General features: G+C 35.1%; 3 protein-coding genes across 3 annotated transcripts; all 3 read right to left on the bottom strand.

Moving 5' to 3' along the window:
* Nucleotides 1-45632: 45632 nt before the first annotated feature.
* Nucleotides 45633-108746, bottom strand: LOC149772483 (uncharacterized). Its single transcript, XM_089947748.1, has 14 exons — nt 107124-108746; nt 103161-103229; nt 92862-93095; nt 91003-91077; nt 85935-86123; nt 78477-78559; nt 75688-75936; nt 70796-70958; nt 69567-69653; nt 64424-64596; nt 58637-58778; nt 56892-57131; nt 55188-55355; nt 45633-53217 (listed from the first exon to the last, which is right to left on the bottom strand). The coding sequence occupies exons 1-14, from the start codon at nt 108709-108711 to the stop codon at nt 52610-52612; spliced, it is 4068 nt and encodes a 1355-aa protein (XP_089803874.1). The 5' UTR covers nt 108712-108746; the 3' UTR covers nt 45633-52609.
* Nucleotides 108747-132121: 23375 nt separating this feature from the next.
* On the bottom strand, nt 132122-180438 carry LOC149772482 (antiviral innate immune response receptor RIG-I-like). The gene is made up of 5 exons (XM_089947752.1): nt 177485-180438; nt 176302-176443; nt 167922-168170; nt 166000-166167; nt 132122-132532 (listed from the first exon to the last, which is right to left on the bottom strand). Exons 1-5 carry the CDS (start codon nt 177620-177622, stop codon nt 132405-132407), a joined length of 825 nt encoding a protein of 274 aa, XP_089803878.1. The 5' UTR covers nt 177623-180438; the 3' UTR covers nt 132122-132404.
* Nucleotides 177525-267285, bottom strand: LOC149772481 (antiviral innate immune response receptor RIG-I-like). The gene is made up of 14 exons (XM_089947751.1): nt 266924-267285; nt 261590-261691; nt 257490-257607; nt 243057-243185; nt 240983-241342; nt 238757-238849; nt 234776-235129; nt 228994-229068; nt 211792-211986; nt 197561-197649; nt 194541-194792; nt 187031-187161; nt 185168-185260; nt 177525-177657 (listed from the first exon to the last, which is right to left on the bottom strand). The coding sequence occupies exons 3-13, from the start codon at nt 257599-257601 to the stop codon at nt 185221-185223; spliced, it is 1830 nt and encodes a 609-aa protein (XP_089803877.1). The 5' UTR covers nt 257602-257607; nt 261590-261691; nt 266924-267285; the 3' UTR covers nt 177525-177657; nt 185168-185220.
* Between the last annotated feature and the right edge of the window lie 21073 nt (nt 267286-288358).

Below are 288358 nucleotides of genomic sequence, written 5' to 3'. Positions count from 1 at the left end.
GGAAGTTTTCTTGGATACGGAGATTGTTCTGTATACTTTAAAAGATTTGGTCATCCGACGCACGAAATGACGCGAGTATCAATAAACGGACTTTTACCGGATTTTGACCTAACTGGATTCGCTCGTATCGAGTCATTCGAAATGTCTAAAGGACTTCATCCAATTTGTTATGTTTGGTTTGGAAAACATTTTTCAGAAAAAATGTGGACACCAATAGTACTATTACGGTATATGCTTGATTGTGCGATATTAATATCGCTGACGATCAGCGAAGCAATTATATCATATCGAAAACAAACCGAGGTTTGGTTACCACATTCGGATGAAACCGATTCAAAGGATCTTGGTAGAAAAATAATCGGCAAATTTACCCAAGGAGGAGCATATGATCACAGACGACATTATACAAGATTGATCATGGACGATGCTGAGTTAGATTTCATAATCGCTGATACAACGAACAAGAACACGTTTACAAGTCGAGAAACATTTTTCTTGTCAAATGGAAATAAACTAGGTACAACTTTAGCTACATGGACGGTGAGTCACCTCAGTATACTCATTTAAGATCATCGATGCTTGCGTATGTTTCAATAAACCTATTATCGATGATAAATAAGGTTTCTACACTCGCCGTTAGAGTTGCTACTGATTCGTTTTATATAAGTAAAAAACATTCAATACTGTTAGAAGGATTAAGCATAGGCACTTATGCATCGTGGGGTTCGTGGAGAATAAAAAAGGAATATATGCTCGATTATTCCGAATCCGCTGATGTTGCGGTTAAAGATATTTACTGTAAAAAATATCAATCGTCGACAACTTCGTTGTTACCATCGATATACGATCCAATAACTAGACACAAAACGGTTTATCTAAACGGACCTGGCGGTTCTGGTAAAACCACTCGAGCTATCGAACTATTTCAGAATTCAGATATAATTGTGCTAACACCTACACACAGACTAGCGCGAGAGATGAAACAACGAGGAGTACAATCATGTACTTATCACAGCTTTTCCGATGGAAGGGTGATACATGGACATCTTTAAGGATGGGCGAGAAATACATTCCAAGGATTATAATATGGGATGAAATATGCACTGTACCACTAGAAACACTAAAAACATTTCTTGATTGGTTGTTGACAAGAAATACTGCTGTGATAATGTGCGGCGATCACGATCAACCACCACCCGTAGCTGGACCATCTCCACATGGATGGCTGAAACATTTTGTCGATTATTACGAAGAAGTATCTGATGATCATAGAACACTTGATGCAGCGTTGAAGGAATTAAAAAAATTAATCAGACTACAATCGAATAAAATTCAGTGTGAAGTAATGCGCGAGGTAATTTCAGAAACACCCATGAAAGACTTTTTGCGCGCGTGGAGACCAAACGATTTGATAGTTGCAAGTAGAAAGATAGTTCGTGATACACTTCAGCGGGAGTTGTTTCAGTTTTCAACGTTGCCAGTTCCGTTATGTTATCGACCAGCAGATACGCGACGGCAAAATACTGACGTTGATATACCAGGACACACCGAGTCAAGGAAACAGAATCTTGTGTTGAATGATATTATCACAGTTGATGTTGATGTTGTTGAAGATGCTCTACGTGCTGATAAATCCCCGTGGACGCTTGGATACGCAATGACGATTCATTCATCTCAGGGATTGACTATTACTGATACAGTTGTTTGGATCGTTGATGATCGTATCGAATGGTCGAACTTGGTTTATCTTCCAGTGTCTCGAGTTAGAAAAATATCTCAATTAAGACGAATCGTCATGGACTCGTCAGTGATTAGTGATGACCTCGATCGTCGAGGCCTTGACGAATGTCAAAGCGATATAATAAGAAAAAATTATCTGGTTATAAACAGTGTGATAAAAAATAAACGCGATTTTGATCTTTATATCGATTTTATAAATGCGCTGAAACAACAACAGAATAATCATTGTGCAAGTTGTAATTGTATAATGTTATGGCGGTATCTAAAAAATGATCCAAGACAATTTACCGTAGATAGAAAAAATAACAATCTTGGTCATACACGAGAAAATATCATGTTGACCTGTCTTGAATGTAACCGACGTCAGGGTGCTGGCACCAGTGCTATTTAAGTGATTTGGGTGGTAATTGTGTGTTATCGGGAATTATCTGTAATTGTTCACGTACAAATTCACGTTGAGGAGCAGTTGAATCCAGTCTGCAGATTGCGGGTCTACCTGAGGATCTTGTCACGGTGGATATCTTATGTGTGGTAACACTCCAAATAGGATCAGTCGCTCTTTTTTACCGCCTTCAAGTTCACCGGGCTCGTATAAATACCTGACAGTGATATTACCTAATAATGGTTGTGCTGAAAAATCACGTCGTTGTGTAGGTATGTGCGCGCTTGCAATTGCATTAATAGGTTTCATGTTGGTTGTTCGAGTAATCTCATTATTTAATGCAGTTATCACATTTGGTAATCTTGCCACCCATTCACGAGATCTTTTATCCTGAATAAATTCCTTCGCGTATTGATATCCAAATAACCGCTCAGCAAGTGTTCGATTAAATCGTTCAACAATTGCCTGATCACGATGAATTGCAGCATGTCCTCGTCGTAGTTTGGTATTATGTTGCTTCATTAACGATGATACTGGACCAAGAAATTCCTTGCCAGGATCAACCTGTAGCAGCTGTGGCCATCGCAGACCACCTCGTTGATAAATTCGTTTAAACGCAGAAGCAACTTCAGCAGCTGTTTTAGTCTTTAACGGTTCTGCATCTTTGTATCTACTTGCAACGTCAACAACAGTTAGCTCGTATTTGTACGTTTTTTTACGTACAGTATCATGTGGTAAGAACAGAATATCAGCTTGATGAACTTCATTAGGATCACCGACACTGAAATGTGCAAATCGAATTTGCTTAGGACGCGGTAGATAAATTTGCCATATTGCCTTTTTGGATAACCACGCTTTAGCAGTAGAATGTTTAACCGCTGCTGCATCGGCGAGTTTACTAATTGCTGCTTTACCCTTCCAGTATCCAATTGGTGAATAATAAATCGATTTCATTTATATATTACCAGCCCCTAGTGCTAATTTACATTTCATCGCGGATCTTACTAACCAATTAGCTAATTTTTCTTTGATATTTTTATTTTTTATAGAATCTAGCGCATGAATTAATTTCACATCTGCAATATGCCTATGTTGTAGATCATTGCTTTTATGTGCAACATCATGAGCATGACATGCTTTATCAATAGCGTTTATTGGTTCCTAGCCTGGTTTTGGTTGATCCTGATTATCAAGCCTGATATCGAGTCTAGTACCAGGACCGCAATGATTATATCCTGGTAGATGTTTTTCTCCTGCGTATTTAGCCCACGGAGTCCCGTGTAATTTTGTCAATTTTGCTGTAATATCACCTCCGCGTTGCTTTTTTTTTTAACGCTGAATTATCACCGGGAATAAATTTAAACTTCCTTGTACCACACCGCGTACACTTACCCGTAACCGCTGTTCTGTTATTTTTTGTGGTAATAGTTGTTAGTGTATCCGTATGGGTACGCATCCTGCACTTCACACAAAATAAATCCATGGATATTTTATACAGCATGGATATAATTGATTTCTCAGCGACAAGAAAACGAGAACCTGTCAAGCACCATCCTGCGTTACCAAATTCAATTAGAATGATAATAATAGGACCATCTGGAAGTGGAAAGACACAGTTGTTACTCAATCTTATAATGAGATGGTTAAAGTGGGATAAATTGTATTTGGTAGCCCCGTCAGTTGATGATCAACGATGTTATAATGTGCTTAAGGATTTTAATGAAAACGCGGATAAAGATGTTATCGAGTTTATAACCGATATTGATGAAGCACCACCAGTTGATTCCATAGACGGATTTATTAATAATTTGGTTGTATACGATGATGTGATGCTGGACAAACAATCAAATCCAGCTAGGATTTTTTCTCGAGGTAGACTTAAAAACACCGATGTCATTTATGTTACTCAACGATTCACACAAATACCAAAAGTGATCAGAGATAACTGTAATATTTTAGTTGTGTTTAATGGAGTTGATACACACACGTTGCGAAATATTCATCAAACCTGGTGCAGCGGTGACATGGATATAATTAAATTCAGAAACTTCTTTTTCACAAGCGCAAGCTACTCCGCACGGGTTTATAACAATAAATTTGCACGATCCTAGAACAAGATATCGAATCGAACTCGATAAAATATTTGGATAAATTAATAGCAGCAGAGGGGGCCATGACCTCAAGTTGGTTCGTTTTTTTGTAATAGTAATTTTTATTTACGAAAATAAATGGTCTAATTAACCGGAGTCCTCAAGCAAATATTCAGCTCGAAATAAGGCTTATTTCGGTTTTTTTTTACGCTTCCAAAGTCGGTCTGTTCGCCCCCTCTGCTGCTAGCCTGTTTGACATACAAGTGGAAAGTCAAGAGTTCATGAACAAGACTGAGATCAGCATCCTTTGGATATTCTTGTTCTAGTCTCTTGACACCATGGAGAATTTGTTCCCTCGTTGCTTGCAGATCAATTAAAAACGAGAAATTGTCAGCAACACTCCTATACACAATAGCTCTTCTTTCTAAATTTGAGTGAAGAGCATCAATTACAGAGATAAATGAATGTATCCTAAACTTATCTCATGGAGGAATTTCAATTTCATCCAAGGCTTCAGTTGCACTGCCATCATTGTGTTGTCGTGTTCGTACTATTACGCCTTCTTTGGAGAGTTCTGTACTCTACATCAGGTAGAGTAGTTTTCGCTTGCTCCTCAATCTCATCAAAGTATTCCCGTGTGTTGGAAACAAATTGCAGAAGTGAACTGTATAGGTTTGCACACATGGTCAATGAAATATGTGTACTTTGAAGGGCATTACTTACTTTGTGAAACTGCTCAAGCAAACCTGTCCATAGATGAAGCATGAACACATATTCAAATTCTTCCATTTTCTGCAACAGATTTTGAGCTTGTCGTCTAGTATCACCCTTTTCAGTGTCATCATAATGGATGTGACTGAATGCTTCAAGAATGTGAGCATAACTTTCACTGATGGCTGTCGTAGCTCTGGCATGGGCCTCCCATCTTGTGTCAGATAAATATTGCAGAACATTTGACTGTGGTGGAAAGAAGTTTTTCAGCACTGCCCACCGTCTTGTAGAAATCGTTCAACTGGTATTCCATCAAGGGGAGAAACATATCTAACAATTACAGTGAGTTGATCAACATTGGAAACATCAGGTGTTGAATCGACCGATACACTAAAATACCCTGCTTCTTTGATTTCTTTCACTATTTCATCAAGAACATTTTAGCCATTAGCTGGATAACTTCTTTACATAGGGTTTTGGATAGGTATGATGGATGGCCAGATCCGTTATTTCCATACTGGTTTATGTGGGTACATAAGAAGGGATCAAATTTGGCAATCAATTCCAGCAAACCGAGAATGTTTCCGTTGTTGGTGAGCCGAAGGTTTCATCATCTCCTATAAAAGTCAATCCACGTTCTGCAAACAGACAAATCACTGCCATCACTCGTTGAAGTACATGCCTCCAGTATTCCTGTTCTGCTTTGACTTGCTCATCAAGTTTTGCTGTAAGCGTCTGACCACGTTTTCTTGTTAAGTAGGTCAACATAGAGTCCATATGACTTTTTGAATTTCTTGGCTCTTAATAATTTGAGGATGAGACCAGTTATCAAATCCTGAAGAAGCTAGAGCTGTAGTTGAAGAAACATTCTTAGAAAATTTTGAGAAAAGTTTACACACAAAACAGTAGACTTTTCCTTCTGTTGGAGAATATACTAGCCATTCCCGAGGGTAGGTTTCTCCATTTATTTTAGTGGAGGAGAATAAACGTCTTGAGCATGAACGAGTTTGGTTTTTTTGTAGGTTCGCTCCGAAGTTGTGAAAGGTCTATCCCAGTGTTGACATTCCAAAGGGCCTTTCTCAATCCAGTATGAAATTTCTTCATCGCTCAATGTGGTCCATAAACCTATATCAGTCTTGACAATGAAATCAGTAGGAGAGCCAACACTCACTTCTGTACATTTGGTGGGGGAACCTGAAGCTTCTGTGTCTGTGGATCTACTTGTACTTGGAGTTACTGACAAATGTTCCTGGGTACCACTGATACTTGGAGTTACTGAGGAAGGTTCTTGAGTGCCACTGGTACTTGGAGTTACTAAAAATGTTTTTGGGTGCCACTGGTACTTGGAGTTACTAAAAAATGTTCCTGGGTGCCAAGTAACGCATCTGAATCTTCTGTGTCTACTGTTGAACTTGTTTGTCCCGGGTATGCACAGCCAAATGATGTGATTGGCTTTAAATGTTTGATTATATCTTTTTGTTCTTTTGGCTTTTTCTTTTACTTGCACCACTTCCATATCGTCTACTCATTGTTAGGATTAAAGAGCTGGAGCAGTAATATCAGTTGTTTGGATTCGATTCTGGGAACTGAATAATACAAATTTAAAATCAATATGTAATAAATTAACAAAAGAAATTAACAATATAATATCAAAAATTAAAACAGACGGTTGGATAAAAATATGCAACAAACTAGATCTAACTTACAAAAAATACACCAGAAAATTTTGGTACCACTTTAATATCATCACTCAATGAAAAGCAATGACACACACAAACACTCCTATACAACATAACAATCATAGATTCATAAATCATACTGCATATACTTCGCAGCAAAAAGCCAACTTATATGCAGATTTCTATAAACAACTATCTACTCCGGCTATACTTCACACAAGAACAACATAACAACATAACCAAACATATAAATCAACTATACTCAGCACACAACACAGACACAATACTAACAGACCCAATTACTACATCTGATATACAAGAAGCAATACAAAATCACAAAGACACCACGCCAGGTTCAGCCGGAATTAATCAGACCACTCAGAAAACCCGCCACAGGTGGTACTGCACCCAAACACTACAGACCAATTTCACTTTTATAACTTTTAGGAAAAACATTTGGACATTTTGACTTTTGAAAAACATTTGAAAAATTCATCGCAAATTTGCCAGGAAAATTGGGCCCCTTGGCCAACGGGGCCCTGTGCTTAAGCACACCTAAGCACAATGGTAAATCCGGTACTGATCATGCATGTATGTAGTACCCAACAGCTACTTGAAGACCTTGACTTTTACTGCCGCCGCGGTGGAATCAGTGAAAAACGCTAACGTATTAATATGTCAGAAACCGGCGTAACATTGTGAAATTTACAACCGTACAACGGAAGATGAAAGTTCCATATGCCGTATTGAATGTTTGAACGAGCTTCCGAGGACACCTCAAATACGACGCAAGCAGTTGAACAAGGCCAGTGTTGGTTTTGCTACACTGTATTCCGATGTGATGGACTGACTCACAAATATTGTATCCAGGCCAGGGGTCATTGCAGGTGTTTCTTAAATCGCTTGTGGTCACATCAAAATGGAACCAACAAAAGCTATCCTGGCCCGCAGACTTGATTATATCCAGTGATGACACGTGAGTTTTTCCGCGGCCACTCATTGCTGGACATGTGATGGTCCCTTTCAGACTGATGCAAAAGTACGCTATCACTGTCACATCAATGATACGGACAGAGGATCCGCACACAGAACAAACGATTTACAGTTGCGAATTATCCGAACAGAATACAAATCCAAAAAGCTTTACAACCTGCTTTGATATGATTGTTAACTGATTAGACAAGGAGTCGAAACGGCATCGAATGCAACAATAAACTTAATGGAGATATACATGACAGTTAGTATCGGAGCTACAGTTTCATTGCCTAACTCGCTGAAATTTCTGAATTCCAGTCCCAACACGCTAGTCAGTAACCTGGCAGCGAATGGTATTGATAATTTCAATATCACCCGTCCATATGGCACCGCTAACTCTGAAACGCTGAAGTTGATGACAAGAAACGGAGTGTATTCAAACAAGTACATGAGCGAATGTGAACAGTGATGAGATACAGTTTCTTCCATTACTCTGCATCGCGATGGAATTTCAAAAGAGATTATGAACATCCAAGAACTGTGTGAGTTGCATTTGAATATAAAAGCCTTAGGGAATATGATGATTTTTATTTGAGAACAGACGTGCTTCTGCTCGCAGATATCTTCTTCGCGTTCCGAGACACAGTCATGGGCGTGCACAGGCTCGATACCGAGCACGACTTTTCTTCACTGGAAAAGGCTTGGGATGAACTGCTGCCCTAAAGAAAGGTTGCGTTGGAGTTATGGACTTACAAAGATCAGCAGTATTCTGTTGAAAGAGGAATCCGTGGCGGGATTTCTACGGCGAGACACCCCTATACTCACACAAACAATCCTCAAGTGGACGGATACGACCCATCCATTCCGAAAAAAAAATTACGTCATTTATTGAGATGCCAAGAACTTGCAAGGTGGGAAATTGTGCATTCCATGCCTGCTGGTGAGTTTGAATGATTTTATCCCGCGCACATAGGGGTAGAAAATGTATGCGAGAGTATAATAAAACATTGATCTCGAGTACTTTTCTGAAGGTGACCCGGAGTACTCGGATGAATTTTACCGTGGTCATCACGATTATTAGCTATCATAGGAAGCGCTGTGTTACGTGTTTAGCTCGAATAAACAGTAACACAGAAAGAGTGAAAACAACAAGCTTTTTAAAATTTAACAAATAATTTATTTTCCTGGAAAATTCTGAAAAAAATGAAAAAAGGAGAACTTACGGTTTCAAGAAACAAATCCAAAATTAATCTAAGAATAATCCACGAATTAAATTACAAAAGTCCTAGTAATAAATGTTCTAATAATTTCAAATTCGAATCCTGATGTAAAATCCAAGATGGACGAAGATGACGTATGCTGTAGTCAGTACTGTGCTTATCTACAGTTCCTTGTAGAAATACAAATAATGGTACTCCGGTGTTGGAAATCCAAATTAAATTTGTGAGAAAAATGTCTTTCCAAAATTTATGTGTGAGCACTCCTCAAAATATTTCCAGAGAATAAAGAATTAATCCTTTTGAAATCCAACTGACCTGAAAAATTATTATAGCTCAAATCTGGCTACAACAAATTAACTTGACATCAGTATGAAAAGCCCCATAAACTGAGAAATCTCTCTCTCTCTACGCATCACTATTATAACTAACAAATGCGTAGTTATGGAAAAAGCAGAATTGCTAAATCGGGGGGGGGGGGGGAGAGTCAGGTGATCATGTTTACATCACATGCACAGAATATGGCCTTGATTAGACCAGTGATTTCATTCCCAGAATAAAAGTATTAAAAAAGTGTTTACTTCTTAACCCACGTAGTCCCATCATGACCTTGACAACAACCAATCATTTTATAATAAAATAGAACTTTGTTTACTAATTCTGAATCCAGGTCAGAATTTAGATCGACACCTGTTGTTTATAAACTAACAGTCAAGGTCAAACAATTTTCTGAAAAAGTATCATCGTTAGTGAATACATTTACATTACAATAGCATGTGTGTGTGTGTGTGTGTGTGTGTATGTATCTATATATATATATATATATATATATATATATATATATATATATATATATATATATATATATATATATATATATATATATATATATATATATATATATATATATATATATATATTAAATCAGATATACGTAACAGCTGTCTGTGCCTCGCGAGTGGCTGTCCCCGTATCAATATGAACTCATGGATGATTCCGGACGCAACTTTATAGAATGCGTCAAGCCTAAAAAATAACATCAGCTAAGTAGTGCACACCCGTATATTAGCGATTGGGTATGCGTATATGCAATCTCCACCTAATTTTACAGTTTCGACAGAACGCATGGACGGAGTCCTACATACAAACGAATATGAACCTGCGTACCGTAGCAACCGACGTGTTTGATTAAACTCATGAACAGCACAGTGTTTAGGAAACAATGGAGAACTACAAGTTTACACGTGCTGACTTGGTTGGGACAGTGAGCAAGATAAACTCCGCAGGCTTATTACTAACCCAGCCTTTGAGTCCAAGAAAATATACGACAGCAGACTCATTGCTGTTCACAGCAGAAATAAAAAAAAGTCAAACAGAAAGCCAATCTATGATGGTGTGTCAGTGTTTGACCTATTCAAACTGCTCATGTACGGTACGGTAACACACCATCAGGATGTTAGTAGTAATAAGCGGCGATAGGGGTTCATAAGTTCGTATCATAATTATACAGGCGCCCTATGTTTAACATGTGGGGGAATCCTATATTAATATAGTCCATAGGTTTGACATGGGGATGGTATTATAGTGTCGAAAGTGTTTATAGGGTCAAAAGTGTTTATATGGAATGGTAATGTTAAAAAAGTTAAAACACACACACACACTTCAGTACATCACATATACAATCTAGCACCCGCTATTTATAACTATCCAAACATCACCACCACCCCATTCCAAACTCAAACCCTTACCATCCAACGAAAAGGTATTTAGTGTTGATACAAACACAAACATACTATCAGACAAAAGCAAGGAAGGATATAAACAATCTGATTAAAATCAGATCTCCACTGTCTTACGTGAATATCTGACAGCAACCGGGCATAGGGGCTATGTTCTGGTGACCCATGTTATTGCTATAATCGCTAATTGTATCAGCCAATCAGACGTAGTCTTATATCTTTGATTTTGGGATACTAAGCAGTGTGGCTGTAGAGAATCAATGTGTGCCGAACGATTTGATTCACTTTCGGATTCTTGAAAGATGCATTTTCGTTCATTAATTCAAAGGTCAACAGAACATGACTCCTATGCGGTCCCTGTCAGATATTGATGTATGACAGCGGGGATCTGATTTAGGGATGTAAAAGAAGGGGGATGAAATAAACACAAACTTTCACACACAAACATGCTAACATGCTGTCCTATACAATGAAGCGTGGGAAGTGTTTATAGAACACGTTGAAATCTCCCTTCTGTTTGTTCTCCTCTGCCAGTGAAGAGTTGGAATTTGAAGGATATTGATCGATGGTTCTGTTGAAGGCCGTCTTGATGAAGATGCCAATCAGTAAACGGTTGGATAAAAGTCCTTGGAAAACATGATCTTCCATCTTGGATCGGAGTCCAGAAGAAGTGGCGAAGGTTTCACTTCAGCTTGTCGAGACTTCAGTGACGTCATGCTTAAAGTTTGATGCCGTTACTTTAGGTAAAAACTTCCACACGGCCCGTGTAAACCCTGTCGTCTTCTATGATGGTTTTATACTCGCTAGCATTGGCCATCAAATGGAAAATAGAACTACTTCGATTCAGTCTCAGTCGTAAATCCACTTCAGTAGATACTTGTCTTACAACCACATGTCCAAATGCAAACGATCCATCAAATCTAACCTGCGTCTTGTTGCATTGGGATTCTAGCATCGTCATCATTGCGGGTGACATGGAAAACAGATCAAGTTCCGACCTTGAACATTTGCAATAATCTATGCATTCTTGTCCCTCCCCCTATCCAGTCAGTAATTGAAAACGGCAAATTCTCTGGTAGCTCCTGCTCTTCCTTTCTTGTTTCTTTTCTAAACGTGTTTATTATATCTGAAGGGTTTCTACATTCTATCGTCTTTCTGTGGCGCAGAAGTAGTAATGCCTTGGCGAGAAGTATGAAGTGAATTTATAGGGATTTCTCGGTGACCCAAATGGCCTTTTAGAGTTTGAAGCAAAACATTTGTTCCAGCTCTCATGAAGACTTCTTTCGAACTTTGTAAATGAGGATGTTTTGAAGAAATTCTCCTTGCTGTCCAAGCGGCATATTTTAGAGCATACAGTCTTCGTGTCACCATTGTTTTTAAGATGGGTGCTACCGTACGGAAAGCTGTTTTTCATATATGTCCTATACCATGCTTTCTTTTTCTAGCGACTCCATGGTATACAGTATACGTTAATATTTTTTTATAATTCACTGGAGAATCGTTTTCAAAAATGTAGTTTCATCTTGGCTTTTCCTTTCGAGAACAGAATATTTTGTCCAAATACAAATAATGACACTGTCAAAGGACGATTTACTGACGTGAAGATAATGAGGATGTACACATTTGCGGTGAACGTGGTACGTGTTTCCACCTTTCACGTACGCAGCGATAGCAAAATCCGATTTGAATGGAATGACTCTGAATAACATGGACGCTGCGTTTCCTGCTACGTTGCACCTACACACATCCGAGTACAAAAACAATAAAATGAGTCCTTTGTTCAATTCCAGAGGGTAACGAAGATACTAAAAGAATCGATCGTTGTTTAAAATGTCTTTCATGGGAGCCGGAGAAGTGTATCCACCCAAAATTAAACAAAACAAACCGGGACAAAAGGTAATCGACATTATTCTACTGTCAGAAAAATGCCTTTTGAGACGATGAGAAATGTTATGGTACTCGATTAATACACTTTTGAGAGCTTTTTCCAGGGCTTTGCCAAACTGATCGTTAAAGTTTCGACCAGATGTTGAGCATTAAAATAATATCCAACAGGAATTTCCATGGTATAAGTATTCAGCTGAGGATTGCCTCGTGATGCTTTTTTGATTCGTAAATGAGGGGAACATTTTTGTCCAACTTGTTCGGTCTATAGAAATATCGACGATGAAAGTGTTTTGACCTTCGTTGATATTCAGGGCTTGCGTAGGATGAATGATTTCTACCAAAACAACTTGCCGATGATTTTCGTGATCCAATTATGTGGATTATGGGAATTTGGCTGTAAAACGACACAAGTTGTCGCTGGGAAACATCTATAGAACTGCCACTCGGTAAATTTAAATATAATTGGTTATTCGGAGTTCAATGGATATGTCTTAGGAGTACTCATTCGATGTTAAAGGAGAATCATTTTGGTGTGATGCAGCAGCAGAGAGGGTGAACAGCCTCTAATTGACTTAACTGTCAAATCGCAAAATAAGCCTTCCTTGAAAATCATAAAAACTCTAATTGACTCACTCTCGAATCGCAAAAATAAGCCTTCCTGAAAATCGAAAAAATAAGATCGCGGCGGTGACTGGGGTGCCGAGACAACGCCCTCGATGCTGGTACTATCCAAAAATTTATCAAGACCGACTCGGTATCTCGACCGCGGATGATGTAAGTTTATTGTTATAAATCCATGCAGGGATAACTGAGACAGACTAAATAAATTTCCAAACTTAATTATGTCCATATCTCTGCTGCACCAAGTCTGATGAATATTTCGCAGAGTATGTGTATCAACTCCGTTAAATAGAGCTAAAACATTGCAGTTATCTCTGATCACTTTTGGTATTTGTGGATACCGCTGGGTTACATAAATTACGTCTGTGTTATTATGTCTACCGCGTGAAAATATTCTAGCAGGATTTGATTGCTTATCCAGCATTGCATCGTCGTATACGACTAAGTTATTAATAAATCCATCAATATAATCTACAGATGGCGCTTCAGTAATATCAGTAATAAATTCAATAACATCATCACCGTTTTCATCTAACAATTTTGCGTTTTCTTTAAAGTCTTTTAGCACTTCGTTAAATCGCTGGTCATCTACAGACGGAGATACTAAATACAACTTATCCCACTTGAGCCATCTCATTATCAAATTAAGCAGCAGATGCGTTTTACCAGACCCAGATGGCCCAATTATAATCATTCGGATAGAATTTGGTAATGCTGTATGATGCTTGACGGGTTCTCTTATGGATTTATATTGCGTGAAATGCATTACGCATACTCCCACGAGTGAATTAACAACCATTACAACAACAAAAAAACGACAAGCACTTACGGGCAAATGTGAACTATGTGTTACAAAAAAGTAAGTTTATTTGAACAGACGGAGTTCAAAAAAAGGAGGTGATGTCGCCGCTCAGTTAGCACAACTACCAGGAACACCATGCGCTAAATACCCAGGAGAAAAACACCTTCCCGAGTATAACTATTACGGTCCTGGCACTAGACTTGATATCCGACTTGACAGCCAAGATCAACCAAAACCCGGAGAGTATCCAGTAAACGCTATTGATAAAGCATGTCACGCTCATGATGTAGTTTATAAAAGTCAAAACCTACAAGATAGATATATTGCAGATGTAAAATTAATTCATGCGCTAAATTCCATAAACAAATACATCTTTTAAAGAATCATTAGCTAATTGGTTGGTGAGATCTGCGATGAAAAGTAAGCTTGTATTAGGAGCTGGTAATTATTCACCCGATTATTATTATAATGTAGTCAATTTATTATAGCACAAGAGGATATTGGAAGTGTAGAGCAGAGGCTAGTAAACTCACCGAAGCAGCAGGTGTCGAATGTTCTACTGCTGAAAAATGGTTAGCCCGACAGGCAATATGGCAAATTTACCTACCATCGCCTAAAAGAATACAGTACGCACATTTTGATATTAGCATTCATAATGAAGTTCATCAGGCGGATATTTTGTTTTTACCACATGATACTATTAAAGTTAGAAGACATCGTGTAACATACAAATACGCGTTAAATGTCGTTGATATTGCAAGCAGATATAAAGAAGCAGAGCCGTTATCAACAAAGACAGAAACTGAAGTAGCTTCTGCGTTTGAACGAATTTAATCGACGTGGTGGTCTACGATGGCCACAGCTGCTACAGGTTGATGTGTCAAAGAATTTCAAGGCGCAGTATCATCGCTGATGAACCAACATAACGTCAAAATACGAAGAGGACATACTGCAATTCATCTCGATCAGGCAATTGTTGAACGATTTAATTGAACGCTTGCTGAGCGGTTATTTGGATATCAATATGCAAAGGAAATAATTCAAGATACGAGATCTCGCGAATGGGTTGCAAGATTACCAAGTGTGATAGCTGCATTAAATAATGAAATTACTCTTGCAACTTCTATGAAACCTATTAACGCAATTACAAAAATCCATATACCCGTACAACGACGTGATATTTCAAAACATCCAGTATAAGGTAATGTAACTGTAAGATATTTATATGAACCCGGTGAACTTGAAGGTGGTAAAAAAAAGAGCGACTGATCTTATCTGGAGTTTTACGACACATACAATTTCCAGCGTGGTAAGATCCGCGGGCAGACCTGCAATCTACAGGCTAGATTCAACTGCTTCTCAGCGAGGATTTACACGCGAACAATTACAAGTAATTCCTGAAGAGACGCAATTACAATCGCGATCACTTAACTACACCTCTACGTCAAGACAGGTCAGCATCACATTTTCGCGCGTATGACCAAAACTACTATCTTTTCTATCCACGGTAAATTGTCTTGGATCATTATTTGAATATCGCCAAAACATTATACATTTACAACTTGCACAATGTTTATTCTGCTGCTGTTTTAGCGCTATGATAAATTCAACATCGAGATTAAAGTCTCGTTTATTTTGTCACTTTGTTTATAACCAGCTAATTTTTTACTTACTATATCACTATCATCGAGGACATCATCAGTGGTTTCTGTAGCGTCTATGACGATTCTCCGCAGCTGAGATATTCTTCTGACTCGAGACACTGCAAGATAAACTAAGTTTGACAACTCGACACGATCATCGACAATCCAAACTCGAGTATCAAAGATGGTTAACCCCTGAGATAAGTGAATTGTCATCGCGTATCCCAATGTCCATGGAGTCTTATCCGCACTCAGCGTATCCTCAACAACACTGACATCAACCAAAACAACATCATTTAATACAATATTCTGTTTCTCAGTCTGTCCCGGTATATCAACATCGATATTCTGTCTTCGTGTATCAGCTGGTCTATAACACATAGATCGGAACACGTTTCTTTATGCAACTGAAATAACTGCTGTTGAAGTGTATCACAAACTATCTTTCTACTTGCCACTATTAAATCATTTGGTCTCCACACTTCCAGAAAATCGTTCATAGAAGTTTCTGCAATTATTTTACGCATTATTTCACATTGAATTTTATTCGGTTGTAGTCTGATTAATTTCTTAAACTCAGTTAATTCTACATCAAGAGATCTATGATCATCAGTTATTCCTTCATAATAATCTAAAACCTTTTTAGCCACCCGTGCGGAGATAACCCAATAAACGGTGGTGGTTGACCATGACCGCCGCACATGACCACAGCTGTATTTTTCAATAACAGCCAATCGAGAAACATTTTTAATGTATCTAGCGACACTGTACATATCTCATCCCAAAAAATAATTTTTGGAATATATTTCTCCCTCCATTCGATCAGGAGTCCATTGCGTCTCCATTCCATCGAAAAAGCTATGATAAGTACATGATTTTAAATCTCGTTCTCTCATTTCTCTTGCCAGTCTGCGTGTAGGTGTTAAAACAACCATATCATCTGAATTCTGTCGAAATAATTCGATCACTCGAGATGTTTTACCAGAACTCCCGATCCGTTTAGATAAACAGTCTTGTGTCTGGATAATGGATCATACACAGATGCCGCAGACGATAATTCTGATGTCTGATTATTTTTGTAATAAATATCTTTGATTTCACCATCTGCGGATTCAGAATAATTATATAACAATTCTTGTTTTATTCTCCATTTACCCCAAGATGAATGATGAGCAATAAATTGTAACAGTAATTCTGTACATTTTTTTCTCGATATAGAATGAATCCGTTGCAACTCTGACTGCAGTGGTAGGGAATATATTTATCACCGATAATAAATTTATAGAAACATAAGCAAGCATTGAAGATCTTAAATGAGTAAACTGAGGTGACTCACCGTCAATATAAACAACAATTGTACCTAATCGTGTTCCGTTAGACAAGTAAGCGTTTCTCGACTTACAAATATATCTCTCTTTGTTGCATTGACGATTATAAAATCATATTCAAACATTATCCATGATTAATCGTGCATAATGTCATTTATGATCATATGACCAGCCTGGAGTAAATTTACCGATTATTCTTCTACCGAGATCCTTGCTGTTTTATCATCATCAGGTGGTGGTAACCTAACTTCTTTCTGAGGACGGTATGATATAATTGCCTCACTTACAATCAACGATATTAGTATTTTACAATCAAGCATATATCATAACAGCACTATTGGTGCCCAACGGTTTTCTGAAAAATGCCTACCAAACCAAATGTAACAAATAGGATGAAGACGTTTAGCAAACTCGAATGATACAATGCGAGCGAATCCGGTCAGAGTAAAATCAGGTAGGGGTCCGTTTATCGATACTATAGTCATCTCATGTGTGGGGTGTCCAAATCTATTAAAATATCCAGAACACTGCGTAACCTAGAAAACTTCCCGGATAACACACGACCATATCAACCGAGATAACATCGTTGTGGTCATACTTGGTATTCCACAATCCACCGTGTCTATATTCACAGCAACTTAGTTGTACGTTTTCGAGAAATTCAAATCGTGTTGGCTTCCACGAAATTTTCTCTCTTGCAAAGTGAACAGCAACAGATGGAACTGTAAAACAATTATTTAGCAATTGTTCAGTATTCTCTGTTGAAAATTTCTGCGCAAGATTTTTCATTTCTTCATGAAGAGATTCTTTACGACATATTTCGCTTTTAGGTCGTACAAATTGATCATATTCTTTATCGTCTGAACTCTTACATAGCCATATTGATGCAGGATCGTTTTTACCTCTTTCGTGAATAAAATCAAACATGTTTCTCCCAGAGTCTTGAGGATAAAATCTTATGGTTAGATTTCGTTGAAATATTGTTACTCCGCTAGTTCAAGCGTGTGCATTATGATAAATAATTTTAGTTGGAGCTCCCTTCGACTTATTCTTTGATTCGTATAAAATCTCTGCAGTTATCGTTTTTACTATTTTTGGAAATTTTAATTTACTTCCTAACTCGGCGACATCATTTATTGTAGCTCCGGTATCCTTAACTAATTCAGCCCATTTGTTTATTTTTTCACGTTGTATATCCGTTAACCTATTTCCACGCATCACGTTTGTAAAATGTTCGATTACTCGTTCGGCCACACAATTCAGCTTTGAAAATCTCATTGGCGCAAGATCATTAATGTTGGGGTTATCATTTAGCTGATAAATTACATAAATAACCGCGGTCATAGGATACTCTCGAGCGTAAGATCGTCTGCCAATTCCAGTCAGCATTCCTTGCTTGGAATTTTTACTTAGCACAGCTGTTTTTCCATTATGAAAAACAGGGTCATGTTTGTCACGGAAAATGTTTTTGATAGCACATTTCTTTTAAAATTCTGAATAAATATCTTTGATCGCTCAGATAATTAATAATCTTTTTCGCCCGCTCATCGTTCATTGTAGCATCAATGACTTCGTCGATGACAGAGTCGACACCTATGGTGTTGCGTATAATTTTGAATATCGACCATACGTGAGATGCTCCATCGTCGCGAAATTCTTTGTTAGCATTCCGAATATTATTAATCAGATTATTCGTCGGATCAGCCAGAGCTCATCTCCGCAAGTCACGGGTTCTTCTTTAAAGATCGAATCTGATTCAGGAAACGAAGTTTTCCAGGGCTCGATTGTAGATCATCTCTCAAACTCTTCCATATTATATTTTAGACAAGTATTTAAATAAAAAATATTATATATACAATGACTCAAATAAGGAATTAATGCAAGTGGTTGATGATATGGTCTTCACCTCCTTGTAACAAATCTTGCGTAAATGAATTCTGTGGACAGCATTTGCAAAGCGTGCGTCGAGGAAGTCTTGGTCCAAAACCATGCTTACGGTGTGGTGTTGGAGTTAGAAGGAAAACGCAGTTGTGTGTGCAATGTGGTGGTAAAAGATATAGAGAACTAAAACGATATTATGATTAATAAAATAACAACCCTGACTGTGTCACAACCCCGCTGCTGTATTATAAATAATGCTGATCCACTACGGTTTTATAAATAATACTGCAGAAGGTGTGCATTAAAATTTAATGACTCACGAGCCCCCAGTCAGCAGTTCCGACTCTCTAAATACATATAGCAACTCAAGGTTGGATAAATAACAATTTTATTAAATATACGAATGCAAGAATTTCATGGACATAAATCTTCAGCTCAATATATCATAATACAACAATGGCCGGGTTGACCAAATGCCCTTTACTCTTTTCTTCGTCATATATAAATTACTGTACTATTGTGAGAGAGTCTCTTTTCAGTGAGTTTTCCCAAGTACTCATCTAATTTCTCTTCTTTCCTCCTTCCTATCTCTTCCTCCTTCTATACACTGTGCCTCTTGTGCACACACTGGAAGTCTCCACGGCTTCCTTTTTATTCTCTCGGTGTCGTCACTTCGTACATCCTGGAATATCTCAGCACCGACTCTCACGGCACCCTGGGAGCTTCCTTTGAGAAGTTTGTTTACCCAGTTCAATTCCCTTCTTTTACGAGTTAAGTCTCGGAGTGGCTTTTAGCTAAATATTCCCTCCTCAACATAAGCTTCCTTCTTTACTAGACAATACGTCTCTCTTCCCCGAGAATTAGCAGCTCACTAACGTTTACGTGCGCGTTTACGACTAAGAATGAAACATTTTCCCGCCCAAAGTATTAGCCCCTCCCAACGGAAGATCTAGATTCTCTCATACCTACTTAGTCGACACGCATACCTTTTGATATTCTTTCTGCCTGGGTCCAGGTTTCTTCACACCATCTTGGCGCGCTACGGGGTATCTGGCCCGAATATGCCCTTCGGCATAAACCCCGCTTGCAAAAAGATTAAATACCTTTGAAGCCAATTTAGAGATCCAAAAAACTCCTAGTAAGACGTCCGGCCCACATGCTCTGATTCTGCAAAATTCTGCCATCGGTTCGTTACACTCTTTCAAAGTTATAAGAACCCCTGAAGATTATATAGCTAGATTTGAAGACAAATTATAATTTAGACAAATAATATTATACATAATGGAGGAAAAAGAATTTGTCCGACATCATATCATCAAGAATTATGAAGCATCTCGTGATGGTGTAATCAGACACTATCAGTGGTAAAGGCCAGTCGGTGTTGTTAATAATACTGATTATCTATTGTTCACCGCCGAAGGGAAGATGTATTACAATCATAGGTTTGTGTACGCGACTCTTCACGGGGAGATCAAAGACGGTCTTGTGATCGATCATATTGACGGATAAAAACTCAATAACTCCCTGGATAACCTTCAAGCTATCACACAGAGCGAGAATTGTACGTTCGTAAATACTCGGAAGTGTGAAAGAATTTTTAGTAGGAGAGCCGTCAACTCCATAAATATTGAAACCGGTGAAGAAATAATATTTCAGTCGATGAATACGGCTGCCAAGTATTTTGATATATGCATGCCTTCAGTATGACGTGCTGCAAACAAAATACAAAAATCGGCCTTTTCGCAGAAGATTGAACAATGGATTTCATTTTACTATATTCCAATAGTGTTAGATACGGAAAACGTCCTTGATAAACGTCTATGGAGATAACTCCGTCAGGCTAAGTTTTCTCCGCTAGATTAATTAAGCAGTTATCTCGTTTGTTACTAAGTAATTATTTGTTTCTGTCACTGTACCAGTCGCGATCATATAATTTAAATGTGTACGTGATAATTGATAGAAAAATTTTCTGCAGTAATCTAGAGGTTGCGTTTTACACAATTGTATTATATCACATGGTTGATGAATATAATTTAAAGATATATACTATATAATGAACTATGAAAATATAAATGATGTTATTTCTGCAATACAAAAATTAGAAAAAGACGGCATAAAAATATCTGATGAAGTAAATCCTGACAAAAATTATTTCTGATTTTGAAACATTACAAGGACGTAACTACGAAGGTGGATACACACTACCATCAGAATACAAGTTTGTGAAGCGAATTCAGAATTCCATGTTTCAATCGTTGGCTACAGTAAAAGGAAGTGAAGTGAGGAAATTCGTCACCCACCCACCCCTTCTCTCTCTCGCAATAGAAAAAATTTAGATCAGAACTGTCTCGTGAATACGAGGCAAAAAAAGACAATCAATAATCGCATAAGACAATTAAGAAAACTTATATCAGAACCTGTCAATGGTAATATAAGTTAGACTCATTCGTGGAAATGAAATTGAAAGTATGTCAGATTTTATTCCTATTTTACTGATTATAGTCCATTTGTCAGTATTTAAAAAAACATATCCACAGAGTCAAGGATAAATCAAGGACAGAGTCAAGGACGGGATTATTTTTTATACTGTTTTTAATGTTCCTGGTCTCTATCACGCTGCAGTGGCATTTTTCAGGTATGTGATGTTCCCTTGTCCATGAGAAAATCAAGGGGGGACAACACTATACGATTAAAAATCATTAAGGTTGGAAATCCTCGAAAATCATAGATTTTTACGGTTAAAAATCCTCGAAAATCGTAAATTTTTAAGATTTCTCATATAAAATCAGACTCAGCGTTCTATTTCTTAAGTCAAGCAAGTTGCCGGATTGGTCAGTTAGTTTAAAATGTATTCTTGATAATAGCTGATTATGACATCGTACATAGACCGGATTGATCAGTTCTTCACAGTCAAATATCCGGTCGGAACTTGCGGTGTAAAAGTATAAAGAATATATCCTTGCTGCGCTTGATTCGATTTTTCTGTGTTTGTCTGATAACTGCCATCAATTACGTCACATAAATGATTGACCGCGATCGTTGAGGTTATATTTACAATTGCCGGCGAGATATGACGGCCTTCACCGTGTTGTCCACTGTCATATCCGAGAATGTTATCCTGCTGTGGTGTTATTTTTCTCCATTCAGCAAGTATTTTAGGAAAAAAATCATCGATGATACGATTGACTAATTTTCTCGATTCGTCTGGGTTATACCCGTGAAATTTAAATGTCGGTAGATCTCCTTCTGTTATTTTATGTTTATCAAGAAATAGTTGTTTGAGTGAGATAGTTCTATCTATGCTAACAATTCTACTTTTTGACTCGATTATTAGCCTCATAACACTACGATGAACAATTTCTAGGTCAAATACAACCTGGTTCAAAAGTTCGATTTGTTTAATGATTTCATCGCTTGTAGACGTTACGTCAAGAAGATACTCGGTAAATAATTTGCGCAATATTGTTTCGTTGCCGCTTGTGTTCACGATTAATATTATCAATGGTAATCTCAATGTCTTGCTCAATATACGGTCTTTTGGGTATTTCGTATATCCACCACATATCACTGTTTTATAGTAATTCACTTCAGTCTGGGTTATCTTCCACAGCGGATTATTCTCATAATCTGGAGAATAAATCCAATATGAGCTATTCGCTGGGGTCAAATCAAACCGTTTGGGTTCAAGGACTGGTGCAGGCGCTGGTGGAGCAACTTCAGGCCATCCTAGCACCGATCTGATCGATGACTGATAGGTATCAACGGCATAATCCGGAGAATTTATTTCTATCGCGGCGGACAGTGTTGGTTCGTGTACTGTTATTGCTATCTTGTATTCTTTCCCAGTGATATTTTTTATTCTATGCTGAAATTCATCATTGATCTGTTCGATTTGATAACTGCATGTGGGTATTCCAACAACTACCCAGTCATGTGTTCCATCATCTTTATTTTTATTTGCAAATACCAGCGAATTATTTGATTTTAGTCCACCAAATGATCTTGACCGGATATTTGGCCAACTGTAGTATACTCGCAACTGCGTAAGGGGAGATTTCGTTTACTGGAATCTCGGTTGGAAAATTAATACTGAATTCAGGGTTGGTTGAGCCTACTGATATCATTGTGGTTTTAAGCGGACTTTGTATTTGCGACTATCTGCTGTAGTAGTTCTGTCATTATTTAAACTTCCATTTTTCAAATCATGGTTTTCTAAATCAATTACTTCATTGTAGATCCTGAGCATTGCGTCAAATTCAGAATCTGATATCGTCGTATCGTCAAGGGTTGATGATATCAGCGACGACAATATATAATACGCTGTTGTTGCCGTGTGTAATTTTACAGCATAATCGTGCAATTTTGTGCTCGTGTACGTGGATATCTTTCTCGCGATAATATTAAAAACCTCAGCAATTGTTGCTGATGATGAAACACATATCGTTACTACTGCTGCTGTCACTGGTGTTAGCTCTGATAATACCACGCCGGTGGACGCAACGAGTGTAGATACTGAACATCGATGAGAACTGCACGTCTTCGATATTTTTTTACTTTCGTTGTATACTTGTCAATTACGGTTTTTAGCGCTGTTTGCCATTCACGTACTTGATCGTATATAAATTTTTGAACCCTTGATTCTGGTGAGGCCATTATTATATTTTACACAGTAACCAATTGAGGCGTTTCAGCAACAAATTCCAGACACCACCAATAAGATGTTGCGGTTAATTTCTTATCAGCTGCTTCCAGTATAAATGTTTCTTCATCTCCGCTATTTAACACAATAGACACAACTCCGGAAAACTTATCGGTTGAATGACGCCAGGGATATGAAGTGCATATACTAAATTTTGCAGCGCTGAACACAGACAACATGTATACACCAGTAACTTCCGCGGTATGTTTGATAGTATTATTTTGCTGTGACCATGTTGATAATCCCGATGACATTGTTTATACTATATTAGTGATCTTTTTGTGCGGAATTTTAATCAGATTAATTTTGTTAACGATCTCAGTAATCCCACTTATGACGTCTTCGATGTTTTTTTAATCGTTTCAATATTCGTCTTGATATCAGAGTGTTTCACGTCAGCGGTCAACGGGGTGCCAAAGAGTTCCTCTGTGGTTTCATTGAGTTGTCGAAAGTTTCTACGGAGATTCGTAAACGCACTTACATGAACGTCGTACTCGGCTCGTAGCATGGATAATTTACCATCTACACTATCTACGTATTTTTGTGTTTCCGCATCTTCGTCGGATGTTGGATCTCTTAGCACGACTATTTTTTTTTCGTTCATGCTGAGTTCACCTGTCATTGTGTCACCGGTATTCTTCAAACGATTAGCAACGTATATTGCAATTTCATCTCTGATGGTTGTAAACGATATGTTTGAGTCTCTGATTCTACCCCCGTCAGTAAATACTGAAATGTTATCCGTGGTAGCACCGAGAACTCTACGAACTATATCATTCCATTTAATATTACTCGTTTTTAAAACGCCGTATTTATCCTGATAAACAACAACTTCATCTCGGTCAACTCCAGAGAGGTTCACAATATCAGCGAGTTCGTCTTTAGTCGCGTAATTTGACAGATCCATTTCGTCGATTTTTTAAAATACTTTTAATAGTATCGCCGCGGGATCTTCCGTAAATATCTACCATTATTTTCTTCGTTCTTAATCTAAATCAATGATTTCTCAAACTGTTGACTTTTATAATTAGATACGACTTTGTGAGGTGGCAACAATGGCTTTTTTGATACAGCTCAGGTACCGCAATTGCTTCATGGCCGCATATTGGTGGATGTGTCAATATTTGTGTTGGTAGTATTGAGTACCAGATTGGCACTCTGTGCCCGACTTTGTACTCAGAGACATAGTGCATAAATTCCTGCGGTGGAACTAACCCATACGAATCGAAATAAACAATTCCACGGGGATCAATTGCGTATACTAGCCAATGAGTTCCAACCCCAGTGGAATTATCGAGATTAAAAATACCCGGTCTCGATGCTGTTTGGTTGTTGCGGTAACTGATCGCGCATGAAAACACCTCTAAAGTTTTTTTATTTTTAGTTGTTTAGCATTATTAAGTAAATCAAAATTTGGCATCGGTGTAAAACCGCTGGTTTTGAAAGAAGTGTTCCTGGAAGTCTCAAACCTTTTCTTCGATGAATTCCTGGAAGTCTTAAGCCCTATCCCGTTGATTTTTTTAATGCCATTCCAGCAGAGGTTTCAACAGCACCTAACGCGGCCGCTTTGCAACGGCTGGAGCTGCAGAGGCTATCAATGCAGGTATTGCCGCGAGGATTGTAAATATGCCACCTGTCTTAGTAGTATCCTTGATGGCACCGGCGGATAGTTTAAGTCGTATTCCAGTTTTGGATTGTTTGGCTTTATTAAGATGTTTAAGCTGACGTTCTGTCAATGATAACTTGTTTTCACCATCTGTAGTCTGACTGCTTTAGCGTTATTGTGGTTCCGGATTTTTTCACTGATGCGGACTGCAGTTTTTTAATCTGACCAGGAGTCAGACTGACACTAACATGATGATATTATGACATTCATGATTATACTGCATTTTTAAATCACATATTTTCTACTGGTGCATCAATGACTCTCATTCGACCACCAACACCTTCAAGTAGTATTGCCTTGTCGCTGAGCATAACCGCGATTGCTCTGTACTTAACGCCACCTGGATTAGTCAAGTTAGCTCTGAAGTGCATATCAACGACAGATTTTCAGAATAGATCTAAGTGCTCCAGTGAAAAGGAATAGATCGGATACAGTGTTGTAAAATCCAACTGTGATATTTGTAAACCGGTATCTACATTTTGATCACGTCCCATATACGACAACAATTGATGATACACGCGCGCAACACTATTATTTTCAAAATTCAGGATTATATCCTCAGATGGTTCTTGGTGTTCGTTTATTCATAGGGATACTTCACTGACTCCAAGGTTGTCGAATATCATGTGACTGCGAGTTTGTTTAACCAATCAACATTTTGCAACGTAACAAATATGTGTCTTGCTGCAGAAATACCTTGCTGAGTTGCTACTTGCCATATAAAGATCTCAGCAACATTACTCTGAATACTATATGTGGACATTGTGTGCCATGACAGCAATGACTTACCGCCTGTGTTCATAAAAGAAAGTAATCGTTGTTCTTCCGCGATCGATGGAGTCATTACTGGCATCCACAGTGAAAGTTTATGTAGATTTACCTTACCAGCAGCAGCTGCAGCAGCACGACGAATAGCGTCATTGTCGTTACCTTTTTGCACAAGTACAATTTGTGTGTTTCGCTCCAAAAATACCTTTTCTGACGTTTCTGCAAAATCCAAAGATATGTGACAGTGGAATCGCACATGAAACTCTTTTACGGTCACCTCTCAACACATTTTTACGCGTAGCAAATCCAATGTTGTAATTGTCGTTGGTGCTTTGTAGCATCAAAAAAGCAGCACCATGTCTAGCTATCGCTCCAGCTGGGTGTGGGTCAACCGCCGTATCTCGTGGCATTTGTACATGAAGAAATTGCCTATGATCAGGATGATTAGAGTTATCTTAGTAAAACATCATCGACGGACCAACTGATCTTGTATAATCGTCGGAGTATCTTGCTAACCCTACTATTGTTGTGGCAACGTCAACATCCTTCTGAATTGTCTCGATTTTTCCCCATCAATCATGTATGTGGCGCTGTCAAATAACGCCATAATACCGTTATTAACAAAAGCAACTATAATCCCGCCGCCGTATGGTGCATTGTCAGCAGCATCTGTTACAAGCTCGTCTTCTACTTCAATGAAAACCTCGGTGGGTAAAAAATATATACTTGTATCATGGACCTGCAATTCAATTCTTCCTCGTGCGTTAGGTACACGTGCGTCATAAGAATAATACTGATAATCGCGTCCAGATTCATCTTTGTGAATTGGTTCTTCCATGTCAAATGCTGTGTCGGCTGTGCGCTTGATCATCTTTATTATACTTCTTATGTTTAAATCGTGGCCGCCTAAACCCTCTGGAAACTCCACTTCCTGAAATAAAACTCGTGTTTATTTCTTCGCTAGGTACAAGATGATTCATCATTGATGCTAGTTTTTGATCTGCGGCTTGATTTATTTTTTACTGATATCCACGGGCATGTCCTCTGTTGACAGTAGTTTTACTGGTTGTTGTGGTTGTACAGTCTGACGTCTGCGTAATAGTCTTGCTAATCTGTCTTTGCTTGCCGTGAGGGCTTTACCAGCAGCACTAGCAACTGCACCAGGAGCTTTATCACGAATAACGTCGATAGCTTTCATTGATAATTGTTTTGCAATTGGTGCTGCTTTGGGAGCCATCCTTCTAAATAATCCCTGAATAATATTACCAAGTCCATCTCCGTAATATACTCTGTAAACAGGTAATCGCGAGTTTACTGCTCTGACCATCAAGGGTCTGTGGTGACCATTGTTGTGTATGATCATCTTATTTGTTTTTTATTCGTTTAATCGCTGTAGTAGCCGTCCGCGATTTAATCAATAAGTTCCCGATAAATAACGATGTCTAAGATACCACCCTAAAATAATCGTCGATATATATCAGCTGCTTCATTAATTATTTCTGGAGAATTATTACCGGCTCGTTTTCCTCCTGTGAGAACTTCTAGTCGTTGCATGTCATCGAGAATATTATTAGGACAAGCAATAAGACCACTTCCTGTAATAAAACCGCTACCAGTAGTACCGGTGTCAGGTGCATCGTAAAGTATGTCTGGAGATTGTGGTCGAGAAGGTTGTATTTTTTCTGTTGCTGTGGTGGGAGAGGTTGTAGTTGTTTTTTCTGCTGTTGCTGTGGTTGTGGCAAATAAAGTTGTAATTGTGGTTGCTGTATCCGTGATATATATATATATATATATATATATATATATATATATATATATATATATATATATATATATATATATATATATATGTGTGTGTGTGTGTGTGTGTGTGTGTGTGTGTGTGTGTGTGTGTGTGTTGCATTACTAAACGTAATATATTTAGTATCACTGTTTCTAGCCTCATCTGCTCCATATTGTATACGAAATATCCATTTGTACCAGTTCTCACCACTTACAACATCATCGGTATATTTGGAGTTTAAAACTTTTTCTCGACTATCATAACTTTGCACAGCAAACTCAGCTAACACATCTGTGTTTTTAATTTTTTTTATGATGTTAATACTTTCTTCGGTAAATTTATCGTTTATATCAACTTTAGTCCTTGCTTGTTCTGTTTCTGTTTCTGGTATACAATCTTTGATATCACTTATTTCATCAAGAATTTTGTCGATTTCTTCGTTGACGGATGGAGGTTGAGCTGCAGCTATTTCGGTTGGAAATTCGCGTAAAATCTTCTTTGTTTTCTTAGTCCTCACTGCTATTTTTTCAGTTTGCTCAGCAGTTTGTTTTACCGCCGGAAGAAGACCTTCACTAGCTGTTGCAACTCTTTCAGTAACTGTTGTGACAGGTCTGAATAATTGTTCTATACCTTCTGCGAATTCAACTTGGGATTCTTGAAGCGCTTGCAGTTTTTGTTTAACAGAATCTCTTAGTGGAATATATTTCTTAATTGCTTCTAGTCGTTCTCGAGCTAAGCTAGCTGTGTAAAATTCCTGCGCTGGTGGCATTATTTGCACGTTTGCACCGCCACTTAAACCAACAAAAAAGATTTTATAGCCAAGACCGAGGAAACAGCGAGAAGTGGAGAAAGCCGCGACGACCATCACGGCGATTATGGGAACAGAAAACAAACTGGTCATATCAGGCGTCCGACAGTACATTAAGCACAATTTTAAAAAAAATAAGTTAGAGGACATGCAGCAGGGTGTTGAAGAGGCACTTGAGATTTCCATAACAACAAGCACTCGAGTACAAATTGAAGTTAGACACGTCAATTTTAACATTCAGTGAAGAGGCACGGCATGCGATCTTTGGCTTTCCCCTGGAATTTTGTCGCTGAAGTACCTGGTTGAAAACAGTTTTACAAAAAGATTTTATATTGCAGTTTGAATCTATCTGCGAATACGCAACAGAGTCGCCTTAACACGGAATGGGACGGATGGGTATCCAATGAGTGGACTGAATTTAAAAGACTAAACGGTAATACTCATATGTGATCGATTTTCATAAGATCGTTGAGCTCTATAGAAAAGTAGGCGAAGAAACATAAAACCATACGGGGAGAATTTTCTCCGTACATAAAAAAAAAACAATACTTACAAAAACCGTGTCTATGTGGTTGTGTGGGAGCCTTCCACGAAGAAAGAAAAATATATCTCCCCATCTTATGATCTTCCCCAGGAATCCCACACTAGGGAAAGACCTCGGTAGTCGTGGACGCAAATAAAAGATACCCAAAGGTTCCATGACAACTAAATGGTTCAAACCCAGGTTCAGATGCGTGTCTGTGGACTACAACAGTTAAGTGAACTCGTGGATCGTCTGGAAAAGCTAGTGAGAATAGTTCACTCGAGAAACAACGCACCAGAAGTTATCAATGATGCCACATCGATTTGTCAGCTATTGCTCACCAACGACATCATGGACCCGGAGACATTTCATGCGTTGACGCAGGAATTCATATCAGACATTGAATATATGCCAAGGCTCGCAAAAGTTGGACATTATTCAATTCGTTTCATAGATTCACTATTATATCATTACCCATTTGAGATCCTGTATATATTGACAGCGAGTGCGCAGCAAAACATTGGAATTATGGTATAACTTTACTATGTCCTGGTGGAATTATACATAATACAAGGTAATTTCATTATACTGCTATGACTAATACGTAAAATATGCACAAAATAATCATACAAGTTTACAATAGATACCGAATCTTTTTTATCATATGGTGTCAAAACATCCTGAGTCAGCATGTTCCAATACACAATGCAGGTGACAAAATTGACTTGCTAAACGCTGAAAGACGTGTCCTAGATAAGTGCATTATACACATTACCATACATAAAGTACACCTCTCATCTAGGAAATGATGCATAGTAATTACATTGTAAATTCGTAAAAGAGGTAATGTTCATTACAAAATGATTTACTTGCACTTATTTATGTGTTACATGAAACTTCCTTATACTAAACGAAAATGGTTTATGGCAAAACCTTGTTTCCGAACAAGTATTTGAAAAATTTGGAGGTAAACTGCTATCAAAATTATGAAAAATTAATTGAAAGAAATCTCTAAAACAATTACAAAATATCTTTTTGCGTGATATTATTTATGCTTTATCTCAATGGAAAAATGAACCATCGACTGTTCAGGAATACTTGTCTCAAGATATTCTTAATTTAGTAACTATATACAATTTAAAATCATCCACAAGATGGAGAACAAATAGTTTTGTACTTTATAAGCACTTTATAAGCACCTTTTTATGCACTCGGATCTCTATTAAGGTTTGATGAAATAAAAAAAGACAAACTAATACTATTATACAGTACTTTACTCTTATCTCAAAGATATCACAGAAGAGGAAAAGAAAATTAAAAGGTGTTTGTGTTTTAAATTGGAATTCCACCTAAAACTCGACAAAACTTAGGGTAAGAGCAAAGAATAAATTAATTTATAAAGTTCTAATAAAAACCAAGATACAAAAGAAAAAATGGTAGATATGAAACTTGGTCCAGGCAGCTGGGGTGTGCAATTGATGTAAAGCAGTGGTTCCCAAACTTTTCAGGCCACCGCCACCTTGGTTATCCTCAGCACCCCCTACCTTTCCCCGTAGCAAGCATTATTTACCATTAGCGCCTCCCTCAGGTACTTTGGGAACCACTGGTGTAAAGGAATGGTCCAGCTCCTTTGTTTTGGCTAAACTTTGTACAAAAGACACAAAATTGATTGGCTTTAATTTAATATTTCTACATAGAACTATTGCCACACACCAGTTTTTGAAACAGATTAATAATGACAAATACACCTTCTGTAAGGAGGGATCAGAACAAAATAAGCACTTATTATATGACTGTTTAGTTACTGAACATTTTTGGTAATTATCTGTGGAATGGATCCAAGCTTGCGACCCAAATTTTAAAATTACAGGAAAAGATGTCTTTATAGGAAATAAATAATTTGATGATTTTGTCAATTTTCTAATCATCTTTGCAACATATTTTATATACAGATCACGTTGTGCATAAAACATCCCTAATCTCACCTATTATAAAATTGTGTTTTATCATACACAAGGCTGGAAAAAATATGTCGCCAAAGTGAATAAGAGAACTAATGAGTTTAAGAACAAGTGGAACCTTTTGTCAACTTCGGGTTTCGATTTTTAGTTTTTCTTTACTTCGCAAAAAAGAAACAAACAGGCAATATAAAACACCTTAGGGTTTATAAATGAGTGGTTCTTTTGTAGAATATTGGAGATTGCTTGGTGTGTGTTTGTGTGTGTGTGTCTAAGCAAAGGAACATTAGTAAAACTCAGGATGGAAAATAATCTTAAGCTAATGCCCCATACACCTGGTCAGGTGGTGATCATGCAAAATCCTGACAACTTATGTTCAGTTACAAAAAAAATCCTTAACGTAGAGATGTAAGGGCATAGTTTTCGCCTTTTTTCAACTTTCTTTCTTGTGTGTGCTAGTATTAGAATTAGACGTTGCATACATAGGATACAGACGACAAAAAGTGTTTACCTTCTATGCATGTAGATCGAACAACCATCCATATTACAGCGACAACCCGTTCACTCCTTCAGCAAAAATGGACCCTTCCAGCGTTCGCAAAATGAGAGTGAGCAGGCTCCTCGTTAACATTGAAGACCGGTTTGGTTTGGGGGTGCTCACTAGTTATTATGTACTTTTGAAAGAGTGGCGTATGTAAGGTAAAGTTATTTGCATTTAAAACATGCACAATGGAGAGAATGTTGGCATACCTGTATGCTATTTTATGTAACGTGGCTGACATTTCTTTGGATATTGTACTTTTTGAAATTGTACATGATCTAACCACACTACTAACTGAAATGACTGATCCCTTGTGTTAACAAACTCAGCCTGAATTAGTCAAAAGTACACTATCCTTAGCAGCTATTAAAATAGAGAAAAATGAAGTATTTTGCCACACTAGACAATACCAACTTCTGAAATTACAATGAATGAATTACCAAATATATAAAATGTAAAAAAAAAAAGTTATAGGCTCGTTTTTATACATTTTAGCCTCTGAGGTTCAGGAAGTGAAAATGACCAAGTGAAGCTAGCACTTTTTTGAAAGGTGCACATCTGGAGTAATGCCAAGCTGTATACTCTATAACCATAAATCATACACCAAACTAAAGGGATTAAAGTTTCTTTGAACTATACTTAAGATATACAAGGTAGCAGCAGAGAGGGTGAACAGACAACTTGCTGGAAGGTCCATTTTTGAAAAATAAAGCTTTGTACGAAAAATGCAAATAAAAGGTCAATAACGTCAAACTGAAGCCTCTAACTAAAACCGAGAGTTTCTCTAATTGGGTTAGTTTATTTTGTTATTTTATCTGTGTCGTTCGTCTATTTTCTAAATTTGTATCTTTTTGTTTAATCACCGTGACACTTATCTGTGGTCGCACCCTCTCTGCTGTTGTATTGCGTGAGTAATTAAATCATTATTATATCAATCTCTCAAATATTCTGTCAAGACCTATACGATATCGCGATCGAGGATCATGTACATTTATTGTTATAAATCCGTTTGAAGTAGGTTGTGCTTTTGAAAATAAGTTTTTGAACTTAATCATGTCCATATGTCCATATCCCCACTATACCAAGTCTGATGAGTATTTCGCAGAGTATGTGTATCGACTCCGTTAAACACAACTAAAATAGTTCAGTTATCTCTAGTCACTTTAGGTATTTGTGTATATCGGTGAGTAACATAAATCATGTCTGTGTTTTTATGCCTGCCTCGAGAAAATATTCTAGCTGGATTTGATTGTTTGTCCAGCATTACATCATCGTATACTACAAGATTACTAATAAATCCATCAAGGTCATCTACAGATGGGGCTTCATCAATATCGGTGACAAAATCAATAATATCATTACCATCCTCGTCCAACAATTTAGCATATTCATTAAAATCTTTAAGCAACTCTTAAGATATCTGATCATCAACTGACAGAGCTACTAAATACAACGTATCCCATTTCAGCCATCTCATTATCAGATTAAGTAATAATTGCGTCTTACCAGACCCACATGGACCTATGATAGTTGCTCTGATATAATTTGGAAGCACTGGATGATGTTTTACTGGTTCTTGTTTTCGTGTCGCTGAGAAATCAATGACATCCATGTTCTACAAATATAATAAATAATATGGATTTATATTGTGTTCGATGTAGAGAATCCACTCCCTGCATTGGATTAACAACAATAATAACAAAAATAAAAAGCATGCACTTACAGGTTATTGTGTGAAATGTGGTACAAATAAATACAAATTTATTATCGTTTGAAGACATGTGGTGATACCTCATTAGGAAAATTATCATGAACTCCATGGGCTAAACACCCCGGAGAAAAACATCTTCCAGGATATAATTATTGTGGTCTTGGAACCCGGCTTGACAAGCGAGATCATTCAAGACCTGGAGAGTATCCAATAAATGCTATTGATCAAGCATGTCACGTTCATGATGTAGCGTATAAAAATAAGAATTTACAACAACGACATATTGCAGATGTGAAGTTGATTCACTCGTTAAATTCCGTAAAAAATAAATCTTTCAGAGAATCATTAGCTAATTGGTTGGTAAGATCTGCGATGAAAGGTAACCTAGTATTAGGGGCCGGAAATTAATCGACCGATTATTATTTTTTTTTAAAATGGAATCGATTTATTATAGCCCAAGTGGATATTGGAAAGGTAGAGCCGTGATTAGTAAACTTGGTCATGCAGCAAATGTTACACGTTCTGGATCTGCAAATTAGTTAGCACGACAGGCAATATAGCAATTTCCTACCATCACCTAAACAAATTAAGTACGCACCTTTTTATGTCAGCACTCCTAATGAAGTTCATCAAGCAGATATTTTATTTTGACCACACAATACTATTAAAATTGGTAGACGTCAATCACTTACATATAAATACGCGTTAATTGTCATTGACGTTGCAAGTAGATATAAGGAAGCAGAACCACTATCAACTGAAACAGCAGCTGAAGTTGTATCTGGTTTAGAACGACTTTATCAACGAGGACCCTTGCGATAGGCCACAGTTGCTACAGGTTGATCATGGCAAGGAATTTCTTGGTGCAGTATCATCTCTGATGAAAAAACATAACGTCAGAATCAGACGAGGACATGCTGCACTTCATCGTGATCAGGACATAGTTCAACGATTTAATAGAATACTTGCTGAGCGGTTATTTGGATATCAATATGCAAAGGAAATAATTCAGAAAGATATGAGATCTCGCGAATGGGTTGCGTATCTGCTGGTCAATAACACAATGGTACGGGTAGATTTGAAAATATTTCTTTATGTAACAAAAATAGTTGATGTTGAAGTTTATCACGAACTATCTTTCTACTTGCAACTATTAAATCAGCTGGTATCCTTAAATTCCAAAAATTGTTTATAGGAGTTTCTGAAATTATCTCGCGCATTATTTCACATTGAATTTTATTCGGTTGTAGTCTGATTAATTCCTTAAACTCTCTTAATTCTGGATCAAGTGCACTATCATCATCAGTTATTTCTTCATAATAATCCACAAGTTTTTTCAGCCATTTATGTGGAGACAATCCAACAAAAGGTGGTGGTTGACCATGATCGCCACACATTATCACAGCAGTATTTTTGTCAATAACCAATCAAGAAATATTTTTAATGTTTCTAATGAAACGGTGCATATTTCATCCCAAACAATATTCCTTGTAATATATTTCTCGCCCATTCATTCTTGAGTCCATTTATCTCCATTCCATCGAAAGAATTTGTGATAAGTGCATGATTTAATATTTCTTTCTTTCATTGCTCTTGCGAGTCTTCGTGTAGATGTTATTACAACTATATCAATATTCCGAAATAATTCAGTCACATGAGTTGTTTTACCAGAACTCCAGGCCCATTCAGATAAACAGTATTATTTCTGGTCACATGATCATATACCGATGGTGCAGATGGCAATTGTAATATTTGATATTTTGGGTACTACATATCCTTAATTTCAACATCGACGGAATCAGAATAATTAAGTATATTTTCTTGTTTTATTCTCCATTCACCCCATCACGAATAAGTGCCGCATTTCTTGTTCTAGCAATCCTGTATTTTTTATTGATATAAAATGAATTCGTAGCGACTCTAATGGCAAACTCAGAAACTCTATTTATCATAGATAATAGATTTATTGAAACGTACGCAAGCATTGAAGATCTTAAACAAGCAAACTGTGGTGACTCACCATCAATAAAACTCACAATTGTACCTAATTTAGTTCTGTCTGATAAACTAGCATTACTTCGACTTATAAATGTGTTTCTATTCGTTGTATCGGTAATTATAAAATCGAGTTCAGCATTATCTATAATTAATCTTGTGCAATGTCATTTATGATCATATGGTCCTCCTTGGGTGAATTTACCGATTATTTTCTGCCAAGCTCTTTTCCGATTTTATTCTCAAAATCAGTCATGTCAGGATTTTCATCATCAGAATACTTCTTTTGTTGTGGTAACCAAACTTGTTTCTGCGAACTATGATATAATTGCTTCACTTACAATCAACGATATCAGAATTTTTACATCGAGCATATATTATAATAAAATTGTTCGCGCCCACATTTTTCTGAATTTTTTTTGCCACACCAGACATAATAAATCGGATGAAGATTTTCTGCAAGCTTAAATGACTCGATACAAGCGAATCCAGTCAGGTCAAAATCTAGTAATGGTCCATTTATCAATACTCTGGTCATCTCGTGTGTTGGATGTCCAAATCAGTCAAAATATTTAGAACATTCTCCCATTCCAAGAACATTTCCAGGATAACATGCAATCATATCAACCGAGATGGCATCCTTATAATTGTATCTGGTATTCCATAATTCACCGTGTCCGTATTCGACACAACTCGATATTATATCATTAAGAAAATTGAACCTCGTAGGCTTCCACTAATTTTTCTCTCTATTCTCTCAAGCAAAATATGCTGCGACTGGCGGAATCATAAAACAATTACTGAGAAACTTTTCATGTATGACATCATCATGGGTGTATTTTGACACAATATCTTTCATTTCTTCTTGGAGAGATTCTGTGATATATATATATATATATATATATATATATATATATATATATATATATATATATCCTTTCGGCCATACAAATTGACAATAGTTTCCATCGGAACTCTGCAATAACCATGCTGATACAGGATTGTTCTTACTTATTTCGCTAATAAATCAAATATATCTCCTTGGTAAAATTTAACAATTCGATTTCATGGAAATATTGTTACTGCATTAGTTCACACGTGCGCAATTTGATCAACAATTTCAACCGAAGCTCCTTTCAATTTATACTTTGATTCGTACAAAAGCTCTGAAAGTTTTGTTCGTATTACTTTACCATGAAGTGCTGCAGTTGCAGCAGGATTAGCTCCTTCAACATGCCAAAGTGCATCATCATCAGTAGCCTTTCTTACAAGTGCAACTGTATGTTTAGCTCAAAAGAGAACTTTTCTGACATTTCTACAAAATCCAAAGATATGAGACAGTGGAATTGCACATGAAAATATTTTACAATTACCTTTTAACATTGATCTACGTGCGACAAATCCAAAGTTGAAATTTGCGTTCATCGATATTACTGCAGGTGTTTCTGCAGTTCCTGCAGTGTTTCTTACATTACCTGCAGTTACGTTTTAATATTTAGGATGATTAGTGCTATCTTTAACAAACATCATTGACTGTTTGCTGATCTTGTATAATCATCTGAATATATTGCTAAATGTAATATGTTGTAGCAACATCGTCTTTTGAATTGTTTCAATATTTCTTCCATTTTTTCCCTCGAGTATCCCTGATATTCCTCCTCTTTGACATATTCTTTGCGAAAGTTTCAGTAAAAGAACTGCTGTTGCTGACAATTTAGAATGTTTTGAAAACAATGAACTTTTGACTTCATCATGGCTTTCATATTGTGACTTAGGTTTCTATATAAAGGAGAAGTAAACACAAATTCGTTTTACCTAATCTAGTATCTGAATATTGCAGTCGGTATTTTAGTTGTGTTCTGTTTTTATTTGAGAGGAATTATTTATTTAAATATTCACTGGAATTACAAAGTGCTTGATCATACTGCGAACTAAATCTTTATTTTGGGATTATTGTCAATTGATTTAGAGACATTTTGGATCATACAGTTGCAATCCATCAAGACAGTAAGCACATCAACACTCTTCCAGGCTATTTGTATATCGACACTTTCAAGATTTGAATTTATTTGGTACAGCACTGGAATTCATTTGGAATATTCTATAATTTTAAATTACAAATTTTGGTACTACATGTATTTGTAATTTTATTCACAAATAGGTTCTGTTAATATTTTCATTTTGTATTCTTGGGAAATACATTACTTGTTGAATTTTACAACACTTGTTGGTTTTCGACTTTTTCCAATTATACAGTTTGTATAGTAATAACAAATATTTTTCTAACAGAAGCAAAACAAGTGTTTATCATTATATCTATGGTTGCAAGAGCTGGTATAACTTACTTACTGAAATATCTTTTTACCCTTGATGCACCTTTCTTCTTATTCTGTTTGTTGCCAGATAAAAATCTTTATTTACATACAACATAATTAATGTTTAAATAAGGAAAATGACTAAATCAACTAATAAAGAAACAACTCTCCTGCTGAATGTAATAGCTAGCCTATTATTGCTGCAGGTGGTTCGTTAGCTATCTCAGTCAAATAGTTGTCAATAGTTTAAATTCCTTGCTTAACTTCATCAGTGAAAGACTTTATCATTACAAAAAAGCATTTACAACTTATTCACCCCCTGTTAATTTTTTTTCCAAAATTGCTATTTTTAGTACAAAAGTTAATGGCATTACTCTAATGCTTCACATGGATTTTACGCGTTAGAAAAGTTGCAAAGTGGTCACTTTTACCAATCTTTGGAACCATTACTTACAAAACATTTTCTTTTGTATTGGTATAAATATGATGCTTAAGTGTTTTAGAGGTAGATTTTACTCTGATGGGTTCATTTACTAGTTGCTCCATACCTAGCTAAGCCCTATCCATAAATAGATCTTTTCAAAACTTTGATACTGTAAACTTCCTAGAAGATCTGAAACAGATTCCATGGAATAAAGTCCAAATCTTTGAAGATATTGGTGATGTTTTAGATACTTGGACAGATCTGTTCATCAGTATAGTGAACACGCATGCCCCTTTAAAAACACACAGGATAACGAAAGACCACCAGCCAGGCTGGATCTCCCAAGACATTTTAGAAGCAATAAAGCAAAGAGACCAACTAAAATCAGTAGGAAATCAAACTGAATATAGAGTTTGGAGGAATAAAGTTAATAAAATGATACATAAAGCCAAACAAGTGCACTATAAAAAAGTGCTTGATGAAAACCAAAATAATCCCAAAGATATCTGGAAAGTGTTTACAGGGTTTGGTGCAGGCAAATGTAAGAGTAAAGCTGACATTTTATCCCTCAATCATGAGGGCATTTATACTGATAATCCAACTGACATCTCAAATATTTTTAACAACTTTTTTGTTTAAATTGCTGAAAAACTTAAAAGAACCCAGAACTTCATCTGATCATCTGGAACTCAAACATTTTTGTGCTAAAAAACTAGCAAACAATATAAAGTTTGAAATTCCTGAAATGAGTCCCCAATTTGTGTTGAAATATATATAAAAAATGGATGATTGTAAAGCTACAGGACTTGATATGATTGGACCAAGGCTACTAAAGGTAGCTGCACCTGCAATTGTAGAGAGTATAGCTTTCATTTGCAATGAAATTATTAGGTCTAATAAATTTCCACAAACATGGAAAACTGCCAAGGTTATACCATTGCATAAAGCAGGAACAAAAGATGATGTAAATAACTACAGACCCATCTCTATCCTTTCTTGTCTCTCCAAATTACTAGAAAAACATGTACATGATTCTTTTCTCAACTATTTGAATATTTATGATCTTATTCATGATAATCAGTCTGGCTTTCACCAGAATCACTCCTGTGAAACTGCACTTGTATCTTTGATTGATAAATGGCTGAAAGCATTAGAGAAATGGTAGGCACTATTATGGTTGATTTTCGTAAAGCTTTTGATCTTTTAGACCATGAAATTTTGCTTGAAAAACTAAAAATCTATCAATGCAGTGAAAACTCCCTAAACTGGTTTACTTCTTACTTAACCGATAGAGTGCAAAAAGTATCTTTAAATGGTCAACTTTCTGAAAGTAAAAATATTAATTGTGGAGTACCACAGGGCTCTATCCTTGGACCTCTGTTATTCATTCTATTTATCAACAATTTACCTCTTAAGATTGGAATTTCAGTTTCTTCCACTGACCTCTACGCAGATGATACTACACTGTCTGAGATTGGTAAAACCAAAACAGTACTTGAAAATAACTTACAAGATGCTCTCAACAGATTTCAAGTATGGTGCAAGGAAACAGTATGATAAATACACAATAAAATGAAACCCTACTAGTTACAACACAACAAAAATGAGCAAGGTAGATAGCAACAAACTCCAGGTTCAATCTGACAATGTGAGCCTTAATATGACCTCTCATGATAAAATTCTTGGTGTATTTGTAGATAACAATCTTACTTGGTCTATTGACATTAAACATATTTCAAAAAAGGGTAATTCTTATCTTTGGCTACTGAGGAAAATCAAAACATACATTCCTCTTCAGTATAGGGTCATCGTTTATAAAGGTTATATTCAGCCATATCTGGACTACTGTAATGTAATTTGGGGTAATACCTCAAATTCAAACATAACAACACTTTTACGACTACAAAAGAGGACTTGCCATTTAATTCTAGATCAAAGTATAGACAATTTTCAGGATACAATGAATAACTTAAAGGTTTTAACAATACATGAAAGAATATTTCTTAGAAAGGCCGAATTGATGTATAAAGTATCCAGAAAAGACATTCCTGTGTATCTAAGCAATATCTTTCACTAAAGAGATGATGATGGTACTCCAGATTTAAGGTCCATAAGAAGAAAAAATTACATTATACCAAGGCCAAAGAAGGAATTGTTTAAAAACAGTTTTCAACATACTGGTCCACTGGTATGGAACAACATTCCCAGTGACATAAGGCAGGTTCCTAGCATTTCATCTTTTCACAATCAATGTCTTAAATGGATGAAATCTTTAGAACATTGAACAGTTCTAGTATAAAAAATACTGCCTGCTTTTCTGTAATTTTGCATCATTTTCATAGCTGAATTTTTCAATGCAGGAAGATATTTTATGTTTTATATATGTTTATATTTTCACTGATGCCTGTGCATATGTTCCAGGCTTGATACTTTGATTTTTAGAATCACTTAATTATTTAGTGTCAAGCCAGACTCTTCACATCATGTTGTATATACTGTATACATTGTACAAAACAGATAGAAGGCCTCAAGGTAGATTAGTTCTGTAACTAACTGAGTTACCTTCTCTAAATAAAGTCTTTATTATTATTATTATTATTATTATTCTATGGAATGAGCTACCAAATCACTTTAAAGAGCAATAAAATTTTAATTCATTTAGATCTTTAATTCTGTCCTGAAATGGTAAAGTCTGTAAATGTAATATCTGTAAATAATGCACTCATCCCCATGCCGTCCTGACGTGGAAAGTTAATGTTTGTGTTATCTTTTTGGTTATCTGTTCTTGTCATATGTACTATCAAGTTCCCTACTGTAAGCTACGTTCTGTTTAATCAAAGCATAAATTGCATTGCAGCATGTTTTAATTTGGTGCTTGTGCATTTAATTTAAATTTCAGTTTTAACCAATATTTTTTTGTGAAATTATCCTAAATTGTGGTTTTAATTTATCCAGACACTAAATTCACTTTTAATCACTGCCCTTTCAAATGCTTTGTTTCTCATGTTTCAGGTCATGTGCTGTGTTTTGTCCAATTGTATCTATGTATTATGATATGTCTGTATGTCTTGAAAATCAATGCTTGTTTTAATGATTCATTTGTTTTGTGTAATGTCGGTCACAACCTCATTAGAGCTGTTGACTTATCATTTCATAACATTAAGTGGCCTCTTGGAAAATGTTTCGCCCTGTTCCAGGACAGGACAAATCTTAAGGAAATCTTTATTTCAAAACAACTCATTAAGACAGATATATTGCTGGAATTCCCTCTCTTTTCAAAAAAAAATATTATGAACTTTAAACACATTATTAAAACAGTACAGCATGAAGACGGAATAAATTACCCATTTGATGAGAGTAAATATACAAATTTTTTATTCAGTGAAATTGACATTTCACTGCAAAGATCGAGCTGACTAAACGTTATATGGTAAGTCAGCCAAAACAGAGAATTCATGGAAAACAAAGTTCGAAAAAAAGCAAAACATTGTAGTTTAGTATGTGAGACCTGTTTTGGAACCAACAATAGGAATGACAAATTTTGAAATGAATATGAAATCATTCATAAGTTTGAAGGTATTAATAAAATGTTGAAAATAGTGAAAATAAAAAATTCAGGTGTGTATGGATTTCCAGTTTTTCATAAAGCCAAAAGACATCTTGTCAAGCATATCATAATCTCTTTCTGTTTTAATGCTGTTTTAAATGACTGAAAATAATACTATTTAACAAACCTCTTTCACTATCCTGGAAGTACAATTGCTTACACAAATATCAATTAAGTGTAGAGACAATTAAACCTGGCAAAAGAAAATAACATCTGATCAACAAAACGAGTGGATAATTGAACAATCGACCTACACTTTACACAAGAAAGGTGGATAAAGATTTCCGCACATATAAGTATGTGTAAGTCACCTTGATAACCAATGACAGTCAGACATTGCAGACACACTGAAAAATTAACACGAAAATGGAAGAAACATACACAACACTTTCAAAAAATTCCAAAAGGAAAAGGCCTTAAAAGATACATTTTGATGAAGAAAATTAGTTGAACAACAAAAACATTCAGGACTTGTTGGAAAAGGAAAACATTAAGTATTTTTATAATTAAGGAGACAAAAAGGCAAATGCAATAGAAAGGCTTAACACAGCAATGAAGACTAAAATGTGCACGCATTTCCCTCATAATGAAACCAGAAAATGGGTTGATGTTTTGCCAAAGATAATTTATGAAAAGAATATCATGCATTCATAGACATGACTCTGGTTGAAGCGATCACGGAAGAAAACAGATCAATGCATTGGTTTTGCTTTAAGCAACTGATACAATCGGAACTGTTAAAACTTAAGTTTGGCTAAAAAGACTTCAAAATATTAAACAATATTTTAAAAAGGATTCTTTCCATACTTTACCATGGAAATATTTATAATCAGGCAAGCAATAAAATAGAACTCGGTTGTTCCCGAATTGGAAGACCTAAACAAAGAGGATATTGAGATTATAAAACACAAATGTTTTCTATAAACAAACTGACACATGAAAAGTGAAGAGAGATAATGTACTTAATTATAAAGCTGGTCAAAAGTAAATTTTTAAAAAACTGAAAAACATACACATACAATGAAAAGGAGTAAAAGCTGGTATATGAGATTTTGAATAAAGTAAAGGGTAATGAAGATTACATACATCTTAATTCAATCACGATGACATTTAAGCTCCTTTCAAATTTTATTCAAAGACAATATAGCCTTGATCCATGCATATGCTGGATCCATTATGCATTTTTCTAGATGCATTTGTTTTTACCTTGAACAATTTTATCTCTTTTAACTCTGTTTAATACATCAAACTGGTTGTCACCTCAATAAAGTAAATTTGATTAATTTAATGATAAAATAAAGAATTGAGTACTATACAGAAACTCAGTTTTTTAGAGTGCATATAAACCATTAATCACGTTTGATAATTACTATTTAAAATTAGCACTAGTAAAGGAACAGATCAGAGTGTGACATCAAAATATTGGCAGAATCAACTAAACTAGGCAGCAAATTGATTTGGATTTCCTTAATTCATCTGACAGACAAAACTATAGAAGGGTTTGTCAAATCAGACTAAAAATTTCATGTTTCTGTCCACATACAAATAACAATAGCATTGGTACACAGTTTACTTTCACTGGCAACAAGTTTGGAATTTTACCTTATTGTGTACGAAATGAAAAACAAATATCACACGAAGGATTTTTCATTTAAAAATGTTCTCCACCTTCAGAAATTTTTTTCAGCTATTTAAGTAACAAATATATGCATATGGAACATTTAGAAAAGGAATTGTGATTCAACTTCTTTGATGCTTTGTGAATTTGTGAAATATTGAAGAAAAAGATAACATTTCTATAGAAAATGAAGATAGTACAAACAGGAATTTAACAGGGCTGTTTCAATTGAAATATGCAAAGAGATAATTGGTAAAATCTTGGGAAAATTGTGAAGAAAATATCCAGGAAACAAATCAGAAATATGTATGAGATGTTTGTAAATTAAAGAGATGCTTAAAGTTCCAAATTATTGGCAGAAGTAGTAGCTTATAGTGCAATATCAATAATAAGCAAAATCATTCAACTAAGGCAGTTACAAATGTAACCAAACTGTGATTAATGACTTCTAACAGAATTAGAATCTTCACAAGATTTTTTTTTGTCATTCAAACTAGGGTTGTCTTTATCTTTTTTGAGTGCCAGTTTGGTAACTTTCAAGTATATTGATTTTAAAAGGCCAACGAAAATAAGGCCTCTGAACAAGTGAAAAATTACCTAAAAGTTAATTGTGTACCATTCGCTGTGTTGTTGATCTGTTTGTATGTAAATCCACACTTGTTACAAAAGTTACAATTACAGGGATCTTTTTGTATTATGGGACAAGTCTTGCAAGGAACGTAGATATGGTAATACAGCTCAAAATATTTATATTTCTTGTATTAAACTTGTATTCAGCTCTATGCTTAACAATAGCTAAGGCTCTTGCTCAAATATATGTAAGTATTTGTCAATTTTAAACCCATGTGCTGGTAAATGTTCTAGTTTCTGTAGTGAATGACAAATTTCTGTTTTTCAATGCGCACAAGTAGTTTTGGTGCAGCTGGTCATGTACATCACAATCATTGATACATTTCTTCTGTAACTCTGATATATCGTATCTTTTTGCTATAAGCTTGTCTGGGGCAAGGGGAAAGTCATTAAAATTATCAGATACAGTGTAGATGTGTTGAGATCTCCAAATAAACTTTTAACAGCCATCCTATAATTGTCACTAACATCGAGAATGCTTACAAATTTTCTCTGTTTAATTTGTTCATCATCAAATCATCTGAAGTTTGTAAATATCATGTATTAGCCCACTGCCCAGGTAAATAAATGATGGCATCTAAATACATAATATATGACCTTGACCATTCAAAATCACCATGATCTTTCTGTAATCATCAATACAATATTTGTTATTTGCAATGGTGTATGTGTTGGACGATGCCAATACTACCTCAAATTCCACTCTCAATCATCAAACATGTCATAATGTCAACAATCAAGCTCTACACTTGATTAACAATATATACTTGCTGATGAGTCCAACTGCAAACTGCACAGATTCGGATCTGCTATTGCATAATGTGCCACCAGATCTTGGTCTGTGCAGTTTGTTAGGAGTAATCTATAGAACAAGCAAGACAGACCCTGATTTGTAGGTGCATTATATTATGGCAGATCAGAATCTTTGTTATTTGTGGCTTGAATCGACCTATGAGTATATACAGTATTTAATGTGGTATAATAAATTAAACACGGTGCTCTATAATAGTGAGCTGTGTCAAGTTTGTAGTGTTATTATACATACGTTTCGAACGCTTAGCAAATCTACATAACATTAATGTGACCTTCTTGACAATATGGTTTTGAAGTTCACTAAGTGAGCTCTTTTTGAAGTGTAATACCACATTCTGTACGTATTGGTAATCGTTATCTGATATGATTGAGCCACTAAGACAAATAAAATGTTTCTATGAATTGTATAGATGTTTTATTAAAAACTTTACCATGTATTCTTATTGGCAAATACCTTTCCTCACAAATATGACTTGAATGTCTTTAAAATGTTTCACTTTTTGTGTAAATTTGTCAACTGTTAATTTTATTTAAGCAGCTGTTGCCCAGTGAACCAAAAGTATCTACAGTTCTAATCCTTTCTGTAACTGCTATTTCTCTTGTTCTACTATAAAATCCATGCAGAATGAAACATACTTCTTGTCACTGTTGAGTAAAATTTTACTTCAACATCAGGATAAATTTTACAAGTGCCTTGTTAAATAGATGTCTGTATTGACCTCACACATTAATATCAATGAATAGTGGTATGTATATGGAGTATCTGTATTAAACAGTCTCTGTGTGCAAGACCACTTTAATTGCCTATTAAGTGATTTATATTTTACCTTAACAGATTTGACAATTTTTTAAACTGTTTCAAAACTTCATATTTGAATACAGTTTGCATTTTCAGTTTGGTGTTGACTAGTTTCACTTTCAATCCAGCCTGTTATGTGTGTGTGTGTGGGTTTATTGACATTTCAGCACAATAGTGGCAATATTGTGCCCATCAAAAGGTAAGCTCTAAAAATGTAAAGATAATGAACGGAAGGAAAGTGAGAAAAATGGTGAGTTGGTGAAATACAAATACAAGATGTTATTAACTTTAATAGATTTTATTTGTTTTTACTGTATGTTATCACAGACAAAGCATCTTTTAAAAAAATCAGCACAGAAGAATTGCTAAGTAGATGATCAGACTACAATGTTTTTCATCTCGTACACAGAACCATAAGGTTTCTTTAAAAAGATAAAGCCCAAATCACTGCCACAAAAAGGATCTAAAAGTTTGAAGGTTTCATGGACTGTCTTAACATAATAAAACACTTCAATAACATCAAATTTTCACTTTGCAGTAATGAAGAAAATTGTATAACTGTATCTAAAAGTTTGAAGGGTTGAAATTTGTCAGTGGTTGAAATGATTTCATTGGGCATGAATTTAAAAGATTTGCAATTCTTTGAATTATTGTAATTTGTCTATAGCAAAACAATTTACTTGCCAACTAATAAAACTTGTTCTCTGAGCACATTATAGTTTTACTCACATAACAATGGTATCCTTCTATATGCAGTTTGGGTTTAAATACCAATAAAATAACAGGATGAGATAGTGTGCCAAAAAATTAAAAGACATATTTCAAATCCAAAGTTAACATTACAGTGAAATGTAGCTAAAAATGGAAACTAATGAAATATACATATAAAAGCACTAATTAACAATGAATATGTTACCTTTATAAAATATAAATTTCTCAAACATTCCATTCTATATGTTATTTCAGTACAGCAGTCCAGTACTATAGAGCCCCTCACTATACCAATGCATCTCTTATAACATGGGTATGGTCAAGGACTTCAGTAAATTATTTGAATTTTATTTTACTATTGCTGATAAATTTCACTTAGTATTAGTCCTTGGTTAATGAGAACCAATTATATTGCTATTTCACATCACCGACTATCATATTTCTGTGTTTGTATGCACTATTATTACAGAGTCTTGTTAGATCATCCCTCATTATAAGGCTCCTTCACTATTAATTCAGACCACTTGATGACTTCTATAGTAGCATTATAAAGACAGGGTACTGTACAACTTACAACAATAAAAGTATCCAACCTGTGTTATGAGATAAATGAATGACATCACGAACAGGTGCCCTGCTAAGTATGCATGAAATTAAACAGATTTTTATGCATTTAGAATACACAGGCAGATTTAAAGGGACTTGAATGATCTACACTTTCCAGTCAATATGCTACAATTTTCACTGAGAAACTAGGTAAAGTACCATTGTAATCAACACAAACCAGCCCCTTTTCAAACTTCAATCCTTCAGTTTATCAAAAATCCTGTAACTACCCCTGAATACTGTGAACTGGAAATATTTTCCAAAAATTTAGTTTTCCATGCTTTGCAAGTATGGTGCATCCTAACTTTACAGTCCCTGTATATACTGTTCCCCCCCCCCCCCTTATAATGAAGGTATGGTCACTGATCCCATTTAATTATCAAATTTTGTTTTATCATTGCAACTTATTTCACCTAATGTTTTTGTTGATGAAAACTATTAGGTGATTTCAAACCATTAAATAGAAAATGGTGTGTTTTAAAACACCATAGGACATGACCTTGTTATAACACTTTACTATATATATAAGGTTACCTCACTATCATCAAAGTTATACAAATTAAAAGGTTTTTGAATTTAATTGCTACATACTGCACATTATAGTTGCAATATGCCTTTGGTTTAAGGGTGATGGAAAAGGAGTAATTTACAGCAGACATATAAAAACAGATAAGATATAAATCTATTGCAATAATTAATCTGATTTCAGAATATAACTTGAATAAATTTAAAAATGATTTGATATTTGTGAATTCTAAATTAGCTAAAATTATAAAGCATACTTCTAAATAAATATTACTAAATCAAAATCAATGTCATGTAGAATCAATATGCAAAATACAAACACTTCTAAATAAATGTCATTTTTGGTACATGAAGTCATTCTCATGAAAATCTTGAAGGCAAACAGAGAATGAGCTCCTAGAATACCATAAAACAGTTAAGCCTCTCTTTACCAACCTCCAGTGACATTATTGATCAATTTTCTATTAACCAACCAATTATGGTTTGGATCAATTTACTGCTTACCAGAAGCTTACGAGATAGATTAATTTACCTCTTTACATTAGATGAACAAGTTTTATCTTTATCACCCCCTTATAGGATGGATAAATTATGCGTCTAAATATTGTAGCTGATTAAGGGAGACCTTCTAATTATAATTTGGTTTTAACAGGTGCAAATTCAAAGAATACAAGATGCAGCTGGGCCAATGTGACAATAGAAGAAAATTTGTTGCAGTGTTGTAAATTTAAATGAATACAATTTTTTAATATCTATTTCATAATGAAATAGTGAAATATATCATGGGAGTAAAATTATATCACTACAGTGCCAATAACATTTCTTTAATACCAGTGGCAATATCACTTTTGGAACCAAATTCCTTTTCTATGTAAGAAGTATATCTGTCCTTATGTGTGTTCTTTGGAGCAGTTTTTCCATATTGATGTCTATTTTATTTTTTCTTCTTCTTTTCTTTCTCCCACCCTTTCAACATTATCTCCCCATCAGGATGAATAGATCTTAAAATGTGTTAAGACTGTAGACCCTCTAGTGTGCATCTAAGTAATCAATGAATAGGTACTGTTAAGACTGTAAACCCTCTAGTATATGTTTATGTAATCAATGAAAAGGTACTGTCAAGATTGTAGACCCTCTAGTATACATTTATGTAATCAATGAAAAGACACTGTCAAGAATGTAGACCCTCTAGTATACATTTATGTAATCAATGAATAGACACTGTCAAGAATGCAGACACCTCTAGTATTCATTTATATAATCAATGAATAGACACTGTCAAGAATGCAGACACCTCTAGTATACATTTATATAATCAATGAATAGACACTGTCAAGAATGCAGACACCTCTAGTATACATTTATATAATCAATGAATAGACACTGTCAAGAATGTAGACCCTCTAGTATACATTTATGTAATCAATGAATAGACACTGTCAAGAATGTAGACCCTCTAGTATACATTTATGTAATCAATGAATAGACACTGTCAAGAATGCAGACACCTCTAGTATACATTTATATAATCAATGAAAAGGCACTGTCAGGATTGTAGACCCTCTAGTGTACATTTATGCAATCAATGAAAAGGCACTGTCAAGATTGTAGACACCTCTAGTATACATTTATGTAATCAATGAAAAGGCACTGTCAGGATTGTAGACCCTCTAGTATACATTTATGTAATCAATGAAAAGGCACTGTCAGGATTGTAGACCCTCTAGTATACATTTTTATAATCAATGAAAAGGCACTGTCAAGAATGCCTACAAAATGAACCCCAACCAAAAAAAAGCAGGCTTCAAGTATTCAATTTTTTAAAATTAATTTCCCACATGAATCATGGAAATTGTCAGTAATGAATCTTATATGACCTGTTGCTATTAGATATTCTGTGTCACTCATGTAATGTATACCTACTGTACGACAAATGGTACACATTTTTAAGAAAAACTATTGATTACATATAGAAATAAAATTGTTTAAGTAGTAATTTTAATAATCATCAATCATAACCCTGTCTGAAAATTGTGGAGGAATCAAGCATTGATTAGTGTCGAGCGCAAACCAAAATAAGGTGACAATACAAATTTGGGTACAGTGTCTGTTACTGAAATGGACTGCAAGGTTGTCAACAGTCAAAATTTGGGCCTAAATGCAAATATAAACAAAAATAGCAGCCAAAATTCATACAATTAAACTCATCTTTGTCTAATGATGCAAAATCTAAAGCTCTGAGGTATGTCGGAGTGTTCTGTTATATTGCTATAGTACCACGACCCCAGCAATGTTCATTGTAACAATCTGTACAAGAAATGTATTAACAAAAATATAAATCTCTTCATTTTTGCATGAAAACATTCATTAATTTGTCAAAATAAACAATTTTAATCATTAAAATGTACAACCAAACTTGTAAAATGTTGTTCTAAAACGACTGTATATCAAAACTTCTTTTTATTGATGTAATAATGCAACTGTTAATCCCATTAACACAGAATGGAGAAACAAATCCAATGCAAATCAAAGATTTTTGCCTTTAAAAATATATAATGAAAATAAAATCTTTGTTTTTGGAATTGATATAAGGAAATATTTCACTCAAGAAGTGGAAACATTTTATATTGTCACAAGTGGTGAATATATCTACAAGAAAACATTGATATCTTCTATACAATGTTGTAAAGGTAGACATTTGCAAAGCCTGCTGGCAGACTGGTACAGTATGAACCTGCTATAGTGCGCTCCATTATAATGCAAATTCGGATATAACACGGTTGTGGTGTGGCTGCCGAAATTTCATACACATTTATTTTTCTTGTGCATAGAAGAAGATAAAAATTCTTAAAAAGTACGAAAAAAAAGTAAAAAGTTGCTTATCATTTGGGGGAAGAGATCGCGTATGAATAATACATGACAATCGTGGCTTGGCTCCTGAAATTTTATATGCATTTTTCTCGTACACGAAAATGTATTTTCTTCTTCTTAAAAGTAAGAAGAAGAAAAAAATGCATAAAAAGTTTGTTCTGGGATCGCGTAAGTCTTTGCCAATGTCGCAAACTTGGATTGTTTTTCCTTATTGGCTGCAAAACATACCTTGTGACTTTTTATTTATTGCTGACATTGTTGGCTGTTTAAACTTTTATATACAACCATTGGATTGGAGTGCAGAAATTCAGAGGCCCCATGAAAGGAAGCCGCAAACTGGATATAAAATGCACTGAAATTTATCTGCTGTTACATAAACAAATTCTTTGTCCATACTGACAAACCATCTAAAACAGTGCACCGTTATATCATAATCCACTTATCTTAACATCTAATGTATGTTGTGAAATATCAGCTTTTATGTTGTTGACATTTCTGGCAACAGAGATCAACCGAACGAGGCATTGTTTCGTAATCTATCTTTCATCGGATTTTCGACCGCTCGCTAGTAATTAATATATTTACAAAGACTGACATTTGTATGTGGATGGTAAGTAAAATTCCTCTTCTTTTCACTCAGAATTAAATCCTTCAGAACACTCATGTTTTCTGTAATAATCCCTGTCATCAGAACTCTTGCGTCTCTATCGTCCGTTGACCCTTTGTTAATTTTCAGACGCATGCATGGAAGACAGCATCACACTGCTACCACAAATGTAAAAAAAAAAATACATCCTAATTATTGGTTTATTCAGCAGGCATGGAGGGACAGTAACTAGAATAGTCTAAACGACAACCAATTCCTTTTTAAAAATGTACCCAGATAAAATAGTTTGCTGAAATTTCAAAGGAAACAGATTACCTTTGAAGCACCGACTGTTATGGAAACGTGCTCAGCAAATGGAAAAATACCAGTTTCATCAATCATGCAATACATTTGATGTTGCCGCCACAATAAGAAATGGGCATTCATTTGGTTCTCCAAAGCTGTCCTTTAGCGGTGACTTCAATAGCGCATGCACACTTCATCAAAGAAAGCTGACTGCAATCTTTCAATAACAGCAAAGAACTTTTCTTCAAAGGATGTCAGTACCAAACTTAAATAAAAGTGATGGAATCTGACAGATTTTTGCATTTTCCAAGGTGACTGGAACACGTTAACTGTGCTGTGAAAGTTTCCTTTTTGTAGGGAAATAGTTTATGCTTACAAACCCTACCAAAGGCGGCTTAAAATGCAAACTAACTTTTACCAACTTGGAACATACTTTAAAGTAAATGTGTTTCGTTATTCGTTACGTGATTGTGCTGTGTTTTTCCACTGAATTCAGACCAATATGACCCGTTACAAAATTATTGAATATTTTAAAGCTGTGTGTGTGCATATTTTTGATGGAATCTCTTGTATTGTGGATTCAATGTATATGATGAGGTTCGCAGGTGAGTACATGGTGTCGATACTCTATTCATGCTATACATTAGACATTTATATATAAACAGGATTCACGTATATGTACCAATTCATGGTTCTCTAAATAAAGTAAACTATTATATTACGTCTTCTCTGTTTTCACTACAGGTGTATTTCTCATTTAATATGCATCAATTTAAGATGGTAACTGTGCCGACGAAGCACGTATTTTACCGCCCGCATTTATTACCCCCCAAAAAAAAAATTTGGGGAGTACATTTTCTTCAGCTAACTGACTTGGTTGCATATAACACGGCTTGGTATATAATGCGGTTGGGTTTTATGGCTCCCAACTACTGTGTTATAGCTGGATCACACTGTATCTGCTAATGAGAATACTGCAGAGGCAGGAGGGAGGGCAGCATGTAATAAAAGATTGGGAAATTAAGCACAAACTCCATGTGCAAAGTGATGTTTGATCGGAGATGATCATCCATATATCATGTAGACCAACAAGGATAATCTGAGGTTCACATCTGTAAATATTACTGTACCATAACCTTCATTTTAGGTCTATGCATTGGATAGGTCATGACTTGCCAGAGTTTATTCAAAATCAAATAGCTACGTACAACTGAATGCTAATAGTGTACCTGTTACATTCCAACGTTGATTTATTTACATTATGTTATCTGTATGGAGCTATAGTTATTATATTTTCAAGAACTGAGTAACTTCAACTTTTCTTCTGCACAAAATCTGACAATTAATAATGAACTAAAATCAAACCAATTACATTATGGTCTTAAAATAAATTTCACAAGGCTGTATTCTATCCAGTATTCTCACTTTCAATGTTCATTTCAACTGAATGAATACAGCATCAATTTGTATCAATACGATGACTAATTATAAGTTCCCATTATGTCAACCTCAAATGAACACCATTCTCTTATAAAACCCACAATTAATAATTCCCATTTAGATGGCCAACCAACAAACGTATCCTATAAAACAGACAGACTACCAACTCAGTTTAATAACAATGTTAATTTGGAGGTTTTACATTAAGTTTTCATTCCTCAAGTAAATCCAGGAGGTTTGAAAGCTCACAAGCCTCTATCTTAAAAGGCAGTTTATTCCATTTTTCGCAAATGGAAAACTTTTCATCCTTGAGAATTTTGAATGACTCAATCTTGATGGTGGGCAACTTGGTTTTGTCATAAACAAAATAAACACCCCAGTCCATACCACAATTCTTACAATATATCTTATCTGTTTTTCGAAGACCACCTAATTTTGTTTGAGTGGGTCTCTTATGAGGCTTTACATCTATTATATTTTTGAACTCCTTATCTATTACAATATGAAATGTATCTTGCAGAATGCGTAAATTCTCACCATCAGTAACTGCAGTGGCACACTTAAAGCAACACAATTTAAACTGACTCTTTTTCTTCATGCCAATTTGTATTTCTAGATTTCTATTATGTAACTCTTGTTTGTGTACTTCATTTTTCTGTAGGAGGCTGATTTTCTGCTGTAGTGTCCTTGGGTCTATTTTCTTGATGGCTTTCATAGCTCGATACATCATGGCTGCCTTGTATGTGTTGATTTTTTCTCTATCCAATGTCTTCTCATAACCCATCACAATGTTCTTGCCACTCTTTTTTCTTCCACGACCTGCAAAATATGTTTTTAGTAAAAGTTACTTCACTTTGTTTACAACTTATCTGTTAGCATCAGTTAAATTGCAAAGCACACGTAAAATTGTCACATGGGTTCGGCTTACTGCTTGAATTTTATTTAATAAATTCTTTCTTTTATTAATACATTAATTAATTTTCCATTGTTGCCAACAAATGGTGCCAAATAAAAGAATAGTTATTACAATAGGGACTGAAATTCTTATAATGTAATGGTCAGACTCATCTTAATGTAGACATTTACTGCATACACAAAATAATACTCTTGAAGTGGTGAATCACTTTAACCTGCCATGTTACATTAAACACCCATAATTAAAAAAATCAGAACCCTTAACATCAGAGTCCACCTTAGCAAGTAAGGTGGACTCTAGACTTTCGGATTCTGAAGAAAAAAACAAGGGTTTTGCCTACACAAACCAGGTGTTAATTGTGCATTCAAAAATAAATTACACAATATTCAGTACTGAAAAAAATCAATCCATATCCATTTGACATATCAGGTTAAGCTTAGGCCAATAAATAAGCCCCTTGCCCGTGATGATACTGCTAATCTTGGCTGCGCACATCGGTGTACATTTGATACACTTACTGGTATTTTCACTTACTGGTATTTTTCGCAGTTGTGCAGCTACCTGCTGAAGGGTTTTTTTTGGTAGGATGCACATTCAATTTTTGGAGCAAATCCTATGTTTGGTGACTTGCTAATCCATGTCAAATAGCACAATCCACTGTTCCGTGGCCATTTTTAATTTCACTCAAGATATGGCTGCTATTAATTACTGGTATTTATCTAAAGTCTATGCATGATTTTTCAGGAAAGATTTGCATGCAGCAGATTTTAATAAACAGGTGACATTTTCCCACAAAACGTCCATCATTATCAACACAGTTTTGGGGTTGATTTATCAGACTAAGTTAAGCTATACTCATCTGTCACTCAATGGTTTAGTATTCATCTGCTATTTTATGTTACAGTGCCCATAACATACTCCATTTTATAAGATGCACCCATCACTGCATGTTAATGTTACTACATAACATTCAGTATCACAAATACCATTGTTTCATAGTATTGCACAAACCATCATTCCAAGTTACACTACCAAGCTATCAGTCCATTTCACATTTCATACCATTATATCCATGTTATGGTATCCCCTTGTTATCCCATGTTACAGACAGACCATATTGCAGTATTTACCTTTCATTACACTGCTCATCAATTTTTCATGATGTATTATCCATCTGTCATTCCAATAAGTTAATGTACCACCCATCATTCTATGTTACAATATTTACATTTTATACTATCCCATTATCATTATTGAACCATTGTTACAGATTCTGAATCCACCATTTATTCCATTTTAAAAGCCATCCATTACTTCATATTACAGTGTACACCTGTCATTTAATACTGAAGTGAAATTACATATTTTATGGCTCCACTAAACCATCCAAATTACAATGAACATAGTCATCAGTCTATGTTGCAATAATCTCCACCCATCATTACATATCATGGTACCCACTCCATGTCATAGTACTGTGCAACCTATCGATTCATTATACAGTACCCACCTGACATTTGGATCCTTGTTATCTCATTCTCATCATATCACGGAACCCACTTACAATTCCAATTCCACGTTACAGTACTGTGCCACCTATCAGTTTCATTATACAATACTCACCTGTCATTTGAAACTTTGTTATCTCATTCCCTTTATACCACAGTACCCACCTGTCAGTTTAATCTTTGTTTTCTTACTTATTCATATCACAGAATCCATCTGTCATTTGAATCTTTGTTATCTCATTCCCTGCATATTACAGGACCCATTTGTCATTTGAATCTTTGTTTTCTTACTCCCTGCACAGCACAAGACCCACCTGTAAATTTGAATCTTTGTTATCTCATTCCCTTCATATAACAGGACTCACCTGCCATTTGAATCTTTGTTATCTCATTCCCTGCATAGTTATAGCTGATGACAATATTACAGTCGGGGATGTCGATTCCTTCACCTCCCACAGATGTGGACACTAGCACTTTGTATTCTCCAGATGCAAACTTAGTCAGTGTCTCTGTCTGTTCATACGGTGTCATACCTGAAATAAAATGATATACAAATTTATTACTTTAGTGCAATTAACTAAAGACTGCTGAAAGACAAACAAGGAATATATAATATTTCTCAAAATATATTTATACTTGAAATGATAAATAACAGAAACATTTGCAGATCTATCCTGCCAAGTGATTTTATAAGTAATGTACTTAGCATAATTGTTACTGGTGACAAATCACTTTATATTGAAAAGATGTCAATCCACTAAATTCCTACTAAAAATGGACAAGAATAGAAGGTATAATTACAGATGATTAAGTTCAATATTTGTCCAATATTACCTTAAAAACTCCATATTATACTAACCAAGTAACCATCCATTATTTTTTGTGTTGGTAAAAAAGTCTAAGACATAAATGGAAAGTTTCAAATGCATGAAGTGATTCTTACATACTGCTTATTAATTGGCATCTACACAAAGGCTAAAAATTAATGGATATAGTGATTCCTACATACTTCATGACTGCTTCAGTGGCTGAGTGGTTAGAGCATCCACCTCAGATGCAGGAGGTTGTGGGTTCGATCCCCGGCTGAGTCATACCAAAGACTTACAAAAATGGTAATAACAGCTACCTCGATTGGCGCACAGCATTAAGAGGTTAGTGTTAGGACTGGTCGGCCTGGTGTCAGGATAATGTGACTGGGTGGGACATCATTAATGAATATTATAGTGATTCCCAATACTACATGCCACCTGGTATCTACACAAAGGCTATATAAATTAATGGATATAGTGATTCCTACATACTACATGTCACATGGCACCTATGGAAGGGCTATACAAATTAATGGATATTGTAATTCCTACATACTACATGCCACTTGACATCTATGGAAGGGCTATACAAATTAATGAATACAGTGATTCCTACATACTACATGTCACTTGGCATCTACACAAAGGCTATACAAATTAATGGATATAGTGATTCCTATGTACTATATGTCACTTGGCATCTCTGGAAAGGCTATACAAATTAATGAATATTGTGATTCTTACATACTACATGTCACTTGCATATGTACACAAAGGCTATACAAATTAATGGATACAGTGATTCCTACATACTACATGCCACTTGGCATCTATGGAAAGGCCATACAAATTAATGGATATAGTGATTCTTGCATACTACATGTCACTTGGCATCTACACAAAGGCTATACAAATTAATGGATATAGTGATTCCTACATACTACATGTCACTTGCATCTGTATATAGACTATACAGATTAAGGGATATAGTAATTCCCACATACATGTCACTTGCATATGTATAAAGACTATGCAGATTAAGGGATATAGTAATTCATACATACTACATGTCACATAGAATACAAGGGCTATGCAGAGAACTGTCTTGCCTATAAAAGTCTGTATACTATAAAACCTTCAAAAACTTTTTTTTTAAATCTTACTATTTTTTATTCTGCAATGTACAGCAGCCTAATTGAAAAAGCGATATGATTTGTTATCAAAGGTGAGATAAAAGTATATACTAAAATAATAACTCACCATCATCTCCACCTTTTCCTGTCAGTTTGTAAACATGAATATTGTCTCTACCAAGCACACCATCCAGATAATGTGCAAGGGCTGTGCATGTGGCTCTTGCCTGTACAAACACTAGGGCTCTAGATTCTGGATCTGCATTTTCAGCCAGAAGCAGTTCCTGGAGTGTGTTGCTTATTGTCTGTAGATTAGGATTCATTTGGGATTTGATCTTGTCATACCCACCAAGATCTTTCTGTACCTCTGTACAAATTACAAATCAATTAAGATAGGACAAAGAAGCCAAGTGTAAAATAAAGAGTAACTGCAGAAAGGACAGTTTGCTAAATTTACAAATTCAAGTCTGGATAACTTTGACTGAGGGAACTTTTAATTACTTAGTTCAAGGTTAACTGTCTGTCAGATTTTGTAACACATAAGGTCATTGAGCAATCCAGTAATTATTGGTATGAATGATGTTATAACTGTCATTAACATCCTAAATTCCCTGAAAACATGATTAGAGGTCAGATTCTTATGCACAAAATTTAGAAAATTATTAGCTTCACAGTACTGAAAATTCATAATGCTCTACAAAAATTCCAGTCTGAGTCAACATTGACAGTAAGTCTACCAACCACAAAAAGAAACTACCCTATTTTAAAAATTCTTCTTGAAAGTAAGCTGGTTTTCAAAACAGACTGCTTAACATATTGAAATAACAGTACAATCATAAAATAAAGAAGAAACATTTGAAGAGATAATATTTCATGACATGGGAGTAAATAGACAAATTCATGGATATAATATTTTGTGGGCTCATACCATTTACCTCAACACAAAATCAATACTATTATTTTTCATAGGAGTTAATTTTATGTACTGTAGATTCATTATCCACTAAAAAAATTTTTTATCTTCCACAAATAACCTTAATTCACATTAATATCTTGCATGCTGATATGAGTACATGTAAATATGTTATATAGACATTTGTCTTTATACCAAGTGGAGACATATTCAGAAGTTCTAACTACAGTTTAAAAAACTGGCTTCACATAATATGATGCCATCTTAATGACAACTTTTCTGGATATTTTGGTTTGCTCTCATCAGTCTTTTGACAAATGCCAGATATCTATTTAGATTTATGTTGATATGTCATTATAAGTCATGTCTTTCATCAGCAAAGTCTGTGAATCTGTTTGTCAGTGTTTTCCTTGTAACTTGAACTTCATCTACCTTCATGGTGGGAAACTGATCACATTTTCTATGACATTTCCACAATAATGAGTTGACTACACTGATTAATTTCACTTGATATATTGTGAATAGATGACAAAGAATTTTTTTATTTTAATCCTGGATGCAGTGTAAGAATGGGTGGAGGGAGGGACAATAAAAGAATGGCAATATTTATGAAGGCTCCCCTCTCTAGTTAATATTATCATTATTATGATTAGTAGCAATAGGCAATAGTAATAGTACTGTTCATCTTCATTGTCTTCCTCATTATCGTTACATACATCTACCTGTTACTGTGATATTATCATTATTATTATTATTATTATTATCATATTTATTACAATCAACTGATTCTGCAACAGACTACATGTATTTTCTTCAATGTACATTACAAATTATTCTTTCAAAAAGTTAACTTGAACTTTTCAGCAGCTAAATGGAAACAATAAAAGGTTTACTTAATAACTAAGTATAAGAAAGATAATTAATAGGTCCTCTGTTGTTTTTGCAGTCTCTAGACTCACTCAAAATTAACTGAAGAAGTTCTCTTTCCTCTTGTGTGTGTTTACTCTGCTGTTCCTTCTCTGGATTAAATTTTCTTGCCAGAAATTTGCAGACATCAAGAATTCCCAACAAGCTGTTCAGCTCCAGTGCCTCATTTAAAGTCTTTAAAAAAAAAAAAACACAACCTAGAAATTGGTAAATAGAAACTGATGCCCGTACCAATATTATAAAGCTAAAGGGTAAAATTTTCTGTTAAACAGAAAGCACAAAACAAGCAATAGCAAATATCAAATATTTGACACCAAATTGACATGGTGATGGCAAAATGTCCCCTCAAGTAGTTTTATTTTTGTCATTAGTCTTATAGGAAATCCTACATATTACTAAAGTTCAGCAGACCACAACAATTTGCAATAAAACCAATATCAACCCTTCTTTCTATTACAAAAGAGCTTTATTCTGTAAATATTAGACTTCTTGTCGACCAGAGTTATATTCTGAAAGCAAAATTTTGCTTCCCAATTTCTTACTAAGAAACAAAACCACTGAACAGGTAACCAGTCTAATGCTTTCTTCTTTATATTTCAAACACTGAACAGGGGACATGATAGTTAATATGGCAGTTATGATAAATGTCCAAGTGACACCATCTTAATTTAGAACCTACTGGACATCTTAAAAAGTCTTCTGGTGAAAATCCCATTTCTACATAACATTCTGTTCAACAAAAGCATCATTAACAAGACTTTAAGATGGTTGCTGTGGCAGCCATATTTGACATCAAATTGGCACTATTTTGATTTAGGACCAGTTACGATAGATGTCATAACAAGTCTTTTAGTGAAAAGTGTTGATATTTAATTTTACTGTTGATATGACCATACTTTCAAGAGAAGCAAGAGGAATTTTCAAGATGCCAGACATGATGACCATATTGGTTGTATGAGTAGAACCATTTTCATTTAGAACTAACTAGACCTTGGGATGAATGTGTGTAAAGTTTGGCAATCCTCCAAACAGTTTAGGCAGAGTTGCAATAATGAACTAACAGACATAAGGACAGCAGATGACACACAACAGGCCATCTCAATGGCTCATCTGGTCTATGATCAGTGGAATTAAAATTGATATTGGTTATTGAGATCTATAAGTACTTTTAACATTTTGGATTTACAAACCATTTTATTTTATTTGAAGTTGTCTTTATTGAAATCTTAATGTCAATTTCATCAACTGACTACTACACAGACAAAAGACATAAGGAAAAAATAAAGACTTTTGCTTATTAACTCCATCAAATGATTCCTATCTAATGGATATTAATTTGAAAATATGAAGCCATCTCTTTAAAAATGTCCATTTCAAGCACTTTCAGAATATCAATATGACCCACTGTGAAATGGTATGGAAAGAAGTTAACTTCAACAAGGAAATAAAATCAGGTCACCAATGATTCCTTAAAATACCAATGATAATGAAATCATTTTCTCTTTCAGAAATAATCATGTTAAATTTTGTATGTGATTATATATACTACACTGGATCAATTATCATTTTAAATGGACCGGCACAAGCAGTGTGCTTGCACAGGGAGCTGTTTTCAGAAGGAAGCCAAATCAGAGAAGAAAAGAGGTGCAAGAATAAGACAAGGAGCTAAATTGAAAAAAAACTTTTTCTAAGTATGAAAATCTTTTTAAATTTACATCAATTATTTACGAGCTTTCATATCAGCAAATATTTTAGTGATGGAGAGTACCAAATGTTTTATGCACAATGTGCCGTATTGCCTTGTACCCGTCTGTATATTAGTATTCCATTTTAAAATAAACACATTCTTTTCAACATCTCCCATCACACTGTGAGCCATATTGTGCTCAAACCTAATCTATTGTATATGGCTATTTGTTTATAACTATATAAATGTTTGTTTTGGATTCAACAGTTTTAGTTGCTTTCACAACTGAAACTATTCTTGAATTTGCCCAACCTGTATGCATGCCAACTCTATTCCCTCTCTCTTGTCCATTTGTTGCTGGTGGCCTAGAGGTTAGAGGTCACAACTTACAAAAATGGTATTAACAGCTGCCTCGCTCAGCATTAAGAGGTCAGTGTTAGGATTGGACAGCCACACTGCAGATATCATAATAATATGACTGAAAAATTGTTAAAGCTACATTACAAATCCAAAATCCAATCCAAAGCACTGACTCTCTTCCTTCCATGGTTCCCAAGCTTTTCTAAAGATAAATTTCCAGGTCATATTCAGGGTTTTTTCAGGATGAAATTACTTTTCTCAAGGTTCACACATGACCATTACTGAATGGAATTAATGAACATTTTAGAATTATAAAACATGCATTTTCTAAATCTAAACATGTTTCTCTTTCAATGCTCTCCAAAAACATCAAAGTCAGAAAAGATGATCATGTACAAAACCACAAAATGTATCACATGAAACAAGTTTGATTAAATTCCTATGAACTGGCATCTTAAATCATTTCAATGTACAGAGTAAAAATTCTAACTTTATTTTGCTGCATTATGTTGCTAAGTAAGAACAACATTATGAACATAAGTTAAGTTTTGTTTCCTTTCATACCTTTAATTATAAAGAATTCTACAGCAATATATCTCATATGAAGTAACATTTCCTATTACAGTCTTGTCTTATAGTGAAAAGAGTTTAACCCTGAATTTATTTGTACCAATAAAATCCCAAACAAGATTTTTCAAACAACCTAATCTCCTTAAGATGATCTGGTTAAAAATCCATCATTGAAAAACATTTTCAAAAGGGTTGATTTCAATTTTGACAAAAGACCTTCAAAATTATATACTGTTGTATAAACAAGGACTGAATTTTCTGTAACATCAACTTGTCTTCTTGTAATTCATTAAACCAGTCCCAAACCTGTACTGATACAGGGGCTCACATCATTTTTTAAATATATAGGGACGACAATTTCTCATTTCAGCTCTGAGGTTCAACAATTTGGACTACAAATTTGGCTTAAATTGAATAGCAGTCCACTTTCTAATCTGAGTTTCCTCCGAATATTCCCACCCCATTTTCATATTTGGACATTTAGGTTGGGGTGTGGGGTCATTGCAACTGCATAGTGAAAATTTGGAATTTGCCACCACTGTGTGGTAGTGACATATGGTAGTCACTTACCAGTGGGCCTAGAAAATTTAAACATATGTTATAATGACTAATACTTGCATTAAATCTATACGAAAATTAATTATTTTCTCAGAAATGGCAAGTATTATAATCGTTATGTCGCTAATCTGCTGACAGACAAGACGAAAATATGGCGTAGATGAAACCGGACCCAGTACTTGCCATTTGCATTACTAGTCACATGACTTCACAAATCTCAAATGACAACATCAGAAGTCCAGTAGTCACGTGATATCAACAACTAACTCCTTTCTAATGTTGTTGTAGAGAAATTCAATTATATTAAATTAAAGTCAAATACTTGTTGTAAAAACCAGCAATCTGGATATTCTGAGTTATCAAGCAGAGAGCACATGTCAATGTGGTAATCACGTGATACAACAAAACTCCTGAAGTTGTTCTCAGAATATATAAATCTGGAGAATTTTGTGTTCTTTTGTTCTTGTATTTTTATTATAACCAGTATATGACTTTCATTTAATAGTTTTTTCTTCTCTAAAACATTTGAAAATTTGGGTTGTTAGATTTGTGTACTCATGCAACTAGCAATGCAAATTGCAAGTACCAGGTCACATTTCATCAACGACGTGGTTTTATCTTTTCTTTCAGCAGATTAAATACATTATGATTTTAATCCTCCCAATTTCTGAGAAAACATGTAATTTTGATATCGATTTCATGCATCTATCACTCGATCTAACAATTTTTAAAGTTTGCTAGGCCATCCGGTAAGCAGCTACACTTTGCCACCACCATGTTGACCTCTTGTGATGCTAGACTGGTTTTCATACCTTCCATGTAAGGAAAGATACGGATATGGAGCTGACTTTGAAAATAAAAGTCTATTAGATGAATCTAATCGACTGGGCATTTGGAATGCCTCTGCATATATGTTTATTGCAAGCAACCAAATGATCTATTCTGCACTCTCCGAATATTCTGGTTAGAACTCGATAAATTTAACTCACAATCGGTTTAGTTACCACTCAATTACGTGATTGTTTTGGGCGTCAAGTGGTGGCAGAAAATTTTCAGGTTTTCCCAACTTTCATCAATATTTGCAAAATTCAAGGACTTTTCACGGTCGCGAAAAATTTATTTCTCCCGACTTTTTCCCAATTTCCCGGTAGCATGGGAACCCTGTCCTTCTCTCTCTTGTCCATCCTATATGCATGCCTACTTTCTTTCCTCTCTCTTGTCCATCCTGTATGAATGCTGACTCTCTTCCCTCTCTCTTGTCCCCTTTTGTGCTGGCTCTCTTCTGTTTCTCTCTTGTTCATCTTGTATGCATGCCTACTCTCTTCCCTCTCTTTCTCTCCTGTCCATCCTGCATGCATGCCTACTCTCTCCCATATCTCTCGTCCATCCTGCACGCATGCCTACTCTCATCCCTGTCTCTCCCTCTTGCCCATCCTGCATGCATGCCTACTCTCATCCCTATCTCCCTTGTCCATCCTGCACGCATGCCTACTCTCTTCCACTTCTCCCTTGTCCATTCTGCATGCATGCCTACTCTCTTCCATTTCTCTCTTGTCTATCCTGTATGCATGCCTACTCTCATCCCTGTCTCTCTTGCCATCCTGCATGCATGCCTACTCTCATCCCTGTCTCTCTTGCCAGCCTGCATGCATGCCTACTCTCATCCCTACCTCTCTTGCCATCCTGTATGCATGCCTACTCTCATCCCTGTCTCTCTTGCCAGCCTGCATGCATGCCTACTCTCATCCCTACCTCTCTTGCCATCCTGCATGCATGCCTACTCTCATCCCTATCTCTCTTGCCATCCTGCATGCATGCCCACTCTCATCCCTATCTCTCTTGCCATCCTGCATGCATGCCTACCCTCATCCCTGTCTCTCTTGTCCATCCTGTATGCATGCCTACTCTCTTCCATATCTCTCTTGTCCATCCTGCATGCATGCCTACTCTCATATCTGTCTCTCTTGTCCATCCTGCATGCATACCTACTCTCATCCCTCTCTCTCTCTTGTCCATCCTGCATGCATGCCTACTCTCATCCCTATCTCTCTTGCCATCCTGCATGCATGCCTACTCTCATCCCTATCTCTCTTGCCATCCTGCATGCATGCCTACTCTTTTCCATCTCTTTCTTGTCCATCCTGCATGCATGCCTACTCTCTTCCATCTCTCCCTTGTCCATCCTGCATGCATGCCTACTCTCATCCCTATCTCTCTTGCCATCCTGCATGCATGCCTACTCTCTTCCATCTCTCTCTTGTCCATCCTGCATGCATGGTAACCCTCGTTCCCCATATTTTTATTTTCTGCATGATCCTCCTTTGCTCTACTCTATGCTTTATATAATCCACCAAAACACACACTAAGCCATCCTCCCTGATGAAAAGGTCGTTTAGAGGGGACCCCTGTATTATTACAAACAATACCAAACAATAACACCACTAAAACATTTCCTCCTCTAAATGTAGCTTTTGCTCCAACCAATACAACTACAACTACTACAAATGTTAGTTGTACACCACTACTACTCATGGTACCACCACCACCACCACTACCATTGTGTTTTATTTAAACAGGTATAAACAAAGGTAATTCTATTTTCTGATGCCTTTCTGGATATTTGCTTCATTCTAAAAAACAGTACCACTAGATATTTGACACAGGAGATTATCAGTCTAGCTGTTTCCGGATTCAACACTTGGCTTGCAGCGATTGTTTCCACAGTCCTTGCCCACTGAGTGTATTGCTGCAGCTTGAGATCTTCTGGTCTTTTTGATGACACAATTTCAATCATAGATTCCTCAAGTAGGCAAGCCTCTGAAAAAAATTATTACAAAGATTTAATAATTCCAGACCAGAGTTGTTATGAACCCCCATGAATATATGACATCCATTTTTGTATAAAAGTTTATTTTAATCTTACATGACTGTTTCCAATGGACAGTTCATCCATATTTACATATCCTGTCTACTGTCACTCCATGAGTCAGCCATTAAAGTACTTTTTACAGGTACAGATTCTATATATTCCTGACATGAAAGAAAGACTAAATAAAATGGGATATGCTTCAATCACTTTAATATTCTTTTATTGCTATAAATCTACCTCATTTCTGCACATATCTTGAATGTGTATCTTCAAACACTAGAGTAAACAGTTACATCAAAATGTAAACATATAAAAATACACATTAATCAGGCAACTTGTGTTGACAAACTTAAGGTTCTTATTTTTTTGAACAATTATCTTTAAGGAAAATTGGATAATTACTGTCCATTTACTTTAAATTGAGCTCAAACGTAAGTTCTGCCAAAGAAACAAGACCAAAATGCACATGTAATTGGAAGATAACCCACTTTATACTTTTGATGGTTTCATTGTTTACATCTCTGACATGTAACCATAAACTGGAATATATATATATATATATATATATATATATATATATATATGCACACACACTTATGATCATTATGATTATTCTCTCCTTTTCTTGAAAATTTGAAAAGCACTTACAATTATTTTTGGATTAAGAAATCTTGGAAATGTTGGTTAATTTTTTGATTTTGTAACGTAAGTAGTTTATGGGAAAGAAATAACTTTTCTATTTTACATGATAAATAAATACATAAATAAGCACCTTTTAATAATTATTAACTCAAAAAGAGGAAGTACTGTATAGATAAAACAAAAGATTTTGATAGGCAAAATCATTTTTAGCTACCAAATCTGAAGGGCAATGTCAAACTGGACATTCATCAATATAGTGAATAGATTTGAACATATTGCTCTAATAATTAGTGTAGTTATTTAATCACATTAATGTGTCTGTTTATTGATTAGTATACATACTTCAGTTATGTACATATATATTTAATATTCTCACATAAATGTACTGAACACTAACATCCATATCAGTATTGTACTGGCAGAATGTCAAATGATAATGGCAAGGACATGCCCAAGAAAACCATTACACGAATGGAAAGAAAAACATATTATTTAATAGGTTTCATGTGATTGTTGTTGTTGTTGTTGTAGGGCTTAACGCCATTTTTCAGCACAAGATAGGCTATACATGGCGGCCAGTATTAATGGTGGAGGAAGAACCCGGAAAACCCCCGGAAAGAACCACTGACCCACGAGAAGCTACTGGCAAGTTTTCTCACATAACCACATTAGCCGAATCTGAGACTCGAACCGACGCAGACAGAGGTGAGATGGCAGTGATCCGTAACGGTGAGCGCTTTAGACCACTTGGACACTCGGGGCCTCGGGTTTCATGTGATAAGGCTAAAAATATGTGTGTGATTTTTATTTCTGGTCAGCAGACCGTCCCAGTTTTGTTATTGCCTACCTAGGTACTTTTTCTGCAAGATAAAAAAAAAAACTTTTCTGAAACTAATGTTGTGCATCTAACCGAGCTAGATCTGCCCAGTACTTTAAGCTCTTAATACATTATATATACTAATAATTAATATATATATATATATATATATATATATATATATATATATATATATATATATATATATATATATATATATATATATATATAATGATGATGAAAGAAAACCTACCTATCCTAATTTTAAAACCAGTGCAATAGGAAATACACATATTCTTGAGCCTAGTTTCAAAGAGTTTATGCAGAAGATCTGAAGACACTGACATATTACAAAACAGGTCTGTTCACCAAACTTTTATATCCATTTTATCAACAGTACTTTGTGAAATCAATAAGCCATTTTAAGATGTCTCTTTCAAAGTATGCATATCCACACTAATGTGAGTGTGTGTGCGTGTGATTTGGATTTTTAACATAGCTTTAACAATTTTTCAGTCATATTGCTATGATGTCTGCAGTGTGTCAGTTTATAGTGATGTCTAACACTGAGGCATCATGCCACAGACATGTAGCATGATGTCCACACCCAGTCACATTATCCTGACACCAGGCCGACCAGTCCTAACACTAATCTCTTAATGTTGAGTGCCAAGTGAGGCAGCTGTTAATACCATTTTTGGAAGTCTTTGGTATGACTTGGCCAGGGATCGAACCCACGACCTCTCGCATCCGAGGTGGATGTTCTAACCACTAGGCCACCGGAGCAGTCCACACTAAAGCCATTATAAGATATCTCTTGCAGTGTATGCATATCCACAAGAGCATCATTATAAGATGTCTCTTGCACATAATAGCACCAATTTAAGTGCTTTACAAACCATGAATAATCAACTTAAACGTATGAATAATTTGGTATTAGGGTTCTGAACAGTTCTATACTCATTAATATTAGATATGTATATAATAAATAGTGAAATCTAGAAAATTGGGTTGAAGGCAGACTTTAATTTCTTACAGGCAACAAACAAACACATAAGGCAGTGCAGACTGAATAAGCCAAAACACTTAAAAGTATGTCATTTCCTAAGGGGGGGTGGCAACCTGGTATGCTGTTGTAGTGAATAGGTTCTAACCATTTGAAAAATTGCTGCCAAATATGGTCATTCCCAGTCTATCAGTGGCCATAAACTGTCTGGTCCCCCCAGTCAACAACTGGCAGTTTTGTAACACATAAGAACCTAACAATTGCCATAATCTGTCTGGTCCTCCAGTCAACCTTTGTCTGTTACACATTCTAAGAACCATCTCTTCTCCAAGAAAGAACACTGATTAAGTTACACCTATTCATATCTTTTTGATTCAACCAAAAATCATGTAATGTGTGCCAGGGTCCTCACTGGATTTTGTAATTAAGTCCCAAAATTCAAGTAGTTATGTTTACTAGGACCCTCACTAGGGTTTGTTATTAATATGTTCTTTATTTGTTATTTCCTTTTTTTGAAAGAGAGTTGAGCCCTTTTATGGAGGAATTTTAAGATGTTGTTGTGGGGTTTAACGCCATTTTTCAGCACACGATAGGCTATGCATGGCGGCCAGTATAATTGGTGGAGGAAGAACCTAGGAAAACCCCGTGAAGAACCATCAACCCACAAGAAGCTACTGGCAAGCTTTGTCACATACCCACATTTACTGAATCCTAGACTTGAACCCACGCAGACAGAGGTGAGATGGCAGTGATCCATAACGGAGAGCACTTTAGACCACTTGGCCACTAGAGGCCCGAATTTTAAGATATTAATATAGGATTAAATGACCATGGTTTGGTATTTATTTATGTGTAAATTTTACCTAATCACTCACAAAGTAAATGACGTCCAGAGTACTTTATGTTAACTTTGTGAGCAATTAGGTAACAATTTATATGTCAATAAATATTCAACCATGATCATTTAATGCTTATAATTACAATTTATTTTCTTTCTGTCATTATATCAGCAGATTTCATTAACAAAGCATTCACTTTTAGGTAGCTCAAAGTTCTGTTTCATTAGCCTCTTCACTTCGATAGAATACATAGCCCCATCTTGGTTAGCCATGAGTGGTAGACTTTTATGTAGTAATATAGGGCAGAGTGTCAGAGCGGGTCATGCTAATTATCTAATCAGCTTGCTACGATTAGTTTTTATTTATTTAAAAGAAAATGGTTGATGCTGTTTAAACCAGGTTATTCCTGTTTTTAACATTACACTTGTGTATGGCAAGTATCATTATAGCATTTATTGTTCTTGCTTTCTGTGCATTTTGATCATTCAAAAGCAAAATTGTGTCCATTTTAGTGAGATCCCTTGCTTGTCAAATGACCCTGACCTTTAATAACAGCTGCTGGAACATGTTATCGAAGTGAAATGCAATAATTTCTTAAGACTGGCTTGAAAAGCCTGCCATATGCCTTCCTTGGCAAAAGGGTGGGTGGGTGTTTGAGTGCAGGAAGGTCTGTGCAATTATATTGTTTTAACTTATAATGGACGATTTTAATCTTGGATTTTTAAATTTTGAGTGAAAATCACAGGGATGGAGGGGTTGGAGGCATGTTGAGGAATACCTGAGATATGACACGAAACTTCATGTATTTTATATCTTGAAAGCACACAACATCACATTTATATTTTGTTTGGTGAAGCATTAATTTTATAGTTTCAAGGTTTTATTTTAACTGATGTGTACGCCTATACAGTAAAACCTGCCTTGATAGACCACAGCTAATAGATACTAACTGTCTTGAGAGACCATTTGCTTTTGACTAAAGGGGTGGTCTTTTAAGACAGGTTATAATGTATATTAGGTCTCCTTAAGTAACACTTCACTGACATAATATAAATAACAAATATTTATTTTAACTGACAGAAATCTACATATCATGAAAAGACTTCAGTAAAACCCCATGCTGATATGATCACTCAATCAGGAAGAATAGCAATAAAAAGATTTTAAACTAACTGCTATTATGGCCATGATGGATCTTATTTCTCAATCATTTTATACAGAATCACCCACAGACCAGAAGAAGTCGTATAGTGAAAATGCCATGTTGATATGACTGTCTGTAGATGAGTAGTTGTGATAACAAGCTTTTCAAGATGGTCAACAGGGTTAAACATTACATACTTGAGTGGTGCCATTTTCATGCATACAGGTCCAGCTACACCCTATAATGAATGTATGTGTAAAGTTTCATGAAAATCCTTACAGTAAACTTGTGTTAAAATACAGACAGACTATTATCAGATGGATGGTTATCATCAGAAAGAGCTAAAAAACTTGCATTAATTTTGATTGTGCAATGCTGACTATGACAAAGATGTATAAAACAAAATTATCTGAAAAAGCATACCTATATCTCACCTATGCTTTACAGGTGAGATAACGAAAATTAAATACCTTGAAGTTTTTCCTGTACATCATTCATTGCATCTAGGATCCTCTTCTTACATAAATCACCAGGCCTATCTTTCATTGGTATTGTCACTATAGCAGAAAATAAAAGAAATCACAAAACTTCTCACAATAAAAACAAATGTTCTGATTTAAAATGTACTTATGGAATCTACATCTTAAGGCAAATTTTCTCATTAAAAATAATGAAAAAATACTTTGTATTTATTCATGAATTTCTTTAATTATTTTAATTTCAACAATCATAAAATAAAGTCACAATGTCACTGATCACTCAAATATTTATCACTTTAAAACTCCCCATTGTTTTCATACAAGTTTTCTTTTTTGTTTTCTATTCTCATATTGCACAAATTTTGAACTGGTCAAGCATCTTATGGCAAAAGTAGAATTCTACACAGAAATAATTTTAACTGAGTTTGTCACTATATCTAATTAGTACTATTAACCTATTAGGGGCCGTCCATTTAGTAAGTACGGATGGAGGGGGGTAACCCAAATGCATATGCTTGCGTATGGGGGAAGTCTACTGATAATGTATGTATGCATAGGAAACTGGGGGTGGGAGTGAAACCTTGATAATAATTTGTTTAATACATAACCTGTTTGACTGGGTTCAGTCGGCATTTGAATATAAGTGGACACTAGACAAAATTTTTAAGTTATGCAGCTTATTTCTTTGACGCAGCCAGACACTCAACGTTAGTGGACTATCTGTTTTATTAAACATGTTAATATTATTAATCCTTGATCATTTCTGCATGGACTAAATACAGGCCATTCTATAGAATTCGGGGGGGGGGGGGCATCAAGTGTATTTACGCAGGTGGGGTGTGTGTAAAAAAGTATGCCTGTGTACAGTGGGGAGGAGGGGTCAAACTTTGCCAGATTTTTGCGTATGTACTAAATGGATGGCCCCTTATGAAATATGTGGTGAACAGAAACATCTCTTATGTAATTCTCTAATATCTACAAAAACAAAGCAACACATACAGTATATATCATGGATTATGTGGCTTTAGATTAATGCCAATACTGCATTTAATCAGTGATAGGCCCATCCCATGCTTGCTAATAAACCCACCCCAAAATATATATATAAAAAATTGGCAAGCATTCACCTAAAATACATTTGTCTGATAATACCCAGTAAGGCTATCTTCTAATGTATTAGGTTGGTTCCCTATTGTCATCACAGGAGAACCTGTACATGCCTTCTTTGGGCTGGCTGATGTATTTCTCTATCTCTTCTCTGTATTTTTCCACAGTGGACAATTTATAGGTGTCCAATTTTGCCATAACACTGACAATATAATCCACTGCCTCGTCATCTGATGTAGATTTACCCACTCCAATGGAGGCAGTTAGACCCACAATCTGGGAAATCAAAATAAAACCATATAGCTTGGTAAATTATCCAAAGAAAAACAGCTTTTCTTGTTCAAAAGAGGAGTGATGACTTAGGACAAAATATGATAGATGCAATAAGACACAGGAATATGTCAACAACACCAGTTTTACACCCCCACCCCATTCATCCCTAATGTTTGGCTACAGTTGAGGGAATAAATTCACCACTCCAACCTAAAATTTCCACATACTTGTAGAAACATTTCTCATGGATTCTGTATGGAATACTTCAGTAATCCATTAGGAACAGATATGGACTGAAAAACTTATGGAATCAGACAGTTTACTCCATATTTATTCCATAAGTGAAAATTCCATATGGATAAAAATTTCCAGCTTTATCCATTAGTACTATTTTCCATATATAAATAAGGCCGCTGTGTCCTAATATCATTCTTATAATAAACCATCTAATTCAAAGAGAACTGCTGGGAGTCAAGAGTACATGTTTGTGTCCATGTACACACATAGTCAATGAAAACCTGTACATGTTAGTGTTATTTCCACAGATGTTTCAAAGACATGACCAAAAACTGTCATCACAGAATCTTCATACATAAACACAAATCTTATGCACTTAATACATAACCACTAAATTCAGATTATTGTGAAATATAATTTTCCTTCAAATACAATATCATTCAGCTACGGTGTATTCAATGTATCTGTGCAGTGTATTCAATGTATTTGAAACAATGGTATAAAAATTTGAATTTTTAAACAATTTCCAGTAGCAAATGTACAAGAAATATTTTTACACTAACAAAGCCTTACAATAAATGAAAGTGAAGATTATATTTTGATTTGCAGTAATTCCATTTTGTTATACTTTGTATCATTATCAAATTTATGCTCCACTGGCAGTTATTTTCATACTTAATAACAGTGTAATGATGTTTATTATATATTGATTTTTTTTTAGAGATAGGGAGAGAAAGAGAAACCCATCCCATTATGCCAGTATTCTATAAAGAATTATGCTACACCAATTTTGCTTTTAAAAAAAATCAAATAATAAAATCACATATGATGAAATGTGATTTTCTGCGACAGAGACAGTTTGAATACTGGTTCACAGATGAAATATGCACATAACTTAACAGATGTACTACAGCCACATAACTATCAAGGTAGCCTCATTTTCAAAAGGCTCTGTCTGTCACATTATAACTGATAAATTTAGGAAATTTTATTGCAAGTACATGTCCAACATTTGATCAAAGAACCCTGGAGATAACTGCTGCAATAAAATATGTTATTATGTTGGTAAGTAAAATCGAGACTGTATTGCATTTTACCAGTTTACAGTACTTATTGTGGTAGGCTTTATTTTATATTGTTGCTGTGAAGTTTTGCCTCCACAATTTAATATGTCCATTTCTGTGTTTCTTATGGACTTTTTCTTCTTCTTGCATTATCAATGCAGTGAACTTTAACTGAGGCAAGTTCAAAGGTTATGTAATGTATTAATATGTTTCTAATTTTTGTATTTGTTCTCTTTTTTTGGCATTTGATCTATTTCAAAGGTTTTAAAAAATAAAGTGAGTAATTTTATTGCTTTTAAAAAAAAGACATTAAGTACTGAACACTGGATGTCATAGCCCTTCCAAATTAGATCATAAAACTAAAATTTAGGCTCTTTTTGAAGGATGGTCATGAAATATACTTAGATATGTTGTTTTTTTACTTGTGAAATGATTTTGAAATGTTAGATAAAAATTATGCTTTTGCCAAATGGGTAAATAGTTAATTTTTTTTATCCAATTACATTCTACATGTTTCTCTAAATATATTTTCAGTGGATGGTGAATGAATCATACAATAAGCAGGGGAGGATGCAGGATTTGTTTTGAAGAGTTGGTTTTGGATAATTCAAATGGTTGACATTCTTGTATTTCAACTAAAATGGTACAATTTTAACAGATTGGGAGGTGGAACCTAACTATCTGACAAAATCCACACCCCCAGAGGATTTCTATATAGAGGTGAAGTAAGGGGTGTTAAAAGCCATAAGGAAAAAATGTGATGTTCCCACATATTTGAGAAAATGGCTTTGCGAGATTCCTTAGACTGAAGAGCATGCCTTTCTGAGGATCAGCCTGAAATTTCTGGAATATTTCCTTAGCAATTCATTGGATATGATCCAGAACATACATCCACCAAGTCTGCTTTATCTGCTCTGTGTACAACAATTTTGCAAGGAAAGCAGTATGCTTTATTTGAAAAGACAGAATGTAACATCTAATGAAATATATTTTGTGTACGAAGTTGTTGTTGTTGTTGTTGTGGGGTTTAACGCCATTTTGCAGCACATGATAGGCTATACATGGTGGCCAGTATTAATGGTGGAGGAAGAACCAGAGAAAACCCCGGAAAGAACCACCAACCCACGAGAAGCTACTGGCAAGCTTTCTCACATACCCACATTGGCTGAATCTTAGACTCGAACCGCCGCAGACAGAGGTGAGATGGCAGTGATCCGTAACGAAGAGCACTTTAGACCACTCGGCCACTCGGGGCCCCTGTGTCCGAAGTACTGTTAAAGAAAGTAAACAGCATATCAGTACAATCATGGTATTCTATTCACAGGTTTCGTTTTAACAAACTTTTCAATTTCATGACAGAAACTACTGATGTATTGCACAAGTGTGTAAAAGAATATTAAACTTTGATAAATACTGTTTCAAAAAATTATGCATTAGTTATTGTTCTGTCTACATGGTTTCTGAGGTCTCCAACGAAACTAAGCTTGAATATGTGTAATGAGTTCTGTAGAAAGTGTTCATATGTAAAACAAGATACAAGGCTTATAATTACGATTTTTTTTCACTAACCCACAGGATGACCAACATTATATTTTTACTGATCCCACCTAAATTTCACTAACCCTGCTAAAATCCAACAGAAGCCAGTTCATCAAATTCAATAAGACTCAAATATGTTTGGATACAAACAAATGTAAAACAAATTAGTATAAGGCAATTCTATATGGATGCAAACTTGCTAAATATTCTGAATAGGAACAATTATTAAATTATTATTTTGCTTGCCTTACAAACAGAAAGTATAGAACTGTTTTCAGTGACTGCTCCAGTTAGAGAGTCTGCCTCGGATGTGCCACACTGCAGATATCATAACAATATGACTGAAAAATTGTTAGTGATGTCTAGCACTGGGGCATCATGCTGCTGACATGTAGCATGATGTCCAATCCAGTCACATTATCCAGACACCAGGCCAACCAGTCCTAACATTAACCTCTTAATGCTGAGCGCCTGGTGAGGCAGCTGTTAGTTCTGTAAAAAAATTATAAGTTTTTGGTATAACTCAGCTGGGGTTAGAACCTGCAACCTCCTGCATCTGAGGCGGACATTCTAACCACTATGCCACAGGAGCAACCCCATATTCCATGTGATTCTCCATAAAAGTACACAAGGAATCCATAACTTTTCCTTATGGACACCAATGACTTTTGCATATTGTATCCTTATAAACACAGTGAAATCCATAACTTTTGTTGTTGTTGTTGTTGTAGGATTTAATGCCATTTTTCAGCACATGATAGACTATTCATGGCAGCCAGTATTAATGGTGGAGGAAGAACCCGGGAAAATCCCGGAAAAACCAATGACCCATGAGAAGCTACTGGCAAGCTTTCTCACACACCCACATTAGCTGAATCTGAGACTCGAACCCACACATTCAGAGGTCAGGTGGCAGTGATCTGTAAGGAAGAGAGCTTTAGACCACTTGGCCACTCAGGGCCCCCATAACTTTTGCACACAGTGTCTATTACTGACACAATGAAATCTAAAATATTTCCATAATGTGTCCTTATGATCACACTGAAATCCTTATTGTTTCCACTGTGTCTATTTTGTACACACTAAACTCCATTACTTTTCCATACTGTGTCCTTATGGACACAATGAAATCCATAACTTTTGCATACTGTGTCTATTACTGACACACTGAGATCTAAAATATTTCTGTACTGTGTCGTTATCGACACAATGAAATCCTTATTGTTTCCACTGTCCATTATGGACACACTAAAGTCCATAACTTTTCCCATAATGTGTCCTTATGGACACACTGAAATCCTTAACATATCCACTGTGTTCTTATGGACACAATGAAATCCTTAATGTTTCCACTGTGTCCATTAGGGACACTAAAGTCCATAGCTTTTTCCATACTGTGTCCTTATGGACATGCTGAAATCCATAACTGTTACATTTCCACACTGTGTCCATAAGGACACCTTGAAATCCTTAACGCTTCCACTGTGTCCATTATAGATACACTAAAATCCATAGCTTTTCCATACTGTGTCCTTATGGACACACTGAAATCCATAACTTTTCCAATGTCCACTATGGACACACTAAAATCCATAACCTTTCCACACTGTGTCCTTAAGGACACTAAAATCCATAACCTTTCCACACTGTGTCCTTATGGACATACTGAAATCCATAACAGTGGTTAAGCTATAGAATAAAAATGTTCATAAGGAGATGTACGTAAAAGTACATATGGATTCCATATCCATGTCAAATGGAAACTTTTGTACAGGCATAATACTGTAAGTGGATGGATGGATAGACACATTACTGAACTGACTGGACTATATTTCTTTTGGTTGTTCCTGCACGAAAGAATATGAACAAATCATCCTGTAAGAAAAAATTACCTGTGGCATGTTCTGGACTTTATTCTTAATTTTGGCCATCAAATACTTTCTCATTAGTCTGGTGTAAGGTTCATCCTTCTTTGTGTGATGGCATTCATCCAGTATCAACAAGCTAAAATCACTCAGGGTCACAGTCTGCTTTCCCAAGTTGTTAACAAGAATTTGTGGTGTGAAGCAGATGACGTCATAGTCTGGCAAGAACATATGTAGTTTAATGGATTCTTCCAAGTCAGCAGTCACTAGTTTGGTCTGGAAAATCAACATTTTTACATTAATTAATTTATGCTTCAAAATTAATTAATGTATTAAAGACAAATGATTACATTTCTTAAAATTGTATTCAATTTTCATTAATATGCATTCATCCATTTACATATGAACTTTCAAAGAGTTTAAAAGAATCTAAATATATATTTTAATTTAAAATTTTGAAAATGAGTTCACTTTTATCATCCACTTTTGTGTCAAATGAACAAGCTCTACTTGAATTGAGCTATCTAGTGTAACTGTATAGACCAGAGGTAGGCAAACTTTCCAGTGCAAGTGCTGCATACACAAATTTACACCTTGCCACAGGCCGCATAGTTCATAAAGTAAAATAATTAATATTTGAAATAGCAAAAACAAAAGATTTTTCTAAATAACATCATAATTAATTTTCAATTGTTAATATCTTGTTAATACTTGAAAACTTAAACTTAAACTTCAAAAGAAGCACATTTATTTGATAAACAGAGTAACATAATCAGAGTCAGTGCAAATGATGACTTGTTCCTAGGCCGCATGAAAACCCTAGGCAGGCCGTATGTAAGCCCTTGGCGGGCCACATGCGGCCTGCAGGCCGTAGTTTGCCCACTCCTGGTATAGACTGGCAGTCATACAGTAACTTTAATGCAGATAGGTTCTGTCAGGTCTCAACCATTGTTGGAGAACAACAAGAGTCCTTTGAAGGGACTGGTGCTCTACTCTTCATAGAGGACAATCCCAAAAATACTCTATGTCCACAATTTTGTTTTAAATTTTGAGTATGGATTCAAATTTTGTGGTTTAGGCTCTTTTGCATCTACAGACACTGATCTTCTATAACTTTCCTAGCAAACTTTAGGTGACAATTCTTAAGATATCTTAAGATAAAATACTATTTTCATTAGGGGAAAAATTTAACTGTCGTAAGATTTCTTACGACTATAAGCTTGGACTGCCTTGGAATACACTGTTAGTATTAGTTGCAAATAACCTGGAATATCTTGGGACTAGGTATCCTAGGATATTTTAAAATTTCAATTGCATTGAAAAATAGAATTTTCTAGGATTCATAAGTAAAGATATCACAGGAAATAATAAGATATTTGCACGTTATCCTAGGTTGAGCAAGAAATGCTATGATATCTGAAAATATCTCACATTATTATCATAAAAACTTGTAGTGCAGTTAAAATTCAAAAAAGAATTTAAATTTGTTTGTACTAATTTACCAAAATATCAAATTTAAATGACACAGTGTCGAAAAAAAAAAGTTTCTAATTTTGGTATGTTAAGTTTTTCAGTCAGATAGATTGATGACTATGAGGCATTTTTTGAAGGTATATACAATGATCCACAGTAAACAAATTATAGTCACAAATGAAAATCATGGGTAGCATAACTTAGGCATTTGATTTTGTCTTTCAGTAACATCTATTAAACCAACATGAAAACCTGAACAAAGCAGTCTACTAAAATGCTTAAAGCCAGAGAATTTACTGTAATATTTTGTCCCATGACAAGACCAGGCTGACAGCCTTGTAAACTTTTTTCCAAATGGGATGGTCTTATTATGAGAATAAAGCTTTCTTAGATGTAAATTGGGCATAATTTAGTAAACGTTGGGGTTATTTTCAAATACTGATCATCAATGGTGAACAAAGTTCTTGATGGAAATAAATATCACAATGACTGGTAGAGTTATATACACCCAAGTGATGTACTGATGATAAAGGGTAGAACAATGTTCTCAATGGAAATATGTCAAATTAGTAAAACATTATGTGGTAGATATATAAGTATAGATAACATACCTTGTTTCAACTAATGTAACATTGCTAACCAAAACTTTACTTTGAAGATTCTGAGTGTTGTAGTATAAAAGACTTGGCTCGATAATTGTGCATTACCATCCAATGTTATATTTATTTCTATGTCACACTTTTATTTTAATTTACCAATGTGCAAAATCACATAAACACATTTCATACTGCAATGTATAATGTCCAAGGTATCCCAAACTATGTTGTTGCTGTTGTTATGGGGTTTAACATCATTTTTAAAAACGAGATTGGCTATACATGGCAGACAGTATAACTGGTGGATAAAGAACCCAGGGAAACCATTGACTCACGGGAAGCTACTGGATAGCTTTCTCATGTACCCACACTGGATGAGCCTGAGACTCAAGGTGAGATGGCAGTGATCCTAACAGTGAGGACTTTAAACCACTTGGACACTCAGGGCCCCCCCCCCAAACCATGTAATAACAATCATTGTTTCTCATAAGCATTTATCAAAAATGATAAAATGAGGTCATTTTATGGCATTTTATATATGGTAATCAGGTGCATAACAATACAGAAATCATTTCACTTGTAATGAATTTTAATACAGGATTCCTCACACAATTTTTTATAGTCAAAAGAGACTGATCTTTAAATTCAAAGCTGGATGAAAATATTGGTACTCATGTTTATTTTGTTTATAAATTGTTGTAATTAAAAATTCAAATTGTTAAAAAAGTAAGTTGAAGACAAACTAACCCTATGTCTAGGTAAGTATTTCACAAATCTCTCATATTGCTGCTTGATCAGTGCATTGGTTCTGGCCATAAAAACCACCTTCTCTATAGAAAAGAAACAAAAGACGTTATCGGTATCCTCTCAAAACTTCTACATTATAAGCCTCAATGTATGCAAATTATAAACAATACTTTTGTTACACTAATAACACCATGTAAATAACAAATTGGTCAAAATGGTTAAAATACTACATACACCTCTCCCTCGATAACTCACACACAACATAGACCGCACCATAAACGAGGGACGAGTTACCGAGGGACCTCCAAAAATTTTTAAAAAATCGCTTTGGGGGGGGGAGGGGGCGGCATTAGGAAACTGGGCTGTTTAATGACTGAATCCTCATTTTACAATCACGTCGATAATAATTTTTAATAATGTGCTTTTTCCAATAAAGTTGTTCATTATTCAGTTTAAATAACATTTTTGTTCAAAATATCCAACATATGAAAGATCGTTCCAACTGGTTTGAACAACCATCACATGTACGCGAAAAATCTGTGTATTACGTCACTGCTTTTTGTTTCTTGATGAGTCTGGTTCTTGAAGTGGTGTTTCATAGTATCTTGCCAAGTCAATAGTCCATAATTTGGGAACTAGACTAACTGTTGATACACCACCGAACAAGAATCCTTTTTTTCAAAAACACACAACATTTATTTCGTGACACGTCTACGTCGAAACTCAATTTTTTATTGTTCAATTAGTACAATGTTAATGTCGTGATTTCAGTGGAAGTAATAATGAAATTTCTTATCATCCCTGAGGATATCTCTAAATGCCAGTTCAAGAATTCTCTGAACCTCACTTGCCCACAATGGTCTGTAAGCTCGATATTTTATGAAGTATTCATTTCGCTTGGCTGCCTTGTTATCTTTGATCACTGTTATGAAAGAGTTGGTTACTTTAAGGTAGTTTCTGTTACATACACAATAAAGTTTATTACAGTGTTTGATTGATCAAATGAAGTGAGATCACCCGACATACGACCGAGGCCGCTAGATTTTAAGTTAGTCCGATTTTTGTGCCTTTTAAATTTTCTTTTATTCCACCTCTTTTTTTTATTCAAAAGACATAATTAACGTGATAATACAAAAGAGGCCAGCTTTTAATTCAGTGCAACAATACAACAAATACTTCCGCAATTCAGTTATCAAAACATGGTCGGCACTTAATTAGGTTCTCAGAGAAACGCTCGCGGACATAGCTGTTACGGTAGATTGATGCGTTTTACGTTTAATTACAAGAGGACACATTGCATTTATGACGATTACACTTAAAAGGAACTAAAAGATGGAACTAGAACACAAATTTCAATTGATAATTTTTTTTATTTAATTTGTATTTATTTATTAAAGTACTGCCTCCACTCGGCATAAGTGACAGTTTCATAGATCGAAATTTCCTTACATATCATTAATTGCAGTTACTAGGAATGTCGTTTGGAAAGAAAATGTAAAAAACTGTATGAGCTATTTTTAAATTTGATATTTCATAGTGTTGATTAAAATTTCCAGGTCCTATCTACCGTTTTCAATGATAAAACGAGCAATACATCAAAGTTTCCGTTACCAATTTTGATCGCGACTTTCTTCAAGTTCAACAAATAGGGATAAATTTGTGGGGTATTTTCAGGTTTAAAAAGTGGGATCCACGCCTGACACCGCGTTATAAGCGGGTTCGCGAATTATCAGAGCGCGAGTTATCGAAGGAGTGGTGTATCTACAATGAAAGCAACACTAAAACAAATTCTGTTGAACATGACAGACTTGTACACTGATCAGTTAGACTAGAAAAGAAAATATTAAACTAGTATAATAGTTATAGATGCTGCTTCTATAGGTCAATAACCTTATATACTGACTTATAGGTCAATATTTTAGCTAATATTTCGAGTCTGAATTCATTTGGCAAGAAACAGTATATCAGTTAGTCTGCTGAAACCCTCTTAATAATAAACATTAATTTCATTCATGTACAAAATGAGACTTTGTTGAGATTTGTACTATATCCAGCTTATAAACAGAATAGTTTAATATATTTAGCTTATAGTAAATATAGTATATCTAAGTAACATATTTTAGTATAGCTGGCTAATAAATAAAATATTTTTAGCATATCTGACTTGTAAGTAAATATATTTAGTATATCTGGCTTATTATTAACATATGTTTAGTTTATCTGCCACATAAGTAACATATTTTTAGGATATCTCACTTATAAATAAAACATATTTTGCATATCTAACTTGTAAGTAAATATTTTTAGTACGTCTGGCTTATAAGTAAAATATCTGTAGTATGTGTTATGGAATTATATTTCATCTTTTGAAGTTATAATTTTATTGAGACTATGAAGTTGTCTTTTTTTGTATTGTTTAATTCAAAGGTTAGTACTACTGTAAAAGTACTTTTGTACTACATAGTAAAGTTTTATTCACAAGGTCTCTAAAATGAAATAAACTACTGAATGCAGGTCAAGATGACACACAAGTAATGATTGTGTGTCATGTGAATATGCATGGGAAATCAAAGTACAATTGACTGAGCACATGCATTCTGGCATTTGATTGGTTAAATGAGATTTAAAGGTCACAAGAGGACTGTTTTTAATTTATAACTGTTTGAATTATGTTGGAATAGTAAGAGTTAATTGTTCAAGATTGTTCTGAGTCAGAAATGTTTTTTTAAAACAAAAAATGACTATATAAGGAAGATACACTCATTACGTTTAATCTTCTACAGTTACATACAGCGCATGTGAGAGTCTTGAGACAAAACTTGTGATTCATTGATAATTAGAGGATCTCAAATGGGTAACAATTTAATACTGAATTTATGAAATGAGTTGAATAATGTCCAGCTTTTGTGAGCCTTGGTGAGCAAAAGCTGGACATCATTAAATGAGTTTCATAAATTTAATATTAAATCATTACCCATTTGAGATTCTTTTTATCACATAGTTTTACTTCAGTAGAAATTATTTAGATAGAAAGAAGAATGAATATTTTTGTTCATTCTGACAGATGGTGCACCTTTCATTTGTTGTGTGTAAAAAATAATCCCAAACAAAGTTGAAATAGTAAAAGTATATTATACATTTTTTGATAACTATAAATCAAAGAATAAGCATCCATCAAAAAAAACAGAAGATTTTACAAAAGACATAATATTTGTCAACACAAAATGTCCAATGCGTGTGATGTCACATTGTTTGATATGGTGCACAGTACCAGTTTGACTTTGCCTACACAACACAGTGACAGTGTTTACATTGAAATTTTCCACATCACAACTAACATTACACTGTTTCGATATTTTTGTCAAAAGAAGAATACCAGATGCAGAAATACACATATTTACTGTAATGTATTTGTGACCGGATATTTGCAGTATTTGATTTGGAACATTAAACTGTACAGAAGACACAAACAAATCTCTTTTTGAGTCGGACTTGCATTACTTATTTACCATGTAAATACACTGCTGTGGTTGGATCAAGTTGGTGAGACCAGTTTATGTTTACATTCTTCTGTGAAAAAAGGTGAGTTTATTTACTTCAGTAAGTTCACATTTAAACCAAGCTTGTACATTGGGTAGATTCCATGCTACAGATATAAAGCCCATCCATCCCCACCTCCACCATCATTATCATCTAAGCAATACTGGTAGTTTTACTTGTTATTGTTCTTGTCTTGGGGTTTTTGCCATTTTTCATGTTATGATATGTTTGTTATACATGATATATCAAACCCCTGTGGGGATAAATTGGCAATATTGAAACAGATGAGAACATTTTTTTCTAATTCCATTTCACAAGTCGAATTAAAAAAATGGCAGTCAAAAATGTTCAATGGAAACAAAAAATTCCAAAAGTCAGGATTAAAAATGTTTTCCCACAATTGCAGTCAATCAGTAAAAAGAATACTGCACAATAATTTCATGTGCTTATGTAGACCAATCAGAATCACAAAGTGATATGTTCACAGTATCAAAAATATGAAACTGCACACATTGTAGGCAAAGTGTACCAACTATGTGATAATATTGTTTGTTGGATATGGCAGAGTGAATATTGAGTAATTTAAACAGTCAGTGCCTTGGAATTATGTGATTCTTATTCAAGGATTTAAATATCTAATTTCTATCAGATTATGTGAAACTTTCCAGGATTTCAATGATAGTCTACACTCATGAGATTATATTGAAGCTGAAACACTGGATTAATAATTCTGTTAAATTCAGTAGTACTATCACAGAAACACACAAGCACTAGACAAGCTATGTCAGGATTACCTCAGAACAGTTTCCAGATTAGTGAGAACTTGATAGAAATCTTTAAAATTGCAGGATTACATTCAAGGAATTCATACATTTAGTTATTGTTAATTCTTTCACTTTGATTTTTATATTTTATTTAAATAAATTTACATTTTGGAAACCTGAATGCCTTGTTGTATTAAGTTTAAATCCACCAGACATAACAATGGCTTAAAAGTGAAATATTTTAGTGTATCTGACTTATAACTTGTATATTTTCTAAGTATATATTGGTTATAAGTCTCACATTTTTATTTTTCTTGCTTATTTTATGTTTAGCATATCTGACTTATAAGTTAAATATTGTTTAGTTCTACTATTCATAGACCAGAAGAGCTTATGGAATGCCTTCCTGCTGACCACTGTCCTTTAGGGCAAGTTACTCTTTCTAAACTACTTGGAAGATTGTCACAAAACTTAGTACACACTTTTATACCTAGGTCAAGTTAGTCATAAATGAATATAAACATCCAATATGGCCACCACAGAGGCCATCTCAAAAAATTTCTTATCAATGCTCCTTCTGAATGGACTGTCATATCAACTTGTGGGTTTTACTAAAAGATGTCGTATCATATTTTGTTAGTCCTAAATGAAAATAGTATGGATCTAGCATCGAATATGGCTACCATAGCTGCCATCATGAAAATCTCACGACTGCTCTGAGATTGATGACCATATTGACATTGGGTTTTCACCAAAAGACTTCCTGTATTGTCTAGTTGATCCTAAATAAAAATGGCACAACTCTGACATCCAATATGGGCACCATAGTGGTCATCATGAACATCTTGGTACTGCTAATCCTCCTGAATGGATGACTGCACTGACAAAGACTTTTATGAATGGATGACTGCACTGACAAAGACTTTTATGAATGGATGACTGCACTGACAAAGACTTTTATGAATGGATGACTGCACTGACAAAGACTTTTATTATATTTAGTTGGTCCTAGATGAAAATGGTGCCAAGTCTACAATCCATTTATCTGTCATGAAATATGCTACTCATCATGAATGGATAGTCATACAGACATGAAGTTTTCACCAAAAGACTGTAATGATGGCTAGTTGGCACTAAATGAAAATGGTGCCAATCATTGCCACAACTACCAATTTTAAAATTTTCTTATTGCTCAAGAATATCAGATATGATTTCAACATGAACAGTAAAAAAGAAGATTGAAATGGTCTTATCTTGAATTCCTGGAAATTCTTTTCTGCTAGCTGAATATCAGCCCTTTTGCATAACCCTTGGTAGTTTACCTCACTTATTAATCAAATTATTGCAGTATGTCTCATTCAAAAATCAATTACTTTAGAATAAGTTGTTTATAAGTAAAATATTTTTAGCCTGTCTGGTTTACATGTCAAACATATTTAGCATGTTTAACTCAAAACTGAAAAATGTTTAGTTTATCTGGCTTACAGGTAAAGTATACTTTTAGCATGTCCAGCATACAAGTAAAATATTTTAGTATGCCTGACTTACAAGTCAAATAACAGTAATATGCTTTATAGTAAGTAAGTCAACACGGCTAGTTTATAAGTAACATATTTTTATTATGACTGGCTTAAAAGTAAATATTTATATGTCTGGCTTATAAGTAAATATTTAATATGTCTGGCTTATAAGTAAAATATTTAGTATGTCTGGCTTAAAGTAGATATTAAGTATGTCTGGCTTATAAGTAGATATTTACTATGTCTGGCTTATAAGTAAATATTTAGTACATTTGGCTTTAAGTCAATTATTTAGTATGTCTGGCTTATAAATAAATATTTAGTATATCTGGCTTGTAAGTAAAATATTAAGTATATCTGGCTTATAAGTCAAATAGTATGACTGGAATACAGCAGATGTTTAGTATGTCTGGCTTATAAGTAAATATTTAGTATGTCTGGCTTGCAAGTCAAATATTTAGTATGTCTGTCTTGTAAGTCCAATATTTAGCATGTCTGGTTTATAAGTAAATATTTAGTATGTCTGGCTTATAAGTCCAATATTTAGCATGTCTGGCTTATAAGTAAATATTTAGTATGTCTGGCTTATATGTCCAATATTTAGCATGTCTGGCTTATATGTAAATGTTTAGTATGTCTGGCTTTAAGTCAATTATTTAGTATGTCTGGCTTATAAGTCAAATACTTAGTATATCTGGCTTATAAATAAATATTTAGTATGTCTGGCTTATAAGTAATATATATTTTAGTATGTCTGGCTTATAAGTAAATATGTAGTATGTCTGACTTATAAGTAATATATATTTTAGTATGTCTGGCTTATAACTAATATATATTTTAGTATGTCTGTCTTGTAAGTAATACATACAGTATGTCTGGCTTGTAAGTAATACATATATGTCTGGCTTGTAAGTAATACATACAGTATGTCTGGCTTGTAAGTAATACATACAGTATGTCTGGCTTGTAAGTAATACATATAGTATGTCTGGCTTGTAAGTAATACATATAGTATGTCTGGCTTGTAAGTAATACATACAGTATGTCTGGCTTGTAAGTAATACATACAGTATGTCTGGCTTGTAAGTAATACATTTAGTATGTCTGGCCTATAAGTAAAATATTTAGTATGACTGGCTTCTAACCTTACCTCTTTGCATGAAACAAAAGTGAAAAAATAACTTCATTTTACAAGCAATTTATAAGTTTTAATTGAGTGATGATACACCAAAATCACACTGTAAAATTTCATGTTGCACATTTTCCATAATAAATGCAATAACTGTATTAAGAGACATAGGTCCTAGATGAAAATGGTGCCAAGTTTACAATCAATTTATCTGTCATGAGTTATAAGATTTTTAATTCAACACCATACCTTAGCAAAGAAAATATTAAAAATGTTCCCTAATGATACACACAAATGCATTATAAGAAATACAATGGAATGTGTCTTAGCAGACACCACCATATACTGGACACCATGTAATAAGGCATTTATGAACCCAGTTTGTTCATTTCTCTATACAAAGGACAATTTTTGTGGTTCCTTGAGAATCCTTTATAGACATGTTTTCATTTATTGATCTACTCAGAATTAACTTCAATGGTATGGAAATCAAAATCTTTCTCACTTCTTGGGCTGGCTGACTCCAAATGATTCTTGGCAACATAAAGAGCTACCCAGGTTTTCCCAGACCCTGTCTCAGCACAAATAATGGTGTTTTCTCCATGAAGAGCGTCTTCTGCAAGTTCTAACTGATAATCTCTCAGTTGCAGTGAATGATCTATATGTGCTGTCTGCTGCCAATCAGGTGTGTCCTCTAAATAGTGTGAAAAAAATTGTAACAATTTTTAAAATATTGTAACAAGTGGTTATAACTGTGCATGGGAAAATTAATTTGGCATTTTGCTTGCCTACTTAAATGCTCCCTTGCCCTTTCCAGGCATTTATAGTATATGACAAAACATAATTATTTTCCAACATCTCATGCTCACTTAAATTGACTGCATGCTTGATGTAAATTTTAATGTACAATGCCAATAATAGGTAGTCTACTCAAAAGAAGTATCAGGTTTAAAATTTTGCCAATGGGCATTCTATATCTGGATATCTGCCCATCATAAATGTTAACTTGCCCCTAAAATAATGAAATTGGAACTACAAAGGGTGTTTTTAATAAAAATGATGCAAATTCCAATTTCTTTGTAATAACATACTAGTCTCTTTCAGTATGATTGTTCTATCACTTAAACTGTAATTTCTAAAAGTAAAACCATTCATGCAATGACACCCATATAGTAACCAATCATGCAGACTCATAATTTTCTACCACATCACTTCATTCAGAAGGATAGAAAAATAAAATTACAGAATGAAATAAAAATTGAAAACATGAAAGTGATAGGACAGTGAAATTAATCAAGAATGTAACTTTGCATAAACATCACCTGTAAAAAAGAGTGCTAAGTGGGCCTGTGATTTATCACATGCCAGGCAACTACCCAGTAGACAAATGCAAGGGCAGTTGGCCAAGAAATCTGGGTCAAAAGGTTGCTTTCTACAAACATTTCTTCAAATGCTGCTGATCACATATGCTATGAAAACAACTGCTTCAGGATTTCTCTGCTATTTTATCTTTTCTGTATTTGATATGATAACAACATCATTTACCCAATATTAGAAACACAGCTTGACAAATATTTTTTGATCAACTTGTCATTAAAAACAACTGACATTTGATAAATCACTTATTCTGCAGAATTCATAATTTATCCAGTGATTTAAGTAACACAGAAAATAGATAGTTGCTATTGTTAGTTACTTTGTTTTCATGAAATATTTAAATGCTTTAACTTTTAAAGAACTTTAGGAATTTACAGAAATATATTTATATTGATAATGTACAGTATTATCCAAGAAATCAGGTGAATTAAGAATCTAGAATAGCCCATCTTTGCCAAGACCTAGAAAGATTCTACTGCGTGGACATATTTTAAAGTTTAGCTATTCCCAGTAACAGCCAAATCAGATCACCTTAAGTATCTTCTTCAATTCTATTGCTTCTCAATACTCTACTTAGTAGTACATGCATTAAAGTGGTATTAGCACAGCCATCAAGTCCTGTAAATACCTTTATGACAGGGTTCAGCTGTACATGCATTAAAGTGGCATTATAACAGCCATCAAGTCCTGTAAAGACCTTTATGACAGGGTTCAGCTGTACATGCATTAAAGTGGCATTATAACAGCCATCAAGTCCTGTAAAGACCTTTATGACAGGGTTCAGTAGTACATGCATTAAAGTGGTATTAGCACAGCCATCAAGTCCTGTAAATACCTTTATGACAGGGTTCAGCTGTACATGCATTAAAGTGGCATTATAACAGCCATCAAGTCCTGTAAAGACCTTTATGACAGGGTTCAGTAGTACATGCATTAAAGTGGTATTATCACAGCCATCAAGTCCTGTTAAGACCTTTATGACAGGGTTCAGTTGTACATGCATTAAAGTGGTATTAGCACAGCCATCAAGTCCTGTAAAGACCTTTATGACAGGGTTCAGTAGTACATGCATTAAAGTGGTATTAGCACAGCCATCAAGTCCTGTAAATACCTTTATGACAGGGTTCAGTTGTACATGCATTAAAGTGGCATTATAACAGCCATCAAGTCCTGTAAAGACCTTTATGACAGGGTTCAGTAGTACATGCATTAAAGTGGTATTATCACAGCCATCAAGTCCTGTTAAGACCTTTATGACAGGGTTCAGTTGTACATGCATTAAAGTGGTATTAGCACAGCCATCAAGTCCTGTAAAGACCTTTATGACAGGGTTCAGTAGTACATGCATTAAAGTGGTATTAGCACAGCCATCAAGTCCCGTAAAGACCTTTATGACAGGGTTTAGTAGTACATGCATTAAAGTGGTATTATAACAGCCATCAAGTCCTGTAAAGACCTTTATGACAGGGTTCAGTAGTACATGCATTAAAGTGGTATTATCACAGCCATCAAGTCCTGTAAAGACCTTTATGACAGGGTTTAGTTGTACATGCATTAAAGTGGTATTATAACAGCCATCAAGTCCTGTTAAGACCTTTATGACAGGGTTCAGTAGTACATGCATTAAAGTGGTATTAGCACAGCCATCAAGTCCTGTAAAGACCTCTATGACAGGGTTTAGCTGTACATGCATTAAAGTGGTATTATAACAGCCATCAAGTCCTGTAAAGACCTTTATGACAAGGTTTAGTAGTACATGCATTAAAGTGGTATTAGCACAGCCATCAAGTCCTGTAAAGACCTCTATGACAGGGTTCAGTAGTACATGCATTAAAGTGGTATTAGCACAGCCATCAAGTCCTGTAAAGACCTTTATGACAGGGTTTAGTTGTACATGCATTAAAGTGGTATTAGCACAGCCATCAAGTCCTGTAAAGACCTTTATGACAGGGTTTAGTTGTACATGCATTAAAGTAGTATTATAACAGCCATCAAGTCCTGTAAAGACCTTTATGACAGGGTTCAGTAGTACATGCATTAAAGTGGTATTATCACAGCCATGAAGTCCTGTAAAGGCCTTTATGACAGGGTTTAGTAGTACATGCATTAAAGTGGTATTATCACAGCCATGAAGTCCTGTAAAGGCCTTTATGACAGGGTTTAGTAGTACATGCATTAAAGTAGTATTATCACAGCCATGAAGTCCTGTAAAGGCCTTTATGACAGGGTTCAGTAGTACATGCATTAAAGTAGTATTATCACAGCCATGAAGTCCTGTAAAGGCCTTTATGACAGGGTTCAGTAGTACATGCATTAAAGTGGTATTATCACAGTCATGAAGTCATGCAAAGACCTTTATGTCATGATTCTTTTTGTCAGTGCTGGTAGAATTCTGTAAATCAGCCTCTAGTTATACTTATCTGTAAGTATATTTTTCTCATTTTAGTAATGGTGGCCATATTTGATGTTGGATTGGCATTACTTGCAACTTGCAAACATGTTATTGTCCCATTACACAAGGTGTGTTTTATCATGTAGTCAAATCTGTTAGGAGGTTGTTGAAAAACAGTTGTCTATGTTTAGTATCAGTGACATATCTGATGGCAGATTGGCAGGATTGGAATTAATTTTAAAGCTCTTCATTCAAGGATGTTTTTGCCAAAATTGGCCTTTTTGTTCTGTTGAATGATATTTTAGAAATCACTGAAGAAAGTTTATATTTGTAGCAGTGACATATTTGGTGGTGGACTGGTATCATTAAAACAAATCTGAAAGTCCTTCAAGCCAGCTGGATACTGTCTGTCGAATTTGTTTGAATTCTTTTAAGCAGTTCTTGAGAAGTCATTTAAAGCTTTTCTAGCTTTATTAATTACATCTAAAGTCAAGGGTAGAGCTGCATCATTTATGCAAATCAGAAAGCACTTATTGCCAGGATGCTTCTTGTCCAATTTGGTGAGATTCTGTTGAGTGAGTTGGAACAACAAACTGTTTAAGGCCTTATATATTTTTCATAATTAAGGCCATACTGGATGAGGAATCGGCATCATTTGTATAAAAACTGAAAGACCTTTATGCTTGGATGATTTTTACCAAACTTTGTAAAGTTTTGTTGAATGAAGCTTGAGATGAGGTGGGATTTTTGTCAAACTAAACACCATGCCACAAGAACTCATTTGACTTTATTGTCAGGTAAGCTAATTACAAATAAATAATAATGTTATAATATCATGTATAATAAAACTTTAATAAATCTATCATATAGATGTTTCTGTTAGATACTGGAGTAACATACTCTGCTTTGAATATTACTACATTTAATTGTGATATTAAAAGCATCTGCATGTGAATTTACCTAAAGCAATAATTTTAAATTCTGCTAAATTCAACTGTAAAGGTAAGTCACTGCCAATCCCAATGCTTCTCACTGTAAACCAAGTACATCTATCACACTTGTATACTCACCTCATTTGTATTCTCCATCACTAGATAGTTACACAGATGTCAAAATGCAGAATTCATCATAAATCTGATGTGTCATCCTGTTATAATTTTAAAGATTTAAAGATTGGTTGGAAAATATTTCAAAATGTCGTAATTGGAATGTTTGTATCTCTGACCAACTCTCAGGACTCTATTGTGGGAACCAAGTATGATACCTCTTTCAAAATGGTTATCACTGGGACAACATAAACATTAATAGTCATAAAATTCCACCCAGTAACTTATGAGATGTGGCAACAGACAGATGAATAGATAGATGAACAGAAGACAGATGGGAGGTTTTCTTGAGACTTTTAGAAATGCTTGGAGATAATAGATATCTCAACCTGACAATGAAAATCAAGAATTAGAATATCAAAAACAGTTCAGCATATATATATAATATATATATATATGTGTGTGTGTTTGTGTGTATATATATATATATATATATATATATATATATATATATATATATATATATATATATATATATGGAAAACAATGCATCAATTTCACTTCAGCCATATTTAGCTGCATATTCTGTGAATTCAACTAAAATCTGCATAGACCCAGATGTCTTGTTGGCTAATGTGCTGGTAGATCAGTGTTTATGCTATTCATTTTAAAATGATGAACAGAACTGTACAGATCCTAATCTACTGGAGTATTGTCTGTGTTGGTACTTGGTATGCACAGCAAATATGTTATGTTACCATCTGATGACTCGTAGTCTGAAGCAAGCTCATTCTCAGATTCTGATTGGTGAGAGTCCGCATCTTTATCCTCAGCTATTTATAAAAATGAAAGAGGAATTATTGGCTTTACACCTACAAAGTTATAGTTATTATATACTGATATAAAACAATTAAATTGTTACAAGTAAGAAAACAAAGAGTCTACCCTAATTACTTTAAGACAAGGTTTATCAGTTTCAGACATAATTATTAACAAGAGGCCCAGGTGGGTGTGATATCACTCATCTACGTAACTGACACAGGTCACACCACAAATGCAAATTCACACATATTGAAACTGGGGGCATGAAAGAAAAGATTGAAGCACTTAGTTGTGACAGTCTAATGTTACTGTGGATAATCTATTATTTAGAACACAAATATAGGATCATAAATCAGTTGTAAGAATTGGTTGTGACTAAATAGGGTGCAAACGGTTTAAACATATTCAATACAAAATGATTTGATAATGTTTGTCATACTGCAAATACAATTATGTGTGAATGAAACAAACATCCATGATGCATCTCACTGGTCAGGAAAAGATGTACTATGTATATATGTATGTACTGAAGGAAGTGTTCTCTAAACAGTAAATTAGGTAGATTAATGGAATGCAAATTATATTAGGCCAGCCCTGGTCTTATCATTCAAGAAATATGGTACATTTGGTGAATAATATTGTTACTAATTAATAATTAATTTTGGTTCTCTTTTCTCTTCAGTTCTTGGCTGATCATAATCTATTGTAATGGTTTTTTGTGCACATAAGACATATTCTATAATAATAATAACAATAATGATATACTGTATTAAAAATATTGACAATAACATAGTCTTGCTTCCAATGTACTCCAGAATAAGGCAACCTCCCTATCTATAACAGAGTATGTTTTTGGGTTCCCATGAACATCGTTATCAAAAGGATTACCATTATCATAACTTTGTGCTGTTATCTCATAAATGTTCCATTTTTGGAGTGGGGGTGGGAATGGTCACCATGTGTTTCTTCAGATTTTGATGGCTAAGATCTGATAAGTTGTTATTAAAGGACACATAATGATATATTTAGAATATTCTGACATTATTGTAATTTATGTGAACTGATATTTTATATGACATCTATCTAAGAACACCTCAGCACTTAACACTGACCTTTGACTTCTTGAATTACAGATAAATGGCATCTGACATTATACCATTGACTTGCAATCAAATTAGATCATATGTTGTGATCTGCTGCATTCAAAACATACTTTACTTTAAATTAGCAATATTTATAAAATTGAACAATTCCCAAACCAAACAGCTAGCTATCAGTAAACTGTTGCAGCTTGCTGTTTATTCAAAATTTCAGTGGGCTGCGAGTCAGTTTTGTACTAGGTAACTTGACAGCATTCTAATGACACCTGCTATAATATACCTGTATTACCAGGTCAATGCATTCCTCCACCCCTCCTCAGACCTCATATATTCCTTTCCACTTTATAAAATGCACAAATTAAATTTGCACAAATTTCATGAATTTTAAATAAATAATGAAATGTTCAAAAGAGAGGTATATCAGTTTCACAGAAAATGCTATACTAATCAGATTTTGTGGACATCTATTAGACTTTACCCTAGCAATTCATAAATTTCATAACTGCACATACAGTAGACACAAAGCTTTTCGAATTAACTTCAAGAAAATCCTTCACATATACAAGTTCTTCCTGACTGGGACCTTTAAACTTATAATAAATCTATAGGTCATTTCTTACTGGACACATCATGCTAAAAAGGCTTTGTCTGCCAATCTCCTATGAATTCCTTCTCCTGATTATCAATTTTCTTACCATCTAGGGTGTTCATATTTTCCTTTAGCTCCCTTGTGACCCTGACCTCTGTCAGACTGTTGTTAAGGTTAGAAGAAGGTGGCAATATACCTGTATAAGGTCTGCCATCAGAATCAGTATTGTCAACTTCCCCTCTTCTGTAGATCCCATCTGAATCATATGCTGTATCATGTTTGGGGTTGCTAGGAAATGGAGCAGCATGGTAACCAATGGAACTGTCTGGTCCACCACTATCTGTAAAAATGACCTTTATGAAAGTTTAATCTGTATTAAATCTGTGTTTTGGCATGAAGTGGTCAGGTAATTTGAGTCTTGTGTTGATCTGTCTTGAATCTGATTACAGTCTGGGTGACAATGACAGTTTTTAATTTTGGTCAAGTCATGGTATTGTATGGAAATGGAGCACAGAATTAAAAAACCTGGACTGCACATGAAAATCGAGTTTCAGTCCGGGTCTGGGTTGAATACCTTTATTAGTTTGCAATGGATTTGTCATATCCATTTTCAAACTCAGGGTCTTAAATCTGGATATGGCCTGGAGATTTCTGTTACTGCGATAAAAAACCCAGAAAAACATGAAATGAACCCAGAAACCAGGCTTTAGTCTGGGAAAATGTGTGTTTTTATTTCTGTACAGAAAAGAGGCATAGTCCATCTTGAAAAAAGGCATTTAGGGAAAATTAAAATTTATTTTGTTTTTTTACGTCTCCCACTATTTCTACCCTCACAATTTTCTCACCAAGATTATTTTAATCCAGATCTGAGAGCCAGAAATGTTTTCTTTTCCCAAATAAGTCCCCTTAGTGGTCAATTTCAAGTAGGTTCATGTTTATTTAATTTTACTGAATTTCTTTTGTTTCAAATTCTGCTCTCATATTGCTTATTTTATTTATTAATTTATTTTGCTAACATTAATTTTTTTAGCACCCTCATTAAATATCTTAATACTGCATATGGCCTTTGTGCATGCAATTAACTAACAAAATTGTCATATTTCTAAATGTTCATATATACACATTCTGTGAAGTATCATATATTACAATACATTTGATTTATTTAGGAGAAGAAAATATGTATATATGCATGTCATATAAATTACTGTAGCTATTGTTACTAGTGACATTTCAGTGTATCTGATCTCTGCTGTGTTCTTGTAAATATGTACTGTGTACCTGTCTGCTTTTAATATGTCATATGTCACATTGGTAAAATTGCTTGTTTAGAGTTAATGTTTTTAAGTTACCCTGACTACCAACATCAAAGAAAGTTATTTGTATCTGGTATCATGTTTGATTAATGAGGACTTGAACTTTATCTATGTCTTAATTTATTATAAAGCAGATCTTCCTAACTGGATGATTGCCTAGATTGGTTTTTATACATTTCCAAGAGGAATTTGTATTACGTCTAGGTCAAGGTCATTTATGGTCTTCGATTTGATCTGTATGGTATCCATGTTCTGTTTGTGTTCTAAATAAGGCTTAGCCTTTGCATTATCTGGTACTTTATTAAACTAGAAATGGAACTAAAATTTGATTTTTCAAAAATGTTTCTCATTTAAATAAAGAGAAGATAACATAGGACTTGCTCTTGTTGTGGAAATTATTATGTTTTTTAAATAAAAAAAAAGAACTAAAAATAATGTCAAAAAAGGATATAATTGTTGACAGTTATGAGTATGGTAACAGGCACTTTTGTAATTTACAATTAAGAAAAGATTTTTCTAAGGTTCATTTTCCTTTTATTACTTTTGTTAATAAATATAAGCCTTTTTCAGCAATTGCAAACAGCAAGCTAATGAATGCAAGAAATGAATTAGCAAAATGGAATTATTAGCTAATAAAGAAATAACTTTTCCAACTAGTGTAACAAGCCAACTTGTTCTTCCTACATTTTCTGTTAATCCTTGTACAAAACTTGGTAAGTTTATACCAAGAGTTGTTACTATCATACTCATAGCTATATAAATAACAGCAATTTAGTGTCTTTTCTTTAAGCATTTGTTTCTCCTAATGGTAATTTTTCTTTAACTTTTGTATAACTGTTATTTATATGTTTCCAAAAGTTATTTTGAAATCATGTCCTCAGAGGGACTTGTCCAGTGACAGACACTCTAGTGACTGAAAAGATTTTCTAGTTTCTTGATTTGAAGCCATGTCTGATATTTTTCAGTTTTAACAAGATTTTTAAATTAGCTGCTGTGGTGGTCATATTGGATTTCGGAGTGACACATTTGCACAAGAGGTCAGAAGACATCTTCTGGTGGAAACCCTTTCCTGATATGACTTTCCATTTTGCAGCAATAACGATAAAAAAATTCAATATATGGTAGACATACTGGATATAAGATTTGCACCATCTCCATTTAGTAACAACTAGAAATCATAAGAAGTCTTATGGTTAAAACGAAAGTACATGACACTGCAGTGATTTGGCAGCAATACTAGAAGAGGATTGGCACCATTTTCATTTATTACCAACTAAACATCATAAGAAGACTTTCGATAAAAACCCCTTCCTGTTATGACCATTCATTCAGGAAAACTAATGATACCAAGATTTTCAAGATGGCCACTGTGGTGGTTGCATTTGACACCATTGTCATTTAGGACAAACTAGACATTATGAGAAGTCCTCAGGTAAAACTGCAATGCAATATTACTTTTCATTCAGTAGTAGTAGCAATGGCAATATTTTTAAGATGACCATTGTAGTGGCCATATTGCACATGGGATTGGCATAATTTTCATTTGGGACTAATCAAACATCAAAAGAAGTCTTTTAGTGAGAATGCCATATTGATTGATCATCCATTCACTACAGGTGGAGTAGCAATAACTAACATTTTCAAAAGGAACACTGTGGTGGCCATACTGGATGTCCAAGTAACACCATTTTCATATTGGATCAACTAGAAATGGGATGAATGTGTGTGTAAAGTTTTATGGCAATTTTCTAGGTAGTTTAGAAGGAGAAGTGATAACAAACTTGTGTTGATGGACAACATAAGCTTCTCTGTGCTATGACCACTGGCTAAAACTATAAATAAATTTAACACTCAAAGATGTTAGAAGAAAGTACAAAAAAGCCTTTTAGCAATAGAATTCTTTAGGTATGCTTTTAAATACATTGTGTAGTTGTTGATTTTTGAAAAATAACAAAGAAACTTGCTTGTGGCTTTGAGTTCAATGTTGTTATTAATATATCTTTTTTGTCTCATGAGGGTTGATGGTAGGATGTTTGTTTCTGAAAAATGAAAATACAGTGTTCTGTAGCTGAGCCATGACATAAATAGAAATGTTATTACGATGGGCAGATGGCTATATTTTTTATTTTCATCTTGTGGGAGCGGGTGATAAGGTATTCTTTTTCACAAATGAAACTTAGCTGTTTTCTTGGTATGTTACTTAAACCATGTCATACAGCAGCTATAATGTAAAAACTCAATATCTGGAGAAATTTTGCACAATTTAGTGAAACTGAGAACAAGTTTTTCAGTAATTCCCATTGAAGACTGCTTCTGCAAACTTTTGCTGCCACCAAGTTCTTAAGGGTTTATTTTCTACATCACTGCTATTTTAGTGTTTAGATGCTATACTGCCTGCTCTCACTGACATCACGATTACTTCTCTTTCTTCTGGTGTTTTTCAATCACTTTTAAAAATTGGTACTGCAAAGCACCTTTGAAAAGGCCAACACTTGATGCCAACAGCTTGAAAAACTATTGCCCCATTTCTAACCTCTCATTCATGTCAAAAGTCATAGAAAAAGTAGTTCTGTATCAAATAACATGTTACTAAGATATACATAATCTCTTCAGCAATTTCAAGTTGGCTTATCACCTCTGTCATAGCACTGAAACTGCCCTCCTAAACATTGCTAATATGATGGCAAGATTTTGGTTCTCACACTCCTTGACTTATATGCAGCCTTTGATACGAATGACTACGATATCTTGCTGCACCATTTGCAGCATGTTTTTGGCATCCACAGTACCAATTTATCAAGGTTCAACTTATACATAACTAATAGAAACTATTTTTTTAATAGTAAATTCTTTCTTATGAATACTTACCCAATCATAATACCTTAGGAGAACTACTACTACCTTGCAAATTCAGCCCTCCCTGATAACACTTTAACTAAAGAGTATCACCTTCATGGTTGGGCAGAGAGATCTCCCCTTAAAGCCGGGAATGGAACCAAGTCCCAAGAATATCTCAGTTACAAGTGGAGTGTAAGACATGCTCTCGATATGGGTGTAACTGTGGGGAGGTTAGGAGGGTGTATGTGTATCATAGTTATTATGACTGGGTAAGTATTTGCCCAAAAACATATTTTACTAGTAAAAAATGAGTTTCTTCTTTAAATACGTTACAAAATCATAATATCTTAGGAGAATAGGTAAGAGGTGATGGGGGGTACATTCCCTTACCCTGGAAATGCCATCTATGTTTCTCTAAAGTATGTGAGACAGCTTCTAAATAACCCGACTGGAGAAGACTCCATCTATTGCAGAGCAGCTGGTGACCTGTTGCACCATGGCTACAGGTCCTACCAGATTGAGTTGAGCCCTTTGGGACAAAAGATCTTGGAGGAAAAACTGAAGAATGTGGACTCCAATCTCTATCCCATGGCATGTTTAATGTCAGTTAGAGAACAGTTCCAGTCAAAGCCTATGTTTGTGACAACTGCTCTAACCTCATGAGCCAAAATGAGCTGGAGTTATTTCTTGATGTGCAGAGCAAATAATCCACTTGATCCAGAAAGAAAGGGTCTGTGCTGTTATATCATCCAGTCCGTGCTTGAGAGGTAAAAAATAAGCATTATCTCCCTTGATGCAACAGCTGATATTCTAAGATGCCACTTCAAAAGCTCATACTCAGTCTTGTAGGTGGTCTTGAGTTGAAGTGTCCAGAGTAGGCAGTGATATCATTGCAAAAGTCTGGTTACCCATGGATGGTAGCCTGTTCTTGGCAATGAAAGAGGGTACCATCATTGCTGATTTTGCCTACTTACTGCCTAAGTAATGTGGAGGCAGGACTTGTATGATCGGTGACCTAATTAAGCTCGAGACCAGTTCAATTGGTGTCTTGTTCAGCCACGTTAATCCCCATAAAAAGTCCAACTAGGCAATGGTCTGATGCCCTGGTGAAATCCAAATGAATAGAAGATCAGATAGGCCTTTGCTTTGTGCGATATCCTCTCATCTATGACAGCAAAGTGTGCTAGTGATGGCAGAATGGTAAATTTAACTGTGATGGGTGCTAACTGTTTCTCATCGAAGAGTCTAGAAAGTTAGCTATTGTGGTATGGATGTCTCCATTGGAATAAAGTACTCTGGAGTGAACCACTGAGAATATATTCTATTGGCTCCCTATACTGACCTAGTTGGTCCTATATTCCCTATTTTTGTAGAGCAATAAGGATGAAGAAACACTCAGATACTTTTGGTTTCTATATCACATTCAGAATCAAAGGTGTTATGGTACATATTCGCTCTTCAAATGTATTGGAACCAGTAATTAGACCAGCCTTAGGGCCCAGGATTGGTGTGACAAAAGGTTGGGACTGTTGGCATTCCACCTATAATTGTCAATACAGTTCATCATAAGTTGATTCCATCAAGCATGTGTCATATGAAAATGAGGGATGAAAAACCATTCAATTTGTACAAGCTCCTGCTTATAGAAAAATGAATCTGCCAATACATCAGCCAACCTGTGATATGCCGATCTGAAACCTGGATTGTCATTGAAGTCACCACTTTAGCTAATCCCCTATAAAAAAACAAAGGTCCAAGTACTTGTTCCAATTTGCTGTTTGAGATCACTCACCATAGTGAAGTTATCAGGCAGAATGAGAATTTGATTTCCATGTAGTTTCATCATTCATAACCAGCATCCAATTTGATGATGTGGACATATAAACAATGATCCTGAGAGGGCTGTGCTCCTATATCAGTCAGAAAAGGTAGGAGACTGGCTTAACCCCTCCACCTAAAGCCCTCTCTGTTTGCATCCATAGTGATCATACTTGCTGGAGAATGTGTCTGCTGAGATATCACCGATATGAGTCCAAAGTGTCTTTGTGATGTAACCTCAAATGGTTGTTGATTCAGAGTTGGTCCAATTGTCAAGTTTTGGTCTCCACTTGGACCACATAATCATTGTCGTGGGAGCCCAATAAAGTGACCAAGGACTAAAATGTCTGCTGCAGTAATGAGCAAAACTCAGCCAGTGAATGAAAACTCTAGCAGAGGCACAGAACTTATAATATAATGAATTCAAATCTCATTCTTGGTGAACACAGACCTAGTCAAACAAACCTTGAAAGGGTACAAGGTCTAAGGTGCACTTGTTGACAAAAGATTGAGAATAAAAGTAACACATAAAATTATGTCTTGCTCCAAAATATAACTAGTTTGTCATTTGTAATCTGTTATAGGTGAATCACAGATATTCTGAATGCCATTTGAGTGGGGCATGAAACCACATCTCTACCAAGTCTACACTACATGCAGTCTTCACAATAAACAGCATTAGGACCTGTTGTATTTCATCACAAACCCAACAGCATAACAGAGGTGACTGAGTGTGCTTAGGCTGAGGATCAACTGATAAGTGCAGCATTGTAGCTGGAATAGCTGTGGCCAAATGCTTTATATGCACTGAATGTGACACCGAGTACCCAGGAGTTACCATTGAATCCCCATGTTATCATTGTAAATCTTCTTCAATCAGCCACGAAAGACTGGAGTCTTCTTCTGACCAGGATCTGTGATAAGGGTAGAATTTGGGGCCTGTATGTATGTCATCAAGAAAGGGGTAGTCTCTTGGAAACTCTGGACCTCCCTCTGACTTTTCCACTTAGTTCAGGACTTGTAGGACTGTTTCCCAGTGGCATGCACTTTAGAGATGTCTTGTTGGTTGCCTTGCAAATCAATCTACTATTATTGAGATTTAGAGGGAAGGTGGTTTGTAGCAAATTTCATCAACATGATCATTAAAGAGAATAGATGATGGAGGCTGTAAGCATACCTTGGGCCAAGATAGGTCTGTAAGGTGGGGCTAAAGAGCACTGAATCTCTTCCACCTGTTGTAGGTTCATAGCTGCAATTATAGCTATAGTATGTTGTATCTCTTTGTTATAAACTAGACACTCATATGAATATGCACCCACTTATTCCACTGAGATTTGTGGTGGAAGGATATAAGCTGTGGTCCTCATATTGAGCATCATCAAAATACTGGATGCAAGGTTGATCCCATGGTCACAATGTTGCGAATCAACTCATGAGTATTGAAATGGAAAACAGGAGGCCTTTGTCAAATAATACACCCATATATGCTTGGAACTTATAATGTACCCAATCCCAAAATGTCAATAACTGTTCAGATCATGGAAGCAACAGAAACTAGAATCTTCTCACCTGATGTCAGAACTGTAGACCCACCAGGTGATGTAGAAAAATGAGGACAGAACTCATCCAAGTAAGGTCTAATAATGATGATAAACCTGAATGCCCATTTCACCGTCTAAATACTGAAGCAGTGAAGTCAGCATCTCCTGTGCTACCTGTCAATGATGGTGGTCTACTACACTTGCAGCACTTATGAGGCAGATCCCATTACTTCGAATGTGTCACTAAATAGTCTCTTGGGGGGGCAGAGGCTTGTGGGTGAGTGAAGAGACATCCCTCAAAAACAGAGGTCCCAAATTGGACATTGTATGCCTGAAGTGTTTTGAGGCACTATTGTGGGTATGACTGATTCATGAGGGTGTCTACATAACTGTACATCTTCAACAGCAGCACTATCTAGTTAGACTGATCCATGAGAGTGCCTTTATAGACTGGGCATCATCTGCAGCAAGTGCCTTGCAGCTCTATGCAAGTTAGACTAATCCAAGTTTAACTGGTTACATGAAGTGGGTTCGTTTGGTATTATGAGCTTGGCAGTACTATGTGAGTCGTGGAACTGGACAAGTTTGTCTTCTGGTGGTTGATACTGTACTGATTGTCGTCATGGCCCTTTGCAATCAGCTATATAGCCAAGTCTGGTCTTAAGGAACATGACCTTGGCAGACATGACATAGTCCAGTTCTTGAAGTTGGGACGGGTTATGGCGTGTTTGATCCAGTCCATAATTCTGATAGGAGAGACTGTGAACTTATGCATGTTGCTGCTTTCCATCTCACTGCCCTGGTATGATATGGTGCGAACCCTTGGGTACAAGCAATGTTTGTCCCTCAAGCTATGACTGACTTCTGTCCATAATAGGCAAGTCTGATATGAATTTCAGGAATGATAACCAAAGAAAATTACACATGTTGAGTGGTTGTCAAACAGGTCTTATCCAATGGTCTAAATCTGCATGACAAAATAGAGCAGACCCTATATAGTTAGTTGAGTGAGTGTCCTGCTCTGAACTAGTAAGAAACCATGCAGGGTTACCCACTATGACAAATACTGGTAGACAGGTGTATGTCTAGGACATTACTTGCATGAGCGAAGTAGTAACTGTGATATTTCCCAGGGAAATGGTGCTAATTCCCATATCAAGGGGAGATTACTCTGGTCAGATAACTTCTGGCTTTTTCTAGCTAAAAATTGTTATCTGGGAGTGCTGGATTCATGAGGTAGTAATAGTTCTCCAAAGGTATTATGATGGGTAACGTATTTAAAGAAGAAAAAAATTGTTTCAGTAATGGTATATGGTAAACATTTCGGCCCAGATAACTGTTACGGCATCCCATAGGCTTCTGTTCTAGGACCAATATCACTTTATTCTATACACACAATCTCTATCAAGTGTTATAAATTGCCATCCTGTGTGTCCCACCAGTTGTTATGCTGATGACACTCAACTCAACTGTACAAATCTAGCTGTCCAGATGAAGTTGCTTCCACCATCCATTAAAGCACAGATAAGTGTGTCTCGGATGTTAATGTCAAAGATGAGGTGTAATACCTACAAATGAATGATGATAAAAATGAAGTCATGCTTTTTGCCTCATAAAGAATTTCTCAAGCCCAACATTTACCAGAATCAATTAATATCAGTGACATTCCCATTAAATTTAGACAATCACTCTGAAATCTAGTTGTTACTTTTGATAGCTCTCTCTCTCACTGGGCCATCACATCCTGAATGCTTACTAAGCAGCATACCTGGAGCTGAGACACATCAAAACTATTAATAATCTTCTCACATTAACCCTTGTGTTCATTAGTACTCTCTAGACTTGACTATTGTAACATTCTTCTTTCCGGTCTGCCACTGTGTATTCTGCAGAAACTTCAAACAGTCCAAAACACTGCAGCTACAATCATTCTTAAAGCACCAAGAACTGATCATACCACCCCACTTCTTCACAAACTCCACTGGCTACCTGTATGCAGTAGAATCAAATATAAAATCTCTTCTCTCTATTAGATTTCACCCATGTGTACACTCTGCTAGAAGCTTCCTTGCTATTCCCTCAGCTTCATGTTGGACGTCCTTTACGACCATGCATTCATTTGCATATCAGAGCCCAGCTACTTCAAATGAATGCCTCTTAATCTCAGACACAAAGGGACCATGATCACATTCAAGAGTGCTCTCAAGAGACATCTTTTCCACCAGCAAGAATAAATTTGGCATTCAACCATTTGTCATTATTGTTAGATTGATACTGTATTGTAAGCTCACTTTGTGATTTCAGATTATTTTGTGCAAACCCAATTATTTGTTACATGTTGTTCTTTTGTTTAATAATTCATTTATTTGTTTTTATAGTGTTTGTGAGACATTTTCATGTGTTCTATGTTGTCTGGATGCAAAATGATCTTATACCCCTATGTGCTAACTTAAAGTTGTAAAGTGCTTAGAGATTTTTATAAAAGGATGAGGCACTCTATGAAGTCATCATCATCATCATCATCATTATTATTATTTTTGCAAAAGTAATAAGCATGCAAGTTTCTTGTCCTATAGCATGAAACAGCACACATAAGATGTTTTAATTTTGAATACAAAAGGTAACTGGAAAATAAACTTAGGATTGAAAATTCAGCTTCAATGTTACAAACTTAACAACCATCAATTGTTTGAATTTTAGCAGCAGGAAAATAAAGACAAAGTCATTATGACACATGGTATCGTTCAAGTAAGTTTTGTTATAGAAAACTGTCAAGGAATTATGAAGTAGGATATCTTCAATAAAAACAAGATTATGTACTGATGTAAGTAGTCTTGACTTCCTATTGTCTTTGCAACTATGAATCCTGGAACAACTATAAAAGCATTAACTTACTTGACATATTGTGTTCTTCCATTTTTGCTAACCTATCCTCAATTCTTTCCAAACGTTGCATTGTAAACTCTGGAACAATAAGAAATGGTATAAGAAAATTAACATTTACAAACTGTTCACAGACGCAAAATATTTACTGAACTATCAGTTATCTTTATTGGTCAAAACATCAATAAAGACTTCAATTCACAAAGTTTCCTGCAGGCATGTTTCTTGTCCACTAGCATCTGAAATGTTTTATTTATATTTTTATATGTAATGAGTTTTCAAAAATAGATGATTCTACCATATTAATTAAGTCAACAATCTGGCTGCCCCAATTTCAACCCCACACGTTTTATTTTAAAACTATTTGGAAGTTGAACAATCTCACTTGCCACAATTTTCCCCAATTCCTTTCATATCTCTATATTGCTGGATCAGAACTGTAATTTTATGTTTATCTTACCAGAAGTCATCTTGTTCATACAAAAGCTTGCCAATGCTTTTTTAAGTATAAGTATTCAGACTCTACATTGTAAGTGCATAATCAAGCAGACAGTGCCTACATTTTCATAGTGTATTCCTGTCTTAATTAGAACGTTTTATTTCCTTGCTGCTGGATATTTGATAATACATACTGTTAATGTGTGTGTGTGTGTGATTAAGATTTGTAACATAGCTTTAAAAAAATGTCAGTCATATCGCTATGACATCTGCAGTGTTGCAGTTTATAGTGATATCTAGCACTGGGGCATGATGCCACAAACATGTAGCATGATGTCCCACCCAGTCACATTATCCTGACACCATGCTGACCAGTCCTAACACTAACCACTTAATGCTGAGCACCTAGCAAGGCAGCTGCTAGTACCATTTTTATAAGTCTTTGGTATGACTTGGCAGAGGTTTGAACCCACAACCTCCCGCTTCCGAGGCAGATGCTCTAACCACTAGGCCACTGGACCGGTATTACTGTTCATGAGATACACACATATTTTGTGATCATGTGAATTGCTTAAAATGACTATAGGACCCAAGAGTCATCTGCCAAGGTCTGCTTGGAGTCTTGTGGCCTAGAGCGAAATGCTAAATTATTATTTTGAGCACTTTATTTCTAATGACATTGTATTTCACACTGTTTTATTGAAAAGAGAATTGTTTTTAATCCTGTTCTAGGTGTTTTCTTTTGTTCAATTTACGTTGCTTGTTAAATATGCTGCAATAGATTAATATCCTTGAAAACAGAAAAGAACTTTAATAAACAAATCTTTCACAAAAATCTGTATTAACACAATGCACACACACGTTTCTGGGTGTGTTTCCTTACTGAATAAATTATATCTTAGCTATTTACAAATACGCAGTAATTATTATTTGTAATTATTTGTCCCATTAATAGTGATGTTGACAAAACATTCTTTTGTTTGATTTTAATTGTGTGTATCTTAAACTTAATTATTCATTTTATGTATTGGGGTAGTAATTTAATTAATTTTTTCTCATTGTAAATGTCACTTGCATCATGTATGCACATTTACTCATTTTAAATTAAATATAAATTGTTCTTGTAAAATTTTACACTAATTTTCGTTAACCAAAGTCTATTTAATACTGATTATTGAAAGCTCTGCACCTTAACTGTCATCAAGAGCCTTCCAGATGAAAATTATCGATTTCTATGGTGGCCATGTACTAAACTTGGGTCAAATAAAGAGCACGTTGAGTGGAATCATCACAATATATGGTATTATGAATTTGTTTATCACTGTGAGTAGCTTTCATTGTGACATCACTGCACATGACATTCAATCCGGATTGTACTGGATCACACCTTCCAGTTCATTTCATCCAAAAATGTCTACATACTTTAACACTGATTTTGCCATATGCACTCGGGGCATCTAAATAATGACCTTCCCAAAAAATATGGATGTATACAAATCCTAATGAAGTGAATACTTGCCACTATGAAGAATCAAATTCTAAAAATTGGTACCCTTACTGAAATAGTCGTTGCTGAATGCGTACATAACCTGTGTGACTTTTACTAAAGTTTAATCCTTTTAGTGGGTCTAATGGGTATGTATGTTATAGGATAATTGAAAAACCTGGAAATGGAAAAATGAACAGACAGAACATGAATTCATGCTTTTCAAATGATTAGTATGTTTTGAAAACACAGTTAACAAATGGAAGCCATATATCTTCATCACCAATGAAACTAAGAATGTGAGATAAATGTAAATTTCATGCAAAATCTCAAGAATATAAAATTATTTTATGAATCTCACGTGTGGTCTTATTTTATTTTTAGTAAAAATAAATGAGGATGCTGGATCACAGAAAATACACAAATCAGTGATTGGTTTCAGGAAACTTCAAATTTTTCATTACAAAGGACAAAGTTCATGAACTCAGTACTATAACTGAATAAAATAGCAATATGATTTTATTTCTAACAAATACCTTACCTACATCTCTCCCTTCCTTGGTGATGATTACTACATTTTCAACTCTCTCTCCCTCTCTCTCTCTCTCTCTCTCTCTCTCTACTGACTGTAAAAACAATTTAAAATTTCCGATTTCTGGCTGAGGACTTTACCAAAACTCCTAAAATTATAAAATGTGCAAACTCACAATTTCTTTCAAACAATTAAAACCCCTCATTTTAGCAGTAAATAGCCATCCTTCATTTTAAGTGTTAAAAGCAATTTTTCATAATACATGTACTTTTTTAGCTGTTCAAATCATATTTTGTTCTGTTATATAACATCTTTTTGGAATTTAACATTTCAGTTTTGTAAAACTTATGTTTTCATTAAAGCAGTGAACATTTTGACTGTTACAATTCTTAAACCTGTGTAGTGATCATCATTCATCATGCTCTCAGAGCTAAAGTACCATGCCAGTATCAACAGTAACATGTGCAATTAAAACTAAAGTACCATGAATGCATCAAAAGTGACATATGCAATTAAAACAAAAAGTACCATTATGCCTGTATCAACAATGACATATGCAATTAAAACAGTGTACAGTGACCAACATCCACCAAACCTTCAAGGTTAATGTAAAATGCATGTATCAACAGTGACATATGCAATTAAAATTGGGTATAGTGATAACATCATGCTTTCAAGGCTAAAGTACCATGCCTGTATCAACAGTAACATATGCAATTAAAACTGTCAACATCCACCATGCTTTCAAACCCTTTAGGTATTATTACTATTTGACCCAAGCAGAACTATAATTGCATCAGACCCAACCATAGTTCCCAAACAAATTAATATTTTTCAGATTTTTCCTGGAGGTTTGCCAACAAATGAAGAATGTTAATATGATTTAATAAAGAGTAGCATTAAAGCCTAAACAAAACATAACATGTTTATTGAGTTCTGCCACTTGGCTTTTGTATAGGATGACAAAACAAACCTGTGTGATTTGGCCAGTTCCAGTTTGCTTGGAAAATTCCAGTTATTTCATTCAAATACTACTATAATCAGAAAAATGTAACATAACCAAGTTTATTTTCATGTGTACATGGTTTTCATTAAAAATGTAGAAAAATGAATGAATTATGCAGTGTATAAGGAAGTCAATTAATGTAGTGATGGGTTTATGTTATGTAAGGTTTCATGACCAAGTGGAGAAGTCAAAACATTGCATTTTAATAATGGATCTGAATAAGAGAAATATACATAGATATCAATGAAATGTATTACCTTGTCTCATAGATATCAATGAAATGTATTACCTTGTCTCATAGAGATCAATGAAATGTATTACCTTGTCTCATAGATATCAATGAAATGTATTACCTTGTCTCATAGAGATCAATGAAATGTATTACCTTGTCTCATAGAGATCAATGAAATGTATTACCTTGTCTCATAGATATCAATGAAATGTATTACCTTGTCTCATAGATATCAATGAAATGTATTACCTTGTCTCATAGACATCAATGAAATGTATTACCTTGTCTCATATCTTGTATCATGGTCTTCATATCCTGTATCTCTGACTTGAGGTCAGCTTGTTGCTGAGGTAAATCTTGAACTTTTTCATTCAGTGTTTGAAGAGAAGCAAGGCAGCTTTCAAATTTTTCCTCTGTTGCTTGATTAAGATACAGGAAGTTACTTTTATACCAACTGAGAAGCTCCAGTTGAAGTTTTATTTCCATGTGAGCATCAAAGGAGCCTGTTTTAAGTTCAGTTATTTTCTGCTGAACTTCATGACAGAATTTATCTCCTAGTGGAATGGAAAGTCGGCACAAAATAGCTTCTAGTTCTGCCCAGATGTTTTCAAAGTCAGAATTATTTAGGGCTGGATGTGATATGTGGCCAAAATTATTGTTTCTGATGTTTGTCAATCTCTTCAAGTCTGCTGACATAGAAAGGTCTGTGTCCAATATTTTACCACTACTATCTAACTCAGGTTGCAGAGTTGTGCAAATATTCCTGAGTAGAATTGATAACAATGTTATGTCAAACGCTTGTAGGTTTACAACACCTTTAGGTGGAAACAGCAATGACCATTGTGGTGCTGTTAAAGCACATGATTTTAGTTTTTGTAATTCTGCTGACTTTGAAAAAATGAATTCAATGATTTGTAGATCAGATACAGAAGGAAAAACCATGCATTTCTCATGCCACCTCCTTGCAAGATCCTGTAGAGCCACCATTGATTTACCAACCCGCTGTAACTTCTTGTTCCATTTAGTCAACTTCTGTTGTACTTTTTTGTGCCATGTTTCACCAATGTCATCAATCTTGACCTGGCAGTCCTTATGAATTGCTGGGAGGCCTTTCTTCACATCTGTTAAAAGACTCATCAAAATCTTCTGATTAAGGCATTTTGGAATATTTATCAACCATGAATCAATAAGTCCATCTATCTTTGGTTGCCAAGAGGTGAAAAAAGTTTGCAGGCTTCCTTTTAATGTGAGAAAAGAACTTTGTTCATTTTGCTGACAAGTGCTTAAGGCATTTGCTGGATCTCCCACATCTTGTCTGAAAGCTGACCAGAGAGAAATTGTACTTTTATTGAATTCTTCTATTAGATGCAACAGATCCAACTGATTCATATGGCACAGGTCGATAAAATCTTTGGTCCAGTTCCTTATAATTGTCAACATTGATGAATGCTCCAATACAAGTTCTTTTATTTCATTTGACCACTTGCTCAGTGTGACATGCAGTGCTGCATTATTACTTAATGTGCCTTGTAAATCTGTTTCCCATGTTTCCAGAGCAAGCAACTGTTGTCTAACTTTTATTTTTATTGGAACTTTTGGAACATTTTGTTTCCATTTCAAAAGTAATTGCTGCACAATTGGCTGACTTGCTGCATCCAGTGTTGAACAATGCTGACTAAATGAATTGTACAATATATTCAGATCACCTGAGATACAGTTGTCTGCTGTTACTTTTTCCAGCCAAAAGTCATGGTACTTTCTGAAACTGCATGTCTTTATGTGAAAATGTAGGAGCTTTTGGAGTACTTCACTTCCAATATTCACTAAACAGTTTGCAAATCTGAACCAATTTAGTGAGTCATTATCCATTCTCTCCTTGAAAACTTTTCAAGATGATAAAACTTCACTAGGCTGCCATGTAATATTTAGACTTGAAGATTATCTGTAATAATAACAGAAATATTGAACATTAGCAGTAAAGCTATGTGGAAATACCTTCTTCTCAACTGTTCTCTAACAAACCCCTTCCACCAACCTAACACATTTACCAAAAATCTTGAATGATGGAGCACACTGTCTGCACTTTTCAAAATATAATTATTCTTCCATGCTTCTCAGCACCGTACCCCTTCAATCAACCCATGTTTCTCTTTAAATTCCCTTCCATCACCCACACATGGACTGAATTGTTGAGCAATGAAGTACGTTTTCAACAGTTTCCAATTAGCACTAAATTTCGCACACAAAATATTCAACATGAAATTAAGAAAAAGGGATTGTACCAGAGGCAGAGAGGGTCCTCTCGTCACATGAGTAGTCTCTTTTGTCCATATCACTGATTCCCACCTCATGAAAACCAGATAGGGTGTTTAGTTCCATTAGCCATTAATCATCTCCCTGAATTGCAGCAATCTTTTGGATTTACACATCTTCACTATCTGCCAAGTGAGTGTTCTTCTAATCCACTCACTGCCAGTGAAGGTTTGAATGGCTTTATATATATATATATATATATATATATAAAATATATATTGGGCTTCCTAAATCCATGTACTTGCCAGACACAACCACCAGTTCAAAGGTTTTGACCAGCACAATCTGAACAACCTAACCTAACAATGGTCATATAGAATATCCCAAATATCATTATATCAAATTGCCTTTAATATGCTTGTCCTATAAACTGTCAAAAAAATGCCTTAACGAATTGAAATTCAAAGGTCACCATGTCTACCAGTAGTTTATAGTCTATTTCTTTGTTTGACAATCAATAGTGCTGCCAACTAAACTTTGTTCCAGCTCAACTGCCTTAAGGTTATATAACTCACAGTTAGCTGGTTAAATTGGAGTAGAGAAGGGTAACTTAGTGCAGTAAATTTCAAAGATTGGCTTCTCAATAAAGATGTTTCTTTCAGAGTTCCACATTGCATGTAGGCTTGTGGATTTCCCACAACCTTTTGTCCTATCTCCACCAAATTCTGACCCTGTGGTTCCCGTCCAAACACATATTTTTATGCTGAAAATACATCTATAACTATTTTTGAGTGGATGTTCATCCATGCCTCTGTTGGCACAAGCAAAGACTAAAATTACAAAAGGTGATAAAACCTGTAAAATGGCAATGAATATCCACTTCAAAACAATGTATCTGGCAATGAAGGCTTTATGGTTTGTGGTAGCTAGCCAAGTTGCAATGTAAATTGTACAGTGTGGAAGATTCAAATTATTTGGAGATTGAAGTCATGATAAAAGTGACTAAATTTAAATAAATGCACAATTTGTCATTCAATTAATGATTTGTTAGTTTGGAAAGAAAAATCAGGAAACATATAGCAGGTAAATGTATTTATTATAATAAATACTGGTAGATAATGAGTGCACACTAAGTTAAATGACAGCAAGATCCAGAATGGAATATTCCATCATGCATCTATTTAAGGTTAACCAGATATTAAAATATGTTAATGTTTTCATGAATTACTTGAGAACAGAATAAAACTTTTATTGCAATAATGTAAGAGACCAAGGAAAATAAGATAGTACAGTGCAGGCCAGAAACTTAACATGGCAAAGCCTGTTGAAACAAGAGTATTTAATTTTTATAGCACTATTATTATTATATTCTTTTGCCCCTCTAAAATGTTTGTCCCCCAAATTTGCATCATGTGGGATATGTGTCTCCCTGCCTTTGGAGCCTATGTACAATACTCTTCTTTGTTATTCTGATTTTGTATATATAAAAAACTGGTATATTCCTAGATAAAACAATTAAGTATAGTTTAACTGTCTGTAAGAGCACTAATCACCATGTCAAAGCCTAAGTATATAAACAATAATGATGAAAACTGTAACCCTGCTGTTTGCAGACAAGAGATTTGCCATACATAACCATGAAGCAAATGATGGAATTTTGACTGGAAGCTGTGTAGCTCAGTGATACACCCTACTTTAGGCTCTCTGCAATAACTTTATTACAGCCATGTGTAATAGCAGTCACTTCAAAAGGGGCACTCTGTAGGTATTATGTACTTCTGAGAAAGTAACAGGTGTAATGTTAAGTTATTTGCATTTGCAACATGCAAAATGGAGAGAATATTGGCATACCTGTATGTTACTCTCATGCACCCACTGTGCTAAAAAATCAGCCTGAATTAGTCCATGTAAAATATCTTTAGAAGTTATTAAAATACAGAAACAAATTCCCAGACTAGACAATACCAACTTCTGAAAGTGCAGTGAATTAATTACAAAATAAATAAAAAGCTAAAAGAAAGTCACCTGCTCTTTTTCATATAATTTACCTCTGAAGTCCTGATCAAGTGAAAATGACCATGAAGAGCAAGCAAATTTTTTTTTTATAGTGCACATCTGCAGAAAGGCCAAGTTGTATCCTCTATAACCCTAAATACACCTATCAATCATACACCAAAATAAAGGGAAAGTTCTTTTAACAATACATATGATTTACAATGTCTTTTTTAAATGGCATGATAACCAGTGAGGAAAACCTGGGAAATTCTTTGTCTTTAAAAATCTAACCCTATGCAAAAACTGTAGTGTCACCAAATGGAAAGAACTAAAGTGTTCATCACATTACAATGACATCCCATTCAAAGTATCAAGGTATATATGGATAAATCATGCACACAGACATAATAGATTCCTGGACCATGCAAACTTGAATGCATTCACTTTTCCCGCAAATGTTAGTTACAAGCTGCTGTTTGGAAAAGATTACATGAACACTTTGATCGTTCAATACATTCAACAAAGAGAGAGCAATGAAGCAGTCTTCAGTGCCAATAAGCTGTGAATCGGGGATTGTCAAGTAAATTGTGTGCAACAATTACAGAGAACTGTCAGCATCTAAATTACTGACAAAATTAGTTTCAATGAAATGATTGTTCCGAATGTGACTCTTTTTATAGAAATTTCAAATAGAAAAGTTTGTTGAAAATAGTATCATTATCAGTTGTAAAGTGAAACCAAGATGCATACCATAAAAAGCCTCCATTTCACTCTCTTTTTCCAACAAGACAGCTACTCAATATGCAAAAGCAACATGACTCACAGTCGGTGGTGTACTAAGGGTAAATGGCACCTGGGGGTGATGATGATAACGCTGTCAACAATTTTCCTTCAACTGATTTTTTTTTATCAGCTGTTTTGGTGCTTGAAGCAACTGTTCTGCCTGCACCCCACCTCCATCATTAGTAGTATGCTAATGCTTACAGTGGATAACTATGTTAGTAACACTGTTTAGAATAATAATAATAATAATAAAGAGGACTTCGTATAGCACCTAATCTTTAGAAGCTCTAAGCTATTTACAACATTACACCAATAACATAAAAAACATATATAATGACATGACTGCAAAATAAAAACACCATGAAATTAGAAAACATAAAAAACATGCTGAAAATATTTCAGGTAGGAAACATTATTAGGTCTTTAAGTTTGTTCTTGCAGTCAAAATAATTGAGTTTTAAGAGCACTCATGAATGGGATCACTGTGTCTTTGTGTCTAAGTTCAGTGGGCAATTCATTCCACATTGCTGGGCCCTGGTATGCAAAAGAACATTGTCCATATGACCTGGTTTTCATAGTGGGAATGATGAGTATACAATTGTCAGAAGAGGAGCGTAAGTATCTTGCTGGTGTGTATACATGGGTGAGGTCAGATGGGTATGTTGGACTGGAGTCTGTCAGTGATATGTAGCACTGAGAACAATTAATTTTGTGTTTGATTCTGGATCGATGGATAGCCAGTGTAGGGTACAGAACAGTGGGGAGGTGCGCTCTGATCGTGGTACTCTAAGTATAATATGAGCAGCTGTGTTTTGAACTTTTTGAAGTTTCTGGAGTAGATATTGAGATAAACCAGGCATAATTGAGTTACAAATAGTCCAGTCTTGAAAGTACTAATGAATACACAAGTGTTTTAGTGGCATCAATTAAAAGATATTTGCAAATGGAGCTGATGCATCTCAGCTCAAGATATGCAGCCTTGCATATTCATGACATGTTGGTGCAATGTGAGAGTACTGTCCAGAGTAACACCAAGGTTTCATACTGACTGTGTGAATTTAATGTTGGTGTTGCTGATATTTATTGTTTGAGGTAAAGGATGTGAATGAGAAAATCTTTGTGTTGTAATCAGAATGGCTTAAGTTTTATGATCATTCATCTGCAGCTTGTTACATGTCATCCATGATTTCACACCAGAAACGCACCTCTCTACACCTTGGATGGTAGCATCAACTTGAGTTGGGTGGCTAGACAGATATATTTGGATGTCATCAGCGTACAATTGGTGAGACAATGGATGATGATCTATGATATTTGAGAACGGCCGAGTGTATAGAATGAAGAGAACAGGTCCAAGGACAAACCGGAACACCACAACATAGATCAACTGGGCTGGAGTGTATTTCATCTGTTGACCAAATAGGACTTGAACCACACAGTATGGCTGTATCATTAATGTCAAATGCATGCTGGAGATGTTGAAGTAATATATCATGGTCTATTGTGTCAAATGCTGCAAAAAAATCAAGGAGGGTAAGGACTGTAATCTTTCCGCTATCCAAAGCAAAGAGAATGCGATTAACTACGTTTAGAAGTGTGGTTTCAGTACTGTGGCAAGGGCAATATGCAGATTGTACATTGCTAAAAAGACTGTTTGAATTCAGATGAGATACAAGCTGGGATAGAACAACCTTTTTTAAGATTTTTTATATGAATTGGAGATTAGAATCGGGGCGGGTAGTTCTTTAAATTGTTATGGTCGAGTGTTGGTTTCTTCAGTAGAGGCTTTACAATGGCAGTTTTGAAAAATGATGGGAATCCCCCAGATGAGACAGAGGTTTTAACAACATCAGTTAGTGAAGGCAATACTGAATCTAAGTACTCAAGCAGCGGTGATGTTGGAATTGGATCAAGTTCACATGACTTTGTTGCACTCTTCATCACAACTTTATGTACTAAATCCATAGAGACAGGTTCAAATGCTGCTTATGGCTGCCGCTGAAATTCTGTATCCCAACTGTATGGTAATGATGAGTCAATTGATATTGTGTTGTCAAGCTTATCTCTAATGGTTTGTACTTTGTCACGGAAGAAATTTGCAAACAGGTCCGGAAGGTTGACTAGAGAGAAGGTAGTTGGAAGTGGTATACATTTGTTCCTTGACATTAACTTGTTAGTAATCTCAAAGAGCTCTCTGGAGCTGGAACTTTCCATGATCTTAGTAGTGTAGTGGGCTGATTTTGCTGCATGGACTATATTTGTGACATTCTTCTTAGCGGCTTCATAGATCTGCTTATGAATAATGAGTCTGGTGGAAAGCCAAAGCCTCTCAGCTTTACGGCAGTCTCTTTTAGCAGTGTGAAGCTGGTCCCTAACACTGCTATACCATGGAGAACACTTTTGAATTAACCCTTTAAGCCCCGATCCCGTCTGTAGGCGTGATCCGGTTTCTGCATTCAATGGCCGATCCCGCCTGTAGTCGTGATTTTTTTACTGCATTCAATGGCCGATCCCGTCTCCAAGCGTGATGAATGTGTGTTAGATTCAACGTCTCTGATTGGTTAGAAATGGGTTTATTCCAAGAACTAACAACTATTAAACCAATCAGAAATGATTTTACTTTCATTTGCGGAAATTTGAATTGTTCAGAAGCTAAGGGCTCCTGTTTTGAAAGCGGTTTAACTACACGTGTTCTGGTCATGAAAAATCGTAAATGATGGCGGACGTAAGAGTAATTTTTGATGAGAGCAAAAATGAGGAGTTTCTCGGGTTTGATCTTGAAAATACTGAGCAAGCTGAGGAAAGATATGTTCGCCAGTTGGATATTTTGTGAGATTTCGATTCGGACATAGAAGTTTCTGAGATTGAATCGTCCGAAGATGAGGATGCTGACAGCGATGATGATCGAGTTCTTGCGGATAAACGTTGCACATAATTTTGTAAATTCTGTATAAATAAGTCGTGAAAGACTTGGACAAATAGGGAAAAAAAATACATCACTGTGTAGACAAATTTATTTGCAATAAATTGTGAAACTTTCTTGGATTTTAATTGGATATAAGCAGAGAAATTAAGGTAAGAGTGAATGCATGTGCACGATGTTTACAAAATTTTTCAAACAGGTAAAAACTCTGGGACACACGCAGCTAGACACAGCTTAGCGCTGCTGGGGCATAGCAGCAGTGATACTGATAACGGGTCTGGGGCTGAATGAGTTAATACTCTGCACTTGATGGCTGGGGCATGTTTGTCGAGCAGGCAGTTATCGAGTTGTTCTGCTATAGGAGGCAAGCAAGCTGTTAGGTTTGCTTGGATGTCATGCATTAGTTTAGTTCTATTTATCATAAGGAGGTTTCTCTTAGTAGCAAATAAAGGTGGAGGGTTAGGGACTGATAAGTCAAGATGGCATATAATGCAGAGGTGATCTGATGCAAGTTCATGGGATAGCAGGGAGGACCATAGAATGTTATCATCAAGTCTATGAAGAATCCAGTCTAAAATGTGACCATATTTATGGGTGGGTTGGTTAACTGACTGTTTGAGGTTGAAATCATTAATGGAATCTAGGAGTTTTTATGTGTTTGGGTTTCTGAGACAGTCAAAGTGAAAGTTGAAATCTCCAAGAATAATCAGGATGCCACCTATTGAATTTCCATACTCCAGGAGGTTCAAAAACTGCTCCAAAAAGAGAGATTCAGTCAGCTTGTGTTTTCTACTAGGAGGAGGGTGGTATAGGCAGAAAAAAATGGACTGACCTTTGTTCCAGTGTGAGTATGGTTTGGACCAGTTCAAACGATGTGTGGTAGAAATTCAAAGTTGTGGTGTGGTTAAAACATTTGATCATGGAGTTCTTTGTGATGACAGCAATTCCAACTCCGCAAGAGTGGCAGGGGAATGACTTGATGGAATAACTAGTGGGGCATCATGCCGCAGACATGTAGCATGATGTCCCACCCAGTCACATTATCCTGACACCAGGCTAATCAGTCCTAACACTAACCTCTTAATACTGAGCACCAAGCAAGGCAGCTGCTAGTAGGATTTTTATAAGTCTTTGGTATGACTTGGTAGGGGTTCAAACTCGTGACCTCCCACATCAGAGGTGGGCGCTCTAACCACTAGGCCACCAGAGTGGTAATTTGATATGTGTGCTTTGGAAAAATAACTAATGTTTTAAATTAAATTAGAGGTATACCTATCAAAGGAGTATATTGCTGAAGAGGTGAAAGCAAGTGCTTAAGTTTGTAAAAACAAAAGACTCCAGGAGAGGGTGAGAGAGAAAGCAACACATAGAGTGAGAACATTTTCCTTTCCATAATATATTTCATTATTACAAAATAAAACAAGACATTTTAATTAGCAGCCAAACCACGAGTTAAAAGATCTTTTTTTTTTCAACCAAATGATTTAATATATCCAGTATATATTCAAAAAATGAGGTTCTTTTAACACAACTTTGCTCAAGAATCAAAGATTAGAAGATTTAACCTGCCCTTCAGCACATCACTTGCACCCACCCAATTTTCTATAATTTCACTTCACTTTCCACCCTATTCATAGGCTGATAGTATAATTATCGGTGGGTTTAGCATTGCTGTCAATCTGATTAAAATCAGATCTCCAGTGTCCTGGGTGAAGATCTGAGCGACTGCTTAAGGGTCAATGTTGTTCTGGTGACCTGAGTTAGCCAGTGGAAATTCAGCCTTTAGAAATTTGAAAGTAAATCAAACTGATAGGCACACAGTGACATTCTTTAGCTATACTGCTAAGTCTCCCAAACGTGAAGATATAAGTCTTCATCTAATTGGCAGATAAAATTAGAGATAATGGTAATAATATAGGTCACCAGAACATGACTCCTATGTGATTGCTGTCAGATCATCATGCAAGGTAATTCAGTTCCCATTTGTTTGTTCAAGCTCACAAATTACTCATTTTTCTTGCTGTAGGTATAACTGTGATTCCTACCTGATATGTATTTTAAGTGAATACTTAAGTGCTTGCATGTGTTCCCATTTTGGAGCTTTTCAGCTTCAGGTGGCAATCCTCTGTGTAACTTAAGTCATCACACACAATTAAGTGTAATACGACTTCACCCTATATATATAGAAAAGAAAGAGAGACAGAGAGACTGATAATTAAGCTGAACATCAATAAATTCAAACATAATATTCACTTCCTTGCTTTGGAAGTTGATTGGCATTTCTGGCAAAAAATGGAATATGTTCCATATAAATGTGTATTATTTGGAGCAAAGTACTAAGAAAGACCTTTCATAAATTCATAATCTTTAAAGTTGTCACCAAGTGAATGAAGCTAGAAAATATATTTTCGCAATCAGGTATTCATAGACTACAATGCAGTGGAGGGACTAAGACCTTAAGAACTGACAAAAAGTGGTATTAGAATGGAACATATTGTTATATTTGATTTACTTGTATCTAATTTAATATATATTTATTTCAATTTAATTGTTTGTCAGTTTTAAATTTTTTATTTTTCATTACATGATCGTGTAATGTAAATTTATTCACTAGAGATGATACTTTTTCAGAAGATAGTTTGACCTTGACTGTTAGTTTATAAACACCATGTGTTGATTTAAATCCTGACCTTGTTTCATAATTTGTAGCAGCCATCGTAAACAAGTTCTATTTTATTTTAAAATGGTTGGTTGTTTTCAAAGTCATGATGGGACTTTGTCTTTAAGACGAAAACAAATTTTTTAATTTTTTTATTTCTTAAGTAAAATGATTGGTTTTCGTCAGGATCACACTGGGTAAACGTGATCTGCAAGAAGTGCTTGCTTCTATATCCTTCGAGAAGATGATCATGTGACCCCTTGTTTACATTTTAGAAAGACCATATAACCCATGTTTTGGAGAATTAATCTCCTTAGAAGCTGGGGTGTTAAACTGTTAGTTGTACATTGTGCTGTTTCAAGTTATTTCAAATTACTTGGTTTGGAGTTATTTCAAATTATTTGGATTCAAAAGGATTAAATCTGTTATTTTTCTGGAAAATCTGTGTGCTCATGTAATATTGTGGAACAAGGACAGTTTTAATAAAAATTTATTCAGCTATCAGAAACTGGAGTGATAGTTCTTGTTTCTACAAGGAATGCAGATTTCAACACTACAGATTGCAGCATACGTCATCGTCTTCCATCTTGGATTCTTCGTCGGGATTCGAACTTGAAATCAGTAGAACATTTTGTTATTAGGACTACAAAAATTTTATTCTTGGATTATTCTTGGATTATTTTTGGATTTGATTCTATAAAACCTTAAATTCATATTTTTTCATATTCACAGAATTTTTCCAGTTAAATTAATTATTGAATTTATTCAAAGCTTCTTGTTTTCACTTTTTCTTGTGTTACTGTTTATTCGAGCCTAAACAACTGATATAATATGTTACATTTCCCAATGAAGTACTGAATTAGTAGAGTCTGATACCATATTAGAAAAGCTTTGAAAAGTCATACAGTTATTGTAAAATAATAAATTTCCCCTTAAAAATCCTGTTATGGTAAATTGACAATAGTCTTTAGAAAATGAACTGTGCACCCCAATTCTCTCCCTCCACTGTATGATGGTTATTGAATGTATGCAAAATGTAGCACATATATAAAATACTAGAAAATAAAAGTGCAAAGCATCAAGAATTCAGTGGATATTTCTTTTCCCATGTTACCAGTAATAGCAGATGTATTTCAACATGTGGTCCAAAAACAAGATATTTTAGCAAATGGATAAGCCTTGAGTTAAACTGTGGTACATCTTTTCTTGTACTGTACCTAGGAGGAAATATATCCAGCATTTATGCAGGAAACAGTTTGTTTATTATATACCAAACTTGATTACTCTATCTTTAACACGCATTCTACCACTGTCACCTTTTTCATAAATTCACCTCATCTTCAACCCTAATATACAATTTGTCTGGCCCTGCATATAACCCCATATTCATGTTATGATCCAAATATAACAAGATTCTCTATAAGATTCTGAAAGTAGGTCTCTAAGGACTCATTCCTTGAATAAACTGGGGAGTCCTAGAAAAACAACTGAATTTATGATGATTAACAGTTAGTTTTATTCCTTCAACAAACATAAATTAAACTGTATTTTAGGGAAGAATATAATATGCAACTGGCTATTCATATGGCCATTGTGTGGCGAGCGGGGGAGTTGTGGGGGGGCTACTTTTGAACTTCCCTCTTACAACCTTAAAATGGCATTGGGTACAATGCTGCACTTTTATTACTTCACCTCTGAAGTGACACAAACTTAAGAAAATCTATTACCAGTTATATCCACAACCTCATGTAGAAAATTACCCATAATTACTTGCAAAATTGGCATATTTTTACCATCTGATGTATTTCTAACTGAAGCAGTTACTGCACCATTGTTACTAATTAAAAAGTACTTTAGCTTGAGTATTCATCTCAAGTTTGCTCGTTAAAAATTAACACAGTAAATGTTCTCAATATATGTGTACCCTTGGTTTTGACTCTTGAAATTTAAGTCTGATCCATTTCTAATGCACGAAAATTCCAACTTATGTGGTTTTTTATGGGCTAAAGCATCTGTCTTTAAGTTACCATTAACCGTACATCTCTGGCATAGTTTCCTTCCATACATGTGCTGTCCATAGCAAACTGACTATGCACCAGTGATTGACATTTGCTGAACTACTGTTTATACCTTATCAACCAATAATACTGCACCTGTTTAAAAATGATATGAACTGGGCATAGCTTAAAGGTCACTTAGGTGGTCATAGATTGGTAATTAAGGTTAGATTCTTCAATTATCTTTGACATTTACAATAGATAGAGGAAGAGAGTGAATCAGTTATATCTTGACTGGATTAAGTTTTGATCAAATATCAGCATCTATTTGATTTAACATCTCATTATAATCAATGTGAAGGGGAAGAAAAGGAAAATACAGTGGTTCATGAAGCCTGTTGTCAAAGGTAAATGGACAAACTTTAATAGTATTTAATTGGCAATTCATTTGCTTCTGTTGGTGAAATGTTTAAAAAATTCTGGTGTTTTAAACAATGTATCATTTAGTAAGAATTTTACAGACAGTATACTCAGTAATCTATTTCATGCTTCAGGATGACAAAAGACTGAATAACGAGAGGGAATACAATTTTGTTATGTTAGATGCATTTGCAAACTAATAAATCACATGAGCTAAAAGAAATATATTTTCTTTTCTGTCTCAGTCTCAGAAACCAGTGATGATCATCCCAATCTTTAGACTCCAAGGAAACAGAAAGTTCAAATCATTTTGTTCCATGAACTTAATGAACAATCCCAGTTATGAGGTCACAACTATAAAACCAATGACTCTTGAGATATAAATAATTTTGACTCATGAGATTTTGGTATTAAGGGTCAAATTATTAACTCTTCAGCTTTTTTAAATCTACTGAGAACTCTGACAGTAAATATAAGGTATTCAAACAGTTTACTTTTTTGATGATGTCTTGTAATCTAAAAAATCAGCCACCAAATCTGTAACAGTATTGATTAGTATGATTTATTGCCCATTAGATTTTGGTAATTTGCTGAGTGGATAATCTTATCCATTTTCAGGGCTCACAGCAGCCATACAAATAGTTATAATGTAAAATCTGGAAAACTGCACCCAATTATGTTAGATTGTAGTCGATTGTGACAGAATGTGGTAAATGGTATAATGGTACCGAATGAACATCTCCAGAGGGGCGCAGCTTAATGTGTATGGATTGTATTCAGAAATAAACAGCAAAACTAGCTGTGATTAGTGCATTCTGTAAGAGCTGGAGTTTTTGGCAGACTTTTTAAGAAAAAGTAGAGTTTCTTGGCAACATGTGAGATTCTGAATATTAACATTATAAAGAACAAACAATCAATCTGTACCATATCATGGTATTTAAAAATAATAAAATAATCATAAATATTTCATGAGAACTCAGTGCCAGTTCCTTCTCTCACATTCTCTCTGATATCACAATTTAACACTATTTCATGACTATTTTGTACTAATAAATACTATTACAGATTTGGCAGAAATCGAAACATTCATGTGAGACTGCATTGATCTAACTGACAAATGGCTTCAAGCACTTGACCAAGGTAGAATAATAGGATCTGTATTTGTAGATTTCAGAAAAGCTTTTGACATGGTGGATAATGAAATCCTTTTGAAGAAACTGAAAATCTACCAGTGTGATGAAAGAACAATTAGATGGTTTATTTCATACTTAAGTGAGAGAACACAACATGTTTATATAAATAATGTTCTGTCTGAACCTGGAACAGTTAGATATGTAGTACCACAAGGCTCAATTCTAGGTCCATTACTATTTATTTTATTTATTAATGACCTACCACTTTCACTAAGGGACTCAGTATCATCTACAGATCTCTATGCAGATGACACCACATTGTCAGACATCCAAAACACAAAGCATGAACTCAAAATTTCTTTACAGAATGCCCTAAACAAACTGGACAACTAGTGCACATGCAATGGCATGGTGGTAAATACTGGTAAAACTAAAATATTACTTGTCTCAACACAGCAAAAAAGGTCAGATCTTGATAGTGATAAACTATGTCTGACATGGAAGGATAAAAATTTGCAAATGGTCTGTCATGATAGACTACTTGATGTTCTGGTAGATAATAACCTATCATGGACTTAACATATCAAACATATCAGTAATAAAGTCAATTCAAGTTTATGGCTTCTCAGTAGGATAAGACATTTTCTCCCTGAAAGGCACAGAAAACTATTTTATAACAGTTACATCCAACCCTATTTAGACTACTGTAATACAGTATGGGGTAATTCAAATGATAAAAACATAGAAAAGTTGGCACATCTTCAAACAAGAGCATTTGGGCTAATATCAATCCAGAAAGAATGCAAGGAAAATTTAGCTGGTAGGTTAAAAATATTACCTATTAAAGACCGAATCCGTTTGAGAAAAGCCAAATTAATGTACTGGATATCCAGTAATAGACTGCTCCTTAATATACACAATCACAGTTCGAGTATAGACTTCCTGGCAATACTCCCCACTTGTGATGCATGTCTACCAAACAGTATAAAATTCCCAAACCAAATAAGGAATTATTTTTTAAAAAGTTTCCATTAATACTGTGGAACTTTGCTCTGGAATAGTATACCAGTTAAGATTAGAAATGCCCACTCTATTTCCTTCTTCCAAACCCAATATATCCAGTGGCTTCAGAGATGCAGCTAAAATAAATGAATTCCTTTGTATGAGGGTTTCAACGTAGATTAGTTCTTAGCTAACAGTGTTACCCTCTCTAGACAAAGTCGTTATTTTTATTATGAACTGTACAATACTGCTCAAAACTGGCAGGAAATTATCAAACACTTTTGACATCCAAAATTTAATGTTATATAGAAAATTTACACCACAGAGATGCAGATTAACTCTAATAATAAATTAGTGGAAAACCTGTACCACATACAAAATTAATTAGGAATTTGTCAAGAATTTTGTTCATGAGACTGACAACCTTTTGTAGAATTGTGGAAGTATTCAATGTAAGTTATTTTTCTGTTTGTTTATTTTTTGCCATTAATTTGAAAAATGATTATTTACCAACACTATCTTATCATAATTAAATTCTTAGAAGTGGTAACTGTTGTTTACTAAACTGTGATTTCAGATCAGCACATATGTACAAGACCATTTTAGTGATTATGCACAATTAGTTTTAAGAGTAAGATATAATTTCAACTTGTATATGACTCATCATTATGGTATTTCATGCAAAAAAATATATGAGGACGCTTATAAAAAGGCAGGAAAAGGCTTATAAGAAGTACCCAAAACATTGCAATGAAAAAGTGAATGCTTTATTAAAGCTGAATGTTTGCAAAACGATATTAAAATGGTGGATGGTGCATGTGTTTGAATGCATGCTGTGAATTTATTTGAACAGATATCATAAAGATGAGTTCAATTTTGAATTCTGCACAAAGAATGCATTAAACATTAAATTGTCAGAGCAACATATAATTTCAGCATGTGTAAGAGTCAAGAATATAGTATTTCAAACAAACCTGTTGGGAGGGGGGCATTTAATAAAAAGGCACATAAAGTCTTCAGAAGTACCTGGAACATAGGAACAGTCTATTAATTCTTATAGCTGAATGTTCACCCATCATTTCTATATAACCACATATAAGACCACGAGGTAAAGATTTTGCAAAAAGTGACCAAGACCAACATTAAAAATGGTGGACGGTGCATGTTTGAATGTTTCTTGTGACTTTATCTGAAAAGTTATCATGAAGATGGGTTCGTTTTTTTTTTAACTCAACACACTTCAATTATGAAGAAACGTTCCGTAATTATTCTAAAATTCTGAAAAACAATCATCCCCTGTTGCTAATTACATACCAAATGTTGTACTCAAATTTTGTAATGCATTAGTATAATGAACGAAAACACGGTTGTATAATCTGCTTCCTCAGTATAAATGTCCGCTTTGTCATAATTTGTTTGTTTTTTTTAAACCAAATTTATGCCGTATTGTTGCCATTGTTTACATTTTTTACGTATACACATGACGGTTAGAGTTACTGTTCTTGCCAGCAGGGGTGACCTATTAAAACTCATAATATGAGGCTTTTCCGCAAATATTCTCACATAATGTATTATTATTTTTGTAAAATGATCACCAAAGTATATAAAAAGTAATCGTAGGTCAGCATAAATGTGCGTTTATTTAGTTTTGCTGCATTTTGAAAGATGATGTCGTTTATTTCTGCCAAATATGTTGTACAAACGGCTTTATGACATATACGCTAAATATAGACAGTTAACCTTTAAACCATGAATACACTGCATGTAATAATAATGTTGGCTTTCTACATATGAAAGCAGAGAAATTACCTAGGGTAATGAGGTTGCCATTTTGAGAAAATCTAAACAGTGATCGCGAGTGTCATCTCCGGTTGCGATTGGTAGGGTGATGAATGTTGATGCTTAACGACTCAGTGATTACCTCTACTGAAGGACTCGTGATACTAATTCAGTTTCCATAGTAAACCTATGCAAACACCATGATAGTAAAAATTCAATAACTTAAAATTTCTGAGTGCTCATGATCAAACCTATATTTATCAGTACAGATGAAACCTGGGTGTCAGCCTCTGTATAGAGAAAAGGATATCAGCTGCAGCATTTTCTGGACTAGACCAGCAAGCTGTTCTCCACCTTTTTGTTTTTGTTTGACTGGCGCCGCCAGTCAAACAAAGAAAAAAAAAAAAAAAAAAAAGGCGGAGAACAACTTGCTGGTATATTTCTGGACCTACATGTGTTTGAAACATGTACTTTCAATTCCACTCCAAAGAGTCAGGTGTTAATTTCAGTAATGAGTGTCCCAAACTCAAGACTGTTGATGGACTGCACATCCATCATTAAAACAATGTCTCTATGTTTGTCATTTACAACAAAGATAAGCTATCAATAGATTCTTTCTCTAAACAATAACTGACATTATTAACCTATCCTGGCCAGCCAAACCCATAAATACACTATTTTTTTTTTTTTTTACGCCCTAGGCGAACGTTGACTTTGGCACCCACCCCCAAAAATAATCCACTTTTGTCTAAAACTCTCACATCTCTAAAGCGTAAATCGCCAGCCCTGACCACAAGACTGAATTAATGCAAGAGACAGATACTTGCATTTACTATGCACCTATCAATATTTTACTCAAGAAAGTGCCAGATTTTTACCGTAATTCCTTGAGTATCGGTAATAATAATAATAATAATAAAGACTTAATTTTGAGAAGGTACCGTATATACTCGCGTATAAGCCGAATAATTTAGGAAAAATTAAAGGCCTGGAAGTAAGGGGGTCGGTTTATCCGCGGCCCAATGTCTAAACTTGACAGTTTTTAGATATTTTTGGTGACTATTGTAACGCTGTAAATCCATCAAGCCATCATTGACTTTTCTGCGAAAATCGCACGTTTCGGAGCCCGTAACTTCAGTTTGGTACAACGCAGAAAAGTCAATGATGGCTTGATTGATAGAAAAATATCTCAGAAGTAAAACAAGCCATATAGTATGGTCGCGTGCCTTTAAAGACGGAAATAGCAGAAGGAAATCGAGGGTCATGGGTGGAGCGAAGTATTTGGAAGTTCCGTACCTTCTCTCTTATATATTATGATAGAGAGGGTCCTATGTCAGAACGGGTCATCGGGGTAATCTAAGGTATTTTTGTCACTCTGTATGATTTTTTTCCTTTAGATGATTGTTTTTTTTTTTTTCTTAACATCAAGCTCGCGTTGAGCACCTGTGGAGTTATCTGTAGCCAAATGGATTCTATTTCCTGTATTTCTAGGCCTTCCCGTCTTTTCGAAATAGTACCAGTTCTGAATTGCACAAGGAGCCCACCACCGCCTGCTTTCCTTTCCGATTCGATACGGTCTGTCATAGCCATTAATATAACGAAAATTTCACCTATGTAACGACAGGCCGGCTTTCGTTTTCCAATGCATAGTTCCGGTATCGAACGATAAGCTTTGCCCACTTAGTTACTGTTGCTCCGGATAACACGCTATCGTCAAAATGACGGATCATGTAGCATCAGGAATCCGAACACAGCTAATTTTACTATATATTCTCTACATTTGCATCTCAGTACTGGCCTTTCCTTTTTGTCCTAATGATAATAAATCATATCTCATTCTAAAGTACCTTCAAAGATGAACTCACAGTGAAGTTCTTGTCATAGGTTCGCTGGCACTTCTTTGACAGGTTCGCATATACGCCTGGACTAAGCAATGTGCACTGCAACAGAGATTTCACTTCCGAATCATCCAGAAGGCCTTATTACTCACAGTGCACTGTCGCCGAAACACACACAGTGAACCACAACGTAAGCCCATATGCTAAAGAATAAACAATTACCTTTAAATTCATACCAAGAATGCCTAAATCTAATTCTTGTATAACCACCAAAAGCAGACGGTGAAAAGAAATGCTACAAAAATAGACTGGGACTACATTCGTGCGTACTAAACCAGAACTAATAATTGATATCTGATTCATGTCAGACCAGACTATGCTTGGCCAATTTTAGTTAAACTTTTGTATTTACATGCCACACCTATTTCAACTTTATGCATTATGAATTTCCTAGCAAACAAGACATGTGACAGCTATCATAATTTGTGTTGTGCTGGTGCTCCACAAACATGTGACAGAAAGTGTGTTTTGCTGGTGTTCCACATAGTGTAGTTGTAGTTGTTTTAGGGTTTAACGCCATTTTTCAGCACACGATAGGCTATACATGGCGGCCAGTATTAATAGTGTCAGAAGAACCCGGGAAAACCCGCGGAAAGAACCACCGACCCACGAGAAGCTACTGGCAAGCTTTATCACATAGCCACATTGGCCGGTGTAGTGTTAAATTTTGACCCACGTTGAATTCTGACCCTCCGGGTCTGCTTTTAATGTTGAAAGTTGACCCAGGGTCAGTTCTTAACGTTGAATTTTGATTTTCACAGTCGTTGAAAACTGATCGCAGCGTTAAATTTTGATCAGATTTCCGGGTCATTTTTTAACGAATATTGTTTTAAGCTATGCATATATGGGTTTATGAATCGTCAATAAGGAAATGATTAGTATGTATAAAATCAACAAAAGCAATGTAATGCAGTACATGTAGTAATGAAATTATGAATATAGTTATATTCCATATTTGAAATGGATATAATGTAATTTTGTTTGTACTTCGCCTGCTGCGTTTCATCAAACAATCAATGACCCTCTTCGAGCCTTAACCAAACAAAATCAACCATGGGAATGAGTGAAAAACGATAAAGCGTTTGAAAAACTCAAACAGAATTTAATAAAATAACGCAATAATAGCGTAATTTGATCCTAATAAGGAAACGCAATTACTTGAACATGCAATTCCTGTCGGTCTAGGCACATTATTAACTAAAAATGGAAAGAGTATTGCCTACGCCTGTAGAGCACTTTCAGATGTAGACCAACATTTAAAGAAAGACATCAGAATAGTATAGTGGGACGATAATGGGAAATAGCATTACAAACCACCCTGGAACGATATGGCGACAAGATTTATAGCAACAATGGGAATTAGCATATTACAAACCACCCTGGGACGATATGGCGACAATAGTTATAGCGACAATGGGAATTACCATTACAAGGTCCCGTGGGACGATATAGTGACAAGTACTTTTAAGTACAACCTGGGCCTGTATAGCGTCAAGGGGAAATAAACATGGGAATATATCGTGGATTATAAACACTGATACCACATTTTAAAAAAAAAAACTGGGGAGGGTTAGGCATGAAAGTCATTTGGTTCTTCTGCTTTTTCTTTTTCTACTTTCTCCATTTCTTTATCCATCTCCAAAATTTTTCCAATATTCCTTTCTTTTTGTGTTCCGACTCAGGAATCCAGTCTGGATGACCTATCGCTCTACATTTCTCCTGGACATTCATCCAGTTTTTGTTCATTTTCTCAAATGCTTCTTTTTTTCTTTCTGTTCTATTGTTCTTTCCTATCTTTTGCCCATGTGTCTTTAACGTTCTTGACTTCTTCTTCCAAGACATTTTTCATAATTTATTCTGCTTTATGGATTTGGTCCCGTCCCCTTTTGACAAAAGCCCACTCTGTCAAACTGAAGATATCATCGAAAAAATACCTGACTCTGATAACAATTTCAAGAGACTGCTTCAGTGTTCCGACTCTTACATATTCAGGCGAGATGAAACCTCTCAACTTCTTTACCTCTTCTTCTATCATCCCTTCAATGTTCTCCCTGGCTATTTTCAGATTGTTTGCAAAGTCCAAGCTGCCTGGGAACTTCCATTCTCTTTCAAGTCTTTCCACTACATACTCCGGATCTATCATCCAATACCAACTCTCCTTCAACTGGTTAAACAAGTCAGATACTACTAACATATTTTCACTTATTCCGTAGAATGGCGCGAATGACGGGCCCTTTTTACATTTATATCTAAAGCACGGACGTGAAGGAAAACATCCCCTACTTTTGTCTTCTCATATTATCTACTATTCACACAAAGTTAATGAGACAAAAAACTAACCACATTATATACTATCCACACGCCGCAGAGATGCCAAATCAAACCCCAAAATCTACCATCCACACACGCCAAGAAGCAGAAACAAACCCACCATTTACTATCCACACACGCAGAGATGCCAAATCAAACCCCAAAATTTACCATCCACACACGGGAGAAGCTAACAACATAACCACAATCTACTATCCACACACGCTGAGAAGCAGAAACATAACCATAATATACTGTCCACACACGCTGAGAAGCCAAATCAAACCCAAAATGTACCATTCACACACGTCAAGAAGCAGAAACAAACACACCATTTACTATCCACACACACAGAGATGCCAAATTAAACACAAACTCTACTATCCACACACGCCGAGAAGTCAAATCAAACCCAAACTATACTATCCACACACGGGGAGAAGCCAATTAAACCCTAACTATACTATTCACACACACAGGGAAGCAAAAACAAAACCCAATTATGCTATTAACACAAAAGGAAAGTTAAACAACCACACACTCTACTATCCACGCAAACCTACGTGAGTGCTTACAAACCCCAGTAATCTACTATCCACACACTGAGAAGCAGAAACATAACCACTCTACTATCCACGCAAACCTACGTGAGTGCTTACAAACCCCAGTAATCTACTATCCACACACTGAGAAGCAGAAACATAACCATAATATACTATCCACACATGCTGAGAAGCCAAAACATATCCACAATATACTATCCACAGACGAGAAGAAGCCAAATCAAACCCAAAATTTACCATTCACACACGTCAAGAAGCAGAAACAAACCCACCATTTACTACCCACACACGCAGAGATGCCAAATCAAACCCCAAAATCTACCATCCACACACGAGAGAAGCAAAAAACATAACCACAATCTACTATCCACACACGGAAAAGCAGAAACATGACCATACTATACTATCCATACACGTGAAGGTTTAAAAACCATACTCTCTACTATCTACACAAACGTACTTCAGCGCTTACAAAACCCAATAATCTATCATCCACACAAACGTACGTGAGCGCTTACACACACACACACACACACACACACACACCAGGAAAGGAGGGAGTGTTTATATAAACACTACTCCACATTCTCACATTGGCAAATTGAATAGTGTTTCTTTTCTAGAGTTTTTGGTTAGCCCTGAAATGAGCTGTTTTTTTGGAACGCCACATACACCTGTTAGTGATGGTCCAATAGACTATATATTTGGTTTCCGCTCCATATCACCCTTACATGTTGAGGGATTTTGAACAAATAACACATAATACTAGTTTAAATGTAGCAAAAACTTAAGAGATTTTGCTTGCTTGATTGCTCCCAACTATTCAATTGTATTCGTCAGAATTTAAAAGATTAATGGAATGTTCGCTACCCAAGCACAATATAATTTAATTCCAAGTGAAGGAAGCCATTTTTGGAAATCTTTTAATACAGGTAAATCGTGCTAAATTAGCGATATTTTACGGCCGCAGGTTTTACGTTTTTCTTGTAATAAAATTAAGAAATGTATTTTTAAAATTTTAATATATATATATTGTTTATATTTGGTCTAAACGTAAACATTGACAATTGATCTCTGCTTCTCTGTATTGTCGGCCAATAGTTACATGATAACCGTTATAAACATTGGTGTATTTATAGGAAGATAAGTTATACCCATGTATATTGATAACAGTTGAAATGATTTGCATTAAAATGCATGCCATTGTAAGCTTTTTAAAATCTTGTCTCTCAAGAAAGGGTCATTGGTTCTATTCCCAATCGATATGATTTTTAAAAATATATATATAATGCATAATACATGCCGATGCATATCTAAGATTTTTATTTGATGTAATATCATGACAAAACAGTTAGCATTATCGATTTTAAGAGTACCGGTGTGCAATTTTAAAATCGTATCAAAATGTCTTAAATGCACGTATATATAAACCACAAGCGAAGGCGCGGTCACTTCAGAAACATACAAGGCACATTAGGTTTAACAAGAGTTACATCGCCACGCCTTTTTTGTCGTATCGCTTGAATATTATTTTATAAAAAATAAAATAAAATGCATTTCCCAAAAATAATTTAAAAAACAAAATTATAAACCAGAAAACGTTAGAACAAATTGCATATCAATACTTCAAAATTCGATTTTAAATAAATTAATAAAAGAGTGCCCTCACTGGGATTCGAACGCTTATACACATACTAAACAAACACACACACACACACACACACACACACACACATATATATATATATATATATATATATATATATATATATATATATATATATATATATATATATATATGACCTGCATTTTCATTTAATAAAATCCAAATTTTACCCGATTTACCTACATTAACAAATAGACAAAGTCGTTCATTAGTATGCATCTTTAAACCGACTGTATATGGTTTATTCATTATTCACGGGTTCTTATTTACTGTTATAATTATTCTCAGGGACGTATCTAGTATATGATTGATGATTAGGCATGTTGAACGGCGAAGCCTCGAACTGCTAGAGGAGTGGTGTGTGTGTGGGTACGGGACAACATTGTTACAATCTAGAGGCTCTGAGATAGCATTTCATGCATCTTGTTGAGACTTTCTGAACCTTGGTACTGTTTTAATACTGTACAAAAAAAAACATCAACTTCTTATGAACAGACTCAATAAAATCGAGTTTGCTACTATCTTGTTCGTGTTTTTGCTTCTAATGAATCCTCTTTTCCGTATGTATTGTATTATATAAATATAGATTTCATATCGGTTTCGTGAGTGAAACTTAAACCATTGAAAAAAATTGTCAAAATTCTGTGTAGGCAGCTGCCTTGTAGGCAGCTACGCTCCTGATAATCGCTAATATACTGTTCAGTTGTTTACCTGCCCTGTTGAACCTTGCGACTTTACCGAAGTGAAACATAGTCATTCATTTATCAGTTTGTCCAATTTGTCCAAAGCAAAGTTCAGCTATTTTGAAAATGTTCCGCATTTTGGGAAATTTAAAATAAAAGTATAACGGAGAGAATTGTTTCCTTAAAAGAAAAAAGAAAAAAATTAAGAAAGACACAGCTCAGTGAGTAATAAGTTGATTTCATTTTTGAAGTGGTTCAAAAATCAACGTTGAGTTTTGATAACAGAACGTTTTACCCTAAGGTCATAATTTCACCTGAACGGGTCGTTATTTAACAGGACATTAAAAAAAGGGTCAGTTTTTAACGTGAAATTTTGATCACGTTGAAAAATTACCGACCGGGTCAGAATTCAACGAGGGTCAAAATGTGATGCTACATCTGGGTCGTTATTTAACAGGACATTTAAAAAAGGGTCAGATTTTAACGTGAAATTTTTATCACGGTTGTTGAAAAATGACCCGGCGGGTCAGAATTCAACGAGGGTCAAAATTTAACACTACACTGGCGCCCTAGGCAAGGTTAGATTCTAAATTTATAAACAATATATTTTTTTTTTTAAATGCGCCCCCCCCCCCCCTGAAATCAGCGCCCTAGGCGGCTGCCTAGTTTGCCTATATGGTAGCGCCTGCCCTGCACATTGGCTGAATCCGAGACTCAACCCACGCACAGAGGTGAGATGGCAGTGATCTTTAACGGACAGCGCTTTAGACCACACTCGGCCACTCGGCCCCCCCATAGTGCAAGTTTCTGCCCAAGTACTCTCGAGAAACCAAAACTAAATTTGCTACATCTTCCTTAATTATAGGAATTTTTCAATGCAGTAAAAACTTAATTGTAATACAAGATGGGGCCTGCCTGAAAAAAATGTTTGAAATATAAAAAACATTGATAAATTAAATTGTAATGGAAATTTAAACATTTAAATTTTAGAACACTAAATCTTTTAAAAAAATTAAATTTTCATAGAAGTTTTAAAATTCAAACTGACAAACTTTAGACAGCAACTTGACTAATGAATGATATTTAAAACAAAAGGCAGTCTGGGTCTGTACATTACTGATTCCATTTTTCCCAGGGTAGTGAAGCAAAATAGCTCACAGTGATGTTTGTAGCGAATTGCAATATGCCTGATAAAATGCATATAGGTGTACACTCTAAAGAAACAATGACAGGTGCTATGTTTCATTTTTATTGTGTCGGGTACTCAGGCAGTCGTTGGTATAAATAACAGCACACTCAGATTAAAAAATTTGATGGGGTCATTACCATGTTTTATAGCAAAAATGCATTCCATTTCAATGTCGATGTCAATAACCACAAAAGTCGACAACGTAATAGGACAATACAGTCCCAGGGAGGCTCTGCTTTACTAAACAATGGTGCTGCACTTTCTCATGAAGACCTAAGTCATGTCTTTGAGGTGCTATATATCAGTGTGTTAATGTGAACTAATCTTGGTCACTGGCAGGTACGTATGTCCATATGAAACCTTGCTAGCACCACCTGACACTGGGGAGTTTCCAACTAATCCAACTCTTCCACCTTGTTCCAGATACCAGGCCAGGCCTGAAAAGATAATAATAATAATAATAATAATAATAATAATAATGAGGACTTTGTGTAGTACCTAATCTTTGGAAGCTCAAAGCGCTTTACAACACCTAAAACATAAAAACACATATATAATGATATGATACAAAATTTAAAAAAAACACCATGAAATTAGAAAACATAAAACATGCTGAAAATGTTTAAGGTAGGAAACATTATTGGGTCTTTAAGTTTGCTATTGCAGTCAAAATACGTGAGTTTTAAGAGCGATCTTAAATGAGATCACTGTGTCTTTGTGTCTAAGTTCAGTGAGCAATTTGTTCCACATTGCTGGGCCCTGGTATGCAAAAGAATTCTGTCCATATGGCTTCGTTTTCATAGTGGTAATAATGAGTATACGATTGTCAGAAGAGGAGCGTTAAGTATCTTGCTGGTATGTACACAATAGTGAGGTCGGATAGGTATGTTCGACTGGAGCCCATCAGTGAAATGTAGCACAGAGAACACATTCTGTGTTTGATTCTGGATCGAATGGATAGCCAGTGTAGGGTACAGAGAAGCAGGGAGGTGTGCTCTGATCGTGGTACTCTAAGTATGATATGAGCAGCTTTGTTTTGAACTTTTTGAAGTTTCTGGGGTAGATATTGAGACGAACCAGACATAATTGTGTTACAATAGTCCAGTTCTGAAAGTTACACTTAGGAAAACACAAGTGTTTTAGTGGCATCAACTGTGAAAGAAGTTTGCAAATGGAGCTGATGCGTCTTAGCTCAAGATATGCAGCCTTGCATATGTTCATGACATGTTGGTGCAATGTGAGAGTACTGTCCAGAGTAACACCTAGGTTTTGTACTGACTGTGTGAATTTAATGTTGGTGTTGCTCATATTTATTGTTTGAGGTAAAGGGTGTGAATGAGAAAGTCTTTGTGTTGTAATCAGAATGGCTTAAGTTTTATCATCATTCACCTGCAGCTTGTTACATGTCATCCATGATTTAACACCAAAAACGCACTTGTCTACACCTTGGATGGAAGCATCAACTTCAGTTGGGTGGCTAGATTTGTATATTTGGGTGTCATCACCGTACAATTGGTGATACACTGGATGATGATCTATGATATTTGAGAGCGGCTAAGTGTATAGAATGAAGAGAACAGGTCCCAGGACAGACCGGAACACCACAACATAGATTAACTGGGCTTGAGTGTATTCCATTTGCAGACACAATTTGTATCCTGTTGACCAAGTTGGACTTGAACCACAGTAAGGCTGTATCATGAATGTCGAATACATGCTGGAGACGGTGAAGTAATATATCATGGTCTGTTGTGTCAAATGCTGCAGACAAATCAAGGAGGGTAAGGACTGTAATCTTTCCGCTATCCAACGCAGAGAGAATGTCATTGACTACTTACTGTGGCAAGGGCGATAAGCAGATTGTACATTATTAAAAAGACTGTTTGAATTCAGATGAGATGCAAGTTGGGATAGAACAACCTTTTCTAAGATTTTTGATATGAATGGGAGATTATAAACTGGGCGGTAGTTCTTTAAATCGTTATGGTCGAGTGTTGGCTTCTTCAGCAGAGGCTTTACAATGGCAGTTTTGAAAAATGATGGGAATTCACCATATGAGAGATAGGTATTAATTACATTATTTAGTGAAGGCAATATTGGATCTAAGCACTCAAGCAGCAGTGATGTTGGAATTAAACAGTACGTTGTTTTAAACAGTAACAAGAAAAATGTGAAGACAACAAGCGTTGTGAAAATTAACAAATATTTTTATTCCATAGAAAAACAAGGTAAACATGAGAAAAAGAACTTAGTTTTAAGAATCAAACCCAACAATAATCCAAGAATAATCAAAAAGTTAAAAAATAGAAGTCCTAGTAATAAAAAGTCCTAATGAAGGTGAGTTCGAATCCCAATGAAATCCAAAATGGAAGGCGATAACATATGCTGTAATCAGCGTAGTACTTATGTGCCAACAGTTCTTTGTTGAATCACATAAAATAATATTCCAGTGTTTGAATTCTGTAAATTTCGATAACTGTCTTTGTCCAAGAATTTATTTAGAGCTAAGTATTTCCTGGGGAAAATAATCTCTTAGAATCCAAATAATTTATTAAAAATTAAACTGAAACTGGTCACAACAAAAAACACTTTGACGTCTCAAGTGTTGAGGCAAGAATAAAATTATTTCTCAATACATAAATATTAAATCTGGCTACTGCGCAAAACAGATGCCTGGACGAGGGTCAATCTTCCAGTAAAACCAGAGTCTGAAATAATTGCTACATGTTATTTGTCACATATTTCAAGTAAGGCCTCGATTTTACTTTATGAAACTACTGTAAGAAAAAATTTTAAAAAGTTGTTTACTTCAACTCATGAATCAAGGTCAGGAACTAGATCAGCATTAGATACAAAGTTTCATTTATTAATGTTTTTGGATTTCTGGAAAATGTCAAATCCAGTAAATAAAATTACATTACAATAGCATGTAATGGAATAAAATAAAAATAAAAAACAAACAAACAATTAAATTAAATCAAATATAAATTAAATGAAATATACATAATACTTCCCCCATAAACAAAAAGAAAGATCTATATAATAAAGCTTTCCTTTTACCATAGATTATTTATACATTATGTTTTTAAAAGGAAACATAAGAAGAACTCTTATGAATTATTTACGCAGTAAACATAAATTAATACACGTCTGTACATAGGAAAGTGCAGCTACTATTAAATTATCTTTTTCCTTGATGTGTCTGATGTCAATATTATATTCCTGTAACAACAAAGTTCACCCTACTAGTCTTTGATTTTTATTTTTCATCTTGCAGATTAAAGTAAGCGGGTTGTGATCACTAAACATATTAAATGAAGAAGGAGCTGAACTAAAGTAAACTTCAAAATGTTGTAATGCCACTATCAAAGCCAAGCATTCCTTCTCGATTGTTGAATAATTTCTTTGGTGTTTATTTAATTTCTTAGAAAAATAGCACACTGGATGATCAAAACCATGTTGTCTTCTTGAATCAATACTGCTCCAACCCCAGCATCACTTGCTTCAACAGTTTGGCTGAAATTTGAGCTGCAAGAACTGGCGCGCTTTTAAGTATGGCTTTAAACTTATTAAAAGACTCCTGAAATTTTACAGTCCAAAGAAACTTGTTTTTCTTGCTCAATAAATTTGTCAGGGATTCAGCAGTTATGGAAAAATTGGAACAAAATTTCCGATAGTATCCAGCCATACCTAAAAATTGCATCAGTTACATTTGTTACTAACAGGCACAGGGAATTCAGAGATAGCCTTGACCTTAGCATCTATAGGTTTAACTTGTCTATTTCCGACGATGTGTCCTAGAAAAGTTATACAAGCGTAGCAGAACTCACTTTTGGATAAATTAATAGTCAAACTTGTATCAGTGAGTCTGTCAAAAATTTCCGAATTGTTGCTAAATGTTCTTTCCAGTTGGTGTTGTGGATGATGACATCATCAGTGTAAGCATCACAATTATCTAGACCAGAGGTAATCATATTCATTAGTCGTTGAAAAATATTAGGCGAACCTTTCATCCCAAATGCATCACTTTATATTGATAAAGTCCATCTGGAGTCACAAATGCAGAAATTTCCTTTGCTTTATCCGTCAGTGAAATTTGCCAAAATCCTTTCAGAGGTCAAATTTGCTGAACTACTTGGCATTTCCGATTTTATCAATGCAATCATTGTTTCATGGTAATGGAAATGAATGTTTTAGTCACACTGTTCACTTTTCTATAATCAGCGCACATACGGAAAGTTTTATCTGGTTTCGGAACAAGTATACATGGTGAACGTCAGTCACTTTTACTGGGCTTTATGAAATCGTTCTCCAGCAAATACTGAATTTCTTTTTTCAGGTATTCCTGTTTGTCCTGTATGGGTGTTATTTCACAGTTTTGGAATTTACAATTTCAACGTCATGGTAAATTTTGTTTGTTCTTGTAGGAACATCTGGAAATAAGTGCTCCTATTCAACTAATAACTGTTTAAGTTCATTCCTTTCTTGCTGTTGCAAATGTGAAAGTTTCTGGTCCAGATTATCCATAATTTCTGAATTCCAAAGATTTGTTACTCCAATATCAGTAGAGACCGATGATATTCCTTCACTTAAATCTTCACTAAGTGGGACAGGTACAACTAAATTAATTGCACGTTTAACCTGGCTATCTCTCTCAATATACTAGTACTCCTTTAATTTATTCAGATCCCAGGAGCACCATCATTATAATTTAACTCATTCATTTTCTTTTTAACTTTGTAAGGGCCATACTATCTAATCTGAAGAAAATTTTGAAGAATGAGCAAGAGAAACAGAACTCTATTACCAGACTCAAAAGTTCTCTCCATTGTTGTTCTGTCAAACCATAATTTCATTTCTGACCTGAATTGCTGAATGCCAAATAAAAGCATAATCAGCTGGACATTTCCAGACCTAAAATTTGACCCTTGATTCAGTTGGACAGATTTGGGAAGGCCAAATTGAGTAATAAAAATTTAAAAAAACACTTTATCAAAGCTTTTACTTTTGTTTTAGTTTTAATATTCCTAAAAGGAATTGCCTCGGTGAATCTTGTTGACACACACATAATGATCAACAAGTATTGGTTACCTGACTTGGTCTTATGTTTCATGTTCGACGACGAGTGATTGTTGTTTATCACCCTGGTTAGTAAAAAGAGAATGATTAGTTAAAAGACGGTCAGTGTGATCAACACCCTTTGATTGATCCAAACAAGGAGTGAAAGTGACCTCATACAAGGCCTAACCAATACATGTGTCAGCTAAAGGAATACTTTCCTTGTCAACGTCATTCTCAAGAGCTTTCTTTGCCATAGCTCTAGTAACTGCACAAGCTGGGTATAAATCAGGGAATTCTTTTTCAATAGGATCAACTTTCTGATCCAAACAAGGCTTGTCTGTTACAAGTAGATTAACCACAACCTTATCTCCAGCTTTGTCATTGCCTAGTAATAAATGAATGCCCTCAATGGGTAAAATAGACACTGTTCCGACTTTCACAGGTCCTGAGACTAAGTCTGATGATAAATTTACACAATGGAGAGGAACATTAACAAAGTCTCACTCTACTCCCTAATAAGAATATTCTTATTTGAAGAAGACTTCTCAGAAAAAGGCAAAGTACCTGACAATAAAAGACTCTGAGAAGCTCCTGTGTCCCTTAAAGTTTTAATAGGGATGGGATTGGCCGAATCAGCCAAGAGTGATATAGAACCCTTCGACATGAATGGTTCATAATTCTCCAAAATAAAATTAGACTGGGGTTGATTAGACCCAACAAATGCATTGATTTTAATACATGGCCATGACCTTGATCTATTAGAAATAAGAGCATTAATAGAATAGGTCTGTCTTGATTTTGATGCTTATTTTTCAATTTGTAGCATCAGAAATAATGTGTCCTTTCTTCTTGCAATAGGTACACGTAGAAACAGACAATGATCTTTGGTCAAGCTTATCAGAAGCTTTATTTTTAAAACTTGTCCCAGACTGAGATTTAGAGGGGCTTGTATTTGGCTAAAATACTTTTCTGCCAGAAGACTGCTGAGTGCATGTCTTATTTACAAAATGGACTTTATGAGCTAAAGAATACTCGTCAGCAGCACGAGCAGCATTTTCCAAAGTTTCAACCTTATGCTCATCAAGATAAATCCTAATGTCACTATGGACACAGTTCTTGAATTCTTCAAGTAATACGAGTTGTCTGAGACTTTTGTAATCTTTTTTAAACCTACTAGAAGAGCACCACCTATCAAATTGTTGTGCATTTTTCCCATGCAAATTTGACATAGGTCTGGTCAGTTGATTTTCTAGAATTCCTAAAACCTTGTTGATAAGCCTCAGGAGACTAACTCATAACCCATGAAGATATAGTCCTTAACCACACCATAGTCAGCACTCTGCTCTAGTGACAGTGAATTGCAAATATCACTAGCTTTACCAGTAAATACACATTGTAGTAATAGAGTCCAGTGCTCTTTTGGCCACTTCAACCTTTCAGCAATTTTTTCAAAACAAAGAAAATATTGATCTACTTCTTTTGCAGAAAATGAGGTGCTAACTTGATATTTCTGAAAACATGAAAAGTAAGGGAGTGTTTTTGCCTTTGCCAGCTCTAATTTTTTTAACTTAATCTGAAATTCCCTTTCTTCCTTCTCTCATTGCATTTGCCATTGTTTTTCTCGCTCTTCACTCTTTTTGCATCTTCATCATTTCTTTCTCAAAATGCATTTGTCTTACTTCACTCTCTCTTTCCATTTGTATCTTTTCTATCTAAAACTGAACCTGTCTTATCTCTAATTCCAACTTTTTTAGCTGTACTTTCATTTTCAAAATTTCTGACCACTCCTGGGTACAATTCAATAATTTCTCTTCCTTTGATGATATTGTAAAAAAGATTGCTGATTTCACTAAAGATTTCAAAAATGTAAAAATAATACTTGGGATTTAAAAAATTTAAAAATCTAGGGGAATTTAAATTTCAAGAACAAAGTTTTCTGAAATATTTTAGCCAAAATACATTTATCCTAAGGATGAGCACCCAATTTTCTTGTTACATGTTTAGGCTCTTTCAAACAGTTATAAGAAAAATGTGAAGACAACCAGCTTTGTAAAACTTAACAAATAACTGATTTCCTTAAAACAAAACAAGGTATAAATGAGAAAAAAAAATTGCAGTTTTAAGAATCAAATCCAAAAATAATCCAAGAATTAAAAAATAGAAGTCTAGTAATAAAAAATCCTAATGAAACCGAGTTCAAGACCTGATGAAATCCAAAATGGAAGGTAATGACGTATGCTGTAGTCAATGTAGTACTTTATGTATCAACAGTTCTTTGTTGAATCACAGAAATTAATATTCCAGTGTTTGAATTCTGTAAATTTCAATAACTGTCTTTGTCCAAGAATTAATTTAGAGCACAAATATTTCCAGGGAAAAATAATCTCTTGGAATTCAAATAATTTGAAGAAAAATAAAAAATTAAACAAAAAACACTTTGATATCTCAATTGTTAAGGCAAGTATAAAATTATTTCTCAATACATCAATATTAAATCTGGCTACTGGTTAACTCATAGATTCAATTAATGTTTTCAACCTCAAACAGTCAGTTAACCAACCCACCCATAAACATAGTCACATTTTAGACTGGATTCTTCATAGACCTGATGATAACATTCTACGGACCTCCCTGGTATCCCATGACCTTGCATCAGATCACCTCTGCATTATATGCCATCTTGACATATCAGTCCCTACCCCTCCACCTTTATCTGCTATTAAGAGAAGTCTATGTATGATAAATAAAACGAAACTAATGCACGACATCCAAGCTAACCTAACAACTTGCTTACCTCCTACCGCAGAACAACTCGATAACTGTCTGTGTTCATTACTTGACAAACATGCCCCAGCTACCAAGTGCAGAATATCAATTCAAAAGTGTTCTCCATGGTATAGCAGTGTTAGGGACCAGCTTCGCACTGCTAAAAGAGACCGCCGTAATGCTGAGAGGCTCTGGCTTTCCAACACTACTCACTATTCATAAGCAAATCTATGAAGTTGCTAAGAAGAATGTCACAAATTTTTTTATAGTCCATGCAGCGAAATCAGCCCACTACACTACTAAGATCATGGAAAGTTCCAGCTGCAAAGAGCTCTTTGAGATTACTAACAAGCTAATGTCAAGGAACAAATCAACACCACTTCCAACTACCTTCTCTCCAGTTGACCTTCCGGACATGTTTGCAAATATCTTCCGTGACCACAATTTCAATTGATTCATCGTCACCATACAGTGGGGATACAGAATTTGAGTGGCAACCATTAGCAGCATTTGAACCTGTCTCTATGGATTTTGTATGTACAATCGTGATGAAGAGTGCACCAAAGTCATGTGAACTTGATCCAATTCCAACATCACTGCTGCTTGAGTGCTTAGATCCAGTATTGCCTTCACTAATTGATGTTATTAACACCTCTCTCTCATCCAGGGAATTCCCATCATTTTTCAAAACTGCCATTACACTAGACCATAATGATTTAAAGAACTACCGCCCAGTTTCTAATCTCCCATTCATATCAAAAATCTTAGAAAAGGTTGTTCTATCCCAGCTTATATCTCATCTAAATTCAAACAGTCTTTTCAGCAATGTACAATCTTCATATCGCCCTTGCCACGGTACTGAAACTACTCTTCTAAAAGTAGTTAATGACATTCTCTCTGCGTTGGATAGCGGAAAGATTACAGTCCTCACTCTCCTTGATTTGTCTGCAGCATTGAACACAATAGACCATGATATATTACTTCACCGTCTCCAGCATGTATCTGGCATTCATGATACAGCCTTACTGTGGTTCAAGTCCTACTTGGTCAACAGGACACAAATTGTATCTGCAAATGGAATACACTCCAGCCCAGTTGATCTATGTTGTGGTGTTCCACAGGGGTCTGTTCTTGGACCTGTTCTCTTCATTCTGTACATTCAGTCGCTCTCAAGTGTCATAGATCATCATTCAGTGTCTCACCAATTGTACGGTGATGACACCCAAATATACAAATCTAGCCACCCAACTGAAGTTGATGCTACCATCCAAGGTGTAGAGAGGTGCATTTGTGATGTGAAATCATGGATGACATGTAACAAGCTGCAGATGAATGATGATAAAACTGAGGCCATTCTGATCACAACACAAAGACTTTCTCATTCACATCCTTTACCTCAAACAATAAATATCATCAACACCAACATTAAATTCACACAATCAGTACGAAACCTAGGTGTTACTCTGGACAGTACTCTCACGTTGCACCAACATGTCATGAACATATGCAAGGCTGCAAATCTTGAGCTGAGATGCATCAGCTCAATTCCCAAATATCTTTCAGTTGATGTCACTAAAACACTTGTGTGTTCATTAGTACTTTCAAGACTGGACTATTGTAACTCAATTCTGTCTGGTTCATCTCAATAACTACTCCAGAAACTTCACAAAGTTCAAAACACAGCTGCTCGGATCATACTTAGAGTACCACGATCAAAGCACGCCTCTCTGCTGCTCTGTACCCTACACTGGCTATCCATCGATCCAGAATCAAACACAACATTTGTTCTCTGTGCTAAATTTCACTGTCGGACTCTAGTCCAACATACCTATCCAACCTCAGCCATGTGTATACAACAGCAAGATACTTATGCTCCTCTTCTGACAATCGTATACTCATTATTCCCACTATGAAAACAAAGTCATATGGACAGCGTTCTTTTGCATACCAGGGCCCAGCAATGTGGAATGAATTGCCCACTGAACTTAGACACAAAGACACAGTGATCACATTCAAGAGGGCTCTCAAAACTCACTTATTTCGACTGCAAGAACAAACTTTAAAGACCTAATAATGTTTCATACCTGAAATATTTTCAGCATGTTTTTTATTTTTTAATGTTTTTCTAATTTCATGGTGTTTGTTTTTGTAATAGTATTATTATATGTTTTTTTATCTTATAGGTGTTGTCTAATGTTGTAAAGCGCTTAGAACTTCTAAAGATTAGGCGCTATACAAAGTCCTCATTATTATTATTATTACTGTGCTAAACAGATGCTCTGATGAAGGTCGATCTTCCGGTAAAACCAAAGTTTGAAATAATTGCTAAATGTTATTCGTCACGTACTTCAAGTACAGCCTCAATTTCACTTTATAAAACTACTTTAAGAAAGAATAAACAAAAATAAAAAAAGTTGTTTACTTTAACTCATGAATCAAGGTCAGGAACTAGGTCAGCATTAGATAAAAAGTTTTATTTATGAGTGTTTACAAAATACTGAACTGAATTTCTGGAAAATGTCAAATCCAGTAAATAAAATTACATTATAATAGCATGTAATGAATAAAAAATATTTAAAACTAACAAACAAACAATTAAATTAAATCAAATATAAATTAAATCAAATATACATAACATCATAATAAATCCATAGAGACAGGTTTAGATGCTGCCAACGGCTGCCACTGAAAATCTGTATCGAACCTGTATGGTGATGACGTTTCAGTTGAAATTGTTGTCAAGCTTATCTCAAATGGTTTATAGTTTGTCATGGAAGAAATTTGCAAAGATATCCGGAAGGTCGACTGGAGAGAAGGTAGTTGGAAGTGGTGTAGATATGTTCCTTGACATTAGCTTGTTAGTAATCTCATAGAGCTCTTTGCAACTGTAACTTTCCATGATCTTAGTAGTGTAGTGGGCTGATTTCTCTGCATGGACTATATTTGTGACATTCTTCTTAGCGACTTCATAGATTTGCTTATGAATAGTGAGTCTGGTGGAAAGCCAGAGCCTCTCAGCTTTACGGCGGTCTCTTTTAGCAGTGCAAAACTGGTCCCTAACACTGCTATACCATGGAGAAAACTTTTGAATTGATACTCTGTGCGTGGTTGCTGGGGCATGTTTGTCAAGCAATGAATGCAGGCAGTTATGAGTTGTTCTGCTGCACATGGAGCTCGTATTGTTGCCTAAAATCGACCTATCATACATGTACTATATAAGTTATTACATAGTACATGTATGACAGGTCGATTTTAAGCAATGATACGAGCCCCTGTGTAATGCAGAGGTGATCTGATGCAAGGTCATGGGATACCAGGGAGGACTGTACAATATCATCATCAGGTCTATGAAGAATCCAGTCTAAAATGTGACCATGTTTATGGGTGGGTTGGTTAACTGACTGTTTGAGGTTGAAAACATGAATGGAATCCTAGAGTTTTGATGTGTATGGGTTTCCAGTACAGTCAAAGTGAAAGCTGAAATCTCCATGCACTATCAGTTAGCCACCTACTGAATTTCCATACTCCAGGAGATTCGGAAACTGCTCCAAGAACAACTCAGTCAGCTTGTTTATAACATGTTTCACTTAATTTTGGAAAACAGTAAGATGTATGTAAATGAAGTTAAAATGGGTTAGATATGGAGAGTTCAAAATAACATTAAGGGTGCAAGCATGGGAAAAAATGTTAAACTTAACATAGTGATACTCAGAAATATGAACCAGTGGGAAAGTATTAACATGATAAGTTCATCCGAAAAATAAATGAGGTTTCTAGAAATATATTAAGCCATTTACAGGTTAAATAACTAATTAGGTACACTAGGTAACATAAAATTTAAGGCAATAAGGGGACGGTGAGGTTTGATCATTGGTGCAAACATTAGTACATATCAGTATACAGGTAAGTTAAGTGTCAATGTACTAAATTAAAAGATACTACTATAAGTAATTTTATTCATGATGGAAATAACAATTTGGGATATTGCAACTAATACAGCCAAATGTGGCCTCACGGATAAGCTATAGGTAGCAACAAATCCTATAGCGTCAACTAAAGGTGAAATTCTGATCCCCAAAACTTGTACACAAGGATGGACATTTGTATATGTGGGACATGTACAATGTACTTATTAAGCTGAAATGTGCAAATACAATTCAAATGATTTGACTGAACATTTTTAGTGTATTTTTAAGAGTGTGATGGTTAACAATTATTAAGTTGAATGATTCATTGGAATGTGATATCAGCCAAAGCTACAACACCACACTCTGTCAAAGTATCAAATTAAAATATGTTACCATACATAAGCATATTCATGATGAAAATAACATTTTGGAATATTTTACTTGCATACAGCTAGATATGTGCCTTACACATTCACTATAGGTACAATGACATTCTCTTTTGATCCCAATAACTCAAAAGTATATGGATCTTTACTTATGTGGGATTTGTAGCCATGTTACACAGTTGTACAAAGTTAAATTCAAATAATCTTTTTGAATATTTCTGGTGTAATCTTCAGAGTGTCAGTAACTATTATTAATAATTAATTATACATGAAGGAAAATGGTTCATTAGAATTCCCATAATATCAGCATAGACCCCAATGCTGCACTACATCAATCAATGACTTAACCAAACTGAACAATAAAATGGAATGCATTTTGTGTTCAACTTACATCATTTGCTGTCTTCTTACATGAAAGGGTACATATGTCTGGGGAAAGTATATTTTATCCTTTTGACCTGTATTTCATTTTCTAACGGTTTAAAATCATTTAGTCGACAACTTGAGTAGGTTTTACTATAAAGTTTTCATCTCCGTCCTCTCATTCAATACCATATAACTGTGTTAATATACAGTTACTGAAAGCTAACACAAGCAGATATATGTTACTCAGAAAGCCACCCCATCATAAACACATAAATAAATTAACTGCTTGAACCCATAATAAATAGTCTGAATGACCTAAAGGCACAATACCAAAATAAAATTCTGTCTTTATGTATTTTAAATGAAGGTCTCATTTTGACTTTCCAAAATATTTTCCCTGACAAAATTTGACAAATACTCATCACTGCAGCTTGTATATGGTGTAGTAATACATACATGCTGATATTATTTAATATCATTCCCAATAAATATTATATATGTGCATTGGGGGGGGGATTTAAATTTAATTTTTTACTTTTAATTGAAATTTTTTATTTTTAAAGTCATTATACACAATATATTAAAATTGAATGTATCTATAATTATTAATAAATGTTTTATACCAATTTAAATTTTGAATGAAATGCTACTGATAGGAATCAGAACACAGTTTTACTTTATATTCTTTCCATTTGTTTCTCAGTACTGAACTTTCCTCTGTGCTGTTAAATCATATCTCATGAGTGGCCGAGTGGTCTAAAGCGCTCACCATTCTGGATCACTGCCATCTCACCTCTGTCTGTGTGGTTTCGAGTCCAAGGCTCAACTAGTGTGGGTACATGGGAAAGCCTCCCAGTAGCTTCTCGTGGGTCAGTGGTTCTTCCCTGGGTTTTCCAGGGTTCTTCCCCCACCAGATATACTGGCCACAATGTATAGCCTATCTTGTGCTGAAAAATGGCGTTAAACCATATAACAACAACAACATATCTCATTCTATTCTCATTTCATGTATCTATCTTTAATAATAAACATTTTATACAAATTTAAAGTTTAATCAATATAGCCCTGACAGGAACCAGGACACAATTTTCCTTTATAGTCTCTACATTTGTTTCTCAGTACTGAACTTTCCACTGCGTGACAATCCATACAAATTGTATGTTAATCTAAAATACTTTCAAAGATGAACTCACAGTGAAGTTCTTGTCATAGGTTCACTGGCACTTCTTTGAGAGGCTGGACTGTAAACAAAGCAATGTGCAATGGAATACAGATTTCACTTCCAGATCATCACCAAGGCCACATTACTCACTGTGCACTCTCGCCAAAACATACACAGACAACCACACCATAAGCTCATATTCTAAAGAATAAACTATTACCTTTAAGTCCCTATCAAGAATACATAAATCTATCTCTTTTATCACCACCATAAGCAAAGTGGAAAAAATGCTCCAAAAATAGACTGGGACTACATTTGTGGGTACTGAACCAGAACTAATAATTGTGATCTGATTCCATCAGCAACAGATTCCTTGGAAAATATTCCTGACAATATTTTTGAAACTTTTTTACCTGATTGCAGTCTTTTACATCATGTGTTATAGAAAAGCTTTAAACTACTACACACATTGATATGTTCATCAAATTAGGAGTTTTGATAGCAAAAATCATTTCAAAACTGCTGAACAGTTTATGAGAAAGAAAGAATATCCTCACAAACTTCAAGAAGACATTTCACTAGAAGAGGACAAAATAACAAAAACTTCCTTTTCTTGCAGAGTTGGCTATACATATTAATTCAGTCCGAATGTCTGACTTCTTTATTATATTTTTTTAATAAAGCTATTGTTATGTATTCATATGCATTAAATTTCATGTCAGTAGTTGTCATGCAAGAATAAAAAACCAAGCACTTTATCTAATCTGTGATAAAAAATGTTTTAATTATTTTCAATTAATTTAATTAAGTTTTGAAAATGATTAAGGTTGCTATATATAAAAGAAACATTGATATAATGTGTGATTGAAAGAATGTTTTTCATTCTTTATGCCACACTAACATTAGCCTGATAAATCAAACCCCAAATCTATCATGATACTGATAGACAATATGTGGTTCTGATGCCACCTGTTTTCTAAAATATGCATGTTTGCTGCACGCAAATCTTTCTGGAACAGACTCTAGTACAGTTTAGACACCTACTGGTATTTGGTAACAGCTATTTCGAGCATGAAATTCAAAACGGCCACATGGCAGAGGGTTGTGTTATTTCACAAGGATTTACAAGTCATCAAACAGAGGATTTGATCTAGAAATAGTATCTACAAATCACTAAAAGAACCCTTCAGCTGACAGTAGCTCAAATGTCGCGAAAAATACCGATAAGTGTATAAAATGTGCACCGATGTGTGGAGATAGAGTGTCTGCAGTTTTTTTCACATTTTAATGAATAGGCAATATTAGCCCCTAAATCACCAGTCAATATTATTATAGGTGTGTGGCTGATTTATTGGCCTAGGCTAAAAGCGGTTCAAGAGGCTCCAATGAGGACTAGACATGGGAGTGACAGCATTAGTTTCATTGATAGTTATTAACAAACTGGATTAGTCTAATTGTTGTAACTTGTCGTAACACAAATTTATTGCAGAGTATGTTATTTATTTCTATTTGCATGTCAATTACAGCTCACAGCACAGTTGTTCACTCTTGTTCGGTTGTAACTGGGAAACATCGAGAAAACAGCAGTTGCAACCTCATTTGAGATGATGGTGATACAGAACGGACAGTTCCTATCTTCACATGTTGCAAAAAACTTGCCAGAATACACTGCTATCAGCTTCCTGAACCAGACCAGAAACACCCCCAAAATGTAGAGACTTTTGTAACATGTGCTTTCATAAATGCAGCAAGTACCATATCACCAAGTAATGGTGGACTCAGGTGCATTAGCTATTGCCATCCCTTTAGATGTACAGTCTGGGCTTGTCAGTGCATCTCTATTTCTGCATTTGACCCTGAAAAGGTTAAACACAGATCTGGTCTGGTGTGTATGCTAATCACACACTGTGACACTACTTTCTCCAACTCTGGCCCCATCATACCAGTTGAGAAATGATATTCTCAGTAGCAATTCAGTCTGATCTCCTGTGTCAGGAGAGGCAATTCAATGTTGGTTACGGTGTCAGTTTTTGTTCTCAGCGGTTTTACTTGCTTTTGGAATGAGGAGTGGAGAAGACAACACATACCACTGTTGGAGGTGTATCTTACTGTAGCTGTCACCCAAGTGTGGGGGCATTCTTTTGGCAAACAATCACATATATTTGCATACCTATAATCTATCATTGGATGGCATGTAGAATGTGCCATGAGCACATGGAGTTCTGTGAATCCTGAATTCTGCATACCCTGCATCAACAGTCACGGCCAAGCAGATAAAGGGGATCACACACAAGCAAGCTTAGGAGTATTTATAGAACCACTGTACCCACACAAACATACTTATACTATTACATATATTCAAGTTTACATCTACAGGTTGTACAACAATGGTTATAAAAACAACTGACATACATGCTACATAAAGCTATTCAACAAAAATGTGAAATTCCCAGAATACATGCTACACAAACCTATTCAACAAATTTTCCCAGAAGTCAAGCCAAAGTAACAGGCATCAATCATCAATGGCAAGCAGAATTAGCAGATGTCTATCATTTAGCATCAAATAATCGAGGTTAAAAATATTTGTTTTGTGTCATCGACATGCTTTCAAAATAATCTTGGGTAGTCGGTGCAAGCTTTAAACTGTTTTTGAAACAAAGTGGTTGAATTTTCTATGATGGCAAGCAGACAATAGCACCAAATTTCTGAACCAAGTTTTCTGAGGAAAAAAACTTAAAAAAACACATTTTTTCACTAATGACATTCCTGAAACAAAAGCTAGTGTCCTGGAATATTTACAAAGAACCTTGAAAGAATGTATGTGGAAACACTTTACACATCAGCAAACTCTCAAATACATCAACATATTACCATGTCTAGTCAAAGATTACAATCAATCATACCATCGTAACATTGGATAAGCTCTAAAAGAAGTGACACCTAAAAAAGAAGTGATGGTGTTTGATCAATTGCTTCAAAAGTATTAAAAAAACAGAAGAAAAAGAAAAAGTTTTAAACATTGGAGATTGGCATGCATTGGAAAAACAAAACAATAACTGAACTGGATGAAGAATTGTTTTGTGTCACTGGACAAATATGTGGACATGATCCCACTGTCTATAACTTGGAATGGAGAAGTGTTAATATAAGGAACTCTGTATTTGCCAGAGTTAAAATCAGTGACCAAGAAAGAAGAAGACATGTACGATATTGAAAGTATTTTTGATCGAAGGACCCATAAAATTAAAAAACATCAACTCCAGGAAGCGAAAATTCATTGGAAAGGCCATCCACCCGGTTTCGATTCTTGGATTGCAGCTTCAGATATGTACCTTACAGATCCACTATAGAAGAGTCTGTAACATGAACAAAACTGAGTTCTTTTGAAAATAAAAGTTTTTGGGTTGGGAACATAAACACTTTAACATATGGTCAAGTCAGAATGTTGTAATGACAGCGAAACTCTAATTGCATTAAATATTCCTTTTGTTCTCTTTCAGACTATCTACATTTTCTCATTTCATTTAATCAAGAACAACATAGTTCTCATCAAACATGGTTTCAACTGCTGTTTTGTTCTTGCTATAGAAGACTACCAAAAGTTTGAGTTTTCCCTAAAATTTTGGATTACAGAGTATATATGGTAATCTCAATTTCAATAATCATCAATTAGCAATAAAATATTTTTAGTTGGTACATATCATCCAGTAACTATAGCCACTTGTATAATGTATCACAATTATCATCACAATTACCTCTGAATAACCACTTTCTATTTTGTAAGTCTTGTTCCACTAAAAAAGATGGACAGATGATAACAGTGTAATTAAAAAATCTTTCTATTCAGTCCCTGTTAGGTTTAGTTCAAACAAAATTTTGCCACAATTAGTCACTCCACAAATTATTATGTTATGGGGGTCTCTCAAATATATAATTGATTTTAACTAATTGTTTTGGATAATAACATGATCATCAGACATTTTGTGTGGATCAACATTTTATTTTATTTTGATTTGAAAGGAGATAACTTAATGTACCTTTGATAATTTGTGGTGCTAGCATGCAATTTGTTATTGTGTGTATTTCTCAAACCAGATGCAGTGATTGTCAGTATATATTTTTCTTACACTTATGTAACAAATGTCAAGCTGCCTTTATTGTTTATCAAAGAAATACTTCATGGCTTCTGCAAAATGTCATCTCAACCAGAAACCATGGGAATACACCATGATTGGAAGATCTTATATAGACAGCAATTGTTTTTTTCTATAACAGAGTTGTACAACAATCATGATCCCACTTTCTCTGCTCTCTTTGCACAGTAATCAAGTTAATCATGGGAGAATTAATACTGTACTTATCATTAACTAATTACATCACTGATTCAGAGGTAACTGTATCATACTGGAAGCAAAAGCATGAATTTACTACTGATTTCATGTTGAATTAACATATATAAATGTACACCAAATCATATAGTGAAATATATAATGGATAGCCTTTTTGAATTACTCTGGATTACAAGGATAGTGTTGGTCAGAATATATATATATATATATATATATATATATATATATATATATATATATATATATATATATATATATATAATAATAATAATAATAGCTGACAAATAATAGTACAAAACTAGTGGGAAAGCACATTTTTAAAGTAAATTATGTTTCTCCAAGAATACTTACCCAATCATATAAAGAATATTAGCCTGCTACAGCGAACCCAGCCCTACTAAAAGACGAAAATTGTCATATTATCTATTTTTAGATAGACCCAGGGCAGTAACTCTTGTCCATTACCTCCACTTGATACCACCAGGTGTTGCCAGTTTTTAACTGAGCGAGACATTAACGCAGATATATATATAGCTGAGAAGATGAAGTTGAGATCTTAGAGATGTTCACACTGACCAAAATTTTCACTGGCGAGTCCAGTGAAGCTAATGGGCTGTGTTGATTTGTCTAGTTGGGTCTGGTGCCCATCTGTGCTGCTGTCACCGGCCCTACCAGATCAAAAGTTTGTCTCTGCGATGCTAAATCTCTGAGGTAAAAGCTTGTGACGGTTTACTCTGCATGCCAGCAAACAGCTTCTATAACGTCTTGGATTGAAACAATGCATTCGAAAGCAAGGCTCGCAGAAATGGCTCTAAGCTTTTGAGCTGTAATCCTCATGAGGCAACTCTGATCTTGAGAGATCTATGCCAAGCATATAGCTCACTTCAACCATGAAGCGAGGTCTTGAGGGGTTATGCCTTGTTGTCCGACCTTGACCAGGAGGAAGTGATATTTGCATGTCATGACTTGTCTCTGTGTGTCTCAAGGAGTGCTTCATGGCACAAACATGAGGCTACTTTGATCTGGTGAGTTGTCAGAGTACACCAAGTGAATGCCCTGTCCCCCCCCCCTTCAGCTAGGAATAAAGGGCTTGAAGCATGAAATCCTGTGTTCTGTCTCACAAAGATTGCTTGAAACTTTGGAACAGTAAGCCACATGAGAAGAGGCATTGTTTGTGCCATGACTTGTCTCTGTGCATCTCAAGTAGTGCTTGAGGGTGCAGACAGGATCTTGCATGGCTGCCTCTCTAGACTTGTCTATGGGAAAGAGAGGACAAATTTCGATTCATCCGTTACCTACGGGCGGCAAGTGATCCTTTGCCACTAGGTCTGGTTGTGTAAGGACTACTGAATGATCTGAACTGAACAAAATATAGTTTGGGTCAACAGAAATGGTATGTAGCTCACTGATCCTGCATGTGAAAGCTAAACTTATCAGGAAGCATGTCTTGCATGATAGCAACTTTAGCGAGAGGTCCAAACGTGCTTGAGTTAAGCAAAATTAGAACCCAAGAAAAATTCAGTTTTGGAAATAATGTTATGGTTGCTGCAAATCAAATTGTGTAACATATCAGACCAATTTTTAACCTTGTCCAATGACACATCTACCAGGATGTCAGAATGTGAGATCATTGATCCCTGAGGGTGCGAACAGAATCTTGCAAGGTGCTGTTCTTGGCCTGGCTATGGAAGAAAGCGAGCAGGGACACTGATTGACTACCAACAGACAGTATTCTGTTCTGGGGTTTCAATTCCAATGGTATCTTGAGAATCACCGAACCCTCCTATCTCAACTGAAGACAATTCCAGTGACGATAAAGGGAGATGCAGCCCTCTTATCCTGCATGCTGAAGCAAAAGCTATCAGTAAGCATGTCTGTATGATAGTGACTTTAGCAATGTGTAGGCTAGAAGTTCGAAAAGATTTGAATCTAGCCATGTAAAATAAAAACGATTGGATCCCTTTGGAGACAAATAAGTGATGTTGGTCAAGGAGACCAATAGTGCCTAAAAGATCCAATAGGTCTCTATCCCACACAGACATGTTACCATGATGCTGGAATATGTCCAATATCATAGGGCAGTAGCCTTTGGTAACAATTGGGGTCCAACTGTTTCTTCTCCAAGAACAGAGCCAGAGAAAGTTGGCCAGCTGAGGGATAGAGGCATGCAGATGGTCGATATAGATGATTACTCTTGAGATTCTCTCCACAAATGAAGGTTAGAATTGTCTGACTCACAAAGCTGTACTGGTAAAGGCCAAGCTCATTGAAGAAGAGGATGGTCGATTCAGGTTGGCCAGAATCTTCCTGGGTGTATTATTATTGAGAAAATTAGATTGGTGATGCTGGGCTTCTGCCCTCAAAGAGGCCCATGACCCATCCAAGATGACTGACAGGGGGGACTAAGGTTGGTAGCTGTTGATTCCACCTCGTCATTCATTTGATACTATAGAAGTGCGTGAATCCGAGTGATGACCAATTGCTGGAGGTGACATTCCGTTTGAAGGACATGACCACTTCTGGATTGATTCTCGGTGAAGCCACTGATGCAGCCAGACTTTCTCTGAATTGTATTTTGATATGGGGACTGTTGCACCTACGAAGAAAAATGCCAAGTCAGAACACCAGACAAATGGTCTGGTACCTCACTGTTTGAGGATATAGGTCACCACCACAGTGTTTTCATATCGAAAGAGGACCATTTCACCCCCAGTATCAATCTTTACAGAAACAAAAGGTATTGATGACAACCTTCCTTTCTGGGATATTGACTCATAGAAGCTATTACCCAGGTATCACTAATGGTAGTGAAGGTCAGCAACAGGTTGGTACTCCCTCCATGTGCACAGGCAGTGGTACTTTACATTATTTCTGCCTGGGGGTCTTCAGTGGGATTCCAATGGTCAGCCAGCCTGGATTTCACCACTGACGTAGGAATGATTGAATTTCAGGTGTGATCCTGATTGCTTGTTTACGAGGACGTAAAATGGGGCATCAATGTGCTGGCAAGGCTCGCATAATGAGACAACAGAGTGGGGTCAAGTCCACTGTTGTATAATAGCCGAGGAGTTGCAAGAACTCTTCTGATGAAATCCATGTCTTGTTGGAAATGTACTCGATGAGTTTGACGATTCTGAAGTGCACACACAAAGGGGACGTGCCAGATTCCAGTTGGTACAGAAGTCCTTGCCCAAATGGACAAAATTATGTGATGTACTTCTGAGGTCTGAACTTCCCAGTTTGTGAAAAAGACTGGATGACCTAGCAAAGAAGGGAGATCACTCTGCCTTGGAGTAGGATAGAACTTACCATGCATTTTTCTAAGATGCTACCCAGGTATGCTGCTGTCAACATAGATGACGACGATGACCGGTACAGCGGAGTCCCTAGAGTGAGTGAAAGCCCAAGGGTTAATGAGGGCCATAGGGAAGAACGGTGAGTTGTGTGTGGAGGTAAACGTGGAAACTAGCGATAGACAGGGTGGATAGGGATGTGAAGCATACATGTCAGATTGAGACTAATGGCATACTCACCCCATCTGATGTGGGTAGGCAGAATGACATCGCCTTTCCCATCTTGAATATAGTGAGGAGACTCCAGCTGATGCTGGGCCTCCACCTGCTGTTTGCATGCAAAAGCATGTCTTGAGTAATGCATTGTGGAATGTGTCCTTAGCACAAGCTCCCACGCCTTTTATTAGCAACCATATCCTCTGTTATCGAAAGGCATCCATCTCCCGATCTGATGGCATATTGTGTGGTGGGGCAAAGGGATTGTTGATGAATGAAACCTGAAGCACCTCCAACTGACCTGGATCAGCTCCCCCTTCTGAAGGAACAGGAAGGTCCAGTGAGCTCAGATCGGTTTCATACAGCCACTGCACTATTGCATGATAGGGGGCAATGTGGGTACACATGTGACTATTGATGACTCATCACCCATACTGTGCACTGGGTTATCATATGGCTCAAACTTAAGTGGGTGGCCTTGACGACTCAGCTTGGTCATATCTCTGCAAGACATGAGCTTGAGGATAAGCTGTGAGTACTCTAATATTCAGCATTGCGACACTGCCAGTCTTTCAGTACTGCTTGCAATGCCATTCTTTTCCACACTATCGACATGGCCTAAATTCGAGCCTTTCTAGTACTGCATGTATCTCTGGCCTTTCCTGTACTGTCGGTATTACAGCACTCCCAGGCTTTCCAGCACCTTTGCTGCATATATGTTGGTCCGGCATGCACCTGTGTCAGCCACTCCAAAACTGTGACTAAATAGGCAGAACTCTCATCAAAATTACCAGTGAAATAATTACATGTTGCCAACTGCACATCTAGATGGATGGATCTATCACTAAGATCCCCGTAAACATCATGTAGTTGGCCCATTCTGGCCAAGAAGTCTCCATTCTGGGATGGCTGGACTTCTGTTAATGTCAGGGTGACCGCTAGTTTCAGCTTGACGGCTTTTGTTGGTGTGGTAGTAATATTATTAGTATTTGGGTCCAGCTGGTCAATCGTAAATCACATGCACCCCAACTTATCAGCCCGAAGGCTATGGTGACATATGTGGTTTGATAAAGTTAAAGAGAGTACGACTTGACTGCTGTATGGATTGACGCATCTTATCCAGTGATGGATGGACCCATGCATTATCCTCTTCGTCCTCTGACATGACAGTAGTTGTTGGTTATGTGAGATGAACTTTAGCTGGGGGGGGTGTGTGTCCAGCAACTCCCACAAGGCTTGCCACTGAGGCTGATTTGGGGTGCAGACTAAGGATGTCAAAGGTATCCTGCTGTGACCTCGACTGTCTCCGTTTCCCCTTTGCTGCTTTCTGCAGGTCAGTAGAGCATGTGTTTTCTGACCAAATACTGCATATTTAGCTCCTTCCCTTCAACACTGAACAGGGCGATCTGTCCACGTAAATGTCATGTGTGTAGTAAACATTCCTCCTGAAACAACACAAGATGAGAGAAAACAAGGCATAGATTAGCAAATTAGTATGTGACTAACTAGCTAATAGTACAAATCATCTAACTCAGCAGCCCATACTACATATTACAAACGCTGTAAATCAGAAACAATGTATACAAAGCATAAACAAAACAGGAGTCATAGTGAACTTCCATGCTCATAAGTGGCCTGTAGAATGCATGCTAAAATGACACAGGACACAAACTAAAGCAGAAACTAGTAATGTGTGAAATTACTAGGTTGCTAAAAACACTGTCATAACTTACAGATCAGTGAAGTGTCATGCAAGAAACCTATGGCCCTGTTTAAAACTTGTGTTGCATGATTGGTTAATAATAATTCTATCAAAAGAGCATGAAATATGAATAAATCATCATAATTATCAATCAGAATTTTGCTATTAAGAGCTCCGTAGTGGAAAGAGTAAGCGACTAAAGTCAAATGTAAGCTAACCTGTAATGACCTTGTGTAAGGTCTACGATAGCATGGTGACAAATCTCTCAAAACATTGGCATAAATTATAAAGTATACAATCTGCAGTAGATCGATAAATCCACCTTATAAATGCTAAATTAATGCTGGATGGGTCCATAAGAACAACAAAAATGGGCTGGAATGTCAGAGGTTATTGCAATGCATGTGTCTCAGAACACAGCAAAGCTAAAAACTGGCAACACCTGATGGTATCAATGGGAGGTAATGTGCAAGAGTTACTGTCCTTTGTCTATTTAAAATAGACAATAAGATAATTTTCGTCTTTCAGTAGGGCAGCATTCACTAGGTAGCAGGCTAATATTCCAAACATAACGTGATTGGGGAATGTATTCGAAGGAGAAACCAGCCCATATATCACAATTTTCAAAATCCTATAAGTAATGACAAAACTGGATAGAAAGTATCAAGACTTTTCAAGTTTATTCCAAATACTGTATTTAGATCGAGAGTCAAAAGTGGCCACAATTATGAAAAGCAGACACATCTTTAGGCAACTTTTTTCAACAAACCACTCCATAGAATTCATCCAAATTTGAGAGAGAAAGTATTCTGGAATCAAAGCCTCTTGACTGTCAAAAAATTATACTGAATTCTGATCTACAGCAGTGTTACTGAAGAACAGCACATGAAGACATTTTCAGTAGACCACATGATCAATCAAGACAAACTTTGACCTAGCACTCAGGAATTATCAGAGAACAAGACAAGAGCTCATGAGAGCTATTTTCTAATCAACATCATCTCATTACATGTTACATCAGCATACCCAATATAACATGTATTCATTTTTATAGCTTTATATAGTGATAGAAAAACACAAGTATCCATCCATTTTATTACTTTAATTTTCATAAAAAGGAATATTAAGAATTCTAAAAAGTATAATAAATTTCTAGTCCATCCAAAAATAATATCTGCTGCATTCCAGATATGTTATATTTTAAAACTGATTTAAAAGTTTCATGTGCATTTTGGACAACAGCACTGGCAAAGATTGGTAAAATCATGACACAGTACATCTGTTCATAATGTCAGTAGTTATTAAAAAAAGACAAAATGTTAAAAAACATGTTAATAAAAGTAGTTATAAAAGATTTTGTTCATGCAAACATTTTTGGAAAAAAGGTTTAAATAACTAAACAGTGCATGACTATATTATAAATATCCCACTATTATTATAAATATCCCACTATGACTAACAAGAAGCAAGCAGTAAAAAAAAAACTGTCCCTATTTTCTATTGAAAAATCTGAATTGGATATTTAGTACATAAATGCATAAATATGAAAAATATGTATGCATCTGAATTGCTATTACAATGTTTCTTCTGGAGACAAGTTGTACATGTACCATGAACAAAACCTTTAGTCTAAAATATATATATAAATATATATATATATATATATATATATATATATATATATATATATATATATATATATATATATATATAATCAGTATTTCACTGCAAATTTCAGCAATGTGTTAATTCCACATAATTTTCTCTGTGGACTGTACATGAATATTTAGTTAATGCTTACAATTAAAAATGAAAAATGGTATAATAGGAGTAACTGCACAGTAAATTCTGCAATAATGATCATCTTTATGATAGTTACCTAGTCTGAATGGCCATTCTCATTTATTCACCTGTTTTCTGCAGTCAGGTGTTTCTGAACCAAACAGTTTTTTTATTGCATTAAGTGGTCACTAAAGTGTATCAACCATGACCACTCTATGTATGCAAATGAATCTTTTATTTTTAAGAATTTATTTTTAGGTCAAGACATGCCATGTAAACTGGTGTGAGAACATGTCTTTTCTTGCTTATATTCACTGTACTTAAGCTGCTGTCAGTTGATCTTTTCCAATAGCTAATCTCTCTATTGTTACTTTTATAATTTGAATAATATTGCTCATAAAATTGGTTGCTGGGGTAAATACTAGAGGTAAGTTATTGTTCTTATAGCCTCTTCCCTCCAGCTTTTGGGATGTGCTCATCAGAATAATTTTGTGGATATCTAATTTTACTTTGAATTTGTTTTTGTTTATCAAATCTGACCTACTGAATACTTTTTATTAGTGTTTACTGCATAATAAAAGTTTTGATCCAGATAAATTTAGCTCTTCCTTCATATTATTTATAGTGTGAAAAATCAAATTCAGCATTCAAACACTGCTCAGTTCTGTCAGATGGGTGCATTGTAATTACTCTAAGTTAAAACAAAACAATCTAAATCAATTTAATAGCACGGAAATGTTTGAACAAACCTTTACATGCAATGCATCATCACCCAAGAAAAATGAGAATATATTCATAATGTATCTACCAGATCTTCATTAAATATCCATCTTTGATAAAAAAAAAATATTCACAAGCTTTTTGATCCAAGAATATATAATTGAAAAACGTAAGTCACTATTTCATCTAAGGCATTCAGCTGCTTCAAAACTTTTGAGGAATACTATGCCAAATTTTGCTAGAATGTGTACAAGTGACAATAAATACATGAGACTAGATATGTAAGTTAAAATACATCAGAAGTTTTGAACAAGGGTGACCTGTCAATATCTGGGTTCACACTTCTATATTATGTCGCTAAAGTCTTTTACTTCTGAGACAGCCAAATCCAGCTGAGATAGCTGCCCCGTTACCATATATATGTATATATATATATATATATATATATATATATATATATATATATATATATATATATATATATATATATATAAGCAAAACTGTAGTACATGAAAACAGATGGAATGCTTTAAGAAATCTATGAAGTAAATCATTTTCAGAATTTCTGAATGATACATTTATAGTGATTACAGTTAATAGAAAATTGTGTTTCCAGAAGTTTCCACATAAAAGGAATTTATAAAGCTCTGAAAATTGTATTTATTTACAATAAAATTTATTTAAGGGCTGACTGTTCATTTTTTTAAACTCAGTGAAGTATGAACCCAAAAAAATGATGTGCAAACTGTATAATTTGCAAATTTTTCAGTGTTTTTTCATTTCATACTACTCAACCCACGCACAGAGGTGAGATGGCAGTGATCTTTAACGGACAGCGCTTTAGACCACACTCGGCCACTCGGCCCCCCCCCCATAGTGCAAGTTTCTGCCCAAGTACTCTCGAGAAACCAAAACTAAATTTGCTACATCTTCCTTAATTATAGGAATTTTTCAATGCAGCCATTGAAAACTTTATATTTATCATGCAGAAAATAAATTCAAACAAAAGTGATCCTGACAACAAAATGTTAAGCCCCAAACACAATAACAAAGAACATTCTTTTTTATGATATCATAGTAAACGTCCAAAAATGTGCTGATGAAAATCAGATATTAATTATGCTTCTTTTTAGACTCACTGTTCTTAAAATTTGCTTCAGAAGCTATTATTACCCCTAGAAGACAGACTTCCCTTACACTCTCTTATTTGTTGAGTCCAACACTAACTGCACAGACACAGATCTGCCATCAAATAATGTGTAAGCAGATCTGGGTCTATGCAGTTAGGAGTAATCGGTAGAACAAACAACACAGACCCTGATCTTTTAGTGCAGGATGCAACTAAAGATCTGGGTCTACATTATGTACACTTTGACTTAACAAGCAAGCATATGCAATAACCTGTTTCACCAGCATTAAATATTAAAATGCTAGATTTACATTAATTTCCACTGTGGCTGCCATTATCTTGTACCTGTGAGCTGTACCTGGATGCATAATGGCCGACATAATCCTTTCTTTTCTGATAGTGGCCATTACTCCCAAATGCTCATAAATATCTGTACCTTTTCATGACATCTAACTTTGATGATCATGAAAAAGTAAATCTCTGACCATTAGAACACATTATTGTTTTTGTTTGTCACCACTTGTTACAATTTATTTATTTATGCAGAAAGTTTTGAACAGACCTACATGGAGGAATTGCAGAATTCCAAATATACAGCCTGTTAAACTAACAAGGGCAAATAAAAACCATGTATACAATAAATAAATAAATCAATCAATGATCTGTCTCAGTAGTCTTGTAACCAGCTAATGCTGAATTACCATTCAATTAAATCAACATAGAGCAGTAAACCCCAATTGTAGCATGTTAGTAATCAAATGGGATAGTACAACTGCATCTTTCTGAAAATGAACCAGTTTGGTATTGGAACACAAACAAATATGTGCAAACTCCCTCCCATTAGTCAGCTTGGATAAAATGCTTTTTACAATACTTACTGCACATGCAGGTAAAGTGGAAGGGACTTATTAAATGCACAAGTGATAGTCATAAATGTATGCATCTTTCATGACAAAAATCTGCTTAGCAACTATCTTCTAAAATGAAATTTGTAAAAGCAAAAACAAGAGGCCCAAGTTGGTCTGATATTGCTCATGCTGGTACCTGACATATGTCAGCTTGTGAATACCATCTCACAAGTGTATGAAAACAATCTATTGTGGTGAAAGAAAAGCCTGGAGCACATAATTATTATACTGTCTATTAATGTTAGTGTTCTTTTTCATCTTTCCATGACCAAATATATAAAATCATTTTCTCAGCATAAAAAGGATGACATTTACACAATCAGCATTGTACCCTGGGTCTCTCATTGCCCTTGGGGAACATGCCCTAATTTACAATATTAGAAACTGTTAAAAGCTGCATCCCACAAGTGCATATACTTACTTGACATTTATAAGGGGAGTTAATCTGAGCAGTCAGCATGGATTCCAGGGTCTGTCATTACCCCTATGCAGTACCAACCCAGGAGTCAAAACTTGGAAAACACTGAGATCCCCACCTAGGGGAGCTATGTTGGTTCAGTGGATAAGATGTTGGACTTGTTGCTCATTTTTGCTAGCCAAGGTTCTGATGTGTAAATCCTTTCTACACCTTGGCAGACTGTTCAGATATTTCCGAGCTTTGTCATAGCGACATGTTGGATTTCATGAGTTGTTTTCCTTAGTGTGTAGTGCCAACTAACCAGTAGGATATAACAGCGGTTCATTTTGTACATTGGCAGAAATTGGTGGAGGAAATTTACTTCAAAAGTATGACTATATACCATAGAGAAACCATTACAGATGTATTTGAGGGAAAGGATGTATTTGTACAAACATGGACCAGCAGTGGAAAATTAAGAGTCCATTCCAGTTTTGTGTTCCCCTTGTCATGATCTTGTAGGAACAATGTTCAAATTTGAACAGCTTGATTTTGATTGGATGTTTGCCACTGCATCAAATGAAATTCACAGACTTGAGGCACTGAAATATCTGACTGATCTGCCAAGGTGTAGCTAGGGTTAATGCATTGGAACCTTGGCGAGCAAAGATGCTTGCTACTAGAAAGTTGCATATTCAATTCCCACCTCTGATCAGCCTGGACTGACTACTGAATTTCTCATTCTCTCTCTTGGCTCATGGATTTCTGAGTTCTTAGTACTGTATTTCATGTAATTTTTCATACAAAAAAAATAATTATCAATTTCGTTGTATGAAAAATTATATGCAAAATAAATAATCATTATTCTGTGGTACTGACCATGTATGCAAAATAAAAGGATTGTACCTGAACAAGTTCTACGGAACACACTGTTCTCAACAACCTAATGATAAAAAGGTACAAAGTAATATTTTCTGTCTCATTCTGCTCTCAACTCAAGAATCTAATTACAATAATAATAAAAGTACTCTTTTTGTTGTTATTAGTGAGCAAGAGAGACAGAGAGAGAGAGGATAATGTCTCAGTGTACAAGCTTTTTTGCGTTTAGAGCATTCTTCATTGTAGCTGTTATGTTGTGTAATGTTGGCAAAATTATTAAGATGGTTTGAACATGTATTAGTTATGGGTATTATTTATTGGTAAATTGTATGCAATGATATGAGTCCACATTGTCAAGAAATTAAGTGCAACTTGAATTCTTACGGGAACAATAACCTCATTATCAAATTGCAGTAAAAAAAATAAAGAACCTGAAATCATGTTTTAGTTAATGCGTGCGAGTGTGTGTGTGTGTATGAGAGAGATGAAACAAAATTTTGTCACTGTACAAGACCGTATTTATTCAGGGCAGTTTTTATTTGTAGCATGTGCAAAGAGAAAAAAAGGACTATTTTCAGTTACCTTACAATTGTGATAATCCTCATATATTTCAACACTACTATATTCCATTATCAATTAACACCTCTAAATCAACAATTCATTCTTGTTTTAATTACAATATACATTGTCACAACAACCACGTGGCTTTGCAGTGTTTTTTACATGGCAATTAAACATGTTTAGTGCTTTGGTTATTCCAGTTGAAACCAGAGAGATGGCAAGAATCGACAGAAGAGGAAACACCAATGAGGCTGCCAGTAGGGAAATGAGGCTCTCTTTAGGGAAATGAAAATCTGTCAATGTGCTTTTGATTTGGATTTGGATTTTTAACGTAACTTTCAAAAAAACCCAGTCATATTTTTATGATGTCTGCATTGTGGCAGTTTATAGTGATGTCTAGCACTGGGGCATCACGCCGCAGACATGAACCATGGTGTCCCATCCAGTCACATTATCCTGACACCAGGCTGACCAGTCCTAACACTAACCTCCTAATGCTGAGCACCAAGCAAGGTTGCTGTTAGTACCATTTTTGTAAGTCTTTGGTATGACTTGGCTGTGGATCGAACCCACAACCTCCCGCATCCGAGGCAGACGCTCTAACCACTAGGCCACTGGAGCGGTCTCAATGTGATTTTTGAAGCCATTGTCCATACAGCAGATGCTGTAAGGACAAGCGATCAAAAGCATTACTTGTTATTTGAACTTGCCAATAAAGATAACAATAAGGGGGTATATCATAGAATAGATTCACAACAAAATGTTAATTATATCCAATCAAAACAGCAGAAGCACTTGAAAGACAGTATATGTATATATATGAATCGACTTAACGGAGTCTGTGACTTTCAAATTTAAGATAGAAAATGACATGGTTTTTATATTTTATTTTGTATTAATATAATGAAACAATAGGACTGGACTGGTTGATCAATGGTCTCTGGTCTTCACTTTAGCATGTACTGAGATGTAATTTTTTGGGATAAGAAAACATCAAATGGCTTTGGAACCTGTTTTGAAATGCAAGTGGTGTTTTGTTAAGGTGACGGACTTGATGAGGAGAACTAATTAATGATAATATTTAAAGATATATTCTGTGAAGGTCTTTGTCCAGTTGTTAATAAACACCAGTAGATATTATAATGACAATAATAGGGCTTATTTATCAATCATTGTATTTTCTCACCAACAATTAATTATTAATTTTTGTATAGAAAAAAATAGCAATACAGTATTTTTGAAATAAATGTAAATCTTCTCAGTAGAATTTTTATGTCCAATAATTTAATGAATTTTTTGAAAAATACAAAGTGAAATGTATGAAAAATTATGATACATTTAAATAATTATTACAGTGTGACCCAGCTATAGCACGCTTCATTATAACACGAATTTGGATATAACACGGTCATGGCATGGTTCCCGAAATGTCATATACATGTATTTTTTTTGTGCACCAAAAAAAAAATCTTAAAAATTGCGAAAAAAAAGTAAAAAGTTGCTTATCATTTTGGGGAAGAGATCGCATATGAATAATACAAGATGATCATGGCTTGGCTCCTGAAATTTTATATGTATTTTTCTAGTACACAAAAAAGTATTTTTTTTCTTCTTAAAATTAAGAAGAAGAAAAAATGCATAAAAAGTTTATTCTGGGATCATGTAGGTCTTTGTCAATGTCGCAGACTTGGATTGTTTTTCCTTATTGGCTACAAAACATACCATGTGGCTTTTTTATTTGTTGGCAACATTGTTGGCTGTTTAAACTTTTATATACAACCATTGGTTTGGAGTGCAGAAATTCAGAGGCCCCATGAAAGGAAGCCGCAAACTGGATATAAAATGCCCTGAAATTTATCAATTGTTACATAAACAAATTCTTTGTCCATACTGACAAACCATCTAAACAGTGCATTGTTATATCATAATCCGCTTATCTTGACATCTAGCATGAGTTCTGTATGTTGTGAAATAACCGATTTTTTGTTGTTGACATTTCTGGTAATGGAGATCAACTGGACGAGGCATTCTCTCGTAATCTATCATTCATCGGATTTTCGGCCGCTCGTTAGTAATTAATATATTTACAAAGACTGACATTTGTATGTGGATGGTAAGCAAAATTCCTCTTTGTTTCACTCAGAATTAAATTCTTCAGAACGCTCACATTTTCTGCAATAATCCCTGTCATCAGAACACCTGCGTCTCTATCGTCCGTTGACCCTTTGTTAATTTTCAGACGCATGCTTGGAAAGCAGCATCACACTGCTACCACAAATGTAAAAAAAAAAATTTAAAAAAAAAAAAATCTTACTTATTGGTTTATTCAGTAGGCACGGAGGGACAGTAACTAGAATAGTCTAAACGACGGCCAATTCCATTTTAAAAATGTATCCAAATAAAATAGTTTGCTGAAATTTCAAAGGAAACAGATTACCTTTGAAGCAACGACTGTTATGAAAACGTGCTCAGCAAATGGAAGAAATACCGGTCTCAATCATGCAATACAATTATTTGATGTTGCCACCACAATAAGAAATGGGCATTCGTTTGGTTCTCCAAAGCTGTCCTTTAGCGGTGACTTCAATAGCGCATGCAGCCTTCATCAAAGAAAGCCGACTTCAATCTTTCAATAACAGCAAAGAACTTTTCTTCAAAGGAAGTCAGTACCAAACTTAAATAAAAGTGATGGAATTTGATGGATGTTTGCATTTTCCAAGGTGACTGGAACATGTTAACTTTGTTATGAAAGTTTCCTTTCTGTAGGGAAAAAGTTTATGCAACAGCGGCTTAAAACACAAACTAACTTTTACTGACTTGGAACGTACTTTAAAGTAAATGTGCTTCGTCATTCGTTACGTGATTGTGCTATGTTTTTCCACTGAATTCAGACCAATATGACCTGTTACAAAATTATTGAATATTTTAAAGCTGTGTGTGCATATTTTCAATGGAATCACTTGTATTGTGGATTCAATGTATATGATGAGGTTTGCAGGTGAGTACACAGTCTTGATACTATTCATGCTATACATTAGACATTTATATATAAACAGGATCACGTATATGTACCAATTCATGGTTCTCTAAATAAAGTAAACTATAATATTATTATGTCTTCTCTGTTTTCACTACAGGTGTATTTCTCATTTAATATGCATCAATTCAAGATGGTAACTGTGCCGATGAAGCACGTATTTTACCGCCCACATTTATTACCCACACCCGCCCCACAATTTTTGTTTTGTTTGAGGGGGGGTACATTTTCTTCAGCTAACTGACTTGGTTGCATATAACACGGTTCGGTATATAACGTGGTCGGGTTTTATGGCTCCAAACTACTGTGTTATAGCAGGGTCACACTGTATTTTGATAACTGGATTGTGTATGAAAAATTAAAGGGTACAAAAAATACATGAAATACGGTAATGCAATCTGAAGTTTTTCAAGAGGAAAGCATATTGGGTTATTCATTATTTTATTTATTAAAACCTAAATATACAAAATGTAAATTTAAAGTAATTTGTGAGAAATGGCACTGAACTGATGAAATGCCCCAAATAATGCACAATAAATGTGACAACATAGAAATGACTAATGTTTCAGGCATTTTAGTATTGGCAATGCTAGCAACAATTCTCTGCAAATATATTAAATGTGGACATGGATTTTACAAGAATAATGTTCTTCTTAAAGCAAAATATTTATCTTGCACAAAGTTAAATATTTTAAAAATATTATGATACATGATGCATATGACACATGATACATACAGGTTATCAGTACAGTAACTTGATCTGGGTGCTTGTATCGCACTGAGATGCACAGCAAAATGAGGGAAAAAGATTATTCCTGGTTACTGGTTTCATTAGATTTATCAGTAAGTTGTATGCTGAAGACCATGAACCTAACTTATGTGCTTGGCACAAACTGTTATTGTATTGCTAGAGCCATCAAAATTCTTTATTACTATAAACCATTCCGTCCTTAAAGAATTAGCAATTATCTGCTGTGAAAACCTGCCAATAATGTATTAATAAGATATGTTCTCAACTTGCTTTCAATGTAGCATGATGATTACTGCCTTAAATAGTTTCTCTCTGGAGTTACAATATGTAATGACTGGTGTGACTGATTTTTTTGTCTTTATCTCTTGTTTTTGGCTTTTCTGGATGAGTTTGTTCTCTAGCAACTGTAGACATCTGCATTTTTTGTTGTTTTAAAGAAGTTACTGTTATTAAAACCTGCACATGAAGCTGAATGTGCTATGGATGATTCATGCTGCCAGAGATCTGTCACTGCAACTTAAAACTCACCTGTCATCTGTATTTTTGTGATCTCGTTTCCAGCATAATTGTAGCTTAGGACAATGCTACAGTCAGGAATGTCAATCCCTTCACTCCCAACTGAAGTGGAAACCAAAACAAGGTACTGTCCATTTTCAAACTTATTCAAGGCATCTGTTTGCTCTGCTTCAGTCATACCTGAAATTAGAAAAAATGCTGAGATGCTGCCAGGAATTTATAAACTGAGAGGACATATCAAGATAGATCAGCATTAGCCCAACACTTAAATACCCTTCCAAATTATTGCTACCTTGATTCCCTGTTTAACAACTTTATACATTCCCACAACAGCTCTCTCACATTACTGCTCTCTAAGTACACAAATTTGTAAAAGTCTTGTGAAAATGTCTTCTCTTTTCAATAAATGATAACTATAGTTTATATACAGCATGATGATTTTCATTAATTTGTATATTTAATCTATAATGTGTGGTTGACCTTGGTCATTAATTGAGTTTAGGGCTTATCTGACTACTGTCTTATTGTTTTATAAACAATATATTACATGGTTAATATTTGTCTATGATTTTTTTTATTACAGTGGTCTATCATTTTTTAGAAGTCATCTGCTTCAGAGATAAAATGTACCATTTATAATTATGGATTTGAATATGCTGAATTCAAATATGACAATTAAAACAACTGATTGGCTACTGTTTCCAATATATTTAAGGTTTTACATTTTATGTCTATGTATATTGTGTAGATAGTTTTAATCATAAATTGTAAAGCTAACCAAAGTCTCTTCATGTGTTTATGGTTGCTTTACATGATAATATTCCAACTGTCATTTTATGTAACACTTTGAATACACTGATGCAGAAATCAGTCTGACACTGATTATACTTAACCTAGCATGAGCCCAGAATACATTCTGAAGTGGGATCATCTTAGTACAAGTTCTACTTAATCTGGGATAAGCCCAAAGAACATTCTGTTGTGGGTATGATCTTAGTACAGGTTCTACTCGATCTGGGATCAGCTGAGAATAGACACTGGAGCAGCCTAACACAGATTCTACTTAATATTGGATCAGCCCACAAAACACTGTAATGGTGTGATCAGCCTAGCATATATTGGGAATCATCATTGCCATGTACGGTGTGTTTCATGCAGATCCTAGTTCATGAGTAGACCCACTGAAAGCTATTTTTTGTTTAAAATAGTGAAATTGTTAATATTGTTATATATTGACTTTTGAAAATTTGTAATGATTAAATAAGGATATGTAGTGTGAATTGATAAAGAGAGTGAGAGAGCAAAATACTTATGTACTTTTTGTGTTTATTTTCTTACACAGAATGTAACAAACATTCCTTACAGAAAGTCTTTATTTTGTTGTGTATAAATTTACTTCTTTGTTGAACACCCAGAAATCTCCACATCTATCTTATTTTCCCAAACAAACACATTTAAGAGAATTAGACAGCAATTTCATTTGGTTGAAACATGAAATAAACAAGGATCTAAAATCAAAATAGTCAATGACAAAAATGATTTCAGGATAGAATTTTATATGGACTTCAAAAAGTCTATTTATATCTTCAAAACAAATAAACAAAAACCTCCCATGTTTTGCCACATTGACAACTAATGTACTACTTTAGGATATAAATTTCTATCATGCTATGACACTAAATTACTTTACTGACATAATGATTTCAACTTCATATAAGGCTTAACAACCACCCTTTTATTAAGACCACACTGCTTAATTAATAACAAATTCCAAGAATTTCATTATTTAGAACACCTCATTACTAAGATCATTTCATTAATAAGGGCCTGGCTACCTGGAACAAATCATTCCATAAATAAGACCACATTTCTAAAGTTTCCTAAATACTCTTTTATGGAGGTTTTACTGAAACATGTTGATTCCATTTGTTTACCATCATCCTGTCCACTGGCTGATGTTCCAGTGAGGTAATGAACATTGATCCCTTTACTGGTCATCTCTTTCTTAAGAAAGTCAACTAGAGCATGACATGTTGCCCTTGTTTCAACAAACACAAGAGCTCGTGGTGATTTCTTCTCCTTCATCTCCTCCAGTATAAGTTTCTGAAGGATGTCACTCAGCTTTCGAAGATTGGGGTTTTCTTCACAATCCTTGTGGGATTTACTGAGGTCCAAGAGTAAATCTACAATTTAAAGTTAAATTTCTACATTACAGTCCTTCTTCAGCTATTAAAAGAAACATAAAAAATATGAAATAAAGCTACAGTTTAAAAAGATATATTATTAATTTTTTAATCATTTGTGAGGACAGGATATAATTAATACAGGCAAATTTTCAAGTAAAAATTGGAAAATGTTCTTTACAGATTAAGTTTAAAATCTCTTAGAACTAAATATCTGACTGTGAAGGAAGTTGAAGATAGGGCATCTCACAAAGATGTTTGTGAACAGTGTTCACTTGTTGACAGGTTTTCATTTCCTCATCCTCTTGGTAGCCTCAGCAAGATGATTGTTTGTTGTCTCAGGTAGACCAAAATCTAGGCCAATTTAAGTACATGTATTCAGGTTGACATTGCCAGGGTGGGAGTGGGAGACAAGTGCCCTACTCCTCCAGAAATGCTCCATATGGCTTGCGTCTCTGATCGCCTCTGTCAACTAAAATCCCGCTCCTGGCCTTCACAAGTGGCTTAGCTTCTAAGTCTGGCAGACCATGTTTCCACTAACAGGAGAAGGGGTGAAAGCGGGCCACTGGCACCTTAAAACCAGGCATTTTGGGTAGATGGGGGCTTGTAAACCTTGGATGGTAGCTCATCTAGGAGAAGGAAAACTCTGATTCCAAACCTCCGCTGCCTTGCAGATCTACCCACTCACGGGAAAGGTTAAGGGAGTAAGCTCCAACAAAAAAATCCGGAGATGAAGTCCCTAAGGCAGTCTGACATTGACTTCAAAGTCATTCTAGCAACTCCTGTGATGCAGTTGGTGCCAAGCTGTATCTGCACTGGTTGTTCCCTTGGGTCCACCAGCTGTGTGGAGAGGGAGGATCTGCTGCATGGGCAACAGCTGATTCTCCATACCACCCTACCCAGGCTTTGTAGCTCCACTGGAGAAGACATTCCAACATTGTTATAAGTCGTCAGCACAACACAGGAAGCAGCAGTCTACCGGTTCTAAATCAAAGCTCAATTGGCATAGAGCTTGGTACCAGGGGTTGCTTCCAACAGTGGGAGAGATCACCATGTCTCACTGGACAGCTACTGCCCACCTCATGCTGGGCAGCCCCCAGTCAGTAAGGTGCTGCCCTGCCATGGACTGCCTGCTTCACTGGGTGCATGGAGCTTAGAGAAGCATCTTGACAAGTGGGCTACAAACTCTGTACCAGCCAAGACTCAAAGAACAAATAAGAAGACTCCAGCTCTTTGTTTTGCAAGCTGGAACATCAGGATCATGTGTCCTGGAATCACTGCTGACCTGCAGCAAATCAACTAAGCATGGAAGACTGCCATCATTGATAGAGAACTCTCCCAACTGAATGTCAACACTGCCTGCCTTCAGGATACCCGACTGGCTGACAGCAGCACTATCAGGGAAACCAACTATGCCTTCTTTTGGCAAGGAAAGCCCTTGGATGAACCTAGGCAACACAGTGTTGGCTTCGCTGTAAAGAACATACTAGTCGCCTTCATTGAGCCTCCATCATGAGGCACTGAGAGGATCCTTGCCCTCCAGCTGTCAACATCCTCAGGTCCAACCAACATCTTCAGAGTGTATGTTCCAACTCTCTGCTACACCCATGAGGAGAAAGACAAGTTCCATGAGACTATGGATCAAGCAATATCCAATATCCCCAACAATGGAGGCCTCTACCTACTAGGAGACTTTAATGCAAGAGTGGGAGCTGACCACGAGGCCTGGTCCACCTGTCATGGCTCTCACAAAAGGCATAAGATCAATGAGAATGGTCAGCGACTGCTGAGATTTGCTTCTCCCACAGCCTATGTGTGACCAACATCTTTTTCAAATGCAAGGAGATCCACCAGCTGTCATGGAGACACCCACATTCCCACCAATGGCACCAGCTAGACCTCATCATCCACATGTATGTGGAACTGGCCAGTGTCCTCCACCTGCAGCTACCACAGTGCTGACTGCAACACCGACCACTCCTTCATGGCCAGCAAGGCACAAATAATGCCCAAGAAGCTGCACCATGCCAAGAAGAAGGGTTGCCCATGCATCAACACCTGCTATGCACCCAGAGAAGACACAGCAGTTAATCATCCTACATTTGTGGCGCTGTGTACAATTCAGCCCTCAATGCCTACATGAAGATGGAACACAAAAATGCCTGCGATTGAGGCAAAGAGGGAACCTCTCTTGGCATACAAGGCTCATAGCTGCCAACCCTCACGAATTTGATGTGAATTTCATGACTTTTTCAGCGATTCACGCCGTAAGCCCAAAATTCACGAATTTTCCAATCCTCAATTATTTTAAACCTTTAATAAAATAACCGATTTTGCGTTAAGCGCTAGTCATGATATTCGCAGTTGCCGAAACGGTCCGGTACTGCTGGTCACGATATTAGTAGATCTACAGCCGATTAGTACAGTTGGCCCAGAGCAAGCATTTTAGCCTATTTTAATCTATATGTGTAAGAGTAGTTTTACAAATGCTTTTGAGAGAAACTGGGGCCTAACCGGAAATTTGCTTCGCGCATGCGTCAAAACACTGATTTGAGTTCTGTTCAGCATCGTATGTAAGATCTTGAAAATGTCTTCACCACCAAGGAAAAAGAAATGTATTACTCAAATAGTGAAGTTTAATTTGGAATATATCAAAAATTGGTCATGAATTCTGCCATTAAACATTGATATTCATTCATGCTTTTTGCACTCAGTGTGCCATCGCAGAGATGATGTGAGGAAGAATGTCGGTTGCAAAAAGCACGTAGAAGTTGGGAAAATTAAGAATTCGCAGATTTCAGCTCTGGAATATTTTAAACCATTGGCGGAAGATCTGCAGACTACCAATGCTGAAGCATTATTTGTGAGTTTTCTTGTCGAACATAATCTACCTTTATCAGCTGGAGACCATGCTAAACATTTGTTCTGACAAATGTTCCCAGACTCGAAAATTGCTTACAAATTTTCCTGTGGAAGAACCAAAAATGCTGCAGATCCTGTGCATTCCTCACAGCAAAAGTGACAGCGAAAGAGTATTTTCTTTAGTGAGGAAAAATAAGACAGACTTTAGGGCCTCCTTAGCTGCAGAAAATTTGTCAGCAATTTTAGTCCCCAAGATCAACCAGCAGGCAAGAAGTCGGAACTGTTTATAAAACAAATTTACGATCAAGCAGTTGAGGAAGTTCAAGTCTGCCACAGTATCATGTCTTGATAAATAACTATTTCTGCAATTATATGTAGTGTTTTATTTTTATTTTGTGAACTTGATATAGTGTAGTATTGACGGTCGGAGTGGATGGGGTGGTCAGAGTGGATGGAGTTATTGTCATGGTATTTATCACGAATTCATGTCCAAATTCACGACTTTTTATCCCTATTTTCACTAATTGTGAGCCCGGAAGGTCGGCAGCTATGAAGGCTGCACCTAAGCCTGGTACATTACATGCCCTCAGGACTGTCAGGAACAACGCCCAGCAGACTGCCTGCCACTGCGCCAACACCTACTGGCTGAACCTCTGTACAAACAGCTGCCAAACCGGGGATGTAAGAGGCATGTACAAAGGTATCAAGAAGGCTACAGGCCCCCCACTCACCTCCAAGACCGCCCCTCCCCCAAGTCCAAGATAGATGAAAAAGTCATCACAGACCCCAGAAAACAACTGCAGTGATGGGTTGAGCACTATCTTGAGCTGTATGCAACCCAAAATGTCATCAATGACACCGTCTTGGACGCCATCCCAGACCTGCCAGTCATGATGGAACTAGACACATTGCCCACCCTGGTAAGCTTGGAAAAGCCATCAATTGCCTCGCTTTTGGGAAGGATCCTGGAAGCTACGCCATCCCACCTGAAATCCTCAAGAGTGGGAAATCAGCACTGATCTGGCCTCTGCACATACTCCTCTGCCTCTGCTGGGAACAGGGACACATCCCCCAGGATATGCAAGACGCTAACATCATCACTTTGTACAAGAACAAAGGCGACCATAGTAACTGCAAGTACCAGGGCATCTCCCTCTCAGCATCATCAGAAAGACTTTCATCTGTGTCACCATGGTGCACTTGCAGACCCTAGCCTCTCATGTCTACAAAGAGTCCCAGTGTGGCTTCCGAGCCAGCCGGTCAAATGTAGACATGATCTTCTCACTACACCAGCTGCAGGAGAAGTGTCTTGAGCAGCAGATGCCCCTCTACATTGCCTTCATAGACCTGATGAAGGCGTCTGACCTGGTGAGTCAAAGCAGACTCTTCAGGCACCTGCAGAAGATTGGCTGCCCCCCCACGACTGCTTGCTGTCATCATGTTCTTCCACAAGCACATCCACAGTACAGTGTGATTCAATGGCGCAACATTATAGGCATTCCCAGCCAGCAGCAGAATGAAGCAAGGCTGCGTCCTTGTGTCGATGCTCTTTGACATCTTCTTCTCCATGCTCCTCCGGTATACCTTCAAGGACTACAGCGAGGGAGTGTACATCCCTACCAGGACTGATGGCAAGCTGTTTACCATTGCCCTTCATCATGACATCACACAGGGAAGATGGACTGCAGCAGCTGGTATGCCTCTCCCATGCCTGCAAGGAGTTTGGACTGACCATCAGTCTAAAAAAAACAAACGTCATGGTGCAGGACACAGACTCCCCTCCCACTCTCGCCATCAATGGGTACAACTTTAAGTTGTTGAGAACTTCACATACCTCGGGTCCACCATCTCCAGCTCGCTCGCCATTGATGTTGAGGTGAATAGCAGGATTGTCAAGGCACCAGCAGCTATGACCAGACTAAACCAGAGGGTCTGGAACAACCCTAACCTCACTGAGAAGACCAAACTGCATGTCTACCAGGCCTGTGTGCTCAGCACACTCCTCTACAGCAGTGAGGTATGGACCACCTATGCAAGCCATGTGAGGAAACTCAACAGTTTCCACCTGAGATGTCTGCGGCACATTCTGCACATCCAGTGGCAGGACAAAGTACTCAGCACAGAGGTTCTGGAACATGCCAACATGAACAGCATGTTCTCCATTCTCAGCAGGAGGTGCCTTCACTGGCTCGGCCACATCAAGAGAATGGACCCTGGCCGTGTTCCCAAGGTCCTGCTATATGGTGAGCTAGCAGAAGGTGCAAGACTGACTGGACAGCCATGTCTGCAAGAATGACATGAAGACACCCAACATCAACATCAACAACTGGGAGAGCTGTGCTGACGACTGCTGCACCTGGCACCTAGCTATCAGACAGGGTGTTCAGGAAGCCGAGGAAGCAAAAACCACAAACCTTGCTGCAAAGTGAGCCGGGAGGAAGGCAAAACAACAATAGCCTCAACAAGCATCGACGTTCACCTGCAGCAAATGCAATAGAGACTTTCAGACTTTTCAGCCACTTGCCAAGGTGCAGATAGGACACCCAACCAGACTCTACACCATAATCTCCCAAAGATGTACGGATGCCAAGAGATCATGTAAAAAAAACCCAACTATACAGCCATATGGTACTGGTGACAATGAATATCATAGTGAACTGTTTAGTGACGTGTTTGTTGACAACAGGATATAGATCAAACAAGGACTACCATTTTTATATATATGTGTTTATGAGATGTGATCAACACATGAATTTTCTAACATGTGACCTATAATCAGATTCAAGGATTTTTCACATACATGTACAGTACTTAATGCATTATGGATTGAATAAATGCAGGCAAGGGAAGTAAATATTGTGCACTTCAGACGAGGAATAAATATGCCATTCATTTTTGTCTAAAATTATTATATTTCAACATCTGCCACCATTATGTCTTTAGAAGTATACAGGCAATTCTAAATGTTAGTCTACATATACAGATAGGAGAGTTTTGACTCGCATGGTTTTAATAGAAGATTAGTTGCTTTTTTAAAAACCAAATGAGCAGACCAAATATATTTTCCTTCATATGTTGAGTCAGGACCTGAAGTCATCATTATCTCAAGAACAATGACTATTGTCAGCAATCTCAGATTATAAGGAAAAAGCTCTAATAAAATCATGCATGTGAGTCAGAACTCTCTTTTCCATATACTACTTCTGAAAAATCAAATTTCTGTTTGCAAAATATTTGCATTTTAAAATGGTTTTGTGGGTATTTACAAAGTCTGGATAACAATAACTTGGAATCTAAACATAACTGCTTCATGGACCTGGTGACAAGGACTGAGGAATGGACCATTCTCACATGCAGTACAAGCCCCTGTTACTTAAAGTCAAATCGTATTTTGATCTAAACATAAGTTCATGTGGCTGAATATTATCTTAACTTTATGTTTCAGTTAAAATTACTCAGGATGAACTCTCTATAATGGCATCCATGTTCAAATGGTTCAGCAGCACTTCAGTCTAAAACCTTTTCAAGCCGAATGGTTTAGCAAACCTGCCAACCCTGACAAGTCCGTCTCAGTATGGCAGCTGATTTTTTTCTGTAAGACTGACCAGTTTTCAGTAAGGTGTAATAAAATAATAATAACTGCTATAGTAAAGCTGGAAAACATAATTAAAAGTTTGAGGCATTGACGATAAATATTATGTTCAACTGAAAAGTATGTAATATATGCATGGACTTTATTTACCACTAGTACAGTTGCACAAACTCTAGTTCCAAACAATAACTAGTTGCTATTTCTCAACTTGACATAATTCTTGGAAATTCTTTTCCATTTCACATGACAATTGCAATCATATCTCCTGTCACGAGATATACTCAAATTGGTATGTGATGTTCAATAAACATATTTGTGTCCTTTCTAGCTATTATTCACAAGAATCTGAATACTCCTTTTTATTCTTCTGTGTTGATTATTAACACTTTTCTAGAAGCTTTGTTTCCCTTTCATCTTAAGCATGCATCGTTTTCTGGATGCCATTTAAAAAAATTCTATAATCAATAGTTTGATCATGCAGATGCTTCACATGAACAAATAGGTGTAGTTTAAAGCATCTGGGGTGCTCCTGTAAAGTTAGTCTCATTCCCTAATTTTACTAATTCTATGAGAAAACCCAGATCCAAATAAAACACGGATGAACCAATTATCTGGATTCTTTGGCAATGATAATTTTTCCAAAGTTTTTGCCAGTATGCCATAAGTTTGTATTTTCAGGGTAATTTTCATAAGACTTACGGCAAAATTGTAAGAGTTGGCAGGTCTGGTTTAGACTGGAACATTTGACTACATCAGTTTGAACTCAGTGGGAAAATTAAAAAGTCACTAAGATGGCTCGTGGTGAGACCATTGATGGTTTAAATATTAAACTACTACAATGCATCTCAATTGCCCATCTATTGATGAGACATTAAATGGATCAGTTTTAACTCAGTTTAATGACTCAGTATTTTGTTAGTAGGATCAAATCTTACATGGGTAACAAAGTAGTTCAAGCACAAATTAGTTTGCAGTGGTATGAAGAGGGTGACACCTGGGCCAGATTGATGTTGTTGTTGTTCTAGGGTTTAACGCCATTTTTCAGCACAAGGTAGGCTATACATGGCAGCCAGTATAACTGGTGGAGGAAGAACCCTGGAAAACCCTGGGAAGAACCACCGACCCACGAGAAGCTACTGACAGGCTTTCCCACGTACCCACGCTAGCCGAGCCTCCAGATTTAAGTAGTGGGAATATACTGCATCCATGAGCATCTTGAGGCAGGGCAGGATAGAGGAACACATTATTTAGCTAGCAAAGTAAACAAAGCTTTATGCCTGTCAGTTTATTTACCTGCTCAAGTGAATATAATTAATGAAGGTGATGTCTTCATTCAATAGATATATTTTGAAATGGAACACAGCTACTGAGTCTTAGTGGTATATGTCATTTAAACACACTGTTGCATGTGAAACATCAAGACTGCATGCAATTTGGAAATCTTGCAAATCTGTGTACCATGGTGCATCTCAATGCCAATACCATTCAGTGTCCAAATCAAGATGTTCAAGGTCTGTTAAGGCAATATCGACTTTGAGATGTTCATGGTCTGTTAAGGCAATATCCACTGTGAGACAGAATTTACCCAGTTAACATAATCCAAAACCATACCAGAAGTACAATATAAAAAAGCATGATAATAAAAAACCTCTGTTAAAAAAAAATCCCTCGAATTACCTCTGAGTGACTGAAACAGTTTCTTTTCCAGCTCTGTATGTCTTTCTTGATTTCCACTGATGGGTTTCAACTGTTTGGACAGAAATAATATCACATCTTGGCCGGTTAACAGACAGTTCATCTCCAGGGCTGCATACAGTATCTGATTGAAATGTGAAATATTAAAGAATATACAAACTAGATATACGTCAATATGACTTGTATGCCCTCACCACCTTGATGCAACTGAATTGGCAAACATCCAAGTCAAACATGGGCCCTCACTTGGCTGTATTTTCTTACAAGATAATGAAAATTTAAGTTGACCAAGGTCTTTTTGATGCACAAGAACTTAAACATGATCAAGACCACCATGAACAATGTGACATAAATTTACATGAACAGACCATGGATTACATTATTTCTTTTAATAATGAATTTTAGGAAAGACAGTTTAAATAAATAAATAAATACAAAAACATACTTGTTACAGGATGGGATACACAATATAGTTATCTCCATTAAGAATCAAACCCAGTACATTTGTTTTGCAGTCAGATACACAACTGCACCACTAGACAAGAAGGTCCCTATGAACCAGACTGATTTGTACATGGCATCATTTACCAGTCCACAAAAATAAAGCAGTCATGTTACACTTATTGCATTCAATCTTTAGGAAGATGTTCCCCACTCAATCTCAATCCAACCACACTTCTTTAATCTCTTACATACTGAATAATTATATTGTACTCAGAAATACACATGTACCTTGCTCAAGGATAGTTGCCACATTCAGTCATAATAAAGCCCTGAAAAATCCACATCCTGACAGTAAAATGTCTGCACATTCTACAAGGCACTATTTATAATACATACCACCCCTCTATTTTGAATTTGTTTTGAACTAAATTTTTAAAGAATTATTTCCAATGGGATGGCATCCTTGCTTATACTTTTGAACATCCACTGAGTCCAAAAAGCTGAGTGATCCAGGTGACTGTGAAAGTAAAGACAATGACAATGGAACTCACCTCTAAATGGTGTATGTGAACTATAGACAAATTGGTTCACCGTTTCAGAAGGTTTGCTCATGAGCAAAACTTCTAGCAAAAAGGGACCAGTCCATTCTACATTTGCATGCTCTACTGACAGAAAATACTTTTGGGCAAGTTTCATTGAAATGTTGCACTGTACTTCTTACCTCAAGGTAGTGGGCACAAGCATGAATGGATCTAGCCTGATTGGAATCAGTTACCCTGATGGTAGAAGTCATTTTTTGCAGATTTTTTAACCACTGCATGTAGTTCTTGGCTTTGTGATCACTTGGCTTATTTGACATCAACTGGCATAAATCTGGTTCGAACTGACACAACTCTGCAGTGACAATAATTCATTAATAAACTTGGAATACATTAAGAATATAAGTGGAGAATTTATCTAATGGGCTTTTAAAGAGTTCACAGCAGTAAGTTTTTATGTGTGGTATTTTCAAAAGGACCTATGACATCTGTCAGAATATAAAAATGTTATATAGCCTGTGCATATATGGTCATGAATAAACATTACAAAAACAAGATTTAATTTTAGTTGTAAAGCGTGTATGCCAAGTCTCATAAAAAGATTTTTCAACTTGTTTTATCAATTTCATTTGCAAAAAATCTCTTTGTGTGTCTGTGTGTGTGTGTCTCTCTCTGTCTGTCTGTCTGTCTCTCTCTCCTTCTATATATATGTATATAAATGTGTGTGTGTGTGTGTGTGTGTGTGTGATAATGTTGCAAATTTAATGAGTAGAAACATAAACTTACAATACAAACAATCTAACCTAGACTGGCCAATAACTCTGAAAAATCAATATGACAAATGAAAGACAACATTTATCCAGAAATTAAAAATAAATCCTAGTACAAAAAAGCATCTGCACTGCTTTAGTATGTAGCTCTAATAGTAGAAGACTAGATGAGGTTACATGATGGTTCTGAATTCATTACCCAGCCTCTGGCAGTTAACAGTTATTTGTTATTACTACCCCTCCTAAACTAATTTGAGGAAACACATGAAACTTGGCAGACAGTTCATCTTGAGGTCTAGTTCATGTTAGATGCCACTCAGACAGCCAATAATGCTCCCAAATGCTGGCCATTTTGAAAAAAATCTTCTTGCGAATGGTTCATATCAACATGGGATTTTCACAGAAATATTTATGATGGTATAAGGATGGTCCTGAATGAAAATAAAGTTTCTATATAATGGCATCCTACAAGAGCCACAAGAGCAGTCATCATACAAATTTTGGTATGGCTACACCTCCTAGATGGAAGGTCATACCGACATGTGGTTTCTACCAAATTGCTTATGCATTGTTCCTTCATTAAAATGATGCTTATCTAAAATTTTGGAAGGTTACATTAATATCATTTCCATTTAGGATCAACTACATATGGTGAGAAGTTTATGTGTGAGTGAAAACCCCATGTCAAAACAACCATTTCTTTTTCTAGATGAGTAGTGGAAAAAGACATTTTTAAGCCTGCAACCACTATATCAGCACTATTATTTAGGACCAACTAGATATCATAACAAATAATTAAGTGAAAACCCCATATCTAAAGGACCACCTGTTCAGACAAAGTAGCTACCACAAGATTTTCAAGATGGCAACCATTACAGCCACATTGTAAGTTTCACAGATACTTTAAGTGAACACATAATGATGCTATGACTATCAATTCTGGCAAAGTAGTTAAAACAAGAATTTCATAATGGCCACCATGGATTAGCATGATTTTCATATAGGTGCAACTAGATATCATAAGAATTAAATATTGTAGTAAAAATAACTTGTCCATTTATATGCCATTCAGGATTAATGATAACAAGACTTTGCAAGATGGCTGCCATTGTGGTCATATTGGATGTTAAATTGGCACCATTCTCATCTAGGATCAACAAGATGTCATAAGAAGTCTGCCAGGGAAAACATCATATTGATATAACTATCTGCTTAGGACAAGTAGCCATAACTAGATTTTAAAGTCTACCACTTAAAATGTTGCACTGGATGTCCAAATTAAGGTTGCCATTTTAATTTAGAACTAAGCATACATCACTGGAAATGCATACCAAACTACTGTTAATATGCAGGCCAAAATAACCATGTTCCAAAATTTGGAAAAATGTGAAATATTTCTATAATTTAATGAATAGATGTACAGACATACGGACTGAAGCAAGTAGTTTCTGAAAAATATTTGCCTCTTGTAAGAAAAAAGATTTTGTTTACTATTTCCAAAACCAACAGGTCCCTTTAGCAATTAGCTCAAGAGGCTGAAAGACCTGTCTAAGATTTAGAAAGGCCCTGTGTGTAGGGCTATACATGAATAAAGGACAATATGCATATATATAAGTGCAAAGACAGTAGACCTATTTTTAATGTTGCATAATGTTCCATATACATATGATTCTAGCTGCGGTAGGACAAAAACATCATTTTAACCCTTTACTTCATAGAGCATAGTTACCAAGTGCAGTGTGCTATAAACAGAACACCTGTTACCTATTCGACTCCATACACATAGGCCTGCCTGTTAATTGTTAAGCAATGTAGTGTATGTTACGTTTAACAGCAATTTGAACCATTTTACATTTTTGGTACACATCTATTATGTGTCGAAAAATTTAAGAGTAAAGTCCGATTGTGATAGCTGTGTAATTATTTTTCACGGAAGAATTTTTTATGTGCTTTAAAATCTTGAGAGAACTTGTTCACTGTCAAGTCAGTGAGACCGCGTAACCAACCATAGCTGCCATTTCTCATACTCGAAATATACAAGTTTTTTGTCCGCATCGACCAGAGCATAAACAGTGACGATGTAATCTGACACAATTGTCATTCGCAGAAATGAATGTAGTATTTAATAGGGTGTTTTCCCCGAAGGCGGCACTAAGAAAACCGGCTTAAAATGTCTGATGTTTACAGCAGATGCCAAAAGGCGCTTCCATGTGAATGGAGTAGAGATGTCAAAAGGCGCTTCCATGCGAATGGAGTAGAGGTGTAAAAAGGCGCTTGCATGAGGTAAAGGGTTACAGGCTGTATATTACACATAGTATTTTACAGATGAAATCTATCACTTTTGAAAATTAAAAGATTTTCTAAAAAAATTTGAAAAAAGAAAGAAAAAAGGGTATTTTTATTTGTTTTGTCCCCACATTACCGAAATAAGCCAGCACCAGTCAACCGGAATCTGGGACTGTTAAAAGCCAGTGCAACAATTGGTGCAATGCCACATACAGACTGATTATGAATTGTTAAATGGCTAAAATGTGTACATGACAAGCTGTAAACTGATTAACCTATTTTTTAATTTTGGACAGTCTAAAGCCAAAGATAAGATGCTGTTTGAGGTATTATAAGTAATAAACAGATCAAAGGTGGTCCATGGTAGGTTTTGAGTATTTAATTAAAAATTGGCCAACCTTTGGTGAAGGTGTAATAAAAAGGAGAGACTAACCAAAATATGATTTTGGCAGAAACACTTGAATAAGTGTTTGATTTTATAAGAGTTGTATTTCAGAGAAGCTTTAATATCTCTTTGGTTATTTCATGTCAAAATGCCTAAACTTGTGCTTTTACTCCCAATGCTAAAATACCACCAGCAAAAATGTATTACAACTTCAGCAATCCATGGAAAACAAGTAAGTGCTGGTGAGTAGCAAATGTCACAAATTTTCAATAAATTGTGTGTTTCAAGCAAAATAAATGTTAATAAAGTAATAGAGGAAGAAAAGATATCACCAGGCATCTGCAGACACCATCACATTGGAGCAATGATTTTTTTCATAACAAACATACCCACTATGAGGGCCACTTGTGACACTCTATCAGACATAGATACAGCAGCACTTGCAGAGTGCAGAGACTATATTTGTAAATTTGGTGGCAGAGCATAATTTACCATTCCTTCATTGCAGATCATATTTATTACACTGGTTAAAGTTATGTTTCCATACTCAGAGATCATTACATAGAAATTTTCATGCCAGCAAACAGAGACAAGACACATTACCACTCAGATCCTAGACTATCACTGAACAGAAAACTTGAAAATGTGTGTAGGAGTCACAAGTTCAGTGTCATGCCTAAGAATATATGCTATGGCAACAAATTCAATTCTTCTGTTTTCAGTCCCCTTAAAACATGTAAAATTTATGTTGATAACAAGTCCACTGATTTAGAAGCCAATCAACTGATCAAAATTTTGAATAAACTACATTTGATTTCCTGGTTTTGTCACATGCTCAACCACTTTAAAACACAACAGAACAAGCATTTGTAGCCTTGTTGACAGCAGAATTCTTTTGTTTGATCTGTTTACATTATACAAGTGAAAATATGGCAATCAACATTTAAAAGGCATTTGAATTAATGTTTCAATTATGGAAGTCCTGGACATCCATGGCTGGAAATTCGGAAGTCACATACCTAAAGCCTTAAGGTCCCATCACTACACTTGTCAGAAAATGTAGAAAAATTTAATAAAATGTTAGTCATTTTTATGTAGATATATATTCTAGAATACAAAGTACAAAAGAGATATTTCTAACCAAACAATATTGTCTTTTTATGTTTATATCTATTTTAGCAGTTTATTAAGCTTTTGGGAAAATATTTTATCCATAACAGGACACAAAACCAATATTAATAACACAGTATTTACAAACTGCACCCTGTTCTTGTGATTAAGGCTTATTTAGACAGGAGTGTATAAAACATGTTTGAGATTTAGAATAGCACTCAATTCATGTATATATTATTTTTAATATAAATGGAGATATCAAGGTAATTTACTTTTTTAGATGACTGGAAGTAGAGTTGTACAGTTGATAAGTCTGCTAAATGAAGACCACAAACAAGATCCTAATAAAGTTCTTAAATAAACAAGGCCATCAATGAATCACACCATATACACATTGCGCATACTGAAGTCATGAATATAAAAGCTGAATTACAGGACAACTTTCCATGGTATATTTAGTCTATGGGCTCCTGCTCTAATATTACTGTTTGTACATGTAGTTAACATCACCTATGATTTAACGCAAAGATGTTGGCATAGCTACTAAATGAGGGAAAGATGCATTCTTTTTATAAAAAAATATAGATACTTTAAAGTAATGAAGACCAAAAACTATATTTCAACAAAAACAGCAAGGTCATGTGCCTTTAAGTCTTTTGCTCTTTTAATGTTATTTTCATTTTCTTTCAAGATAAATATGTTGTACCTGATGCCTTGGCAAGGAAATGGCTGAAGTAGGACATGCCTAATTACTGAAATTGTTTTTGACATCATCTACAATTTACTGCAAAACTGTTGGTATAGTTACTGTGCGACAGTTGGAATGCTTTTTAATATATTTGAGATACCTTAAAACAAATACCAACCAATAACAATTGAAACAAGTTAGGTCATCAGCATGTAAGTCTTTTCTTCTCTTAATGTTATTTCAATTTTCTAGCAAGATCAAGATGTCATTATTTAACTGAGGGATGCTCCAAGGATATGACTGAAGTAGGACTAATTACCAAGAAAACAAAACAAAGAGCAAAACTGAACAAACTTAAACTGAATGGACTGCAACAAAAAATGTATGCAAAGGAAAACTTATTAAATTAGACACATAATACTCTTAGTAATAATTTTTAACTAGTGTAAAAATGATTATGAAATGACTGGTATATTTCATATTAAAAGATACAAACAATTTGTCCTCTCATAGCAATGATACAAACTGGGAATTGTGTATTTCATTCATTTTACAAAAGAGGTATCAGTGTCGCAAACTAAAATTAGTAACTAAGCTAAAAATGGGCAGTTAAAAAGTGAACGAGTACTTTAGATAGCCTAAATGGAAGGATAATCACTATATAATATAGCAACACAGATAGATTTAAAGATATATTATGGATAATTTACATTTCTTTATTCAAATCTAAGAAGGTATGTACCAGTAGATCCAGAAAATGCTGCAGCTTGTATGGTTTTCTCAAAAAAGCAGCTGTCATTAAGGATGTGTCTTCATTGACCAATTATAGGTTTAATTAAATCATGGACACTCAGAAATTTAAAGTTATTGAATTATTAGTATCATGGTATTTGCATAGGTTTACTGAAGAAGCTGAATTAGTACCGTGAGTCCTGAAAGTGATTGGTTTTACACTTTGAACCTGATACCCAGTAAGGTTGTAAAAAGTACATTTAAGTTTTCAGTACTAGAATGTTTATCTCTGAGGTCTTCTTTATCAAGATGATGATTCTTCAAGTGTCATTGTCAGTATATAAGCTGGACCTGTACATAATTGTTTTACTGACAATTTGCTGAAAAAGGCTTAAATACATAAAACATATTGTACTAAGTGATGTCCACATTAGGTTGGCATGAAAAATGGTGCCTATTCTGGAAATTACATGAGAGCTGACATTGTTTAATTTATTGCAAGTCAACTAATAGGCACTATAAAAACTGGCTCTAGTGGCAAAAACAAGTTGCATCTCAGAACAGTTCTGAACACTGGTATTTATTTTTTGAGCATACAAAGTAGATGGAAAATAAGTCCCTCAGCCATACCTTGGTAGAGTTTATAGATGTCCTGGAGTAAAAGTGGTGTATAATACACTGGGGATTCTGCTAAAAAAAATCCCTAAATTTACTGTACTTATATTATTTGTACTTAAAACAAATCTTTGCCAATGGAACATCTATTTGTAAATGTTATTTGTGACACAAAATCTTTTATCCCAGTTATCCCAAATATATTAGAAAGACAAAAAAGAATAAGGTAAATCTACATATCATTGCAGCCAGACCATAATCCTTAAAGTTGTCTTCATATTTCTGGAGGCCCCTGGGTGGCCAAGTGGTATGAAGTGCTTGCCTTTACTGATCATTACCATCTCATTTTTATCTACAGGTGTTTGAGTTTCAGTCTTGGCTAGCTCGTGTAGGTATGTGAGAAAGCTCACCAGTGGCTTTCCAGGGATCAAAGGTTCTTACTGGGGTTTTCCCAGGTTCTTCCTCCACCAGTTATAATTACCACCATGTACAGAGAATATCATGTGCTGAAAATTTTATTAAAGCCAAGGCAGCAACATCCCTCTGGAAGAATAAGACTACAGCAACAATGATGTAAATCTGTTTGTATCATCTCACATTGAGAGGACCATATGATTTCATGACTGTATTTCTGACTCATATTTTGATTCAATCGTTGCACTGTGTGCAATACTTGCTCTAAAATGGTTTGAATGCAGAATGAGAAGATTTTGTTTAATAAATAGAAGCAAGGTCAGAGATTCTTTACTTAAGTGATGGAGTACAATGTTGATGATGCTGCAAGGTGAGCTGGCTTCACAATATACCAATGACATAAAAAAATTCATCCAAGCTGCCATACTTAGTTTTCTTCCTTTTCATTTGTTTTTAACTGGATTTTGTTGGGGGGGGGGGGGGAAAGAATGCCATTTTTCAGCACAAGATAGGCTATAAATAGCCAGTACTGATGGTGTAGGAAGAACCTGAGAAAACTGTGAAGAACCACTGGCCCACACAAAGTTACTGGAAAGCTCTCTCATGTACCCACATTATCCGAGCCCGAGACTTGAACCCACTATGACAGTGATCCAGAAAGAGCACTCTAAACCACTAGCCACACAAGGCCCACTTGTCTGGATTTCAGTTCATGATAATGGAAGTAAGACACAGTAGAGTCAAGGTGTCCATATACTTATGAATGGAGACCATGGGTTAAAGCTGAATTTAGACAACTTAAAAGACAAAACAGCAACAATATACATAACTACAAGAACAACAAATGTGCAGTGAGATTTACCATGCATGCGTAGTTCATCTTCTATGGTGATCATGGAATGCACAATCTTTCCTTCATATTGAACATTTACTGCTGATTCCATAACAACCATTTCTAAAAAGAAGAAAACAAAATGACCTACGTTTTAGCCATGTAAATTCACTTCTCTGAAACTAACCTTTCCAAAGTCAAAAATATTTTCATGCAATAGTTTTTTCTTGCTTGCTCTAAATTCCAATAACTTTCTAGAGCATGAAAAATAGGTCACTAACTTACTTTTGAGAGCAGCAGGTCTAAGTCCCAATGAAAATCCACTGAACATATTACAATTAAATCAAGGAACATTTGAGAATATCAAAGAAATAGAACTAAACAGATCAACAGCACCAACACTTAAGTTTAAAAAGTAGGCTACAGTGACCTAATTTTGAATAATTATACTACTGAGTGGTAATCCCAAAGTATTCCATTACATTTTATGGTGATTTATCATAAAGCTATCAGTGTCCAAAATGCCTGGCAGAAAGAAAAAAACCACACACCACATATTCACTACAGCTGGAAAAGTGTGTCCTGCCTTTTGGCACTGGCCAGTAGCTCTTAAAAATAAATACATCCATCAAATTTCATCATCATTCATCCAACAGTATTCAAAAAATAAAGCTAAATGCAAACCATAATATGTTATAAATAACTCTGAAACATTTTATTCATTTTCATCCATTGCATGTTTAAAGGTATATCCCTTAGATCTTCAAGTGTAATATACAGTGAAACTTCTCTGGATCAGTATTTTAACAATAAGCTGGCCATGGCAATGAATGCTTAGCCTGTCCCCAAGCTTCAATAATAATGGCATTTTGTAAGTTCGATAATGATGAAAGCATACTAAATCCAAAGAGGGCAGGATAAAATCATACTGAATTTAATGTAGGCTTTAAGTTTCATAAACTATGGTGAAGTCTCAAGTCTAAAACCTTTAACACTGAGGGTGAGGACAGATGTACAGATAGACAGATATGAATAAAGATATCAAAGTAATTATTATCTTGAACTTTTGCCTAGGTGGAATTGACAATTCACCAGTAAGTTCTTTAAATTGCTATGCAATTTTTGTTACACATTTACAAGTCTTTTAAACCACAGAAGATTTAGTACAGCATACAGGTGCTATGTTAATCACTACTGATGTCTGATTCTGACTAAAACATTTAAGACAAATTAGCATTTGTTCTAACCTGCCAAGTCATGCATTGGTGACATATTTAAATAGTGTACAGTCTACTGCCCATGATGGGTTTTCGTTAAATATAGTGGATATCATCCAACTCTTTACATGCATGTTATCTACTCATTACTAATTTTAATACAGTAATTAAGCAATTTTCTCTATCAATCCAACCCCCCCAAAGTAATACGACATTATGAAGTCATTTATTCAGTGTATCATATTCTATTATGAAAATTACTTTCACCGGAAGGTCAGATTATAGTGCATGTCAATTTTTTATGGCTAAGCTTTCCCCTGCTATGACGGCATGAACATGGGCACAGACACTGGAAAAAGTTTACATGTACGAGGTACATCTATTTCCAGTAGCAGTGTAATCACTGTAAATATTAACCTGGTTAGTATTTTGCAAAGCAATCTTTAATACAAATAAAATTAAAGATAAGTCATTTATTATCCTTATTTAAGATAAAGACAAGATAACTTATTCTTGTCATATCAAGATAAGGGGAGAGGCATTAAAAGTAACATAAATTCTTAATCTGAGTCCAAACCAGTATTTCACAATGGTACTTGTAAGTAAGAGGTTTCAACAAGTTTCACTGTACATATTCCTACAATGCATTATTTGTAACTTAGGTACACTGACATACTTCTCCAGCTCCTTCTGGACAGTGGATAGCTTGTATACATCCATGTTGGCCATGATGCCTAATATGTAATTTACAGCTTCATCAACTGTTGATGATTTGCCTGCTCCTATCGAGGCTGTAAGTCCAACTACCTGAAAATTCATCAATAATATAATAGAACATTATTTATTTTAAATGTTAATTTTATAGCAAAAATGCTAGTCATGCCATTCATACTATGTGTGTGAGCTGGTTGAATGTATCTCCAGTGGCAATGAAACACGAATTTGCAACAGTTCTACCAAGATGGTACCAGTATGTTGCATTCTGTGGAAATTATACACCCTGTATCCCATTCAAGAGATAGTGTCATATTCAATCGTTTGAAGTAGATACATCTGACCAAATTGTGAGTTTGTTCAGCTAAATGTGGCACTGATTTTGTTGAATAAGGAGTAGTGTGTACATGAATCAACAACTTGAATGTGAAACAGTAAATATGATCCTGGTTGAATGCATTGTAGTTGTTGAAATTTCATTTAAATAGGAAAGGTTTGACAATCGATACTTTTAAGTTGTATGTGTGTGTATTGGATTTTTAATGTAGTTTTAACAATTTTGCAGTCATATTGCTATGATGTCTATAGTGTGGCAGTTTATAGTGATGTCTAGCACTGGGACACCATGCCACAGACATGTAGTATGATGTCCCACCCAGTCATATTATCCTGTCACCAGGTCAAGCAGTCCTAACACTGATGTCTTAATGTTGAACACCTAGTGAGGCAGCTGTAAGTACCATTTTTATAAGTCTTTGTTATGACTTGGCCAGGCTTGAACCCACGACCTCCTGCATCCAACCACTAGGCCACCGGAGCAGTCAATCTTAAGTTGTAATGCACTGGTAATATCAAAGCAGTTCCACTTTTTAGCCAGTGAATTTGATTATAATGAAATGTATTTATATCTGCCCTTTCTCTGAAAATCCTTTAGGATTCTGTTCCAAATTAGTGAACTTGAATACTGAAAAGTTTTCTTAAAGAGGTTTTAATTTGGTTCTGGAATGGAAAGATCCTTACCTGTGTTATATATATTTGAATTAATTAATATTTAATTTAATTTAATGGCCTGTTTGCAAGTTTTGAATTTTTATTATTTTTAATTTCATTACAAGTCAATGTAATGTAACTTTGTTTACTAAGAATTTGATATTTTCCAGAAAATTCAGTTTGACCTGAATCTTTTTATTAATACCTAATAACAGAAACACTGTTTCTATTATTGACCTAGTTCCTGGCCTTGATATGGGGTCAAGTAAGCAACTTCTTTGTTTTTAATTCACTTTTGGTGTGTGAATGGTGGTGGTGAAATCGAGGCTGTAATGTGCTACATGCCATTAGACTTGTATATATCTTCTAAAACATTCTAGAATGTGGTCATGTGACCCTCATCAAGGAATCTTTTTATCAACTTGAGTTACTATAACCTTTGTTTATAGAGATTTTTCTTTGTTTGGGCTTTCACACTGGAAGTGTGTGTTTGTGACCAGTTTGGAGTTAACATTTTAATTTTTGTTCAAATTATTTGGATTCTAAAAGATTAATTTTTTTCCTGGAAATATTTGTGTGCTTATACAGAATTCTTGGACAAAGACATTGATTTAAATTTTATTTGGAATTCAAACACTGGTATATTATATTCTGTGGTTCACAAAGGACTATACATATCATGGTGGGAGGAGGGTATTCCGCAATAGCAACAGGTAAGTATTGCATAATTAAGAGTAGTTTTACCTCCCAAAAAACTACATTTTAATAGCAGCAATTACTTATCCTGTCAGTATTGCTCAGCTGAATTGGTCAGTAAGGTGGCTAGGCTGATGTCAAACTGATCAAAAACACAGAAATTAAATATACTCATGACAGAAGGAGAGGTACACTTCTATAGAATGTTCATGTCTCTCTGAATAACATGCTATGCTATAACAATGGGACCTAGAGAAAAAAAATGTCTGGTCTTTGTTGTATCTAATGAGTGTAGGTAAAAGAAGGAAAAGGTATTATGGAAGAGCCACAAAACTGCTTTCATAATATCCTCAAGAGAGGGATGATTAGAGTCGGCCCATGAAGTAGCAACAGCTCAAACCTTGTGGGCTTTAAGTTTCATAAAGGTGAAGTCTCAATCGGTGAGAGAATCAAATGCTCATTTGATAGTAATAACAATCCACCACAAGACTGTGGCAGCTGAAAAGTCTACAGAGCCCTTAATAGGGGAAAGAGACGTTTTCTACCTTTTCTTTTTGCTTTGGAGACATTAAGATAGAATCCAAGAGCACACATGGGCATAAAAGTCTATCTTGATCATCCCCTGTGCATAAACTGAGACTGGGAATCTCTATGGGTAAGGGGATAAGACAGCCAGAGTCAATGAACAAGGCATGAATTTTATTTCTTTGTCTTGTCAAGGCAAGGATGAGAAGGAACACAGTTTTGAGTGTAAGATCCAAAAAAGGAAGCTTCACTCAATGGTTCATAAGATGTTTTGGTTAATGATCAAAGAACACAGGAAAGATTCCATCATGGCACAAGGGAAAGAGTGACCAGTCTCTGAAGCTCAAAAAACTTTATAAGACTGGCAAGATGTGGATCTGAACTGATGTCTGTGCCATGCAGGAATTTAAGTGTGTTGGAGATGGCACCTTGATAGCCTTTGATAGTGGATACTGAACATCTTTTGGTCTCAAAGAGGAACAAAAGGAAATCAGCAATGGAAGTTACAGAAGGGCAGATATGATCAACATGTTTCCTACTGCACCAATCACAGAAGATTCTCCACCTGGCCTCATAAACTTTGGATGTAGAAGCTCTCCTGACTTGACTGACACAGCTGGAGGCTCTTTCTGAAAACTTGTTCTGGCAGAGAGATCATTTGAGATGATCCAGGCATGAAGGTGGAGAATGTCTGGGCTGTTGTGGAGAAGGGATCCCCAGTGTAGTGAAAGGAGATCCCTCCTGTGTGATAGATCTATAAAGAGGTCTAGGAGGTCGTTGAACCATTGTTGTTGGGGCCATGAGAATGATCTGAGCAGTGGAAGTTCTCACTCCTTGCAGAACTGGTGCCAACAGTTGGAAAGGTGGAAAGGCATAAGTGAATTTCCCACTGGAAGCTGAATGCATGACTGCCCATGCTTTCTGATCCAGGAGAGGTCTTTCCCAGAGGGATAACAGGGACTCTGTTATTGAGTGGTAAATGACCATTCTGTAAGGATGGCTTGGTCTGTTCTGGACATGCTGTCTGCTAATATGTTTGCCTTGACCAGAATGTGATGAACTCAGATTGTGAAACTCTCTGAAGTTGCTGAGAGGAAAAGGTTCCAGACCTCCTTGAAGTTGTTGGTAGGTTGGGGCACATGTTGGGGGGTAACAAACGGTAAACCTTGTTTACTGCCTTATCAAAGGACCAGACCACCCCTTCTTCCTCATCCACCTGAGATGAGGGAGTGGGTGTGAGAGGTGTCATTGACATTGTCGCAGCTTCTGTCTCAAACTTGGAGTTAACATGGATGGAGAGAGCATCATCATTCTCATAGTCAAGGACAGTTTGAGTTGGAGAGTGGCTGGATATCACTATGTCCCTTGATGGAGGGGCATAATAGTACTATGAGTTGCAACCCTTGGTTGAGCAGGAGGCACAGAGGGGAGATGAGAGCATTCAACCACCCTCAATGATGTAACACCTGTAGCCCTCTGAAAGGAAACCACTTAGTGAGGTGACGGTGGGACTCAAGCCACAGCATCACTTCAATTGGTATGGCATAGTCCAGTAGTCCATAGGGGCAAAATGGACCAAGGTCCCTGAGGTGGAAGGCTCCACATCCCAGAAGGGTTCATAGGTATAATTGGGTGGGGGGACACTGAAACAGTCCTCATTCCAAGCCTCAGTCCTGTGTATGGACTGTAAATCCTGTATTGAGTGGGATGGTGGAGGGGGGAGAGGGGGAAGCTCTGTTCTGGCCCTGGCCCCATACCATGAGGTCAAGTGATAGATGGAGAAGACCTCATCTTCGCTCTGTGCATCATGTGTGTGATGTCTTGTCTCCAAAATGCAAGGGGCCATCACGCTGCCAAAGGCACAATGTGTACTGTGGTGCTCAAACTCCTTGACAGGAAGGAGTAACCTGCCATCGTGGTGCTCAACCTCTCTAAAGCAAGGGTGCAACCAACAGTTAGTGCTCAACCTCCTTCAAGGGAGGGTGTAACCCACTGTTGCAGTGCTCGACCTCCTTGGAGGAAGGGCACAACCCACTATTGCAGTGCTCTACCTCTCTGATGGGAGGACACAACCCACCATCGTAGTGCTGTACCTCCCTGACGGGAGGGTGCAACTCACGGTTGAAGTTCTCTACCTCCCCAACAGGAAGGATCAACCCGCTACCTGAAGGGTGAATGTTGTCAGGAATGTGAGAACTTTCCTTCATCAACCTACAGGGGAAGTTGAATGTCTTCTCAAACGTCAAGACCCTCCTTCTGGAGGAGTTTCAACAGCCACTGAAGATGTTTATCCTAACATGTGAGATCTAGAAGAAAAGCCAGAAAAGTTAGATGAAGAAGAGGGAATGTTTTCCATTTTTTCTTGATAGGTATACCTGGAAGACCACACATCACAAATGGTATAATGGTTTTTCTGAGTGCACCTGAAGCACTTGATGCAGTCTCTATGCGTATCCCACAAGGCCTTTTTATGACCACACTGCTCCACATATTGCTTTGTCTCTGAAGAAAGAATTGTTTTTACAAAAACAAAGTTTGTGGTGTGGTCCCTTGTTGTTGTGAAACTCAACTTACACATGAATAAACAAAGGAGGGAAATTATCATATCACTGAAGTATTTCCTTATTTATTGAAAGAAACAAGATATTCCAGTTCTGATGATTTGTTTATTGAGGTAGCATGCAAATGCATGAATGTCAACTTGAGCATTGTATGAAGTTATAACTATTTTATCGAGTTGAAAATAAAAATGGAGGAAACAATGTCCTCAACATTGGAGAAGGGCCTATTATTATTCCTAGAACATAGGGACTTACCTGTACCATTAAATTAATATTTTAAGTAAACGTGTCTACCACCATGGATAGAACACGAGGTAGCTTCCAAATTCCTGCAAAGAACAAAGTTCTAAGAGGGAAAACAAAAGGCTACAGACAGACAGTAGTAACGCTGAGAATCATTAAACACTGTGGAGAGAGAGACCACTAACTGCAGTATATTAGTTGTCAACAGGCATAATTTCTCGGTCACAATGGCTTTAGAGGTCAATACAGCATGGCGTCCATGAAAAGAATGACATATAGGTACATCTACCTTCTGCGCATGACCATGCAACAGTGGTGTGCAAAAGGTCAAATGGTCATACTTACTATTTCTCCATTCTGGGAGGATGTATTCACATCATACAGACAGTAGATTTTCAGCATGAAAATAGATTAGCCAAGTAATACCAACAGGATAAGCAATGGCTGCTATTAATTTTGAGGTTAAAGACACAAAGGAGTTACAATATTATCACCATGGTGAGCATTAACATTTATTAAAAAGCTGATAAAGTTTGCTTTGAGGTTGAAGCAAATGGCCTTTGAACTGTGCAAAGATTGAAGTGAACGAAATGCTAATGCTGTTGATGATATGACAACAATATGCCATTAAACTGGAAATGAATGATATAATAAACTGACCAGATGTCTTTAGTTTGCATAATTCATTTGCTTTCTCATCCGTTTGGGTATCCTAGTGAAAAACTGCCCAAAAAAGTAATTTTGTCTTGAGTTGGGATAAAGCCATTCCTCATCAAAAAACAAAATTTTAAGTATTTTTTTTATTTAGTTTGTATGGTTTCTGGGGTCCAAATTAAATTTTAGGTTTTTTTGAAGTTTTTGAGGTCTAATTCTAACACTGAATGAGAAAGTGAAAAATACAAAAGTAAAAATCAATCAAGCAAACAAAGCACCTATCAATGCCCTGTTAACTGGTTGTTTACAGTAACAACAACCAGTAACAAGTTTAACACTACTGCTAATAATTTAAAGATCATGCAGAAAGACACAGCACAATTGATTTCCCCTTTAATTATCATTGATTTTAAATATACACAACAAGCATTAACCATCATTTGTAAGAGAAAGAGCAGCAGTTGGGATTACAATTTTAATCTCAAGAAGGCAATAAGTTTGAACAGCAAATGGTTGGACCAGTTTGTGTGGCTGAGCTATGACAAAACACTGAATGTTGATGTTTTGAAGTTACGTGTAAAGCACAAACAGATAAACTATTCTGTAAGTCCTGGGTGTATCAAATTTGTGAAAAAAGTCAACCCTTTTAACCATATGGGATCTAATGAACATTTACATTCCTCAGAAGTTGAAAATGCAGCATAAAGCAACACTCTTGTTACAATGTTCAACAAAGTGTTAGACTTGACACATGAACACTATGACAACACTGTTTTGAAATGGCTATTCTTCCAATCAGCAAGTACCAGTCCAAGAAAGAGCCCAATCATCTTAATGAATTTGAAATTTATTTATGAGAAATACTTTGACATCATTTGAGATAAAATATAAAAAGTCTGCTGTAGACAGGCTATGTATGGCAGCCAGTATAATTGGTTGAGGAAGAACCTGGGAAAGAAACACCAACCCACAGGATGCTATGGGCAGCTTTCTCACATACCCACACTGGCCAAGCCAGAGACTCGAACCCATGTGGACAGAGGTGAAATGGCAGTGATCGGTAAAGGCAAGTGCTTTAGACTATTCATCAACCTGAGGACCCTGACTTTTCTGTAGCAATGGCACTAATATTTGATTACTTTTAGCATTGTGTGCCAGTTGTTTGACATTCTAGAGAGAAAACAGTTCACACAGATGCAGTAATCTTGACTTTCAGCTTTTCAAGTTTAAATATATACAATACTGTAATTACATAGCTGTTTGCTTAGTTCAGTGATGTTTCTTTTTTATTATGGACTGCAATAATCAGAGCCATATTCAATCTTTAAAAAGGGGCCATTTTAAGTATATATTCATCTCATTTGCTAAAACTTAGCATTTATAAACTGAACATGATTCACTTAAACACAAGGCCAAGGTGGCCTTCAGTACACTCAAATACCTAACTGGCATGATCTATTAATGGCTATTCATGTCACTAACGCAGTCATCTCTCACAAACAAAAACGTTCATGAAATAGATAACTCTTCTCTGCCAAGTTTAAAAAAAAAATATTAAGAATTTAATATGCCACAAATATATCTGCTGTTTTCATTTTTATTTAGCTTCAAAATTTTCTACTGCAGGTACTAGAAACATTTCAACTTAAAGATTTGTAAACCACAAAAGGTAATTATGGAAAAATGCAAAATTAAAATTTGAAATGTTTAAGAAATCTTCACACAATTATTCAGTTCATATGAGTGTGTAACCACAAGTATTTTTCCATCCATCCATCCAATAAAATGTCAGTACTTAAGTACCTGGGGCAAATCCTTGACATTATTTCTTTCCATAGCCATCAGATATTTCCTCATCAGCTTGTTGTATGCCTCTTCCTTCTTTGTGTGATGACATTCATCCAGAATAATAAGTGTAAATTCGCTCAGGGACTTGAGAGTTTTTCTTTCCAGGTTATTTACCAAAATTTGAGGTGTACAGCAAATAATGTGTGAGTCTGTCATAAAGATATCCAAATGCCTTGCTTTTTCAGAGTCACCACTTATCACTGATGGCTACAAAATAAGAGGAACAATCCTGTATTTTCAGAAACATTAGATATACTATTGAAATGAGCAGTCAATATGTCAAGGGCATAATCCTATGATCTCGTGGCCTGAAACTACACCATTTTCATTTAGGAACAACTAAGCAGCATAAGAATTATTCAGGTGAAAACCCTATGTCACAATAACTTTCTGATTAGGAGAAGTAGCTTTAAACAACAAAAGTTTCATGATGGATGCTATTGTGGCCATATTAGACTTCAGATTAGCATTTTCATTACAAACCAACTCAACATCATAAGAAGTCTATCAGTGAAAGCCCCAGGTTGATATGACCATCTATCTACTCAGGAAAAATAGCAATAACAAATGTTTCAAGATTAATGATGTTATAGCCATATCTGACATCAGATCAGAACCATTTTCATTTAGAACCAGATAGATGATATAATGAGTCTTTTAGTGAAAACACAATTTTCACTTGAACATCCACTAACAAGAAGTAGCAATAACAAGATGATTGTGTAGCAGCCATACTGGATGTCTAAGCAGTACAATTTTCATTTAGGGACAACAAGACCATAGGATGAATGTGTTTCAAGTTTCAAGGCAATCATCCAAGTAGTTTAGGAGGAGTATTGACAACATACTTGTACTAATGGATGGGCAGATGATGGATGACAGATGACAAACTGAGAGCTCTTCTAGTCTATGACACAGTAAAGCTAAAACTAAGTGAAGAAAACAAAATGTAACCAAAAACATTATCCAAAATGTTTTCCCAATATAATTCTAGACATTGTTGCCTCAAGAAGGGAAAGCATGTCATAATCTTATATTTGAAATATCTAGTGAATTACAGGGCTCAAACTGGTAGGCAAAAAGGATTGCTTTGCAAACATACTTTATTATGTCAATGAGTAATTTCCACTTCACCCTCTGTTTTGGCAATGTCTCCCAGTTTGCTCATTGATATGAGATCCTGAGTTCCTGAAGCACCTTATCTGGGTCTTAACATTTCAAGCTGGGCCCCTTGTAACTCAATCTAAAGACCCTAATATCAGTCTCTGTACTGTATCTGGTCCCATTTCAAGCTATGCTAATTGACATAAATTACCAACTTGAACCATTACCCAATCAATCACTTCCATACATGGGTAATGGTTTATGTAGTAATATGGCTTGATAAAACAGGACGAATGTGAGAAGATTATCAGTGTTCTAAACTATTTTATTCTAAAAACAAATTATTTGAAATCCCTTACAGAATAACTAGACATGCAAAGTTGTCTGTATGAACACATATAAGGTATTCCAAAGAGAAAAACTTTATATTTCCTGATTTGGATCAAAAGTGTAAAAAGATTCCAGAATTAAAAGCAATAGAAACTGTTAAGTGATGAGCAGGGAAATGAATAAACAAACACAAATAAATTTATAAATAAATAAATAAATTTTGTACAAAGGAGTTTTGTAGTTTTCAAAATAACTCTTCACCAAATATGTTTAGATATAAAGCAATTTGAATAATTCCAAATAACTCACTTCACCAGTATCATGAAGAAACTTCGTTTTCTTACAAAAAGCATTTCTCAGTACAAGATGTGTTACAAGGTTATGCTCTTAAAATATGCTACAGAAAAGAGTGAAAAGCAAGTTTAAAAAAATTCAACAAATAATTTATTTCCCTACAATACAAAGTGAAAATGAAAAAAAAAAGCGCTGATGGTATTGCGAATTAAATCCCAAAATAATCATAGAATTAAAGACACAAGTCCAAATAATGAAGTTCTTCATAAACTTAAGTGCAAATCTGGATTAAGTCCAACACTAAAGGTTTTGTTTTGCCTGTGTTTGCTCGTAAAGTGTTGATGTGCCAACAGTCTTTTGTTGGATCACAATAATACAATCAAAGAAGAAATCCCTATTTGAAATTTCAGTATAAATTCAATTCTATTTCCAAGAATGTTATCAGAGCACTTTTGTATTTCCAGAGAAAAAATAATCTGAATAATTCCAAATCAAAGAATGTACATAGCAATAATTTAATTCTGCTCGGATGTTAAAGCATTAATGAATAATCTTTCCAGTGACAAGATAATAAAGTCCTCTACTCTACCTTGGGTTAAAAAAATTTCTAAACAAAAACTATTACCTAATGGAAAATAACCTTCTCAAAACTACTTAATGTTTACAATATAAAATGTTAGTTACAATCAGAAAGTCTCTCTCTCTCTCTCTCTATATATATATATATATATATATATATATATATATATATATATATATATATATATATATATATATATATACACACACTGCAGGCAAGAATTTGGTAACAGACAACATCACAAACATCATATGAACTGCCCTGTGGTTGGTGTATAAACCACATCACAGAAATTAAATATTATTTATTATAAACCAAAACTGGACGACAACGGATGATGGAAAACAGGCCATCCCATTAGCTCTTCTAGTCTAACACCATTAGAGTTTTAAAAAAAAAATTCAGAAAACTTTCAGTGCAAGGATTCTTGATACATGTACCTCCAAAGCCCAAGGGAACTATCAGATCAGTTCAAACAGATGCATAGTTTCTGGAGGGCATGGTTAAATAAATATGTAATTATGCATACTTGGGGTCTTAAAAACAATTTAAAGTTATGAAGTTATCAACTGTGTTTGAGATAAAAGTTTGATTCTCCGGTACTTTTTGCTTAAAAGATGATGTCTGTGGTAGAGATAGGTGTCTTTGGGTGGATAAAGATACTTACTTTGTAATGTGACAAATATTTGTTAAAACGGCTATGTTGTTGATTGATGAGTGCGTTAGTTTTAGCCATAAATGCCACCTTTCTTTTCTCTGTAAATAATAATAAATATGAAGATAACATATTTGGAATATAGTAATTACTGCTATATTAATAATTTTCAACAAGAAAACCATGAATCTGTATATATATATATATATATATATATATATATATATATATATATATATATATATATATATATCAATATCAGCATTAATTTTTACATAGTGTTATTGTATGTTTAAATAAACATTTTTTCAGACATAACACCTGCACCAGATATGAGAAGAAAATATTGCAAATGAAGCAACCATATTTTCTGAATGCCTATGGACACCATTTATTTTCCCTAAATTGTTCAGCCATAAAAAATATAATAATAATAATAATAATGCCTTGTAATTTTTGGACATTGTTTGAAAAGTTTTTTGTAATGTTTGCAATGATGTTTCCAAAACAAATTGTGTGTGTGTTTGTTTGCTGGAATTTTTAAAAGAAGCTTTAACAATTTTCATCAAATCACTGTGATGTCTGCAGTGTGGCAGTTTACAGTAATGTCTAGCACTGGGGCATAATGCCACAGCCATATAACATGACGTCCCATTCAGTCACTTTATCCTGACACCAGAACACTAACCTCTTACTGCTGACTACCAACTGAGGCAGCTGCTAGCATACTTTTATAATTCAAAATAAACGGTGCTTACTGCAAAGAAAAGACAAGATAGGCAGACTAATAACTCTTTTGCAAAGTGAAGAAATGGCTTGCTCATTCTCGAAATATTGGTTGCTGACTTTCCAAGGTATAGTCCAAGGAGAATATTTTTTTATACCACTGTCCATGGTTTTTATTCTCAATGTCTGAGGCTGACCTCGGGCTTCCAAGGTTTTTTGCAACCAATACTCAGAGGTTTCCTAGGACATGTCTCTGGTTTCCAAGCATTCTAAGAATTCCTCTGACATATCATCCGAGGTTTTCTAGACACATTGTCTGAGGATTCCTCTGACATACTGGCCAAGGATTCCTAGGACATATCGTCCAAGGATTCCTCAGACGCCTACCAGGCATAAAATATCAGAGAAAGAATTGAAGTAAATATTACAGAATATTAGAATACATTTTATTTTTTAATTTGTTCAACACATACAAATAAAATGTTAAAAAGGTCCAAATATCAAGAATGCCCATAAGGTTCCTTTCGTGCCATATTGTCTATTTAATTGTGAAAATCCATCCATTTATATCCTGGTTTCTTGATGGTTTTAGCACTTCACTGATTTTCTTGTTTAGCATCACCTCTTTGATACTCTGCCATTTCTTTTAGATCAGTCCTGCCCAAAAATAAATAATGGTTGAAAATATTAAATGCAATGAATTAATAAAACAAATAGTACACATATAACTGTTATTGGCAGCCTTAGATTTACAAATCATGTTTGGAATCCTTTAGTTCTGAGAGTGTTTCCTTTTTAGCACATTTGTGCATCAGGGACACATGCTGGAGAAAAATGATGCATATGTTTTGTTGCCATGCTTTTTGTTACGCAAAGGATTCACATAATGCAATCAGGATTTATTTAATATCCAATGGTTTATTTGAGGGATGGCATCGTGTATATTCGAGCATAGGCATAGTCTGGTTACCAGCTTTGTATGCTCCCTGCGTTGCACTTCGCTATTAGTATAGCAGAGTTCAATGCTGGAAGCATATGAAACAGGGATCCAGACTAGCATAGGTAATGTTATGACAGATTAGCTTCCCCATACCACATGAGCTACCATGTGATTCACATCGAGCTCAGCAAGATGTAGCCCAGATTAAAAAAGCATGCAGTAAGAACCACTGGCAAAGAAAGTGAAAGAAGCAGAACGCAGAAGAGTAAATGGAAATCTAAATTTAATGAAAAAAGGAGAAAACAATTCCCTTGACTGGAATACATCACATCCGAAAGGATTACTGGTGTGATTTCTGATCACATAATTGCAATGACTGCAAAAGTGAATAATCCTTTCATGACAGGGTTTAAGAATTTTAAAAAATCTGCCCATGTTTGCAACAAGATATCTGGAGAATACATTATCACCCAAGGCATTCTTTCACAACAAAGAAATCAGTAAACTTGCTGAGACAAATGTGTTATCTGGATTACAAAGTTAGCGGGTCATTGCAGATTTTGTTGGATTTTAACTTTGCTGCAATAAAAAAAAGTGTAACTTATTAAAAAGAATATGAATCATTAGCCCGTTTTATTTTTTTTTGGATAAATTTGTTCTAGGACAAAGTACAATGAAACTGATGATAGTACACATTTTATGACAGGCAGTAAATTAACTGCCATTTGTTTAAAAGATTTATTTAGCTTTATGTATTGGCTTATATGTCATGTGTTGGTACATGTTTCACAGGCACTTTATTCCAGTGTAAACTTAAGTGTACACTCACCAATTAACTCTTAACATGTGTTAATCAGTGAGTGTACAGATTAGTTTACCCAGGAATCAAGTACCTGTGCTACAAAACGACAGCCAATAAATCTTATCTTTCTCAAATTTAATGTAAAATAATAAAAACGAAATGAACTTACCCCCAATCCTTCCAATAATTTCTTCTGTAATCCCAAAACACGGCAACCTTGCCAACACCAAATCACCAACTTTGTAATCTTCAATTGCCTTTCTTGGCTGAACAATATTTAGGAAGCTAAGAACATTTCCAGTAACAGGATTATGATAGAAATAATGCAAACAAGTTCATTACGATTGACGAATCCATTCCTTTATAATGCAAGTTTTCACAGACCAGTTTGCTTTCAACAGACCACTTTTGAATGTATTATTATGGTGCATACAAAAGGGATTGATGAATTGGATGATGTGATTGGATAATTCCATGCTCTGCAACCAATGGAAGAAGGCAACATTTTAGAAATAGAACGAGAACTTTCCACAACTTGTCAATATTTTTTTTAATTTAAAAGCAGTAAGTAGATAAGCAGCTGTTATGAGTATTATGTGGGGACCTTCAATTATCTCAACTTTTTTTAATAAGATACATAAGATACAATTATTCTGTTGATTCTGATTATCGCAGACTGAAAGTGCCATATCGGCTGATTGTCCCTGTTTAAGCTGCTGACCCTAGCACTTTTCATCGGTTTAAAAAAAAGATATACAAATATTTAAAAAAAAAAATCCCAACAGAACTTGAATTGCTTAGTAGATATATATATATATATATATATATATATATATATATATATATATATATATATATATATATATATATAAAGAAGGAAAAGATAAAAATAATCTACCTACCCTAAGTTAAAACCAATGCAATAGGAATTACACATAGGTGGGGGGGTGTGGTCACATAGACATATAAACAAAGGAGGCTTTAACAAAGAACAGACATTATCAGTCTTTTTAAGACAAGCAAGGGAAAGAAGCAGAATTCATTTACAACTGCATTTGAAGAAAAGAGATCCATTGGAGAAGTAGCTTTTGAAGTTCAGAGATACCTCCCTCACAGATAAACTTGCCATGTATTTGCAGTTGGAAAACTATTTGTGTCCAAAGGAAATGTAGAGGGAAGAGTTCATCTTCAGGTGTTTGAATTTAGGTGTATAAATTAAAATCTTTATCAACTACAAGTACACTAACACAAGCTTACATTTTTTACTTGATCCTTATCACTCACGGTTTAGCTATTGACAAACAATTCAATTACTGACATACATGTTTACTTCATCACTGAAAGGATAGATGTGGCTTTGCAAAGCTTAAATGAGGATTACAAATGTTGCCTTTTTACTTGAAAATGTATTTTACAGTACCTTGTTTGTCTATATACTTGAATTGTATATGAAGTAATTGCAAATAAAAAAATCTGACACCAGTTTAAACTCAAAGTAAAAACATTGTTCAAATTTATGTCATCAATAACTTTGGAGGTCATTTTTTATTTTATTAAAACATCAAAAGCCAACTTTCTTTGTGAAGTTTAATATTCTTAAAATACCCAAATGGATTATATGTGCTTTGGTTGTCAGAAAACAGAATCAAGTGCTTGGTGCATTCTCCCCAAATCATTTTGAAAGGGATAAAACTTCAGTGTAACTGTGCTTATTATCAATTGTCATATGAAAAATGATAATTAAAAATAGTGCCATGCCAATCATCTATGCAACTTTGTTTTAGACTCAATTGTATATTTATAATTATTATTATTCTTGTTACTAATGTGACAAATAAATAAAGCCATGCAATTTTTCAGAAAACATTTTACATTAATACTGTAATAGTTTATCCTTCTAAACTGGTACTTTAAATTATTATTCCTTTGACTAACACACAAACTCAAATTTTAAGAAATATGTCATGTGAACCTTTAAACATTGAAGACTTTAGATTCAATTGTTAGAAAATATATTTTACAGGTGTCGTGTGTGTACAGGGCATTAGAATTGGGACTGCTGTGTTACACTAAGATGATTGTATAAAGTGATCAAAAGTGTATGAATGCTAAGAATTTTTCTAACTGAGGGATTCCAGCATGTATATATGCTTGGGTTCTTTGTCTTGTATTTTTATCTCTGTGAAAATAAGATGTGAAACCAAAATATGTGACCCTGTTCGACACCATGTTGTCTGAACTGAGATGGTATACTGTAAAACCCATATCAATCAATCAACATTAATTAAGTCAATATTTTAATTAAAATCATAGATTTGTAAGTTGTTTTGGTTATGACAAACATTCTTCATTTTAATAAACTGTAAAAATACTTTCGGAATAAAGTGCACAATTAAAACAGACCAAATCCATTTCTCAGCTAAAAATTTTCTAAGTCTACCTTTCCAAGCTATGTCCAAGCTAAAAAAATGATTAAGTTCTTATTTCCAAGCCAAAAATAAACTAAGTTCTCATGTCCAAGGCTTTGTCCAAGGTATTTCCTAGCTTTTTAATGTACAAGATAATGTCCAAGGTTTGCTTATAAAACCTTGAACAAAATATCAGCGTTGTCTGAGGTTTCCTAGGCTTTCTTAGGAAATCCATGGAAAAACCTTGGACATCCAAGGTTTTAGGTCAAAATTTCAAGCATAATACCCTAACAAATTAAATGTACAATTCAAATTGTTTCTAAGTGCTGAAAATATGGAGAACCTTGTTTCATTAGACTACTGATACTTACGAACAAATAATGTTTAGTTAAAACTTGTAGATAAAAAAATCTCAATCACATCACCCTTTATGAAACTAGAAAACCAATTAAGTGAGTTTCTTCATGTTGAAAATTTAGTTTGAAATTTCCATGGTAGATATGACAGGATTTATTTAACATTGGTGTAATTTAAAACAACAATTCAACATAACCTCTAGTGAGATTTTTACCAGCATAAAACAAATGAGTCAGTACAACATGCATGATTTACAAGATTTACAAAAACACAGTATTTTACATAGATACAACTGGATAAAACACATATTGCAAGGCAGTGATTAACAGTGAATATCTGGATAAATCAAAACAGCAATTTAGGTTAATATCATCAACAAAATGGTAAAAATTTAAATTTAAATTAAAAAAAGAATCTCCAAATTAGGACAAAAAAGCTTGCTGTAATGCATCTTACACCTTACTTAAAACGAAAGAAGCTAACAGCAGGAGACTTGATAATACATAAGGACAGATAACAAAAAAAAAGACCAGCAGAAGCATTTGATGTCATCATTGTAGCAAGGGGGTTATTATTTACAGACATTTCATTTAGTCTTTACCATTTCAGGATGGAATCAAAGATCTAAATGCATTAAAATTTGATTGTTCTCTAAAGTGATTTGGTAGCTCATTCCATAGAATGGCAGCTGAACATCTAAAAGATTTAATGACAAATGCTGAGGTGTTAATTCTTGTGACATCTAACATATTTGAATACCTAAAATTATATATATTGTACACCTTTAGAGTTGGCACAGGGTGATGTACCAGTCAGCATATGTAGGAACAGGTTTCAATGAATAATAACATAGTTTAAAAAAATAACCCAGCACAAAAAAATCCTTATTCATGTGTTTTATATACTGATGTAAATTTACAAGTAATGGAATGTCATTTAGTTTGCTATTAGTCTTGTATAAGTTTTGGTATCGGACCACATCAACAAGATTGTTTTATTTGGTTCTATTACAGCACCACTTAGAACTAACCTTCTCCTCTCCCACCTGCTAATGAAATACACTACTGCTTTAACTAACTGGAAAATTACAATCAAGATTTGTCCTGTCGTATCTGTCGTATCTGTCTTCATATCTGCTGAAAATATTACAGATTTAAGAAGAGATATCATGAGCATGTATTTGTTTCTAATAAATAATGGAATTTGGTATTTTAATACTGAACATGTTAAAATACACAGTAATTATTGCTATCTTTATATAATGTGCATCATTATACTCTCCTTAAGAGGACCACAAGGGAGAATAGTCCTCGACTAATGAGTTACCCTCTATAAATAAAACATTGATATTATTATTATTTAGTTTATTTTTAATAACAAAACTCTGCAACCAATCCGAGTTATATTGGTACACATTTTCTAGTTGTAGATGATATTAAGAGATTAAACACTGTGGATTTGTTAGCTTGAAATGAGAAGTATTGTGTCATTTTGCCTTAATTTATATTCACATGATGTCATTTCCACCTAATGCCTATACTGTCAGCCTGGTGAATATTACACAACAACATGTCGCCACAGCAACTATTTTTATTGGATCTGGAATAATCACTCCATTTAAAATAATTTAAAGAAATTTATTTCGAATTGAAATGTGAGCAAAGTTTTATTCTCTATTGCTGTTGTTATTTCTTTATGTATGCATGTATGTATTCAATATAACTTTTATATATGTGTGAGTGTGTGTTTATTTCATTATCAATAATATTTTGTTACCTTTTTAGTTGGTTTTGGATATTTTTTAAAATTTTGCCACAAATATGATTCGTTTTATATAAATGTCAATAATTTCCAAACCTATTAGATACACAAAAAATATTTTTAAACAACTAATTTATTTATATCACTATTAGCTACATCAGGCACTATAAATGTACAGCCAAAAGAACTAGGGTTTCCATAATTGGAGAGGATGATGATAATGATAGTAATGAAAACAACAACAATGAAAAGATGGATTACTACAAATTTGGCTGTGGGAATAAAATAAATAAGCCACAACAAAAATTTACACATAATTTGTTTTCTTTTCTTTATCAGATACCCAAGACAGCCCTCGGATGGACACCAGCTGTTACCAGCTGTTACATAAGGATGGCCACAGATACCTGTCAAAGGACAGTGATGACAGACCTGCAAGAGATAGGGCTTTCCTGGGGTGAGGCACAAGCCATTGCTCAAGACCTACCTAGATGCTGGAAGATAGCTGCATCCTAATGTCCCAGACAGGATGAAGAGGACTAACTAACTAACTTGTTTTCTTTATAACATTTAATCAAAAGAAATTATAACAGTTTTATCAAGATTCATAAGAGGGTATTAACTCCAGGAATGAAGATAACTCAAATAAAGAGAACACAAAGAATAAAAACTTTGATTTGCTGACATAAAAAAATGCCCATTTAAAAGATTGGAAAAGCCCATTGTTTGCATTATGTAGGTGAATGTGCTTCACGATTACCTGGTGAGCAGATTACATATTAAAACAATTAACACTTGGTTGTAGAGCCAGAACCTTCAAAGAAATTAATAAAATGGGAACTTACTTGCACATATCAATTGCACAAAACTATATTAAATTAGTTATCATCTCTCCTCAGAAAATAAGTTATATTGCTGACTATACCAACTCTAGAGTATTTCAAGTTCTTCATATTTTCAAATTAATTATGTCAGATTTTTGTTTTTTGCAAAATATTCTAGTTATGATTTGATAGGAAGTTATTGATTCTGACCATTACTGTATATGGGCAAATAGGACTTGTGTAACATGTAAGTATGAAATAATAATAGTATGTATATATGTATGTACATATGCATGAATGTACAATGTGTGTGTGTGTTTTGGATTTTTAACATAACACTTTTTTCAGTTATATTGCTACGATGTCTGCAGTGTGACAGTTTATAGTGATATACACTGAGGCATCATGCCGCAGACATGCAGCTTCATGTCCCATCCAGTCACATTATCCTGACACCAGGCCAAGCAGTCCTAACACTAATCTCTTAATGCTGTGTGCCTAGCGAGGCAGCTGCTAGTACCATATTTATAAGTCTTTGGTATGACTCTGCTGGGGTTTAAACCCGCAACCTTCTGTATCCAAAGCACATGCTTTAACCACAAGGCCACTGGAGCAGTATGTATGTATCAAACTAAGTAATTTCTGAGCAATAAAATAAATTATTATTATTATTATTATTATTGGTGGCGCTCTACAGTTTCGTATTTTGCATACGGTTAGAATTTTAAAGAGAAAGAATTTCCCCCGAGTTTCCTTACTGGTTGTACTGGCTATTTAAAAAAGACCTTGTAAAGCTTAGGTACTGTTCAAAGAACCTTTAATTCCCTTTATTTTGTTGTACGATTGATGTGTGTAATATGGGTTATAGAGTATACAGCTTGGCCTTACTCCAGATGTGCATCTTTCAGAAAACTGCTTGATTCACTTGGTCATTTTCACTTCCTGGACTTCAGAGGTAAATTGAGAAAAAAAAGAGCTGATAACTTTTTTTACATTTTATATATGTAGTAGTTCATCCATTGCACTTTCAGAAGCTGGTATTGTCTACTTGGGCAAAATTAATTTTCCCTATTTTAACAGGTGTTAAATCAAGGTTACTTTAGACTAATTCAGGCTGATTTTTTTAGCATAAGGGAACAGTCATTTTAGTTACCAGTGTGCTTAGATCATGTACAATTTCCATAAGTACAATATCCAAAGAAATGTCAGCCATATTACATGAAAGTAGCATAGAGATATGCCAACATTCTCTCCATTGTGCATGTTTCAAATGCAAACAACTTCACCTTACATATGCCATTCTCTCAAAAGTACATAATAACTGGTGAGCACCCCCATTATTATTATTAGTATTATTATTATTATTTGCTGCCCTATCAATTCCTTCATATTACACATTAAAGTTAACCATCCTGAACAAACCAGTATAAGTCTACCACAGACTGTAAAACCTTAACGACATCATATAGTGAAGCTTAGTAATGCCAATCACAAGCTAAAATCATCCTGGCAAATCTAGTCCCTGTGATGATAAAAGGTGCAAAACCTGTTGACATATGATAGAGACCAGCATATTCTCTAGCACAGTGACAAGAGAAAATTGAACAAAAGTCCATAGTCTAAACAGAATGCTCAGAGAATATAATTTATCCCATCACATGTAAGGTTTGCAGGCATCAGTATGTTGGAGAAAATGAAAAGCTACACACAAAGGATCAATCTTCAAAGATCTGATTGGATGACAAAGAAGCTAGCTGGGCAAAAATCATGTTGCAGAACACTTCCCTTCCCTCTGCCGCACTTTCAGTCATGTAACACTGACTGCAATTGCTTGCAACCTCAAATGGAGTTCTGAAACCAGGAAATAAATGGAATTTTACTGGATACAGCATTTAGGACACTGAAACCAAGCAGCTTAAACCAAGAAGACTTGAAAATGGACAACCAAATTCAAATAAAAACATCATCTGATTATGACCACCACTCTGTGAAACAAGTAATTCATTCATTTTACTCTGTACTCAGTAACTACTCACCATAATTACTATGGTTTTTTTGGGGTACTTATTCCTGGCATTATTCTTGCTACTGTTATTACTAACACTACAGAAACAATGAAATATCCAAGATATAATTTGCAGGTACACCATTTTACATTAAAAAACAGATGCTGATACCATCTAGGTTATAAGCCAACTGGATCAAACATCAAACATTTTCAAGCTTTAATTTCATCAGAAATAGTCTTGTAAACTTTTGTGGTTTCAACACTTTTTAAATGTTTACTGTTTGTTGTGTCACTGTTTTGTGCTTGCCTTTGACAAATACTCATGAGATTGGACAGCACTTAGGCTATTATAGATGACTGTATTAAGTAAAGTTGAAAAGTGTTAGTTGCTTTTCAAGATAGTTCATAAAGGAATTTTTAAAAAAGACTCACTATCATAACATGAAATGGCAACAAATATTCCAAAACATGGTAATATATTGCCTCCAGCACATATTGGAAAATAACTGCAATTAAAACACAGTGCACAATAAAACATCAGTAGGAAATTTAATGATTTGTGTGGGTTTTTTTTATCTGGCTTTAAACGGAAAAAGGAATTAAGAAATAAATAGAGGAAAACTGATTTAAAAATAACAGTGTACGGGAGTTTCTCATTTTTGTTTTATGTATTGCTTTAACATCAGAAGAATTTAAATCAAAAAGAAAATAAAAAGAGAGAATTTCCTTTTACAGTAGACTTAAGGGCAGACAAAAAAAGCATGCAATATTTTAATGCAGAGTTCTTTATTCTCTCTCCAGTTGTTTTCATTCTTACAGGTGAAATAAGTCTGGAATTTGCTTGTAGTTATTTGCAATAATATATGTAACAAATCTGTCCAAATATCTTATCATTTATTATTTTGGGGCAAAAATGACTCGATTTATGGCGAAATGACCTGGAGCCATGAGTAAACTTGTGTTTTTCAATATGCTTACATTTTCTTGTGGACTTGGTAAACTAGACAAAACTCAATAAGATATGTCGGATTTTGTTCATTAATGTACCCGTAAAGTGTGATTACTCAGTGTTGCACCTTGAACTGGTCCAGGAGCCATCTTCCAAACCCTAACTGTCAGTGTCCCCCTAATTTAAAAAAAAAAAACATATCCTTCCATCATAATGCTGTGGTTCCCAGCCTCAGGTAACAATGCAACTGATATCAGAGTAACAAGGGATCCTCAGTTGTGTTGCAATGGGTCATCACAAGAAAACATATCATAACCCAGACGGTTTAGAGGTCCTGTTGGTGGCCAATTTAGGTTTGCAGCTAAAAAGAGTTAGGAACCATTGATCATAGGGGGACAGAGGTACATGAAATGTCCCCATCACAACTCAACCAGGTGCAACATATTGTATGATTTAAAGGATAGATTAATATTATATTTGTAGTTATGGGTTACTTGGGCTTGGATTTTTCAGTCACTTGTTTGTTTATGGATTTATTTTCACAACTTGAAAACATGCAGAAAATTTGGTAGAATTGTCTGACCAGTGCATGTTCTGTGGAAACAGCATTTCCCACAAACAAACATTCAACCAGAGAATTTAAATGAGTTGGTCAGGAGAACCCACCTATCTAATATGTCAATTTTGTTTCATTATAAATTTGAAAGAATAGTTAACTAATAGTAGATTATATTGCACACATATCATACATTATCAAGCACAATGCACATCCCCTTCCAGTCACTTGCTCAACACAACTAGCAACTGCTGCAACCGCTCCGGTGGCCTAGTGGTTAGAGCGTCCGCCTCGGATACAGGAGGTCGTGGGTTCGATCCCCAGCCGAGTCATACCAGAGACTTACAAAAATGGTACTAACAGCTGCCTCGCTTCGTGTTCAGCATTAAGAGGTTAGTGTTAAGACTAGTCAGCCTGGTGTCAGGATAATGTTACTAGGTGGGACATCATGCTACATGTCTGCGGCATGATGCCCCAGTATTAGACATCACTATAAACTGCCACATTGCAGACATCGTAGTGATATGATTGAAAAATTGTTAAAGCTACGTTAAAAATCAAAATCACATCAGATCACACATCACTAGCAATTGCTGTTTTTTTCATACACCATGGTCCATAATGTACCACATATAGCAACCGGCAATTATCTGGGCTAATGTCTATTTATCCCTTATCTGAATTAGTCATTATAAACTTGAAAAGACATAATCTCAATTTAAAAGACATAATTTCGTAATCTTAATATAACCATTTACATGCTGATGCATATAAACATCAAACAACAACATCCTACACCATGAAAGCCAAATTATACATAATTTATAAGCATGATGAGGTATGATATGTAATACCTTGAGAAAAAGATCTAACAATCCTTAAGGTTTTGCAACGACAATGGAAGGGTGAAAACTGAACAAAACATACACATTTCAATTTCTACAACAGCTTAATCCTGAAAGTTAGCCAGTCTCAAATGAACATGCATACATGCATACATACACACACACAAACACATGCATATGTGCATGCATACATACATACATACTTACATACATACATACAGAGACATACATACCTTCCAACTGACTGAAGGTGCCGCGTAACTAATATTTTTAATGAAGACAGGGAGTACAATAGTCCCCCTCTTGAACAGCTCCCCTGACCAGTGGCCACCCGCTTCTTATGGCCAGAATCCCTTGGCACTGACAAGTTTGTGTTCAAAAGTAACCCTCAAGAATGGCCAGCCCATTAACGCAACCAGCAGCCAGCATAATAGTACAAAAATGTAAAATGTTCATCTCACAAGCAGCCACTTTTTATTTCAAATGTATCCAGAACCAATAATTAATTAATATCGTAACATAAGGTAAGTAATCAGATTATCTCTACCATCGATACATGTCTCCCAATGTCAGGTTTCCATTACTGAAAGAAGAGTTGACTTAGTACATGCAACACTAAGATTAATATTATATCATTGTCTATGAAAGACATTTACAGGAAATGGGCTCAACAAAGTTATGATAGAGTTTTGGGCCTCACACATCTGTCCGAGTTCTTCTCTTTTATGATTACAACCAGACAAAATTGTCAAGATCATAATAGGGTCAGCATAGACTAAAAATAGATTCTGTGCACAAACACACACACACAGAGAAATTAACCTTGAACAAAACAGGGTACCAGACAAAGACCAAAAAAATCATGTGACAACACGATTAATGCTTCCTTTACTCTACAAAGGTTTCATCTGCATAACTGAATCGCATACAGTTAGCAACATCTGAATAAATCATTACCAAACATGACATTGGGTGGGGTGGGGAGGGGGGACTTGCTGAACAATTTTATGTAGAAAAGACTTGAATAAACAATGTCATAACTGATAAGGAGGTTATTCAGCAGGAAAATTAAGCAAATGGAAATAGAATTATGTATGTACCAAGATTTAAATGCCATTTTTGAATGGTTTTGCAATGTGCATGACAACAATACCCCTTGCATATCACACTTACACCGAGAACAAGAACTATTAATGTATATTCAGTTGAAATAAGTCTATTATTATAACAAGAGGAACCTTTTAACAATTAATGATACTTTTAAACAAAGATATTACATGAAGATATTAAATGCTTTGAAGTATGTAACTTTCTTACTACGTACTTTACATATACTTCACAGAAAAAATTTAGTCCCCCTCTGAAAAGGCCACCCATCGTATAAGGCCACTTTCCTGGTGCAGAACAGGTGGCCATAGAAGATGGGGACCACTGTATACAATAGGAAAGACAAATGATGCCTAGTCTACAAACATTTCAAAACCATTCCAGAGCTGAACCATAGGAACAAACTTTAACACCAACTAATAACTGGGGTGTTATAGGAGAAAAATGTTATGTATCTCGTGACATGCAAAAACTGTTGTCCAAAACTTCAACAAGACTGTGGACTTCAGAAAATGAATGAATAACCATGAGAGCCAACTCTGCAATAAATGTGACACTAATCTTGCCAACCATTACGATTCAGTTGGAATGACACACGAAAGTAACAATACGGGATTCTGCAGCTAAGGCCTGAACAATAAAATCTAGCCTGCCCATTTTGGTTCCTCTCACAAAGAGACAACATATTTCACTCTTACTATAATAATTTGATCTCTTCTCCTACATCAGAATATTATGTGACCTAGTTCTAAATTACATTATATTACTGTTAACAGTTATCATTATTATTAAAATGTTATGTAAATAGGAAACCCTTTCTTATTAAACATCAAATAAATCTTTTACAAGGAAATAAGCATACCTCAAAAGTTAGCCATCCTAGAAAATAATCCAGACAAAAATCATAAAGGAGATTTTATATTTGTTTTTAAACTTTAAGAGTACAGAGTATTCTCTTACTTCCAGGACTGGCTGCTTCCAAATGTTTCTGAGCAATATATAAAGCCACCCAAGTTTTTCCTGAATGAGTGCCAGCACAAATAATGGTGTTTTCTCCTTGAAGAGCAACTTCTGCAAGTTCCAGCTGATAATTTCTAAGCTCCAGCTTGGTATCCATTCTCATTTTCTTTCTATCTGGAGGCTCTTCATCTACATCTGTAAGCAAGAAAAAAGGAATTAGAAGATTGCCTGATCCACTTGACTGACATTATGTAAAAATAACATCATTTTGCAATCTTACATTCAGCAACATTAACCATTTAGAGGTTGATTACAGACTCAATACAAAGGTACCCTTCCATACATGAAATGCAACAGTGAACCTGATAAAAACTAGGTTTACAGAAATTCAAGGAAATTGGACTAATTTTAATTATCCTGTAGATTGCCAAAATAACAATTTTTGTGCCATCAACTATGACCTTTGGCTCCCAGATTCGAGTATCGATCAGGACATGCCTCTGCCCACTTGTAGACTACTTCTGATGAAAATTGGATACAAGGGATTTGACATATCGAGTAGAAACCCAAACAGATTACAATGCCAGTGCATGTAATCTTGACCTTTCACCTTTCTGCCTCAGAATGAACAGGGAGCTACCCCTGCCCAAATTAAGTCTTCCAATGAAGTTAATAAAACTTGGGAAATGGACTTAACATGCTAAGAAAATAACATTGGACCTATACAGTAGGCTTTTGAATCTACCCATGGGTAAGGCACATTTGAGATTTGAGAAAGAAAATAACTCACAGCAAACTAACCGTGAAAACCACATTGTCTACAAACAGATGCTTCAGTTACCACTATAACCCCTCATCCACCTTAGTTGTGGTAATGAAAAGGATACCATGTACCGGTAAATTTCTATGCTGTTAAACCATCATCAATTTATCATTTATGAAAATCATTTTGGTGATCTCATAAATTTAGTAGCATGAATAGACTTTATCGGAAATGTGCAAAGCATCAGGGTTAAATTAAAATGGAACACAAATTGATGCAATTGTTTCAAATCAATTATGAAGGGCAGGTGCGGTTGCTGATTTAAACCTTAAAATAATTCATCACTTTTTCATGTTTTTAAAATTAAAAAATGCATCACTGAATCAGTAACTAGAGCTACTTCCATGGCTTGCCATAGCAAATCCCAATGCTTTTTCTTGCATGCCTCCCCACCTCAAAATTGGACCTGACCTCAGCTTCCTCAAGCCTTGACCCATGGGTTGTAACTCATAACCCCTTACAATGTCTAATTAGGATGATAATCTGTTAATCTGACTGCAAGTATATTAAAAAGGGTCTCATATGTGAGGCTGTGAATGCAATATTATGATTTAGGTTTTCTATAAAGCTCTCTCCCATAACATGATTCCAGATATAACACAGTAACATTATTACAAACATTATAAAAAAATTTCAAAAATTATGATTTAAAAAAATGTAACAAATTATTTTCAACATCAATAAGCTGAAAACAATACATCAAAATACTGTACTTGACTTTTTGGAACATTACCAGAACTTGATTTTCCAGTCACAGTTTAACTCTAATTGGCCACTTTGTATTCAGGCAAGGTAAGGTACATAGTATTCCTAACTTTGTATCGAACACCTGAAACTAACCAATTCTCTAAAAAGCCATAAGTACCATAGGTCCATATAAACTATTGCATTTGGCTTAAGTACACATGACAGTTAAATATGCCTTTAGCACTAAAGCCAACACAGTAAATAAGCGTCTTAATCAATGTAAACACAGCTGACCAGTTATACAGAAGACCAGCTTATTGTCAACCACTATTTACTGACATTTGGATGGCAAGAGATCAGTAAAAGAATTAGCAGCAACATATCTATTGAACTTGCTACCACTTCTGTAATCTGTTGCTCTACAACCCAGAAGAGATTGCTCATTTCCATGGGTCCATTCAAACAACTGTCACTTTCTAGTGAAATCATATTTAAAAGTGAGTTCAATATTAACCATATTTGCAATTGAATTACGACACTGAACCCCACCATGGAGACATCCAGGAAAAGCTTAGTATGTGAACAGGATTGTAATTTTTAGAGTGTCAGAGAGGAGGATGTTGAAAAGGCTAAGCTGTGCTACAGGACATTTGAACTCATTTGATCAAACATGACAAGGACTGCCCCACTATTGAATGTAAGATTTATGCTGACATTATTCAGTTCTTCCTAGACACTAAAAGAGAAAACTTTGATCCTGATGAACAGGTAGGTACTACTACTACTCACCCCGTGCTGTTGTCAAAGCCATATTTACATTCAAGAATGCCCTTGAAAATTATGCAGCTGAGAAATATCATAGACTTTGCAAAAAAAACCAAGAACAATCCAGTCTCAAGCAACATAAAATAAAAAAATACTGCCAGTAGGAAATGCACATCATGTGAACGAACAGTGTATATTCTATTTGGATTAGTACTATTTGTGAACAAATGTTTTGTTTCAGACATCATTGGATTTTAAATGTATTACATAAATGTATGCAAGTTTGTAATTTTGTTTTTTTTTTCTTCCTGTTATTCTGTGTTTCGGAATAAAAGCGGGCTACACATGTTATGACATCACTCAGTCATATGTAGCTGATATTCTGAACTGAAAATAAAGACATTTTATTGAAAAAAATGACTTGGCATTACTCAGTGGAATTGCTACAGGTATATGATCTTTAATGAATTGCAAAATGGGTGTAGAAGTGGTAAATATGCAACTGTCAGCTCTTAATTAACAAAACATTTTCATCATTTTGATGCAGCTTAGACAGAAATTATAACTGGCAGGTATATTTATCAACATAATTGTTTTTAATGTTACTCATGATCATGATCTGATCTATCATATGTACAGAAATATGGGTTGAAAGAAAACAACCTGAGCTTGGTATTATATTTTTACTTACTTTTAAAATATTATTATCAGACACAATTAAATTTATAAATACTGTATCAAGCTGTGAAAAAAACTAATTTACATTAACTAACAGTATTACTGTTCATTTGAGTGGCATGTTGTTCACCCCCTCACCCCAAAACACAAGTATACTAATAATTTTCAATCATTTTGCTATACCTTTGTACATAATGCAGCCAGCAGTTTTGACCCCAACTACCATGTTATAATGGGGGCAGAGGTGTATTTGCATATGTAAGAAAGGAAATCCTCTGCAAGTAGAAACTTTGAGCATGTAGTAATATTACACTGAGAGCCTCAGATAAATACTGCAACTAATGCAGAAACTTTTGAAGCTGATCACAAGGAGGCTCTACTACCACTGCCTGTAGCTGTCAGAAAAGAGATACTAATGTCTAACTATTCATTGGGAAGAGAAACAATGACATTTTTTGAGACACCATCTGTCATTTATTACACAATTCTCAAAATTGTGTAATAAGTTACAGAATGTCTCCCAAAATATCTGTGAATTAAGAACTGTCAGTGTCATAAATGACAGAAGGTCTCCAAAAACATAGGTTAAGTCATGTAAGTCAGGTTTGACTGACAAGTATACATTTTCTTGTTTCATCAACATCTTTTAGACACTGATTTTTGAAAATATATTATGTTTCTCAGTAATAAATACATAATTAATTATAAATTGTAAATGTAGCAGCAACATATTCAAACAAGATGTGCATTATTAAGCCAGCACTGATGTTTCAGGTTTATTTTTTACCTATTTTTCAAACATTTTTTCTTTGTTGCATTCATTTAGCTAAGCAAAATGCTTGCTTATGTTCCAAATTTTTATTTATCCTGCACCTTTAAATTTGGGGGGAGTGGGGTGTGTGGTGAAGGTAGATAATTGCTCTAAGAATTACTCTTTAGGCAAACAAAGGTCTTCCTCAGCCCAGTAAATCTTTTCTAGCCTTGGTGATTTAACTTGTAACTCATAAATAGGAGTAGTAGTTCACCTGTGGCTGAGTAATATGACTAGTATTACTAAGTATGTGTATTTGATGCCTTAATGTCACTCTACCTACCCTATTTCATGTATTTTTTCGTAACCTTTAATTTTTTGTACACAATCCAGTTATCAAAATAATAATTATTTAAATGTATCATAATTTTTCATGCATATCGCTTTGTATTTTTGTTACAAATCCATTAAATTATTGGACATAAAATTTCTACCAAGAAGATTTATGTTTGCAGAAAAGATCAAAAATAGCATATTGCCATTTTGTTTTTACAAAAATTAATAATTAATTGTTGGTGAAAAAATACAATGATTGATACATAAGCATGGGTGCCTGCAGCAGAAGTCAAAGAGGTCATCATGTGACCCCCACGGATATCATACTGCAATATATATATATATATATATATATATATATATATATATATATATATATATATATATATATATATATATATATATATATATATCTTCCAACTAATATAAATAAGCAAATGAAGCTGAAAATATGTCACAAGATTCTGTTCAAAACGCTTAGTAAATATTAGCTTTAGTTTCAGACTACTTACTATACTAATTCTCCTGGATGTGACTGACTGACCCCCCCTGCAAAAAATCCTGCTGGTGCCCATGTGAATAAGCTCTCTTATTGTCATTACATTATCTACTGGTGTTTATTAACAAATGGACAAAGAACTTCACAGACCATACCTTTAAACATTATTGTTAATTAGTTCTCCTTATTAAGTCCGTAACCATAACAAAACACCACGTGCATTTTAAAATGAGTTTAGAAGACCCTTTGATGTTTTCTTATCAAACAAAATTTACATATCAGTACATGCTAAAGTGAAGACCACAGACCACTGGTCAACTAGTCTTATTGTTTCATTATAGTCATGCAAATATAAAATATAAAAACCTAATCATTTTCTATCGTAAATATGAAAGTCACAGACTCCGTTAAATCGATTCGTATATATACTTTTTCTAACTTTTAAGTACTTGTTCTGTTTTGATTTTAATATAATTAACATTTTATTGCAAATCTATTCTACAATTCTATTCTTTATTGGCAAGTTCGAATAACAAGTAATGTATATGATCGCTTGTCCTTATAACATCTGCTGTATGGACAACGGCTTCAATAGCACACTGACAGATTTTCATTCACCTAAAGAGAACCTCATTTCCCTACTGGCAGCCTCTCTGATTTGACCTCTTCTGTTGATTATTGCACTCAATCTGGTTTCAACTGGAATAACCCAAAGCGCTAAGCATGTTTAATTACTGTGTAAATAACATTGCATAGCCATGTGGTTGTTGTGACAATGTACATCATAATTAAAATAAAAATGAATTGTTGATTTAGCGGTTTTTATTGATAATGGAATACAGCAGGGTCATAATGCATGAGGATTATCACAATCGTCAGGTAACAGTCTTTTTTTTCTCTCTGCATATGCTACAAATAAAACTACCTTGAATAAATAGTCTTGTATACTGACAAAATTTTGTCTCTCTCTCTCTCTTACACACATACACGTACGCTCATGCGCATTAACTAAAACCTGATTTCAAGTTCTTTTTTTTATTATTGCAATTTGATAATGAGATTATTGTTATCATAAAAATACAAGTTGCACTTAATTTCTTGACAATGTGGTCTCATATCATTGTGTAGGCCAATAAATCAGCCCTTCACCCATGATGATATTGAATTTTGGCTGAGGGGCTGATATCACCTATTCATTAAAAGCTGCAATTGTCTGCATCCAAATTTGGCTGCACTTACTGATGTATATTTTATACACTTACCAGTATTTATCGTGGCTGTACATGCAGCTACCATTGGTTGAAGAGTTCTTTTGGTGACATGTAGATTATATTTCCTGAGCAAATCATATGTTTGGTGACTTGTAAATCCACCTGCAATAGTACAACCATCTGTCCTGTGCCCATTTTGAATTTTGCACATCATATGGCTGTTACCAATTACCAGTATGTGTCTAAAGTATACGTGGGTTTGAACCGGAATGATTTGCGTGCAGCAAAATTGCATATTTTAATGAACAGGTGACATCAGTCCCACAACATCATCCATCAGTATCAACACAGATTTGTGGTGTTGATTTATCAGACTAATTGGTGCGTACAATTTACCAATAAATAATACCCATAACTAATACGTGCTCAAACCATGTTAATCATTTTGCCAACATTACACAACATAACAGCCACATATGCTCTAAATGCAGACAAGCTTGCACACTGAGACATAATTCTCTCTCTCTCTCTCTTGTTCACTAATAACAAAAGTCTTTGAGTACATTTATTTAAATTGTAGATAGATTTTTGAGTTGAGAGCAGAATGAGACAGAAAATATATGTTTACTTTATAAGTTTATACCATTAGGTTGTCGAGTAGCGTGTTTTCCATAGAACTTGTTCAGGTATGATCCCTTTATTTTTCGTACATGGTCAGTACCACCAAATGATAACTATTTATTTTACATATAACTTTTTGAACACTGAAATTAATAATTATTTTTTCGTGTACGAAAAATAACATGAAATACGGTACTCAAATGTGGTTAGTTTGACAGTTATAACTGTATGTATCTGTATGTGCATGTGTGCATGTATGTGTATGAGTCTGTGTATATCAAATATCATATATATGTATATACATGTGTGTATGTGTATATATATGTACATGTGTAAGCACATGCATACATATGTATACATGTGTGTGTGTATATATATATATATATATATATATATATATATATATATATATATATATATATATATATATATATATATATATATATAGATAGATATATATATATATATATATAGAGAGAGAGAGAGAGAGAGAGAGAGATTGGCATTAAGGGGAATGCCCTTCCCTAAATTTATCTTGTATCCAAAACTAAAGTGTGTGATATGTTGAAGATCATACATATTGGGATTCTCATTCTCACCTCTCAAACGATCATAGCAAATCATTACACTTCTTTAGGTGTACTTTATGTTATTGTGTATTTGTGTGTGTGTGTGTTTGAATACTGTAGTCAGTACCAGTCTAGAGAGAGTTCTAGGTGGACAATTTCCTGGCATGTATCAAATCACTGGTGTTTTTCGTAACCTAGATGTAATGTTTCTTAATCTATGTGAGGTATTTTACACCACGTTCCCTACTGTTCACAAACAATGGTGCATTTCTAGCATGATGAATTTATACTTCTATTGTGAAAATGGATTGCACAAACATAAAATGACTCTCTGCCAACTGTTGGGGACTTGGAGACTTTACAAACATAGGGATGTTTTTGATTATCTTAGAAAAAATGAGTGTAATATATATTGCTTACAAGATACACATTTTACTGAGGATAAAGTTTCATACATTAGAACACAATGGGGTTATGAATTTATTGTAAATTGTTACAGATCCAACTCTCAAGGAGTTTATATTCTACTTAATAATAACTTTCAGTATGATATAAAAGAATGTAAAAAGGATAATGATGGTAATCTGATTGCCTTAGATATTCTAATTGGTGAATGTAACTTCACTTTAATTAATATATGTGAGCCAAATAATGATTGCCCAGAATTTTACAATAATATAAATGATATTATATATGAATGAGTCCATTGTTGTATGTGGGGACTTTAACTTGGTTCAAGATCCAGAACTAGATTCACATAATTATAGAAATGTAAATAACCCAACTACTAGAAATTCATTATTAAATATAAAAGAAACTTTTGGTCTTATAGATCCATTTAGAGTATTAAATGCAGGATTAAAGAGATATACATGGAGAAGAAAAAGTCTTCTAAAACAAGTAAGATTGGATTTCTTTCTTGTGTCAGAATCTCTTATGCCAAATGTAGGAAAGTGACAATTGAACCAAGTTATATATAGGTCTGACCACTCCATTGTAACACTTTATTTGAATTCAGAGGTAAAGGTTTATGGAAATTTTATTAAAGTTTACTGTTTGATAAAACCTATATTGATGAAAAAAAAAATTACATGAGAAGAATGAAATTACAATATGCTGCCAATGATTATAATAGAAATATTGACAATGTACTGAATTCACATCTATGACTGACTATATTAGATTCGTTATTACTAGATACAATGCTGATGGAAATCTGTGGAAAAACTATTTCAGATGGATCATACAAAAAGAAATGTAAATTAAAACAGGAAATAAAACTTATGCAGCAAATACAATCCATAGAGAATGGTTCCATAGGATCTCTTGATTCAGGAATATTGGAGTCTAAAAGGAATGAGCTTGAAAATTTGAGAAAAGAAAAACTTTGAAGAAGTATCATTAAATCCAGAGCTAAATGAATAGAAGAGGGTGAGAAACCAACCAGATACTTTTGCCACCTAGAAAACAGAAGCTACACTGCTGTCAGACATTTCTGCACACCTAAGGTTTTTGTTTCCAATATTGAAGCAAAACGCATACGTAATTCGAGTGATTGACAAAAATAAAATACAGCAATGCTTACCATTTGAAAAGATGCAATGGTCACCAGAATATTCTGTTCAAATCAATATTAATTTTGGACACAGAGGATACCACCACCCCCCCGTTTTCCTGACTCGCAAAATGTCGGCCTATTTTGCGCATAGCTTTGAAAAGATGTCATGTTTATCCATTTGGGCTACAGAAATGAAATATATTACTTTGGACTGTTTCTGTCAGCAGTTCAGTCGAGTAATTTGGTCAGGTTTATAGCTAGTTTTACAAAATTCAATGTAAAAATGCCAATAAATGGCAAGAGGTATTAAGCAAACTAAACCGATCTTGTAAAAAAGTTAGTAAAGTTCAACATTTTATGAAAAATAAGCTATTACGTGGAAGAGAAACAACAATGAATAGGATGTAATGTGATTACAACGTCTTGTTGATGGGGAAAAATTACTACAGAATTTAGAAACAGACTATACGCCGAGGAATTTGTTGATAATTTATGTTCTAGCGGCAAGTAGACACGTTGGGTAGCAGACGATTTTGTACGTGTGGGACAACTTCTTGCAAAATTGGAAACTTGGATTAAAATACAGTTTTGTTTTAAGGTACACATTTCCATCTGTTATATAATGTATTTATTTGTATTATTCTAAAAGATGCATAATAAATCGTATTTTCTGGGTCACAGGTTCAAGATGGTCATGGAGTGGGTCTTCAACTTGCCATTTAGAAATCACATTTTTATCTGCATTTCGAGCCTAAATGTGGGATATTTTTGTACACTTTATGAATATCACTTTTCTTAATTAATATATGATTGTTCTTTCTGGATACAAAATGGATTTTTGACCCAAAATAACACGTGATCCAATGTTTACAGAAATGACGTATCGTTGCGCAGAATTACCTGACGTGCAGAATTGGCCGACATGGCGGCATGTGAACGGAACAATCACAAAATGAACTACAGATGGCAATGAAATTATTAGTGGTCAATTTGATATTCTGGGGGAGTAAAAGAGTATTATAATAACCTATATAATGAGGAAAGAGAGGTAGAGGATATAGACTTAGAGGACCTTCTCAAAAACTATACAACTGCTTGGCTAAAACAAGAGCAATCTCTAAGATTAGAAGGCAAAGTTACATAAACAGAAGTATTGGATTGTTTAAAAAGTATGAAAAATATCAAAAGCCCAGGATCGGATGGTTTCACAGCTGAATTTTTAAAAATCTTCTGGACTGACATTGGGGTATTTATAGTTAGAACAATCACTGAAGAATACAAAACTGGATCATTATCAACAGCTCTGAGACAAGTTATTATAACTTGCATACCCAAAGAGGATAAATTTAAGCAGTACCTGAGTTAGTGGCATCCAATTCTCTACTTAATGATGTATACAAACTAGAATCAGGATGTATTGCCAAAAGAATTAATTCAGTACAGAATGAAATAATATATGGGGATCAAACTGGCTTTGTAAAAGGAAGATACATTGGTGAAAATATAAGTACTGTATATGATATTATGCACATTGCAGAAGAGTTACAAATTCCAGGTGTATTACTATTGATTTTGAAATAGCATTTGGTTCTACTTCATGGAAATTTATTCATAATGTTCTTACTTTTTTAAATTTTGGACCAAGTATAAGGCACTGGGCTAAAACTTTGTATTGCTATATCTTATCGGCAGTTTCACAAAATGTCTTTCTTTAAGAATTTTTCAAAATTTCCAGAGGTTTTTGGCAGGGTGATCCAATATGCCCAAATCTCTTCTTATTATGTGCAGAAATATTGTCTATACTATTAAAGAATAATAAAAATAATTAAATTTATGAAGTTCAGGGAAACGGAATATTTACTGCCACAGATTTCAGTTTGCAGATGACACTACTTTAATTCTTGATGGCTCTTTTGAATCCTTGGAATCCTCCGCTGAAGCATTGAGCTTCTTTACAAGGATTTCAGGACTGAAACTGAACATTACCAAAACAAAAGCAGTTTGGATAGGAAGCAAGAAGTACAGTACAGAAACATATTGTCACAAGTTAAAGTTACAGTAGGTGACTTAAGTTACATCACTGGGCATAAAGTTTTCAGTGGATTTGGATAAAATGGTAGAAATGAACTTGAAAAAACCCCAGAAATGATTAAAATTTGTTTAAAACGTTGGGAAAAGCAATCCTAAACACCAATTGGTAAAATAAGTTTTGAAACCTTAATTATTCCAAAGCTTAATCATTTGTTCATCTTATTACCAAATCCTCTGCCCAATTTTATGAGAGAATTAAACGAATTAATTTTCACTTTTATATGGAAATAAAAAGTGAACAAAGTTAAAAGAGAGGTTATGACTGAAACTTTTTCTAAAGGTGACTTGACGGTGACAGATACAGATAAATTTATATTAGCTTTGAAAATAACATGTACTCATAAAATTCTTCTACCTCAATTGGTCAATTTATTTGAATATGCAATATTTAAGATTAGAAACCTGTTCCTGCTAGGAGATGAAAATGTGATTACTTTATCCAAAAAGACAACAAATGTTTTTTGGCGTGATTTTTTACTGGCACTGAATCTGTTACTAGAGAAAAATATACCCCGGACAGGACAAGTTTCTGCATGAACTCCCTTATGGTGAACAAGGTAACCATTTTCTATAGGAAATGGTTTGAACATAATGTAATCTATATTGGTGATGGGCTTACGGATCAGGGAACTATGATCAACTTTGAAAGCTTTAAAGCTAGATATGGTCTTAGTACTAATTTCCTTGTCTTTCAAGGGATAATTCAGTGTGTAAAGTCCTTGTGTAAAAGGTTACAATTAGGTAAATCAACACTGGTCAGACCATTTATCCCTTTCCATTTAGAAACTGTATTTCATAACAATAAAGCATGTAAAGACTACTACAATTTACTTTTAAAAAAGGGTGTTAAACCAACTAGTGAAAATAAATGGAATGAAATTTGTAATCTGACTGAGGATATATGGTCTGACATATATGCTAAAGTTTTTTTTAAAATAACAAGGAACTAAAAACTACATATTACTCATAGAATTTTACCAATGAATTCCTTTTTGTATAAAATAAAGTTGTCCAGCACTGATAAATGTACTTTTTGTAAAAAATGCCTCGAAAACAGTATTATATTGCATTTGTTTTGGGAATAAAATGTGATAATCAAGCTGTGGAATGGAGTGATCCTTGGATTCAGAATAAGGTGAATAAAGATACTGTGCTAAGTGCAAAAACTGTTATATTAGGATATACAAATAGAGATGGAATTTATGAACAACCTTTTTACTTTTGGTTTCTTTTAGTCAAATACTACATCTATATATTTAAAATGAAAAGGAATATACCTAGATTGGATGGTTTGAAAGTTTTTATTAAAGATCATTATAACTTGGAAAAATATAGTGCAATAAATCTGAAAGGAAAGAAGCATTTATGTTGATTTGGGAACAGTAACTAGACTGGTATGTTTAACTAAAATACATGTTTAATAGCATCATCTGTGTGACACTGTGTGTGTGCGTGTGTGTGACCTAGATAATGTATATTTATAACTGTCAAATAAGAGATCATGTAATACATGAATATGTGCACGTGTGCTTGCATGTGTGTGTATGTTATTTGTTTTCTCCTACACTATATTTATTGTCCCTAGGCTATACGAGTTGTAAGGTGACCCTGAGATGGTTCCCTGATCCAATGGTTAACCTATTACAAGGACAATTAAAAAATAAATAAATAAATAAATAAATAAATACATGATTGTGATAACTTAGGAATACCTTCAATAACTTACAAAGCCCCCTCCCCCAATCTAAAACAAACAAAAATCTCAAAACATCTTCCGCTTGCAAAGTTGAAAGTCAGATGAGAATGGTCTCCTCCTGGATTCAGGAACTGGCAACAAATCCCATCCATTTGTCAGTTACTACTGGAACAGACTGTATGGTCAGTGACATCACCGTGGGGAGGGCTTGGAGAGTGTGCTGGTATTATGAACAGGTAAGTTTTATCTAAGAAACATATTTACTCCAAAAACTGGTTTCTTCTGTAAATATGCTACCCAGTTTTAATAACTTAGGAGAATAGATAAGAAGAGGAAGGACTTGTATCCTCTTACCCTAGTGCTGGTCCTGTCTCTGGTCTTCTAAATTAATGAAGCATATTCTAATCCTTTTTGAGATAGGGCGCTGTTACACTTAAAGGAAATTACAGTGGTGACCGCCCTGACCTCACAATCCAGTTTGTGCAAGAAATACATGGATGTTGAGAAAAGATCCATATAAGTAGTGTAGATAACCCAATGTATCCAGGACAATAGAGCATGAGAGGAAATATCTTCAATTCTTCTTTCAATCCGCTTTGATTAGAAAGTTTGGACTGAATGACAAAGCATGTATCTCACTGATCCTACCCACAGTAGCTACAAGGACTCGGCAGCAGGTTTTCTGCTACAGTTGATTCAATGATACTCAAGACAAATGGTTCAAAAGGTTGCTATATTCCACCAGTGTTTCCCTTTACCCTCATTTGCGCTTCAGAGACCCCAAATTTTTAATTTGACCCCTAGTTTTGATACTAAAGTTTGTTTCTTACTCAGTCTGACTCATCAGTGTGGACATCAAAGAGATTTTTGACTCTCAGTCTTGCACCCCTAGAGGATACACTGATTTCGTCATGGAAAATTATATTTCAATGAAGACCCAAAGCCTTCAGTCTAAACAAGTCAAAGTTCACAAGAAGGTTAGATATGTATTTGTTCTGGTCTGCATCCTTCCTTCCATGAAGCTGGAATGTGCATAAGGATGTGGAACAGCAGCCATTGATGGGGGTGGGAACTCATTTCTTTTCAGCACGCACAAAAGAGGAGACTAGCTATCTCTGGTACTGAGGCCTTTGAGGGTATGTTTCCACTTGCACCACTTGAAGAGAAACTCTCCTCATCACATATGGTTGGCTGGAGCAGTTCTGTCGATCACTTGTTCTGACAGAACCATTTTCTTCTGTAAGCTTTCTAGACATGAACCAAATAAATGACCTGGTGCTTCTGCAGAATATCAAGGCAACTCTGTTTCATGACTGTGGAGGTGATTAAGAAGCCCCTAGGACTGGTATTTAGGCTGCAAGGATGTGCCCTAAAAGTCTGGCAAATGTGTTCTGCATATGAACCTTATGAACTCCAAGGCCTGAGAATTGGTATGAGAAGATTATGCATCTATTCTTAATATAGTGCCTGAATGAAAAGGTGAATGAGCTTAGATTCATGAAAAGATAAAGCTTGCTACTGGCTCTAGGGGAAAGGAAAAGGTCTGAAGTAAGAATCTGATGAGTGAGCATTATGACCAATCTCAGCCATTATCTTAATAAAGAGACAATTGATTATTGAAACAGATTGTCAACTTTGTACATTTTTGTAATGACACATGCCATTAATGATGGGGAAGAGGCATTGAATGTAGTATTGTGGCACTTGCAGGTCAAGTGTCTCTAGTTCCATGGAAGACTTCCAGTTCTTTATGCTGGGATGTCACTAAAGTGGCATAAGGATGGCATTATTTGCTAACATGAAGAGAAGGTGGGATGAGATTGGTCCTTGCCTCCTCTATGCTTAATTGTTAGTCCATCAGCAGAAAGGTGATGTTCACCTTTGCCTGCCATATGGTGTCCTTATTTTGCTGATGTCTCCTATGAAATGAAGATGTAGTTCTAGGTCAATGTGAATGTGAGGCTCCCTTACTCTGCTGGCGTGAAACGAAAGTTGACAAATGCAGTTAGGGCATTAGGTTATGTTTGTGTTGACCTGCTATGTTAACACATGAGGCAAATTAAATACCAACTCTCAAGCACAAATGTTCTCAACAAAGCATTTAGGCTATGTTCAGACTGCTGAAAAAGCCTGGAAACCAAGTCCAACATGGGACATGTCACTATGACATTTCAAAGCAATTTTTGCATGATGAGGAAAGACTTCTCATGCATACACAAAGACTAAGGTTTGACAGTCCAAGGCTCAAAATGGGTTCCTTCTAACAGCGGTTGATGGGTGTGCCTTGTAGCACACCAGGTCATAATGCAATTGCCAGTACAAGAGAATGACTGTTGTGGGTCTTAAAGTGGCCTTTTTCAAAGCAACATAGTATGCCAGTGGGAGTTGGAGAGAGGCCTTATGTGTTTCAAGGGCAGAGGATGACAGAGCTATGCATGCAGAAACTGGTAAATCATGCTGATTGATGTGTGAAAGGCTATATTTTCTCTGAACTTTGTCAGATTCATAAAAGAAAATTTTCACAGATGGAAAAGACTGGAGATATGAGACAATACTGTGATGAGTGCAAGCTAGCACAACAGGCTCTGTGGGACAGTGAACAAAGGCTGGGAATCTGTTCATGTTGGGGCATTGTTATCTCCAGGAATGCATTGTGTTTGTGAACTACAGACTAGGCCATGGTACTGGAAACATATCTGAGCTGGAACCAGTGATGGAACTTTCCAGTACCAATTTTCTATACTCTCCAAGGTTGGCAAAAGGTAGTGTGAGACAGTTTACTGATTTTGATGCTTAACATGCTTGGTATCCAGGTCAGAGCCAATGCTGAAGTTTTTGATTTTGGTGTCAGGTGCTATCTGAGACTTGAAATCAGGATTGGTATAGCAGAATAAATGTCATCATACCAAATTCCTGTGCCAAACATACTTGATATAATTTGTGTCTAGATTAGATTGCACCTGGTATTGAAACAGTCATGGTTGGGTGCCAAGTGCCATCTGTGACATGAAAATGAAAAAGAATATACTGGGAAAATTTATACTCAGTTCATGTAATTGAAGACACAGGTTCAGACTCAGCACTGGTGTCATCAACAGCAATGTGGCATCTGGTGTCAAAATATGGTACTATCCTGGGAAAGATCATATAGCTAGTACCTGGGAATGTCTGTGTTCATTGCACATCCTCTATTAGTCTGGGTGGGCTGCCATAACATGTTGATCTGTTTTTCCTAGCCCACTGCATTTTCATGAAAATCTGAACTGCCTGCAGCAATGGGAAGTGAAGTGTCAACAGATGTAGCAGTGGTGGCAAGACTGATGGAGTCTGCATCATACATAGAGTCTGCATGATGGATAGTGCATTTATTTATTTTCTCACTGCCCATAGCAAGTAGTACTGATGGTTGCCCATTGTCCAAACCTTCTTAGACCAAAATGAACACAAATAAGATGTGATCCAAATTGCACCCCATACAAATGATGTATAGTTAGGATCGTTGACACAATTTTTACCTAGACATTTAAACTTGATGCACTTTTCTCTGCCCATTTTATTGACAACTGTAAATACTGACAGGAAATGCTTTCACATGTGAAATCAGTCAAGCATAGTGCTAAATTTACTGTGAAAATAATGCCAATGGTAATGAAAAGTGCCTTCCGAAATTATGTGCATGACCTTGCAACATATATTAAAATAAGAAAAAATTGCTGACCAAATTTATAGACTAGGTCAAATACTGTAGTCAAGCTGACTGAAGTACTATAAACTCCAGGCCTCGCAATTAAGTTGGCACAGACATGCTTATCATAATACGAAGGTAGAGAAACAAAAAGTGAAATATTCTTTACAGTGAAGAGAGTATAAGAAACTGAAATATAGCTGGAGTATGCTTCACTTCCCTGCATGAGAAAGCTCACCTGAGAATTGCTCAAATGGTGAAAAGACATGTGCATATCTGTTTTGTCGGATTTCCTTAGAAAAGCAAATAGAAACTGATGACTGGATGGGATTTGACACCAAGGGGACACTACTCTTGTTTAACTTCCACCTTGTCAATCAGACATTTCAGTGCATTTGTTGCTAATGACTGGGACGGCTGGATTTACAAGACAGTAGATGTACTCCTAAGGTGTTAAGACTGGGTAATGTATTTGAAGAAGAAATACAACCTATGGAGAGGTAAAATACAATAGCTAATAGTGTTTTCATGTGGATACACCTTGCTCTTCTTAGGGCTGCCTTTCTTAAATCTTTAGAGGTTTAACACATGATATGTGATATAACAATCTGAAAGTCCATTTTGGGCATCAATTTTGCACCATTAACCTCTTTTTTTTACAATTTCATTACAAATATAATCTTACATGAAAATGCACCAATTGCATTCATAAAAATTACCTTCTAGTAGACAGGATACCCTCAGAAGAGACTTTATCATACTCAAAATGCCCTGAGAGACAATCAATCCCCTGCCTTGATCAGGGTACAACACTGGCTAAGCCAATCAGGCATGCACCAGAAACTCACAGAATATTTATAAAACAGCAAAAAACAATGCACAATATCTCGCCCATGAGAAATCAATACCAGTCCTACAGATTAAGTTAATCCCCAAGTCTTAAAATGGTTTAGCAAAAAAGTAAGCATTAGAAAGCTCTGTCTGATGATAATTAAGCTCACCCCTCTTTTACAAAAACATTCAATATGGTCCTCCATGATCTTACTGTCACAGAAATATCATATTAAGTTTCCCTTTTTTAAGTATAATTATACAACATATTGCACTCAGTCAGGTACAAAGTATGTATACATGCATCCAATCAGGTATGATCATATAGCTGCCACCTATTTTTCTTTCATTTTTGGGAAAAGCATGAAGATAATTTAAGTAAAGAAATACAGAATTTTTACCATCTGGTGGCTCATAGTCTGAGGACAGCTCATTCTCCGATTCAGATTGGTCAGGGTCCATTTTGTCAGCCTCTACTGTTTGTTTGAAGAAAGAAAAGATAATATATTTGCATCTTTTCTCCACTTAATAAAATAATACACTGCAAAAGGAGTAAAATGGCAGAGGGCAATTGCTTTTTATCAGCCACTTGATGGGAGGACCAATTTTCTTTTTTTAATGATATAAAACATATAGTACAAATGAAAAACTGGAGTGTATGTAACCCCATACTGCAGGCAGCATAGTAATTCAAAAATGAAAATAAATCTAATAAAACTTTCACAAAATTTGTTAACATGAAGAAAATTCTAATCAGATCATCTTGATATTCATATAAACATGGAATGAATAATGTTACCTGGTATAGCCATTTGTCTTTCCCAGTACTAACAATGCTGTTCACCCAATACAACAGAGTTCTCACCACTGATCCCTTATATTCAAGATGGTGGTTGGAGTTGAAGTTTAGGTACCAGTAGTCTGTGTATGTAGGTTGATGGTAGATCATAACTTTTGTTTTCCCATTATTTAAATTGTGAACACAATCATCCAAAAATGGTAACTTCTCATCCTCTTCCATTTCATAAGTGAACTGAATATTTTCATCCATGGAACTGAGATGTGCAATAAATATTTCAATACGATATTCATGCATCATTCCTCTGATGAAGGCTTTGTGAAAAGGTTGAAAGTTTAGGAGTCTAAAAACTTATTTTGCCAATGAATATATTTATTTTTAGTTTCAGGTAAACTTGCATTCCAAATTTAACTGACCTAGATATGCTGTTTTCTGTCTTATTGTCATAAACAGATTTTATCAACAACAAAAAAACAAGTTTTTTCTTTTGATATTTACTGATATGAATTGTTAAAAATTTGAAAATACAGAAAATTTCATAAGAACTGATAATAAAATGTTGGAGCTATAAGCATTTCAATTTTCTATATAGAGTAAGTCATCCTAATGTCTTAGCATCAGACATGAAAGCTCAGTGTGTCTGTACTTAACATGAAGTCCTTCACAGTACCAGTGATTACATTTCTCACCTGTCCAGTGGTATGTTTTCAGTCGAGTATATTTTTCATCTGTCCACTGGGATTGGTATGCTAAAGTCAAATGCATTTGTCAGTCATCCATTGCTATTGGTATGTTACAGTCAAATTTATTTGTCATCTGTAAATTGCTGTTGGTAACTTACAGACAAGTGTATCAGTCATCTGTCCATTGCTATTGGTATGTTAAAGTCAAGTGTATTCATCATCCATCCATTGCTACTGGTCTGTTACAGACAAGTGCATTTGTCATCTGTCCATTGTTATTGGTATGTTACAGTCAAGTGTATTCATCATTTGTCCAATGGTATTGGTATGCTAAAGTCAAGTGTATTTGTCCTGTGTCCCTTGCTATTGGTATGTTATAGCCAAGTGTATTCATCATCCATCCATTGGTATTAGTATGTTACAGTCAAGTGTACCAGGTATTCATCATCCATCCATTGGTATTGGTATGTTACAGTCAAGCGTACCGGGTATTCATCATCCATCCATTGGTATTGGTATCTTACAGTCAAGTGTACCAGGTATTCATCATCCATCCATTGGTATTAGTATGTTACAGTCAAGTGTACCAGGTATTCATCATCCATCCATTGGTATTGGTATGTTACAGTCAAGCGTACCGGGTATTCATCATCCATCCATTGGTACTGGTATCTTACAGTCAAGTGTACCGGGTATTCATCATCCATCCATTGGTATTAGTATGTTACAGTCAAGTGTACCAGGTATTCATCATCCATCCATTGGTATGTTACAGTCAAGTGTACCGGGTATTCATCATCCATCCATTGGTATTAGTATGTTACAGTCAAGTGTATTCATCATCCATCCATTGCTATTGGTATGTTACAGTCAAGTGTATTCATCATCCATCCATTGGTATTAGAATGTTACAGTCAAGTGTATTCATCATCCATCCATTGCTATTGGTATGTTACAGTCAAGTGTATTCATCATCCATCCATTGCTATTGGTATGTTACAGTCAAGCGTACCGGGTATTCATCATCCATCCATTGGTACTGGTATCTTACAGTCAAGTGTACCGGGTATTCATCATCCATCCATTGGTATTGGTATCTTACAGTCAAGTGTATTCATCATCCATCCATTGCTATTGGTATGTTACAGTCAAGTGTATTCATCATCCATCCATTGGTATTAGAATGTTACAGTCAAGTGTATTCATCATCCATCCATTGCTATTGGTATGTTACAGTCAAGTGTATTCATCATCCATCCATTGGTATTGGAATGTTACAGTCAAGTGTATTCATCATCCATCCATTGGTATTGGTATGTTACAGTCAAGTGTACCGGGTATTCATCATCCATCCATTGGTACTGGTATCTTACAGTCAAGTGTACCGGGTATTCATCATCCATCCATTGGTATTGGTATGTTACAGTCAAGTGTATTCATCATCCATCCATTGGTATTGGTATCTTACAGTCAAGTGTATTCATCATCCATCCATTGCTATTGGTATGTTACAGTCAAGTGTATTCATCATCCATCCATTGGTATTAGAATGTTACAGTCAAGTGTATTCATCATCCATCCATTGCTATTGGTATGTTACAGTCAATTGTATTCATCATCCATCCATTGGTATTAGAATGTTACAGTCAAGTGTATTCATCATCCATCCATTGGTATTGGTATGTTACAGTCAAGCGTACCGGGTATTCATCATCCATCCATTGGTACTGGTATCTTACAGTCAAGTGTACCGGGTATTCATCATCCATCCATTGGTACTGGTATCTTACAGTCAAGTGTACCAGGTATTCATCATCCATCCATTGGTATTGGTATCTTACAGTCAAGTGTACCGGGTATTCATCATCCATCCATTGGTATTGGTATGTTACAGTCAAGCGTACCGGGTATTCATCATCCATCCATTGGTACTGGTATCTTACAGTCAAGTGTATTCATCATCCATCCATTGGTATTAGAATGTTACAGTCAAGTGTATTCATCATCCATCCATTGGTATTAGAATGTTACAGTCAAGTGTATTCATCATCCATCCATTGGTATTGGTATGTTAAAGTAAAGTGAATCAAATGTATTTGTCATCTGTTCATTGCTATTGGTATGTTACAGTCAAGTGATCAAATGTGTCCATCATCTGTCCATTGCTATGGGTATGTTACAGTAAAGCATATGCAATCTGTCCATTGCTACTGGTATGTTAGAGTCAAGTTGTTGTTGTTGATGTAGTAGGGTTTAACACCATTTTTCAGCACAAGTTAGGCTATACATGGCAACCAGTATCAATGGTGGAGGAAGAACCCTGAAAAACCCCGGAAAGAATCACCAAACCACAAGAAGCTACTGACAAGCTTTCTCAGATACTCACATTGGCCTAACCTGAGACTCACACCAAAGCAGACAGAGCTGAGATGGTAATGATCTGTAATGGTGAGCGCTTTAGACCACTTAACCACTCGGGGCCCCCATTAGAGTCAAGTGCATCTGTCATCTGTCCATTGCTATTGTTATTTTAAAGCCAAGTACATCAAGTGTATCTGTCATCTGTCCAATGGTATGTCAAGAGTCAAGTTATCAAGTGTATCTGTCATCTGTTCATTGGTATTGGTATGTTAAAGTCAAGTCATTGAGCATATCTGTCATCTGTCCATTGCTATTGGTATGTTACAGTCAAGTGATCAAATGCATATGTCATCTGTCTATTGTTATTGGTATATTTCAATCAAGTGATCAAAAGTATCTGTCATCTGTTCATTGCTATTGGTATGTTACAGCTTGACTGACATTAGGCAATTGATCAATTATATCAAAAGCTCACAGAGTTTAAGCAATGTATTGGAAATCATTGCTAATAAAATGCACATACTAGCAGTAAAACTTACACGACTGCAAAACCTTACACAGCAGTTCTCGATTGTATTGGCATGACAAGACATCATTTTGATTTCCAACTAAGTACATGATCAAAACTGTGTAATTATAGATTATAGTTAAACCATCCTAAACCAGCTATCTCTGAAAAGCATGTTGACTCTAAAGACTATTATAGTTTACTGCTTAAAGTGTCTTTAAAGTTTTGTTTAACTGAAATAAGTAGAAAAACTGACACTGTATGCCATGAAACTATTTAACATGATATTCTTTGTCATGATGTATCATTAAAGATCTTGATCTAATGTGTATAGACTAAGCAACGAAACATAAAGCCACAGAAGCTCACTTGGTACAGCATCAGTCTTTCAATCCAAGTGTCAAGGGTTCAATACCTACCTTGTCCAGCCTGGTTTGACTGCCTTTGTGTGTCATTTCCTGGGCATGATGTTATTAATAATGTTCAATAAGCCATTTAAACCAACCAACCAATGTTATTTTTTAAATTAGTGATGGTCATATGCTTATTTGTTTTATAAGTGCTTATCAATAATGAAATGTATTACAAAACCACTAGGTGCATTTGTAAAATTTTGATTTGTTATTGTTTTCTTATCTACCATATTTTACAGAATATTCCATAAAGATAACAGATCAAGCAAAGGTAAGACAGTAAGATGAAAAAGACATTAGCATAACAAGATACTATCCTTAAAAACAAATTATTGTGCTTATCACATAATTAAGAACAGAATAATCATCAGATGAGACACTTATACATTTGAGACTGTTTTTTTTTGCACATATATATTCACTTTTTTGGCAACAAAAACATCGGAAGCTGTCCCATTTGCAATTATTTTCAGAGACACTTTTCTGTACATGTATCCACTAATATAATCCATATTTGAGAATATTGTGCTAATCTTACACAATCTATTTTTAAACTTTATTATAATTTTACGTCTGATGACAGTTTGAGATTATATTATAGAAACATTTACAAATCACATTCCAACACTGCCTGTTTACAAATAAGCATGTCTTTTGGAAAAACACAATTTGATAAATTCAAAAGTATGAAATATGTAACTATACATTCTTGATGTATGATCAATCTTGCAGTATAGAATTTCATTTTAAGTCTTGGATGTTGTTTTACCATAGTACTGAGCTTTCAATTCTGGCAAAAACTTTGAAAAATATGGTCATCTGTGAAACAGTCAATCATATTGGACAAATGCAGAATAGATAACACAGTTCTGACAAGTTTACTGCACACAACTGCAATCCCAGTTTTGATCCCAGCTCTGGCATGGTAATGTAAAGCAGTTGTCACTATGAGGTTGATGGTTTTCTACTTGTTCCCCAATTTCTTGAAACAAAAATGAGAAACTAATCAAGCAACAGAGCCATTGCATGTCTTGATATAAGATTCGACAGCTTTTACCTATTTAATCTTACATAAATGACTGGTGTTGGATGCTGATGTTTAATCCATTTTTCTGCTCCATACACCCACACTATAACTATTAATCTCTGCTGTGTAATCTTTAATGTTCTCAATATTCTTAGCCACACGTACTAAATGCTCATAAATCCCAATTTGTTTTTAATTTAAGTTACACAGTGTAGCAAAGTATATTGTGAAAGCTTCTAATAAATATAAACTGCATTGTTGTGTTTTGCCTCATGTTGGGGGAATGGTATGGTATTTAAATACAACTTGGCCAAAAAGGTTTTGACACCATATCAAACTTCTTTCTGCTGACTTGGAACAAATAATGAATGCAGTTCTGAGTATAAACTTACTGGGCACATTCAGCGGAAAAGACCATGTATGGTCACAACTTTGGTCCTTAGACATATCTTTCTCTTGACCATGTTCTTTCTTCTCATTCAGTATATTCATACTCTGTACCAAGTCTTCTTTGACCTTAACTTCTGGGCTCCTTGTGGCCTTGACCTCTGTCAACCAGTTGTTTGGGTTACATGAAAGAGACTCTGTCTCTATAGTAAAGGGATGAACTACCACTCGCTTTCTGCCATCTGATCCAATTTTACCCCTTTTGTAGATTACATCTGGATTGTCTTCTGTATCATCTTGTTGGTTGCTAGGCAATGGAGGAGCAAGGTCACCAATAGAATCATCTGGTCCACCACTATCTATTAAATTAATTTAAGTAAACAGTACAAGGTCAACTACCACAACTCATTTTATGAATCATATCAAATTTCTTTCTTCATTGAGTAATTCAACACGAGTATTAGCAATTTTCTTTCAAGGTAAAATACAACCAAATTGTAAATTTAATTTCTAATGAGTAATACTTAACATGCATGTAAGAAGAATATTTTAAGTACAAAGATTGCTTTTATGTTTAAATGTTGAAGAAAACAGTTTCAACACCCAAGTCTCTTCTTGATCATCAAAGAAAGTTATTTGCTATCCTTAAGTAAAGGTCACATAATGAGCAATAGAGAAGATTTGTCATAACATGCAATACAAAACTGCATGGTTTGTGTTTGTGTTTTTTTTTTAAATGTAGCTTCAGAAATCTGAATCATAATCACTATGATGTCAGCCATGTCACAGTTTATAGTGATGTCTAGCACTGGGGCATCATGCCGCAGACATGTAGCATGATGTCCCACACAGTCACATTATCCTGACACCAGGCAGACCAGTCCTAACACTAACCCTCTTAATGCTGAGTGCCAAGCAAGGCATGTTAGTATCATTTTTGTAAGTCGTTGGTATGACTTGGCCGGGGTTCGAGCCCACAACCTCTCTCATTTAAGGCACACAACCACTTAGGCCAATGGAGTGGTCAAAACTACATGGAAACCCTTGTGTGATACCAGTGTTGTTATATGTTTGTTTACTCTCTTACATGAGGAGAAATACAAGTTTTTATGGTGCAGTAGGCACCAGTGAGTAAGAAGGTAAGACACCAGCCACAGCTGGAGTGAGGTCTTCAGCTGCAACCATCAGTGAAGACTGCATCCTAATACTGCATTTTGGTGTTTGGGTGTGGAGAAATTGCCTGGAGTGGTCTGCTGGAATTGGTCTCTGGTGGCCAGGCACTGAATAAGTGTGCCAACACATCCACCAATGGCTGGTAGCCAAGCTTGATGGAGTTACTTGCTTGCCTATGCTGGCACTCAACAGACTACATTTCTAAAACATCCAGTCCAATTTTTTATCAAGCCCTGGCAAATCTGAATTCATTCCATCAATAAACTACTTGATGTGGCCACTGCAAGTGCAGAACTGGCTAGGTATCATCTCGACATATAGCTGAGAATACAGATATTTCACCCCCAAACCTCTCACAGGTAATCTAATCTATTTTCAGTGCTAATATCTGCCTTTCAAATAATTCAATTATAAATGCGTGTTTTTCTTCTATTATCATTTTATAACTCCCGGAAAAAAACTGTATGCATTACCATATATACTCACATAGAAGTCAACTCCAACTGCAAAGAATAGAGACTCCAATCTGCCATCATTTCATGTGTCAATAGATCAGGGTGAATGTTGTTTGTTCTATTAATTACACCTAGCAAACTGCACAGACCCAGATCTTCTGGCACATTATGTGACTCCAGATCTTGGTCTTTTAAACTTAAATATGTTTCAATCATACTTCTTCTAATAAGAACAAAGTTAGAAATACAAAATGTCAAGATTATGTTCTGTTTTTGTGTTTGCAAACTTTGAACAATACTGAAAGACTCAAAGAATATTCTGCTGGGACTTCAATTTTGGGGCTCAGAAAGTTTCACATCTATAAACCTAGTCCAGAGCTGCCAACCCTCCAGACTAGCAATTAGTGAAAAGTGGGACAAAAATTAGTGAATTTTCAACACAATTAGTGGAAAATTATACCATGATACTAGCTCAATAACTTTGATGGCCAGTATTGCGTGATATGAAAATCCTAAAATAAAAATAAAACATATTATTTACACTGATTACATGTACAAATTTATTTGCAGCCAAATTTACTGAAATACACAAACTTCATGCTATTTGTCATAGTATGATGTTGTGACAGACTTCCTCAATTGGGCTGTGGTAAATTGTTTCTTTTTCTTGCCTGTTGTTTAATCTTGGTGACTAAAATTGTTGCAAATATTCAGCATCTAAAGAGGCACTGAAGTGTATCTTATTTTTCCGAACAATAGGAAATACTCTTTCACTGTTGCTGATCCCCAAATGAGAAAGGCAGGTTATATTCAACACAAAAGCTCACAAACAATTCTTCTGCATTGGTAGCTTGCAGGACTTGAGTAGGTAGCTTAAAGTACTCCAGAACTTAAATCTGCTGTGGGTGCTCTTAATTTTCCCAATATCTGTAGGCTTTTTGCTAGCAGTGTGCTTTTCCACATCATTCTGCCACATGCCCACATATGTATTATTATATAATACATGTACAACAGGTAAACTGCAAGCAACAATACAAGCCCCTGTGTGCATACCCAATTCTAAAATTTGCAGCACAATACTGTGCAAAAAGCATAATGTCAATCGATGTTTCATGGCTGTATACAAGGCCAATATTTGGTATACTCCAATCTATGCTTCAATTTTAGCCTTGGAGGTGTAAACATTTTAATTGTATTGTGGATTAATTATGAACTGTATTAATCCAGAAGATGAAACATCGAACGATTAATGATTAGTGGTGTCAGTGCATGCATGGCAAAATAAGAACTCAAGCAAATTACGATATATGGTAATCTTTAAATATCTTTCAATATCTCAAAACTTCCCACACTTCAAAAAGCTTTCTTTATTTAGTGTTTGTTTTATTAAAAAATTACAGTTGCTAAAAGTATGTACACGTGCCATTAAAAAAATCAGTTGGGCTCCAGTTTTATTCATGAGCATTTGTAAAACTTTTGTTCTAAATATAGATTACAAAATTTACAATGCTTGCTACAGGGCAAACCATAACAACTGGATACAGTTTTACCAAAATTGCAAATAGCAATATGAGGCCATTACTGGCATCAGTGACCACTACTGACTAGCACTTAACGGGATAAAGCTATTTTATTCCTGGTTTAAGCCAACTCAGAATGCGGGAATTCATGATTTTGTTTGCATGTGGCATAAATCTGTGAATCGCTCTAGAGAGTCATGAAATTCATGCCAAAATCATGGGGGTTGGCAGGTCTGCTGGTCACACTGAAATCTCACTCATGTTGACCAATGTGGTATCTCCCCTATGTCTTTTGCAAATGACACAACAAAATGCACTGTTGTCAAATGTTTATTTTCTTATTTTTTTTTTTTTAGAATACCTACTTGGAACCAGTTTATTCATTGAAATTCCAAATCCAGGAAGATTGTTAACCACAAAAAATAATGTAATCACATTGTAATCACATAATATTTCTTGCCCTTTAGAGTTCTTGCATTTGGGTTGCCTGGTATGCTTCAAACTTGATTGGATATGAAAATCAAAACAAGGCTATATTAATACTGTTACTAAATTAAGTCTTTGCTAGAGTTAAGTCCCCAAATTAGTCTAGTATTGCAGGTACATTTCAAATGAACAAGTTCTGATGATAATCCCAGATATAATAAATCAATTAAATAATATAACCAGAAACATGAAATTTTTCCTTACATGTGACTGGACAAGAACATTTTGGACTGAAAGTGATCTGCGGAGTAGATTAATTAGTTTTCAGATTGACATTTACTCTTAATTTAGATGATCAATCCAATTAATAAACTTCTTTCGCATTTGTTATTTCTTTGCAAACCAGAAATACCTTCCATAACCATTTCTATCTCTCCAATGTGACCTACATCCCATGATGCACCAGACCCACAAGATTCTTGTGTTTCATCCATGTCTATAGGTCCTGAAAGTATCCAATTGGAACAAATGTGAACTAAAATGGTAACTGTATCCAAATCTTGTAATGCTAAATATAAGAACATGGTAATGAAAGATAAAGAACCAAGTAACTATAGTAATAATGTAACCAACCTATCAACATGGAGATAAACTTGTATTTGCTAGTGAGGATATTTTTGTGCGATTGTGTTTATGTGTTTTAATGTATAATTAGATTTTAACTAACCTGTTAGCAATGTAAATTTTTCAAATTTAACTAGTCTATAATTCTGAGCATCACCATTTAAGGACATATATTTTATATTACAAATATGTTCTATACAAAAGACTTTGCAAACTGATATTTTTAAGGCTTCAAGTGGAGAACAATCATTTTGTAAGTGAGTTATTCCCATGTGATAAAATGGGCTGCACAATTGGGCAGCACAACAGGCTGCCTATGGATTACCCACATTTTACATTGGTAACAAAGTGTTTGCTCCTACCTAGTAACATTAAGTTAGCTATAGGACACACTGTACTAATTCAGTTCCCATAGTAAACCTACCACGATATTAAAAATTCCATAATTTTAAATTTCTCAGTGCTCATGATAAAACCTATATTTATCAGTATAGATACATTCCTGTATGATGTGTAGATCTGTGTAAGTAAAAGGATATGAGCCATAGCATTTTCTGGACCTACATGTGTTTGAAACATTTGTTTTCAATTCTGTACCAAAGAGTCTGGTGAATTCTTCAAACTCAAGACTGTTAAAGAACTGAAATTCCATCAATGAAACAATGTCTCAGTTTTTTCAGCTACAACTAGGATAAACCCTCAAAGCTTCCTTTTACTAACATCTTTCATTATCAACCAATCCTGGCCAGCCAAACCCACATATACTCTATTTTATGTGCACCCATTTCCAAACTGGTTCCCATTTTTCCATACAATTAGTACCATGTGTTCTATAGGCAGCAACTTGGGAACCTTTTGCTTAGTTTTTGAAGCTATAGATAGAAATACAGCAGTTCTTTCAATGTTGAGTCTCCATTCTAAAAATAATTTCATCTGGACAAAATAATGCTCAAGAAGACCTTATATTTTGTTTTTGCCTGATAGGAATTTCAGTTATTATATTTAACACAAGACTAAAGATACACACAAACATATCAATGGAGTTTAAGTAAGTTTATAATAATCTTTGTCTTGGTTGTCACAATTTAGCTGAATTTTTATATTCTTTCAAAGCACACTTGTCTAGTTAATTCTGACTTGGCTTTTTCTTTTATTAAGATCAGTCAGGTCTTAATGTATTCTACTTTACTCTTACAAATGCCATGTAATGAAAACAACAATATGTTGATTACATTGTTTTACACTGATAATGCTCATAATTTTAATCATATGGGGAAATCTATAGTTGTACATTTATAGCCATATTTTTTTAATGTGATATCAATGTAGCCTAGTTTGTAAATGATGGAGAATAGGAAGTTCAAAAGGTCATAAGTACTTGTCAAGATTGTGCACACATAATATGTTCACTTAATGGAAGGCAGGACACAGGCAGCCTAAGAAGTTAGCACAACAGGCTGACCTTGTTGGCATTACAATTTGTCCACAGGCAAGCTACTTTACCTTCAGTACCACTATAGGCAAGCTTTCTGAAGTGGGATATTTTTAAGAATAGGCAACTCATAGTATATCACCATAGAGGTCCTTTAATGATGGCTTTAGCCTTACATCTAAGAACATAACTGAATATTGCCATGACTACAGTGATGCTTTACTATAAAGCAGCTCTCAGTATAACACTATTTTCTAATAACAGATTTCATTGTGAATTTCGTTAAATTAGCTGAAGTTTGTTTTATAATTGCAACTTTAACTATTTCACCTAGTTTTAGTTCTTCACTGATTCATGCCAATTGTAATGAGAGTTAACATCATTTAAATAAACTTTTACACATGTGCAGTCTGGGAAAAAACCTTCCCCATGCCCAAAGACATTACTAGCATTTGAACATTATGCCCCTAGCTTATCTTTAACTATAAACTGCAGCTGCAAACAAAAATTTGATTTAAATATCAATTGGCTATACCTCTATATGCTACACACAAATTTTATACACACCAACTTAGATCATACCTAATTTCTGCGCAGAAATAAAATCTGGATCAATTTCATGTACCAATTCATTATGACCTTCATTAAGCAGACTCTGTAGAAATGCTTGAAACCAAATACGTGGTTCCTGTCTTCGAGGTAAAGCCTCTAAAAGAAAAGGAAAAGCTTGCTGAGGTCCAGACCGATCCTCTTTACAACGGATTTCTTGTTCATCTTCCTCATTTATCACATTTGCTGATAACAAAAACATCAGATGGTGACTTGGAATCACTGTCTTCTGCAGATCAGGAGCAAAAATATGGATCCACCTAACATGATATTCCTGATGCTCCACTTCTGTAGCTGGTTCTGATGTCAGAATTTTTATTAGGCGTGGATACTCTGCAATAATTGGTATATAAAGTTATCTTAAGGTCTGACTGTATACCTTATCCCAAGCCTGAATGTATATGCACTGTGACTCTAAGCCTTATTCTAGGGATGAATGTATATGTATGCAGTACACTGACTATAAGCCTTATCCTAGGCCTGAATGTATATGTATGCCATACCCTTTGACTGTAAACCTAATATCCTAGAACTGAATGTATATGTATGCCATACCCTTTGACTGTAAACCGTATCCTAGTCCTGAATGTATATGTATGCCATACCCTTTGATTGTAAACCTTATCCTAGTCCTGAACGTATATGTATGCCATACCCTTTGACTGTAAACCCAATATCCTAGAACTGAATGTGTATGTATGCCATACCCTTTGACTGTAAACCGTATCCGAGGCCTGAATGTATATGTATGCCATACACATTGACTATAAACCTTATCCTAGGCCTGAATGTATATGTATACAGTATACTGTGACTCTAAACCTTATCTTAGGGATGAATGTATATGTATGCCATACCCTTTGACTGTAAACCTAATATCCTAGAACTGAACGTATATGTATGAAATACCCTTTGACTGTAAACCTAATATCCTAGAACTGAATGTATATGTATGCCATACCCTTTGACCGTAAACCTAATATCCTAGAACTGAATGTATATGTATGCCATACCCTTTGATTGTAAACCTAATATCCTAGAACTGAATGTATATGTATACCATACCTTTTGACTGTAAACCTAATATCCTAGAACTGAATGTATATGTATGAAATACCCTTTGACTATAAACCTTATCCTAGGCCTGAATGTGTATGTATACAGTATACTATGACTCTAAACCTTATCTTAGGGATGAATGTACATGTATGCAGTACACTGACTATAAGCATTATCCTAGGCCTGAAGGTATATGTATGCCATACCCTTTGACTGTAAACCTTATCCTAGTCCTGAATGTATATGTATGCCATACCCTTTGACTGTAAACCTAATATCCTAGAACTGAATGCATATGTATGCCATACCCTTTGACTGTAAACCGTATCCGAGGCCTGAATGTATATGTATGCCATACACTTTGACTGTAAACCTTATCCTAGGCCTGAATGTATATGTATGCAGTATACTGTGACTCTAAACCTTATCCTAGAACTGAATGTATATGCATGCCATACACTTTGTAAACCTAATATCCTAGGCCTGAATGTATATGTATACAGTATACTGTGACTCTAAACCTTACCCTAGAACTGAATGTATATGTATGCCATACATCTTGACTGTAAACCTAATATCCTAGAACTGAATGTATATGTATGCCATACCCTTTGACTGTAAACCTAATATCCTAGAACTGAATGTATATGTATGCCATACCCTTTGACTGTAAACCTTATCCTAGTCCTGAATGTGTATGTACCAAGTGGGAAATTTATTGGTCATAAGTTTGAATGATGTGAATTTTGGATATTACAGTTTGTAATCACCAATAATCCCAAATGTTTGATCATATTTGAACATGTACATTTTTTTTAAAAATAATTTAATATTTCATTAAGTAACCAAATTTTTATTTAATACAGGAAATATAAAATTATTCTTAATAATTTTTGGTATGATTAATTGCTGATTTTTTTTAATTCAAACTTTTGCATTTTCACAGGTTTTAAAATACATATTAATCAGCTGACAAATTTACTATTACCTTCAAGGGCTTTTAAGAAAGACTGCCATTTCCCTGTATGATGTGAGCTTTCAACAATTTCCAGGAGTGTTTTTGTTGCTTGTTGCCCATGTCCAGAATGTTCTAGCCTACTTATCTCATTCTTTTGTTCTGTAAAATGGAAAATGGAAACAAATTTATTTGGGCAACAGTATGTAAGATGTTGCTTGCTCATCAAAAATGACATTTTCCAACTATAAAAACTGACAATTAGCAACAGATCTGTCCAACCCACGGGCTCTGAAATGAAATACAGATTGAAGTCTTCTGAAGTTAAAAATTAATAACCAAACATTTTTGTGGCAGTAAAAGCATCATCGAAAATATAAACATTCTCACCAAGGTATAGTTATGTTCTAGAACACAGGTAATATATTTTTAACTTAAAATTATTTTACTACCATACTTGCCAGCCTATAAGACGATACTTTTAGTAAAAAAATCTTAGCTTTGTCTTATACTCCGGATCGATTTATATATGGATTATGTCATCTGAATCATTTTATCGTACATCACATAATTTTTCGTATGGAAAAAATTCTTCAACAAGTACAAAAAATAATGTGTAAAAATTAAAATTCGGGAAGAGATCATGTATGAATAAATTTAGGACCCCACATTAAGAAGGATTTTAAACAATTACATGATCTTCAGTATTACAAATTAATGTACATCAGATGTAATTGTGCTAAAGCAGCATGCACTAGTGACATATGTTGTTTAAATCTGATTACATATATGTGCTTTAGAATTGATATGTTAGAAGATGAATGACCATAACAAAGACACATATTCCATCACATTTTTCTTCATGCACCTCATGATCAAATAAAAAGTATGCCCCATTATACGAGAAAGAGAGAGACAGACAGAGAGAGAGAGAGAGAGAGATGTCATGACGATTGAAATCTGTAGTGTTCACTTAACTGGTGACTCACATACAAGTGCAGTACTATATTCCATTATCATTCAATACCACTGGGTAAGTAATTCCTTTAAGTTTTAGTTATTACTTCTATTGTCCAAGAATCAAACGACTTTGTAGGGATACTGACATCCTAGCTGTTGTCAGGTATAATCCAAAATTAACATCTGTTTGAGATCAAGATTTGGCAGACCAGTGGTCAGATAAGTAAGGCTACCGGTAGGGAAATGAGGCTAGTGTATAATGAATATGGTACCATATAATGAAAGGAAGTGCTGGTTATTCATGTAAATTTCTCAACCAGCGACATCTTTTGAACTTGCCATAGAACTGTCAGCAATTTCAAGTATGAGCAAAGATATATAAAAAAACTATTGCTGCCGAAGTACAAAACAAGTACATCAACTTTTTAAAAAAATCTTATTTACCTGGCAATACTCCCCACCTGTAATCGATGTCTACCAAACAGTATCTTTGCTTGGCGCTCAGCATTAAGAGGTTAGTGTACTTGCAAAGAAAATTAGACCGCATGCAAAATAGTTATTCTTGAGATTTAACCTAAATTGAGTTTACAAGGATATAAATATTTTAAATATTTCAACTCTGTATGTATTTTCATAACTTACATTTACTATTTATTAATGTTGTCTCTCTTTGACAAAAGCTTCAGCTAAACAGGCTTAGTGAAGTACAAAAATACCCCAACAAAACATAAACAGCTGAAATCTCTCTCTCTGATATCAGGTGATATTTTATTTTGACCTTATATATATATATATATATATATATATATATATATATATATATATATATATATATATATATATATATATTATATATATAATCCTCTCTCTCTGTATCTCTTTTAAAAAAGAATTGTGAAAAAAGCATTTTAGCATTAACGATGCAATTTCTCTATTGCTGGTAATCTGAAATAGCATACAGTGATACCTTTAATATTTATGAAAGCGGAAGTTACTATAGTTTAATTCCACACAGCATCGTGAATTTTATCCCATCTGTAGCTGAAATTTTCAGGTCAGCATCACTATATGTAGCTAAAAGTACATAATACATTAAAAATACTTTGTGTGAAACAACTTAGGTATTAATAATAATAATGACTTTATTAAAAGAGGATAGCACGATTAGCTAACAACTAATCTACCTTGAGGACCTCATACAAAGGAAATTTATTTATTTTAACAGCATCTCTGAAGCCACAGGGTTTGGAAGGAGGAGACCTAGTGGGAATTTCTAATCTCAACTGGAATACTAATCCAGAGCAAAGTTCTACAGTATTGGAGACTTTTTGAATAATTCCTTATTTTGTATGGGAATATTATACTGTTTGGTGTGTGTGTTTGATTTGGACTTTTAACATAGCTTAAATTAAAAAAAATTCAGTCATATCGCTATCATGTCTACAGTGTGGCAGTTTATAGTAATATCTAGCACTGGGGCATCATGCCGCAGGCATGTAGCATGATGTCCCACCCAGTCACATTATCCTGACACCAGGTCGACCAGTCCTAACACTAACCTCTTAATGCTGAGCGCCAAGCAAAGATACTGTTTGGTAGACATCGACGACAGGTGGGGAGTATCGCCAGGTAGTTTATAATGGAATAGTGATTGTAAATATTCAGAAGCACTATTATTGGATATCCTGTACATTAATTTGGCTTTTCTCAACTGGATGTGGTCTTTAATAGATAATATTTTTAACTACCATCTAAATTTTCCTTGTTTTCTTTTTGGATTGATATTAGCCCAAACTCTCATTTTTGAAGATGTGCTAGCTTTCCTATGTTTTTATCATTTGAATTACCCCATACTGTATAGGGTTGTATGGAACTGTTATAAAATAGCTTTCCGAGCCTTTCGGGGAGAAAATGTTTTATCCTACTGAGAAGCCATAATAAACTTGAATTAACTTTTTTACTGACATGTTTAATTTGATCAGTCCATGATAGGTTATTATCTACCAAAACACCAAGTAGTCTATCATGACAGACCATTTTCAAATTTTTATCCTTCCATGTCAGACATAGTTCATCACTATCAAGATTTGTTCTTTTCTGCCATGTTGATATAAGTAATATTTTAGTTTTACCAGTATTTAACACCATGCCATTGCATGTGCACCTGTTGTCCAGCATGTTTAAGGCATCCTGTAAAGAAATTTCCAGTTCCATGCTTTGTGTTTTGGAACAATGTTGAGCCACCTGCATATAGATTTGTGGATGATATTGAGTCCCTTAGTAAAAGCAGTAGGTCATTTATAAACAGTATGAACAACAATGGACCTAAAATTGAGCCTTGTGGTACTCCATATCTAATTGTTTCAGGTTCAGACAGAACATTATTTATGTAAACAGGTTGTGTTCTATCACTTAAGTATGAACTAAAACCTTCTAACTGTTCCTTCATCACATTGGTAAATTTTCAGTTTTTTCAAGGGGATTTCATGATCCACCATGTCGAAAGCTTTCCTGAAATCTACAAATACACATCCTATTATTCTACCTTGGTCAACTGCTTGAAGCCATTTATCAGTTTGGGAGATCAAGGCAGTCTCACATGAATGTTTCTGTCTAAAGCCTGACTGATTAGGGTGTAACAGCAAGTGTTTGTATAAATATGACATGAATGAGTCATGGACATGTTTTTCAATCAATTTTGGCAAGTTTGGTAGTATTGAAATCGGCCAGCAGTTATCAGCATCATCCTTAGAACCTGATTTGTGAATAGGCAATACTTTTGCAGTTTTCCATATTTTGGGGACAGATGTATGAGATGAGGTTGCAAACCTTAAACTGATTATTAATGTTATGCTATCAGAAATAGCTGAGGCAGAAATTTTCACAAGTCATGGTCCATTTTGATCAAGTTCTGTTAAATATTTCTTGGTATTAAGTTCACTGAAACATTTCTTAACAAAGTTTTTTGATACTGGTGGGAAAGAGAAATATACCTCCTGAGGGATCTTGCTGCTGCAGAACATTTTTAGTTCATTAAAGTTGTTTTCTATCACGAGTTCTTTTAACTTTGTGGTAATATTGGTGAGAAAAAAAAATCATTGAAAACATTTGCAATGTCAGTGTCATCAGTGACTATGGTGTCATTTGCCAGAAGTGAGTGAATTTTATTTGTCTGATCTTTGTGTTCCCTCAACGAGTTCATTAAAGACTTTCCGAGTGGAGTTTGTGTTGCTCTTTTTGTTTTCAAGCATTGATTGATAGTAAGTTGTTTTAGCTTTTTTAATCATACTTGATATTTTATTTCTCCATCCTTTATACTGTGCATGGTTTCCCATAGCCTTGAACTGGTCTTGTGCTTTCATAGCATCAAGGATTTTAGTACTAAGCCAATTAGGTTGGATTTCATACTTTACTTGATGTACTTTCAGTGGTGCATGTTTAGAGACTACAGCCTTAAATAAGTCAGTCCACACCCCCAGGGCTTCATCAATGTCATCCAAATTTTGGATCATATTCCATGAAACTTTATATGTCATCGAGAAATTGTTCTTCATTAAAATTTCAGAACAATCTGTAAGTGATAGCTTTGTGTGTATTTATCCTATTTCTCTTGCATTTAACCTTTCTTTTCCCAAAAAGTAGGATAGTAGTCACTAAGACCAACATTCAGTACAATAACACAAGCCACATTGTCTGTTAGGTTGGTATAAATGTGATCAATAAGACAATAAGAGTGCTTGATATTTCTGTTACCCATGTGGGCTAATTTACCAGCTTTTAGTTACATTTAATGATCATGACCTGAAAGGTTATTGAATTACAGAGTTAGTGATCTGGCCTCATCTTATACTCAGCATTGACTTATATATGGACGAAGGATGGAAAATTTGCCAAATTCACTCATTTGACTCATACTCCACATTGACTTATTGGTCAGCATATACACTAATGTTTTGTCCTGGAATCTCCCTCTCAGTCTTGCCATCCTCCAACTCTCACATTTCTAACCAATATGTATACCAGTAAATATCAACAATTTTTTTTTAGTAGAGCACCTAAACCAGAAATTGTGTTTCAAATGCTCAATTCACATACTTTTTTCACTGTTATTTGCTGTAATACCTTCTTTCACTTTATTTGGGTGCATTTGTTTTGTAAAACTTTCAGTATTTAAACCAGTCCATTTTTAAAATTCTTATTCTTTATCTAATAAAATGTTATTTTTAAAATCAATGAAAATACTGTAATGACCATAAAGTATTTCTTCTTGTATGATACTGACAGATTATACCTTCAATCTCAATTATCACGATTTGTTAAATATGGTATCTTTTTTCAGGATGTCCTACGATTGTGGTACAGCTTCCCATTTATGTATATCATAGTAACAATTAGTTACTTCTGTTTTATTATTATTCACCACTTTATTTCCTCCTGCAAAAAAAGTCTTTCCTCTGTTCTACTTGTGGCACAAAATCTTATCACTTGCCTGTATTGAATATTCTTGCTCTGTCTGCTTTCTCCACTTTCTTGTATATGCTGTATTCATTAACTATCTAATTTTTCGTGACTAACTTACTTGTTACTCCTTAACCACCAAAAGAAACTATATTGTCATGTCTAAAAACTTTACTGTTAATCAAAATTTCTTTAAAGGCTTTTGCAACAAACCAAAGTTGTACCAAATCCACTGCAGAAGTCAATGGATGATAATTCCTACAAATAATCCTAACCTAGCAGCCAACATATCTGAAGACATGCCAACTTCTAAAATAAAACTTTATATTATGTTTTATATCTGGTGACTCTTTTGTAATATTCTCTCTGTCCAAATCATGCATAACTTCAATGATTTTGCATTCCAGTGCATCTAACGATTAGTGACCAGCGAACTGAACAAGTGGTATTTATCATCCATTGTTTATATGATTATTACAGGAGACTGATTCTTACTTACCGTTTGGAAAATAATTAAATTAATCAAATTAAGCATTTTCAAATCATTCTTAAAAGTCAGCTTGCCAAAGATTTCTTAGATGCATGTCACTAATTTCAAAGTGAAAAATCAATGATGAGGAAGTGGAAACAGAAAAAAGGTAAGAATGAATTCATTGCCATGGTATAATTACCTTGTTCTTCTTAATCTACAAGATCAATTGAACTTTAAGTGAAAATGTAATCATATGTTACAAAATGATACAAATTTAATGAACACAGTACAGTTCTTGGCTCTTTAATTTTTCAGTTTTAAGTTTTATACCTAAACATCACACTCTCTTAAAATCTAACCATTTCATAAACTCTTATCTACCCATTTATCTATTTTTAAAAATGTATATGTCCATGCCTGCCATATTCTCTGACTGTGTTGAGGATTTTTGAGACTCAAAAAGTGTGTAATGATGTCACAAGTGGGGTTGGTGTGCATGACCCAAAAATAAGTGATGTCCAAATGAGAACAAGCCATCTTTTCCTATAAGCCTATCACTCCTGTGGCCTAAGTGGTCACAGCTTCTGCCTCGGATATGGGTGGTCATAGGTTCAAGCCCTGGCTGAGTCAAACCAAAGACTTATAAAAATGGTAGTGGTAGCTGCCTCACTTGGTGCTCAGCATTAAAAGGTTAGTGTTATGCATGATTGTTAAACACTCATGACTGGTCAGCCTGGTGGCACTATAATGGGACTGGGTGGGATTTGATACCACATGTCTGCAGCATGATGCCCCAATGCTGGAAATCACTATAAACTGCCACACTGCAGATATCACAGCAAACTGACTCAAATTAATAAAGCTATGTTAAAAAAAATCAAAGAAATACACAACACAGACTCATAATAGCCAACAGAAAATTATATGAAATTAAAATCTCAATGAAAGAAAATAACTTTTCTGTTTTTTTTTAAAGTATTTAAATACAATTACAAAAGAAAGAAAAAAATAGTTGGTAGATTTAGCATTGTCAAATATCACCAACACACATTTGCAAGCACTCATATAATCACAATGACACTGATATGAAATAAAAACATACACCAAGTTTCTGTCTTTAAAATATATTGGATGGCAAAATACATGCTTAATTTGATGTGTTCCTTGCTACTCTCAACAGTTCAATAGGGGATTTGAAGATATGTGTTGTTCTCTGAGTGAATCCTGGTCAGAAAAGAGTTATCTGATCTTGATGACCATAACAGAAATTGTCAGAACCGTATCTGATGTAATTAGACAAGATATGCTTCTCTGTATAGAAAAATGAATAGGCCACACAAAAAATATGTTTCTGGTCAGCTGACCATCATTGTTTCTCAATGCTTAGTTGTGTAAGCATTAATCTGTTAACTAATTCTTAGCACACTCTGCTCCTTTTCTGAGTACCAATATTGTTCTGTGCTTCTTTCTGAAGGGGCAGATACATAGCTATCTTCGTCAGCTTGAATATATTGGGAAACTGATCTTTGTGACTGTTATGTACGATTTTCCAGAGATCACAGATATTATCTTTTGGATACATCTGCTCCAAAATAAGATTTTCCACTAACATAAACTTCCTTTGTTAAATCAGTAGTTAACTTACTACTATGCCAAATTTCTTATCTGTCCCATAATGCTGTAAAGTAGTATTTAGTCCATCAATGCTTCTGCAGACAGAGATTTTTTTTAAAAATATCGGTACTTCTTAATTGCATTTTTAACCCTTATTTTATTCAATTTATCTTAACCCTGATGTGGATACATGTATATGGTTTTGAAGCATATGATCCAGAGGCAAATTTGATTAATTAAAAAAATGAAAACTGCATTATACTTTAGGCTCAGTATTCTGCCCTTTCGAAATACCACTGAAAGGGTCATGCCATCTAATTTTTGTCCATCCAGCATATACATCTGACTCATATTTAACACCATTTTGGACTCAAAATCACTCACTGGTTTCTCCATTAACACTTCTAAGCTCCAACAATCTAATATAGTTCATAGTTAAAAATTATTGTCATAATCACTATCATCAACAAGTATTTGTCAAATGAGATCATAATGAGCTGCACAGGGAATCAAACATTTTGGGTTTCCTAGGTAGCTCTTATTTTAAACATGCATTTGTTACACTTTCTTCATGAATAGTTCAAACTAAGCCATCGTTTTTTTTCCCTGGGCATGTTGTTCTATTCAAATTTAGTTTCACAACCATTCATATTGTGCTTGAAAATCCCAGATGTGGAACAGTTGCTACCAAAAAACAGATGTCTCGACAAGAATGGTTAAATAAAAATTGTATAAGCCGAGCACATTTTCATATGTGGAACTTTCAATAAATTTGCAGGAGTGTTTGCTTTTCACTGTTCTCCAAGCATGCGAATTCGTAAATTTTTTGCATGATTCATGCAATGGCACACCCTAACAGCATTTCCGCTTAAGTACTTGACTTATCCAATGACTTTCCCGCAAAGTCTCTCTCTTGCTCTGCTGATACTTCCTGTTTATCACATAGTACATGTACATTGATTTCTGACTGGTGGTTATTGTTTAACCTGGAGCGGAAGAAGCAATAATGACAAATGAGAATTCAGTGTAACATATTTTAACTTGCAACACATTTGGTAGTGTAGTTTTCAAATCAACCTAAGGATTTAAGACACAATTCAAAGTAGAAACTTTGCATGATATTGGTTATTAAATGATGAGTAAAGTTCTTCATTAAACTTGTGGAATACATTTAATGTATAGTATATGCTGAACATACTTCTGGGTTAAGATAATAAGCATGAAATGGGGGAAGGAGGGCAGATTACAAACCATGTTACTTTGTGTTAACTTGTAGATGGAGAGTGGGTATTCTCAAATAATCTTTTTTGTTTTAACTAATAAACATGAGTGCATGTGACTGCAAATGCTGTTTCAGATGGATTATAATTTTATAGAATAACATTAGGCAACTATCAATAATATTCATGACTGCTGAAGACTAAAATAACATGCATATGGTAGGTGTTGTTTTGTATTGATTCTCTGTCTCTTGTATCGATATGTGTATAATTTCAGCAAATATATATATCGATGAATCATTTCACACCTAGTGGTTTATCAACACAATTTAACTACGTAAACACAAGCATTAATGTCTTTCAATCATACTATTTCATGGCTAAAATCACCATGAAAAGCTTTGGCCAATTAATACTTGGTATTTTAACAAGATTACAAGAATGAAAATGAAATTAAAAATATCTAATATGAATGTTCAATTCAACATGTCAAATATGTTCTGGTTTGTTTCAATCATACATACAGATTGTGCAGCTATTTTGATAGATGTGGTGCACACCAGAATAACTGAAGTCGATATGTTGCTTGCAGTATGTGCAAATTATTAAATGCTGCTCATGATTCACAAAGTAAAACTCCATCAACAAGGAGTTCTAAATTATAGTTTTGCTGGGCATTGCTTGCTTCACTGATAGCTTATTGCTTCCTGAATCACATAAAATGTGTTTAGACATTTTGCCTATAAAAAGTAATCACACTTGAATACTATTCTGAAATAATCATGCTTTGCATTTTATATAAGCAGTAAAATCAGACTTCAAAGAAATGTTACCACTGTGCACAAACTTGCCAGATACTGATACAGATGGCTTAAAAATTCTCACTCAAGGTGATGATGTGTAATAACTGGTTCTTCATCATGTATTTCTTTGATTTACCTAAAACTAAAAATGAATGGGGCTGTTCCACTTTGCAAACGTAGTCGACTTTACCTGCGCAAAATAGCCTTATGGTTTCCCCAATGTCAGTCTTCAAAGGACTTAAAACATCATCCTAGCTATTGTCAGCAAATTAAGTAACCTCTGACAGTGGTTGTTTAAAACTGACCACCTTGCCTTTTAATTGCCTCAATGATAACTAGCTGTATAAACTGCCCCATGGATAGTTTAACACAAGCTTTAAGTACAAGTGTTGGGGAAAAGAATTGCACAAGAATCTGGAATACGGTTACAGGTTAATCAGGATCAGGATAATTATAAATCTCTTCAACATCATAAGCCATTATTTAAATAAAAAAATTAATATCACCTAATTATGTTTAATTTTTATGTTTCTTCATCGGTAGTTTTTTATGATGGACAATGCAATGACCATGACCAAAAACTATTTATGGTGAGGTGGTTTTGTTTGATGTAATAATATGCTTTGAAATGCTACTTCTAAAATCTGCACAAACTTTTACCACTTATAAGAGTGCAGATTGGGCAGAATTTGTGACTCAGAAGCTTACAAAAATATGTAAGACATAGTTTATATTTATTTTTGTTAATTTATAAGTTGTCTGTTGATCACCAAAGCTTTATTAATCTTAAGTTAAAACACCCATCAAAACATTGTTAATTTTAAGAATAAAAACCCGTCAAAAATAATTTGGGTTCTAAACCACAGTTCTTATGACCTGAGGCCAAAAATGTAAATGTTTTGATGTAGTGGCTTTTGTTTCTTTCACACAGCAAATTTTTAGAACTTTGATTTTTTTTAAGATCAGTTATCATGTTCCCCTATCAACTATATATATCTTGGGACATGAAGAAATGAATTATTTTTTTCCTGTCCCAGAGCAAATGGTGAAACTTTTCTCACCTATGTCATATGTTACAAGAATCAAGAAACAAAAAAAATTTGTGTTGAATTTGTGCCCTCCCGCATCTTTGCAAGCCTGGGTTACAATATGTTAACCCTGTCTACACAATGGCAGATATTGGTATTTTAGTGCTTTGTCCTAGCAACATCTATTGGATTTCATGAGTTACCTCCCTTAGTAAGCAATGCCAGCTAACCAGTAGCATGTAACAGCAGTGCTCTGTACATTGGCCATATATGTTGGAAGCAATATACTTCAAAACGGCCATAAATGTTAGAAGCAATATACTTCAAAAGCATACCTTGTTAGTTTAACATCAAAAGAATGACACCATATACAGAGGAGCCAATACAGGTGTATTTGAATGAAAGGTATTTGTATAAACATGGACAGGCAGTGGAAAATTACTTATTTATGAGTCAATTCAAGTTGTGTGCTCCCCTCGCCTTGATCATGTAGAAGCAGTGTTCAAATCTGAACAACTTAATTTTGATTGGATGCGGTGGCTTGCTGTTGCATTCAGACTTGAAGCATAGAAATATCTGCTGAATCCGCCAAGATGGAGATAGGGTTAACCTATCAGAACCTTGGCTAGCGAAGATGGCCCTCCCCTCACACACACCGCAGGTTACAGTAAAATAGATAAACAAAATGCTGATCTGATAATAACATGAAAGAAAATAACCTTGTAGTGTTATCATTTATTCTTTTTCTTTCATTATAAGCAATTTATTAAAGACAAAAATATATCCCTGAACTCTGAATATGTAGCATATGTATCAATACTGTGTATCACTTATCTCAGATACCATATGACATATTGTTTATTGACATATAGAGAAATGAATCATATTTGGTTGTACTCTAAGGTTTGAATAAGTTCTCAGATTGAAAACTGGATTAAAAACAATTGCAAACAAGAGAGAGGGAGAGATAAATAACCCACTGCTGAAGGCAACTGCCAATCATGCATATGATTATGTAAGGTGCAAAATAACCAAGACTGTATTTTATCCAGATTAACTATGTGATAGTATCCTGCAAATAAAAATCAATATTTGAAAATACATTGACAGTGAGTGCAAATGACAATCTTCCCAAGCATGGGTTACAAAAAGTATTATTAAAGCATGTTAAAGTTGTGTATTCTATTTACGCTGCAAACGTCAATGTCAATTTGTATCAATTATGATTACAGATGGCAAACAAATAGAAGCCTGGGTGGTGAATAAACACAATTGGTAAGCAAGCAATAAACTCCTTGTTTAATTGACCTTACCAGCAGGATATCAGATACAAAGGTTATTTTCTTACAAAGCAAACCGACCTCTGGAAGTCGACTTTATAGATTCTTTTAAATGTGCAGATTCTGTAAGTTGTTTGACATAGGTAGGCCAACTTTGGTTTCTTTTTACCAGTATTCACATGAATTTTGAAAATAAATTAAAACAATGGAAAAGTTTTTAAAGTAACACAATCAAATGCTTTGTGCATGGACACTGATGACCCAGTGTCTAACAATAGCTTTTTAGGTGAAAATAAAATCATTTGATGAATTCATGAGGGCCAGAAGAGAAGATGATTTCACTGACAATATAATCATTAACATAAATAAAATTCCAGTGTATTTAATCTCATTTCTATACAGACTAATTAAGAAAGGGGTTAAAAGTGCAAGAATTCACATGACTGGTGCTGATTTCTAAAAAATCTAACTTTAATCCTTGCAGTTTCCACAGCAAGAGATTGTTGCCCAAGATGATAATTTTAACAGTGTAGTGAGCTAACAAATATTCATGGACAGAAAGGATGGATTATACATATGCAGGAGAAGGGTTATATTGATGAGGTGATGCTGCAGTGGATTAAAGAATTTTATCTCAATTACAGAGCTTAATATTTTTTAAAATAAAATTTAAGTTTGAGTGCATTTTCTGTCTGATATGCAATTTTTGAATGATTAAAAGGTGTCCCAGAACATACAGTACACAACAAATTACTTTATGGTGTCTTAAGAAATATAATGATCCAAAATATATGGTTAATACATACTCATAACTTATAAAAGTTGAACCCAAATTAGTTCTAATTTTGATTTTCACTGGGTCACAAATATGCATTGTTTTATGCTGGGACTAAGCAAGTCATTCAAGTTATGTAAAGCATTCAAGTGACTGATGGTTGAGTTATCAAAATTCTGCTGTTACTCGGCCGAATCAAAATTGAAACTGATTTTGGACTTGTATCTAGCACAAATTTAAAGTGCATGTATTATATCAACACATGACTCACATATTATATGGTGTTATGAATGACAGATATTACATTTGCTTTAAATATTAGAAAACGACATACCAACAAAATTAACAAGTTTGTTAGGGTTCAATTTTACTTGAAGGCTATAAAGATGTAATTGGTCAGGAAAATTTATAGTGTTGAGCTATGTAGTTCCATATACATTGGAACAAAAACATTAATAACTAAATATTAAACTAATTAAAACAAGTGGATGTATAAAAAAGCATCACATTTGCAAATTTAAGACCACTGCACATTTATCGTTGTGAACATTGATTGAAAATCACATACTGTCAAGTATTTCACCCATGGCTGCTGTGATAATATTTTGTTTCTCATAAACATACATAAACATGCTTAAATAGTTACTGTGAGTGTGAGCAATATTTCTGGCAATGTTGACCTAACATGACCTTTCAAGCTGCCAATCAAAGTTTCTGTTTCAAACATCTATTAATGAGTAAAAGGGCACCTTCATTAATGTGTAGGAAACTGTAAAATTGTGTTGCTGATGTTGTAGTTCATGAAAAATGAGGAAATCTTGTCACAGGCAATCATGGGTGAAGAATGAGCATATAGGAAAATACAACTCACCAATGTATACAACTGTCAATTAGTCAATGCTTCTCGATGATCTCAATAGACCACTAAGCAGTTTACTGCATAAATTTTAGAGCCACAGCTACATGTGAATAATGGTGTGGTAACCTGTATAACATGTTTCTGAGAGGTCTCTGGCATCAAATAACATACCAAAGGCAGTTTCACTATATGTATAACACACATAATGTAACCTATCCATGAAAGACACCATAGGAACTATACAATTTTGTCCTTTATGTATAGGTGTCCTTTATAGAGATGAAATAAAAATGTAAACTTTATGTATAAAAGAATACATCAATATTGTATTTTACAGTATGATTCATATTGTTAAAAACTTTTTCCCCCCATTTGACAACATATTCAATGTATAATTAATAGGGCTATTGAAGTATGAATTCATATTCTTCCTTGTAAATAGTTAATTTTATTATACTTTTCATGAAATATAGAGACCTTTTGGTGAAATAGTTTTCATATTTCATTTGATTTATATATTTTCACACATGAAAACTATATCCTTATATTTTCACGTGTTAAAATATAAAATTTCCCTATCATACCATGCAATGCTTGATTGTATGTGCCTAGAAAACTTGTACCTGCAGCAACAAAAACAAGTACTTCGTGAGTTAAAACAAAGATATGGAAACTGCCCTTCATTACAAAAATGGAAATTAATCATTGATAAAAAAATCTGACCAGCTGCAGTTCACATCTCTTTCAAGTTATATCCTGTATTACCAAAATATGATATATTTCAACCCATGGCTTTGCCACTCATTATAATGTTTTTGGTACTGTATGTAAAATACATCCAGTATTAATATAAGAAAATAAAATATATTCTACGTAAGAAGAAATTACTTGCTATTAAGTATAAAAGAAACACAGCTGCACACAGGTAAACAAAAATAAATGTGAAACCCATATACATGTACTCATAATACATATATAACATATTATATGTACCTACCTGGTGTCAGTATATCAGGTAATCTTAATGCAACATCTGTTGGTTTTAAATAGTGGACTAGGTGATGCTTGTATAACATGTAAGCCTGTAGATTGAATTCTGGAGTGTCCATCTTGGCCTAGAGACAGAGTTTCTCATTAGTACACTGTACAAACTACACATATAGGGACTAATTTATTAAATAACACAAATTACTGAAAAAGTCTAGCTCTTTAACACAAACAATTTGACAGCTTTACCAGTATTATTGAACAGTCAATAAATCTTTGTCAATAATAAATTTGTTATAAGAATTAAGTATGTCAATAATGTGTGTATTCATTCAAATACACACAGCCATACCTTTTTCTCTGTCTCTAAGACACTTCGTTGTGATGTGACACCTATAGACTGGTACTGGTACTTTCACTCAGTGAATTAAGAAAATTAGCCACCATAAAACCAGATTCAATTTCAATTGCATTTACCTCCTGTTCCTCTCAAACATCTGCAAGACTTTACTACTAGCATTCACTGTGCACTTAAAACTGCTATTAAATGAAACAAACCTGTGGCTTTTGTTAGAATTATTTGAATCACAATATCAAGACATAAATTAACATTACAGCTCTTCCCCACCCCAACTCCATCCCAAACATTCTACCCTTCTCCCATATTCTTAGCCTTTTCTGGAAGACAAAAACAAAAAACACTTGTTTTATTCATTTTCTCCTCTCTTTTCAAGTACCTGGGACTAGTTTACACAGAAGATTCAATGAGAAATGAAACATTAAATTTATTAAATGAGCTGAATAATTTCCAGTTCTTAATTGCGAGCCTGCAACACGTTGCAATTAAGTTCAGTAATTATTACCCTTCTGAGATTGTTTATCTGACAGTTTTCATTCTGAGAGGAAGGAGTCTAAATAGAAAGTAATACAAATTATTTTCAGCATTTCATTAAATCCTAGCTCATATGCTGTACCTTTCAATTCTTGCATATAAAAATTATTCCCAGACATAACTGCTTCAACTAATGTCTGGGATCAATTTTTTATATGCAAGAATTGAAAGGTGCAGCATATGAGCTAGGATTTAATGAAATGCTATAATTGCACGATTGATAACAAAAATCATTTATAAGTAAAAAAAAATTTACAAATTACATTCCACAAAGTTCACTTAGTAATAAGTACAGAGCAACTGAGGTGCCATACACATGGATTTTGATGAGATTCTTCACATTGTCTCCATTAAAAAAAATGTAATCTACAATCAGCATTCTCCACAAAGGTACTATTGAATAATGCAGAAACATTCCAGTTGTTGGATATTTGTCTGAAGGGATGATTACGGGATGCAGAAATTGTTCTAAATCATGGATTGTTGCTGTGGATGGAGGAGATATGCCAGCTGTGCTGAACTGCATTCATATGGCAATATTTGATTTTGACGATTGATATGGTTAAATAACTTTCTGACAGTTGAGAGACACTTTTGCCAACACTCTCTTCATAAGAGAAGTGCATTTATTTACTCCTATTGGTCAGTATTTAAACTAGGCTTGTCTCAGCTTCTCCCTTGGGTGGGATGCAAGATCCATTCCATGTGGTAGCATAAATGAAAAAGGAACATTGTGTAAAATAATGGGATGCCAAGTGTTTCTTGGCATAGACTAGAATATTTGTGTTGGATTTTCTCAGTTCTGCCATATTTTTAGATTTAACTAAGTAAATGTCCAGTAGGTTTTCTTTTGTCCTAGTTTTAATTGTGCGTTCAAAGAATTCTATGTGGAGTAAATGGGCCATATTCAGACCCACATAACCATTTATGTTTGTGATGGTTACATTTTCTCACATTGTCGATTTGCATTTTAGACACCCAATTAACTAAGTGACATATTGACATACTGTTACAGGACTAAAGGTGTCCATAGGTACCCAGGTACCTGCCCATTCATAATTACCTGGGTAATAAAACTAGGTATTGGGTACCCATTTAGTTCATGTAAAAAAATATTTTAAAAAACGTTTCCAACTTCAGATCAAAGATAATATCTGGTGACATCAGAAGCAAGCGAAACCCAAAAGTAATGTGTACAGTTATAGGCACATGTCATATGACATTCATCCACTGCAGACCTCCGTCTACTGATGTTACATTGTCGATGTGTGTGACCATTTATCATGTATGTTGAACAGTTTCCTTACTTTCTGTTTATAGTAACTGTGAAATCACACATTTCAAAGAAAACAGATTTCTTGAATTTTAAACAATGTGTCACAGATTCATTATAGTTTGATACATGCTTTGTAGCAGACCAGTCTATACTGAAAAAAAAACAAGGCACCAAACAGGCTTTATCGATGTGACTCATGGATGTTGACTGAAAAATGTTAGAGGACAGGGATTTTGTTAAACTGAAGAACACACTGCATCCAGAAAAAGGACAAATCAATAGGACTTTACACATTTTGAGAGGATTTCTACAGCGATGTAATACTGTATTAAGAATCTGTGAACTTGACTTTATGACCTTCGAGCGATAATTATTCATCTGAAGCAGACTAATTAAGGTGAATGTTGTGTATAAATAATTGATCATTTCATTTTGTGTCTGTAATAATCCACATGGATTTAGCCAATTTGTGACAAGAATTTCAACTCATTGCAGATCCAGGTAAGTTGCAGAAAAAAATGTTTTACACATGGTTTTCTGTAATTATGGCATGTAGTCTATAGATCACTCTTTATATGGTGAGCTTTTTTGCCACTTATTTTAGTAATAATTTTGCTTATACCTCTCGGGGTGGTAGGATGTGGCATGTATGAACTTACAACAAAGCAGCTCAGGTTCACATTTAATATAATTTCTCTTTGATCTGATACCTGGGTAACTGATGATTACGATTGTCTGTTACCCAGTTGACTTTTTCTAAAATTTTGACATCTCTATGCAGGACTAAAAATTATCATATTGTTTTGATGTATGCTGGAATTTTGTTGTTTTGTTTTTACTAACAGCAGTTTCATGTCACAGACAGGTGCAAAATTAAACTGGTACAGGTGTATTTTCGTGCATGCTAACTAAATCAATGTGCTGTCACATATACTTTCAAGACCATGCGATGTCAATCTACACTGCATTTGGGAATTTCAAAAAGTATTTATAAATTTGATTCTTAATGCAATTAAATTCATCTGAGAATTTTAACGACAACTTTAATTGCATGTCATGAAACATATTTATAGCATTCAATGCACATGTTAAGGGAGGGAACTCATGATACAACTAGCCTGTTTCAGTTTCAGGAAGAGTCCTGGAATCATTATTACATATCTGGATTCAAATCTTAAGATATTTATAAGATCATATTAAAAACAAGTTATTTTCAGTAACTGTCCAAAGCATTTTTGTAACATAATGCCTCCTACAATATAGTATTTTAAATGAGTTTCATTACTTGTTGCGTTTCTCTGCAATTAAATAGCATTTCCATTCATACTTATGAAATGTACATGAATAAACCTGGCATTACACTGTATACAGTAGATATGTAATATTATAACTAAAATATTTGGTATGCACAGCACAGAAAAGATGAACACCAAGATTTACAAACTGAGCAGTTTGCAATCTGAACAAATGGTATTAGAAAGCATGCTTAATTCAAACAAAGACTATTAAAAACAAATTCAAAGTGGAAGCACTGGCATGTGGAGCCAGAATTTATGAAGCACAATTCATATCCAAATAATCCACAATGTGTAGTGAATCCCTACATGTATGAGAAGTATCAAAATGATTGCAATATGATCAGCATTAAAAATGCATACAGGAAAATCAAGAAAATACAGCAGTAAAAGTTGTAAAAACTGCAGTCCCCAACAGCAAAGACTACTTTAGTTTTTAAAAACGGGCAAGAAAGTGAAACTAGAACTTTAACTGAAATCTTTGTGAATCTGTGAAATTAGAAAAAGAAATGGACATAAGAATACTCATGGTTATTATAGAAATAAATAAGAGGTAATAAACAGGTAATTTATTTTAAGTTTTCATTTGATCATTCATTCTAACATTCCCACACTTTCCAATGATTTCTCCTCCCACTTTCACTTACCAGCCAACTGGATCTCTCTATCTTCTATACAGTGGTCCACAGGTATGGCAACATATATATTATATGTTTACTGTGGACTTGAGATACCATTCGATGTTAACACTGATAAAAATAAAAAGCATGAGCTAAAAATGAGAAAGAAAAATGCAATCACAAAATAAATCAGTTATTCACTATCATCTCCAAGTGATACCAGGTAGGATGGTACTTCCTATTACCACCTCAACAAGTTTTCATCATCAATAATCACTAAATGAGGCATTATAGTTCAGGGTGAATAATTTAAATTCTGATAAACAGACCCCATCATAAACTTTAATTCTATGCCCCATGTCTAGAAAGCACATTTATGAATCTGATGGGAAGACAGGGTCCATTAACTTGGATTTATAAAATTGATCTAAGAACCCATACTGAAAACAAAACTTCACAAGTTTGACAATAAACACCCTGCATGGACCTTCCATAAATTTTATAAAAAGATTTTGTTGAAAAGCTTAAGTCATGTCACCAATTCTTCTTGTCTTCTTTAAATTGTGATGCAATTTGCTGACATTGTGCTTGGCACAATTATATGAATGAAAAGTATATAAAAAAAGATTGGATCTGGATGTGGATTATCAGTATCATTTGATCAAGTTACTTAAATGTGTACATGCAATGGAAATGTAAAAGATTATTTTTTTAACTTATAAATAGAGGATTTCTTTAAACTATTAAACTTGATGGCTAAGTGAACTGCCTGCATATTTACACTTAGGTCATTTTGATGTGATAAACAGCGGGTCTTAGAAATGTAAAAGTACTGTGGTAATAGGCATGACATAGTAAAAGGATGTCTTAGGGTGGAGGTTTGATGGGTATTGACAGACAAATCGCAGGTGCTAAAGCACCCTGATATTTCTCGACCAAAACCCTTTCCATCACTCCATACTTGGATATCTCTTTCATCCCACTCTTGCGGATCATATAACTACAATACAAAACACATACCCCAACTTATAGTCATCCAATACTTAAGTCCTACAATGTAAGACATCCATACTGATATTTATGTTTGTTTGTGGACAACACACAACATAAATATAGTTTACTTGATCTACTTCTTCCACCTTGTGCCACTTAGTGTTTTGAGGGATTTTGTTCCAATCAAAACAATGAATTAAATGCAGAAAAGCCTTAAAGCTTTTGGAAAGCTAATACTTGTTGTTTTGTGTACTTTGAAATTTCATTACTCTTAGGCAACACTCAGTCTTCCTTTGTACAGTAAAATAGTAATGACAACTTTGTGTAGTGGTGGCAGCTTTACAATGGGGAATTTAAAACAGGCTGCTTAGCAATTGGTTCTTTTAAATGTAAGTTTTAGATTTGATATGATGTTATCAGTGGATTTTAACAAAAGTGTTTACATTTTCTATGCAAATAACTGTCAAATAACTTTTACTTTTTAAAAAAACAAAAATTACATTACAAGTAATTTTTTTATTTTACAGTTGCCCTCTGACCTTTCCCACCCAAGTGGGTGGAACGTAACTGTCCAAATATACAGTATAGGGAGAGGGAATATCCAGATATCCAATTATACAAATTGAACTGTCCAAACATACAACATAAGGTGAAATAGTCCAAATATCTAACACACTGGAAAGATTAAATGAAACTTGGAATATGTAGGAGATCGAACAGCAGGTAAAAGTGGAGAAAATATTGAAGCCGTTTGATGATGTAAAATAGAAATAAAATGCCTACCTAAAATGCATTCAGTAAACGAATTTCACTTTAATGCAAGTCCCTTAGTTCCACCTTGATTTGATCATGGATACACATGGCATAAATAAGCTATATTCAATAGAAAGAGAAAGTCAGATAGTGAAAAGGTAAGAAAGAAAAACTGGCAGTACCCAGTCTTAACAGGGTCCTGGTAAACATCGCTAAGAACTACTAAGTAGCACTAAGAGGCTCTAAGTGCTAGAAATTGGGCACTAAGAACATTGTAAAGAATTAAATCACCACCAAAACATAAATGGCAAACTATAATATATTGATAAATATTGTTAACATGAGTCATAACAAATGCAACATATTTTAAGTATCAGGAAAAACAACTCTGTCAAGGCAATGCTCTAGGACTAAATGTATGCTTACTATTCTGTAAATATAAGATAATTAATCACCATAATCGTCATCATTATCATCAACATTTTTGTCATCATCACCACCACCAGAGGCAGCAGCAGTAAAACATAACATTAATTATGTTAAAATGTTGTAAATGACCGTCTTGTAAGAGCCTACTTTACATCTATTACCCCACATCATTTTTCAAGTATTTATTCATCGTCAACAACTCTACTATTTAACAACTCCAACAGGATAATGAAGTATACATTTTCTTTAAAAGATATAAATATAAAATATTAACTTGATGTTTCAAGAGGCACTAAGAAGCACTAAAAAGTATAATTTGGTACTTTGAACTTTTTAAAACACTTTAGTAAACTTAAAAGCATGCATAGTAATTGCAATTAATGATTAACTGTTGTTGTCAGATCATAGAATGTAATGATATGCTGGTTTCATGATATTAATTTAAGCAGTTGCAAAACCGCAAATCTTTTACAAGTGCCTTGAAAACTGAGTTAATATTTCATCATTTACATATTTTTTTTGTTATGCTCATTTTGGCCCTGAGGTGTGACTGTTGTTTTCTACATAAATGGATAGTCGTTAAAAATCTGTTCAGATTTAAGATCCAAAATATTGCACTGTCTCTCAAGTAAGAGATACTTGGCCAATTCAAATACTGATTATTTACTGATGGATTTTAACTTATCGTTAAAAACATCAATGCTTACTACTATGAGTGAAAAGAGAAATATGTTCCAGACTGATATAACACAATAGCTGCCTGTTTTTGTAATCGCTGAAATTTACAAAAATTTTCATCTTCTTGTGTCTAAAGTGGCTGCAACAATAAACAAGTTTACTCAAAACATCTACAAGGTCTGTCATTAAGTCAACATTCTTTGATGGGCTGAGAGAAAATATGGCACTTTTTGCTTAGGTTAATGGGCTAATGATTACTTAAAGGACTATCATCTGTATTAAAATATTTCTTGGCTGTTTCAAAGGTATGTGCCTACTTAGAACAATGCCACTGGCTTCAGCTGGTAAAGTCCACACCTGACAGAATTTAAAAACAGAACAATAAATTTAGTTACAGAAGGTTTTAAAATTATAAGAACTACTGGATACTGTGTTAGTTTGTTATCCACTCCACTGGCCTAAAATGCTCAAATTCATTACAAAATGACTAGCAAATTACGAAGTAAAGTCACTTTAAACATCACTTCTAACTTTCCACACTTAAAAGCATCATTGCAATATGACTGGGAAATGCTCAGCTTTGAAAAGTTGTTACATAACACATTGAGATTAAAATAATCTCAAGTATTTTCCTGGACAATAAAGGTATAACTATATTTCTTTACAAATAAACCTATTACTGTCATTTCGTGATATGACAATAACAGCAGTATATTTATAGAGGGCACCATCAGGACTTCACACCATTTCACATGTAATTAGATGCAAGTTAGATGGAGTTTCTTGCTAATGCCAAGATCTACCATTTTGGCTTACTTCCAATATTAAAATTATTTTTAAGAAACAGGTAAAGTATTAAATATTTACATAACTTCTTCATAATAAATAATCTGACATGAATAAATAAAATGATATGATATTATTATTATCATACATGATATTGTACAAATTATCATTCATATCAATAAGATGTGATCAGCAATATACATTGACAAGTAACTTGTACAAGTGCTATATTTAACATCTGATACCTGAAACACCAATGCTTTGTAGCAGGTACAGGTGTTACAAGTCAGTGTTTTTATTGTCAGACTTGGGTATGCAAGAGTATTAAAAGGGTATCATCAAATTTTAACTTATCCCAAAATAAATAAAACCATGAATCTTTTGATTACTGTGGCAGAGAGCTAAAAGAAAAAGACATGGAATAAGTAAAACTGTACAAAGTCTTCTGTTGTATTAGTTTGTTATCAGTTGGTATAAAGTTACTTAATCCATTGCAAAATGCCTCCTAAAAAGAGAAAAATAAGAGCCACAGGCAAAGCTGCATTTTGACCACGCAGTTCATACTGTGGAAATTGCACATATGTCTGCATTCTTTGTGACTATATATATATATATATATATATATATATATATATATATATATATATATATATATGTACACATTTTGCAACCAGTAGTATCACTCAAATTGTGAATACAAATACCAGAATGCACTGTATCTTGGCAAAAACGTTTTACACTAAGGATCAGTACTCAAAGTATGATTACACACAAGGGCTACAACGACTGGTGCAGGTAATTTATTATTCAATTACTACATGAATATGAAGCACCTTACTATTCTATCTTAAATGTACAATATTACTGGCCAAATTCAATGAAGTTTTTTTTTCTTCTTCCTTGTTTGCTTCTGTTGCATACCAATTTCTTTTCCTGTTTTTCTTTCTTTCATTTGTGTTGGTGTGTTTTATTTGTTCTTTTTTTCCCATTTCTTTTTTCTTTCTGTTCTTTTGTTTTTCTTACATTTGATATTTCTTATACACCAAGCAGCAAAACGAGGCCTAGACAGAGTTGTCTTTCCTGATGCTCAAAATACGTTTGTATCTGTTACCGTCCGTTTTAACGATATATATCGATTTATTTTAGTAACATTTATGTTTACTTGGTAATTGAATGCTTTACAATGTTCTTAGTGCCCAATTTCTAGCACGTATAGCCTTAGTGTATCACCACCCAGAAAAAATTATCGGATGGTGCGTCTTACGTTGTAGGACTAGAGCTCGGCCAATGTGGGTATGGGGGAAAGCTTGCCGGTAGCTTCTCGTAGGTCGGTGGTTCTTTCCGATTTTTTCCACCACCATTTACACTGGCCGCAATGTATAGCTTATCTTGTGTTGAAAATGGCGTTAAACCCTATTACTACAACAAGCGTGGACATTCCTTCTCACACGTAAGTTGCAATTTATGTTTATTATAATACGTGCGTGCTATATTGTTACATGTTAGACTCTTAATTTTCTTTGTAACGAACCCCCGTGGTCTTAAACAATATAACAACATGTTGTTACAGGTTAGAATCCCCATCCCTTGATTCAAGGACGGATACTCGAAATTTTCTTTGTAACGAGCACCTGTGGTTTTAGAGCAAGAGGAAGAAAAAACGTTGTCGGCCAGATGGAACAATTACTATCTTGCTTGCCCACTCATTACTCTTTACTTTACCGTCTTTTCCATTGAATGTCAACGTTTCTTATTTCCCTTCAGTATGAGTGTTCCAGAAGACTGGTCCTTTAGCTGTGGTAATGACGTCACAATTTCAGGCAATTCTAATGCAAAATTCGAATGTATCTAAAACAGGCTGTCTATCTTTCATTTCTGCCTGGCCTATTCTTAATAAGGAAGTATTCGGTTACCAACGTATACAATACTGCTACAGTACTGTACAGTTTTGGTTTCACTTCCGGCGGTCAGCAGTGAAGTCGATATCAAAAGTAGAGCCAAGATTATTGATTTGTAAAAGTTTCATTAGGGTAACATGGTCACTTTCCGAACAAAGATATACAAATTACTTGCCGTGTTCGTTGTTGTTATGTGTGCACATGCGTGTGCAAATTACTTAAGGTGGCAGGGTCCAGTTTCGTAAATTGGCCCCTGCAAATTTCTTAACTTAAGGCTATGGTGTGACTTTTTTAGCTATTATTGTTTACTATTTATAGATATGAATATATTTGTGAACTATGTGTTTCGGGCTTGTGTTGTTCTTGAAATTGATGTCAGGCATGTACACTTTCCATAGTTGCTAAGCAGTATGTTGATAGTGAAATACCAATAGTCGGCTAGGAAGAAGAGCTATCCTCGCATAGCAGTAGACACGTGGGTTCAAGGCAAGCAGAGTATCTCAAAAAACGGCTTGGATGACAACTATTCTGAATTGCATCAAACTATTTAGCAGACAATGTTTTTCAAAATTTTCATCCAGGGAAAGAGCTTGTGTTTGCACTGTGAGCACCACATGCTGTCAAAAATGGCCTTTGGATGTGAAAAATGCATGTATAAAAATAGGGGTTGGGGTGCATAAACTTCTTCGGCTATGAACTGCCATTAACTTCTCTGGTCAAGTGAATACTATTCTTATGCTTTGTTTTAATATAGGTATCTAAAAATATGGACCTTTTTGACCTCACTTGTGTATTTGATTTTTTAAGATTTTTTTATACTAGGTCGCTGATTGTGGTATTAAATTTGTACATAAAACTGGCCCCTGCCCCCTAAAGATGTTCCCAGGCGACGAGGGCATCGCGTGACAAAATGACGTAATCGCATCAATATTCTCTCTTCCGCGCGAGTTCAGAAGCGGCATTCAGGACTCTAGTCAGACATAAATTATCCGAGATTTGTATAGCTTTCAATAACATAATTATCGTAGTTTTAAAATCATGCTTTGTCTCGCTAAAAAAAAAGAAGGAAAAATTGCACTAGTTTTATTGCAAATAACAATAGTATACAATGTTCTGTATAGTGGTCGGATTTACCCCAGGTTCTTTATCAGAAGAGGGTAATTCTGACCAAGAACACAAGCCTAAAGAAAATGTTGAATTATGATTAGTTTGTATTGAACTTTGAAGAAAGAAGAAGAAAAAAAAAAGGAATAAATATGTAATTAAAAATAAATAAAAAAATAAAGGTATAAATCTAAATAAAACTAAAATGTTACTCCTCTCCACAATTATCTCTATAACAACATCTCTATAACGATATCGCTTTCTAGCTGCTATATCTCTATCTGAAAGAGGAAGAAAAACAATTTAAAGCTTTTAAATCTGTAAAGATAAACAAAATCTTTGTATTTTGTAGATGAAACTTGTATATGTACGGTCCATATATAATGGTCAGAATTACACATATCAAAGGTATAAATAAGCCACATCAAGGTTGGATTTACCCACTTAATATATAGTCATTATAAAATCATTTTTCAGTAAGAAGAACTCAAATTATATGCTTTTTGAATAATGAAACATGTTGCAAGAAGCCCGATTGACTGCTTCCCATATCGTAGTTAGGTACACAGTAGTCAGCTTCAATAATGAAGTTGTTGATCTCGTGTCAATGACCTCGGTGATCGGAATATGACCAGATTACCCTACAATGTATGGCCATCCGTGGAGTCCCAATTCAAAAATCCACTGTGATAAATATTCACTGATGGTGATGCATTATGTATTTAAAGAAAATGAAAGTGTTTTAAACTGTAAATATTTCCTAAGTACATAACGAGAAGTTTTAATTTATTTTGTAAGATCGGGGTCAAAAAGGCCCATTTCTTTATCAATTACTACTTACTAATATCATGTATACAAAAAGTAAATAATACGCAAATATCAAATCCTTGTTTTACTGTGAAATATCTATAAATAATGTGCAGTAGAGAAACTAACTCAAGTTACTGAAAGTTCAAATAAAGCAAATAATAATTGTGAAAGAAAAATATCGAAATAAAGCAAATCAATAATATCTTTGTTACAATACTGAATACGAGTTAGTGTCACCCACTTGCGGTTTGTGCATGCCAGCATTGTCATGGTAATGCCTTATTTAAGTAACGACGATTCCATTAATGATGGATAAATATTTTTGTTTGCGAAGCCTATCGACTCTTTTCCTGTTTCACATACATTCAGTATCGTTAATACGTGTGTATACGTATTATATTGTTATTGATATAATTTAGGCTTTAAATTGAGGTTTGCTGTATCGTGTGTCTTGTAGGCACCGTTTTTGCGTTGTGGTTGCAACAAAGGTAAAATCAAAATTAGAAAAGATTAAGAGCTTCTTTTAAAACACAAATTGTTAGGGTGGGATAGACAGACAAGAAGAAAAGGTATAATGTCTAACTAGCATAAGAACAAAAGAACAATCGACCTTTAATTAAGGAAAGTGATATTCATAACGTGTACAAAAAGAACCGACATTTCTATTCTAAGTCATTTAAATGCTTATTAAAATGCAGCGGCGTCGCTAGGGTTGGTGTCACCCAGTGCGGTAAACTCATGGTGTCACCCCTCCAGACTTCCACCATGGATTTCTTCTTTTTAAAATAACTCCAAATTTTGCTCCAACCAGCTCTGAATCTTATTCAAATAAGCACCAGTCGCTCTGCAGACTGCATGGTGGCACCCAGTGCCTGCTAGTCATGTATTTAACTATGATCGATTATCCGCTTATGAAATCCGACTAGACCGAGCAGTGTGTGCTCTGTAAAATTTGCAGTTTTTCATTTTGGTGTCACCCCTCTGAGATGGTGTCACCTGGTGCGGTCCGCACCCCCTTAGTGATGCCACTGTGAAAATGTTATATCTAAATGTGAACCTGAAGATCCACTCTATGGCCTTCTTGACCTTGTAGCCTAGATAAACATTTTTAATCTTTATCTTTTAGAATCATACAAATAAATACATTATTTAAAAGATGTAAATGTTTACCTTAGAACAATACTGCATCTTAATCCAAGTTTCTAATTTTGCAAGAAGTTGTCCCACACGTACTTTAACATCTGCTAAAAATATGTCAACTTGCCGCAAGAACGGATTCTCAAGGAATTCCCCGGCGTATAGTCTGTTTCTACCTCCTTTAGTAATTTTTTTCCCCCATACACGAAATATTTTAAATACATTATATCCTATTCATTGTTGTTTCTGTTCCACATAAAAGCTATTTGTGATGTTTTCAGTACTATCTTGTTTTATGTCATGTGTTTAGGCTCGAATAAACAGTAACACAAGAAAGAGTGATATCAACAAGCTTTGAAAAAATACAATAATTTATTTCCCTGGAAAAATCTGTAAAAATGAAAAAATGTGAACCTACGGTTTAAAGAATCAAATCCAAAAATAATACAAGAATAAAATTTTAGAAGTCCTAATAACAAAATGTTTTACTGAATTCAAGTTCGAATCCCTACGAAGAATCCAAGATGGAAGACGATGACGTATGCTGCAATATGTAGTGTTGAAGTCTACAGTTCATTGTAGAAACAAGAATTATCACTCCGGTTGTGGTTATCTAAATAATTTTCTCAAAAGAACTGTCTTTGATTAAGAATCTCACATGAGCAGACATATTTTCTAGAAAAATAACATAATTAATCTTTCGCATCCAAGTAATTTGAAATAATTCCAATCCAAGGAATCTGAAATAACAGCACAACATACAACTTCCAGTGTAACAAACCAGCTTCTATTGAGAATATTTCTCCCAAACAGAGGTTATATGATCTTCTAAAATGTAAACAAGGGGGGCATGTGATCATGTTCTGGAAGCTCATATAAATCAGGTATTTGTTAAAGGTCACGTACATCCAGTGTGACCCTGACGAAAACCAATCATTTTACTCTAAGAAATAAAAAAATGTATACAGCTACCAAGTGCAGAGTATCAATTCAAAAGTGTTCTCCATGGTATAGCAGTGTTAGGGACCAGCTTCACACTGCTAAAAGAGACCGCCGCAAAGCAGAAAGGCTTTGGTTTTCCACCAGACTCACTATTCATAAGCAAAACTATGAAGCTGTTAAGAAGAATGTCACAAATATAGTCCATGCAGCGAAATCAGCCCACTACACTACTAAGATCATGGAAAGTTCCAGCTGCAAATAGCTCTTCGAGATTACTAACAAGCTAATGTCAAAGAACAAATCAACACCACTTCCAATTACCTTCTCTCCAGTCGACCTTCCGGACATGTTTGCAAATATCTTCCGTGACAAAGTACAAACCATTAGAGATAAGCTTGACACCACAATTTCAATTGACTCATCGTCACCATATAGTTGGGATACAGAATTTGAGCGGCAACCATTAGCAGCATTTGAACCTGTCTCTATGGATTTCGTACGTACAATCATGATGAAGAGTGCACCAGAGTCATGTGAACTTGATCCAATTCCAACATCACTGCTGCTTGAGTGCTTAGATCAAGTATTACCTTCACTAACTGATGTTATTAATACCTCTCTCTCATCTGGGGAATTCCCATCATTTTTAAAAACTGCCATTGTAAAGCCTCTGCTGAAGAAACCAACACTAGACCATAACGATTTTAAAGAACTACCACCCAGATTCTAATCTCCCATTCATTTCAAAAATCTTAGAAACGGTTGTTCTATCCCAGCTTGTATCTCATCTAAATTCAAACAGTCTTTTTAGCAATGTACAGTCTTCATATCGCCCTTGCCACAGTACTGAAACTACTCTTCTAAAAGTAGTTAATGACATTCTCTCTGCGTTGGATAGCGGAAAGATTACAGTCCTCACCCTCCTTGATTTGTCTGCAGCATTTGACGCAATAGACCATGATATATTACTTCACCGTCTCCAGCATGTATTTGGCATTCATGATACAGCCTTACTGTGGTTCAAGTCCTACATGGTCAACAGGACACAAATTGTATCTGCAAATGGAATACACTGCAGCCCAGTTGATCTATGTTGTGGTGTTCCACAGGGGTCTGTTCTTGGACCTGTTCTCTTCATTCAGTACACTCATTCGCTCTCAAGTGTCATAGATCATCATCCAGTGTCTCACCAATTGTACGCTGATGACACCCAAATATACAAATCTAGCCACCCAACTAAAGTTGATGCTACCATCCAAGGTGTAGAGATGTGCATTTCTTATGTGAAATCATGGATGACTTGTAACAAGCTGCAGATAAATGATGATAAAACTGAGGCCATTCTGATCACAACACAAAGACTTTCTCATTCACATTCTTTACCTCAAACAATAAATATCAGCAATGCCAACATTAAATTCACACAATCAGTACGACACCTAGGTGTTACTCTGGACAGTACTCTCACATTGCACCATGTCATGAACATATGAAAGGCTGCATATCTTGAGCTGAGATGCATCAGCTCAATTCGCAAATATCTTTCAGTTGATGCCACTAAAACACTTGTGAGTTCATTAGTACTTTCAAGACTAGACTATTGTAACTCAATTCTGTCTGGTTCATCTCAGTATCTACTCCAGAAACTTCAAAAAGTTCAAAACACAGCTGCTCGGATCATACTTAGAGTACCACGATCAGAGCACACCTCCCCGCTGCTCTGTACCCTACACTGGCTATCCATTCGATCCAGAATCAAACACAAAATTTGTACTCTGTGCTACATTTCAGTCGGATTCTAGTCCAACATACCTATCCAACGTCACCCACGTGTACACACCAGCAAGATACTTACGCTTCTCTTCTGACAATCGTATACTCATTATTCTCACTATCAAAACAATGTCATATGGACAGCATTCTTTTGCATACCAGGGCCCAGCAACGTGGAATGAATTGCCCACTGAACTTAGACACAAAGACAGTGATCACATTCAAGAGTGCTCTCAAAACTCAGTTATTTCGACTGCAAGAACAAACTTAAAGACCTAATGTTTCCTACCTTAAATATTCTCGGCATGTTTTTTTATTTTTTAATGTTTTTCTAATTTCATGTTGTTTGTTTTTGTAATAATATTATTATGTTTTTTTATAGGTGTTGTCTAATGTTATAAAGCGCTTAGAGCTTCTAAAGATTAGGCGCTATACAAAGTCCTCATTATTATTATTATGTATCAAACGTCAAGCAGTTACAAGTGGCAGCTCTAATATAAAGCCTAAACAAATTCGACTCTATAAAATATGTTCCCAGGAGTCGTAGCCACAATATAAATTTCTTCCAATTTTCTCTGTGTGTGCGTTTGTGTGTGTGTGCGTTTGTGTGTGTTTTGAATTTTTAACGTACCTTTAACAATTTTTCATATTCATATCGCTACGAATTCTGCAGTGTGGCATTCATGATGATGTCTATCACTGGGTCATCATGCCGCAGACATGCAGCATGATGCCCCACCCAGCGAAATAATTCTGACACCAGGCCAACCATTTCTAACACTAACCTCTTAATGCTGAGCGCCAAGCGAGACAGCTGTTAGTACCATTTTTGTAAAAGCATGTCTCGGCCGGGGTTGGAACCCGTGACCTCCCACATCCGAGGCGGATGCTCTAACCACTAGGCCACCGGAACGTTTCAATTTTCTGATTCTTATACCTGTACGTAGAAATTTTTGCAGGGGAAAAAACAACTTCCCAACATGCTTGATGTCATGGAACCAGGCAATTGATTTTCTCAGAACGATAGTAAATGTTTTAAAATGCTCAGTTATGAGTAATGCTTTCTTCTATCTGTCCATTGTAAATTAACGACGCGTTCTGATTATTGACATAGATTTGGTAACTACTGGTTATTTAAAAAATGACAACACAAAACAAACGAACGAGATCATCACGATCTTGAAAATGGGAATTCGACTAAAACTTTAATGGTGCATATTTATTGATTGCCTTTCTCAAATGCATGAAGACATCAACGACCTATTTGTATGGTCTATAACTCTTTCATTTTCTTTACAAACATTAAACCCCATGGAACTCAACGTCTCTTTGTTAATATTTAATTTTTTTTACAGTTTTAGAATTTTTCCTATGACTGGAACAATGCAAACTGTTATTTTTTTGCTGACCTGCCGTTAAATCCCACAACCACTATCACAGCTATTAAAACAAAGCTGTTTGTTTCATACGTCTATGGGATTTTTTAGAACCGTGAACACACACATTCACATTGAACTAGGCCATGTTAATATACCAAAGTTCTTAACGTGGTTTTTATTTTTGGCTTTCATTATCCGCTCACATTGACAAGAAGCTATTCGCACGACCGCCGTGTGGCCTCTTTTGAAAAGACTTCGTACAGTCCGGTGTACCAGGTTAGATGTAGCTTAGATACATAATGTATAATCGAGGAGAGCAGACGTGCTTTGGGTGCGCTCTATATCAACTTGAAACTACTTGTTACATCATCGGCAGTGGCATGTACAAAGCGAACTATGCTATGAATCAGATTCCTGCAAATCATTGCACAGATGTTTAAACAGAAGAGTTGAGAAACATACAGATGAAAAAAAATCACAAATTGAGAAGAAACAAATTGTGCATATACAATGGAAATAAGACCACAAGCACGAGGTGCACAAGAAAAAAATGGTGTCACACCGAGCAAACAAAGAGATAAGGAAATTAGAAAAATACTTCAACACTAGACGGATAGAAACAATTGATGGATCTTTTTTGGAATGTACATACAAAAAAAGGAGCCCAAGAAAAAGACATGTTAGGATTATCGAGTAAAAGAGTGAAGGGAGTAGCCTCAGTTATGATAGCGATTAAAGTTCAACACCCAGACCGCTTGAGAAAAAAAAAATCTACTCGATTAACCCGAAGGTATATGGAGGATTTATAGTACTGCCAAATGGGACAAAACCAGTACCACCTTATGGAGAAATTAATATTGCTGGAGAAAAAGCTTTGATTAAAGAACCTACACCAATTCTGCATAAAATAAAAGAGCAAACTGGAAAGTTACACCTGCCGGACATTCCATTCGAAATAACGTTAGAGGCTACAGTCCACAAATTTGAGGAAAAATTGAAGATAAAAGTAATCTCATCAAGACTTGATACAGTCCTCTCGACATCCATATACAACGGCACAAGAATTATGGAAATAGAAAAAAGCAAATTGACGGAAGTACAAAGAGCTTTTTTCCTACATGGTTTTTTATCAAATTGTGGTACAAAAGGTGTATATATCACAGAAAGTGCAGCAGATGCCAACAAACTGGACACACAACACACAAATGCCCCCAAAACCAAGAGACTACGACAATGATAAATGAACAGGGAATACAAAGACGACAACAACAACAAATATCCATAGACGAACAAATAGAGGAAATGCACAGCCCAAAACAACAACAACAACAACAAAGCCAACAACGAAAAGAGAAACAAATCCACACTGAGCAGACAGTATAAATCCAACAGCAGCAAGAAAAAACAACTTCAAATCAAAGGCAGAAGGTACAACAGCAACAACAAAGACAGCAAGAAGAGCAAATAAAAGAACCAAACCCCCAACAATGGAAACCACAACAAGTAGAACGGCAACAGGAACAATCCAAAGAAAATCAAGAGAGACAAGAACAACAAGCAACAGCAGAACTGCAAAATTTCCAATATCCAAAAAAAAAAAAAAACAATGTCAACAGCACCAGCAAAAAAGAAAAGAAAAAACTTTACAAGCCCAATCATCAATAATAATCTCAGAACAAATACAACCAGCATGAGAGGAAAATTGAGGATTACTACAAACAATAAATCCATTACAACAACAGCAACCTGGATTACAAACAGAGCACGAAACACCAACCAGGCAGAGAGATCAAATACATCACTCAAAACAACAACAACAAGGGAACCAAGAGCAACAAAAGCAAACGAGACAAAATAACCAACAATGGGAACAACAGAAACAACAAAAAGCACAAGCCCCCAAAACAACAACAACAATAGAGATTGAAACAGCAGGGAAATCTAACTTTGAACCAACAGCATCAACAAACTCAGCAGGACAAATGCCAGAGAATAGAGACATAGTAAAACAAAAGCAACATACTAGTGCACAGGACCAAGAAGTGGAAAGACAATTATCAAAGAGAATGGCACAAGGCGAACAAAATAGGAAAGAGCAGATACCCGAATTATCAACAACGGCAATTACAGAAACTTCAGACCAAAACAGAGAAAAGGACAGAATTAGGAGGAAAGAGAAAAGAAGGCAGAAAGAAGAAGAATACACAAGGATGGCAGAAGATTTTTTTCTTCTAGAAAAAGATGAATGTTTAGATTGAGAAAAAAAAAATTATAATTTTTTATATATAAAAAAAACAAAATAAATACATAAATAAATAACAAAATATACCACACAACCAAATATACAATATAGCAAACATTTACAAGTAGGGCAGGAGGGCCTTCCTAACTGGTCTGAGAAGATCAAACAGGTGAGAGCACCCTCCACACAAAAAAAGTGTACCTTATTAAATGTGTCTGAACTTGGAAAGACTATTCGCACGGCCGCCCGTCACATGCATAATTTAGCCAAAGCTGTTGGCATGCATGTCACGTACCTGATATTCCGTCTTATTGTGTTTTTTTTTTTTTTTCTTCAAGCGATTGTAGGTAAAACTGGTACAGTATTATACACTGGTATGTACATAATCTAGCGTAAAGTAATGATCGTGCGGCAAATGATGGAGGCAATCACCCTTACCACGTAAAGTCTTAACTCAAATTGTCTTCAATTTATGACACACAAGGAACTGACCGCCCTTACCACACAGTCTTACTCAAATGGTTTTCTGTTTACAACATACAAGGGACTGACCACCCTTACCACATAAAGTCTTACTCAAATGGTCTTCAATTTACGACACACAAGGAACTGACCACCCTTACCCAACAAAGGGGGCCCTGAGTGGCCGAGTGGTCTAAAGCGCTCTCCGTTACGAATCACTGCCATCTCACCTCTGTCTGCGTGGGTTTGAGTCTTGGATTCGGCTAATGTGGGTATGTGAGAAAGCTTGCCAGTAGCTTCTCGAGGGTCGGTGGTTCTTTCCGGGGATTTTCCCGGTTCTTCCTCCACCATTAATACTGGCCGCCATGTATAGCCTATCAAGTGCTGAAAAATGGCGTTAAACCCTACAACAACAACAACAACTACCCCACAAAGTCTTACTCAGATGGTCTTCTGTTTCCGACACAAGGAACTGACCACTTCATTTTTTGGGGGGGGGGTCGGTGGTGGTACATGGAATTTTCTTTTGAACCAGACTATTTTTAACATATATAATGGGTAACCAATATAATCGATTTAATGATTTCCTTGTTTCTATTAATCAGAGAATATTTCTTTCAAACGATGGGAGTGGGGTGTGCAGATTTTTTAAAGATTGAAAAATCTGCACTATGGGGGTGGGGTTGAAAATTAAATGTTGGTCTCCAAGTTTAACATTTGGTTTTGGAACATAATTTTATGTAACTAATCCAGATACTATTCGTCTTTCATAATTATCACTTGAAACAATGCGAGCCTTTATTAATATGTATAATGGGAGTGGAAATAGCTGGGATTTCGTTCGTTTTTATTTGGAAACAATACCTTTTTGGAACAGATAGAATGGATTTTTGGTCTGAAAAAAAAGGCTGGATTATATTTCCGCAATCATATCCATACTAATATACGTGTATGTTTCTTTTGGGAAAATGAATGCATAAATGGGCAAATTAACCATTTACTGATGGTTAGTTTATTGAAAGGTTTAGTGAATAAAGTTCTTTCTTCATGCCCAATTTATCGATGGGATGATTCTCATTGGGGACATCCATTAACTATGTCAAAAATTTTTAGGCAGTTTTTTTACCCCACCCCCCCCCTCCCTTGTCAACAACTGTCAAATTTTCAGTGACCCCCTTAATAAAATGTTACCCACCCACCACTACAAAATAACAATATTTTATACGGCTGGCTTTTATGCTAAAAATAGAATGGATAGCTATTCTATTTTTAGATGTCCATGGTTCAGTGCAGTCTTTGAATTTAGTAACAGCTTCCCTTAAAAATCTGTCTACATTCTACAATCTACATTGAATAAAAACAAAATATGATGATGCAAGACTATAACTTCCTTGGCAAGAGCTCAACCGATTTAGGATTAAACTGGTGGGCTGTTGACGGGCGAGCGAGTGTGTGCCATACCAACGCACCGACTAATTTCGTAATTTTTGATTTGGTAAATTTATTGTAAAAAATAACACTGCTGACGTCAATTTATCTTGAACTGCCCCCCTCCCCCATTACAACAACTGTCAAACTTCTTCAACCCCCCTCCCCCCTATTTTGTTGACATAATTAATGGACGACCCCATACTGTACATAAAAGCTCATGAATCACAGCAACTTCAAAATGAACATCGATCCTTATTTTAAGGTATTACTCAAGACCAATGGGACAGAATACCCTGGGAAAGTTAACAGTGCCGGGGGGGGGGGGAATGGGGCAACCGGGGATATATCTCCAGGTTCCATGCCCACAAGGGGGACGTGGCCGAACAACACTTTTTAATTTTATAAAAGAAAAATCTTGTTTGAACAAGAACTAGGAGTGGCCCGGGTGTGTCTTACCCCAGGCCCCGTGATCGCTCTTTATGGCCCTGAACATTAAGGAACGTTGTTGGTGAAAACACAGGACTTAAGAGTACTATCGCGAATCACTCTGTCGGGAAATAACAGTTACCACACTCTCAGAAGTCAGAGTGCAACCAAACAAAATCATGCAGAACAGAGTACACAAACACGTTTTTTGCAGTTGTTTTTCGCATCAATATATCCTTTTTATTTGGCTACATAACATTCCATTCTCTTTAGCAAGCAAAGTGAAGCATGTAGTAGTGTATATTACTGCGCGGTGCTCAGGTTTCTTGTTGTTATTGTGGAATTAATGCCATTTTCAGAACATGATAGGCTATGCATGGCTCAGGTTTCATTCATATAAATTGAAAAACACATAAGATATGAAATAAAACAAATTGTATTGTTTCCTTTGTATTATTCTTCAATATAACGGAACGATCATTATGATTGTTTGAAGTATATAATACAAGGTTATTGACTGAGCATTAAAAGAATGCCCACGACCAAAACAAACTAATGATTAAAAGGCCCAGTCTGAAAAGGCCCGACCCAAAAAGGCCCATTTATGTATCAGTTACCAATTACTAGTATCATGTCTACTAAAAGTAACTAATACGTAAATATCAAATCCTTGTTTTTTACTGTGAAATATCTATAAATAATGTGCAGTAGAGAATCATTGTTCAGTATGTCACAATCGTACCTGAATGATCATGAAATTAATTGCGACATGCCACTACTTGCTCTATATAAAACGAACATTTGCTGAATATGAGAAAGTTAAAAGAAGGCAAATAATAATTGTGTAAGAAAACATTGTATGTAAAGCGAATCAATAATATCTTTGTTATAACATATCAAGACTGAATACGAGTTAGTGTCATCCACGTGTGGTTTGTGCATGCCAACTTTGTCATGGTAATGCCTTAATTAAGTAATGATGATTTCATTTATGATGGATGAATATTTTCATTTGCGAAGACTATTGACTCTTCTTGTTTCACATACATTCAATATAGTTGATGTATGTGTATGCGTAGTTTTTTTGGCGTTGATTATAATTTATGCTTTAAAAAGAGATTTGCTATATTTTGTTTCTCGTAGGCACCGTTATTGCATTGTGGTTGCAATGTGTTACGTGCTTAGGCTCAAATAAACAGTAACACAAGAAAAAGTGAAAACAACAAGCTCTGAAAAATATAACAAATAACTTATTTCCATGGAAAAATACTGTAAATCTTCTTTTTTTTAAAAGTAACTTAGGGTTTCCAGTCTCAAATCCAAAAATAATCCAAGAATAATCCACGAATAAAATTTTAGAAGTCCTAATAATTTCAAGTCCGAGTCCAGACAAAGAATCCAAAATGGAAGGTGATGACGTATGCTGCAACTTGTACTGTGTTGAAATCTATAGTTCTTGTAGAAACACAATAATTAATCCTCCAGTTTTGGAAATCTAAATAAATTTTTTAAGAAATGTCATTGTTCAATAAGTCCGTATGAGCACAAAATATTTCCAGGGAAACAAATTAATCTTTTAGAATCCAAAAAATGAAAATAAAACTCAAAACCTCAAAAGCTGGCTACAACAGAAGAAAACAACTTGACATTAAGTGTGTAAAAGCCCCAAACTCCGAGATCTCTCTCTCTCTAAACATCACTATTAATACTAAGCATTTCGTAACTTTTGAAATGACTAATTGACAAATAGAGGATCACGTGACCATGTTTACATACAAAAATCACATAGCCCCTGTATGTACTTCATAAGAACCAATCATTTTACTTCAAGAATAAACGTTGTTTATTTGACCTTCAATCAAGGACAGGAACTAAGTCAAAAATAGAAACAATATTTATATTATTAGGTATTTATGGAAAGATTCAGGTCAAACTGAATTTTCTGGAAAATATCAAATTCCTAGTAAACAAAATTACATTATATTGACATGTAAAGAAATTAAAAAGATTACAAAACCCACAAACAATCAAATCAAGTCAAACACAAATTAAATCAAATATACATAACAAATGAACGTCAATTAAAAACTGGAAGAGAATTAAGAGGTTATTTATTTTAAAAAGAAGCATCAACAAAATTGTTATGGTGGGATAGAAAGACTAAAAGAAGAAAAGATATGTCTAACTAGTATAAGCAACAAACTGATAAACAAATGCTAATGCCATTTCAGATTTATAAATTTGTTAATAACAATAAACAAAATTATTGCTAATACATGAATATTGAAATCTAATATAAAATACTACAACAATATTACACATAATGGCTGTCAGATAAATTTAACAGCAAAATATAGTAAACATTTCTACAATATAATAACAGCAACAAATAATCATCAAACTATGAAAATATGCTTACATATTCACTTTAAAAAAAAAAAATTACAACACAACAAAATTGCACACAGTGACTGTCAAAGTTAATGCATAATTTACAAGCCTTTGTTTTCCTAGTGTATATCACAGAACGTAAAAAGGCGGGGTAGAAAATAATGTTGAAACCCGGTCTTACAACTCGAGATCGTATATGTGGCCATCAGAAAGTCTCATAAGACCAGGTGATTTTATTGGACATTCAAGAAGAGAAAACAGTCACAAACAAAATCGTAAATACATGCTTAAAGAAAAGTTCAATTATAAAACTGTACATGTGGCGCAAAGTTCAAACATTTTGATTTAATACTACATATAGGGTCAAATTTGATATCAATTTACTGCAATATTGTATCGACAACTGTTACAGAAATGTAAGGCACAACTGAACATTTGTAAGAAAATTACATGAAAGCAATCGAGCATATCTCCACTGTGGGTCCAAAAACTACAATGTGAGATCTATGAATATTGAGCATTCATATATTTTCTATTTTTTAAACAAAATGGCAATGATTTCATTATATAAGTATGTAATCCAAGGTCAGTAGCTTCAAAAACTTCATCCTTTGATAAAGTCACAGTAATTTTGAAAGATACATAAATTAGTCGTGTTGAAGATATTGAAAATATCAGAAAACGTAAAATAGGAAAGTTCACTAAAAGAAATCTGTAATGGAAAAAAATATAAATGATGATGAATAAAATTTTATGATCACAGTGAAGAGACGAGACACAAGTACCATATTCCTGAAGTTTACAGATAAACACCTGGGGTAGTTCAGTCACGAGTGTCTCAGTAATTGCTACAAAAACTCTTAAAATAGTATGACACATCAAACTCTGTTGAGACTGGAGGCATGGAAAAGAGGTGATTCACTGCTGCTTGAGTGCTTAGATCCAGTATTGCCTTCACTAACTGATGTTATTAACACCTCTCTCTCATCCGGGGAATTCCCATTCTTTTTCAAAACTGCCATTGTAAAGCCTCTGCTGAAGAAACCAACACTAGACCATAATGATTTAAAGAACTACTGCCCAGTTTCTAATCTCCCATTCATTTCAAAAATCTTAGAAAAGATTATTCTATCCCAGCTTGTATCTCATCTGAATTCAAACAGTCTTTTTAGCAATGTACAGTCTTCATATCACCCTTGCCACAGTACTGAGACTACTCTTCTAAAAGTAGTTAATGATATTATCTCTGCGTTGGGTAGCAGAAAGATTACAATCCTCACCCTCCTTGATTTGTCTGCAGCATTCAATACAATAGACCATGATATATTACTTCACCGTCTCCAGCATGTATTTGGCATCCATGATACAGCCTTACTGTGGTTCAAGTCCTACTTGGTCAACAGGACACAAATTGTATCTGCAAATGGAATACACTGCAGCCCAGTTGATCTATGTTGTGGTGTTCCACAGGGGTCTGTTCTTGGACATGTTCTCTTCATTCTGCATACTCAATCGCTTTCAAGTGTCATAGATCATCATCCAGTGTCTCACCAATTGTACGCTGATGACACCCAAATATACAAATCTAGCCACCCAACTGAAGTTGATGCTACCTTCCAAGGTGTAGAGAGGTGCATTTCTGATGTGAAATCATGGATGACATGTAATAAGCTGCAGATGAATGATGATAAAACTGAGGCCATTCTGATCAAAACACAAAGACTCTCTCATTCACATCCTTTACTTCAAACAATAAGTATCAGCAACACCAATATTAAATTCACACAATCAGTACGAAACTTAGGTGTTACTCTGGACATTACTCTCGCATTGCACCAACATGTCATGAACATATGGAAGGCTGCATATCTTGAGCTGAGACGCATAAGCTCAATTCGCAAATATCTTTCAGTTGATGCCACTAAAACACTTGTGTGTTCATTAGTACTTTCAAGACTGGACTATTGTAACTCAATTCTGTCTGGTTCATCTCAATATCTGCTCAAGAAACTTCAAAAAGTTCAAAACACAGCTGCTCAGATCATACTTAGAGTACCACGATCAGAGCACACCTCCCTGCTGCTCTGTACCCTACACTGGCTATACATTTGATCCAGAATTAAACACAAAATTTATTCTCTGTGCTACATTTCACTGTTGGACTCTAGTCCAACATACCTATCCGACCTCACGCATGTGTACACACAAGCAAGATACTTTTCGCTCCTCTTCTGACAATCGTATACTCATTATTCCCACTATGAAAACAAAGTCATATGGACAGCGTTCTTTTGCATACCAGGGCCCAGCAACGTGGAATGAATTGCCCACTGAACGTAGACACAAAGACACAGTGATCCCATTTCAGAGGGCTCTTAAAACTCACTTATTTCGACTACAAGAACAAACTTAAAGACCAATAATGTTTCCTACCTTAAATATTCTCAGCATGTTTTTTTTATGTTTTCTACTTTCATGGTGTTTGTTTTTGTAATCATATCATTATATGTTTTTTATCTTATAGGTGTTGTCTAATGTTGTAAAGCGCTTAGAGCTTCTAAAGATTAGGCGCTGTACAAAGTCCTCGTTATTATTATTATTATTATTAGAGACTTGTATTCGCGTCTTAATTGTGATTATCAAAGTTTCTTAACACATTAAATAAACCTGTGATAGAAAACAAGCAAAGAAAGTATGTGTGAAAAGTACAATGTGATCGCGATTATTTCCTGATATCGGTACTACAGTCGGTGCAATCTGTAAAGGTCTGCTGTTTGCTATCAGTGCTTTATTTTAGTCTTGGTGTTCATCATCACTGACCAGTGCTTCAGTTTTTGCAGCTCAGTGTTAGCAATATATGTAAAATTTAATTGACTTTGAAGTGAATAGATATGTGTATTGTAGAACAGCTGTATTCTTCTTATTATTAATATTATTAATCAATCTTTTTAAAAGGTCCTTTTCAAATTGGGCCTTTTACGTTCAGGTCCTTTCTGACCCATTACTGGCCTTTCTGGACCGGGCCTTTTAACCTGGTCCTTTTCCGTACTGGTCCTTTCTGACCCATTACCATGTGATAGCCTCTACTGAAGATTTGTTTTACAAGATACAGCTGATGTTTTAAAATGATTCAGCTGTATAACTGATAGACTTTGTTAAGACACCATAGTAGAATCACATATTACAAACATTCTAACAATCATTTTTTTTAAAATTACACAAATTGTTTATATTATACAACATTAAACTACAATTCTTAAAAGTACACTTTTAAAAATTCTAATTTTTTAAATATTTTTTTTAAAACAATTTAAAATACATTTTAACAGTTTTAAGAAATTACATTGTAACATTTCCATGTGAACGTTTGTGTGGTTGTGACAGAATACCCAAGCAGTAGCAAAGTCTAGGTTTTGGGCACAGGGGCTCGTATCATTGCTTAAAATTGACCTGTCATACATGTACTATATAATAACTAGTTATTATATAGTACACGTATGACAGGTCAATTTTAAGCAACGATACGAGTCATTATATAGTACACATATGATAGGTCGATTTTAAGCAGCGACACGAGACCCTGTGGTTTTGGGTTGTAGTTGGCTATAAAAGGCTATACTCAGCAGCCAGTATATTTGATGGAGGAAAAACCCGAAAGAAAATTCAGGAAAAACCACCAACCCATACGAAGCAACTGACAAGAGTTCTCACATTTTTATGTTGACCAAAATTGTAATACGTCCCTTTAACGTTCTCCTTTACTATATAACACATTAATACCTTTGGAGTTGGTAGATAATGATACTCATCAGTGTTCTCTTTTTTGAAAGTTCATATATAGTAAAACTTGCATTGTCCGAGCCAGAATCTCAGACCAATACAGATGTCAAGTGATCTAATATTTGTTTCAGTTTTTAAAAGTTTTCGGTTTACTGGGGTTTCTGCAGATGTTGAAAAATTACTTTTCTAAGCGCTTATGGAAAGACAGCGCGTCCTCATGCGCGAGACAGAGAGAGAGAGAGAGAGAGGTGTGTCTAAGAGTGCACACAATTAAGAAATCTATTTTTTATTATTACTAAAAAATATGTAGTTAGGCAAGAATTATCTTAGCAGTCCAATTAAGTTTGGAAGCTTGGGGCTTTCTGATTTAAATCGGGCTATTTTGGACTAGTCTCTAATGTATTTACTTATCGCGGTGCGAAAAGTGTTATTATTATATGCTCATTTTTTCCCCCGATAGCTTTACATTATCACAATCATTCAGTATTTAATGGTTACTGCATTTGTATTGGAAAATATGAAAGAGTTTTGGGATGGAATACTGCACGACCTTGGGAGTGCAGTATAATCCTTCCGACAAAACGAGTTCGTATTTTCCCATACAAATGCAGTAACCTTTTTTATTATATGCTCATTTTTTTATTCTACCTAAGGTTTAATTATATAAACAAAATACACTACAAGAAACAACGTAAATGAATGAATGCCGTATTCCAAACTAAATACACAAGCGCAGATTTGACATTACAAAATGACATCATTATTCATGCGCACATAACTCAGCCCAGATAAATTTTGTATTGTCGCGCGAGTTAAGTATCGGGTATTATTATATGCTCATTTTTTCCCCGTTAACTTTACATTGTCAGAATCGTTCAGTATTACCCGATACTGAACTCGCGCGACAATACACATATAGCGTTCACGTGCATAAAGGAACTACTTTCTATTGTAAACAAACAATGGACGCAGACGCCAGCACTTTTGATTTGTAAACAAATCATGTACACTCGCGTAAGAGGCTCTTTACGTTGGGGTTGTTTAAATTTGTTTCTGAATGAACTAAAACAGATGTTTTGTGGACTGCCACATACCAGCTGCTTTGGCACATTCCGCGTTGATACAATGTTACAGATTTAGGCAAGCTACAGTATAGGACACACGGTACTAATTCAACTCCAATAGTAAACATATGGAAACACCATCACATTCAAAATTCAATAACTTAAAATTTCTGGGTGCTGATGATGAGACCTATAATTCTCCATGCACATCTAACCTTGGTGCAAGCTTATCTGTGGGGAGAACACCATATGAGCCACGGCATTTTGTTTATTTACATGTGCATGAAACACATGTTATTGATTCTGCACCAAATGAATCAGTTGCTACTTTCATTATTGAGTACTCCTGAGTCAAGCTTGTAAAAATACTAAAATTGCATCAGTAGAAATTTGTCTATATTTTTTTTAAATTACATATAGGATAAGCTCTCAAAAGATATTTTTACTAAAATTTTAATATTATTAACAATTATGGACCACCAAACCCATAAATACTGTTATTTGTTCACCCATTTCTAGACTGGTTCAGTTCTTCCATATAATTATTACCACGTGTCCTATAACCAGATTTAAATTTTCTAGAAAAAGTTGTATTTTACTCATTGATATTGGAGCATAATTGTAAGAAAGAATTGGCCATGCTTGTGCATGGATAATAGTGCAATAGCATTTTATGTGATACCAATGCCTATAGCTAAATTGCATCCGCATTACATGTTGCTGTGTTGTATTGTACTTATTAGTGGCTTATTCTTGTTATTAAAATAATTGTTTTCTGCCTTTGTATCTTCATGTTATCTTTCTATGGCATGCATGCTACACAAAAGAAACACAAGCATGCTGACATCAGCAAGTATGACATCACAAGGTATCAAATTACATGATGCATTGTATTTTCATCTCTCACTGGCTGTAGGACAAGTTTTAAATGTTATAAATTTCAAAACTGCATTTCTTTTCTTGCTGGATCTCACAGAAATAAGATGCAGTGCATCCCTATTCATATCAATCAAACAAAACAAATAAGTGTGCCACTTGACAGGTCAAAATGATAACAGGCCATTGCCCTTTTGTGACTAAAACAAATACACACACCCATGAAGCATCAAGAGATGCTGACATTCCAAACTTATTTAAACTATCATCACATGTGATTCATCACACCCAAATCTTAATAAAAAGGTATAAAGTCAAAGAAAAGTTCCATAAGCTTTATTATACTTAAGAATTAAATAATAGAGTGCTACGTTTTAGTATAAAACTATGGGGAAGGGTGAGAAAGCAAAAAATAGAGTAATTTCTTCAAGCCTCATGTTCCCCACAACAAGGGGAAAAATGTGCATCAACCCAAAAGACACAGCCACTTGAGGTCTGTCACATAAGGACAACAAGAGACAAATTTGAAAAAGCTATCCAAAGTTCCCATAATGCTGACATTGATGTTGGAGAAAGAAAGCCTATGTACAAACTGCTGCGGCTCAAGCTAATAAGTAGGCTGGAGATGGAGAAATATGTGAAAAACATTGCAATGCCAAGACAAGTCCATGTTTCTGTGCAATATTCAGACACTGATAAAACTTATCACTGCATAAACTACTTGTTAAATTTAAGTAATAGAATTGAATTGCATATTAAAGTTGTCTAATACATAAATCTATAGCTACATTTACCCAAAACTCACAAAAAGTTGAGAAAAAGTCTCAAAATCATTACTGTGGCTACTTTCCACTATAAGCAGTGTTAAATTACTTACTTTTTAATATAAAGCTGAATAAAATCCATAAATTATTGAAAAAAGAGAAACAAAGCAAACCTTGCAATCACTCAATTACAGTCAAAGGGGAGGGAATACACCTTGATTTGGCAAACCAAGTAGCAAGCTCTAATTTATAGCTAAATGAGTCCATACTATTACTTGATAGTAAGTGCAGAGCAATGTTGGCTTTATAAATAGCTTTTGTTTGAAACGTGAAACCATATTTCTGACATGAAGCTTGTTTTCATCTATTCACAACAACAGATCTGGTGAACAAAACACATATGGCTTAGTGCACACAGGAAAAAATGCTAAGATGTGGAACAATGTGTTCCGAGAGCACCAGTTCCAACACCCTGACTATAAAGGTTTTATCATGGGACTTGGTATATGAAGAGAAGAGAGGTCTGGTTGGTGGGAGAGAGCAATATGTTCACCATGCAGTTATACATCAAGACTGTTTCAACTGTATGAAGAGATGCCGAAGAGAGGTTGGGGAAGTAAAACTGCCTGTGTAAATAATGCAATACAGATAGGACTTTTGCAGACTTCGATTGGGAAT

Source organism: Sinohyriopsis cumingii, unplaced genomic scaffold (genome assembly GCF_028554795.1).
Source record: "Sinohyriopsis cumingii isolate HCF-2022 unplaced genomic scaffold, ASM2855479v2 utg001460l, whole genome shotgun sequence".
Classification (NCBI taxonomy): domain Eukaryota; kingdom Metazoa; phylum Mollusca; class Bivalvia; order Unionida; family Unionidae; genus Sinohyriopsis; species Sinohyriopsis cumingii.
Note: the sequence above shows the minus strand (reverse complement) of the source record. Positions and strands in the feature narration are given on the sequence as shown.

Coding starts and splice junctions, on each gene's coding strand:
- LOC149772483 (XM_089947748.1), bottom strand. CDS start 108,711: ATGGATAATGACTCACTAAATTGGTTCAGATTTGCAAACTGTTTAGTG. Junction 69,654..70,795: donor CATCAGCCAGCCCAAAGAAG/GCATGTACAGGT, acceptor TTTCTGCTATAG/TGACAATACCAATGAAAGAT. Junction 55,356..56,891: donor AGGAAAAGGTGGAGATGATG/GTGAGTTATTAT, acceptor ATTTTATTTCAG/GTATGACACCGTATGAACAG.
- LOC149772482 (XM_089947752.1), bottom strand. CDS start 177,622: ATGTCAAATAAGCCAAGTGATCACAAAGCCAAGAACTACATGCAGTGG. Junction 168,171..176,301: donor ACTGTTTCAGTCACTCAGAG/GTAATTCGAGGG, acceptor TTTAAATTGTAG/ATTTACTCTTGGACCTCAGT. Junction 132,533..165,999: donor CACAAAAATACAGATGACAG/GTGAGTTTTAAG, acceptor TTATCTTTTCAG/GCCTGGCCTGGTATCTGGAA.
- LOC149772481 (XM_089947751.1), bottom strand. CDS start 257,601: ATGGACACTCCAGAATTCAATCTACAGGCTTACATGTTATACAAGCAT. Junction 238,850..240,982: donor TATTTCTGCGCAGAAATTAG/GTATGATCTAAG, acceptor GGATACTTTCAG/GACCTATAGACATGGATGAA. Junction 211,987..228,993: donor AGACTATGAGCCACCAGATG/GTAAAAATTCTG, acceptor TCTTGCTTACAG/ATGTAGATGAAGAGCCTCCA.